This window comes from Trachemys scripta, chromosome 1 (genome assembly GCF_013100865.1).
Source record: "Trachemys scripta elegans isolate TJP31775 chromosome 1, CAS_Tse_1.0, whole genome shotgun sequence".
Lineage (NCBI taxonomy): Eukaryota > Metazoa > Chordata > Testudines > Emydidae > Trachemys > Trachemys scripta.
In genome coordinates, this window is record NC_048298.1 from 310,386,384 (window position 1) to 310,658,553 (window position 272,170).

General features: G+C 42.2%; 2 protein-coding genes across 7 annotated transcripts in view; both read left to right on the plus strand.

Moving 5' to 3' along the window:
- ALKBH8 (alkB homolog 8, tRNA methyltransferase) overlaps nt 1-20,449 on the plus strand; it is an 86,359-nt gene extending 65,910 nt beyond the window's left edge. For all 6 annotated transcript variants that reach the window (XM_034758850.1, XM_034758851.1, XM_034758848.1 and 3 more), the window contains 3 exons: nt 1,763-2,028; nt 16,550-16,699; nt 19,716-20,449. In XM_034758850.1, coding sequence (XP_034614741.1) covers nt 1,763-2,028; nt 16,550-16,699; nt 19,716-20,285 — 986 coding nt within the window. In that variant the 3' untranslated portion in view covers nt 20,286-20,449. The remainder of the gene's footprint in view (nt 1-1,762; nt 2,029-16,549; nt 16,700-19,715) is intronic.
- Nucleotides 20,450-68,767: 48,318 nt separating this feature from the next.
- Nucleotides 68,768-234,639, plus strand: CWF19L2 (CWF19 like cell cycle control factor 2). The gene is made up of 18 exons (XM_034758854.1): nt 68,768-68,896; nt 90,369-90,479; nt 99,909-100,028; nt 101,759-101,869; nt 110,032-110,151; nt 112,138-112,231; nt 114,752-114,867; nt 116,527-117,239; nt 124,956-125,052; nt 128,959-129,051; nt 165,398-165,523; nt 166,829-166,966; nt 202,479-202,691; nt 208,197-208,313; nt 217,371-217,526; nt 219,109-219,189; nt 230,134-230,235; nt 233,441-234,639. Exons 1-18 carry the CDS (start codon nt 68,810-68,812, stop codon nt 233,579-233,581), a joined length of 2,736 nt encoding a protein of 911 aa, XP_034614745.1. The 5' UTR covers nt 68,768-68,809; the 3' UTR covers nt 233,582-234,639.
- Nucleotides 234,640-272,170: the final 37,531 nt, after the last annotated feature.

A 272,170-nucleotide genomic window follows, 5' to 3' on the forward strand; every position in this document is an offset into this window, starting at 1 on the left:
TATATAGAGGCAATGTGATATTTTCTGTCTTATCATCTACCCCTTTCCTAATGATTCCCAACATTCTGTTAGCTTTTTTAACTGCCACTACGCATTGAGTGGATGTTTTCAGAGAACTGTCCACAATGACTCCAAGACCTCTTTCTTGAGTGGTAATAACTAATTTAGAACCCATCATTTTATATGTATAGTTGGGATTATGTTTTCTAATGTGCATTACTTTGTGTTTATCAACATTGAATTTCATCTGCCATTTTGTTGCCCAGTAACCCAGTTTTGTGAGATCCCTTTGTAACTCTTTGGAGTCTGCTTTGGACATACTGATCCATGAGAGGACCTTCCCTCTTATCCCATGACAGCTTACTTTGCTTAAGAGCCTTTGGTGAGGGACCTTGTCGAAGGCTTTCTGAAAATCTAATTACGCTATATCCACTGGATCCCCCTTGTCCATATGTTTGTTGACCGCTTCAAATAATTCTAGTAGATCGGTGAGGCATGATATCCCTTTACAAAAACCATGTTGACTCTACCCCAACAAATTGTGTTCATCTATGTGTCTGATAATTCTATTATTTAATGCATTTTCAACGAATTTGCCTGGTACTGAAGTTAGGCTTACTGGCCTCCGGAGCCTTTTTAAAAAATTGGCATTATATTAGCTATCCTCCAGTCATCTGGTACAGAAGCTGAATTAAATCATAGGTTACATACCACAGTTAGTAGTTCTGCAATTTCATATTTGAGTTCCTTCAAAACTTTGTCCTGGTGACTTATTACTGTTTAATTTATCAGTTTGTTCCAAAATCTTCTCTAATGACACCTCCATCTGGCATAGTTCCTAAAAAAGAACATGATTGCTTCTAATCAGCTTGACTCTAGTCAGGTTCTATTTTGGGGCTGATCTGGCCAGACATGAAAAGTAAGATATATGAATGTCGGAAGAGCCAGATGGGAGGCTGCCATCTAAAAATACCAAATTGATGTTTTCTAGAGGCTTGAAGACCATACTCCTTATTGGGTGAAATTAAGGCAAAGGCCAAGACATGGTCCAGCGGTGAGGGCACTCTCCTGGGACTTGCGAGACCTGGATTAAATTCTCTCCTTCACCACAGACTTGCCTATGACCTTGGGCTAGTCAAGTAATTTAGTCTCTCTCTACCTCAGTTGCCCATCTGTGTAAAAAAAAAAAAAAAAAAAAAAAAAAAAATAGGTGGGGGATAATTATACTTCCTTATCTCACAGGGGTGTTGTTAGGATAAATACATTAAAGACTGGAGGTGCTCAGATACTATGGTGATGGGGACCGTATAAGTACCTTAGATAGACAGACATCACAAGACACATGCACCACTTAAGCCCTCAAAATAGGGATTTACGTAGTGTTTAGCCCTTGTGAACAGTGGTGAATTTCACCTTTAAACACTTACACACTGTAGCAGAGTCTCTATTACAGCAAGCACATGATCTTTGATAGTAGTGGTAATGTATCATTTTTGGAATCAAAAGCTGGTGGGAACCTTGGATAACATGACAGTACGTTGACTAATATACAGGCTGTTTGTTTTAAAGTTTTTCAGACTTTTACAATTTGATCTGCAGTTCAGCTATATTGACAGATGTCTTTTACAAAGTCTTCATTATATTCTTTGGTTTTAATGGATTTTCTCTTTTTCTTTTTTTTTGTTTGTTTGTTTTCCTATTAAGTAAATGTAATCAACAAGTTAAAAGTTTCCAATCTGAATTTCTTATTCTTACATCCTAGCTTACCCTTCTGTATGTGACAGTCAGCAAGGCTGTCAAAGAGAGGAAGCACCCTCATTCCATGACAGTGAGACAGAGGCCTCAAAGCTGGAACAAGAGTATGTACACAAGGTGTATGAAGAGATCGCAGCACACTTCAGCAGCACCAGGCATAGTCCATGGCCCAAAATTGTTGAGTTTCTTAGGACTTTACCAAAAGGCTCTATAGTGGCTGACATAGGTTGTGGAAATGGGAAATATCTTGGAATCAACAAGGACTTGTACATGGTAAGTCACTGATGTTATTTGTCTTCTCTTATTGTTGTTGTTATTTGTGTTATTGTGATGCCTAGGACCTCCAGTCATGGACTGGGACCCCATTGTGCTAGGCACTGTACAAACACAGAATTAAAAGATGCTCCCAGCCCCAAAGAGCAATTACCGATTGTCCTAAGTTTGCACCAGGGGCGGCTCCAGGCACCAGTGCAGCAAGCGCGGGGGGCGTGCCGGTCGCCGTGAGGGCAGCAGTCAGGCTGCCTTCAGCAGCATGCCTGCGGGAGGTCTGCCGGTCCCGCGGCTTTGGCGGCAATTTGGCGGCAGGTACGCCGAAGGCGCAGGACCGGCAGATCACCCGCAGAAACGCTGCCAAATCCGTGTGAGCAGTGGACTGCCCGCAGGCATGCCGCCGAAGGCCGCCTGACTGCCGTGCTTGGGGTGGCAAAAAACATAGAGCTGCCCCTGGTTTGCACATTCCATTTGTCACCTTTTCTTTTTTTCTTTTTGGTTTACAAATCAAAGTATGTCATAGTGGAAAATTGTAGTGAATAATTACAATGGTCTGTATTCACCACTGCCATGAAAAACTTGCTAAAGGGGCAAATGGTCAGACAATTTCAGGTGTCCCGGTAGATTTTCCACTTGGAAGGTGGATGGAAGGGATGTGGGGATGTCTCTGAAACTGCAGTACCAATAAGATCTCCAAGGTGTATCTGCAAGGTGTGTCCTCTGTATACTGCACCATGGTCCTCTTTCTCTGGCAGCATGGCTTACTTGGGAACTGGGCTTCCATTGGCTGTCCTCATCACGACTGCAACAGCTCTCACCCCTACACAAACACATCTTCAGTGTGTACAGAAGTGAAGAGAAGAAAGTGGAATTTTCAAGGAGCATCAAGTTCAACACAGACTTTCAATTAGAACTCTACCAAATTTTGAGGGGAGCCTGTAAAGTAAAGTGACTGCTCCCCAGTCCTCCTCTTCCCCCCAAACCCTAGGCATGCAGCACACTCAAAGAGGGCTTCTGTGAGTTCTCAGGGATGAAGGGAACTGCCACTAAGCCACCATTCTCCCCCACTTTGTTTTTTATGACATTTCACCCCTTCTTTGTGCTCTTTTGTTTCCTTCTACATTACACAATGACAGGGTGCATTTGACCCTATGCAAGTGATACGTCTTTCTCTAAAAATATCAAAAAGCAGAATTGTTAAAAAAAATACCAGAGAGATGCGTCTGTATAAAAATCTCTAGTTCCCGTGTATGCTAGTAGTTAGCAGTAGAGTGCCTCTTGCTGATGGAACAGGGTATAACATCAGATCCCCGTAGTGTGTAACGTCCACTAAATCTCTCCACAGATGCACTTTGCTAGAGACAGAAGCTAACACACTGGCATAATTTATAGTCAGTAGGTGCCACACCTTCTGTGGATTTTACTATCTGTGGTATTTATTTCTAATGTGCCATAGTACTCATGGAAGAAGCAAAGACAAGACCCCTGTGAAGAGCTTGTAGTCTAAGGATATGTCTCCACTGGAAACTTCAAAGTGCTGCCGCGGGAACACTCCCACGGCAGCGCTTTGAAGTGCGAGTGTGGTCGCACGTGAGCGCCAGGAGAGAGCTCTTTCAGCGCTCCTGGTAATCCACCTCCACGAGCGCTGGGAGCCTGTCTACACTAGCACTTTAAAGTGCTCAGACTTGGTGCGCTCAGGGGGGTGATTTTTCACCCCCGTGAGCCAGCAAGTTAGAGTGCTATAAAATGTAAGTGTAGACAAGCCCTCAAACCCCATTTGCAGGTTTGGGGCCTACATTTCAGAATAAACAAACAAGGAAAAGAGTGCAAAATAAAAGGGCATCATTCAAACTTTTTCAGCCTGGCATGCATAAGAGGGGCAACTGTAGGCAATTTTCTGCCCAAGGTGAACTTCCTGCAGCATGGTTCTCCTGTCTCCTTGTTCATCTTTTCTAGCCATGTTTTATTCTTTATCAGTTTATTTAATGTAACCTTTGACATTTTGTATGCCGTTCAGTATTTGTTTAAAAAAAACAAATATACTGGGCCAGATCTTCACTGGTTAAAATTGGCATAGAGCCATTGAAGTCAGTAGAGCTACACTGATTTATGCCAGCTAACGATCTGGCCTACTTGGCCTCCTACGTAATATTGCTTCTGTTCCCCTTTAAGCTCCTTTCTGCTCAATAAATCTTGGTGTAACATTTCTTCCTTGTTCCTCTTTTCCTTTCATACCAGTTTTTGTGATGTATAATTTTTCCATCGCCCCTTTTCTCTTCCTCTGACCCTTCTCCTTTCATTGCTGTGATTGTGTTCTTGCAATTTCTTGTCTCCCTTCAGTCACTCGTTCTTTCTCTCATCTTCCTTATTGATCCCTTTCTCTTTTCCCATCCTCAAAGACACCCTCTATCACTAACATTCACTAATCTCCTGTATCCTGTCATTCAACTGTATCTTCTGCCCTCTGGCACATACTCCCCCCACACGCACTCTCCTCCCTTCCCAACACAACTACACACACTCACACAAATATTAAACAAATGATTATTTTTTTTCAGTGTAGAAGAAATGCAGATATTTCAAAGTTAAAAGAGATCATGACACTTTTTGTAGAGCTACAGGTTTCCCTTAATTCTTTGGCTAAAAAACCCTCCTCGGTGTTATACAGCGAGCTGTCTGCTCCTGCTCTTTAGCCCAGAAATGTCTGCATTTGAGCAATGAATTGATTCATTTATGTGTTTAGATTGTAAAATAGTTTGGAATCCTTCAGGCTGAAAACATCATTACAATGTAAAATATTGTCATTAGTAATAATAGAAGTCTGACTTGTTTATCTGTTTCAGGAGTTTGTCCTACTATTTATACTCAGCTATAAAACATAAGCTATTATTTAAAGCCCTGCAAGTATTTGTAATACAGCTGTTTGCATTACTGATGTCACAAGCCAGAAAGAACCAACTGATTTATAAGCAGGCATGCTTATGCCTGACTCCTCTGGCCTGAAAATAATTATTAGTCCACTGGTATGTCAAGTACATTGCAGTCTTTCATTCCTGACTGAGTGCTCTCCAGAAAGAAAAATCTGCACATCTAACCAGAGAGGAAAAAGTTCTTCAAGTGATGGTCCCTGTGCGAATTCCACCCATGGATATATATGGGGGGAGGGATAGCTCAGCGGTTTGAGCATTGGCCTGCTAAACCCAGGGTTGTGAGTTTAAGCCTTGAGGGGACCACTTAGGGATCTGGGGCAAAATCAGTACTTGGTCCTGCTAGTGAAGGCAGGGGGCTGGACTCGATGATCTTTCAAGGTCCCTTCCAGTTCTAGGAGATAAGATATCTCCATTAATTAATTTATTAATGCATGCCATGCATCTGAGTCCAGAGATCTTTAGTAAGCCGTGTCCATTGGTGCGCAGTTGCTCTCCTCAGGGTCCAGCCCAAGCATGTAAGGAGTGGTAGGGCCTGACCTCTCCCTCCAGTTCCTTCTTACTGCCTCACGGTCTGAGTCAGAATCTTCTGTGTCCACAGCTTCTTCCGTTGTTTTCTTTCTTTGATCTGCTGTTTTTTTTATATATATATATATTTTCACTATTTTAGAATTTATCATTTTAGTACTTAGTGTAGTGTAGTTTAGTTAATTCTTTCCCTATCTTGGGGAATTTCTTCTCTGAGAGGAAGAACTGTGGCCAGAGTCCTGGGATTTAAGAAGTGCGTTTTCTGCCCCCTCTCCATTTCAGAGAGCGCCGAACACCAACACTGCCTTTTCTGTCTTGGTGAAGCTCACGTCTTTGTTAAGTGCACTATCTGCCACTTTTTCCCTCCCCAGACTTGTGAGGCTTGAAAGCTCAAACTGAGGAAGCACCTCATGAAAAAAGCCATGAGACACCCCAGTAGGATCCAGGCTGGGGAGACTCCCCCCCATACACCGGTCCCTACCAACGGGCAGCAACCCTCCAGGCATGAACTCAGGAGATGAATCTACAACTTCCAAGCCTAAAAAATCCAAGGCTTCTCATGAGTTTAAGGGGACACTCACAATCATAGAACAGTTCCTCTTCAAAATCTGCCCTGAAAAGAAAGGATCCCTCCTTGACTCCATCCAAGTCAGATGAGTCTTCGTACATGGGTCCAGATAGACTTAGGTCTGAGTAAACCTCCTCTAAAGAATGTGATGCTCCATGACATGTGATACCGATCTCAGTGTTGACATATAAACCAAGAACTGGCATCCACTACCTTCACCATCCAGATCAGACTCTGTCCCAGTACCAACACAGCACCCTAAGAAGATCTGAGACCTGTGTCTCCCCGGAGGACATTTTTACCCTTCCTTATCCTCAGTTCCCTGTCCCCTTGGGACCTTATTTAGAGATATTGTCACACTGAAGAAGAAACCACATCAAGAACACAGAGCGAACCTGAGTACCCATCCATCGTTACCGACAGTTGTAATGGTCGATTGGGAACCAACCCTCTCATTGAATGAGTTGGAGGCCCCAGATGAACCTCTGTCCCTACATAGGCAGGCGAGTCCAGACAGAAGCTCCAGGAGATTAGGGTTCAGTCCTGTGCCAAGATAGGACTTTCCAAGGGTCTGATGGTTCTCAATGCTATGGAGTCGGCCCCAACCTATTGACCCATCACATTGGCCTTACTGGGGCCTCTGGGGTCCTTACATTAGGCACCCTGGATCCATGCATGAACGTTATCTATCCTAGCCAACACCAATGGCTCCATCAAAGTATGACGAGAAGAAAGTTGATCTGGATCTGATGGTTCCAGCGGTCATCTCTTTGTTCTCCCCAGATGAGGCTGTCACCCTGTCTTCACCATCTCTCCCTGATGATCACAGGCAATATCAGGTGCTTGTACAAAAAGTGGCATCTGAGCTCCAGACTGAGCTCGAGAAGGTCCTCCAAATACCTCAACATAGGCTATTGGACATCTTGCAACCCTCAGCTCCCAGTTGAGTGGTCCTCTCATCAGTAAGGCAATTATGGATCCAGCCAGGGTAGCATGATACACTCCTGCCTCATGCAATCCCATTCCAAAAAAAGGCAGAGAAGTGCCATTTCATCCCACCTACCTCTTGTTTGACTACTGCTTACTAATCTCCCATGTGTGGAATACACATAGGGACCAGCACTCAAAGGAAAAGAGTGACTTACCTGTAACTGGAGGTTCTTTGAGATGTGTGGTCCCTATCTGTATTCCAGTATCCACCCTCCGTCCCCTCTGCTGTGAATCATGACAGGATTCACAATAAGAGAAGGAACTGTAGAGGTGTTGGTCCACACTGCCTCTTATGCCCTCAATTCTGAGCAAGAGGACAAGCTTTGAGAAATAAGCTTTGCAGAATTTTAAAATAGTGTGTGCAGAATTTTTAATTTTTTGGCGCAGAATTCCCCCAGGAGTAAGATACAGAGAATCAAATCTTTCCTCCATTTCCCCCCCTTGACTGATGGAGGTATTTGACCCAGCATTTTTCTCAGTAACTGTGGTCTGCCCTTACATGACAATACTTATTAGTTCCTTTTAAGAGGTCTCTCTGTATTCATAACACCTATTCAGAACTCTCAGCCCAGATACTCTAGGACGGGAGGCAGTGACACATTGCTGAGAAATTGAGTTATTTTATTAAGGCATAAATATATCAATGCTGCTATGCAGCCTGAAGTATTTTGACCTGCAGATGTTGGCAAGTAAAGAGAAGGAACTGAGACAAGTAGTTTCTGTGTGTAGGCAGTGTGCTGTAGAGGTTACAGTCCATTTTTAGAAAGGGTACTTTAAATAGCAGCTCTAACAGCAATTCAAAGTTAAGGTACATCTCATGGTGTTTTAATCTTTAGGCACTGTCTGAAAATGTCCCCACAGCTGTCTGTGCTATTGTGTTTGCTTGACTTTCTTTAGATGATTACACAGAGCCTTGTCTAGTCAGGTATTATTGTGTGACAATGGAACTAGCATGAATTCAGGCACACTCAACAAAACCAGCTATGCTGTAATGGCTGTATTATTCTGTTACAATAGAGAACAGCAATTGCATGACAATCAGAAACTCAGGTGAAGAATTTTGAGTGAGAGATGGAATCAGAGCCTCATTTAGTTAGGACAGAAACTGACAGAAGATTATGCATCTGATAAAATATGAGATCCCAGTGGTTTTTTGACTCCCACAGGTATTTCATTGTTGTAATGTATGCAAAGGAGCCAGAGAAACTGATTTTCACCAAACAATTCCCTGGTTTTTTTTAGCTGGTTTTCGTTACAGTTATGTCATTGTTTTTAAGCACAACTTTGATATCTACGTCCAGGGCTTTTGTTTTCTTATAATGCCATATTTCAGCCTAGGCCACTACAATGACCTAAGTTCAAAGCCCACTGAAGTCAATGCAAAGACTCCTATTGAATTCAATGGGCTTTGGATCTGACTCCAGGTTTCCAGCATGCCGAAGCAGGGGTGGTCATGTGTGAATGCACATGGGAAGGTACAGCATCCCCAAGGAGCTACAGCATAAGCTTGAAGGGCATTGTAGCCTTGCATTTTCAGAATTTCCATTTTTAATTGGGATGGCACTTTGATAGAAAATGCAAACAAACAGTTACTGTGTGGAAGTGTATCAAGTAGACCTTGGCAAGAATATTGACATTAGTGAGAAATGTAATAAATAAGATGTAAAATGGTGGGTTTTATTGTAGCAAATTTGCACTTTTATAGCACCCCTTGTCCAAGGATCGCAAAGTATTTTACAAACTTTAATTAATGATTTACTTAAGTATTAAGTTATTCTGATATAGCATTTTACCTTTTCTGCAGTGAGACATTGGTCTATTTCTCCCCACTCCATTTCCCCTCCCAGTCTAGGATCAGCCAGGATTTAGAGTATCACATAAAATGTACCTTTTTTCAGGAAGGGGAGTAAAAGGTTTGGTGCATTATTAGTGCAAGTTGGTGGAAGTATCAGGGCTGCATTCGGTATGCTGTCCTCCCAGAGGAGATGGCATTTCAGTGAGCCTGGTGGCATGTGAAAGCAGATAGGAAGAACTGACTTACAAAGTATCCCTGGAGCCAGTTCTGTGTGTTGGGTAGTGGTCAGACTGCACTGACTAAAGACTGGGCAGGCAGTCTGTTTTGGGGAGCCTCCATTGTCCTACTCTCTCAATAAAGAGTAACTGAAGGGGTGAAAGCTCTTGTGGTGGGGTGGCTGGGGGATGAAGGGAGAACTCCAAAAGAACAGGTGAGCAAGGAGCACAAAACAAGTGAACATACTGATGTATACGGGTTGCTTCTGATATTATGCCAGTGAGAGATGAACCTCCCATTTTAGACACAGCATATTATTTCCAAAGGCATCTTGGTTCTGTGTGGTAGAAAACAAAACACTACGTGAAGGAAATGCTAAAGGTCTGACTCAGACCAGCTAAAGCAAGGGAATTTTTCTGTCTCGCTGTGGCTGTAGTCGTCTTTCTTGCTCTGTATGTGTGTGCGTGCGTGTGCGCACGCTTGCTAGAATGTAATTTGGTTCCTCGAGTCTCTCATGCTATTAGTTATAGCTGAAACGTTTCTCTGGGGAGCCATATAATTTCATTTGGTGGTTGGATTTCAGAATTAGATGTCGTTCTCTCTATCGGCATCAGATGAGTTGAATCAATCAGGTTCCAAGAGACTTAAATGAACTAATTCCACCAGGTGGAGTTAGTTATAATGAGGTAAAGTGCAAAGAATATACATAATGATGGAATACTGTGACATACTGGGGCACAATCCAGGCTAATGAGCAGCTGTGTCACCCCGGCTCTGTAACCTGGGGTGCACTTTACAATGCCTTGCTGCTACAGCCTCCTACCTGGACTGCTCACAAACAGCCTCTGGCATGTGTGTCACTGCCAGCTATGTCTGTGGGTGCTGCAGCCAGCCAGCCTCACTGTGGCTCTTACCAGCCGGGGCTATGTGGCAGGGTGACCCCAACATCCCCCCCAGACCCAGATCTTCCCCCAGAAATGTCTGTCCTGTACTGTCCAGCCCTCTCCTAGCCAGTACAAATATATTAAATCTGGTATTCCTTTAAAGGAAAAATATGCCATTTTATTATTTTAAATAGCTATCCAGACACTTCAATTTAAACACATTGGCTTAGCTTAGAGAAAGCAATAAAACAAGTTTGTTAACTACAAAGAGAGAGAGATTTTAAATGAGTACAAGTAATGAGGCATAAAAGTCAGAATGGTTACAAGAAAAATAAAGATAACACGTTTACTAGCATCTACTTAAGAAACTAACTTAGTTGCAAAGCAGACTTTCTCATCACATGCTCCAGCAGATTACTGCCCAAACTCTCAGGTCTAGACCCCTCCAGAGTCCAATGGCTGTTTCCTTTTGTCTCCTCAAGAATGAGGTGGCAGGGAGAAAGAGGGGTGTTTTGGGGTGTCTGTCCCTTCTTTTTATAGTCCTGTCCCCCCTCTGAGAAGCATTTCCAGCTGGGAGCAAGGCTACAGGCAGTCTGGTGAAGAAAGGAAACTCCATGCTGTTTCTTTGCTAAGATGTAGATTTTTGTCCCTGCTGGCCCCCTTCCTTGCCAAAGAATGGCCACTTAGCAGGGAATGGTCCATTAGCCTTGTTGACACCTGGCTGAGGCGTCAGCTTGCCCTTTGTCTCTGAGGAATTGGTTTAGCCACTTCCCAGACTTATCTGGGAAACATACTTCAGACATGATTTCAGTATATGTTCATAACGTTATATACAACACTGCTATGTGCATGTTGCCATATTATTGATCATCAAATTATGAGTTTTTAAATGATACCTCACAAGACATACCTTGTACAGACATTATTACAACAACATGTAGGGTATGAACACAGGGATGCATTCTGTCACAGCAACATAATAGTGTTTTTATCTATCTCTACCTAAACTTGGCTGAGGACTTAGCCTCTCCCAGGTTGTGATGCCATTAATAATATCTTTATTTAGCATCTTTTGTCCCCAGGTTCCATTCCATATGACTTTACTAACTATATGTTATTAGAATCCTTTTACTCACCACTGAAATGCAGCCACCTCTGGATGAAACTATGGCAGCTGGGCTGCTAGAAGCCCAGTAGTGACAGTAGGTCTGCTTCATGCTCCTCCCCATCCCACCCCCAAAGAATCTGCCTGTGGGGCTGCGGGAAGTGCTTACAAATCACCGCTCTGCCCATTTTTCTCAATCCCCACCTTCCTTCCCTATAACTTCCCTTTTATTCTTCCATTTCTCTCTTCAGTCTAATGGGTTACATGGTCTGCTCCTTAGCAGCGCTGCTCTTCCACAGCCCACATGTGGTAATTTAAGTGACTAAGAACTTGTTTACAATGGGGTTTCACCTGCCCAGCTGCAAACCCCAGTTCAGATATGTTTTTTGCCAGTGCAGCTTACTCTGGTGTAAAACAGAGTTGGATACGCTAGTGTAAACCATGTCTACATTAAGTAGCTTTCCCTGGTGGATCTACATCAGTGACTGAAATTGCAGTGTAGCTGAGGTCTTAGAAAATCAAGAAGACCCTGAAACTGCAACTAACAAGTGTCTAAAGGTTGCAACCCCGGAATGATTGTACAGTAATGCAATGCTTACATTAAGTGCTTTTTTTGCAAGCAACCAGAGAGAAGCAGCAGCATCCATTGTGGAACTCCCTGTGGGCCAATGTTCTATTCACAAAGAATAATGGAGAAAGATAAGAATGTGTGTGCCACAGAGACAGCCATTTAGGGGATTGCTGTCTAAAATAAAACCAGTTAAACCTGAGATGCAAGCCTCCTTCGAGGAAATAATAAAAGGTGTAAAACTCCTGGCTGCTAGAATGATTAGACTTGAGGCCATGCTCAACTGAACATTCAGCTACAGTACCTGATGCAGATAAGAGACTTCAGGTGGTTCAAAGCAAGGAGCTTGATTTGCTGAAATAAGAGAAGATTGAAAAGATTCCCAAAACGGATAAGAAAAGGGGGGACCCTTAAAAATATACAACTTACCTAGGAATGTGATGGATTCTCCATCACTTGAAACATCTAAATCAAGATTTAATGAATTTCCAAAAGAGATGCCTTTGCTCAACCAGAAGTGCTGGGTTTGATGCAGGAATCCATGGGTGAAATTCTATGATCTGTGTTTTGCAGATCATTCTAGGTGATCATACTACTCCCCCGCTCTCCCCCTCCCCACCCCGGCCTTAAGATGTGTAACTATATATGGAAATGCTGCAGAGAACTCCTGGGGAAAGAGGAAGACGCACCTATGCATTTAGACTGAGCATGCCATGTCCTGTTTACACAGTCGGCTGCACTGTCTTGCCATAGGGATATGGTTATCTTGCTGCATGAGAACCAGGGTCACGTAAGGTACGTCTATCAGCCAGCAGCAAAGAGCCTCTGAGCCCAGGCTCATGGGAAGCGACAGACTCAGGCTCACGGGGTTCATGCTATCGTGATAAAAATAGCTGTGTAGATAGCGCTCTTAAGTTATGGCTCAGGCTCTAAAGTCCATCCCCTGCCCCAAGTTTCAGAGCCTGAGCTCCAGCTCAAGCTGCAGCGTCTACACAGTTATTTTCAGTGCAGTAGCATGAGACCCAAGAGTCTGAGTCTCTCGACCTGGGCTTGGAGGCTCAGAGAGCAATGTAAGGGAGAGGGTCTGCTAGATGATAATACGGGGGCACTTCTCTGTCTCCAAAATGCTTTGTGAACATGAAACTTCACCATATCACTCTGATGGTGAAGTGATATTTTTCCCTAGCTCACCCCAGCAAGTCAGTGACGGAGCCCAGAGTTCTGACTCCCTGTCTCTGGCTGTAAATGCCGGACAACATCTCACAGGTCAAAATCGCCTCCCCACTGTGGAAAAAAAAATATCATAAAAAATAATGGGCCACTCCATTGAACTCACCCAGTTTACACTAGCTGAGGGTCTGGCTCATTGTTTTTAAAAGACTTGAGCCAATGTGTATTCATTTTGAAGTGATACAAGGTATAGTTCTCACACTGTAAACTATAAAATGATGGCATATGGGAATTATAATTCTTTGATAACTATATATAAAAAAGTCATATTGTGCTTATCCTAGTAAGGATCTTAAACTTGCTTAATTCCTGTAAGAGACAGATTTATGGTGATTCTCTGTGTTCAGTCCTTATGCATATACACACGGGTTCTATCATAATTACATTAAATGCAATGTTATATTAAGCCTAGTGAACCTTTTGTAGATCCGCTATGCATTGTAACCGACATGTTTCAAGGTCTCCTTGTTCATCACAAGATCAAATCTTTTTGTTTTGGGCAGTGGAGTCACTTTAATAAGTATGACATTATAAGTAAGCCTGACTTCACAATTATTTCATATAATTTAGATGCAAATTAGGACCTCACATTCTGGCTGTCCTGTGATTTGTTCTTCTCAGTTAGTTTCAGTTTACTGGTTTTCGTTAGTGTACAGTGTGGTCTCTTTCAAGGTCATTTCTGTGGTTTTTATTTCATTCACACTACCAAGCCCATTTCTACTGTACAAATGTAGGGCCAAATTGTCCCGGACAGACGAAAGTCGGCACCTGTGATCCAAGCCCAGTGCAGGGTGGCACTCAGAGGAAAGCTGGAACCACCCAGTGTAGGTAACTGGGCATGGTCAGGTTCTGCCAGCCCCTGTAGCAGGAACTGTAGGGGATTCTGTGACAGACTGGTAATGAGCTGTCGAGCCTATCACATGAAGGTCATCAGTTTGAATTCAGCTCAGGGCGAGAGTGATCAGAAGATACTACCATTGGTTTCCAATGTGAAACGAGTTGGGATCTCTGCCTAGTTCTTCATGGACAAGTATCCTCCTCCTATCAATCACCAGCCAAATTAGGCACCATTTGGCTCAGGTTTTGGTAAGCTCTGTGGAGAGGCCAAAAATAGAAATTGAACAACATTAAATTGATCCCTTCAGGGCTGCACTGAGGCACTTGGGCAGGGCAGTGTGTGCAAATTTGCAGTGCCGCTGTCCATGCTGTACCTGGCTTTTATTGTGTAAAAGGATTCCATTTTCCTGAGCTGTCAATTCAGCAGTTTTCGCAACAGTTACATTTACTCTGGGCCAAATCTTGCAGTTTCTTCACTTGGGCAAAACTCTGACTGAGGTCAATACGAATTTTGCCTGAGTCAGATCACAAAATTTGGCTGGAAATTTGCAAACAAGCCTTAATTGCATGCTCAAAAGCTAAGCTAGATTGAACCTAGAAAATGTGATAGTATTATGGATAACTCAGCTCTTTCTTACACTCTCTCGCCATATAGTAATTTTTACAAATTAATGCAGCAGAGATTTTTTTAATTTAAACTATGCTGTCACCTTTAGTAAACTGATTAGTCAGAACATGTTGTTTGCTATTCTTCTCCCATTCAGGCTGACTTGGAATTCTTTTTGTTTCAAATAAAACAAACACTGCCAGCAAATATTATTTAGGAATCTTGTTTTCCATTATCTGCCTATTGATGATTGTTTAAAACAAAATTAAATTTAATATTTCCAGCCAACATGCATTTGAAATATATTTTGGTAGCTTGATTATTAAATTCAATACAAGTGGCAGACCTGGAAATCAAAGAGATGTGTGCATCACTGCAGGGTTGTTTTACAGAAGTCCCTTGCTCATCGCTGATTTATTCTTTTGATGTAAGGCATGTAAAAGGATGTTTGTAGATGCTGTTTCTCTTCACTCTTGACTTGAATGCAGAGGAAAGTACAAACTAAGGAAATATCATATTATGAAATCTGCCCTAAGACTGACCCTGTGGCCCATCTCCCTTGGGGCTGGGAAGTCTATACCGACACATTACACATTCCCGTACTCAAACAGAAACTAGGAAGTGTTGATGTGTTTTGAATCTTTATAGCAATTACTACAGCGACACGAGTAGCAGCACCACCAGAATTAGAGCTCAATTGCTTTATTCCATTGGAAAATCCAACTCTGGGAGTTCAGTATTTTGCGGTTCAAAATTTTATCAGACAAAAATTTGGCATCTGGGAGCCAAATCCTGGCTCCAATGAAGTCAATGAATGAGAGTTTTACCATTGTTACAGGAGTTTAGTTGTTGGATGTTACCCAAGTTTTTAAAGGCAAGGGGTTACCAGTCAAACACATTGCACTGCTCACACGGTGCAGAGTGGTTGGATAATAAGTAGCCAATGAACAGTTTCTGACACCTAATACACCACTTTCATGGTATTTATCCATACAGGATAGCATGTGAGATCTCTACTGAAAGCTTGTAATTTATTAATACTCATAATCATTACAAGATGCATGTACAGGTAATATTTAAGGAATAATGTAACTATATTGAAATGATGCCTTATAGATTTAGAGTAAAAGTTAGTCACCAGGGAATCAGATGACTCGGTGATGATCCATTTAAGCAGGAGGGAGTTGTCATCTCTCCCTGGTTAGTCTGTAATTGTCTAGCTTTGCCCCATTTCCGAACAGTCAATGGAAAACCATGAAAGATAACTGCAAACAATTGAAACCACTTGGAGGTAAAAAGGGAACATTATACCAGACCAGAAATCACCCTGGCTGTGAGTAAAGACAAAAGACTGATTCAGTATATCACAGGGTAGAGAAAGACATTTTGCATCCATTCACTGAGGAGATATCTTGGGTGGGGGGGTCATGAAAGGTTGGATCCTGGTTCCTGGGAAGCCAGCCAGCTCTGCAACAGACTGAACTTTTCGGGTGGGGAAAACCTATTTATTAAATAGGAAGGGTCATTAATAAGCACAGGCCCTTATTCGTGTTGTATGATTTTGTTTTCTGTTGTCACCATTTGTTTCCATTTCTCTTGTCTAGTGGAATCCCTATTCTTAATTAAAGTTTCTTTTGTTTTATTATAAGTTTTGTTTTATTATAAGTGCTCACAAGTACTGTACATTATACAGGAGTGGTGATATAAGGGTGGTAAACTGGGGTGCACTGTTCCTTTTAAAGCAGGGGATGTGGGATTTCTGTGAGTAGCCAGTGTCGGGATGGATATCACAGGGGAATATTTCAAGGGGACTGCGACCCATCGATTGTTAATCTGCAAGGTAAAGACAGGATTGGCATAGCCCAGAGGAGAGTGTTTGAGTGCCTGGCAGGCTAGTGGTGTTAAGGAGCAAATCCCCAGCTAGCACAGGTAAGGCTCCCTCATGCTGGAGGCAGGAAGTAACAAGGTGGTTCATAGCCTGGGTACCTTGAGAACTATCCCAAGCAGTCCCAAGGCTATTCTGACTCACACTTTTCAGAACCAAGGATCCATAATCAACAGCCTGAGAGTCCAGTACCCCACAAGCTAATTTTAAATGAGCAGCAACAAAAAAATAATTTGGACTATTTTTTTTCCTCCCTTTAACTAAAACTTATTTTTTTACTAAAATGTATCCAGTGAGTGTCTGAACAGAAGAGACTGATGGAGCCATTCATGTAACTATTTTCCTGTGAAAACCAGCAGTTTAACAATACCCTTTCTGTTACAGATTGGCTGTGATCGTAGCCAAAACTTGGTGGACATCTGTGGAGAAAAGAAATTCCAGGCGTTTGTCTGTGACGCGTTGTCTGTGCCAGTTCGAAATAGTTCTTGTGATGCCTGCATCTCCATTGCTGTAATCCACCATTTTTCAACAGCAGTAAGTCCACTCTCACATCTGTAGATCTCACAAGAGGTCACCAGCTTGTCCCATTGGAAAGTGAACGGCAAAAGAGGATCTCGAAAGTGGGAGCGTAAGGAAATGGGAGGGAAAGAAAAGAGGAGAAGGTATGGACAGGGAGGATGAAGGCCTATGGGGATGGATATAGCCACTTCATCCCTTCTGATTCCTTTCTCTTCTTGTCTCCTGCAACACCTTCCTCCTCAAAAACTTTCAACACTTTCCCTGCTCCCTGGCATTAAAAGGATCATAAGGTGAAGAGATGTCACATGTGGGGTGGTTGATAAGATCGGCCTCTGCTGCATCTTTATGTTGTTATTATTACGTAGATTTAATATTTGTTTAGATTACTTAGACTGTAAGCTCTTTGGGGCAGGTATCATCTCTTTGCTATGTGTTTATACAGTGCCTAGCACAATGGGGTTGATGCCTCTAGACACTACTATAATACAAATATAAATAATAGTAATAATTTGTATTGCAGTAGCTCCTAGAATAATCTGTCAGAAATTAGGGCCCCGAAGTGCTAGGTTCTGGACGCACTGCACACATCAAACATATAATCATAGAATATCAGGGTTGGAAGGGACCTCAGAAGGTCATCTAGTCCAGGGGTAGGTGACCTAAGGCACACGTGCCGAAGGCGGCATGCGAGCTGATTTTCAGTGGCACTCACACTGCCCAGGTCCCTAGCCACCGGTCTGGGCAGGAGGGGCTCTGCATTTTAATTAAATTTTAAATGAAGCTTCTTAAACATTTTTAAAACCTTATTTACTTTACATACAACAATAGTTTAGTTATATATTATAGACTTATAGAAAGAGACCTTCTAAAAACGTTAAAATGTATTACTGGCACGCGAAACCTTAAATTAGAATGAATAAATGAAGACTCGGCACACTGCTTCTGAAAGGTTGCCGACCCCTGATCTAGTCCAACCCCCTGCTCAAAGCAGGACCAATCCCCAACTAAATCATCCCAGACAAGGCTTCGTCAAACCTGATCTTAAAAACCTCTAAGGAAGGAGATTCCACCACTTCCCTAGGTAACCCATTCCAGTGCTTCACCACCCTCCTAGTGAAAATGTTTTTCCTAATATCCAATCTAAACGTCCCCCACTGCAACTTGAGACCATTACTCCTTGTTCTGTCATCTGCTACCACTGAGAACAGTCTAAATCCATCCTCTTTGGAACCCCCTTTCAGGTAGTTGAATCAGCTATCAAATCCCCCCCCTCATTCTTCTCTTCTGCAGACTAAACAATCCCAGTTCCCTCAGCCTCTCCTCATAAGTCATGTGCTCCAGCCCCCTAATCATTTTTGTTGCCCTCCGCTGGACTCTTTCCAATTTTTCCATACCCTTCTTGTAGTGTGGGGCCCAAAACTGGACACAATACTCCAGATGAGGCCTCACCAATGTTGAATAGAGGGGAATGATCACGTCCCTCCATCTGTTGGCAATGCCCCTACTTAGACAGCCCAAAATACTGCTAGCCTTCTTGGCAAAAAGAGCACACTATTGACTCACATCCAGCTTCTCATCCACTGTAACCACTAGGTCCTTTTCTGCAGAACTGCTGTCTAGCCATTTGGTCCCTAGTCTGTAGCAGTGCATGGGATTCTTCCGTCCTAAGTGCAGGACTCTGCACCTGTCCTTGCTGAACCTCATCAGATTTCTTTTGGTCCAATCCTCTAATTTGTCTAGGTCCCTCTGTATCCTATCCATACCCTCCAGCATATCTATCACTCCTCACAGTTTAGTGTCATCTGCAAACTTGCTGAGGGTGCAGTCCACGCCATCCTCCAGATCATTAATGAAGATATTGAACAAAACCGGCCCCAGGACCGACTCTTGGGGCACCCCATTTCATACCGACTGCCAACTAGACATGGAGCCATTGATCACTACCCATTGAGCCCAACTATCTAGCCAGCTTTCTATCTACCTTATAGTCAAGTAGAGTCCCTGCCTCTAAGAGTTTACAATCTAAGCAGATGATGAGAAACACGTGAAGACGACAGACAAAATGGAAGAAGGACATGATAGACAGAGAAATGACTGAGTTTAGTATGATGATCAGCAGGCAGAGCACACCAGCTAACCTGGTTCACTTCTGCTCCTCCCCACAAATTGTCTTCATGTGCTTCCTCCTCCTTATCAGCTGCTTTTGCATCTCCAATCACTTCCCATTGCTTGCTGCATGCTGTCCTAGGTGATAAGATTGCAATATATCTGTATTACAACTCAAAGACTTCCTTAGACAACAGAATCTCCAGTGGTATCACTGTCCCTGTCATTTTCCCACTCTGTGCAGACCCCCATAGAATTGTTCCACATTCTCTTAAGAATTTGGTTTGATTGTATAGACATCTATGTTTCATTTGGTCTAGTTACAATTAATGACATTTGAGAGGAAGACCCTGCATTAGGATGCAGGAGACATTGATTAAATTCCTGGCTCAGTCTGAGACTTTGTGCCTCAATTCTCCGTCTATAAAGTGGGGATCACAACACTTTGTCTGTCTTGTCTATTTAGATGGTAAGATTTTTGTGGCAGGGACTGTGTGTTTGTACAGCACCTAGCACAATGGGGCCTGTATCTCAATTGGCACCTCTCAGTGCTACTTGTAATAAAAATAAATAAAATCAATACAGTTGATGTTACCACATACTGTAGACAAAAAGTAGTTCCCATGAAGCTTTGGCCTAGCCTGTGTGCATAGTGGTTGACTACATTATGAATGAATTATTCCCCTGCCCCCTTACTCATCATCACCCACTAGTAGGGAGTATGCTCACTTTTGTCAGGCTAAGATCACATAACCAAAAAGTAGGATGGAAAAAAAAAATCTCCAGTCTGTTTCATACCTGGGGGTAGAGCAGGGAGGAATCATTTCTGTTCATTGCAGCAGTGGTGTTGTTGTCAGTTCCATTTCATTGTGTTCCTGCTTATGCACTAACTTCATATGTACTCATTGAGTCTTTTCATTACTAGGAGAGAAGACTGGCTGCTGTCCGTGAATTAGCCCGGCTCCTAAGGCCTGGCGGAAAGGCACTCATTTACATCTGGGCAATGGAACAAGAATACAACAAACAGAAGTCAAAGTACCTTAAGGAAAAGAGAGCTAGTAAAGGGAAAGAGGAGGAAATCAATACAGATGTGGCCTGGGGATTGTTCTGTGATCAAATGCATGACAACGGTAGCCAAGACTCAGCATGTTCTGACCGAGTCCTTAATGACTCTAAGGACAAAGGCGGCAATGCAAAGCAGGTAATTCACTCCAAGCTGCCTGTTCATACTAACAGAACATCCTTTCATTCTCAAGATGTGCTGGTTCCCTGGCACCTGAAAGGGGGCACTAACAAGAAAGGGGAATGTGTCAAAGCCCTTCAGCTTCCAGCTGGTTCTAAGGAATTTCAAGAATTCAGTCCTGTTTTCCACCGCTATTATCATGTGTTCTGTGAAGGAGAACTGGAAGCAGCCTGCAAAACCTTGGATTGCATAAGAATTCAAAAGAGTTACTATGATCAGGGAAACTGGTGTGTGGTTCTTGAAAAACAGTAACCCGCTGCACTTCCTCCTGTGAATCTGAAAGAGATGCTATTTTCAGCCTAAATCTTTGCCTGTGATAGTACTGTGCAGAGGCATTTTAAAACCCATCCTGCAGTTGTTACTGCCTTTAAAATTGTACAATAAACACAGTTATTTTAAGACATTAGCCAAGGTTAGATGCTGGTTGTTGTCTCCTTGTGTTACTAAAATTATGGTAAAATTTGATATTAACAGAGAAATTTATTTTATTTTTCACAGTAGTAAAGAGAAAGAAAGAGAGAAGGAGTGAAATTCTGACCATGTGAAAGTCAGTGGCAAAACTCACATTGACTTTGGGGGGCCAGGATTTCATCCAGGGCATATACTCCACTCTGTTACGCTAGTTTTATGCCAGTGTAACTGAACTTGCCTTGGTAAGGGTAGAACACTGCACTGCACCGGGATAGTATTGGAGCAGAGAACCAAGGCCATTATCAGGAAATTAACTTTGGTGTAACGTTAATGGTTGGTGAAGTAGAAAAAATGTGCAGTTAGGCACTTTGGCAGAAGATGTTGATGGGACACCGCATTGCTAAGTTCTCATTTTCTTAGGCTTTGTTTTTAGTAATGTTTCTCTTTAAATTATCCACTATTGACTGTTCCTTGGTGCAGCTTTAGTGGTGGGAGCCGGAATATAGACTGACTGCGGACATTTTAACCACTGTCATCTTTAGACCTAACGATCTATTTTAGCACTGCTACTATTAGTGGATCTGCAATGGTGGAAACTGTAGGCAGACCCTTGGAAACTTTTCACTCAGCATCCAAATGCTAGAACTCAGTATTTCCCTAAGACTAAGAGAAACTAGCAGTGGTCTCTCAAAGACACTGTTAAAGGTAGAGGTGAGGAGACCTGATGGTGTCAGTCCCTAATGCTAGGATGCTGGTAGTAGTAATATTTATGTTATGGTAATAACTAGAGGACCCAAGTGGGCTTAGGCCCCCACTGTGTGCATTACTGCACCTCCTGAAAGAGTTTTCAATCTACATACACAAGACAGTCAGGGGGTGGAGCAGAAACAGAGTCATAGAGAAGTGAAGTGAGTCACCCAAGGAGACATAGTGGTAGCGGTGGGAGTAAAACTGAGGTCTTCTGAGTCCCACTGCAGTGCCCTAACACTGGAGCACACTGCCTTTGTAACAGTAATATTTGTGCTATAGCGTAGCATGTCCTGTCTCCAGAACACACCATTAACTCCTTTCTTTCCTGGTCCAGTTTGGGGTTTGTCTGCCCCATCACAATGAGTAATAGTTGTAATCTGTGAAATTCATGGCTGTTTCAGGATAGTCTAAAGGTGTCTATACATTCTAGGCTGCTTCCATTGGCCACTAGTATTATGATCCCTCACACTACAGCAATACTGGTTATTGGGGTTAATATTTAGCCACTAGGGCTACTAGCTGGGAGGGCGACATGATGACACTTGAACAGGTCTGACATCCACCCCACAGAGGCCAGTGCAAAACGTGACTAATGTGGGATCACAGACACCTCGTTACTCAACCTGGCAACACTCTGCCGGCCAGGGTGAGCTGGGTTTTTGTTTTGTTTTTTGACTGGTAAGTAAAACCATGTCATTTGTTTTCCTTCTCCCTCTCGTGGTAAAAGTTTAGGTGAGCAGATTTTTGTCTTGGCTGGTAAATTTTTCTTGACAACTTTTGCAAGCTGATGCCGGTGAGAAATTCACATCATAGTAGGATTATGACAACAGAGGTAGCTGCCTCTTCTCCTTCATTTTTCCTTTTCTTTCCCATTCTCCCCTTATTGCTGCCTTCATCTGTTCTTTTCCCTTGCTCTTTTCTCCCCTTCCTCCATTCTCTCTCTCTGTTCCTTCTTTCTCACCCTTTCATCTTTCTCCTATCCCATTTCCCAACCCTTTGTTTAGGCCAAGATGTAGGTCTCTAGAGGGCAGCCTGCTCATATAGGCATTTGAATAGAGCTGCTAATGACATTCCATGCAGCAGAGGGCAGTGTTTGGAAGACAGCCGAAGTATGCATAGCTGATTATTATTTAAATAGCTGTGCACAAGATAAGACTCATTGATATATTTGCAAACTAAGAACATTTAGGGTGATGATCGTGGTGCATTGACAAAGAAAATGTGATCATTTAACTTGACAGTTCATTATATGCACTATATTTGCTGCTGTGAAATAGCACTGTTCAGCTGTGCATAACAATTCATTAATAATCCAGCATGTTTTGTAGAAGTAAATATCCACTGGCACACTTTAATCCCTTTGGGTTGGATTTTCAAATGCTCAGCTCCTTCTGTGACACAGGGCAGGGATCAACTCTTTGTTTTATGTTCATACAGGTTTCTAGCAAAATGAGGGCCTACCCTGCAAGTGCTATCCTAATACAAATAATAAATAATTATTATAGAACCTGAGATCTTTTGAAAATCTAACCCCAATTATGAAGGCTGAGTCCTCTTGAAAAATCTGGCTTATATCACTCCAGTGCTCTATTCTGTGCTATGGCTCCATTGATACATATAATTAAAAAAAAAAAAGTCTCCACACTGACGTGGCCAAAATGAGGGAATTGGGACTTATTCTCTATTCCCAGGCATTCTGTGACTTCCTTATTAATTTTTTTGCTATTGATATTGCAAATAGGTTGTGGTCTTTATTTGTGGAGGTGTTTTTCTTTAGATGAGCAGTTCAGTCATCCCATGTGCCTAGTACTCCTAGTTACTCAGAATCCTCTGACTGTATGTGCTTGTTCTAATGTTCTCCAAGCTAGGGTACGCTGCATCTCTTTCATTTTCTAATGCCATACAGACTGCTTGGCCATTTGTATAGCAATGCCCAGGCTGCTGCTGACACATAACAGCTCCTGCATTTGCTTGCAGGTGCATTTTCATACCGACGTGTAATTTATTGACAGGAACGGCAAGCATTGTTCAGAAAGCTGCCTGACATGCTGCTGTAAACCTTGATTCTCACTTTGTGAAATAATGAGTCTGGCAAGGGAGTGCTTCATCCTGCAAAATGCTGGGGCCCAATTTAGCAAAGCACTTAAGCACGTGCTCCACTTTAAGCATGTGAGTAGTCCATTTGGCTTGAATTTAAGTGCTTTGCTAAATTGGTGCTAAAGTGCTCAGCCCATCACAGAATGGAACCCTTAGGAGTCTAACATGGACCTAGCTCTAAAAAGAAAATACATTTTCTCAGGGGCTTTTACAGCACCCCTGGAAAGTTGCTGCTCCCTCTGACCTCGTAGCAGAGAGTACGGCTTCTTGGGGAGACAGGAGTTGGCAGCTCCTCACTTCTGATTCTGTGTTAGCTATTCTGTTAGGCCTTGAGACACTGGACCCATCAATGAGGCCAGAGTCCCTCTCACACTGCTTTTACCCTGGTGAAACGCCATGGACGTTCTCTTGCATGAGAAGAGAATTGGGCCCAGATTTTATTAATGATGTGATTACCATGCTAAGAAACCTTGAATTTTACCCCCACAAAAAAAGGCCAAATATCTGTTCAGGGTATTCCTTTTATACGAATGTACTTACAAGATAACTGGCCATGATGGGATTCATCAAACAAACAGACCATCCCTGGGAAGATGCCAGCAGTTACCCTGTCTGGAATATAGAGTGTTGTTAATCACCAGAGTGTACAGGTCAAAGGTCTGACTCCACAAGGTGCTGAGTACTCTCCACTCTCATTTACCTTAATGGGAGTGGAGGGTACCCTGGAGCTGTGAGGATCTGAGGAATTTGTACAACTTATGGATTCTAGTTGACATTATGAGACTATTGAAAATTGCTGTATCGTGGAATTCACCAGGGCCAGTAGCATGTAACTTCACTGCACTGGGGACAATGGAGCACAGTTGACCGCAATATCTGTACTCTGACCTAACAATGGGTAGGCTGTGAAGGTTGGCTGAAGCCTGAAGAACCAGTTTTCTCCCTCACCTTAACAGGGGGCTGGTGTTTACAGTAGTGGAAAATCCCCAGAAGCAGAATAAATAAATCAGATGGTGGTGGTGGGATATATAAACACACATGGTCACAGCAAGCTTTGGGCTGGCACTGGAGGGGAAGAGCTAGGCATGCTGCCTTAGTGGGAGGGCTGGTTTAGCTGTGGAACCAACCAAGGTCAGAGAGAGCAAGCTGACCTGGTGGGGGAGGCTCCATGACTGAGAAAACAAGCCATGCACTGACGTAGACGAACCCTGGATGGCCCCACAGGACTCTGACCCCCACCCAAAGAATACTATGGAATGGTGAGGAAACCGAGGCAAGGAAAGGCATGTAGGGTTTATTGTTTGTCTAGATCTGTGTACAGCTTGTGCAATTAAGTACTGAGCAATAATGTCTTAGAATCCTGTGCAAAGTCTGTGGGTTGTGTTCCACCTACAACATATAGGGTGACCATACGTCCCATTTTGGCCAGTACTGTCCCGGGCATACCATTTTTTTCCCCAAAAAACAAGAGCAAACAGGACAAATACCCAGCTTTGACAAAAAAAAGTGGGGCGTGCCCCACTAGTGACGTGCAGAGGAATGTTGGGGGGGAGGGCGAACGGCAATGCCAGCCACAGATGGTGGGGCTTAGGTAAGCAGTGACGCCAGGCGGCTCGGGCCTGTGGGGGAGACCTAAGAGACCTAAGGCCAGCCATGTGCCTGAGAGGGAGCTCCTGGGCAAGCGGCTTGGGCCAGCACTGCATGTGGGTGGGAGAGGGGTGCTTCAGGCAAGCACTGTGTGGTGTCCTGTTTTCCCTTTAGAAAATATGATCACCCTAACAACACATCCCTGAAGACACAGGACACCCACCTGGCTGGAGTTCTGGGAAAGGGTGTGTTAAGCTATGGAGGAAGTCTGAGGCATCAGTCTAGTCCCAGGGTCGAGGCAGTTGGACTGTGAAGACTCAGCTCTCGGAGGTGGGTGCTAGACAGAGGATCTGCACCCTGAGAGTGTGTCTAGAAGCCTCAAGACAGGAGCAATACCCAGACTCCGTTTACAATCCAGAGGCTTAAAGTACAAATTATCCAGCAGTTTGTTCCCTCACAGCAGTCTGGTGAGTATCCAAAAAGAGGTATTCAACTCTCGCATTAGCCTTACTGGGAGCTGAGGGCATTCAGAACCTCTTGCAGTTGTCACTCAGCACCTCACAGGATTGGATCTTTCCGGAAAGATTTCTTCAGGAAAGGTGAGGCAATCTCCTGTAATGCTCCAGAGAATAAACGGGCACTGGAGGAGAAAATGACAAGGCAGAATGACGGTGAAGTGGTAACAGATTTATTACAGAGAGGTGGTGTGAAGGGCTCTCGTTTGGGAGGATTAACTTGAAACTCTTATTACAGAAGAGAGTGATTTGCCACCCACAAGCACTCTTTATAACACTTGCCTGTCTTTTCTCCTGGAAATGTAATGAGCCAGAACGCTTCAGGGTCAAGAGTCTGGTTTAATGTCTAAGGCTTGGTGGGGCATGGGTTTTCACACTAAGTTTCTATTTAGGGTTCATTAAATGACAAAATTGCTTGAATTATTGTCATTATTATTATGAATTTGAAATCTATTGGATGAAAAGACTAAATAAGGCCTATCCATACACACCCCCTGCAGTGGCTGTTAACTAGTCCTATTGGCTGATCCTCACTGAGTGCTCCAGAGGAAGGTGGAAATCACCCAAGGCAAAATCAACCCCATATTTGACAGTCGGTTTAACCCTGAGCACATGAAGACAAATGTCTGACGTCATGTCCATCAACAGAGGTAGATTGTTTTAGGGGTGGAAGCCCCGCTCCTTACTCCACACCTCTAATTCTCAGCCTCCTTGGAGGGGATAACCTGGCAGCCACACCCCTGATAGAGCAAAACCCTTCAGCATGTAAACTTTAAGCATTGAAGTCAATGGCATTATTTTACATGCTTAAAGTTAAGCACACACCTAAGTGCTTTGCTGGTTCAGGGCCTAAAAGGCTGATCTGGCAAAGTATTGAGTCCTGCACTTCCCACTCAAATTCATAAGGGCAAAACTCTCCTTAACTTCAATGGGACGAGGATTTTACTCTAAGTAAAGAGGGCACTCATCACTATATAGATTTGGGCCCTGATTCCTTTTCGGAGGTATGGTCATGGCCTGGTTTGTCATGGAAGACACGAATTCCGTGACTTTCCGTGACTTCTGCAACAGCCGGGGCACCTGGCTCTGGGGCAGCACAGGCAGCCCCTGCGCAAGTCACACTGGTCGCTGCTGGGGCAGTCTTGGGCCACCGCCCTCGCACCCCCAGCAGCAGCAGAGTTTGGATGTGAGAGGGGGCAGGGGGTTGGGGCACGGGATGGGGTGAGGTGGGCTGTAGACGGCACTTTCCAGGGGTGCTCTCTGGAAGTGGTGACATCCCCCTCGCTCAGCTGCTTGGTGAAGACGTGGCCAAGCAGTTCTGTGTGCAGCTTCCGTCCAGAGCTGTGGCTTCGCAGCTCCCATTGGCTGGGAATTGCAGCCAATGGAAGCTGCAGGGGCGGTGCCTGCAGGCAGAGGCGACTACACCTCCGCCTAGGAACTGAGTGAGGGGGATATCGCCGCTTCCGAGGACCCCCTCAGGTAAGTGCCGCCCAGAGCCCTCCTCACCCTCTCCGGTGCCCCAACTCCCTCCCACACTCAAACTTTGCTGCTACTGGGAGGGGAGGTGCGGAGCCAGGTAGAGAGCCTGTCAGCCCCACCAATACCCCCCCATCCAGCATGCTGCTGCCTGCTCCTCCCCCCGTCCCCAGCACCCAGGCCACCCTCCCACAGTTCCCCTTCACCTTTCCCCTGTGGAAAAAAGAGTGGTTTTTGTTTAAAAAAAACCTTTTGTGGTGAAAAAATTTAAACCAGCTCCACTTATGACCCTTCCCCCCCTCCCCACCCCTTTGTAATAGTTTTCTGTCCATGTATAACCTCATTTTAAGGGGCTTGCCTAACTTTAACTTTGTTTTATTTTCTTAAAATGAAAATTAAATAAGTTGATACAGAAAACTATATAAACTGTTTCAACCATCTTCAGGACAAATAGGGTCAGTTTGATAAATCCGCTCTGTTCTATCTAACATTGGCCCCATTATCATCATAGCTGAGCACCTCACAATCTTGAAAGCGTTTATTCTCACAATACCCCTGTGAAGTTGGTATTATCCCCATTTTATAGATGGGAAACTGAGACACAGAGACCTAGTGACTTGCTTGAGATCACACAGGAAGTCTGGGACAGAGCCAGGAATGGAACCTAGCTCTCCTAAATACCACACTAGTGATCTAACCACCGGTCAAGTCTCACCAGATTATCAATGGGTAAGAATGGAGCAGAAGAGTATCTACAGAAAGCAGACAAGATCCTCACACAATGAAACCCTTCCAGGGGTTCCTTAGGCTGCTGACTTTTCTGTGATCCAAAATTTCCAGTGGATGATATTTTCCTCCAAAAATACTTCTTTTGCTGAAATATTTTTCTTTACTTTTACTGAGCTATTGGCAAATTTACAATGAGATTTCTCAGAAACAGAGAAAAAAGGGCCAAGATAGCTGAATTGCAAACAGATAACATTTGAAATTCACCCAGTGCTGTGTTAGCAAACAGATTCTAACTTCTATTTCTAGCTACTGAAAAAGTTCTTGCATAATGGGTGGGAAATTATGAAACACAATGCTAAGTATCCTAGGAATTCTAACTTAATCTTTGCTCATAAGCCCTCCCTGCTACCTCCTTTCTTGATCACTGTGGACATCACCACCATCCTGCCTGTCACTCAGGCCTGTAACCTGGGTGTCATCTTTGACTCAGACCTTTTTCTAGATCCTCACATAGGCTATGTCTAAATCTTAGAGATGTTATGCAGAAAGGATCTTAGAGATATGGCTTTTCCGATCCATACCCTTAGCTAAAACTCTAGTCCAGGCTCTCATCATTGTATGTCTCATTGCAACAGCCTTTTCTCTGGTTTTGCCAAATGCAATTGTGCCCCACTCAAATCCATTCAGAATGCTGCTGCAAAAATCATTTTCCTGTCACTTTGTCATTCCTCTCTTTGCACCCCTCCACGGGCTTCCCCTTCTCTACTGCATCAATATAAGATGCTTGCCTCTACTTTCAAGACCCTTCCATATGTACCTCCACCCTACCCATCATCTCTCATTCACTATCCAAAACCTGGCTTCCACCTCTGATCAGCCCAGGATGTCAGCCTCCATCACCCTCTTGTTAAATTTTCAAACAAGCATTGTTGTGCTTTCTCCCTTGCTGCCCCCTCATGCTTAGGAGGAGCTTCACGTAAATATCAGCAAAGCTATGTCATTGTCCTCCTTCAATCCCTTCTCTTTTGCTGGGACACCTACAAAAAACTTGACAATGGTTAGGCTGCTGGTACACTAAGCTTCTACCCATCATGCTAACCAACAGCATCTCACTGTTTCTTTATACGACCCTGCTAGGCTGTCTGTATCCATCTGTTGTCTTTTGTCTGAAACTTAAATTGTAAACTCTTTAGGGCAAGGGCCATATTTTAGTTGTATTTGTGGAGTGCCTATGCAGTATGGGGTCCAGGTGTATGACCAAGGCTATGGTAATACTACTAATAAATAAAATTTTGAAGCATCTGCTAGCACGAGACATGGTTGCCGTCAATTCTTCCATTTCTCCCTTTAATCCTGTAGACTATCATTCCAGAGACAAAACAATTACGATTTATGCACTTAAGGAGGTTCAAGAGGCACAGGAACAAAATAAATTCTCTGGAACTGGGAGTGTTTCACCTTGTCTCAGACATGTTACCAGTTTTGTGTAGCGAGGCAACACTTTAGTACGGATTGAGCAATGGAAGAATGGTACTGCAATGCAAAAGTGATAAGAGACTCATCAACAGTAGTTCATGCTTGAAATAATGACAGCTAAACTCTCCTAGGCTGTCTGTTTGAATCCAGGGTAGGGGAGGCTGAGGCCCACCCTGTGTTCTAAGTGAGGAGTCACAGAAACAGGACACAAGTGATTTATTGGGACAACAAATGAAAAAACAGGGACGGGCACCGGATGGGAGCATTGAGCAGAGAACTCCAGACAGTTCCCAAAGCTCTGTGAAAGAATTCTGGGAGTCAGTGGTCACTGCATAAATGAACTCAGCTTGAACTTGTGAAATAATGAGAGAATGGAAGTATGTCACACATCGAGCTCCCTTTTCCTGGACTGCTGGATACCCGTTTTGGCCAGCATCAGAAGGATATTGATGAGGAAGTCTCATGACTTCATGGGGCCATCAACCGGGTGTGCAAAGATGAAGAGACGTGAGGATAAGTGCAGCCACAAGCTCAGCAAGAGGTTCTGGAGGAGCTGGAACAGGGGCTGCAACCTGGCCCACTCTAAGTAGATGTGCATCAGCATTTCCCTCTCACTGCAGAAGCAGCAAGTGTTGGGAGATTCCATGAACCATGCCAACAACACGCCCAGGCTCACAGCTCCATGGAGGAGCCACCAATTTATATTCCCTGAAGTCCATGGAACCAGAATGGAGGAAAGGCTTGCACACTGAGGATCCTTGTCCTTGAAGGTGATAAGAGATCCCACCACTTCATATCGGGGCTGGGTGCAGATGTTCTGAAGCACAGTTTGGAGATGGACTGGCTGCCTGAAATGCAGCCTACTCAGGTTGTGTGTTGGAGGAAGCTGTGCGGCATGTGGAGCAGGGGCAGGATGACAAGCTCTGGAAGACCAGGGCATGGGGGTCGGGGAGCATCCTCCCACAGGACCCCTCAAGGTTAGAGAGAAAGGCAGAGTACAAGGGTGTTTTTTTACCTTCTTGTGCACATAGCAAACTACACATGGGATGTGCAGCTCCATGTGCTGGGCAAGGGTGCACCCAGCTGTAGGCCAGGCAGTCTCAGTTTCTGGTGACCAGCCTGACCATCTGCAACAAGATGGGGAAAAAAATCCGCTCTATTCTATCCTATATGGTCCTTCTGGCTATAGTAGCTGAGCACCTCACAATCTTTAATGTGTTTATCCTTACAACACCCTTGTGGAGAAGGTATTATCCTTATTTTATAGATGGGGAACTGAGGCAGAGAGACAACATGACTTGCCTAAAATCCCACAGGGCCTAGGTAGAACACGGATCTGCCAAATTGCCAGCTAGTTACCAACATTAGACCAACTTTCCTCTCACAATGGGCAAGTAAGTAGCAGAAAATAAACTACAGAAGGAAGACAAGATTCTCACACATAGAGAACCTTTCATGGGTTCCTTAGTCTTGTAGCTTAAAGATACAGGTATTTATGACATGAGGCATAGGTATAAGTTAAGGCAATAATGCAATGAGCCTACAAGCCTCAAGGCCTGTAAGACAATAGCTTAGTTGGACTACTTCAGGCATAAGCCCCAGAAAGCCTTAAGCATAAGCAGCTAACCAACAGTAACACTAGATCATAAGGTATCACAAAATAGAATGCTGTAATGAGTAAACTGCTGACAAGTAACCACAAAATGATAGTTTACACCAGCTTGGATATTTTAAGTTAGGAACAACAGCAGATGTCTGACCACAAGAATGTCATGGTAACTAATTGACGTATATGCTAATAAGCTTGAGGAAAAAGGATTAATAACCCATGGGAGAAGGGCACCCCAACATTAGTAGGATGAGGAACTACAAATCAGGGGAAAGGGCTGAAACCCCTGCTGAATATGCATTAAGGATAGCGGTGTCAGTATAACACATATAAAAGCTGTATCTTGGCCAGCGTGCCTAGGGTGATGACAGGATGATAACTGGTGAGGGGAAAGATGAGAAAGATGTTAACTAGCACTTCAGGTTGTTTTGCAAGGGATGGTGTAAGTATGTGGATGCTTAGCTCATTCTGTATTATTTCTCCCTACCTTGCTGGGTTGGAGTGTTTGTGAATTTGCTAGCAGTATTAATAAAATTATCATAAATAGAGTAATTTCCTAAGTGTGAGTTTTGCAATCATGCACAATGGGGATCCCAACTAAACAGTAATGCTACTGCGGTGGGCTTCTTTGATGTCCCCTCCCACCAGGATTTTAAATGTAATTATATTATGGTCGCTATTACCAAGCCGTTCAGCTATATTCACCTCTTGGACCAGAACCTGTGCTCCACTTAGGACTAAAACAAGAATTGCCTCTCCTCTTGTGGGTTCCAGGAATAGCTGCTCCAAGAAGCAGTCACTTATGGTGTCAAGAAACTTTATCTCTGCATCCTGTCCTGAGGTTACATGTACTCAGTCAATATGGGGATAGTTGAAATCCCCCATTATTATTGAGTTTTCTATTTTTATAGCCTCTCTCATCTCTTGGAGTATTCACAGTCACTATCCTGGTCAGGTGATCAGTAGTATATATCTACTCCTATATTCTTATTCAAGCAGGGAATTCCTATCCATAGATATTCTATGGTACACTTTGGCAATGTCTGTACTACCACTTATGTTGATATAACTTATGTCGCTCATGGGGTATGAATAAGTCACCCCCAAGCGACATAAGTTACACCAACCTAAGCGCTGGTGTGGACAGTGCTATGTTGGTGGGAGAGCTTCTCACGCCAACATAGCTACTGCTGCTCGTTGGGAGTGAATTAATTAAGCCGATGGGAGAGCTCTCTCCTTTCAGCTTAGAGCAGCTACATTAGAGAGCTGCACCACTGTATGCTCACTAGTGTAGCCATAGCCTTTGATTTATTTAAGATTTTTACTACATTGGACTCTATGCTTTCCTCCACATATAGTGTCACTCCCCCGACCAGCATAATCTACTCTGTCATTCCTATATATTTTGTACTCTGGTATTATCGTGTCCCATAATCACCATTCCACCACATTTCTGTGATGCCTATTGTATCAGTATCCTCATTTAATACCAGACATTCAAATTCACCCATCTTAGTATTTCAATTTCTAGCATTTGTACATAAGTACTTATAAAATTTGTCACTTCACATTATGTGATATAATTGAATGGGATTCTCTTTCATTTGACTGTTTCTCATCAGTTCTTACCTGTACTTGATCATCTTCCATCCTCTCCTTCTTTCTAGGATATAGAGAATCCCCATTAATGTCTCTCTCCGGACCATGTGCTCCTCCTCACCTGTCGGTTTTCCCCAAGCCCTTAGTTTAAAAGCTCCTCTACAACCTTTTAAATTTTACATGCCAGCAATCTAGTTCCATTTTAGTTTAGATGGACCCCTTCCTTCCTGTATAGGCTCCTGCTTCCACAAAAGCTTCCCCTGTTCCTAATAAATCTAAACCCCTCCTCTCTACACCATTGTCTCATCCACACATTGAGACACGGCAGTGATGCCTGTCTAACTGGCCCTGCCCATGAAACTGGAAGCATTTCAGAGAATGCCACCATGGCGGTCCTGGATTTCAATCTCTTACCAGGCAGGCTAAATTTGGCTTTCTCCTACCTTTCTCTATGTCATTGGTATCTACATGTACTACAACCATCAGCTCCTCCGCAGCACCACATAAAAGCCTGCCTAGATGTCTCAAGAGATCTGCAACCTTTGTACCTGCCAGGCAATTCATCATACGGTTCACCCAGTCATCACAAACCCAGCTATCTATATTTCTAATGATGAAATCTCCCATTACTATTACCTGTCTCTTCCTAGTGACTAGGGTTCCCTCCCCTGGAGAGGTATCCTGAGTGCAAGAGGATACCATGACATCATCTGGAGGGAGGGTCCCAACTATGGGATCATTTCCCTCCATTCCACTCTGATGTTCTCCTTCCCCAAGATTTTCATCCTCCTCAACAGCACAGAGGTTATCAGACTTGAGGTGAGACCACACTACTGTGTCCCGGAAAGTGTCATCTATGTACTTCTCTGTCTCCCTTAGGTCCTCCAGTTCAGCCACTCTGGTCTCCAGGTCCTGTACTTAGTCTCTGAGGACCATGACGACCTTGCACAAATGCACACATATGCCACTTGCCCATAAGGCAGGTAATCATACATGCTGCATCCAGTGCAATAAACTGGACAGTCCCCACTCTGTTGCTGGACTTCTGCCTGCATTCTTCTTACTCTTGCAGCTTTTTTGTTGGGTTTTGTTTCTCTGTTTTGTTTTTTCAGGGGGAGTGGTGTTTATTTCCCTAAATTTAGAGACTGTTAATTAGATGTATCTAGCTCTCCCACTCCCTCGCAAAACTCCCTTAGCTGCTCCTGTTTGCTAGCTCCTCTGGTCGCTTAGCAGCTGGCTTTTCAAATCTCTGTTCTCCTTGAGTAGCCCCGCCTGCTGGTTAAGGGTTAATAGGTGTTAAAGGCCTTACACATCAAAGCCTTATTAAGAAGCTCTCAGCCTTACCTTACTGGGCATGGAGCTGGGAGGCAGGGGTTGGGAGTGGTGAGGATGTTGCACATATGATCATGGCAAGGTTGGGGCAAAGGTCAGGGGCTAAGAGCAGGAAGATATTAAAAGAGAACATGAGTGCAAGGAGTGGGGATGAAGGGTGTAGTGGAGGTGTGAACTAAAGGTAGAGCTTGTGTGTATATAGAGGGTAGAAAGTAAGGGTAGATGGAACAAAGGAAGGGGGGGTTCCAGTGAGGAAGATGGCTTTGAAGGTCCAGAAGAGAGCTGCATGTGAGGAAGACAATACACTAACAGGTGGAAGTGCAGAAAGATGACATGAAGAAGAGCTCAATTAAAAGCAGCCATGGTTTAATGGCAACAGATAAATGAGCATGGCAGTGGGAAGGTGAGACTAATGGCAATCAATTCAATGAACAATTCAAATAACAGTGAAATCCTTGCCGATCTTAAACACAAAAGAGAAGCTTACAAGAAGTGGAAGATTGGACAAATGACCAGGGAGGAGTATAAAAATATTGCTCAGGCATGCAGGAGTGAAATCAGGAAGGCCAAATCACACTTGGAGTTGCAGCTAGCAAGAGATGTTAAGAGTAACAAGAAGGGTTTCTACAGGTATGTTAGCAACAAAGGGAAGAAGGAGGATCTGCGGAACTACAAGCCAGTCAGCCTCACCTCAGTCCCTGGAAAAATCATGGAGCAGGTCCTCAAGGAATCAATTCTAAAGCACTTAGAGGAGAGGCAAGTGATCAGGAACAGTCAGCATGGATTCACCAAGGGCAAGTCATGCCTGACTAATCTAATTGCCTTTTATGATGAGATAACTGGCTCTGTGAATGAGGGGAAAGCAGTGGATGTGTTATTCCCTGACTTTAGCAAAGCTTTTGATAAGGTCTCCCACAGTATTCTTCCCAGTAAGTTAAAGAAGTATGGATGAATGGACTATAAGGTGGATAGAAAGCTGGCTAGATCGTCGGGCTCAACAGGTAGTGATCAATGGCTCCATGTCTAGTTGGCAGTCGGTGTCAAGCAGAGTGCCCCAAGGGTCGGTCCTGGGGCTGGTTTTGTTCAATATCTTCATTAATGATCTGGAGGATGGCGTGGACTGCACCCTCAGCAAGTTTGCAGATGACACTAAACGGGGAGGAGTGGTAGATACACTGGAGGGTAGGGATAGGATACAGAGGGACCTAGACAAATTAGAGGATTGGGCCAAAAGAAATCTGATGAGGTTCAACAAGGACAAGTGCAGAGTCCTGCACTTAGGACGGAAGAATCCCATGCACTGCTACAGACTAGGGACCAAATGGCTAGGCAGCAGTTCTGCAGAAAAGGACCTAGTGGTTACAGTGGACGAGAAGCTGGATATGAGTCGAGAGTGGGCCCTTGTTGCCAAGATGGCTAACGGCATTTTGGGCTGTATAAGTATGGGCATTGCCAACAGATCGAGGGACGTGATCATTCCCCTCTATTTGACATTGGTGAGGCCTCATCTGGAGTACTGTGTCCAGTTTGGGCCCCACACTACAAGAAGGATGTGGAAAAATTGGAAAGAGTCCAGTGGAGGGCAACAAAAATGATTAGGGGGCTGCAGCACATGACTTATGAGGAGAGGCTGAGGGAACTGGTTTTGTTTAGTTTGCAGAAGAGAAGAATGAGGGGGGATTTGATAGCTGCTTTCAACTACCTGAAAGGGGGTTCCAAAGAGGATGGATCTAGACTGTTCTCAGTGGTAGCAGATGACAGAACAAGGAGTAATGGTCTCAAGTTGCAGTTGGGGAGGTCCAGGTTGGATATTAGCAAAAACTTTTTCACTAGGAGGGTGGTGAAGCACTAGAATGCGTTACCTAGGGAGGTGGGGAATCTCCTTCCTTAGAGATTTTTAAAGTCAGGCTTGACAAAGCCCTGGCTGGGATGATTTAGTTGGGGATTGGTCCTGCTTTGAGCAGGGGGTTGGACTAGATGACCTCCTGAGGTTCATTCCAACCCTGATATTCTATGATTCTCATGAAATCAGCCCAACGCAATGGGTACAGAGATGGGAGCAATTAAAATAAACATCCACAATAGATACTGAATATAGCCTAGAAGCATAGTAACCAAATTGAGTGACGTGGACAGATTGTCTTGAGCAGGATGGCTAGAGAATTTTCAAAAAACAAAATAAAAATATACTTCCTAGCTCTGCCCTGCACCTTCATGCCTGAGGCTTGTAACTTGAGAAAAAAGCGCAGTCCACTTAAGGTGCATCACTATGAGCAAATGGGTAGAATATGCAGTTACCCAAAGTTAGATGTTTACTGTGGTAGTAATTAAAATATTTACAATTGTCATTGCAGATAATAAACATGACATGGTATTCACTGAGAAGGAGAAATTGATGGCCATTTAAGCACAATAAGGAGTTTTAAAAATATAATGAGAACAAAAAGAATCCTGACTATGGTATTGGTCCCTTACTAGATGGAAATGGGAGAATTATCAGTAATAATGCAGAAAAGGTAGAAGTGTTCAGTAAATATTTCTGTTCTGTATTTGGAGAAAAAATAGATGATATAGTCTATCATATGGTGATGATAGCATTCTTTCCATTCCACTAGTATCTCTGGGGGATGTTAAACAGAGACTCCTAAAGTTAGACATTTTTAAATCAGCAAATCCAGATAACTTGCATCAAAGAGTTTTTAAAAAGCTGCTCAGGAGGCCACTGGACTATTAATGTTGATTTCAATAAGTCTTGGAGCACTGGGGAAGTTCCAGAAGACTGGAAGAAACTAATGTACCAGTTTTTAAAAAGGGTAAACGGGATGACCCAGGTAAAGGCCTGTCAGCCTGGCATCAATCCCAGACAAGATAATGGAGTGACTGATATGGGACTCGATTAATAAAGAACTAAAGGAGGGTAATGAAATTAATGCAAATCAACATGGGTTTGTAGAAAAAAGATTCTGTCAAACTAACTTGATATCCTTTTTTGATGAGATTACAAGTTTGGTTGATTAAAGGTAATAGTGTTGAAGTAATAGGTACTGCATGACATTTTGATTAAAAAACTAGAATGATATAAAATGAACATAGCTCACATTATATAGATTAAAAACTGGCTAACTGATAGGTCTCAAGATGTAACTGTAAACATAGAATCGTCATCAAGCAGGTCTGTTTCCAGTGGGTTCCCTCAGGAATGGGTTCTTGGCCCTCGGCTAATTTTATTAGACATGGAAGAAAAGATAAAATCATCACTGATAAAGTTTGCAGATGACACAAAAATTGAGGGAATAGTAAATAATGAAGAGGACAGGTCACTGATTCAGAGTGATCTGGATTGCTTGTTAAACTGGTGCACGTAAACAATATTTGTTTTAATACGGCTAAATGTAAATGTATACATCTAGGAACAAACAATGTAGGCCATACTTACAGGATGGGGGACTCTATCATGGGAAGCAGTGATTCTGAAAAAGATTTAGGGGTTGTGGTGGATAATCAGCTGAACATGAGCTCTGAATGGGACGCTGTGGCCAAAAGAGCTAATGCTATCCTGGGTTGCATAAACAAGGGAATCTCAAGTAGGAGAGAGAGGTTATTTTACCTGTGCATTTGATGCTGGTTTGACCGCTGCTGGAATACTGTGTCCAGTTTTGGTGCCCACTATTCAAGAAGGACATTGATAAGTTGGAGAGGGTTCAGAGAGAAAACCCAAGGAGCTCAATCTATTTAACTTAACAATGAGAAGATTATGGGGTGACTTGATGAAGTCTAGAAGTATGCACATGGGAAACAAATGTTTAATAATGGGCTTTTCAATCTAAGAGAAAAGAATAACCCAATCCAATGGCTGGAAATTGAAGCTAGAAAATTCAAACTGGAAATGAGGCATAATTGTTTTTAACAGTGGGAGTAATTAACTATTGGAACAATTTACCAAGGGTTGTGGTGGATTCACTGTCACTAACAATTTTAAAATCAAGTTTGGATGTTTTTCTAAAAGATCTGCTCTAGAAATTATTTTGGGGAAGTTCTATGGCCTGTGTAGTACAGGAGGCCAGACTAGATGATCACAATGGTCCCTTCTGGCCTTATTATCTATGAATGTAATACTCCCTAGACTAAGTATAGAAAATACATGTAAATCCAAATTATCTTGGGAGACATTTGAAACACTTAAATAATCATAAGTTTACTCAATAGCATTTATTCCTGTATGACTTTCAGATTTGCAGGAACATAGATGATTTTTAGTCTCTGAATTTTAGGTCAGCTTTACTCTTAGGGTATGTCTACACTACGAGAGTAGTTTGATTTTACTTAAATCTAATTTTTGGAATCGATATTGCAAAGTCGAACGTGTGTGTCCACACTAAGGACAGTAATTCGACTTTGTGAGTCCACACTAACGGGGAAAGCGTCGACATTGGAAGCGGTGCACTGTGGGCAGCTATCCCACAGTTCCCGCAGTCCCCGCTGCCCATTGGAATTCTGGGTGGAGCCGCCAATGCCTTCTGGGTAAAAAAAATGTGTCGAGGGTGCTTTTGGGTAACTGTCGTCATCCGTCCATCACTCCCGCCCTCCCTCCCTGAAAGCGCTGGCGGGAAATCAGTTCGTGCACTTTTCTAGTCAGTGACAGCGCGGACGCCACAGCACTGCGAGCATGGAGCCCGCTGCGACCATCGCTGCAGTTGTGGCCGTTCTCAACGCCTCACAGCTTATCATCCACCTTTCCCAGAGGCAGATAAGTCAGGCGAGGAGGCTACGGCACCGCGGTGAGGGCCTGAAGTCTGAGAGTAGCACAGACCTCTCAGAAAGCATGGGACCCAGCGCCGAGGACATCACAGTGGCAATGGGTCATGTGGATGTTGTGGAACGGCGATTCTGGGCCCGGGAAACAAGCACTGAGTGGTGGGACCGCATAGTGCTGCAGGTCTGGGATGAATCCCAGTGGCTGCGAAACTTTCGCATGCGGAAGGGAACTTTCCTGGAACTTTGTGAGTTGCTGTCCCCTGCCCTGAAGCGCAATAATACCCGGATGCGAGCAGCCCTGACTGTCCAGAAGCGAGTGGCCATAGCCCTCTGGAAGCTTGCAACGCCAGACAGTTACCGGTCAGTCGCGAACCACTTTGGCATGGGCAAATCTACCGTGGGGGTTGTTGTGATGCAAGTAGCCAAGGCAATCGTTGATGTACTGCTGTCAAAGGTAGTGACCCTGGGAAACGTGAAGGCGATCATAGATGGCTTCGCAGCGATGGGATTCCCAAACTGCGGTGGGGCCATAGATGGAACTCACATCCCTATCCTGGCACTGGACCACCAGGCCAGCCAGTACATTAACCGAAAGGGCTACTTTTCCATGGTGCTGCAAGCACTAGTGGACCACAGGGGACGTTTTACGAACATCTACGTCTGATGGCCGGGCAAGGTTCATGACGCTCGTGTTTTCAGGAACTCTGGTCTGTTTAGACGGCTGCAGCAAGGTATTTACTTCCCAGACCACAAAATAACTGTTGGGGATGCGGAGATGCCTATAGTCATCCTCGGGGACCCAGCCTACCCGCTAATGCCCTGGCTCATGAAGCCCTATACTGGCGCCCTGGACAGTGAAAAAGAACTCTTCAACTACCGGCTGAGCAAGTGCAGAATGGTGGTGGAGTGTGCTTTTGGCCGTCTCAAGGGGAGAAGGAGAAGCTTACTGACTCGCTGTGATCTCAGCGAAACCAATATCCCCATTGTTATAGCAGCTTGCTGCGTGCTCCACAATCTCTGTGAGAGCAAGGGGGAGACCTTTATGGCGGGGTGGGAGGTTGAGGCAAATAGCCTGGCTTCTGATTACGCCCAGCCAGACAGCCGGGTGATTAGAAGAGACCAGCAGGATGCGCTGTGCATCCGGGAGGCTTTGAAAGCTAGGTTCCTGACTGAGCAGGGTAACCTGTGACTTTTAAGTTAGTGTACAGAGAAGCTGAACCTGCCCCCGTTTCTTTACCCAGTTAATGTTGACTATCCTCTCCAGTTACATACCCCCTTCCAACACACGTTTAGAAATAAAATCACTTCTACTTTGTTAATGAACACCGTTTTCTTTATTACTGTTTTCGCGGGAATGTTTTAAACCTGGGACGCAGACTGTGGTGGGGAGCGGGTGTAGTGTAGTGACGCAAATGACGCTTCTAAACTCCAGGATTGACAGGCTCCGCTGTGGTGGACTAGTTGTTTCAACGGAGCCTGTCACCCCTCCTGATCGGGACTGTGTGTATGGGGGGGCTATGTGACTTTGTGGCAGGGGGAGGACGGTTACAGATCCCCTGCTGCGTGGCTCTGTGATCCAGGATAAGGACCGCCGCATAAGATCTGTAACTGCCCTCCCCCACCACAAAGTCACAGAGCAACCCACCCCCCACCACAGAACATGAAAACCACCTCCCAGACTGACCAGGGTAACTAGTGACTGCACTGTGTATGTGCCCTGCTGCTGGACCTGCCCCCGCCTATGTACCCTGCCAAAGGTGACTGTCCTGTCCAATTACCAACCCCCTTCCCCCCCTTCCCCCCCTCCTCCAAAAGAACATGATGGAAACAGTAATTAACAGAAACGTATTTTTTATTAGCAACTACACATGGAACTGGGAGGTGAAACTTGGACGGGGGCTTGTGTGAGGCGGAAAGGAAAGAACTTGTCAAATTTTGGGGAATGAGAGCCTTCTATTACTAGAGCTGTCTGCAGGGGTGGAGTGAGAGTTTGCACGGACTCTGCTGCCCCTCCTTCTTTGCACTTTGGGTGAGGGGGGTATGGGACTTGGTGGCGGGGGAGGGCAGTTACAGATAGACTGCAGTGGGGCTCTGTCCTCCTGCCTCTGTTCCTGGAGAACATCCACAAGGTGCCGGAGCGTGTCCATTTGCTCCCTCATTAGTCCAAGCAGCGTTTGAGTCGCCTGCTGGTCTTCCTGCCGCCACCTCTCCTCCCATTCCATGTGTGCTTGGTGCATTTGGGACAAGTTCTCCCGCCACTGGGTCTGCTGTGCTGCCTGGGCTCGGGAGCAGCCCATAAGTTCCGAGAACATGTCCTCCCGTGTCCTCTTCTTCCTACGCCTAATCTGCGCTAGCCTCTGGGAATGTGATGCCAGGCTAGGTTGTGAGACAGTCGCAGATGTGGCTGTGGGAATGGGAAAAAGGGAGTGAATTCCTCAGAAAGATAAATGTAGTTGTGAACAAAGAACATAGTCTTTCTCTGTGAACAAGACCATGCACAGCACCTATCACATGCGCACTCAGGACAAGGTCGAATTCTCGGCCTTCACATTCAGTGCCTGGGGTCTTGCACTGCAGATCTGAGAAGCGGGGCAGGACACCGGAATTTGTGTAGCAGGCAGACATGGTAAGCCGTAGACTTGTGGCAGCTTAAAACTTTAATATTAGCACTGGCCTCCTTTCACATTGAAAGCAATGTCAGTCCCTGCTGCCAGCAATCCGGCAAGCAGGAACTCTGCCCCTGTCCCACCCCCTCGCGGCTGTCCCTGGGAACGATCCCTGTATGCTGCCCCTCTCCCGCCTCCACCGCGTGGCTGCAAACCAGCGGTTACAGTTCTGTAAAGGAACGGGCAAGCAGTCCCAACACTAACATTCCCCTACCTAATTCAAAGCAGGTCACCATGAGCGACATCACCCTGATGAGGATCTCAGACAGCGAGAAAGAAAGAATGCTTCGGGAAAGCCTCCAAAGACCAGGGCCATATGCCGCACTGCTGTGCAGGGCAATGATCCCTGAGTACTTGATTGTCTCGTGGCGCGGAAACGTGTCATACTACGGAGGACCCAATAAGGCCGCTCTCCCCAGGAACCTGATGCAACGGCTTTCCAATTACCTCCAGGAAAGCTTCCTCGAGATGTCCCAGGAGGATTTCTGCTCTATCCCCGGACATATAGACCGCATTTTACTGTAGCTGCACTGGCAGGGACTAAACAGTAGAGCGGCTTGGGCAGAACAATCATGCTAAACCGGACATTGTTAGATTTTCTTTCAATAGTTGCACTGCCCAGGACTGAAACGTTAAGCGCCTAGGGCAAACTAATCATGAGAAACCCATTTTTGTTATTCTTAATATTCCTGTTCTGTTAAAAATAAATGTTTAGATGTTTAAAACACTTACTGGCTGATCCTTCCCCAGATTCTGTGTCTGGGTTAATGGCTGGGGACGGTTGGTAGGGGATCTCTGTAAGGGTGATGAAGAGATCCTGGCTGTCGGGGAAATCAGCGTTGTAAGCGCTGTCGACTGCCTGGTCCTCCTCATCTCCTTCCTCATCTTCCCCGGCCGCTAACATGTCCGAGGAACCGGCCGTGGACAATATCCCATCCTCAGAGTCCACGGTCAGTGGTGGGGTAGTGGTGGCGGCCGCACCTAGGATGGAATGCAGTGCCTCGTAGAAACGGGATGTCTGGGGATGGGATCCGGAGCGTCCGTTTGCCTCTTTGGTCTTCTGGTAGCCTTGTCTCAGCTCCTTGATTTTCACGCGGCACTGCGTTGCATCCCGGCTGTATCCTCTCTCTGACATGTCTTTAGAGATCTTCTCGTAGATCTTTGCATTCCGTTTCTTGGAGCGCAGCTCGGAAAGCACGGACTCATCGCCCCACACAGCGATCAGATCCAAGACTTCCCGATCAGTCCATGCTGGGGCCCTCTTTCTATTCTGAGATTGCACAGCCATCACTGCTGGAGAGCTCTGCATCGTTGCCAGTGCTGCTGAGCTCGCCACGATGTCCAGACAGGAAATGAGATTCAAACTGCCCAGACAGGAAAAGGAATTCAAATTTTCCCGGGGCTTTTCCTGTGTGGCTGGTCAGAGCATCCGAGCTCGGACTGCTGTCCAGAGCGTCAACAGAGTGGTGCACTCTGGGATAGCTCCCGGAGCTATTAGCATCGATTTCCATCCACACCTAGCCTAATTCGACATGGCCATGTCGAATTTCGCGCTAGTCCCCTCGTCGGGGAGGAGTACAGAAGTCGAATTTAAGAGACCTCTATCTCGAACTAAATAGCTTCGCGGTGTGGACAGGTGCAGGGTTAATTCGATGTAACGGCGCTAACTTCGACATAAACGCCTAGTGTAGACCAGGCCTTACTGTAAATATCATGGGAACACTTTCTGCTTTAAAGATTTGAATAGCAACTCCTATACAGAATTCAATAGCTGCATTCTATCTTGGCTATGCTTTGTTTTTTGCATTCTTCTTGCCAGTATGATTAAGGATTTTTTTGTCATAAACACTGTTTATATTTTGCAGTATAATTTTTCCATAATTTACTGAGGGGGAAGGGAGAACGACCTTTCGTCGTTGGGAAAATCTTGTATATGATGACTAATTGACTTATCTGAAGTGATTACACCGAACAGCAGTATTTGACCTTAATTTAGTATGCAGATAACCAAATTCTGCAATTAACTAATGTGCAACCTCCTGGGACAGGATTAGGACAATATGGTTCTTATATGCATAACAATACTTGGCACTTATCCATTCTAGTACTGTAGTCAGTGGATTATGAAAATAAGAATCTAGACAAGTGCCTAGGTACTACACTGGTAAATGCTTTATAAGTGCCATTGATAATCAGTGTGGAGTGGACTGTATTCCATATTTCACACCACCAACTAAAATTATAGTCATAGTCACACTTCATGTTGGTTCTCTGATAAAATGGTGGCAGCATCACTCAACTCTAAACTGTGTCTGAAGGATCATTTCTTCAAAAACATCAGGATTGTGACTGGCCTGACTTAGAATAATGAGAGAAGAAACTAAATAGCGCCAGACCTGTAGAATATTAGTACAATCAGTAGTATTAGCCAAACAGAAGACATTCCATATGTAATAGGAAAATATTCCAGGAATTGAAAGCCGCAAATCTATGTTCTTAGAGAACTTGTTAGAGAATGTTAGAGTCCATGCTTATTGCTACGTAGGAGGTAATAGATGCTGTAAAGGAAATCATGATATTGTCAAGTTATTTAATGCTTTTGAACTAAAATACACTGTGACAGACACCCAGGCTATAACCTGGAACTGTGGAACTGCTGTGTGCCCTTAACTCTCCACCCGAGACTCTCTCTTACAACACTATGCTAGTTACAAGCTGCAAACCCCTTCAGGTGCTGTTATCACAGCCATCAACAGGCAGAGACACACTCAGCTAAGTTGCATGAATGTTCTCCAAGCCACTCATGAACTGTGCACAGGGAGATGCCAGCAAATTCCCCCCAGACCCAGCCTTGCACCCCAGAAATGAACCATCTTATACTGCTTAAGACCCTCTTGAATGATGCAAGCTCATTAATTAGTTTGCCACTTCATCAAAGGATAGTGGACATGCACCAGCCTCTGTAATCTAAGCAGATCCCTCAAGCACTTAGAACCAACTCACTGGTTAAGATTAAACATTAAAATAAGTTTATTAACTACAGAAAGATAGATTTTAAGTGATTATAAGTGGTAGGCACAAAGGTCAGAGATGGTTACATAAGAAATAAAAAGTAAACACACATTTTAAATCCTAAACTTTATCAGACTATACAAGAGTTGAATCAAACAGTTTTTCTCCCCCCACTAGGCACTGTAAGCAGTTCACAGTTCTTAATACACAGGCTAAATTCCCTGTTCAGCCTGGGACCAATCTCGCCAGTTCAAAGTCTTTTTCTTCCAATTGTTCTTGTTGCCTTCAGAGTAGGTGGGGGAAGAGAGAGAGGTGATCTCAAGATGCCACTGTCCCTTATTTTATACCCTCAGTTGATGTGCCTGGAAAAATATGGGTCAAACATGGAGTCAAGCATCACGTGTCCTGATGACTTGCTGAGTCACAGAGTTAAGGAATCCCCATTGTGTAGAGGTTGAGTAACTGTCTCTTACTGAATTGTAAATCAATTGTTTACAATTCCCCTGCTGGTCAATGGCTGGTGATGGTTGCTTAACACCCATCTTGGTGTGGGTCATCTCTTTTGTTGCCACTGGAGAGTTAACTGTGGGCTTCTCACAGACTCGCAACGTATTTCAATAACAAAACTATATAGCAAAATCTCGTAACTCCATATACAATGATGATGTACATATTTTCACAGAACAATGAGTTTCAGCAGATCACGACCTTTCATATGATACCTTACAAGTCATTCTTTGTACAAAATATCATAACCATATACAAGTGGTGAATATGGGGTTACAGGGTGCTGTCTTGAGGTACAATGTGTCACATACAAACATTCCTTCTCTTAGTTCATGTAAGTGTGTTTAAAAAGTATTAACTCACTTTTTGAACCATCAAGTTCATCTTATTATAGGTAACCTATTAATGAAAATAGAATTATAGAAATGCTTGGGCTGGAAGGGACCTCAAGAAGCCATCACATCCAGCCCCATTTGTTGAGGCAGGACCAATTAAACCTATATCATCCCTGACACTTGTTTTTCCAACCTGTTCTTAAAAACCTCCAGTGAGGCAGATTCTACAACCTCCCTTAAAAGCCTATTCCAGAGCTTAATTACCTTTATAGTTAGAAAATTTTTCCTAATATGTAACCTCAATCTTCCTTGCTGCAGATTAAGACCATTACTTTTTGGCCTACTTTCAGTGGACATGGAGAACAATTGTTCACTGTCTTCTTTATAACAGCCCTTAACATATTTGAAGACTGTTATCAGGACCCCCTCAGTCTTCTTTTCTCAAGACTAAACATACCCAGTTTTTAAACCTTTCCTCATAGGTCAGGTTTTCTAAACCTGTTATCATTTTTGTTGCTCTCTTCTGGACTCTCTCCAATTTGTCCACTTCTTTCCTAAAGTGTGGCAACCAGGACTGCATACAGTACTGTAGCTGAGGCCTCACCAGTGCCAAGTAATGCAGGACAGTTACCTGCCATGTCTTACATACGACAGTCCTGTTAATACACCTCAAAATGATATTAGCCTTTTTTGTAACTGCATCACATTGGTGACTCATATTTAATTTGTGGTCCACTGAAACCCCCAGATCCTTTTCAGCAGTTCTACCGTCTAGCCAGTTATTCCCCATTTTGTAGTTGTGCGTTTGATTGATTGCTTAATAGGCGCAATTTGAGCATGGAATGAAACACAGGGTTGTATCAGCAGGACTGCTAAATTGTCTGTTCTGTAAAGAGAAAGTGCCAGTTGGACTCGCTTCTTTTTTTTAATGGACACTTTAATTTCTATACAAAATGTGTGGAATAAGCATGTAATAAAAATAAGGAATGCATGATGGTGTGGTGTTATGGAAAGGTTTTTGCATCATGAGTTTGGTATAGATCTGCCCTCCAAATATAATATACTGATGCACACCACAACCTTTGGTAAGCTGTTTCATTGTAGGTACCCTCACTGTTAACAATGTACGCCTTATTTCCAGTCTGAACTTGTCTAGCTTCAACTTTCAGCCATTGGATCATGTTTTACCTTTGTCTGCTAGGTTGAAGACCCCATTATTTGTTTCCCATGTAGTGTGGTATATTGAAAACTGTGTTAAAATTGTAAGCTATCACTTTTAAATTCGGAGAGGTTTTCCTGGTCCTGCTTGTAGGCTATGGGGCTCTATAGAGAAGTGTGCCATCTGGGTTTAGCAGCAGTCAGTCTGCACAAAGAATCAGCCTAGAGCAAGGGGAGGTGAGTTGTGCCTCTTTGCCTTAGGGAGCAACCTGCTTTCGCTCTCTCTCTCCACTCTTGATTCTAATGTGTTTAAGGACTGGATTCTAAGCAATAAATTAGTGTTATGTTGCAACCTTCCAGAAAGAGTATTTATCTTTTTGTATGCTATGACCATAAAATGTAGGTATTTATAGACTGTGTCATCTCAGTCTATTCTATTTCCTCCTTGCAGGTACGTCTTTTGAAGAAAAAATGTTTGAAGTATATTCATATAGTTCCATTGACATTAGCTGAAGATTTGGCCTGTGAACTTACGTCTCTACACCTATCTCCCATTCTTATCTGACCATATGTCACCGTGCCTCAGTGGGTCACAGCTGAGAATGCCAGATTCAGGACAAACAGCTGAGAAATAGGGCAGACTCGCCCCAAACTGGTGGTTATTCTATCATTAGATTATACCGAGCCAGTAACAAAAGTAAACGTCTGTCTCACAACACTGGTTAACAAGAAGTCAGAGGTGTGGTCTCCTTAGGCATTCCAGCCCTTATCTCACCACCCAGACCTGAACTCTATGATGAGTGTTTATTGAAAACCAATTTAATCACATATAGAGTCCTTCTAATCTCAAGAGATCAGGCACTTAGCCAGGTCAATATATAATTCAGAATTTACCCAATAATTACGCCGCTGTCAATCCTTTAGTAACTAAAATGTAAAGGTTTATTAATAAAAGAAAAGAAGAGAGTTAAAATGGTTAATAGAACATATACATATATTAATTGCAATGTTCTTGCATCAAGTTTGTAGCAGTGATGTTACAGACTTCTGGCTTGTAAAGTTTCTCTAGCAACTTCCAAAAGATTGGAAGGTCCTCAGTCCATAGTTTGATATTCTCCTTTTAGGTGTAAATCCACACTCCAGAGAGTCAGAGCAGGAAAGAGGCAAAATGGAGTCATTCCACATGTCTTTTATAACCCTTTGCCATGTGCCTGGAAATTTTCTGTTTCAAACAAAGGTCACAGCCCAGTTTGTGGAAAGTTGTTGGCATAAGATGAAGTCCAGGGTCACATGAAAATATCACATGTCCTTACATGGCTTGATGACCCAAGAGGGTAGCCATTGGCCCCTTGGAGGCTGAGGCATCTGCAGGAAGAGCCATCTGGGTGGAATGAGTTTCTTCTATGGCCCATTGTGATAGCTAACAAAAACAACAAGGAGTCCGGTGGCACCTTAAAAACTAACAGATTTATTTGGGCATAAGCTTTCGTGGGTAAAAAACTCACTTCTTCAGAAAGCTTATGCCCAAATAAATCTGTTAGTCTTTAAGGTGCCACCGGACTCCTTGTTGTTTTTGTGGATACAGCCTAACACGGCTACCCCCTGATATGTGATAGCTAAGTGTCTTTGATAGGTCATCAACACTTAGCTGTCTGACTTCATTGTAGATTTTACTTGGGTGTTACCCAGGAATACAGCACACATGTATGATGCCAGTACATAGTCAATATTTATCCCTTCAGATACAAAACTGATACATGCATATAAACAGGATAATCATACTTAGGAAATCATAACTTTTCCATTGACACCTTACATGATGTGCTTAGTACAAGATTTGCTGAAATTGTTTAACAGTGGCAATATTAATGATATAAATGGTCATATTTCAATCATACAACATCACACCATACTAACAGAGTATATGGTAATGGGCCAAACCAATGTTTGAAACCTGCAGTCATAACTGAAGGGGGGAAAGGTAGGAAAATGAATTAATGCTGCTGTATGAAGCCAAAGTGAGATTTGAAGAATACAGGTCTGTCTCATCTTACGCGGGGGTTCCGTTCTGCGGTTAGCGCGTAAAGCGAAAACCGCGTATAGTCAAAATTACATTGAGTTCAATGGCGGGTGGAATCGCCCACACTACAGGTACAGTATTAAAATTGTTGTTTTTCTCTCTCTCTCTCTCTTTTTTTTTTTTTTTTTGCCGACCGCGTAAAGCTGAAATCGCTGTTAAATGCGCGTAAGATGCGACAGACCTGTAGTGACCTTTTGAATTAGAACTGGAAATTCCATGACAGAGTTAGAAAAATTGTCAGAATTTGGTGGGTGACTGCCACTAAAAGGGTTTAGAAATGTAATGTCTCTGGTCAAGGAAGACATCCATAGTTATCCTATTACATGGGACATGGCAATGGAATCTATCCCTGCCAGTGAATCCACCCCGTATAGATCCTGTTCTCCCTTCACTGAAGTAGGGAGTCCTCACAGGCCCTGAAGCATAACTTCAGCCTTATGACACAGCTCAACTGTTGTTCTACAGCCTGAATCCTTTTCCCTTCTGGCACCGCTGGGAAGATATCTGATGGACAGTTTGTTACTTACGCTGGTAGAAGAGTCCTTGCGATTGATCTTTTGCACAGAAATAGATTGTATAAAGTGCAGACATTCCAGTATGATTCTGAAGGCAGTATGACAATCAGGGTCCAGATACCCCAAGCAGAGATCAGGGGTGAGAACCCCAAAGGACAAGCAACTGAATCAACTGGTTAGATACGATGTTATTGTGTATAAATATATGTCAAATAAGGTCTTTTATGAAAGTGTGTAATGTTCTGAACTTGATGGTCATTGGGAGACATGTGTACAGGTTATGGTTCTGAATGTATACATGTACATTTGTGTGGAACATTGTAATTGTAACTAGAATGCAACTGCAGCATCACCTCACAAGAAGGGGTGAAGCAATCAGGCAAGGAGGGGTACCTCCCACGGTAGTTGTTTCAATGAAACTAACTCCAAGCACCTAGCAACCAACCCAGGGACAGACAATGGTGTACCTTTAAAGTTACTGGAAAGACACTAAAACTGAAAAGTAAACTCCAATCTTGGAAAACTAAGGCAAGAGAGTTTCCCCCACTCCGTGTAACCAGGAATTACAGTAGTCTGAGAGAAAAGAACAAGACACTGCAAAGCCTGTTAAAAGGGAAGGGGTTTGAAGTGAAGGCTGACTGTCCAGAAACTGAGGGCCACCATCTAAGTAGGGGGCTATTTGTAGAACATTGGATCCCTTCTGTGACAGGAGGCTCACTGGGAAACTGTTAAAAGGAAATAGGTAACTTTTATTAGAGAAGGAACTTTAGCTAATACGGAAATGTAAAGCCTGAGATTGCATCTTTGTTTATTTTCTCTGTAACTTCTGTGTATTTGCTTTTTCTTATTATTTCATCTTTGAATCTGATTTTTTTGTATTAAATAATTTGTTTATTTTTACCCCAAGTGGGTCTCTGTAGTGTGTGTCCAAAGTGCACTGATAATTGGGGGCAGGTTTCACTCCTTTGGGTGTGATGAATCGGAGGAGAAAAGTCCAATGTATGGTAATGAAGAACTCGGGGAGATGGATTTGGAGGGTGTTGGGATCAGAAGGGCTATTGGGGTAATCCTGCCAGGAGTATCTAGGCTGGTGGAAGCCAGGGTGACACCTTTATGCTTGTCGGCTGGCTACTGGTGTCAGAGCTCAGAGCAATAGCAGCATAGAATTAAGGCACCCAAAGTGACCAGGCAAATGGTGACAGAACCCCTTACAGGGTCTGGGTGATCCCCAAAACATCACAGGTGGCTATTAACTTAGTAATATGTAAAAGTTCCTGGCAAGAAAAGTAGAATACCTGCTTAGCTGTAAGCAGTGATGACTAAACAGAAATATTCCTCCCTGTGCAATGATCTAGCACTGGCAATAGGCAAGTCACATGAGATGAGTCAGTGAGTTCCCAAGAGCTCCTAAAGCCCTTGAGCTCTCTCAGAACAACATAGGTACTCTGAGCAGAGTCTGAATCTTATTAGCTACTCTCATTAGAGTGAGTTTTAGTGTTCATGAAAGAAACTGGCCTGAGAAGAAAGCCTTTCATTTAGCCACAGAGTGGGGACCACAGGGAGCAGCAAGCAAGTTAGCCTGTATTAGTCTTGATCTGTTGAGACCACTTTTGAGCAGTGAGATGGTAGTTTGATCTCTATGCCTATTCAATCCTTGCTTTCTCTGCTGTCAACAAGGGCGCCACCTACATTGTTTTTTGTGATGTGGACACATGGCAAAGTTCTTCTCCCCTCATTGCTGCTACCAGGGCCGGCTGTGGCTTTTTTGGAGTCGCAAAAAAGCCTCCCGGGAGGGGAGGGTGGCGAGCCCGGCCGGGGCCCCACTCTCCCCGACCGGCTGGAGCGCCGGGAGGAGGGCGGCGAGCCTGGCTGGGCCCGGTCAGAGTGCTGGGGGAGGGCGGCCCCGTTCTTCCCGGCCGGCCGGAGCGCTGGGGGGAGGGCGGCGAGCCTGGCCGCGGCTCCGCTCTCCCCGGCCAGCCGGAGCGCCGGGGGAGGGCGGTGAGCCTGGCCAGGGCCCCGCTCTCCCTGACTGGCTGGAGCGCCAGGGGAGGGCGGCCCCGCTCTTCCTGGCCGGCCGAAGCGCCGGGGGAGGGTGGCGAGCCCGGCTGTGGCCCCGCTCTCCCCGGGTGAGCGCCGCCCCCCTCCAGGTGCCGCCCCAAGCACATGCTTGGAGGGCTAGTGCCTGGAGCTGGCCCTGGTTGCTACAACTTCCCTCACTCTCTGGGTAGGTTAACCCTCTAATGAAACCAAAACCCCATCCCTTCCAGGGTGAAGAGAACCAAACCAACAATAGTTCTAACAGCCATTCTGACCCTGTGTCTATAATGTCCTGAGCCATTGGCTTTCTACCGAAGGCTTGCTCTGACCTTCCTCCAGAATACCTTTGTTCTGGGTCACTTAAGCTGTCAGTGAGAGTCCTTGAGAGTGAGACTCAACAGGGTAGGCACGGAGCTGCCTAAATTAGTCAACAGCAAGTGCTGAGGAGAGGGGTGTGTGTTATGCCCCACTCTTCTCAAGGAGTTAGGCCTCTAACTCTAGGCTGGAGGGAATTGACTATTTCTGCTTGTAATCCATAGCCACAAACCCTCTCCTACAGTCAGGCGGCTTCGGCTGTTTCTTACCAGATTGGCAGCACACCTAATGCCACACAAAATGGCTGGGGGGTGAGGAGGAAATGGCTTCCCTTTTAACTCAGTGGTTGGGGCACTCACCTGGGATGTGAGAGACCATGGTTCAATTCCTCGCTCTGCCTGATATGGAAGAGGGATTTGAACAAGGGTTTCCCATCTCTCAAGTGAGTGCCCTAGCCACTGGACTATAATGCCATTTTTTCTGTCCCAATGTGTTTTAATACATAATGGAACTGCTTCAAGAGGAGAGACGGAAAGAAATTTGCATCAGAATGGCTCATAGTCTAATGGTTAGAGTACTCACCTGAGAAGTGCAAAAACCCCTGTTCAAATCCCTTCTTCTCAGCAGGTAAATAGGAGAATAAAACCAGCGTCTTTCACATTCTGGATGAATACCCTTGCTACTAGGCTGAGGGTTATAAGGGAGGCTACTGGTGCATTCCCCTCCTTGCAACTGTTTGGCGTGCTCAGCACATGCCTAATGGATTAGGCTCCACAAGCAACATAGGTGTTGCCCAGCCTATCTTCACCTGATCTGATTGAGGCTGGGGCTAAGGCATGAGATAGGCATCTGGGCGCATGCCTGAAGCAGCAGTGTGCATGCCCAGTGGTAGAAATGTAGGCGTCAAGGGAACTTTTATAGCAAAAATTTGGGCATTGAGTTAACTACATACAGGATTAAGCTGAAGCTGAGTGTGGATTTTGGGGATTGCAATAGCAACAAAATTTGGGACTAAGGTGCATGATTCCCTTTGTGGATCTAGGCCTTATGGTCATGACTAGTCTGGACCAGATCTGACCTAGTACTGAGAGGCTCTGTACTTCGCTCTCAGTGGTCTAAGTCCCTCCAGTCCCCACCTCCAGTGCAATGCCTGAAATGTCTGAGTTGCACAACTAGTTAATGATAATTTGTGAAGCTGCTTTTGTGCCACTGGAATCATGGATTTGGCTCCTCCCTCCTCCACATGGGTAGGTAAATGTCTTAGAACCTTAAGATCTGAAAAGTAAAAACATAGACTGCATAGGAAGTTACGAGGAAAAATGAACTCTCGTAAATTAGGGTTAGTTGTCATGTCTTCAAAGGGACTAATGCAATTGGGTTGAGATTGGAGTCACCATTCACCATTGCTATGGACTGAATCTGCAGCCAGCAGTAGTAGGTTTTAAATACTTTAAAATGATGATCACAGTGTTGTTGCAGCTGTGTTGGTCTCAGGATATGAGAGCGACAAGGTGGGTGAGGTAATATCTTTTATTGGCTGGCCCAACTTCTGCTGACAAAAGAGACAAGCGTTTGTGCTTCACAGAGCTCTTCTTCAGTTCTCATCCTCAAAGGAAATCGGCATAACTCCTTCAAAATATGAGCTTGGGAGCTTATATTCATAATTCGGCTAGATACCAAAAATCACGGACTCAGCAGAGACACTGGTTTTATGTCTCATTACAACAATCTGTAACACACTCAGGGCATGGCTACACTTGCAGATGTAGAGTGCTGTGAGTTAAACCAGCCCTCAGAGACTGCAGCAGGGAAAGCGCTGCTGTGTGTTCACACTGTCAGCTGCAGGCCCAGTGGCGTGGCCACATTTGCCGCGGCATTGGGAATGGTGCATTATGGGCAGGTATCCCACAGAGTACCTCTTCCCATTCTGGTGCTATGGCTTGTGGGAAGGGGGCGGGGCATTCTGGGTCCTGTCCCAATGCCCCATGATGCATCACTTCGCATCCCAGAAATCCCTGTGCTTCTGTCCACATTTGGCATCATCTTTTAACCTTTTTTGTACTGCACGCTCTGTCTTCCCTTTCGGTCTGCGGGAATGGATCCTGAACTTGTGAGGAATATGCTGATGGGTCTTGCCAGCATGTCATGAATTGCAGTCGAGTTACTCCTTAAGCTACAAAGTGACAGTAAGGAGTCCAACGATGATGTTGACTCACATAATGCATATGACATGATATTGCTTGTGGCATTCATGGACATGCTCACTACAGTGGAATGCTGCTTTTGGGTTCGGGAAACAAGCACTGAGTGGTGGGATCACATCGTCATGCAAGTCTGGGATGACAAGCAGTGGCTGCAGAACTTTCGGATGAGGAAAGCCACTTTCATGGGACTGTGTGCTGAGCTCGCCCCCATCCTGCGGCGCAAGGACATGAGATAAAGAGCTGCCCTGCCAGTGGATGGCTATTGCAATCTGGAAGCTGGCAACTACAGACAGCTACCAATCGGTCGCTAACCAGTTAGGAGTGGGAAAGTCGATCGTTGGAATTGTGTTGATGCAAGTTTGCAGGGCCATTAATCGCATCCTGCTCAGAAAAACCCTGACTCTGGGCAACGTGTGTGACATTGTGGATGGCTTTGCACAAATGGGTTTCCCTAACTGCAGTGGGACGCTAGATGGGATGCATATTCCAATTCTGGCACCAGACCACCTAGCCTCCGAGTACATAAATTGGAATGGATATTTCTCTATGGTTCTCCAGGCGCTTGTGGATCACCGTGGACATTAACGGTGGACATTAACGCAGGCTGGTCCAGAAAGATGCATGACACATTTTGGAACACAGGCCTGTTCAGGAAGCTGCAAGCTGGGACTTTCTTCCTAGACCAGAAGATCACCGTAGGGGAAGGCAAAATGCCCATTGTGAGCCTTGGAGACCCCGCTTACCCTTTAATGCTGTGGCTCATGAAACCCTACACATGCCTTAACAGCAGCAAGGATCAGAGGGGTAGCCGTGTTAGTCTGAATCTGTAAAAAGCAACAGTGGGTCCTGTGGCACTGTAGCAGGGTGGCTACCCCGCTCCTGCCTGAGGGGTTTAAAACAGTCCTGGCAGAGGGCTGGGGCAAAGGGAAAAGCTACTGGGCTGATTGGGGAAGTAGCCACAGCTGGCCTATGCCCCAATCAGGCCCCAGCTGGCCTGTATAAGGAGGCTGGGAGCCAGGCAACTCAAGAGTCTCTCTCTGAGTGCAGAGAGAGAAGGGCCTGGCTGCAGGGAACTAGATAAGGCACCTGAGTGGAGCAGGGCTGGGGAAAGGCTGAAGAGCTGGATAGCCCCAGGCTGCAGCCTGGTAATAGGCCAAGGGGTACTGGGGGTTGCAGAGGGCAGCCCAGGGCTAGGCCAAGGCATCAGGTCCAAACCCTCCTTGCCGATGATGAGTGGCCTATACTGCAGTCTGCCCCAGAGAGTGGGGGCTAGATGGTGACTGGCAGTGGCCTTATCCTGAGGCGAGGTGGGGTTAGTGGGTGGGGGTTCCCCTGGGAGGGGAGACCTAGTGTGTGTGGGTACTGCCAGGGGGCAGCACCCAGGGCAAGGGGCACCGGGGTCCTGGGAGGGACACGGGGGCCAGTGCAGAGGACAAGGCGGATCACCGGCCTGCAGAGGGTGCTCCAGAGGCTGGTGAGCTAATTCCCTGGACGACCAGCAGGAGGCGCCGCAGGGGTGAGTCCGGCCCTCTTACAGGCACCTTTAAGACTAACAGAAGTATTGGGAGCATAAGCTTTTGTGGGTAAGAACCTCACTTCTTCAGATGACTTGCATCTGAAGAAGTGAGGTTCTTACCCACGAAAGCAGCAAGGAGCGGTTCAACAACAGACAAAGGTGGTGCAGAATGACTGTTGAGTGTGCTTTTGGCCGTTTAAAGGGTTGCTGGCACTGTCTGTATGGGAAGCTGGCCCTGGCCCATGACAACATCCCCATGGTTATAGCCACATGCTGTATCCTCCATAATATTTGTGAAGTGAAGGTTGAAAGCTTCACTCAGGCATGGACCACAGAGGTTCAACACCTGGAGGCTGAATTTGAACAGCCAGAGACCAGGGCTATTAGAGGGGCCCAGTGTGGGGCTGTAAGGATTAGGGATACCTTGAGGGAGCAATTCGATGCTGAAAGCCACCACTAATATTTGGTGCACTGCATGGGAGTGAAGTGCAGTGGTTCCAATGGTAGTAGGCATCTGTGTTTGCTACGTATGATGCACTGACTTGCAGTGCCTGTTGCTTTCCTGGACTACGGTATCTTTTACTTAATGCAATAAAGAATGTTTTCAAAGCCAAAAATTTTTTTTATTGAAAAGTAACACAACTGCTGGGGAAACAGAAAGGGCATGACACATCTGTGCTGTGGGGGAGGAGGGAACGGGGGTGGGAAACGGGACAATCACAGATTTGCATATGTCCTGTTATCATATTCAACCTTCCTGTCTGGAGTGCCAGGCAATGAGTGCTGCATTTGAGCTGGCTAAAATGCATGGTGATGGGGGTTGAGTGCAGTGGGTAAGGGTTATAGTTTGCAGGGCTGGGCGGTGAAGCTACAGATGTTGGAGGCAGCTGGTGGTGGTAAGAAACCTGATGTTGGGGGAAGTGGGTTGGCGGTGACATGGGGGCACAAGGGAGAGAGTTTTGGGACAAGGGCTGCAGGAGGGGGCAGGTGCGGATCTGCTCTGTCTGCAGTGCTATGAGCACCTGTATTAAGTATGCTTGGCGCTCCATGATGCTTATGAGCCACTCCGTGCTTTGGTGCTGGTGATCCGCATTCTACTGGCGGAGCCTTCTTTCAGTCTCGCACCACTCCTGTACTTTTTGATTTTCAGTAAGAGACTGCTGCGTGACTTCATGAAGCAGGTCCTCTTTGGTGCTTCATGGATGCTTCCTGATTCTTTGCAGCCTTTTGGCCGTTGATAGCAAGGATGGCTGGGATCTGTAAAGCCAAAATGCAACACTTAACAGAGGCAGCATTGTTTACACTAGACAGAGCAATGATTCGGCCATACTTAAAGACCAGTACAGTGTACACTACAGCAGAAACTGCCTGCCTCAAAACGAGCGCACATAATCCACAGGAGCCCCAAAATGGTGAGTAAGCACAGGAGCAAGTGGGACTGATTGTTTCAGGGCTGTTGTCCTCTGAGGTTGGTTTTGTGCCTTGGGGAGAGCAAACAGCTGCAGGGGGACCCTATACTGAACACTGTCCCCACATTTTCCACAGGATGAGTTCGTCCTGGAAGATATCTTGCTGCTGAGGGTGACCTGGGAAGCAAGGGAGGGTCTTCTACTACAATGCGGCTTCCGCCCTGGCCCTTATGCCGCTTGCCTGTGTGCAGCAATGGTCCCCCCGCCCGTCACGGCACAGTGGCGCGGACATGTTGGCCTGACCGGGACAAGGAGCAAGTAGCTTTGCCAAGGAATCTGCACAAGCGGATTGCCCAGCTTTTGCATGAGACCTCTGAAGAGATCACGGAGGCCGATTACCGCGATGTGAGAGAGCACATCAATGCCCTATTCCGCATCTAGGCATGCAGTCAGCCCTGATCCTTCTTTCTGCAACCCTCCTTGCCCCAAGCGCCCACACTGAACCACTACCATCCTAAAATAAAAGCCACCTACCTTGCATTATTTTCTCAAAAAACATGTTTATAAGAACATACAATTAAGAGTTTTCCCATTAAAATCTAAATTAAATGGAAAACTATTGATCAGAGGTACAGTGCAGTAGAACAAATAGGTGTGAGATGTTTTATAACTGATCTTGTGATTCTTAATATTCCATCTAGTCTAATACCTAAATCTAAACTGTAATAATCATTCCAAGTCTTACTCATAGTTTACAGATTGCAAACATTAAAATGTAGTTTATTGGCTGCTGCTGACTTGGCCATCTTGTTTACTCAACTAGTTCATTATTTTTTCTGCTGTGTATTTCAAAGCAAAATATATGAAAAACACATTTCTCATCAGTTTTAGTCACACTTCAGGATAAAGGTTCAGACTTTCATTCTTATTCTTGGGTGGCTTTAATATTTTAAACTTCAACCAAAGCCCATAAAAGGACTGCTAAGGCATTCTTGTCAGGGATGCAATCAGTCCTTCGCAGACTTCTGAAGCTCTCTTCAGCCATTACTCTAAATTTGGCATGACAATATTTAAAACTAGTTTAAAAGGATCACAGTGAATCCTGCAATACTAGCTCCAAAAGGCAAAACTCATTACAAGTTTAAAACAGTTTTCACAATACAATCTCGGTCCATTCTTTGACTCAAAGTTCTCTTTGTATATATCCAGCAACAAATCTGTCTCTTCTTTCTCAACATTTCCCAAATCTATCCTCTATTCATAATACCCCACACCAAAGCCCTTATTCGTGGGCTTCTCATCTCTTCATCTTGTTTATTGGCAATACCTCCTGTCTGTTCTCACTGCCTCTAACTTCTCCCACACGTCAGTCTATTTAATATGATGCTACTAAAATCATTCTCTCACCTGTTCAGACTACATTGATTCCCTGCCTGAATCCCTTCATTTGCTTCCTACCACTTGATACATCATGTTCAAGATTCTCCTCCTCACCTACAACATTCTACATGACCTTTCCCCCACCTGCATTTTTTCTTTTCCTAATCCTCTTGTTTTATTGCTCTCTTTGGGTTAGCGTGTGGCTTTTAAAAATGTGAGTATATGAGAGATGCAATGCTGCACTCAGCCAGAATTCCTCCTGGGACATTCTGTGTTTGTTTGCTTCAGCAGCAGCACCAGCAGTTCTGCAATGCTCTGAAAAGGTGCAGTGTACATTTGCCTCTGCATTGGGCCTCCTCTGCTGATGGGTGGGGAGGGAGAGGGGGGAAGATTTCTTGATCTCTCTCGCACCTCGTGCATCTGCACAGAACTGGCCACAACTGTAGCCCACTCTCTCTTTCCCCTCTCTCAGCTTCATGCCTTCTATGTTGCATCTTAATTAATTAGCCTCTTACAGTTAGTATGGCTACTTCCACTTTTTCATGTTCTCTGTATGTATATATATCTTCTTACTATATATTCCATTCTAAGCATCCTAAGAAGTGGGCTGTAGCCCACGAAAGCTTATGCTCAAATAAATTTGTTAGTCTCTAAGGTGCCAAAAGTACTCCAGTTCTTTTTATGTTGCTAGTGTACTCCTTATGCCTGGAACGCTAGCCTGTAATGAAATGCTAAATTGTATTATACTGCTCAGCCACTAGGTGGTAGTGTATTTAATAATACCTTATTAAAATGAACCTCAGCCATACCTGGCAGTGCATGAAAGGATCTTATGATGAACATATCTGATGTGTATAAGCAAGCTCTGTGACCAGGCCATATCTGGTACAAAAGAACATGACATGATGTCAGGAGTAAACCAAGAACAAAAACAGAAGGAACAAAGCAACAATAATTGCAGACAGAAGGAACAGCAATAAAGGTTGCAGGATTTCATCAGCATGCCACTCTTCAATGCCCCAGAGAACTTTAGCTTTGACAAACCTTTCCAATGGACAGACTGGAAGCAGTATTTGAAAGATTTTGAATTGCAAACAAACTTCACAAAGAAATTGGAGATATACAGGTATCTTCTTTAATTTATGTGATGGGGACGCAAGCAGAGCAGATCTTTAAATCCTTTGACTTTACTGAAGACAGCCACAAAGAAGACTATGAAAGGGTTCTGGCTATGTTTGATGCATATTTTGTACCTCAGAGAAATGTGCATGAGCATGTTTTCACCAGAGAGTACAAGAACCAGGGGAAAATATTGAATGTTTTATAAGAGCTGTGCATGCAGTGGCTGAAAACTAATTCTGGGAATGAAAAACATGAAAATATCAGAGACACTTATCAGACTGATAGGTACTGAACTTCAAAGATGTAAATATTTTAAATGGTAGCAAAGTAGAACTTAAGGGGGGGACGTAACGGAATGCTAACCTGTATTATACTCGTTTAGCCACTAGGTGGCACGGTGTGTAATATACCTTATTTAAATAAAGCTTAGGCGTACTTGGCAGTGGATTAAAGGATCTTATGAGGAACACATTTGGTGTGTGTACAAGCAAGCTCAGTAGGCAGTCCATAATTGGTACAGAAAACTATGACATCTACCATGCATCTTTTCTCTTCTGCTTTAGATTCCTTGTTGAAGGAGAAAATAATTGGGCTTTCCCCCTTTTATGCTTCCTTATGGGGGAGAGAGTGGCTTTTAAAGAAAACTCAAAAGTTTGGGTTGTGTGTGGGGGAGGGTTACATTAGACATTCAGATCTTGCTTAACTGGAAGACTCTACAGACAGCTGGATAACTAGCATATTATGACATCACAAGTAACAAGGAAGTAAAGTGCATTTGAAAAGAAAAATGAGTTTTAGTCTGACTCATTAACTCTTTCAAGACCTGTTGAATGGAACCAAAACACTTGGCATACTAAAGCCTGATCTTCACTGGAGATTTAAATCCACACCTCTGAAAGAAGTAGTGAAGCTGACCTAACCCCCAGGGTAGACAGTTCTCGAAGAAGTGATTAACTGTAGCGATGGAAGAACCCAACACTGTCATGAGTGTCTACACTGAAGCGCTATAGCAGCTGTGTTGCTGTAGCATTTTAAGTGTAGATATAGCCTAAGGATTGTTTACCCCGTTCCCTCAACTAAAGGCTGATTCTCCCTATACTCATTTCCAGGGATCCTAGTTTTCCATGACAAAAGAAACTAAAATTATCTGCTCAAAAAACATAAAAATCTGTGTTTTTCTGTGATTAAAATGAAACGTTGAACTTTAGATTCCCTAGCCACAATATATATAGGTATCAGTTGAACGTGTTTTATTGATATACTGTAGAACCTGTTTATCTGATCCTCCATTATCCACCTCTATATATTAACCGAACTGGCAGTCAGCCCTGGGTGGTTGGGGCTGTGGCGGTCAGTCCCAGGCAGGGCTGACCACCCAAGCCCTCCTGGCACGGGGCTGACTGCCCAAGTCCCTCCCTCCATCTTAAAATAAGGGATAACAAGCTCTTTTAATTATCGGATCTGGCCCCGCTCCCAATTAGATTGGATAAACTGCGTTTCACTGTAAAATTAAAGTGCATTCAAAAATCAACCACAAGAGGGGGAGGTTGCACGCATTCAATAAGCGACATTGGTACTTTCAGTAAAATTTAATTAATAGTTAACATGTTTTTATTTTTTCACAAAATGTAAAAACCAAAGATTACCTGTAAAAATACAAATTCTGCATTTTTCTCCATTTTTCCGTTGAAAACAGATTTCTAGGATCCCTGCTCATTTCTGTATTGTTTTAGAAGTCCCAACCCTAAAAGGGAAGTCAAGACTCGGAATCATATCTCTAAGGAACAATTAAGCAGAAAAAAGAATAAACATGGGGTGGGATGGTAGGGGGAAATCTGGCTTTCTTTATGTATCATGAAGAAACAGAGATAGGACTGAGACCCTGTTAATTTCTTATTTACTTTGCAACTTACCATCAATGCAATGCATCCTCCCTTTTCATGAACAATGTTCACCCCTTCCCTCTACTGAATTATCTTGAGGAGTTTGTGTGTGTTGTTTGAACTGTAAACTCTTTGGGACAGGGACATGTCCGAGCTATATGTTTAGACACTTCTAAAAATCTTGTCCACAGTACTTTGATTTTGAAATAACGTAAAGGAGCCTAATTCTCAGAGCGGGTGCTCAGCACTTACAAAAATCAGGCCCTTTTAAGATGTCTCAAGTTGGTCGCTCAACATCACTAGGTATTTTTGAATGTCTTGGCTGGTAAACATTTTTGCTGCTGTTTCAATTGTCCTTAATCTCAGATCTCTCTCTCTCTCTCTCAGACTTCTAATTTACATTTTGTTATTCTTAAAGACTTTTCCACTTCTCCCCACCACACTTCCTCCTTACCCTCTCATAGCCCTGCATCGCATTCTAGTGAAAGACTGATGGAATGTTGTTCAAAGCTCATCATTGCCTCTCAACAGAACAATCCAGAATAACAGGACATAGTTGGTCTGACCTTAATTTTATGGCTCCTTACCACCCCTGAAATTTGTCTCAAGTGAAATTACTACAAAGATGTTGAGAAACTGCCACCCACTCTCAAAGCATCTGAAATTGTTCCAAATCCTCCAACCAGTCTCTAGCTTTGTTGATCCAACCAGAGAAGCAAATTCTAGAGCACAGGGCACTGTACTAAGAACACCCTGCCAGCAGCCATTCAAATCTAGGGACATTAAGCAATAATGCCTCAACTCTCACAAGAGTAACAAGACTCTTTATGACAGATTTCAGAGTAGCAGCCATGTTAGTCTGTATCCGCAAAAAGAACAGGAGTACTTGTGGCACCTTAGAGACTAACACATTTATTAGAGCATAAGCTTTCATGGACTACAGCCCACTTCTTCGGCTGCATAATGGAACACAAATCATATAGGGTTGTATAGGTCAACACATCAGATTGCACCTGGAAGTACGTACTTACCCTGGAGAGCTGGTGTAATATGCTCCCTGGGTGAGCATTCTGAAAAGATTGCAGCTATGATGCACTCTGCTTTGGTTGAAGATACACACCTCCAAAAGGGTCAGTTCAGCCTGTGGCGAGGTGTGCTCTTGGATTTTTCACTGACACCGAGCTCTCCCATAGCAGTAGCTGTAAATAACACTTTCTACCATCTTCAGTTGGCTAAGAGATGCCATCCACAGTTATTCACACCTTCATCACCTTGTGGCTGGACTATTATACCTGGGCATTAAGCCTTCAGCACTTAGGCAATTCTAGCTAGTAAAGAACGTTGTACCAGCACAAGGGGATGCAGCGTGTCTCCTTAACAAAAGAGGCTACTGAAAACACATCAAATCTGTCCTCCACTCTCTACCCTGGCTTCCCATAGAATACTAAATCCAAGTTCAAGATCTCATCCTTATCTTCAAGACAGCCTGGGCCATTGAGCATCTAAAAGAATGACTAAAGCTTTGGGGGGCAAAGACTGGTCCATAAGTCTGCTCCACTAGCATAATGGAGCTCCCTACAATAAGGGCAAAGCTTGTCCGTGCGGGGGTTGAGCTACAACTATGGTAACCTAAATCAGTCCATTCTCTGCAGTGGTTTCACGTACACATTGAGAATGAGAGGTGATAGAACAGAGATTCACAGAACCATACACAAAAGCTGGAATTCCCCTCAAATATGGGTAGTTCTTAGGTCCATGTTCAAGAAAACATCTCTTTAAATTGACATTCTTTAACGATCACCATGTCTCTAACCTTCTCTTTTGGGCCAGTATTATTAGGAGGGCAGTAAAGCAATTTTGGTGTAATCTAAGGTTTTATGCTTTTCTTAAGCCTGTTCTCAGCCAGAGTATGGCATGGAGAGTATACTAGATTAATTGGCAAATGATGTCCTGGGAATGGACAGCTGTCAATTATCCATGCCTATTATCTTTTATGTGTCAGCAGCCTTTATTAATCTTGAGGATTTATTGGCTTGCTTGGGAGGTTAATGGAAACTTACTAAATAGTTCTGTCCTTTCTTTTTAGCACACTGCCCTTCAACAGAAAAGCATTAAATACAGTAGCCAACAGTGGACTTAATGCTGCTCCCTCTTCCACCTGTTTTATTTTACCAGGCCCAAAGGAAATGGAACCAACTTGCAAGTTATAGCTCTTAACATATCCAGAATCATAGTGAGAGACTCTGGCTGAAACTTGACAATGACCAGAAGAGACACTGCATTTGTCCCTGCCTGATCTAGATCTGCTTTCAGTGTAGGTCAATACACAAAGTTAATAGAAAACGCCTCACACAATACAATCCTCTTTCTAATTCAGTGGCTGTCCATATCACCTGGAACTCATGCTGGGGGACTGTATAATTACTATTGCCTGCCTGCCATAAGGTGGGCCTGAGGATGATTTGTGCTTGCAAAATGAGATGAGCTGATTTTCTATTTGTGATATAAGCTAAATAATAATGTTACAACCTCTACAGGGTTTGCTGTCAAGGATTGTGACAAGGGCAAAGCCTCAGGCCTTAAGAACATTGTTTCAGTAGTATTTTAACCCACTACTGGGCCAGGGATTGAGATCCCATGACTATAAATCAAATTATACCTTCCTTTTAACTCATTGTAAAATTAAAACATTAAAAACACTTTCCTAAATTAGGTATGTGAAGCTGGAGGGGGAGAAGACCTTATGATGTTCCACCAAGAAAAAAAAGCATGGAAATTCCACATGGCGGTTAAATTTAGATTTCTAACAGTTTCTTCAATGATGATTTTTCACTCAGAGAAAGGAAATGTGTACCCCAAACATTCTGGAAGTTTCCAGGCATGATTTTTCCTCTCATGATTTTCTGGCTCTTTTTTCCCCTCCCCCTTCCCACTGTGGTGGGAGAGCTTCGTATGATGCTTCTACACAGCTAAGTCTATATATGAATCCTGCAGTGCCTCTAGTTGGATCTCCTCTTCTGGCTATGCCTTAAACACATAAATGAGGAGAACACAGCACCAACTGGAAGTCCTGCAGGACCCACAAAGAGACCCGGCAGCATGAAGATAGTTCTCACATCCCAAGGATGTAGAAGCTAGCAGGTAGAAGACCAGGGATCTGAAGCATCAATGGTGGCGAAGCACTCTAAACTCACTGCATAGTAATGAAACTCTACACGATGATGCTCTAGACAATGTTGCATAACATACAAATGCTACTCCTGACAGAATTCTGCGTGGGTGCGGAAGACTTATGCATTTTTCTGGGCCCCCCACACAGAAAAATGCAGAAGTAGTCTGCGGGAGACACGTGCCTCTTCCCCAGCAGCCCAGGTGGTACGTCTGTTTTAGTGTGCCTGGAGCAGCAGTCACAGACACAAATCACTGTGGGGAGGTGGGTGGCTGGGCATGCGTGCCTGTATGAAGGATGTTAATGACTGTCAGGGGGCAGGGCTGGGTGTGCATGAGTGTGAACAAGCGAGAGAGAGAGACTGTCCTTCTCACTTGCCACTGCAGAGCACCTGGCATGGAGGGGTAGGGCTTTGGGTTGTTAAGCATGAGGCAGGCTCTGTCCGTCCCGAGGCAGAAATTTAGCTATGTTCCTTCATTGCAAGGAAGCAAGCAGCTGTATTGCCAGGGTTGGAAACGCAATCAGCCAGTGCTATCCCTTAAATTGCCTGGAGGCTCATTTTATAGCAGATAACAGATTGAAACAAAATTCAGTCAGTTTTTGCTTGAGAGGGGATATGGTGTGGAAGAATCCGAGTCTGCTCTGTGCATTCCTACAAAACTGTTTCAATGTTTGAAATAAAACACTGTTCTTGATGTGAAAAAAAATTATTAATGGCACTATTGATAGTTAATTGATTTCATTCTCTGAGGCAGAAATGTAGCAGCCTGCTTACATAGTAACATTGTTAATGTTTCTGTTGTTAGTTAACTGTTCCCATTCTCAGTCAATTCCCCCAAGAGCATAAAACCTGTAAAATTTTTAAGGCTCCTTTACATTGCCAAAGTGATGCAAAGGAGACTTATTATAAATGACAGTAACAGAATCCACAGCTAGGAAGATCTGTGTTTTCTCACTTTTTTCCTGTGCAAAAGTGGCACAATGGGGTTAGATTACAGCTCAGGATTTATTTTACTTACCCATTAAAAAAAAAAAAAAGACTTTGAGGACAAATAAAGCATTTTTCAAGCAGTCAAAATGTCAGGACAATCAGAACCAAGCACTTCCCAAAGTATCCAGCCAGGTCCAGATAAAGTTACCCATGTCACATGAAAATATTAGCAGCCACTGACACAAGTACCTGCTTCATATGCACCTCTGGATCTTATATAGTCTCTGTGCAGAAAATATTGAGAAGAAGCAATTTCCCTGGAAACAAAGTGATTTTTATTATGGCAAGTCACAGGGGCCGGCAGCTGAACTACGTGGCTAGTCTCAATTTCTTACACATAAGAGCAAAAGAGATGATAGGCTAAGAAGAGAGTGACTGGCCATGGTGGGGCACTGAAAATCACAACCATCTGCTAGGGATAGGAATAAAGAGACAATTATTATGATATGTTCCGCCACCCAATGTTGTTCATAGTTTTCAGGTCTTGAAAAGAAACAAAACATTCAAACCTCCTTAATAAATTAATTAAGCAAATTATCACTTACATGATTTAGTACCATCTACACTTATATGGGCTCCTTACAAAACCTTTATTTGTAACATATTAGTCCAAAACTGTAACTAGAGAACTGTCTAACTGAAAATCCTGAATTCAAATAACCTAGAACTTTTGGGGAAAAAATGGATCTGTTTTTTTAAATTGTGGCTCTGCTCCATCTAACTGTAACTGAAGATACCATTTGTCTGCTAACTAGCTGAGCACATTAACCAAACAACTATTGCCTAGAGGCAGAAAACACATGGTCTGATACTGAATATGGAGGAATGGATTAATCATCCTTTGATCTCCAGGAGTCTCTTCATTCATTTTCATTGTAAACTGAATTTACAATGTAGGCTGTCAATATTATTAATACTACATTAACCCTTTTATTGCTGAAGTTAGAGGCCATTGCCTGTCTTTTTGATTTTACAGAGGTAAAAATGTCTTGTTTCTTGATTCAAGCCTCCATAATGAACTGAGGCATGGCTATCTAATAAATAACATGGGTGCTGCTGCTCCATTGTCATGGTACAAGGTATTTTTTGTGGCACCGACTTAGTAAAACTTCCATAAAAGAAAAATACCCTCTAATTATATCATCCTTTGCTTTTTTCTATAATTTCTCATGGGACTGACTTTTTATTTCTTTCACTGAACCACAGGACATTCCCATACCAATCTGAACTATCATTTTCTCCCAGCAACACAAGTAGCAAACTGAGAAATGGATTGTTTTAGAAATGAACTGAAGACTAGGAACTGAATTAGATTCAGTCCATTTTGGCCTCTGCACACCTCACCCCACACACTCACACCTCATTGGCTGTGACCTTTCTTCTGTGTGAGTGCTTCAGAAGACATTGTTAAGATTCAGATGGAGAACTCACAAAGCAACAATCAGGATATGTCCAGCTTCCCTGTAACTGTGACCAACACATTTCATATTCTCAGAGCAAAGTGCACGTTTTTCTTGTGAAATTTTGCTTTCTGCTTAAGGTGAATTGTACAGAATCACACTCAGTGGAAAGAATTTTTTCCCCTGACTTTTTGACAATCTTCTTTTCTATGGAAAATTTCACACAGAGCACTAAAAGAAAGTGGGGAACACAAGCAGTACAGACATTTATAATATCACTCACCACTGACCATGCAGCTTCTCTTAGGGACAGTGTTAAATGGGAAATGGTAACTCACTCTGCAAAGGTTAGTGTCTCACTGTTGGAGTACAAGTTTGGGTAGACCATATTCTATTATTAGCACTGTTGATTTCCGAAGTCACAGTGAGAGTATAGAACAGGGGATGGCCTGCTAGCCATTAAAGGTGACTTGCAAAGGATTTTAGAATAATTTGGCTTGTGCCCTTTTCTGTTTCTTTATGAAAAAGCAGGCCTGGCAGGCAGTGTTCCCTCTAGTTTTTCCCAAACCATGTGCGGAATGAATTTTGTTATGTGCACCAACATGGAGGTGATGTGGGACTTATGGTCCTGGCACAATACTTGTTACAAAAGTGGTGTACTGGACCTGGCACATGCTGTTGGCTAACTGCCAGGTATAAGAGCCTCAGCAAACTTCCTAATCAGTTTCTTTCATCCTGCCCAGACCCATCCTAGGCAGTAGGCAACTGGCCAGCAGCAGAAGTAGTGTTCCAGCACAGAAACATTGCAACACATCAACTGGACGTGAAGGGAAAAGAAATTGATTAGAATCATGAACTCAGGCCCCAAACCTGAAAGTGGATCCATACCAGTTGAACTCTGTGCCTGTGTGGAGCTGCACTGACCTCAATGTGGCATTGTGCAGTGAAGGAGCCTCTCTGGGCAGATAGTGATAAACTACATAATTTTTTTTACGGGTTTCTCAAAATATCCATTTTAGTTGCCCGCCTTGAAAGAAGACTGCCATAAATAAACTGGTTTGTTCATCTATACCTCAAACTATAGTGTGGGGATACTTATAATCATGTATAGTTCTTTAGACTTCAAAGTGCTTTACAAAGCAAAGTGAGTTTCATTAATCTCTTATGCTAAATAAACTGAGAAACAGAAGTTAAGTAACTTGCCTGTGACCCTACTTATTAGGGCTTGTCTACATTACCCGCTGGATCGACGGGCAGTGATTGATCCAGAGGGGGTCAATTTTAAATCGACCGCCGAGTGCTCTCCCATTGACTCCGGTACTCCACCAGGGCGAGAGTCGTAGGCGGAGTCGATGGGAGAGCGTCAGCCGTCGACTTACCACAGCGAAGACACCACAGTAAGTAGATCTAAGTATGTCAACTTCAGTTACGTTATTCACATACCTGAAGTTGCGTAACTTAGATTGATCCCCCCCCAGTAAAGACCAGGTCTTAGTGGCAGAGCTGAGAAAAGAATCCAGGTCTCATCTTGACTCCCAGGCCAGCATTCTATCCACTGGATCATGCTGCCATGTGGGAGTGATGGGGTGAAGCTGAATGTAAAGGAAAAACATTTACCAATGAAGTCATGTTGCTATGTAGTCTTTCATTAGATTTACAGACAAACTTAACCCATTCTTAGATTTGAAGCAACAAATGTAAACATTTCCAGGAAACAATTTGCTATTCTTGACTCATTTTGTTAAATTGTTTCCTTCTAAATCACATTCATGAATTATAAAGGTAAGAACAGAGATATCTGGAAAACTAAATCACTAACAAATCTGGATTCTCAGCATATCAATTCTTCAGTACATTTTTTTACATTCTTCACAGCGTGATGCCTAACATTTAAGTGGCTGGCACCCACATTCAAAAGCTTTTACTTTATAGTAATAAAGTGCAAAAAAGGTAATTCATTAAGTGACATTACTCTGACATTTTCCTAATAGTTTGTGGAAAGATCCTTGTGGGAGTCTGGTAGCTGGCATGCGGTTGGGTGTGATCTGCTCTGGGGGAAGTTGTCATTCTAGATGTTTAACTGGCCTGTTTTTGGAGCTGGTAGCAAGGTTTGGGTTTCAGGAAACATAAACTGTGGTGTCTATTAAGCCACCACCATAGCAAAACTCGGAAATTACAGCAAATGAGGGAAGGCGATTAAAACTCCAACGCTCCGGAAAGCTCCGTCCTAAGGGAGAGGCCAGATGCCGAGGTCATCTCACGCGTGTGCACTGCGGCGGCACTGGCATCACAACGCATTTTCGAGGGAGCTGTGCGAAGTGTTTTGAACCGAACTGGTGGGTGGGGAGCCTGTGGCCTGGGAAGGGCGGGAGTGACCCCGAGGGAAGAGCTGGACTAGTTCAACAGCCAACCCACAGACCAGCAAGGGAAACACGGAGCCTCCGGTGAGCGGAAACAAAACGTTTCCCACGGCAAGAGGCGAGAGGCAGGGCGCAGCCCCGTGTGGTCCCCGGCCCCCCGGCAAGCCCTGCCCCGGGATGGAGCCGCCCGGCCCGGCCCGGCCCGCAGAGGGCGCAGTGCGGAGCGGCTCCCGGCAGCAGGCTCCGGGGCTATCGCTGGCAGTTCCCGGGCGCTCCCCGGCGAACGGACCACGGGGCTGTCGGCTACTCACTTTACGGCATTTTCCGCGAGCGCCGCACACTGGCGCCGGCCCCGGCGTCACTTTACGGCAGCTCCTGGCCATGGCGTCCGGGGGGTTTGAAAGTGAGCGGAGCCTGGAGGCGCGGAAGGAGCGGAGGCGGCGGGAGCGGGAGGCGCTGCTGGTGCAGGTGAGAGCCCGGCCGCCCCCTGCTGCAGCCCCGCGTGGGAGAAGCCCCCTGGTCCTCAGCCCGCCTCGCCGCCATCCCCACGGCCAGGGAGAAGTCCTCCAGCTCCTCTCCCTGCTCTTATCCCCTGGGGGCAGCGCTCCGTTCCCTGCTCTTATCCCCTGCCCTGCTCCCTGGCTCTGCCTCCCGCCCCCGCGAGTCCCTCTTTCTCCCCTCGCCCAGTTTGCCCGGCCAGAGTCTCCCCAAGCTGTGTACACAGGCCGGGCGCTGAGTGCCAGGAGAGCAGCGGGAATCTCCTTCCTTGGAGGTTTTTAAGGCCCGGCTTGACAAAGCCCTGGCTAGGATGATTTAGTTGGGGATTGGTCCTGCTTTGAGCAGGGGGTTGGACTAGATGACCTCCTGAGGTCGCTTCCAACCCTGATATTCTATGTCCTCGCTGCTGCTGTGGAGTCTCCGGGGCCATGAGGTGGCTGTCACACTCTTACATTAGTGTAGTCCCTCAGCAGCCCCTGACTATTTCATTGTTACTTACATTGCCAGAGCCCCATTGTGCTCCCCAGTGTACAAACACAGAGCAAAACACAGCTCAAACAGCAGGACCTACACGAAGAAGTCCCTTCACCCACAAGTGAAATGCAGCCGTCTCTGGAGTGAGGCCTGGCGGCTGTTTTTAACAGTGTATCGGAAGTTTGGGACAGGAAGGAAAGGTTAATTTAGCCTTTTGGAACTTGGTGAGAGAGAACGTAGTTAGCCCCGGTGTCATGGGCAAGTTGCACTTTGAGTAACGCCCTGCTTATGCAATGCAATAAAATCCTGGTTTGAAGAAGATATTGAAAACTTGCTAGCCAGAGGATTAAGCTTGTTAGCCCAAGGCCAAATCAAACAATGTGTGGTCACCTAGCCATGAGATTGAGAAGCAACACACCATTGTGAACATTAACCCTGGGAAAGGGAAGAGTGCAGGCATCCCTACCAGTGTGTTGTCCCTGGATCTAGTTGTGCATATTTTATACTGGTCTCATAACTGTATGACTCAGATGCCTCATACATTTGAAGTCCCCATTTATTTGGTGGACCTCTGTGTTGTCATTTCCTGTGCTTGCCCCTGCTGCTGACCCCTGAAGCAGTAGCATGAAATCGTCAGGGTGGTTGTCAGTTTCATAGATGTCTGGGGTTTTGAATAACAGCAATGAAACTGGCCAGTCTTGTCAAGTTCACTGGATTTGTGAAAGCTTTGAGCAACAGCAGAGGCACTGAATCTGTCTGCAGAGGATTACTTAGATCAGTGGCTCTCAACCTTTCCAGATTACTGCACCCCTTTCAGGAGTCTGATTTGTCTTGCATACCCCCAAGTTTCACCTAACTTAAAAACTACTTGCTTACAAAATCAGACATAAAAATACAAAAGTGTCACAGCATTTTTTTATTACAGAAACATAGCTTACTTTCTCATTTTTACCACATATTTATAAAACAAATCAATTGGAATATAAATATTGTACTTGTATTTCAGTGTATAGTACAGGGGTAGGCAACCTATGGCACGCGTGCCAAAGGCGGCACATGAGCTGATTTTCAGTGGCACTCGCACTGCCCGGGTCCTGGCCACCGGTCCGGGGGGGCTCTGTGTTTTAATTTAATTTTAAATGAAGCTTCTTAAACATTTTAAAAACCTTATTTACTTTATGTACAACAATAGTTTAGTTATATATTATAGACTTATAGAACGAGACCTTCTAAAAATGTTAAAATGTATTACTGGCACACGAAACCTTAAATTAGAGTGAATAAATGAAGACTCGGCACACCACTTCTGAAAGGTTGCCAACCCCTGGTATAGTATATAGAGTAGGATAAACAAGTAATTCTCTCTATGAAATTTTAGTTTGTATTGATTGCACTAGCACTTTTTATGTAGTCCGTTATAAAAATAGGCAAATATCTAGATGATTTGATGTACCCCTGGGAAGACCACTGCGTATCCCAGGGGTACATGTACCCCTGGTTGAGAACCACTGAGGCTTCACAGTCAAGATTATTTTTTGCATCAGTGAAGGCTAGAAATTATGTATTTATTTTTAACTGGAACTTGAAATTGACAGTTTCCCCTTGTAAATCATCAGGGAAACATCATACTCTCCACCTACAGTTAACGGGACTGGTTGAATTACCTCTTTTTGCACTTTATTACAATAAAGTAAGAACCTTTAAATGTGGGTTTCAGCCACTTAAATGTTAGGCATCACACTGTGAAGAATTAAAAAAAATATTGCAGAATTGGTATGTTGAGAATCCAGATTTGTTAGTGATTTAGTTTTCCAATTATTCCTGTTCTTACCTTTTTAATTCATGAATGTGATTTAGAAGAAAACAATTTAACAAAATGAGTGAAGAATAGCAAATTGTATCCTGGAAATGTTTACTTTTGATGCTTCAAATCTAAGCATGGGCGAAGTTTGTGTGTAAATCTAATGGAAGAGCATATTGTGAATTAATTCTATAAACTATACTTGAGTAGGTATGAATGTGGTTTAAATCTTGACATGAGGACTGGCATGGTAACAAATGGCACTGAATTAAGAGCCTGCCTTCCCACTGACTTTTAGTAGATGATCTAGATTCTAGAGCCTACAATTCTTTGAGGTATATATCCAAATAAGTTGTATATACAAATATCTTTACCATTTATTTATTTATAGCTTGCTGGCATTAGAGAATATATTGGCTCAGAATTCTTTCTTATATGAAATCAAATTCCATTTTTTTTTAAGTTTTACTAAAAGCAAGTGGTACATTACTTAGACATTGTTATAGGTGATTGTAAATATAACTGTCCCACTAACAATGCAAAACTATGTTCTCTAATATGCTACCCCATATTTCAGTGAAATAAAATCATTGGTCTTTATCTCTTCTGTGCAACTTTTTATAAGCTCTCTGTTCAAAGCGCTAGAAGCATCTGTAAATCACAGAAATAACTTGTAACCCATTGTTCGGTTTAGGAAAGCTTTTTAGATTTGCCGTAAATGAGTGATATAAGTAAAAGTGCCATTACTTTCACAGATTTTATATATATATAAATATATATATAAAAACACACACACACTCACTCAAAATCTCCATTGTAAGCCTGAAGCTTGTTCTCTTACATGAACACAGCTGATTGAAGGAAATTCTTTTAGCCCTTAGGACCAAGTCATATGTGTGGCCAAAGTAGGGTGACCAGATGTCCCGATTTTATAGGGACAGTCCCGATTTTTGGGTCTTTTTCTTATATAGGCTCCTATTACCCCCCACCCTTGTCCCGATTTTTCACATTTGCTGTCTGGTCACCCTAAGCCAAAGTAATTTTGTTTCATTAACATTTGTCTTGAATATGCCTACTATGTTTGAGAATCCTGCAAATTGAAAAGAACATAGATTTTTGAAATATTTTGTATATTCAGATTGAATAACTTTAGCTGGCACTAGAGCCAGGATTTTACTGTCTCGCCCTGCCCAACCACTGCAACACATAACAAAGGTGTTGATCTGGAAAAACAGGAAGCTCGCATGTAGGCCATCATTTCCCAATGCATCATCTCTTCTTAGTGTCTGCTTTCTAAATTGTAAGTTCTTTGGTGCAGAGATTTATTTTTATATCTTGTAGAGTGCCATGCACATTGGCAATGCTTAGCAAACAACCATTTTCCACTGTATATAGACTCCTACTTTTATTAGCAGCTTTACATAAGATAAGTGGTGGTTCTTACAATTCTCCTATGAAAACATAGTTTACATTTTTTTTAACTATAGCTCATATCTTCCCCAGAAATTGGGCATATGGGTCAAGATAAAGTATTTTTTTACTTTCCCTCCTAAATTATTATTTTTAAGGTGATATATAAAATACTATGTAAGTTAATGTCAAATTAAACACTTCCTTGTTGTTTTATAATACCTGGATTGCAGTCTTCAATGCACTGCAATCTATTTTTAAAAAATCATGTGAATTAAGATTTAACCAATCCAATGGCATTCCTGTGCATTAGCATTAGCAATGCTATTGGAGGAGGTATTACTGTGGTGGCATTGCAGAAACATCAGAACAGTAAGACACAGCTGCTGTAGCAGTGAAGAGGCCAACTTTGAAGAAGCATTTAGGTGGCAGACAGAGAAGAGATGTGTGAGGATTAGATGCTGGTAGCGTCTGCAGGATATTGAGTTTGTATTAGAATCTGTGTGCTACACCAAATAAATAGAACACTTTGAATTTTGTGACTGCAGTTCTACCTTTGGGTGTGGTGGTTCATCACAAGAAATCCTTGGTGGTCATGTAGGCTCTGGAAGTCTCTCATATCTATATTCCACCCTTATCCATAGATGTCTGCACTTCAGAAGGTGCTCATCAGCTTTGTTGAACAGTGTTTGCAAAATGTTTTTGAGGTCCCAGGACAAAACTAAATCTAACAGTTACTTTTGAATTTTCTTATTTATGGGTTGAGATGTATCAGTGTCTTCCTGTGGAAACCATCTATTCTAATATTTTGACTTCAGTACTGTGTGCTGTGTTGTATTATACAATGTTTGTGAAAAGTTAATATCAACTTCTAAAAAATATGTCATGAATAAATATAGCCATTAGGTAGAAATCTTAAAAGCACATATGCACATTTTCAATAATCCAGAAAAAATCAACCCAAAACTCTCGCTCTGTCTTTCTCTACCCCCCTGTAATAATAATAGGCTCTAAATTATTATAATTTACTTTGGTAGAGACAACATTTACTTCTTCCATCAACTGATGACTTAAAGCAGAAACTATGGCTTAGCTGATTCAGTGGTGACCTCCTCTGTATTGCTTTTAGGTTTTGACTGTTGACCTTTCATTCATTAGATACATGTTGGCAGAGGTTTTGCGTCTAGTAGGTATAGATAGAGCTGTGAGCAGTTTAATAAATGGAACTCTTATCTGTGTATTAGAATTTGAAACTGGTAGCGGTGTAGCTCCACAGTCATGCTTCACAAATGTAAATAGGTTGTTTTATTTGTTTTGTACCTTTGAATTTAGATGTATTTTAAAAATGCCTTATTTAAGAATTTAAGGTAATTTAGAAGTTCTTCCTCTTGTTTTCTCCAACTCAATTATTAAATTTGGTAAGGAAGATATTCAGTCATATTCAGCACAACACACCTGAGAATAGAGGGGATTCAGTGTAAATACAGATAATCCTGTTAAATATACTTTGCATGTCACTTAACACTAGAGCTTGAAAAATCCATTTGCATGTGGAGAGTAGTTAGCTTTCTTGGGAAATTGCCATCAACTTCCACAGAATATAAATGTGTGTGTGTGTGTGTGTGTGTGTATGTATGTATATATATATTTGTTTTTAAAATAAGAGTTTCTAGCCCACTTGGTTGTAAAGAAAAATCTTCCTAATATGATCTGAATTTCTTCCTAAATTTGCAAACATAGAACATTTTTTGTCCACCTATATGCTGCAGTCAAGTGAAAACTGACTACAATCTTGTGTTTTTTCGTTGCTGCTGTTGATACTCTGGGCAGCACTGAAACTTACAAGAATAACATCAATTTCGTTCTGTTGCAGGTTGGGAAAGCTATGAACATCAACAGTTATAGGCACTAGAGCTATTCTCTGGGGAGGAGGATTCAAAAGTAGAAGCAGGCGAGAGGTAGATTTGCTAGCACGTTGAAAGTATACACACCTACTCTACACTAGACTTTTAGCAAACACCTTAACAGCAAAGCTTTTATCCTAAGCAAGACATACCTTCAGAGGGCAAAGGGGGTCACATCCTGTCCTCCATCTTCATCCTAATGAATTGATACAGAAATTCAGAGTTGAGATTAATGGATTTTCTTGGTCCTATGTTTTTTTTCTTTCCTCCTACTTTGTAGGGATGAACTAGCCTTTAGCTATGCAAATCAGCATTATTTTGAGAAGTTGTCTGTTTGCTACATCACGAACTCTATTCAAAGTCCATTAAGCATTTTCTCACATGGAAGCATTGTAATGTATTTGCTGCCATGTCATTGCTTTTTCTAGCATTGTTTCTGAAATGGAATTGATCTCCTTTCTTTGTTTTGCTGACATAGAATAAAATCTCTTCCTCAAAACCACAAATGGAAACACTTGTAATTAACCCTCTGATGCCAGGAGATGAGATGTCTTAGTGGAGAATGCTAATGTGCAGACTTCAGACTTGTTCACACCAAAGGGCAAATTAGTTTTAAAATAGCATTTGATGAAACAGCTAAAAAAATTTTATGCTTATTTTAGGTCAGTGATCATCTCCCTTTCCATATCATACCATTTGCTTGAAGATAATAGTTTAGTTGAGAATGAGTTCCTTTTTCCATTCTAATTCCTCTCGTTATGATTTTTTCAAACAAATTCCTATTTGCATGAAACATTTTATGTTTGGTCTCAGCCCAAAGGTGAATTTTTAGGAATGTCTGAGCAAAACCGGTAGTCTATTTTGAGGTATGAGTAGTCATAAAAAGATTTCAGTGCTATTCTGACTGGAATCTTATGCACACGTAGCTCAAAACAGCTGAAGTTGGAAACTTTGAATTTGATTTGTTCAGTGAGGAAAGAAAAACAGTCCATATTTGAAAAAAAATTAACTCAGTATTTTTAAAGCTTCTGAAGATGGATTTTTCATCATCTATGCATTAAAATATTTATATTCTTGATGTCCTTAAGCTAGAGTAGTTTAAAATTCTAGGAGTGTGCTGACTTGCTTCAGCTTTGACAAATACTGCTTTAAAACCTAAAAGCAAAAGTTAAATGGTATTATTTTTAAAATAAATCTGTTTACAAAGTAACTTCCTACTGTTGTATTTAGAATCAGATCCAAAGCTAATTAAAGTCAATGGGTTTCCACTCAGTTGAGTGGGCAATCATTTGTGGTACTGAGAACATGCTTGTCCCTACCAAGTCCCTATATCTTCTGAGCTGTTTAGCTTGTTAATAGTAAGGTATTTAAAGCCACTTTGCTACGTTTATTATTTTTTTCTTCATTGACCTTGTTCAGCATATTGTTACAATACTTCTATCAAGCATCTGGAAACTGATAAAAGCAACAGAGGGTCCTGTGGCACCTTTAAGACTAACAGAAGTATTGGGAGCATAAGCTTTCGTGGGTAAGAACCTCACTTCTTCAGATGCAAGTAATGGAAATTTCCAGAGGCAGGTATAAATCAGTATGGAGATAACGAGATTAGTTCAATCAGGGAGGGTGAGGTGCTCTGCTAGCATTGAGGTGTGAACACCAAGGGCGGAGAAACTGCTTCTGTAGTTGGATAGCCATTCACAGTCTTTGTTTAATCCTGATCTGATGGTGTCAAATTTGCAAATGAACTGGAGCTCAGCAGTTTCTCTTTGGAGTCTGGTCCTGAAGTTTTTTTGCTGTAAGATGGCTACCTTTACATCTGCTATTGTGTGGCCAGGGAGGTTGAAGTGTTTTCCTACAGGTTTTTTTATATTGCCATTCCTGATATCTGACTTGTGTCCATTTATCCTTTTGCGTAGTGACTGTCCAGTTTGGCCAATGTACATAGCAGGGGGGCATTGCTGGCACATGATGGCCTATATAACATTGGTGGACGTGCAGGTAAATGAACCGGTGATGTTGTAGCTGATCTGGTTAGGTCCTGTGATGGTGTTGCTGGTATAGATATGTGGGCAGAGTTGGCATCGAAGTTTGTTGCATGGGTTGGTTCCTGAGTTAGAGTTGTTATGGTGTGGTGTGTGGTTGCTGGTGAGAATATGCTTAAGGTTGGTGGGTTGTCTGTGGGCGAGGACTGGCCTGCCTCCCAAGGTCTGTGAAAGTGAGGGATCATTGTCCAGGATGGGTTGTAGATCACTGATGATGCGTTGGAGAGGTTTAAGCTGAGGACTCTAGGTGATGGCCAGTGGAGTTCTGTTGGTTTCTTTTTTGGGCCTGTCTTGTAGCAGGAGGCTTCTGGGTACGCATCTGGCTCTGTTGATTTGTTTCTTTATTTCCTTGTGTGGGTATCGTAGTTTTGAGAATGCTTGGTGAAGATCTTGTAGGGTTCGCCAACCTTAAGCATATTCTCACCAGCAACCACGCACCGCACCATAACAACTGTCCAGGTGCCACAGGACCCTCTGTTGCTTTTTACAGATTCAGACTAACACGGCTACCCCTCTGATACTGGAAACTGATAGTGCGTTTTTAACTCCCACTATGATATTTGTATTTATTATTTGGAATGTCTATCTTTATTTCCACTACGTGGTCTTTAATGTAATAAAGTAATAATGTCTATAATAATGCTTTCTTTTGCACCATCCCTTTTTCCATAACCTAACTAGTTTTTACTATACAGTTGGTAACAATGAATATCCGTATCCCATTGAAATAAGTGTATCCATTCTCTTTTCTGTGCAAGCGATACCCTGTGCTTTTCAAATTCAGCAGTATATAAGAGATGCTTCAAGATGAAGGCCAGAATCTTTCAGCACCCATATTTGGTGCCAGATTTTCACCTCCTTTCTTATAATAGTTGGGGATGGTTGAAATAATGAGGGGGTAAGAGGGGAGAACTTAAACTGACAGTAAGATAAATGAATATTGTAAGTCAGTGGTAGAAGAAGCTAGCTAGAGTTGAACTCTGGGATGCTGCAAAATGTGTGATCTGCCATCTGGAGTTTGATTTTAAATAGGTGTAAACAAAAGTGTTAGTTTATATAAATCTTTCCTGCCACCTGCTACCCTCCCCAAATCCATGTTTCTCTTGCTTGATATTTATGATATCCTCATAATGCTAGTTCTCCAGTGGCCCATAGACTCTGCCAGGGTGATGAGGCATAGACAGTACCTGAATTTCTGATATAAAAGCCAATCAGTAAAACTTCTTCGGTCTTTGGGCTGGTGATATATGGATGAAAAACTTTCCAACATTTATTATAAAGAAATAAAAAGGTCCAAACTAAGTTTTCAAAATAAAAGTTTACTATATACATTTTTGTGTTTCTTTTTCTGCTGCAAGTTCATGTAGGAGGAGCCTGAGTTAGTAGGAATTGTAGTAGAAACTACGCTCTGTAGTCATATGCCAATAAAACATGAGGAATATCAATACAAAATACCTCTGTAGGTAAATAAACAAGGCCTCATCTGAAATTGCAGTTTTACATAAATATGAAGATATATGTCTGTGAAATAATGTGAATACCATTTTTACCATGAAATACTTTTATTCTACAGTATAGAATGGTGCATTGGCTTATCTATTTTATTTAGATTTGTATAAAAAATTGGCATAAAAGATGTGCTTTCTTTCGCTATTTTGAAACAGAAAGATGGTTTCATGGCTGATGCTTGTTGATTTGGAAAGCTGAAGTCCTTACCAGTAGTCTGACATTGATTCTTATATTTTATATTCATTGAAAAAATAAGCAAAACCTTAAAGAATTAATTTGTAAAACTATGAATGACTGTATTTAGTATACTGTATATGAACTTAAAACAAACTGAAATTTGCACGTTTTTCAAATGAACCCCTGTCAGTTATTTTTCTTATAAATCTGGCTGTTGGTTCAGTGGTTGATACTTTACTCGAAGATATAATGCCTGGCCATTTATTTTTCACTTGGTTTTATTATGGAGAATTCCAGAAATAAACCTTAAATCTGGGATTAAGTGCAAGAGAACCACATAGTGTTGTTGGCTCTGCTGCCCCAGAGGAGAGGCAGAACTATTTGTTATGCTCTCACCCACAGTGATTTGTACACTGGAACACTGAGCATTTTTCGTCATTGTTCTTTCACCAAGTCAAGTCCCCCTTGAATTGTTTCTGTATCCTTGACTCTCACCTTTGAAAGAGGTGAGGTCAGCATCCTTAACTCATTATTGGTACATCTCTACCCCGATATAACGTGACCCAATATAACACGAATTCGGATATAACGCGGTAAAGCAGTGCTTCGGGGGAGGGGGGCTGCGCACTCCGGTGGATCAAAGCAAGTTCGCTATAACGCGGTTTCACCTACAACGTGGTAAGATTTTTTGGCTCCCGAGGACAGCGTATATCGAGGTAGAGGTGTATATTAAAAAAATGCCGGGAGGATAATTTAGCACCCCAAGGGATTTTAACTGGCATCTCAGAGATAATCACCATCCTTTTGAAAAATGCTGTCCTCTTCCTAATAGACAATTATATCTCAATTCTAGAATGTTATAGGGTGGTTTTCTATTAAATGCTGTAAGTTTTAGAAAGACAGGGTGGACCAATGCCTGTTGGTGAAAGAGACAAGCTTTCAAGCTACATAGAGTTCCAGACGAGACTAACAGAAGTTAGTTCAGTAAAAGCTATTACCTCACCCACCTTGTCTCTCTAATATCCCAGGATCAACAGGGTTACACAACAGCATCGAAAACAACAATGGAAGATATCGTAATTTTAAAAGTAACTTCTGTAGAATCCTACAGGTTTCCTGCCTCTTAAATTCTGTAGCTCCTTCCCATTGAGCTTTCTGAGGGAACCTCATAGATCTTGCCTACGCTATATTTTCCTAAATTTCCCAACCATCACTCTACCCCTGGTAGCAACAGTGGGAGTACTGCTGTAGATACAGTGCTGGTGCAACTGCCATTTTAATCGCCATGTTGTTTAGATCTGCTCTGAGCAGGATTAGATGACACCGTGGTTGAAATTCTGGCAACTGGCCCACACTGATGCATCCACTGCTGCCACAGGCATTGAAGCCGTACTGGTGATAGCAACAGCAGGAAACATTGAAGGGGGAAAAAGACTGATGTAGACCCAGCTGTAGTGCTCATGACAATAGGGGAGGGAGGAAGCTTAGTTGGAGATAGAACAGAGGTAGGCAAACTATGGCCCATGAGCCATTTTAAGTTGGCCCGCAAGCCGCACCACGTGGCTTGGCCCCTCTCTGGCTGGGCAGAGTCGGATCCGCACCACGCAGATCCCAGAAGCTGCGGCATGGCCCCACTCTGGCTCCTATGCACTCCAATGGGAGCTGCAGGGGCGGTGCCTGCAGATGGGGCAGCGTGCAGAGTCGCCTGGCCACGCCTCCGTGTAGGAGCCGGAGAAGGGACATAGCACTGCTCTCAGGAGCCACTTGAGGTAAGCGCCGCTCGGAGCCTGCACCCCCTGAGCCTCTCCCCACACCCCTACCACAGCCCCGATCCCCCTCCTGCTTTCTAAACCCCTCAATCCCAGCCCAGAGCCCTCCTACACCCCAAACCTCTCATCCCCAGCCTGACCCCAGAGCTCGCACTCCCAGCTGGAACCTGCACCCTTCCTGCATCCCTGCCCCAGCTCTGATCCCCCTCCCGCCCTCCAAACCCCACAGTTCCAGCCCAGAGCACCCTCCTACACCCCAAACTCCTCATCCCAGCCCCACCCCAGAGCCCGCACCCCCTCCTGCACCTCAACCCCAATTTTGTGAGCATTCATGGCCTGCTGTACAATTTCTCTTCCCCAATGTGGCCCTCGGGCCAAAAAGTTTGTCCACCCCTGAGATAGAAGATGGTTAGCAGCTGCAGGGTGATAAGGGGAGCAATCCCAGGATCCCTTAAAGCTAAGACCCCCTTCTGTGTAGCCAAGCATATCTAGCCCCACATCTTGTAGTAATGAGGGTTGGGACAGCAACTTCTTCTCTTTGAGGTATTCATCAGGGCTGAGGAATTGAGTGGAGGGAGACATTGATATAGAGTTTCCTGAATTTTATTGTGTGGTGTTTTTTTCTGATAGGGCTATAAAAAACGAGGCACTGTAAGTTTGCATGGATTTAAAGAGCTCCCCTGTCCTTGGCGAAGTGCGTCCTTCTAAATTAATAGTGCTGTTATAATACCTAGCATTTTTATAGCATCTTCCAAATAAGGATTTTGGAGCTCTTTACAGACATTATAGAATTAAACTTCACCTCATCCCTGTGACTGAGGGAATATTATCATCCTATTACAGATAAGGAAACTGAGGCACAGAATGGGTAGGTGTCTTTTGCAGGGTAAGACTGTAAGTATGTTGGGCAGCATGGTGTCCAGTTTCCTACTACACAGTTGTGGCACTTAGTGGTGCTGTATGTATCTGTATATTTAAGAATTAATAAAGCACTTTGGGATAAAAGGAGTTAAATGTAGCATGCTATAGTTATGGTTAAGAAACTAAAAAGGCTGTCACAGTGACAAGACGTAAACTCCTACCATCTTGTGCATTTTATCTGTAAGGGTGAAAGGATAAATTGTTGGATATTTTTGTGGCATTACAAAGAATTAATGAACCTTAATTTGAAATAAAGTGCTTGAACGGCTCTGTGTTGAGAGATGTGAAACTATTAGATTTAGCCTCTATAGCATAACCTCCCACTTCCCCCCCTCCCCCAAAGCAGATGTGGGGGTTTAATTATAAAACACAGAAAGGGAAGAAAAGTAGATTGATGCCAATAAGCTCAATTGTGTAATTTTAATAGGCAAGTAGAACAGGAGGTCATGGTCTGAAGTTGAGGAAGAAAGTAGTGTAGACAGAGTTTTTTACCCATAGGAATGGCTGAAATAATAGGAGAAAAACTTACACTGACTGTATAAAAAAGTGAATATTGTAATTGAGTGCTAGAGGGAGTTAGGTACATTTTTGGAGATAGAAAGGATCAGATGTTACAGCTACTAGCTTGCTTGCTTGCTTGGTGTTAAATTGATGATATGGGACACAATGTAGTTCCTAAAACTCCCTAGGCTCCTGTGTCTTTTCATTTGATGTGAATATTGTTGGTTCTTTGGCCAAGATATGAAATTTAAAACAAACCTTGCCTCCTGTTTGATCATGTCTTTTCTTTTTAACAGTATACTGATTCTTCTTACCTATTCTATTTCATCTAATATTCAGGGGATCACAGTAATTTAATGGTCACTGGGCTATGCATTTCTAGTCCAGACACTTTTGCCGAAGTTAAGATCAATCTGTTGTGAAGGATGTGTGTAATCTTAACTTCATTTCACTTGATGAATGTTTAAATAGATTTTTATTGTCTGAACAAAATAGTATTTTTATTACGTAAAGTATGTTTTATATTCATATGTATTTGCCTATTCATAACGTTCCTGGACCATTGCTAACCCTTTTATCTAAATGAAGCTGTGTTAACCGGTGTTTGCTCCTCCCTGCATTGAGGTAGCTCTTGGCTGGGGGAACTGGCAGTTTATGGCAGATTTCCTGTCATAGTGGGGGGATGAGAAGCAGGGAAAAGGCTGGTTTGTATGAGGGAGGTGGAAAGGTTCCTGTTTTGGGGAAGTAATAAGGATGAGAGGTGATAAACACTGCTTTTTGGGGGTGGGAGGAGGTCAGAGACCCTGCCACTGTGAAAAGAGGTAAGAAATTGGGGCAGCACCAGGGAGAATTAGAAAGAGGGAATGGAATTCTTCACTTTCTTGGGTGAAGAGACCAAGGGAAGGGTGTGTGGAAAAACCTACTGAATATGAGTAAGCAGTGGGTGGTGGAGGGACCCAGATAAAGAGAGAAGAAAGGTGTAGGTGAAGTTGAGATGTAAATCAGAGGAATAGATGGAGCAATTGTAGAGGGTGATTAACAGCAGAATAGGAATCAGGAATACAGAACAAAGGAGAAGAGTGGAAGAAAGCAAACAATAAAGGAGAAAGGAAAAAGAATGCGGACCTGCTAGAAATGATAGGAAATAGGTTAAAGAGGAGGCAGAGGGTGGGATAGAGAGAAGTGAAATATAAGTAAAAAAGTGAAACATACTTTTTTTTTTAAAGTAGCTTGAAGAAGGGAGAAATGAAAGGAGCAAAAATGAGTGACCGGCCATGGCTTTGCTGCTTGATTTCCTTGGGAGCCTTTAATGAAAGCAACCAGTTCCTAATACATCATACACATGTCACCACGTGATGGATTTGTTTTCTAAATAGCCTCTAGTTGAGGGATTTTGTCTAAAGCTTTTTGAAAGCTCACCTATGTCTAAAGCTTTTTGAAAGCTCACCTAAATTATATAAACTAGATCTCTTTAAATATTCTATAGACATGTTTACTCCGTAATAATGTCTAAGGAGAAGACAGTAGGAATCTAGATTTTTTCAAGCCACATATATGTTTTCTGTTGAAATATTTCAATTACAGTGTTTCTTATTTTGTATTTTTTGATGGAAATTGGCCGTTTGGTGTAAAAGTGGACATCTCCACTGGTGCACTAATGTTTAGAAAGAAATAGCCAATGATAAATCAGTACTTGATTTTAAACAGTGGTGAAAGTCTTCTGGTTTATATACTCAGTATATTTCTTGATTATGAATGTGTGCAATCTATGTTGATCCTTTGTGCCCTTGAAATTTCATATATTCATAAATTGTCTCAATGGTAAAAATAAACTAAAATTTAGAAGTAGTTGTTCACAGGTGATAAATATAGCTGGTGAAAATGTCAGAATGTGGGAAATAGACCAAGGGAAGAATAAATAGTTGCTAAGTTTGAAGCTTGTTAGCATTATCTATGGTTGTGTTTAAATAATTCGTAAAAGGTGAAATGGAGAAGGTTGAGTTTCTGATGTAACAGCCTGTAAAACTTGCTGTTTTATTAAAAAGAAGTTCTGAAAGGCAATTTTCCCATGTCAGTTTAAATATGTGTCAGTTTTATAGTGACAATCCTAAAATATCTACTGTAGCATTGAACTTTAATCTTAATATGGCATTATAGAATCCACTGTCCATTAGGAAGTGTGAAATATTGCTTGATATCTAGAAAAACAACAAGGAGTCCTTGTTGTTTTTTTTAAACAATGAATGACACCGACGACTCCAATGGCTTACAGGAGATGCAAAAAACACACTGCATTTATCCGAAATGGAATGCACACAAAATTCAGCTAAGGCTGAAGAAGCCAGAGGTGCAGTCTTTAGAACACTAAGGCCAAAGAAGGCAGCCATTTTTCAAGAAAAACGGGGCTATTCCTATCAGTTGAAATCTTGCCAGTTGCACTGCTTTCTGAAACACAAAGAGAAGTGCTTCTAAAAAAAGAAATATTGAAGCTCTTCTACAGTCCAGAGTGACTCTTACAAGTGTCACTTCTGGGGGGAATTCTGTGCCAAGTGAGGTTTTTTACCCACGAAAGCTTATGCCCAAATAAATCTGTTAAGTCTTTAAGGTGCCACCGGACTCCTTGTTGTTTTTGTGGATACAGACTAACACGGCTACCCCCTGATACTTGATATCTAGGTGTGACGGGTTCCCCTCCCCCCCCCTTGGGATGCAGCCTAGAACTCTGCTACTATTGAGCCTGCCTGACCCACCAGCCCGGGTTCCGTTTTCACTGTCCTGCTGTGACAGGCCCGCAAGCCCCTTCCAGCACACACACAGTTTGGACACACCCAGCTACAGCTTCACACAGATGCTGACATCAGTTCTGCCTGGGAAAGCGCAGCAAAGGAACTGCCCAGTTACTCAAATGCACACCCTCCTTTGAAGGGTAAACCCAAAATTATACCATCTTGAACTGCACAGGGAACTGTACAGCATAAGCTCATGAAATTCGCCCCCTCCCTCAACGTGGAGGAAGATATGCAACAGCTTTCTGCCCGGAGTTATGATTCCCACGCACTGGTTTTAGACAAAACAAAAACGAGTTTATTAACTAGAAAAGGTAGATTTTAAGTGATTATAAGGGATAGCAAACGGATCAAAGCAGATTGCCTAGGAAATAAAACAGAAACGCAATCCAAGTCTAATATACTAAAGACATTGGATATGAGCAGCAAATTCTCACCCTAATTGTTGATTTAGGCAGTTTGCAGATATCCTTGAGGGCAAGCTGCACTTGCTTGCAGCTTAAAATGTCAGATATACCTTTCACAGGCTAGAAATCCCTCTAGCCTGGGTTCATCCCTTCTGCCCCAGTTCAGGCCTTGTTTCTGAGGTGTTTCCAAGAATATCCTTTGGTCGAGGAGTCAGTGAAGAAGAGCCATGATGATGTCACTCCCCTGCCTTAAATAGCTTTTGCATATGTCGGGAACCCTTTGTCTCCCTGTTTGATTCCCATGTCTGGACAGTGGAAAAATACTAGTATTCTATGATGGAATTGAGTACCAGGTGACTTGGTCACATGTCTTTGTAGGGCTGCCTCAACTATGACTCAGAGGCTGTTTGTACTGTCCTCAGAAAGGCTCCCTGGTGGGAGATTAGCATCCCCTAAAACAGGGGTTGGCAAACTTTTTGGCCTGAGGGTCACATCTGGGTATAGAAATTGTACGGTGGGCCATGAATCCTCATGAAATTGGGGTTGGGGTGCAGGAGGGGGTGCGGGCTCTGGGATGGGGTGAGAAATGAGGAGTCAGGGTGCGGGAGGGGGCTTCGGGCTGGGGCGGGGTGGTGGTGTGCGGGAGGAGGGGTGAGGGCTCTGGGTGGGGCTGAGGATGAGGGGTTTGGGGTGCAGGAGGGTGCTCCGGGCTGGGACCAAGGGGTTCGGAGGGCAGGAGGGGGAACGGGGTAGGGGCGCAAGGGGTGGTTGTGGCTCAGGGGTGCCAGCTCGGGGCGGCGCTTATCTCAAGAGGCTCCCGGAAGCAGTGGCATGTCCCCCCTCCAGCTTCTACGTGGCGTCGCAGCCAGGTGGCTCTGCTGTGTGCTGCTCTGTCCACAAGCGCTGCTCCTGCAGCTCCCGTTGGCCACGGTTCCCGGCTAATGGGAGCTGTGGGGGTGGTGCTTAGGGTGGGCACAGCGTGTGGAGCGGGGCCCCTTGGGCTGTCCCTATGCATAGGAGCCGGAGGGGGGACACGTTGCTGCTTTCAGAAGCCGTGTGGAGCGGCCCCCGACCCTGCTCCCTGGCTGGAGCAGGGCAAGCCCCAGCCCTCACTCCCCAGCGCGAGCTCGAGGGCCGGATTAAAGCAGCTGGCAGGCTGGAATCGGCCCGTGGGCCGTAGTTTTCCCACCCCTGTTCTAAGACCTATTGTTCTCCCTAATGGCCCTTCCCAGCCAGCCACCTAGACTGATTGCATTCTGTCTAGTGGGCATACCCCAGGAGTAAACACATCTGTAATAGATGCATAGACGATATTTCTAACTTCAGATATAAATATGATACATGCATACAAGCAGGATAATCATATTCAGTAAATCATAACCTTTTCAATGATATCTCACATGATCTATCTTGCATAAAATATATCATAGTTATGCCATAATCATATCATAACAATATCTCTGAAGAATATGGGGCATAGTGTCATACCAGAATCTCTCTCTTTCACCTCACACCCCTAAGAAGAGCTGTGATTAGCTATTTGTAGAGTAAGGGAGACAGTTTTATGTCTCCCAGTGTTGATTACTTGGTCAGTTAAGGAATATTATCGACCGCAAAGACCTTTATAACAAGTCCTCCTTAGTTGAAAGCAGATGGCCACTCCTCATGATGTGTGTGGAGGTTCAGTGGGAAGGGAATAGTCCTAATTCTCCAATGGTGGATGCAGATATTCTGCCAAAAGGGCGTGAAAGTGATCTGTTGCTGTAGCAGTGTGCCATTTTTGACCAAAAGGAAGATGGAGTAGACAGTGAGCACACTTTTTTTTTTTTTTTTTTTAACACAGTCTGAATCAGGCAAGACAGTATTTCCCCACTGTAGAGGCAAGCAATCAGCAAGTTGATCTCTAGCTTATTTGTCCCATTGGTGTATTGATCATCATAGCAGTGGAGATATGTCTTCAGGTTTTGCATCTGTTGTTCTGGCAGAGTCTGGTGCTACTTTGAGTTGGTGTGTCCTGGTCTATGGAGCTCTGTAAATCTCAAAAGCTCATCATCTCTTCCACCAACAGAAGTTGGTCCAATAGAACATATTATCTCACCCACGTTCTCTCTTTAAAAAATTACAGCCAAAAGGACAGGAAATGGTAGGAGCCTTATCTTAATAATTGTCCATCTTAATGCTAATTCAGAGATGTGACTAACTATTTTAGCCACATTTTTTTTTCTTGCCTTAGGGGACTGCACATGTCAAGACAACATAGTTATGATAATTTTTGTTAGTTTTTGAAAAAAAAAAAAAAAAAAGCCTCATCCACCTATTCTTTTTGGTTAGATGATCTGTAGCAGACCCCTACCATGACATCACCCTTGTTTTTTACCCCTTTACCCAGAGACTTTCAACAGTTCTGTCTCCTATTTCCTTCTCAACCTCAGTCCAACTGTATACATCTTTGATATACAAGGCAACACATCCTCCCTTTTTTCCCTGCCTGTCCTTCCTGAGCAACCTGTACCCTTCTATACCAATATTCCAGTCATGTGCGTTATCCGACCCAGTTTCTGTGATGCCAACTCATATTTGTGTTTATTCACTAGTATTTCTATTTCTTCCTGTTTATTGCTCATACTTCTTGCATTAGTATACAGACATCTAAGACAGTGGTTCTCAAAGTTGGTCCGCTGCTTGTTCAGGGAAAGCCCCTGACGGGCCGGGCTGGTTAGTTTACCTGCTGCGTCCACAGGTTTGGCCGGTCGCGGCTCACACTGGCTGTGGTTTGCCGCTCCAGGCCACTGGAGGCTGCGGGAAGGGCAGCCAGCACATCCCTCAGCCGGCACTGCTTCCCGCAGCCCCCATTGGCCTAGAGCGGCGAACCGCAGCTAATGGGAGACGTGATCTGCCGAACCTGCAGACGCAGCAGGTAAACAAACTGGCCCGGCCCGCTAGGGGCTTTCCCTGAACAAGTGGCGGACCAGCTTTGAGAACCACTGATCTAAGATACTGATTTGATATCCCCTCTGTGTTCCCTCTTGTTTCTGCTATAATGGCCCAAGCTCCAGATTCCAACCCTCTTTCCCAGGGCTCCATGATTTTGACTTAACTGTGAGCTTTTATCTTGTGACCCCCGTCAAACCTAATTTAAAGCCCTCCTTACTAGGTTAGCCAGTCTGTATCCATCCATCTCTTTTCAGCAGTCCTTCTTCCTGGAACAGCATCCCATGGTCAAGCAAGTTGAAGTTCCTCCTAGTGATACCATCTGCACAGCCATGCATTCACCTCCAGGATGCATCTGTCTCTGCCTGAGCTCCTACCTTTGACCAGAAGGATTGAAGAGAACACCAGCTGCACCCCCAACTCTTTCACCTTTACTCCCAGAGCCCTGTCGTCATTTCTGATCTGCTCTGGGTCATACCTCACAGTATCATTAATGCCAACATGGATGAGTAGCATGGGGTAGTAGTCAGAGGGCTTGGATGATCCTCGACAGTCCCTCTGTAATGTCTTGGACACAGAACCCTGGCAGGCAGCATACCTCCTGGGATGCCATGTCAGGCTGACAGATGGGTGCCTCTGTCCTCTTCAGAAGGGAGTCACTAACCACTACTACACTATGTTTCCTCTTGGGGTGGTGGTGGCTGTGATCCTCCCAGCATTGGGGGTACAGAGCTTCTCCTCTTCCATCTTTGGGGGCGATTCCTCATCCCTACTTGCCAGGATAGCATAATGGTTCTTCATCACTGTGGTTGGTGGGTTGGGAGCATGGGTGCAGTACTGCCTGCTGCCAGAAGTAACCAGCAGCCAGTGTTACTGGTTGACAGAAAGCAGAGACTTCCTTGGAATTTCTTTAGCTTGACGTTTCATTTTATTAGACCATAACTAAAAATGTAAGTATATGAGTTATATTCTTCAAACATCAGGTGTATGAAAGTAATTGTATCTTTTAAAATTTAGTAAAGGCACAGGCAAGTTTGTAATAATGTAACATAAGAATAAATTATAGTAATTTTACTAATAACATTTTTTGCATGAAATTTCTCACCCACAGAACCTTAATGATCAATTAATCTGACATATATATATATATATATATATAACGTAGGCCATAGAAACTCACGCATGTTTCTCTGAATCTTGTGAATGGCTCCTGTTTTGCCCTGATTTTGTTCTAAGCCTTCTGAGAAGAAGTTGTTAAAGCCCTAAAAATACTGTCTTGACAGTGCTCAAATTGTTTGCCACTTTGATTCTAGGAAAGTTTTAAAATTGTAATTTTTGAGGACTGTAATTCATAATTATCAAAGTTTGTGCCAGAGATTTCAAGATTGGAGGCATCCACATATCCAGAATGATTTAGTGTTTACTGCAGAATTATGATATTCACTTCCTGGGTTGTGGAAGAGAGTTGTTCAAGAAAATAAAGGGTGCAAAATTTCTCTCCTGTGGATTATCTGCTTTGGTGACTGAGTTGGGCACAGACATACACTTTGGTTCTATTTCCTTTAACTTTCTTAGTTAATTTCTAATTATTTTTGTCATTTCCAGTATTGCCAACCCCAAGTGTTCAAAAATCACGAAATTGGCTTTCTGGGTTTTTTTAAAAATATGAATTTTTGGTAATGTTTGCCTTCTGTTTTTTGAACCTTTTTGGTGCATTTGGGTCACGTTTTCAAGCTTTTATCTGCAGTCACAAGGGTTAGAAATTTTTTAAAATGGAAGGTTTCAGAGTAGCAGACGTGTTAGTCTGTATCTGCAAAAAGAACAGGAGTACTTGTGGCACCTTAGAGACTATCGAATTTATTTGAGCATAAGCTTTCGCGGGCTACATCCCACTTCTTCGGATGCATCTGTGATTCATCTTAATTATACCCTGAATATGTTTAAGGAACATTTGCACTTCTAAAATGAATTGGACCTTTTGCTTTTATTTAAAATGAGCCAAATGTAGGAGAGGGCTCAATGATTTAATTAGCTACTAATTTATTAATTTAAATTTATATAATTCAAAAAAATCTCTTCAGAGTTACAGGTACCTTTGCCATATGTTAAAATCTCCAGAATAAAAAACAAAAGTAAACCCAGCAACCTTTCAAAAACCAAGAAGGAGAAAAACCCACTCCAGCCATTAATAATAGCCCTCTGCTTCCCAAAAGCCTGGGCTAAAAAGGGGGAGTTTTGCAGTGTGTCCTACAGTTCAACAGATCTGTTTTGGACCTGGTGGAAGTAAATTCCAAAGCTGAGGGCCGACTATTGAGAATTCTTTCTCAGCAGCTCCATCTCTTTAAACTAATTCCCACATGAGCCATCCTTTGGAGTAGAAGAGCAATTGCCCAAAACTACTCGCTGGGGCCTTTGAAAGATGAGATAAGTAAGACTAGAAAGTCAGATCAATCATTATAACACATGGGAAAATTAATGGAGGTTGGTAATAGAAACATTTTCAGAGGGAAAACAAGTTAGTGTAGCTCTATTATTTGTGTAAATAGGTTGGCATTAGAGCTGGCAGAACTGCAAAGCTATAGCACATTGGAAATGGTACTAGGTATAGGGTAGTCTTTAGTTGCATTTACCATTAGTATATCATCGATCAATATTTTGTAATGCTATCCTCAAAATGAAGTGAAATTGTTCTCAGAAGTGGGACCACCTGGTTCAAATCCAGACAGATTGCAACCTGAGAGCTTCAGCATCATCATTTCCATCCACACCTCCAGAATCCATTTGTTTCTTTTCCCTCTTTTTCATATTAGGCCAAAGCTGATTACGAGAAGGACGAGAGACGCAAAGAACTCAAGCGGCTGCGAGGTGAGGATACATGGATGCTTCCTGATGTGAACCAACGTGTGGAAGAGCTCGAAAAGGTGATGGAGCAGTAAATCATTGAATTTCAGGCTAGCTTTCCATTATCTTGAAGTAAACTGAAAGATTCAGTTACTTAAAATGATGTAGAAAATAATCTTCCTCAAAAGCAACCTTGGTAAAAACTAAATGGAAATATATATCAGAATTCCTTTGTTTTGATTGTACAAAAGTAGAAGTATTGCTTTAGATGAGCTTTACATCTAATTTCTACCATGTAAAAATGGCAGCAGAGACATCAGTCACCTGGAGTTCTTAGTGGGCTATACAACAACGAGGTTTAATTTTTAGACATTTGAAAAGGAAAATAATTTGTTGGTAAATTGGAGAGGATTTAGAGAAGAGCCATGAGAATCATTAAAGGATTAAAAACAGGCCTTATAATGATAGTCTCAAGGAGCTCAATCTGTTTAGTTTATCCAAGAGAAGGTTAAGGGGTGACATGATCACAGTCTACATGGGGAACAAATATTTGATAACAGGTGTGACGGGTTGGATCACAGAAACCCCCTTGGGAACTGCCAACTGATGTGCCACAACTACTTCTGCCCCTGCTTTCCCTGCCAGCTTCTGACTCCAGCACCCCGTCTTGTTGAGCCAGACGTGCCATTTCCATAAAGTCTGCTCCAGCACAGACTTAGGGTCTGAAGTATGTGCCCCAAAGCTGCAGACTTAACTGAAAGCAACTTAAGAAGTGTTCCTGTCTTTAACACTCAGATGCCCAACTCCCAATGGGGTCCAAACCCCAAATAAATCCATTTTACCCTTATATAGGGTAAACTCATAAATTGTTCGCCCTCTATAACACTGATAGAGAGATGTGCACTGCTGTTTCGCCCCCCCCCCCCGTATTAATACATACTCTGGGTTAATTAATAAGTAAAAGTGATTTTTTTTAAATACAGAAAGTAGGATTTAAGTGGTTCAAGTAATAGCAGAGAGAACAAAGTGAGTTACCAAGTAAAATAAAATAAAACACACAAGTCTGAGTCTAATACGGTAAGAAAACTGAGTACAGATAAAAACCTCACCCTTAGAGGAATTCCAGTAAGCTTCCTTTTACAGACTAGTCTCGTTCTAGTCTGGGTCCAGCAATCACTCGCACCCCCTGTAATTACTGTCCTTTGTTCCAGTTTCTTTCACGTATCCTTGAGGGTGGAGAGGCTATTTCTTTAGCCAACTGAAGACAAAATGGAGGAGTCTCCCACCATCTTAAATAGCGTTTCTCTTGTGGGTGGAGACCCCCTCCTCTCTCCTGGGCAAAGTCCAGCTCCAAGATGGAGTTTTGGAGTCACAGGGCAAGTCACATGTCCATGCATGACTCAGTTTTTACAGGCAGCAGCCATTGCTTACCTGCTACCTTGAATGTCCTCATGTAGACTTCTTATGTGGATTGGAGCCTTCCAAGATCCATTGACACTTAAGTACTTCTTGATTGGGTACTTAATTTGCACATTCCTTTCTTAAGAAGCTGACCAAATGCTTTACAAAGGCTACTTAAAAATCAAGCCAGTACACAGCCAATATTCATAACTTCAAATACAAAAATGGTACATGCACATAAATAGGATTAATAGATTCAATAGATCATAACCTTTGCAGAGATATGTTACATGGCATATGTAGCATAAAACGTATTCTAGTTATGTCATATATACATTCATAAGCATATTTCCATAAAGCCTTGTGGGGGGCATTGTCACAATGGGGTCTTCAGTCTAGCAGACAAAGGTAAAACAAGATCCAATGGCTGGAAGCTGAAGCTACACAAATTCAGACAGGAAATAAGGCATACATTTTTAACAGTGATGGTAATTAACTGCTGGAACAATTTACCAAAGGTGGATTCTCCATCATTGGCAATTTTAAAATTAAAATTGGAAGTTTTTCTAGAAGATACGCCTTAGTTCAAACAGGAATTATTCTGGGGGAAGTTCTATGGCCTGTTTTATAGAGAAGGTAGATTAGATGATCACAGTGATCCTTTCTGGCCTTGGAATCCGTGAATCTAGTAATGGGATATGAAGCCTCTCACTTATGTTCTCTCTGAGTTAATCATTGTTAATATAGTATCTGGAGAGGCCCATTAGTATTTTGGGCCCCACTCTGCTGGGTGCTGTAAACAGTGAGGGTTTGTCTATACAGTTTGTTAGTCCACACCAGTTGGGGTATAAATTCTAATGTGTATTAGCATGTCACTCACTAACTGGCTGTGTAGACTCTACTGGCGTGCACTAAAAGTTCCCTAGAGTGTGTTAATATAGTTAATACTGTTTGAAATGGGACTATGTTAATGCATAGTAGGGAACTTTTAGCGTGATCCAGTCAGATCCACATGGGCCAGTTAGCATGCAGTGTGCTGGTGCTCATTAGAATTTACACTCTAACTGATTTGGACTGACACACTGTATAGACAGGTCCTTAGTAGAAGATTTATTTGTCTTGTGTTTGGCAAGACTGAACAGGTGTGTGTAAAAGGCCTTGTCTACATGGGAAAGGTTTATTTTAGAATATTAAGTTATTTCAAGATAAACTGCCTTGTGTCCATACACAAGTTTTTTTTAAATTATCTGGTATCTTTTCACACATTAATTAATCCCTATGGAAATGAAATAGCTTATTTCTGAAATGAGCTTTTTTTCAGGTTAAGGTTTGTGTGGACCAGTAGTGTGCAACCTGCGGCCTGTCAGGGTAATCCGCTGGTGGGCCGCGAGACAGTTTGTTTACATTGACCATCCGCAGGCACGGCCGCCTGCAGCTCCCAGTGGCTGCGGTTTGCCATTCCCGGCCAATGGGAGCTGCGGGAAGCGGTGCTGGTTTAGACAACTTAGTTCTGGGTGATGGCTGGGCAGAGCCTCTCACTGACTGCTCAGCTTCTCCCCCACCCCTCGTAGTGTGCTCAGGATTACGTCTGCAATGGAGACTTTAGGCTCTAAAGGGTTTATTTCCCTGAAGTATCAAATCCCACAACCATTGACCAAATGTTCTGCCTTCTTATCAGGCTTACTGTGCCACTTCACTATCCCATTTCCTCCTGGTGACTGCTGCCACTCCCACACTTGAGATGGCAGCAGTGCTGAGGTTAAAAATCAAACATATTGCATGGCAGGTATGTTTATTGTAATGGCAGAGAGAGAAAGAGAGGAAGCAATAGAAAAAGTACTTTGTCTTTCAGTTTGATCACTTTTAGCTACTTCGTTTTGTGAGGTAAATTGTCAAAATTGGGCTACAGAGATACAGGTCTGTCTCATCTTACGCTGGGGTTACGTTCCGCAGTCAACACCTAAAGCGAAAATTGCGTATAGTCAAAATTACATTGAGTGTAATGGTGGGCGGAATCGCTTGCACTACAGAAACTGTATTTAAATTGTTATTTTTCTCTTTGTTGGGTTTTTGTTTTTGTTTTTGCCGACCACGTAAGGTTGAAATCGCACATGTTAAATGTGCCTAACATGCGACAGACCTGTATTTCAAAATACATAAAGATTGTAGAAACATAGAAATGTAGGGCTGGAAGGGACCTGGAAGAGTAATCTAGTCCCTCCCTCTGTGCTGAGCAGGACCAAGTATACCTAGATCATCATTCACAGGTGTGTGTTTAACTTGTTATTAAAAGTCTCCTATGACGGGGATTTCACAAACTCTTTGTGTAACCTATTCTAGTATTTAACTACTATTATAGTTAGAAAGTTTTTCCTAATATCTAACCTAAATCTCTTTGCTTCAAATTAAGACCATTACTACTTGTCCTGCCTGCAGTGGACATGGAGAACAAGTGATCACTGTTCTCTTTATAACAGCCCTTAATACATTTGAAGATAAATCAGCTCCCGCCTTCAGCTGTCTTTTCTCAAGACTAAACATGTCCAGTTCTTTAAACTTTTTCTCAAGTCAGGTTTTCTAAACCTTTTATCCTTTTTTGTTCTCTCCACATCTTTCCTAAAGTGTGGCACCCAGAACTGGACACACTACTCCAGCTGAGGCCTCACCAGTTCTGAGTAGAGTGGGACAATTACCTCCCGTGTCTTATATACAGCACTCCTGTTAATAAGACCCAGAATAGTCATCTTTTTCACAATTATATCATATTGTTGACTCATATTTAATTTATAATTCACTATAACTCCAGAGCTTTTTCAGCAGTCTTACTGCTTACTCCAGTGGTTCTCAACCTTTCCAGACTACTGTACACCTTTCAGGAGTCTGATTTGTCTCGCGAATTCCAATTCTCACTTAAAAACTTGCTTACAAAATGAGACATAAAAACAGAAGTCACAGCACACTATTACTGAAAAATTGCTTACTTTCTCATTTTTCTCATATAATTATAAAATAAAACGATTGGACTATAAATATTGTACTTACATTTCAGCTTATAGTATATAGAGCAGTATAAAACAAGTCATTGTATGAAATTGTAGTTTGTACTGACTTAACTAGTGCTTTTTATGTAGCCTGTTGTAAAACTAGGCGAATACCTAGATGAGCTTATATGTCTTCTGGATGATCTCTGAGTACACCCAGGGATACGCATACCCCTGGTTGAGAACCACTGACCTAGACAGTTATTCTCCATTTTGTAGTTGTGCTTTTGATGTTTCCTTTCTAAGTGTAGTATTTTACACTTATCTTGATTGAATTTAATCTTGTTGATTTCAGACCAATTCTCCAATTTATCAAGGCCATTTTGAAGTCTAACCATGTCCTTCACAATGCTTGCAACCCCTTCCACCTAGGTGTCATCTGCAAATTTTATAAGCATACTCTCCACTCTTTCATCCAAGAAATATTGAATAGTACAGGATCCAGGACAGACCCACTGCAGGACCTCGCTAGATACGTTCTCCCAGTTAGACAGTGAACTATTGATAACTCTTTGAGTGTGGTCTTTCAACCAGTTGTGCACCCACTTTATAGTAATTTCATCTAGACAGCATTTCCCTAAGTTGCTTATGAGATTGTCATGTGGGACTGTGTCGAAAGCCTTAGTAACATCGAGATAAATGTCTTTATAGAACCTCTTCTTTCTGCCTTTTTATGTCCCTTGCTAGCTGTAACTCATTTTATGCTTTAGCCTCTCAGACTTTGTCCCTACATGCTTGTCCTATTGTTTTGTACTTAGCAGTTTGCCAATATTTCTACTTTTTGTAGGATTCCTTTTTGATTTTCAGGTAATTGAAAAGCTCTTGATGCAGCCATATTGGCCTCTTACTATTCTTCCTATCTTTCCTTTGCATCAAGATAGTCCCTTCCCACAACACTCCATACCTCAGAATAAGGGTAACAATTTTCACTCTTACACACTTGTGAGCCCATTGGTTCAGATCTGAAGACTCAGCACTTTGTGTGTTCTGTCATCATAGTTCCATTGGTTTTAAGTTAGCACTGTTACATTGACTCAATAAAGGTTTTTATTATGAAAAACTCGTCTGGGAAATTTCAATGAAATTCAGTTTCCCCCAATATAATCTATTCATAATAAAATGTTTATACAAAAAATTTCATTCATTTCCTGGGTTACAGTACATTAATTTTCTATCCACTATACTGAACAATGCATCCCTACCCGTTTCCTTGACCAGTTGTAGAGGCACTCAGGTAAATCCATGAAATACCTTCTATGTATTGCCAAGCTTTATGAACTAGCCCAACAACATCCTATCAATAGCTGTGCACACCTCCACGAGAACAGCCCGACAGCTGATCTACCAACACCAAACTGTTTAGCCACTGACCAGTAGTAACTGGGGGAGGTGGCTTTCAGATGGCGATGGCCTTGTGCTTGTCCACGCTGAGGGGAGCACTCATTTTGGTATTCCATCACTGCAGTTTCAGTGTGAGCTCAACAGATTTTTAGGGAAGTGGCCTTTGTTGTCCTGAAGTTCTGCCCTCACTGTTGGTCATCCCAGGTCGGCATCACTGTTCTTTCCCACCAGCCTGTGCTAGTTTGCTGAACCCAGAAGCAGCATTGCATTGAGTGAAGCCGCTCCAAGAAAGAGTCCTGCAGAAGTAACTGCTTGATTTCATACTCTTCCTGCATTGCCATGGCATCACCATGGCTATCTCCCAAACCAACCAAAGCCAGCTGGCCTCATGACTGCCAGAACATGTGGAGAAGCTTGTTTGTGTTAATCACAGTCAGCTCAGGCCAGGTCAGGATCATGACACTCGGCAGTGTTTTCTCCATGCTACCTGGCAGCAGTTTGAAAAATGGTGCTGGCCTGCAAAATGCAGATGAATGATGGGATGCCAGGAGAGGAATCATGGGATTTGATTTCTTTGACCCCAAATCCAAGAATTCCAGTATGTTCTGGAAGGCATCCTATAATGAGCTGCGAGAAAAATCTCCGTGTGTATGGAGCCTGGCAGTGGAAGATTGCACCATGGGATACCTGTCCAGAATACTGTGCAACTATTTAAAAAAAGTGCAGACCTGTAGAATCTCTATGGATAGTAATTTCAATGCTCTAATAAGGATATAACATTAGGGATCTATTATCGACCACCTGACCAGGACAGTGATCGTGACGATGAAATGCTAAGGGAGATTAGAGAGGCTATCAAAATTAAGAACTCAATAATAGTGGGGGATTTCAATTATCCTCATATTGACTTGGAACATGTCACCTCAGGATGAAATGCAGAGATAAAATTTCTTGATACTTTAAATGACTGCTTCTTGGAGCAACTGGTACAGGAACCCACAAGGGGAGAGACAATTCGCAATTTAGTCCTGAGTGGAGCGCAGGATCTGCTCCAAGAGGTAACTATAACAGGACCGCTTGGAAATAGTGACCATAATATAATAACTTTTAACATTCCTGTGGTGGGAAGAACACCTCAACAGCCCAACACTGTGCCATTTAACTTCAGAAAGGGGAACTATGCAAAAATGAGGGGGTAAGTTAAACAGAAATTAAAAGGTACAGTGATTAGAGTGAAATCCCTGCAAGTTGCATGGAAACTTTTCAAAGACACCATAATAGAGGCCCAACTTAAATGTATACCTCAAATTAAGAAACACAGTAAAAGAACTAAAAAAGAGTCACTGTGGCTTAACAACCATGTAAAAGAAGCAGTGGGAGATAAAAAGGCATCTTTTAAAAAGTGGAAGTCAAATCCTAGTGAGGTAAATAGAAAGGAACATGCCAAATTAAGTGTAAAAATGTAATAAGAAAAGCCAAAAAGGAGTTTGAAGAACAGCTAGCCAAAAACTCAAAAGGTAATGACAAAATGTTTTTTAAGTACATCAGAAGCAGGAAGTCTGCTAAACAACTGGTGGGGCCCCTAGACGATTGAGATACAAAAGGAGCACTTAAAGACGATAAAGTCATTGCGGAGAAACTAAATGAATTCTTTGCTTTAGTCTTCATGGCTGAGGATGTTAGGGAGATTCCCAAACCTGAGCCGGCTTTTGTAGGTGACAAATCTGAGGAATTGTCACAGATTGATGTGTCACTAGAGGAGGTTTTGGAATTAATTGATAAACTTAACACTAACAAGTCACGGGGACCAGCTGGCACTCACCCAAGAGTTCTGAAAGAACTCAAATGTGAAATTGCGGAACTACTAACTTTGGTTTGTAACCTGTCCTTTAAATCAGCTTCTGTACCCAGTGACTGGAAGATAGCTAATGTAATGCCAATATTTAAAAAGGGCTCTAGAGGTGATCCTGGCAATTACAGACCGGTAAGTCTGACGTCAATACCGGGCAAATTAGTTGAAACAATCGTAAAGAATAAAATTGTCAGACACATAGAAGAACATCAATTGTTGGGCAAAAGTCAACATGGTTTCTGTAAAGGGAAATCATGTCTTACTAATCTATTAGAGTTCTTTGAAAGGGTCAACAAACATGTGGACAAGGGGGATCCAGTGGACATAGGGTACTTACGTTTCCAGAAAGCCTTTGACAAGGTCCCTCACCAAAGGTTCTTATGTAAATTAAGTTGTCATGGGATAAGAGGGAAGATCCTTTCATGGATTGAGAACTGGTTAAAAGACAGGGAACAAAGGGTAGGAATAAATGGTAAATTCTCAGAATGAAGAGGGGTAACTAGTGGTGTTCCCCAAGGGTCAGTCCTAGGACCAATTCTATTCAACTTATTCAGAAATGATCTAGAGAAAGGGGTAAAAAGTGAGGTGGCAAAGTTTACAGATGATACTAAACTGCTCAAGATAGTTAAGACCAAAGCAGACTGTGAAGAACTTAAAAAAAATCTCACAAAACTAAGTGATTGTGCAACAAAATGGCAACTGAAATTTAATGTGGATAAATGTAAAGTAATGCACATTGGGAAATAACCCCAACTATACATACAATATGATGGGGTTAATTTAGCTACAACTAATCAGGAAAAAGATCTTGGAGTCATCGTGGATAGTTCTCTGAAGATGTCCATGCAGTGTGCAGCGGCAGTCAAAAAAGCAAACAGAATGTTAGGAATCATTAAAAAGGGGATAGAGAATAAGATGGAGAATATCTTATTGCCCTTATATAAATCCATGGTACGCCCACATCTTGAATACTGCGTACAGATGTGGTCTCCTCATCTCAAAAAAGATATACTGGCATTAGAAAAGGTTCAGAGAAGGGCAACTAAAATGATTAGGGGTTTGGAACGGGCCCCATATAAGGAGAGATTAAAGAGGCTAGGACTTTTCAGCTTGGAAAAGAGGAGACTAAGGGGGGATATGTTAGAGGTATATAAAATCATGAGTGATATGGAGAAAGTGAATAAGGAATAGTTATTTACTTGTTCCCATAATATAAGAACTAGGGGCCACCAAATGAAATTAATGGCAGCAGGTTTAAAACTAAATAAAAGGAAGTTCTACTTCACACAGTCAACTTGTGGAACTCCTTGCCTGAGGAGGTTGTGAAAGCTAGGACTATAACAGGGTTTAAAAGAGAAATAGATAAATTCATGGTGGTTAAGTCCATTAATGGCTATTAGCCAGGATGGGTAAGGAATGGTGTCCCTAGTCTCTGTTTGTCAGAGGGTGGAGATGGATGGCAGGAGAGAGATGACTTGATCATTACCCTGTTAGGTTCACTCCCTCTGGGGCATCTGGCTTTGGCCACTGTCGGTAGACAGGATACTGGGCTGGATGGACCTTTGGTCTGATCCAGTATGGCCATTCTTACGTTCTTAAGAGAAATAGCTTAAGCCATAATAAACAAAGTGTATAGATGTACTTTTTCAATGTAGCGGAAAAATATATTAAATAAATCCTGTGTAGACAAGTGCTAAGAAACAGTCAGAAGGAATGGTTGATGGAGGACAATAGAAATAGTAATAAGGATATGCAGTTACAGTTTTGATGGTTTAGAATTAGCTAGTTTTTTTTCTATGTAATTTGATTAATGGTCTATCTTTTTTTTCTATGTGATTTGTTTTCATGTCGTTTATAAATGTTTGCTTATATAGGAACATTCTGTGAAGAAAAAAAAGAAAAAAGATAAACACTCAAGAAAACTTAAGAAAGAAAAGAAGAAAAGTAAAAACCAAAAATTTGAAAAAAATGATGATTCAAGTGATAGCTCTTCAGTAAGTAATAAACTTAAAATATTATCTTGAAAGAATGTTTAAAAACAAACAAATCACTTTTAACCTGCCTTTTTGGAAAGAAGTTGCCACTAATATTGAGGCATATTTTCCTTTTCCTAAAGACAGTGCTACATGATATCTTGCTGGTATTTTATTAATTTTTTTTCAGTTTCTTTAATACTCCTGTAATGCTCTCTCTTCCAGTTAGAGGCCAGTGGGCTCCCATTTTATTTTTAGCAGTCACAGACTTGCTTGGAAATCATGGCACTGCTTCCTGGCCCTCTTGTTTTTCATTTTTTATCAAGTGGAGTAAACAGGCCAGCAGGAAATTCTGTTCTGATTGGTTTCAGAGTAGTAGCCGTGTTAGTCTGTATCCGCAAAAAGAACAGGAGTACTTGTGGCACCTTAGGGCACGTCTTTACTACCTGCCGGATCGGCGGGTAGCAATCGATCTATTGGGGATCGACTTATTGCGTCTAGTGAAGATGCGATAAAATTGATCCCTGATCGCTCTGTAGTCGACTCCGGAAATCCACCGCGGCAAGAGGCGGAAGCGGAATTGACGGCAGAGTGGCAGCGGTCGACTCGCCACCGTCCTCACAGCCAGGTAAGTCGACCTAAAATACGCAACTTCAGCTACGCTATTCACGTAGCTGAAGTTGCGTATCTTAGGTCGACCCCCACCCACCCCCGTAGTGTAGACCTAGCCTTAAAGACTAACAAATTTATTGTAGCATAAGCTTTAGCTGTAGCCCACGAAAGCTTATACTACAATAAATTTGTTAGTCTCTAAGGTGCCACAATTACTCCTGTTCTTTTTGTTCTGATTGGATTTTCTGAGTATTTGCTACGTGTTTTGAAGTCCCCAGTTTTAAATGTAGCATTTGTGTGCAAGCACAGTAGCTTTATTGTTGTCGTCTTGAAGATTACCCTTTCTTCCTGAGGCATAGGAAGGTTCAATAGGACAAGGTTTTTCTGCAGGAACATACAGCTAAGTGAACTGTGTTTTTGACTTGCTGACTTGTGGGAAATAACCAAAACCACAGATTGGTCCCATGTTTCCTGTGGGAAGCACCCAAAGCTGCAAATCACATCAGAGAGTCATCAAGATGCAGCACCCTTCTGACCCTGATACCTTTGATACAAAATCTTTTGTTCTCATGTCAGGTTCCTATAAATAACAGGGAATGTCTGATCAGCAGAGAGCGGTTTGTTACGAGTATAAAATTGTAGCACTCCAGAAAACTTCTCTTCCTCTTAGAGAGAGATGCATATGTATACATACATACATTGGATGGGGGGTTGGGTGGGAATGAGATACAATTAAAATGTGAAGAGATGATGTAAATTATTACATTTTTAATTTAAACGCGAATGTTGCACCAGTAAAGCTTAATAAAACATTTCTTATTTTATTTTGTCACTAATTTAGAAGTTTTACGTGTAAGTATTTTTTGTTTGTTTCAAAGTATCAGCAGGATAGTTTAAACTTTCTGGCAAATGGCCATTGTGTTTTCTTTTCATGACAATACAATATTAATAAACTGTTGATGTGGGATAGGGAGAGACTAACATGCTATTTTGATGAGATCACATCAAATGGCATTTTCTTTGTAAAATGTTCTTAGTAATAGTGTGTCCTCAGTTTATAACCGTGCTTAAGGTTTTGTCATTCTGTAAAATTCAGTGTTTTTGAATTTTTCTAAATTACTCAAACACTTATTCTTTAGGATTCTTCAGTTGAATGGGTTGAATCAACTATATCACAGTCAATTTGCACAGAAAAGGCTTGGAAAGTCAAGAAGGAGCAGTCGGATGCTACAGAAAATCCTGCAGTTCAGGTGAGTAGCCTGGTAATTATGGAAAGGTAAAATCATTTGTGCCTAGTGTAAAGTGTGGCTATATTTGCTCTATAGTTCATTGTAAATTCTTTGATCAATAGCTACTTAAAATGTAAATATTATATATATTTAGGTAGATGTTAGATTTTGTTAATTGGGCATTTTTTCCTGTTTTATCAAGCATCTAGCAAAGTATTACAATTATGTTGCCTAGCATCAGTTTTGTGCATCATATGCCCAAGCATGTAGTGATTTAGCCTGGTTTTCTTAATAAGGTCAGATTAAAATCTTGACTAACCTTGTTAATTTCTCTGCATAGATAAAGTCAATCTTCAATGACTTTTTGAGTACGTGGTGCTTGAAGAGGTATAGTGACTAAAGAAACAGCAGAGTGTTTGACCAGCAAGACTGGTTGCATCAGGGATCCTGCAACATTCTTAGCTATCCTCTACACCTCACAAATTATGTGTCATCTGGAGAATTGAACTGTCCTTAACTGAAGCAGTGTGATTGTACTGGTTTAAGCACATACTGTTAAGTGTGTCTTTTCTAGCTATGTTGATGTGTGTTTTAATCCTCTCAGTTCAGTTTTGGTTACCTATCCCATGATGCTAATGTAGATCCTAGATAGAGGAGATTCTGCGGGATTTTTGAAAGGCCACTGACGTACTGTAGGACAGTAAGAATAGGACTCTCTTAACTATGGTAGCTGAGACCATGATGACACTAAGCTAGTGCAGAGTGAAATGATTCAGGCTGAACTGTTGTTTAGCCCTATTGAAAGCAAGTCTAGTCCAATTATATTTGACACATATGTGAATTACTTCGTATGTGGCACATGAATTACTTGTGTGTGCTAGGCCCACATAATCTTAGGAGGGTACATTTTGGAACAGCCAAGGACCAGTAAGTCTGGTTTCCTTGCTTCCAGCACTTTCCCTACTCTAGTTTTCCCCTCTGTATAGTTAAGCCTTCTTTCAAGAGGTTTTTATTAGTAATACCATGATTGTAACACCAGCAGGGGGCTGGGTCCTTTAAGATAATCAAATTGAAGAATGCTGAGAGAAAACAAAGATGTGCTCCTCTTTTGGTGAGGGTGTGCAAACTAGGCTAGGTCTCTGTTTATCCTGTCAACCCATTGTACAGGGAAATTTTTGGGGTAGCATCCTCCATGTCCTTCATCTTTTTTTTTTTTTACACCTAAGTGCAGTTAGAAAGAGAGGTAGCTTCCCTTGTATATATGGTCTCATAAGTAAGCTTCTCTTAATCTCCCTCCAACGTATCTGGTGATCAAAGATGTAGAATTGAATGCTTTACTCCAAGTGCAGTCACCTTAGGGCCATACACCCCCTGCTTTGTGATGTGATGTCCCTGTGTCTGTTGTCCAAAATTACATTGATTTTTTTTCTGCCACATTGAATTGCAAACTCCTATATAATTACTGTTCATTGTTGCCCCCAAGTCTCTTTCAGCATTGCTGCTTTTCAGGTTTCTCCTTCTCTTTTCTGACAGGTCAGGCCTAAAGGCAATATAGGTAAACTTACAGGAACTTTCCTGAATAACACTACCTCTGGCTTTAAGGTGTAGATTGTTGAATGCAGTCTAAACTGAGGAGGCTGTAAAAAAAACTGTTTTTGGATTTCTACCAATAGCTTTTGCTTCAAGGTCATTTCTTTCTTATCCAAACACTACTTGGTCTGTGAATTGGTCAACTGGTACTTGGCTGTCCACAATTAGACTCTACACTTTATATGAGGAGTTAACATGTGATATTTGAGGATTTTTTTCTCCCCTTGGTGGACTCCTTCGGGATTGGCAAATGGACAGATACATATTTTTCCCCAGCACATTTTAATGACCTAAAAATGGTCAAAAGTTTCATGGCCTTTTCTACACTGTGAAGTTAATTCTGAATATGCTTCTGGCTTCCAGGGGACTGACTTTATGAAGTGCATCTGGTCAAGGGAAGCAAAAAGCCTCTCTGAATCAGAGAAATGCCCTTTACTGATTGCTGAAAATAGCAGGGTAAAAGTTCAGAAACAAACCCTTTGTAGCTCATGGGCATTTGTACTCCCTATGAGCATTGTGTTCTTCAAGCCTTTTCTTTTTTGGAGAGGATCACTTACACCATAAGAATGGCCTTAGTGGGTCAGACCAGACCATCTAACCCAGTATCCTGTCTTCCGACCATGGCCAGTACCAGATGCTTCGAAGAGAATGAACAGAACAGGGCAATTATCGAGTGACCTATCCCCTATCATCTAGTCCCAGCTTCCAGCCATCAGAGGTTTAAGGACAGCCGGAGTGCAGGGTTGCATTCTTGACCATCTTGACTAATAGCCATTGCTGGACCTATCCTCCATGAACTTGTCTAATTCTTTTTGAACCCAGTTATACTTATGGCCTTCGTAACATCCTCTGGCAATGAGATCCACAGGTCGACTGCGTTGTGTGAAGTAGTACTTCCTTATATTTACTGCTTATTAATTTCATTGGGTGATCTTTTAGTTCTTGTGTTATGAAAAGGGAAAATAATACTTCCTTATTCACTTTCTCCACAACATTTGTGATTGTATAGACATCTATCATTCATCCCCTCCCCAGTCATCCTTTCTTCTAAAATGAATAATCCCAATCTTTTTAATCTCTCCTCATATGGAAGCTGTTTCATAATCTTAATAATTTTTGTATTCCTTCTCTGCACCCTTTCCGATTCTAATATCTTTTATGATATGGGGTGACCAGAACTGCATTCAGTATTCAAGATGTGGGCATACCATGGATTTATATAGTGGCATTTTGATGTTTTCTGCCTTAGTATCTATCCCTTTCCTAATGGTTCCTAACATTACTAGATTTTTTGAGTGCTGCTGCACATTGAGTGGATGTTTTCAGGGAACTATCCACAGTGACTTCCAAGAGCTTTCTTGAATGATAAGAGCTCATTTAGATCCCATCATTTTATATTTATAGTTGGGATTATGTTTTCCAATGTGCATTACTTTGCATTTATCAACATTGAATTTCACCTGCCATTTTGTCACCCAGTCTTGTGAGATCCCTTTGTACTATTTGCAGTCAGCTTTGGATATAACTTTGTTGTCCAAACCAGTAATTGTGTATCATCTGCAAACTTTGCCATCTCACTGTTTACTCCTTTTTACAGAATATTTATGAATATGTTAGTGTTGGTGTCAAACCAACCTGATAGCTTTCTTTGACAGGGTAAACAAGCCTTGTGGATGGGGGGAAGTGGTAGATGTGGTATATCTTGACTTTAGTAAGGCTTTTGATACTGTCTCGCATGACCTTCTCATAAACAAACTAGGGAAATGCAACCTAGATGGAGCTACTATAAGGTAGGTGCATAACTGGTTGGAAAATTGTTCCCAGAGAGTAGTTATCAGTGGTTCACAGTCATGCTGGAAGGGCATAACGAGTGGGGTCCCACATTGATTCTGGGTCTGGTTCTGTTTAATATCTTCATCAGTGATTTAGATAATGTCATAGAGAGTACACTTATAAAGTTTGTGGATGGTACCACGCTGGGAGGGGTTGCAAGTGCTTTGTAGGATAGGATTAAAATTCAAAATGATCTGGGCAAACTGGAGAAATGGTTTGAAGTAAATAGGATGAAATTCAAAAGGACAAATGCAAAGTACTCCACTTAGGAAGGAACAATCAGTTGCACACACAGAAAATGGGAAATGACTGCCTAGGAAGGAGTACTGCAGAAAGGGATCTGGGGCTCAGAGTGGATCACAAGTTAAATATGAGTCAACAGTGTAACGCTGTTGCAAAAAAAGCAAACATCATTCTGGGATGTATTAGCAGGAGTATTGTAAGCAAGACACGAGAAGTAATTCTTCTGCTCTACTTGATTAGGCCTCAACTGGAATATTGTGTCCAGTTCTGGGGACCACATTTCAGGAACGATGTGGATAAATTGGAGAAAGTTCAAAGAAGAGCAACAAAAATGATTAAAGGTCTAGAAAACATGACCTATGAGGAAAGATTGAAAAAAATGGGTCTGTTTAGTCTGGAGAAGAGAAGACTGAGAGGGGACATAACAGTTTACAAGTACATAAAAGGTTGTAACAAGGAGGAGGGAGAAAAATTGTTCTTCTTAACCTCTGAGGATAGGACAAGAAGCAATGGGCTTAAATTGCAGCAAGGGAGATTTAGGTTGGACGTTAGGAAAAACTTCCTAACTGTCAGAGTGGTTAAACACTGGAATAAATTGCCTAGTGAGGTTGTGGAATCCATCATTGGGGATTTTTAAGAGCAGGTTAGATGATCACCTGTCAGGGATGGTCTAGATAATACTTAGTCCTCCCTTGAGTGCAGGGGACTGGACTAGATGACCTCTCGAGGTCCCTTCCAGTTCTGTGATTTTATAATTCTATGTTGAGGAGCACTGGTCCCACTACAGATCCTATGGTGACCCTGCTATTTACCTCTCTTTACTGTGAAAACGGACCATTTATTCCTACCCTTTATTTCCTATCTTTTAACCAGTTACTGATCCATGAGAAGACCTTCTCTCTTATCTTGTAACTGCTTAGTTTCCTTAAGCCTTTGGTGAGGGACCTTGTTAAAGGCTTTCTGAAAATCCATGTACACAGTATCAAGTGGATCACCATTAGCCACATGCTTGTTGATGCCCTCAAAGAATTCTAATAGATTGAGGCATAATTTCCATTTACAAAAGCCATGTTGATGCTTTGCCAAAAAATGGTGTTTGTATCTGATAATTTTGTTCTTTACTATAGTTTCTATCAATTTCCCTGGCACTGAAGTTAGGCTCGCTGACCTGTAATAGCCAGGATCATCTCTGAGGCCCTTTTTAAAAATAGGCATTATGTTAGCCACCTTCCAGTTATCTGGTATAGAGGCTTGTTTCAGCAATTGATTACATCCTACAGTTGATAGTTCTGTAGTTTATATTTGAGTTTTTTCAGAACTCTTGTGGAATACCATCTGGTTCTGGTCACTTCTTACTATTTAATTTATCAATTTGTTCCATAACCTCCTCTATGGACATATCAACCTGGGACAGGTCCTCAGATTTGTCACTTGAAAAGAATGGTTCTGATGTGGGAATGTGTCCAGGGCCAACCTTAGGCATACGCAGAATACGCAGCTGCGTAGGGCAGCACGTAATTTGGGGCACCAAGTTTCATGGTTCCCTAGGCAGCTGCATGCTGTGTATGCGGCGCTGGCTCCAGCGGCCAGCCCCATCCACAAGCCAACCCCCCATCTCCGCCCCCGCCCTGCCCCCATTCGACCCCTTTCCCCAAGCTCCTGTCCCTGCTCTGCCCCACCCCACCTCTTCCCGCCCCTGCTCTGCCCCCACCCTACCCCCATTCCACCCCTTCCCCGAAGCTCCCTCCCCTGAGTGATGCGGCCCGTGGGATTAGCAGGGGTACTGGAGCTGGCAGAAGGGGTTGCGCCCACCCCTGCACTCATCAGTGGTGGCGGCGGGAAGCAGAGCGACCAGGCCCTAGCCTGCTCCACCAGCTCCCAGCTGTGTTGCTCCGCTTCCTGCCGCTGGTGAGTGTGGGGGCAGGCCTGACCCTTTCCTCCAAGCCCCCTCCCCAAGCGACAGGGCTGGATGCTGGGGGAGTGGAATGGGCTGGGGCCTGGTCACTCAGTTTCCCGCTGCCACCGGTGAATGCGGGGCGGGCCCGACTCCTGCTGCCGGTGACAGGCCCCCTGCTAATCCCCACACTGCCCTGGGCCTCCCTGCCCTGCTGCTGCCACTCACAGCTCCTGCTCCCGCGGCCCTGCAGCCCTTAAGCGCAGACCCCCCCCCGCGGAGGGGCCGGGCCTGCCCCCCAGCGGAATGGCCGCTCCCCCCGTGGAGTGGTGCAGGTGCTTGGGCTGCGTAGGGCACCACCATAGGTAGGGACGGCCCTGCATGTGCCCCACATCCTCTGCCGTGAAGCCCGATGCAAAGAATTCATTTAGCTTCTCTGCAACATCCTTATCTTCCTTGAATACTCTTTTCGCTTCTCAATCATCCAGTGTGCAAGTGACTGCTTGGCAGTCTTCCTGCTTCTGATGTACTTAAAAAAAAATTGCTGTTAGTTTTTGTGTCTTTACTTAGTTGCTCTTCAGATTCTTTCTTGACCTGCCTTATTACTTTTGCACTATACTTGCCAGAGTTTTTTACGGTCCTCATCTTTTTCCTCACTAGGTTTTGACTTCCAATTTTTAAAGGATACCTTTTTACCTCTAACTGCCTCTTTTACTCTGCTGTTTAGCAGTGGTGGTATTTTTTGGTCCTCTTGCTGTTTTTTAATTTGGGACATAGGTTTAGCTTGAGCCTCTGTTGTGGTGTTTTTAAATAGTCTTCATGCAGTTTGCAGACATTTCACCCTTATGACTATTCCTTTTAATTTTCATTTAACTAGCTTCCTTGTTTGTGTGTAGTTCCCCTTTTAGAAGTTGCATGCAACTGTGATGGGTTTCTTTGACATTTCCCCCCTTATAAGGATGTGAAATTGAATTGAATTATGGTTTCTTTTACCGAGTGATTCAGCTATATTCACCTCTTGAACCAGAGGCTGTGCGCCACTTAGGACTAAATCAAGAATTGCTTCTCCCTTTGTGGGCCCCAGGACAAGCTGCTCCAAGAAGCAGTCATTAATGTGTCTAGAAATATTATCTCTGCATCCTATCCTGAGGTGAGATGTTAATGAGGGTAGTTAATGAGGATAGTTGAAATCCTTTGTAGTCTCTCCAGTCTCCCTGAGCATTTCACAGTCACTGTCATCATTATGGTCATGTGGTTGGTAGTGTAGTCCTATTGCTATACTCTTATTGTTAAAGCATGGAATTTCTAGCCATAGAGATTCTCTGGTACAGTTTGATTCATTGAAGCTTTTTACTTTAATTGATTCTATGCTTTCTTGCACATCCAGTCCAATCCCCCACCAGCACAACCTTCTCTGTCATTCCTATATATTTTGTACCTTAGTATTATCGTGTCCCCTTAATTATCCTCATACACTATGGTAAACTGATGAGGTTTTGTAGAACTTTTTTTTCCTCCTCCTTAGCCCAAATCTCCTTTAGGAAGTGGAGTATCTTCCATTTCGTATATGTGAAATTGTCTCAGATGCATCATCTAGCAGCATTGGTTGTAAATGAGATGCATGACATAACATAGTGGCAGCCATTCAGACTGGTGCTTCAAGACTTGAAGATTAAGGATCAGAATGAACACTATTTTTTCATTGTTCTAGAATGGCATCAGAATTCCATTCTTTTTGTTAGAATACACATGGATGTGTCTCACATTTTGATTTTGGTTAATTAGTCGTTTTCAATGTGTATTTTACTGCTTTCTTTTCATGCTTCACAAATATTGTAGTTGTTGTGTGAGCTGCGGGAAGGGAGGAAAATAGGCCTTTAGCTGTTTGAATGTGGTATATTGCCCTATATCATGGTTTATTTAATCTATTTTTTTTCTTGAGATAATAGCCCTTAGATTTAAAATGGCCTCAATCTGGCATTTGTGAATGTGGTTTTGTACCTGCATTTGTTGACACATTAATAGAAGTTAAGTGTTTAACTACCGGATTTACGGGCACATTTGGGTACCTAACTATCCGGGAGCTATCAACTGCACCCTATGATTAGTTACAGATTTTGTGCCTGCTAAATTAGGCCAAAGAGACCATGAAGCCAAATGCAGTAAGAATCATTAATTCTTCAATGGTTTTGGAGTAAGGTGGCAGGTAAAGTGATCTGGCAAAATGATGTCCAAACATACAATGTTCAGTGAAGAACGACATTCCTAATCTCATATTTACTCTAATGAATTTGTATGCACCCACATATTTACTAGTGTGCTTGCTCATAAATAAATCACATCTAGACTATACACCTGGAATTACAAAGAAAAGCTGTAAACGTCTGCATATGTAAGTGAATTTCATGATTGAAGTCTTTAGAATATTTGTTTTGCATGCAAAAATGTTTCGAAAGCTAGAAATTACTGTAAAATCTACACTATAGATTATAGATATCAGATGATACCAGTAATTTTGTGAGTTTGATTTATACCTGAGCTGTGTATTTTTGTTACAGAAAATGGGTGTTTACTGAGTGTGGGCATTATTTTGTTTTGGATGAAACTGTTTGTATTATTACAGAGGGATGAATGGATGACCTTAGATTTTATGTCTCTGAAAACCACATCTGCAGCATCACTCAAAGCTGAAAAAGAGACTGAAAAGTTATTGGAGCAACAGAAAGCCCAAGCAATTGAACAGGTAAAAGGAATTATTTATATATTGCACCAGTTTTCTCTGTATCTTCCTAAATGCAGTGTATAGTTTTGTCATACACTTCTGTTTTTATAAACTACATGTACTCTAAATTGCTTAAATGAATCCTCTTTTAGATTACAGTTTTATTTTTAAAATCTTCTTAAAACAGTATTTATTGGCCATATGGTGGTGGTGATTTTATACTGGTAGGTTACTTGTTTGGGATGAGGGAGAGAATTTACTTTAGGAAGCTTACCCTGTAATAGGAAACCCATAAAATTAAACGTCAGTTAAGAAGAAAGCCAATTCTAGTAAAAAAAATTATGATTAAACTAGAGTGAAAAGATTAAATAATAAAAGTTAATTGTATTTTTATGGCACCTATCTGCCATAATACTTGAATCACTTTACAGAATCTGTTGAATAGGTAGAAATTGGCAGACTAGGGGGGCTGACTTTCTGTTCAGTTCTGCAGGCAGATGGCAGACAAATATTACCTAGAATTTATATGCCCTTAGTCCTCCCTTTGACCACCCACTATTGTAGAGTTTTCCAGTTTGCTGTTATGCCTCTACGAAACATCAGTGTTGGCATGCAATTTCTATTTGGATTCAGTTTATAGCATCTTAGTTGTTGTCCTTACTAGCTTTTGAGAAGGCGTGAAGGGGGTGATGTTTTGTTGTTGCCTTTTCAGTTATTTTTTTTTAACTTTTCTATACTCCTAAAGGAGTCTTCAGTGTTCAGTCCAAAAATATATGATGAATTCTTAATTCTAAGGGATATTAGCATTAGAAATGTGGTATATGATTATTTACATGTAGTTTCTGATTCTCAGAAGGTATATTTGAACAGATCCTAGTTACCTACTTGTGACGGGTTCCCTGGGGTGCAACCTGGAACTGGGGTATTGCTAAGCCCTCTGTCTTACCAACCTCGGGTCCCTCTCACACTGTGATGCTGGGACAAGCTGCAAACCCCATCCAAATACAACACTTACACATACATCCACAGACCGGGACACACCCATCTGAGTTACATGAATGCTTTCACCAGCCAATTCATGAACCAACAATAGAGAGGCTGCAGATAATTCCCCCAGCTTCCCAGCCTAGGACCCCAGGGCTGTACCGTCCTGCCCTCGTCAGAAGCCTGCCCAGTGTAAGTTTATAACTGAGGTTACAATTTAGTCATGGGTATTTTTAGTAAAAGTCATGGACAGGTCATGGGCAATAAACAAAAATTCATGGCCTGTGACCTATCCATGACCTTTACTATAAATACCCCTATCTTAGCTGGGGCGGGGCCCTGGGGTGCCACTGCTTTGGGTGGGGTGCCCCGGGTGCCACTGCTCTGGGCGGGGGTTCCAGGGAGCCGCTGTTTTGGGGGTGGACCCTGAGGCCAGCCCCACTGGCCGCTGCTCGGGTGGTCCCAGGGGCCAGCAGCCGGGGGCTGCCGAGCAGAGGCTCGTGCGGCTGTCCCCGGAGCCGCTGCTCTGGCTGCCCATGGGACCACTGCTCAGGTGGGATTCTTTAGTGCTATGAAGTGATGTAGCGGAATGTTTAGTTTAGTTCTTGTTTAACAAACTGTAGTTTTGAAAGTACACTCATCTGAACTGCAAAAGGAAGTCTTACAGAGATTATTCTTTGGAAGAAAATATTGAAGAAAATGATGTCCAGTACTACTGTATATAGAAAAGACCCACATTTCCTCAAAACATTCATAAATATTTTCTACGTACAATTGTAGTTGCTTCTTCACCTGGCTATTTTTAATGAATTAGTATTTTTTTTAAAAAATTGAAAGTTACAGTGCCCTGTCAAACTTTTTGTTTTGAAGTTCCAGCACCAGGTTTGTTAATGAGATTGTCATTTGGGTACATTTAAACTGATTACATTTCTATATGGATCATACAAAATAATTAAAAAGTTGTAACAGCAGCTGTTAGACAAAGTGGATTTTTGTGCATCAGTTGAAAATTGTTTTCTGTAGTCTAGAATTTCTGAAAGAGAGCTGAACCCCTACTGGAAAGATGGTGGAACAGGTTTACCGCCAGAAGAGGGTGAAGCAACTTCAGTTAAAAAAGGTAAAAAAACAAGTTTTAGTAAGAAAAGCTATATGTATTCCCCTCAGAGACGTTTACGTTGTTGAATGGTCAGCATAGCAGGGCTCCCAGTTACATACAATGAAGACAAATGAAATAAAACTTGTTTCAGTAGCAAATATTGGGTTAAAATCATAATACATTGTTTTGCAGAATATTTCTTGACTGATTTATAATCTTGAGTGGTTTGACCTTCAGTTTCTACACAGATTTTCTCTCATTTGAACTAATTAAAGAAAAAAATGATTCCACCAGGACATGATATATTGTTGTCATCTCATTTGATTCCTTTCATTCCATTACACAAATTACAGTTTTAAAATATTCAACTACAGAAATCTGTGAGTCACATTTAAATGAAATACATTAAGAATGCAGTTTGTGAAAAACATTATTTCTGTAACCTTTTCACTTCAGTCCTTACCTTTGGCTTATCCTGTCTATTTCCAGCAAGTGCAGCTATGAAATATTTTTTCAGAATGTCACATAGCATTTATAAAACATTAAGAAGGACTCTTATATGTTGGGTTGTAGGGAGTAGTAAGGGGCCCATATTGGGAGTCCATACCCACTTATTCTGTGGGCAGTTTGTATGGGCTATGGGCTTCCAGGGGTCTCCCTCAGGCCAGCGATCACACGGACAGGAACACCCATGGCCTGGCTCTAAGAGCCATCTCTTCTCCCTAAGAGGCGAAGAGCAGCAGAGTCCTTCATGATCTTGGGAACCCTACTAAGATCCCCAGCAAAAGAATCTATTTACTAATTTAGTTTTGCAGGAAAGGGGTATTTGATTTGCATGTGAGAGAGGTGACAGAAAGTGGACTCAAGAAAGGGAATGTCCATGTGCTGCTCCTTCCTGCAAAACATCCATTATATGTTGAAATAATAAAATGGAGAAGATTACAGAAAATCAGTTGTACCATCAATATATGCACAATGTTAAACTAAATAACTATGGAAATCTTTTATTGTCTCTGTTTTCCTTTTTCTCCCACTACTGTATGTTGCTCTTGCTCATATCATATCATGTCTAAAATTAGATTGTAAGATCCCCAGAACAGGGACTGTGTATTTTATTTCCATGCCTTATCCCTTGTACGTGTTACGATGCTGTATAAATAATACATCTCTCTCCCAGGAACACCTGCTCCATGAGATGCACTCTCTGTTTGTCCCTCCCCCTCAAATGTGACACTTGCAGGCAATTCAGACTCATCACCTTTCCACACTCCATCAGTGAAACATCTTGCGAGTGGGGCCTGTGGCCATATGCACATTATGCATGGTGTGTACTATTGGCAATGGCTAGGAGCAGCGGTGTTGGATGCCGACTGCCCCCTCACATTTGGCTCCAGGCCTTCTATGTCAGGATGGGGGGCAGCAGGGCCACAATTGAGCGAGTGGCATTGCAACCTAGTGCACAGAGGTTGCAGTGCCACAGGTTCTTGCCTAAGTGGGCAGTGGGGTAGCCAGTGCTGCTGCTCCTTGCCATTGCTGTGGAGATGGCTGTTGCACCAGGGCTCTCCCCAAAAGAGCCTGCCTGGCCTTGACTTGCTTCCAGCAGCCTGTTTCCCCCCTCAGGGATGGGAAGTGATGCTGCACCTGGGTGAGCCAGGCTGGAAGGCAGCAGCTTAGTGTCACACAGACTTGGCAGGCGAGGCACAGGGGTCCGTGGATGCAGTGGGGATAGATCCACAGAGATTAATAGTGTGTACCAGGTCAAAAATTTCTGGGGGTGCCCCTGCACCTTGCCACCATGCACCCTCAATTACTACTTTTTGTAATGTCAACTCTGAGAGACTCATCTGGCTCAATGGGTATGTCTACATGGGGATAAAAAAACGCAGTTGGCCAAGTTAGCTGACCTGGACTCGCAGAGCTTGGGCTCTGCGGCTGAAAAATTGCTGTGTATGGGTTTGGGCTCAGGTTGGAGCACGAGTTCTGGGACCCTGCAAGAGTGGAGGGTCCCAGGGCTAGAGCTGGAGCCTGGGACCCTCTGAGGAATCCTATGTTTGGGCACCAGCCTGAGCCCAACATCTACACATCAATTCGTAGCCCTGCAGCCCAAGTCCCGTGAGTCCGAGTCAGCTGACCTGTGCCAGCTGCAGCCATGCCATACTCCCAGATACCCCTGTTTGGTTCTGCTTGTTCTAGTAGAGAAACCAACAAACTACAACTCTTCAAGAAACTGACCATCTTTGAATTCAACTAACGTAAATTTCTAAGAAGAAATATTTGGTGAGAAAGACTAGAAGATTTGCATCTGTTTTCAGTTTCATGTATTCAGGATAGGAAGAAAGACAATATTTTATTACAGTATTTTCAGTTGGGGCACGAACATGAAGGTAGAAAGCTAGATATACTCCATGTCAGCACACAAAATAGGTCAAACTGAGCTAATTTAAGTTTCTGTGCTGCATGTAGCATATACAATAAGTGTTAGGTAATAAAAGCTAACCCTGAAATAAAAAAATATCATATCTAATTCTTTTGTTCCTTTAGTTAAAATGGTGGAAGATGGTGGATTAAGTTGGTTAAAGAAATCCTATCAAAGGATGAAGGAGCAGGCTGAGAGAGAGAAACGAAATTTTGAGGAAATTGTAGCTGAAAGATATGGGGTAAGCATCTTAAGAGGAAAAGTATTCTCCTTGTTTACAGTTTTTAAGCTTTTGGAAAAGGTCAAATCCCTGTAAAGACAGAAGTATTTAATGTATAGCTTAAGACATGATCAAGCTCTGCTGAAAACAATCCATTCTTGAAACTTCCATCAGGTGATGAAGGCGTTAATGCTGTCAGACTTTGATTTGCATGATTTTGCATGCCACCTTTTTTCACTATGGGGTACTAAATTATTATAGTAGTAGTTAAAATATTTCTATCTTTCACTTCACCCAGGTTCGTATATGGTCCCCATTATCCTGGTATCTGAGCACCTTCCAAAATTATCTGTATTTGCAGAGATATTTCTTTCAGACCTGTGCCTAGGTGTGCACACAAGAAGTTTGGCTATGTCTGCGGTATGAGCAAGGGTTATGATTCCCAGTTTGAGGGGACACACTTGTGCTAGTGCTCATCGAGCTAGTGCACTAAAAAGCGTAGCATAGCTGGGGGAGGATGGGCAGCAGTGGGCAGCAGCACAGGGTAGCCATGCTGGGAGTGTACCCCATGCGGGTTTGAATGCCGGACGTCTAGCCCACGCAGCTGTTCACTGTTGTCCATGTTACCCTGGCTTTACTACTAATTTTAGGATGCTAGCTCCATGAGAGCTAGAGCAAGTGTGTCCACACGAGCAGAGAATCCCACCCTGATCTCCAAGTATAGACATACCCTTTGTGATGGTGTTATCCATGTAACAAGTTGGAGAGTTATATGATAAATTAATTTTATCATGCATCTGTTGGCCACTTTACCTGCAATCCATCTCTACCAAGAATGCTTCTCACTTGCTAAACCCTCTGAGTAGTTTTCAAAAGCTAACCTTTAAGAAAACAAACTACCACAAAAACATACCTCTCAACCCCACCCCGCAAAACATGGTATTGGCTTCAAAATTATTGGTGAAAGGTGCAGGATATATGGTATTCAATAGTATACCAAGAATAGGTTTAAGAATATTGTAAGGGGACAAATGCTGAGTTTTCTTCATTTGAGTTTGTTAGTGCTGCTCTCTGACATTCTGGAGATGCTGGGATGGCTTCTTACTACAACCAGAAAATTTGACTCCTGTCCTCCTTGGCTTGTGAATGCCAGAGAAAGTAGTACTGGGGGCAGCAAGTGGATGAAATTGTGTTTCCCTAAGTGAGGCAAGGTGCCAGTGATTCTTCAGGAAAGCTACCATGAGGTCCCTACTGAAAAAAGTTGATGCTGAATGTCATGCAGCCTGCCAACTGCTATACTGTTCTGTAATATCCTTTTTTAAAAAACCAAAAATAGGTAATTCAGAAGTTTGTGACAGGATAAGCATACAGTTTCTTAGATTTCCTTGACCCTGGTCAGTCAGACTTTAGGCCTAAATATTGGGTAGAAACTTCACTGGTTGTGTAAATCATTGATTTCTTTCCAGTCATGGTTAAAGGTTAAATATCCATGCTGATTAGTTTTAGAAATGTGCCCTGTGATATTATCACAGCTGCATGAGTTATGTGGCCATCGCAAATTTAGATCACTAAAACTGTTATACCATATAACACTATCATGTATTCTCTCTCTCATGCTTGTTATTAATATGGACATAATTTTAAAAATAATGCCATTATATTTTTCCTTCTGTTTTGTAGTCAGTGGAAATATTTCAGTCAAGATGGGAAGAAGCTGAAGAAGCTGCATCAAAACAGGAAAATGAATATAGAAAAAGAAGATGGAGGAAATTTAACTATTCAGAGAATGAGCAAAAAGAGAGAGAGCACCACATGGAAAAAGAAACACAAGCTGAAGGTGACAGAATCAAGGGTATGTGTAAAGGACATTCTAGAGATAGGCATAATAAGGTATATCCACTGGAAGAAAGAGATTATAGAAAAGACAGGCCAAGAGAAGAACGAGAATATAGACATCGTAGCACAGACTCTGAGTTCAGAGACAATTGTTCCAAAGCAGCAAAACATTCTGATGAAAAACGAAGTCAGGAGACAGTTTCCTCTCTAAGCAATTTGAAATATAAATTTTTGAAACCTTCTGAAGATGATTTGTCATCTGTTAGTAAAGACTGCAAGCTACAGCAATCCTCATTAAAACTACCATCTTGTAGCTTTTTGAGCAGCAATTTCCAAAAACCTGGTAAGGAAAGTGAAGAAAAAACACCGTGGAGCAGAACACATATAGAAGATGAAAATGAGAAACCAACATTAGATCAAAAGCCATTGAAAATGGAAAAAACTACTTATCATGAGGGAGCTCCAAAGACTGAAAGAGAGAAGACACAGGAAGAGAACTTTGGAAACACCCCCAAGCAGAAAGTGCTATTGCCAGACAGCAAAGCATCATATTCTGGGTATCTTATGATTTATTTTGCTAGATGTCATTTATATTTTCAGGGTAGTTTGTAGGAGGTATCTGTCTGCTGCCATATCTCACTGGGCTGTGATCTTATCAGATCTCCAAACATGTTTGAGCCTGATTAGTTCTTGGATGGAAAACTCAGATCTGTAGAAAATGATTTAGTAGATGTGACATTCTGAGTCCGTGATAAACTAATGCTCCAGCATGGTAGCAGGGGGCCCTGTAGGGCTCGGTGGTGTAGTCTTTTTGGAAAGACTTTAAGCATATCTTATCTCTGATAGTCATTAAAGACCAATTGCCCATGAGTAGGGGTGCAAGCATTAGTAACCTGGCAAAATTTACAATTCAGTAGCTTCATTCTGTCTACCTATATTTCCAGTGCGGTTTCCTTTGGATGCTGACAGTATACTACCCTGTGTGACCCCAACAATTGTATAGTATTGCTGTATACTGAACTACTTAAAGAACTACTTATTCAACCCTGGAGATGGCTGCACTTCAGTGTTGAGTGAAGTGAAATGTATATTTATGTAAATATGGTTTATTAAGTCTCTTTGGGATCTTTTGGGGTGAAAAGGCACCATGTAAATTTAAAGTTGGTGACATTACTGTTTTCCTTAGAATATGTTGGAGGGCTGAGAAAACTTATGCAGCTTTTAAAAATACATTTCACCATAGTGATGTAGCATTTTAGCTTTCAAGTGCGTTAAAGTGGCTCTTTTTCTGTAGAATATAGTGTTTTAATCTTGGAATTTAACTTCCTTCTTGACCCTTTGGTAGGGAGTCATCGCTTTCAAAGCTAAAGTAGATAATGTAGGAAATATCTATTTTGATTTGACATGTACTGTATTTTCAGTCATATTGCCCATGACCGTGGATTACTTTACCCTTCCTTTGAACATTGGTGTATAGTAAAGTCTGCTTCTTACTATTGAGATAGGCTGTGGAATAATATTTCATCTACAACTTAAAACAAGTAAGTAAGTGACCGGGCATGCTGAATGGCAAAATAACTGGGGAAAACTAAGGTAACAATATAGCATGGCTAGATTTGGTAGATTAAAGAGATGAGGTCATATGTTAAAGTTCTAGGTTTTATTCAGATATAAATGACAGAGAAAGCATCAGTCTGAATGTATATTTTCTGGGGAGTTAAAAAGCGACTACAAAGCAATATGTAGTAAGAATTACTGTTCTTCTGTTTGTGTTGGTATAATGAAGGAAAATAGAGACTAATCATGGAAAGAAGTTAGAAAATCACTGGACTTTTATGCAGGTCCTGGCCACCCATCCTTTATATTATCACCAAGACCCCAATCCTGCGAACACTTGTGCACGTGTTTAAGTTTACTACTGTGAGTAGTAAGTCCTATTCAAATACTGGGACTATTCTCAGTAGTAAAGTTGAGCATGTGCGTAAGTGTTTGTAGGATTAAGGCCCAAATGAAATCTAAGTTTGAAGAATGTAATAAATGTAGGAAAAGTGGGCAAGCAATGAAGTGCTCAGCAACAAGAACATGTGAGGAGGCTGATAAGAAGAGTCCAGATAGAAAGAGGAATTGATGAAAATAGTGATTTCTTCAGGAATGTCTACAGTTATGACAGTGTGTAGAGTACAGGCACTGCCTGCCCAGGTAGCACAGGTATAAATAGCGGTGTAGATGGTTAGGCACTGCTTAGGCAATTAGAGTGCTCTACACTCCTGAACTCCTTGGGTATATACCCTACATGATCCCACACGCCCAAGCAGTGCCTCCCATATTTACACTGCAATTTTTAGCAGTGTAGTGTCCCATTATCTCCCCTTTGCCAGAGCTTTCCCCCCATCACCCCACTGCTGGAGCCTTTCAGTGCAGTGTGTAGTTACGTGCCACAGTGACAAGCGTGGACACAATCTGTCTTTCACTGTGGCGTATAGCTATGTCTGTACTGCCTGCACTCTGCACACCACTGTAAGTGAAGACATAGCCTTTGTTTCCGCCATATTACGTTATTTAAGTTACTGATGAACAGGTCTTATGGGCAGATTATAAGTTAGTTTTTGGTGATGAACAGTTGGTTTCTAACATCAGGGAGGAGTTTCTTATAGCAGTATTCAGTCTTTTCAGTTATAAAAGCAGACAAGCAGAGTTCGACAGTTACCTGGCACTTTGCAGGTAGGTGGATGTCTCCCAAACAACAGAGGCACCGAGAGTGTCTGTTTCTAACTGGGATGGATGGAGGAAAGCAGTAGATGTGATATATCTTGATTTTATTAAGGATTTTAACACAGTCCCACAGGGCATTCTCATAAGTGTCCTAGAGAAATGTGGACAAGATGAAATTTGTATAAGGTGGGTGTACAATTGATTGACAGACTATACCCAAAGAGTAGTTATCAATGATTTGCTGTCAGACTGGATCCCTCCATATAGTGGGTCTCACACTATAAAATGGGGAATAACTGGCTAGTCACCAGTACTGCTGAAAAGGATTTGGGGGTTATAGTGGATCACATTGAATATGAGTCACAATGTAACGCAGTTGCAAAAAAGGGTAATATCACCCTTGGGTGTATTAACCGGAGTGTCATATGTAAGACACAGCAGGTAATTGTTCCATCTTCTTGGCACTGGTGAGGGCTCAGCTGGAGTACTGTGACCAATTTGAGAGCCATGCTTCAGGAAAGATATAGATGAATTGGAGAGAGTCCAGAGGAGTGGAACAAAAATGATAAAAGATTTAGAAAACCTGACCTCTGAGGAAAGGTTAAAAAAAACTATGTATAGTCTGAGACTGAGACTGAGAGAGGGGCCTGATACGTTTTCACATATATTAATGGCTGTTAGAGAATGGCGATCACTTGTTTTCCGTGTCCACTGAAGGTAGGACAAGAGGTAATGGGCTTAATCACAAGAGATTTAGGTTAGATATTAGGAATAACTTTATAAGGATTAATAGGATTTCAAATCCCCTCTTTGGAGGTTTTTAAGAACAGGTTGGACAAACACTTGTCAGGGATGGTCTAGGTTTACTTGGTCCTGCTTCAGTGCAGGGGGCTGGAATTGATGACTTATCACTCTACAGTTCTGTGATTTGACTACATCTATCTATGAAAACAGCCTTCCTGGTGGCCAACACTTCTGCATGAAGTATGGAGAAATGGGGGTTGTGATGACAAACCCTCCCTTTCAGTGTTCTTCAGTGACGAAGTTGCATTACATCCTCATCCTTGATTTCTACCTAAAATTTCTTCTGAATTCCATGTTAATCAGGTTATTTATTTGCCAGGTTTCTTTCTGAAGCCACACCAGTCCAGGGAGGGAGACACCTTACATTCTTTGGATATCAAAAGGATACTGGCCTTCTACTCAGACAGGCTTCAGGGACGTCTTCTAGACTTTGTGTCAATTGCTGACAGATCCAGAGGATCTGCAATTTCATCCAAAGACTTTCAAAGTAGATTTCTGTGCATATTATCTCTTGTTATTATCATAGAATATCAGGGTTGGAAGGGACCTCAGGAGGTCATCTATTCCAGCCCCCTGCTCAAAGCAGGACCAATCCCCAGATCCCTAAATGGCCCCATCAAGGGTTGAACTCACAACCCTGGGTTTAGCAGGGCAATGCTCAAACCACTGAGCTCAAACCACTGAATGCCAACATTCATCTCCTTCTAGAGTGATAGCCCATTCTACAAGGTCCCAATCTAATTTTATGACCCTGTTGAAAGATGTCCCAGATGCTGAAATTTGCAGAGCCACAACCTAGTCCTCAATACATATCTTTTCCAAATATTATGCTCTGATTCACGCTTCTAGAGCAGATGCTGCAGTTGGCAATGCAGTCTTGTCTTCAGTGTTATATCTGACTCTGAGGCTCCCACCTCCATCAAGGGATACTGCGTGGGAGTCACCCTGAAGTACAGCATCATTATTCATGTTGTGCAGTAACTGAACTTCTTGCAGATGTGTCGCCCCACTACACCCCCCTTTTTGCCCCCTTCTCACTGCTTCAGAGTCTTGCATCTTGGGACTTTGCAGTAGAGAAGGACTTCGGGGCAGTTCACTTGTGCAGCTACATATATTATTGGAATGGGCCAAGGGGAGGACTAGAGCTGAATGGACACTGCCACCAAAAATCTCCCATGAAAGGTGCATGTGTGGTGGTGTTTGCTCAATTATCCATGCCTCATACTGACAATGTACTTGTTAATTTTCTCTCTCCCAACAAATACAGAGTTTCTTTAGCTTTTAAATCAGAGTTTTGGACAATTATGACAAGAGTTAATTAAAAGTTGCAGGCCTAGTAATACCTGGCTGATTGGATGCCTAAGGGATCTCCTCAGAGGAAAGTCTATCCAGATAGGATGCTGTTTGCTGAAAATCACGCTTAATAATAGGCCTAAAATATTATGTGCATTGGAGTTTAATTTGAGACAAGCTGAGAGAAAAATACTTTTGAGCTGAAAAAGGGCAGATAATGATTCAAGCAGTAACTCCGCTGAGAGCATGTACAAAGTAATAAATGTCTCTTACTCTGACTAATGTAATACCCCTACTGTTTGTTTTAATTGCTTTACAATATGTAGGTTTAGGGGATATGAGAAACAAGAGCTCCAGAACCTTTAATTTTTCTGTATATTTCCTTTTTATAAGGAGTTAAACTGTTGTCATTGCCTCTCTTGGGGTCAGATTCTATTCCCATTGACTTAATGGATATTGGATTGGGCCCCTGAAATGCAGGCAGAAATGGTTTGAAAAATTTCCCCAGGTTAGCCCTGTGATAGCTCAGACTAAAATGTGAGACCTGTTTAAAAGATCTTCCATTTTGCGAGTCTCACAGGATTTAATCATGCCCATTATATTCATCACGTTAAGCAGCATATTCTTTCTCTGTTATGACAGCATGTCTTTAATTTTTTTAATAGTTTGGTTGCTCTCATTCTTGTAGCATTCAGTAATGCTTTTGAAATGACTTCTCTGTTATGTAATGTTGTATAGGAAGTACTGTGGCAAGTGAATTAGGATTATGCTCAGGTTTTTTACACATGTAGATAGAGCAATATAAACATTTTCTGTAGAATTATAATCCTGTCTTATGTTACATAAATAAGAAGAGTTAAATGCAACAATAAATACCACACACAGAAATTTATCACACAACAGGGCATTACCTACACTTAAATGATCAAGAAATGTTTATTCTTGTTCAGAGTTTATAAAATACGTAACTTTCTAACAAATACATCCCCAATATGAACAGACATGGCTAAAAGCACTGTGACTATGTCAGAGCAAGATTATATTTTGAGGCAGAATTTGAAAGATGGTTATATTTCCAAATCTTGATGCTATTTCCAGGATATCCTTCTCTCATTTAAGTGGACAGTACTGCTTGTGACTGGGTTCCCAGGGAGTAGTCTTGATTGTGGGACCACTGAGCCCTTCAAACCACCAGCCTGGGCTGCCTCTCACACAGTGATGCTGATGTCAAATTACAAACTCTGATATGCACTGCACTTACACAGAGGCACACTAGTCTTTGTAAACTGAGCTGAGATTTCCCAAGCACTTCATCCAAAACACACTGTTTTAGGTAAAATATAAAACAGGTTTATTAACTACAGAAAGAGATTTTAGGTGATTGTAAGTAGCAGGCATAGAGATCAGAGTTGGTTACTTAAAAACAAAAATAAACGTGCAGTCTAAGTTCTACAAACTAAGTAGGATTTGAATCAAGCAGTGTCTCACCCTGACAGATGGTACAAGCAGGTTACAGATCCTCAGTACACAGACTGGACTGGATCATCCTTCCCCAGTTCAAAGTCTTTGTCCTCCAGGTGTTTTGGGGGGGAGGGTTTAGGGGAAGGCCCATTTACCATGTCTCTTCCCCTCTTTTATGTTTTCTCCTAGCTTGCTGGAAAGATTTTTGCTGTGATGTGGGATCAGGCAGTCTCCATTGCATACATGCTCTCTATGAGAAGTCTCTGGGAGGGCCATTGGCAGAGTGGATTCCCTTTAATGAGCTGTCAGTATGTCTTGCTGATCCTTTGCAATTGAAAGGTTGGTTGTGGGCATCTCCCAACCTCACAGCATATTTCAGTAACACACATAGCAATACTTCATAACTTCACATACAATGATAGTACATAAATCCAACAGGATATTAATGTTCAACAGATCAAGATTTTCAAAATGATACCTCACAAGGTATACTTTATACAAAACATATCATACTCATATCACCAGGGTGAATATGGAGGTTTCCAGGGTGCTACTTTGGGGTACAGAGGATCATGCTGCTATAACAAGGTTGTCCTGGGTGAGCCTCAAAATGGAATATGTCTTCCAACAGCTAAAAACAGAGCTAAGAGCTATTCAGTCAGCTTGGGGTGGGAAGTGCATTCCTCTCTCAATAGGAATTGTTTTACTGGCTAGATACACATCTTATAGGTGTGAATTTCCAGCTATATTAGCTATAAATCGACTATTTTAAGGCTAGAGTAATTTTGACATAAAATGCCATGTGTCTGCATGGAAAAGAGATTTTCATATATTTTCAGCCAATCTGGTTCTCTATGGCCTTACTCATGTAACTGGGAAATGGTTCCAGTTGCCCAGCAATATTTGGTTTTCAGTAGCTGAGCAGTGAAAAGAGCAATGAATTATTTTGCTGAATGCAATCTAAGTTTGTTTTTAAGTCTTCCTAATGGTTATAAATTAATTTATGTTCTGGAGACATCTTTTTAGGATAATTCCTAGCTATCCTGCATTTTTTTAAATTATTATTAGTAGTATTAGCACTTTCAATCTTTAAACCACAATATGACCACTAATTATTCCTACCACTGCCCTCTGTAGTATTAACTCCATTTTACAGATGAGGAAATTCACTCTTGGAACAATTCTGGTGAAATACCTTGTGTAAAGCCACTTGGTAAGTCAGTGGCAGAGAGCGGGATTGGGACTCATGTGTTTGACTCCTAGTTCAGTAGGCCATTGTATCCCTCAGAATAGGAACAAAATTTCTAGGGGAGATTCACCAATTAACTTTCAATGTAGATTCTAACATATCAGCTATAATATTTTCATAATCAAAGGTTGTCCTCTGAGTAGATAAATCTAAGAACAACTTAAGCTTTTGGAAATGAAGAACTACATAACCTACCAGTTGTTTATCCACTTGGAGGTTTTCTTGTTGCTATGGAGATGATGTCATAAACAGAATTATTGCATCAGGGCTTATCAACAGACTTATTGTTATGAGATGGAGACCAAGGTTCAGTGCTAGAGAGGACGAAGGATCTTTGGCTATTGCCAGGCAGGATGATTTGGTACTGCTGGAAGGACTAACTTTTTGGACCCAACTGGTCTGTCCTGTCAGGAAGCTATACTGCATGCATAGCCCACTTTTACCTTCTACTGGTTGTTTATTGCTCCCTCGAGCCAAGAAAATGCACAATACATAGTGCTTTTCATCCCAAAAGATCCCAAAACCAAAGGAATATTTAGCTTTATGCGCATCGTGTTTACACATCTTTTTCAAAAGTTCTTGTCCTTTAGAGAGATTTAGTGACCATGAAAGGATTTGTAGAAGGATAGTTGTGGTTATGATGGCTTTAAATTACTTTCAGCACTTGAACATGTTTGCCAGTGCAATGATTGTTAATTAGGTAAATATTTTTTTGTTTCCTCTGGGCTGTGAATGTTTGTGGTATTTCAACCAGACATACTTCAACGGATGGGACTTCCCAGGCCCTTAGTGAAGAGGAGATGAACAGACTGGGAGCCAAGATTGTGAAAGCAGAACTGATGGGAAATTTGGTAAGGTTTTTGAAGATTGCCCTCATTTACTGCAGATGGCATGTACTATAGCTCACAGAGCTTGAATTGGCCTCTCTTTTCGACCAAAGCACTATGAAAAGCCATTTGATCAGGCTCAAGATTTAATGTGCAACCTTCTTCATAACTTCTCCTACAAACAGATATACCCTGTGGTCAAGGGGGGAGGGGCTTCAGCCCCATAGAGATTTGTAGAATAGGGAACATGTCAAAAACAATTTTCTCTTTATGGTGAGAGTTAGAGAACAGTGTATAGAGGTTTTCTGTTGAACAGGAGGAAGGGGAAACTTGCAATGTGCTCCTGCCAATTTCAAAATAAAGGTGGAAGGCATCCTGATTTCCTGTTATCACCACAGAGCTAGGGTTACCATATTTTAAGTGTCCAAAAAGAGGACACTCCATGGGCCCCGCCCCTGCCCCAATTCTGCCCCTTCCCCGCCCCCTGCCCTAGCCTGGCCTCGCCCCAACTCCACCCTCTCCCCTGGACGCTTTGCCCCCCCTTTCCCCTCCCCCTCCCCTGCTTCCCGCGAACATTTGATTCGCGGGAAGCCTGAAGCAGCAGGCAAGCTGGGGTGGGGGGGCGCGGCCCAGGCCAAGAGGCTCTGGCCCTGGTGTCTCCCGCCCGGCTTTGCTCGGGCCCTGGGGCGCCGGCCCCCAGCCGAAAACCCCCCGCCCCGCACCGCCGGGCCCCGGGCCCCGGCCCTGGGCCGGGCGCCCCCCGGCCCCGCACTGCCTGGCCCCCCCCCCGGCCCCGCACTGCCTGGCCCCCAGCCCCGCACCGCCGGCCCCCGGCTGAGCACCGCCCGGCCCTGCACCCCCGGCTGAGCACCGCTGGCCCTGGCCCGGCCCCAGCGGCTCCAGCCCCCGGCCGAGCACTGCAAGTCCCTCCCTCCCTATTTTCCTGGACATGTCCGGCTTATTGGGATTTCCCCCCGGACGGGGATTTGAGGCCCAAAAAGCCGGACATGTCCGGGAAAATCCGGACGTATGGTAACCCTACACAGAGCTCAGTCAGCAGACACGCGTAGTTCATGCTGCCCTGCAGTAGTACATGAGCGCTAAGCATCAAGATTATGATTGTAACCTGTCCCTAGCGGGGTGAGCTCCCCATGAGTCTCTGGAGCTCCTAGCAGCTGCAAGTTTGGCACCACAGTCTGAACTGGAACTGCTAAAGCAGACTGAAAAATCAAGAACATCGCTGTGTGATTTGAAAGACTCTTGTTTCCAAAAAAGATATTTTTATTACATAACACTATAGATACATTGTACTGGTTTATCTGATGCCTTTTAGCTAATGGTGATAAGTGAAAACTGTGTCCAACTAACTTCCACTCTCTGACACAGAGGTCCTTGTGGTTTGCTGATGCTGAGAGAGGTAACACAGTAATGCACAGTTCTGGGAACACCAGTAGATTGGCACATGCCCCCCAGTTTTTGTGTATTATTTATTTATGAATTTATTTATTATTTGTCATGCGTATTGTGGTAGCACCTTGAGGTGTCAACCATGTCAGTCTCATTGTGTTAGATTGAGGCTATGTTTTGCAAGTTATTGTGTCGTGCATAGATGCTCTTAAAGACGTACTGCAAAAATCTAATGGACAATGGTGAAAAATGTCCATTTTAGAAACAATTCAACCGGTGTGGTCCTTTATGTATTTTTTTGTTTTTGTTTCTAAGGATGATTTTTTTTCATGCGTCTATGCTTGCTGCATGAGTCTCCCCTGAAGCAATAATTCTGTTTGACATCATCTCTACAGCAACTGCTGTAATTGTGAAGTCACAAATAAGATTATAACTTTGTGCAGGGAACAAGAAGTGGCTTTCAGACTTTTTTTTTTTATTTAGGATGCCCTCGCAGATTATTTTTCACACAGATCTGTGTCTCCTATTGGTATTTCCAAAGTCAATATTACACGTTTTATATTTTTAGGGTGGCCAGATGTCCTGATTTTATAGGGACAGTCTCGATATTTGAGGCTTTTTCTTATATAGGCACCTAAAACCCCCCAACCCACATCCCGATTTTTCACACTTGCTATCTGGTCACCCTTTACATTATAAATAACTATGTGCAGATCTTATTTTACATCAGTATTTTGTTTTCCCCTTTGCATAATCATCAGAATAAATGTGTATGCAGCATATTTTTAAACAGAGATGGCTTTTAAAGAGACACTGCCAAGCTGAAATCTAGTCAGCTTTTAGTTCTTTTCAAAGCTAACTTTTAGTGAACTAAAAGTAATTTCAGATACTACATCTTTCCCCTTAAGTCTCACTGCCAATTTGGGGGATTTTAAACTCGTATTTTTTAATATTTTTCTCTTCCCTATTGATATTTGGAAAAACCCACGCAAATAAAGAGAAATTGGATATTTGGCCCTCCAGGGGAAACCAGTGAAACTGACTATACACTAAGTGCTATAAAATGCATAAAGTAATCAAAATCGTGGGGGACATGGGAAACCCATAATTTTTCTAATTCTCTAATTTTTAGTCATGGTAATCTTAGCTGATACATGTAACAATACAGGGAAACATTTGGACAGAAGTATGATTTTATGCTGTCAGTGTTCTTTTAAGTAACAGAAGAAAATATTCTCAATAAAAGCACTCTTGTAAATACAAATGATGTATATGTGAGGTATTTTGCAATTTTGTTTGATTTCAGTTAGTAATAGTCAAAATTGTTATGTATAATGCTGCTGTTAATTTCATATTAATTATTTTAATAATTTATATTGAAATTAATTTTTATCATTGTGTGGAATCAGCAATTTAGGCCTGTTTCCCTTGTTTAATAATAAATGTAAATCAAATTAATTAATTTGTTACATTTTGCTCTATTGCTCTGAATTTAGCCCATTGAGTCTAAATTGCTGTGATTTATGTAATAGGAACTATGCAGTGTTGTTGTAGCCATGTCGGTCCCAGGATATTAGCGAGACAAGGTGGGTGGAGCAGCTTCTGTTGGTGAGAGACAAGCTTTCGAGCTACACAGAGCTCTTCTTCAGGTCTGCAGAAAGGTATTGAGAGTGTCACAGCTAAATACGAAATTGAACAGATAGTTCAGCATAAGTAGTTAGCACATATTCTAAGGGAACTATCTGTTCAATCTTGCATTTAGCTGTGAAACTCTCAGTACCTTTCCCAGACATGAGGAAGAGCTCTGTGTAGCTCAAAAGCTTGTCTCTCTCCTCAACAGAAATTGGTCCAATAAAAGGTATTATCTCATCCACCTTGTCTGTATAATGAGGAGTGGAAGAGAGGAAATATCAGGAAAAACAATTAATGGGAGACTGCAAATAGGCCTTACTCTTCCATCTTTGGGTCATCCAGAACCCAGATTAGACTCAATCTCAGCCCAGATTCCGAGGTGGTGTTTAAGGGAGGGTAAATCTATGCAGTAGAAACAGCTGTAAGATTTGCTCCCTTAGACTCTTTGTGGAACTTATAAACTAAGGGTGTTGCTGGAAAAGGATGTCCATTATATTAGATTAGACTTACCTCTATTTGCTTTTCCATTTGTATAATGGCTGTTATGCTTACCTACAGATTTTATGAGCATAAATTGATTAATATTTGAACAGTGCGTTTGAAAAGTAATGTGTTATGGGAGTGCTATTTTTAAAATGATATGTACCATAATGCTTCAGATACATCTGTCTTAAATTTTTTGGAAAAATTTCTGATCTTGTACCTATAATAAGGAATTGTTCAAATGGCACTGGCATTACAGTTAATAGTACTTCTCTATACATGTGAGCTGGTGTTTTAAAAAATAAACAAAATATGGAGAAGCAAGAGAAATGGACAGTTGGGATATATATTTTTGTAAATAAGAGCTAAAACAACTGAATTAATTCATTTTTATCATTTTCTTTAAAGGATTTAGCTTCAAAGCTTCAAGCCCAGCTTGAAAATGCATGTAAACTAAAAGAAAGTAGAACAGAGACTCCTGCAAGACAACCTGAAAAGGAGGTAAGGGAAAAATATTCCTCCATTGTTATGTGCTAGCACAAAAATCACAATGCAGGTGAAAAGTACCTGTAGCAATGATATTTTTAAATTCAGATGTTGAAATTTACAAAGGCTATCTGTAAAAGAGCCAAGACAGCTAGTGAGTGCTAAAATGTCAGAGTGTATAGCTGTAGGGAAAATGTCATAAACTCCTTCTGGGTGCAGTTCATCCCAGTGCATCCTTCATGAGAGTCCAATTCCTGTTGTAATTGAATAGTACACCTCCCAGTGATTCCATTGGGAACAGGATTTGGCTCTTACTACAGCTCTTAAGTAGTGTGTTAAGCCATTGCATGGCACCTCGATACTGGGTATTTTTTGCCCCCAGTATTCAGGTTTCACTTTACTTTGCTTACATTGGTAAAATAATGGCAAAGTGTCCGTTGTGTCTTATTTCTTCAGGTGATGCTGAGCATATTCCCATTGCAGTAATTTACTTTAAAAAAAATATATATATATAGAGAGAGAGAACAAACTGCCTCCATCTGGACAGCATGAGATACTATTTCTAACAGTAATTTCTGGTGGTAATATAGACCACAAAAATGAAGCTGGAAGGAAAATTACAGTTTTAGATTGTATGGAGCAATCTTCAGATTTACGGACCCCAAAATAGATGTAAAGTCAATATAGAGTAAATCAGATTGGACATTGTCCAGTGAACATGTTTAGACAGCTTTTGTATTTGATCTTTATAAAGCTGCTAGAAATTAAAAACTTTGTAAAATAAGTATGCAGATAGAAAGTGAAACTAGTTAATTTTTCAAAGCGTGCTAATTACAGTTTCAAAGTACAGTATAGTTCTTCTAGATCACAAGAGACATATTATCTTTTTTAGAAGCAAATATGTTGTGTATATACTTACCTCATTATATTTAAATATGTCTGTTTTTCATGAAGGACTGGAGCAAGCATATTGTAAGTAAATATAAGATAAGTAGCATAATTATGCCTTTTAGGGTAAACTCAGAAAAAGGCATTAAAAACCAACACCAAAAACAGAAGAAAACAGAGATACTAATTATTCACTTCCATTTAAAGATAAATTATTACCAGTACATATGTGACGGGTTGGATCACAGAAGCCCCCTTGGGAGCTGCCAACAGATGTGCAAAGACTACCCCTACTTCTGTTTTCCCTGCCAGCTCAGGACTCCAGCACCCGGTCTTGCCGAGCCAGCCACTCCTGTCTGGCTCTAACACAGATCCAGGGTCTGAATCACTTGTCCCAAAGCTGCAGGTTTACCTGAAGACAGCTCACAGTAGTGTGCTTGTCTTTAGCACTCAGATGCCCAACTCCCAATGGGGTCTAAACCCAAATAAATCCGTTTTACCCTGCATAAAGCTTATGCAGGGCAAACTCATAAATTGTTCGCCCTCTATAACACTGATAAAGAGATATGCACAGTTGTTTGCTCCCTCAGGTATTAATACATACTCTGAGTAAATTACTAAATAAAAAGTGATTTTATTAAATACAGACAGTAGGATTTAAGAGGTTCAAAGTAGTAACAGACAGAACAAAGTAAGTCACCAAGCAAAAATGCGCAAATCTATGCCTAATCAAACTGAATACAGATAATTTCCTCACCAGTTCCAGAGTGCTCCCTTTTACAGGCTAATCTCCTTTTAGCCTGGGTCCAGCAATCACTCACACCCCCTGTAGTTACTGTCCTTTGTTTCAGTGTCCTTCAAGTATCCTGGGGCGGGGTGGAGAGGCTTTAGCCAGCTGAAGACAAAATGGAGGGGGTCTCCCACAGGTTTAAATAGACTCTCTCTTGTGGGTGGAGACCCCCCTCCTCCCTCCTATGCAAAGTCCAGCTCCCAGATGGAGTTTTGGAGTCACCTGGGCAAGTCACATGCCCCTGCATGACTCAGTCTTTGCAGGCCGACACTATTGTCCACATGGCATCTTGCATGTCTCCAGGAAGACTTCTCATGTGGATTGGAGCATTCCAAGATGCATTGTTCCCCAAGTGTCTCCTGATCAGGTACTTAACCTGGCGAATTCCTTCCTAAAGAAGCTGACCAAATGCCTCACAAAGCTTACTTAGAAATCAAGCAAGTATACAGCCCATATTCTTAACCTCGAGTAGAAAATGATATAGATGTACAAATAGGATGAATAGATATAGTAGACCATAACCTTTACGGAGATATGTTACATGGCACAGGCAGCACAAAACATATTCCAGTTATGTCATACATACATTTATAAGCACCCCCTCCCCATAAAGCCTTATGGGGTACACTGTCACAACATATTGCCATAAGAAATGCATATTTAAGTTACTAGCATACCATTTCTCACCAAAAAGGTACTGCTACATTAGGCTGAGCAATAAATCATCTAAAGATATACCTTACAAATATTAAGCATTTTAAAAATTTGCTTCCTGTCCTGTTTAATTTAATTATTTTTTAGTGCCCTAGATATTTTTTCAGCTGAAGTGCATTTGTTGGTTTATGGCTTCTGAAAAGCTTGGTAGCGTTCAATCTGATATTGCCAATTTAAAAGTACAGTTTTAAACTTTAAAAAAATATCTGGAAGTTTGCAGTGTTGAAATATCTTATATATGGAAATCTGATGCTATGATTGGATGAAAAAATAGGCTATTTTTGTATGTCAGCAATTATATTCCAAGGTCTTGTAAAAAGAAATGCATTAAGATTTAATAATTAGGAGGTATTAATGGCATAATAAATGATTGGATGTGTGAAAAAAACCTGTTAATTTTATATTCACATGTAACTACAAATGAAAAATGTTTTTTCTGTGTAACTACTCAATTCCTTTTGGGTTTATATAATAGCATCCTTCATACACCAAAGCATTTTACTGTAAAAGATTAGGCTGCAACGAGTCATGGAGTCTGCCTGCATAGGGCTTATTGTAGTAATTGGGGCTTTTTATTCTGAGAGTTCAGAGAGTGGGACTATGTATACTAATGCGACTGCCTGCCACTATGTTCTCAGCATAGCTCTCACACAGTCTTGCATATCAGTCTGTCTTTTATTGATGGGGAAATGTTGGCCAGCATACCAGGGTTAACCCAGCTATTATTGAAAAATGCCAGTGAATTCTCAAATTCTGATTACAAGCCCCAGCCGAGTTTTGACTGTGATGTTGGGAGTTAGGTCAAAGAGAACTTGACAAGGATGTGTTAGGTAAAAAGCAAGTCCTTACTCACCTCTCCAGCACCCGAGTTCGTGCGGAGTTGGTATGGGGCTCACAATCTGTCAGAGACCAGACACCAATTCGTTGATCAACGGGCTCACACTATCCTTAGCTTGAAAGGTTTCAGAGTAAGTGTGGCAAGTTTATTAGGGGTGAGCATCAATATTTATACACAGAAGTAAACAAAGTGATTAACAGATCATGATGGTCATGCATAATCAATCAAGATTCTACAGGATAAAACAGGTAAAATGTAAATTCAAAAAGGAGAAAAGGGGAGATGGCTACTTAAGGGGAGGGGGGTGTCATGAGTAGTTCGCAGGTCAGAGCTTTGATTAAAAGTTCAGACAGAGACATCAAGTCTGGGTTAAGTTTAAGCTCAGCAAAAGTTCAGACTCAACAGATGTTATGGCTGTACCGTCTCATGATACTCAGTGGTAGGAGAAGAGTATGCACAGGGAGCTAGTGGTCAGGTTTAATCGCCTCTTGTAGCTATATTAAACCTTCCATAGAAGCATAGAATAAGCAGTGCTACCTGTCTTCTGAGTGCCAGGTTGGATCCAAATTCCTGGTCCTCAGACAGCATGCTGTGAAGAGTCAGGAGTGTGGCCATGGGAGGCTCACCTGCTGTTCTGCACAGTGTTCAGTAATCGCTCATGCTTCACTACACTGCTGCTGGGGTTCCCTCAGCACTATTTTGGTGATGAACAGGTTTTTTTTAATTGTGTATGGTGAACTGATGAGGCAGAGAGCGATAAGGATTCTGTACAAGAGGGCAGGAGTTACAGGAAAAGGCTCTTGCACCAACATAAGATTATGTGAAGGAACAGAGATAATGACAGTTCTAAAACAACTGTAGGGAGCAGGAAAGGAACTGGAGAAATACCAACCTTCATTTTACATGTTTGGCATTTATTTCATTTGATGTCAGCTGCTAGTTTTACATGTGTCCAAAATACAGGAAAATTATAATTTTATTAGCTGAGATCTTAAATTGGTTTTGGCTTTTAGCGTATTGGAATAGTTTTAATTCTGTTGTTTGTTTTCAGGTATCAGTGTTGAAATCTGAATTCTGTAATCTGGATAGGGAAGTTTGTTTATACTATTATGTTTATTGTGGGCAAGAGTAGGTGTCACAGGCAGTCCTCGACTTTACGCCGTTTGAGTTACGATGAACGGCACTTATGACACTTCTACATTGACATCCTGATTTGACTTAAGATTATAGGTTTCGAGTTTACGGTGCTCGGTCCCACAATTGAGTAGATTGCGGTTCCGACATACGACGCAATTGTAGGGAACCAACTGTGTCGTAAGTCCGAGGACTGCCTGTATTTTGCTTTTTCTTTTTTATAGGTCCATTGAAGTTGTACAGTTTTCTCAAATAATTTGTACATTCTTAAATATCATGCTAGCTTTCCTAATCACACATTTGTTATTGCTTTCCTGTAGGCAATGTTTTGGTAACACATCATGTAAAAGACTGTTCTTAAAAATAAATCTAAACTGGAAATCTGAGGGAATAAATTATTTCTGATACTGTGATTTGGAATGCGCTATTCGCAATTTTTCATACTTCATTTTTTTGGGGTAGCTAAGAAAGGCCCTATTATTATATTTAAGTTGTCTCAAATTTGTGTCCACATTACAGAGTGAAAAGTTTTATCTTTTTAACTAAGTAAATATAAAAACTGAAGAACACAAATGAATATCTGACCATAATAAGTTAGGGAAACTCTTCAGTAACAAGATGTTGTGAAATGTAACACCAGTGTAGGGATGGAAAATAATTGGTAGTATAAGGCAGTTTTATTAGATTTTCTTCTATTCACACCTCTAATTATGTCAATATCTGATATCCCTGAATGCATTGCAGATTATTTTCTATATACTGAAAGTCAGGATTCTGATCCCAATTTAGCTAGTTCTGAAGCATGAGTTTAGAGCATAACAACATATCACATTTAACCCTATAACCTCCAAAATAGACTGACTTTTGGCACTATTAGTTTAAGTAGCTCTGGTGGGAAAAGGCACTTTGTATGTAGAACACTAGAATATTGCTCTGATTCTTAGGCCCTGATTCAGCAAAATGCTTAGGTAGGCAGGTGCATAATTTTAAAGCACATGGGTAGTCTTATTCACTTCAATGGGACGTCTTATGTGCTTAAACTTAGAAGACTTTATTGATTAACATATTATATGAACTACATGGAATAAATACCCCACAATTTGAGTACATCCATGTGCAATGATAATGTGGAAAAAAATAGGGCAGTGGTATAAAAAAAATAGTATATGATTTGGGGAACAAAGATTAAAACTAAAGGCCAAATTCTGCCCTTTCAGTTCTGTTCAAAGTCATTGGGAGTCTCAAACTTCACTGAACATCTAAGGGCAGAATTTGTACTTACATGCCGTGGTGTGGTGATTAATACGTGGCTAGGTGTTTTAATTTCACATAAAAATTTAGCTTCTTCTGTTCAAATTGTAATGAACATTTTGAGGAAAAATGTTATTGTTTGACAATGTGCTCTGTATTGTCTAAGATAAGGTTCCTGTTCCAAAGAGCTTATAATTTAGTACACACACAGAAAACATAATTCAGATCACATAATACATCAGGTGCCAGCAAAAGTTTGAGGAGGCTTAGGGATTTCAAAAATAAATATTAAATTAGGATTATGTAGAAAAGAAAGCTGCTTTGTCTTTCTGATACGTGAAAGGGTTGTTACTCTTTTAATCACATTCTGTTTGTTTGGTTATGGGGATTGGATCGATCCATACTGATGAAAATTATCTATTTAAAGTTTCTTTATTTTATATTTTGACCTTTATGAAGCATCACTGGAACTTGAGTGCTGTTTTGCTATAGAATTCTTTGGCAAATGTTGGTAATAATAATGTCTAACTACGTGAAGTGTTTATTTCCTTGATAGTTTTCAAGCAATTAGTGGTATGGATTAGTGCATTACTTGCATGTCTTGGTCTTCTGATTCTTGGAATATATTTTCCACCCTACATCATCTTTGCTCTGGAACCTTGATTTTTTATTTTTTTTAGATGGTTAGTAGAGACGGCTGTCTTGGTACTTTGGCCACTAGATTTATATAAGTCTCAGATATCAGTCATAACTTTGTTTTACAGGGCATCTCTGACTTTGAGATCAGTTTGAATTACTGTAGGTTGTAAATATAGTTGAAGGTCTAAGAGAGCTTTCTAAGAAATGGTCCAGTGGGATGAGTACATCTCTGGTGGATAAATCAGAAATGGAGAGCATTTGTTCCACAGCCAACTATGCTTGGATGGCTAATGTAACACTGGCATCCTTAGCTGGCATCCTTAGCTAGCTAGCTGGCTATTTCTTAAGCATTTTTCACCTTGGAGTACCTATATAAGATTAAGGGTAGATGTAAAAACTCAGATGCTTTTTTATAGTCTAAGTGAAAGAATAATGTCTCTTAACCTGATCATTTCTCTTACCAGTGCTTTTTGACCAAATTTAACAAAATCAGTAGGGGACAAATAAATCAAACTGCACAGTGTGTGCGCATACGTCTGCACATACACACATGCTCTAATTGACTATGTTTATGATAATATTAAGATACTGGATATTGGATACTGTCAACATATAAAACTCTGGTTGATTCCAGTGCTACAGTATGTGCACTTCAATAGAGCTTAAGAAATAAGTCATTTTCCATTTCATAGCTCTTCATCATAATACTGGCAACAAAGTTAGACTCTGACAGCAGAGTGATTGTTGCAGACAGTTCTTAATAATGATGAATTAAGCTTAAAGTATGAAATTAATTGAGTAAAAGCCACAAGTAAGTACTTTAGGCAAAGTAACATGGGAATGCTGAAGAGAATATTAAGTTATACAGTTCTTCTTTGAGTAGGGTCCATATGGGTGCTCCACTGTAGGAGTGCGTTCACCCCTGCGCTGCTGATTGGAGAATTTCAGTTGCAGTCCGTCCCACTCATGCACGGTGCCTCACCTGCCATGAGGCTAGCTAGCATGCTCGGGCATTTCCCTGTCAGTTCCTTCTCAACCGCCCCTGGGTAGAGACCGAGCTGAGAGCTGTCCATTTGCGGATCATTAACTTTCTATAATCTTGTTTATTTAGCTTCACTTTAAGCTTTTTTTCTTAAGTACCTTAGTTTTTTTTTTTTAGTTGGCCATGCCGCCCTCCCCAAAAAAGTAAGAAAAGAAAAGAAGAAAGGGATTGCCTTCCTTTGGCTCCCCAGGCTTCAAGAAGTGCCTGAGCTGCAAAGAGTCCATCCCAGTAACAGACGGACATTAGCAGTGCGTTCGCTGCTTGGGGGAACAGCACAACCCATAGAAGTGCATCTGGTGCCCAGCTAAAGCCCAGGTCCAGGAAAGACAGAGAGTTGAGGCTTTAACTCCTGCTTATGGAGTCAGCCCTTCAACCCCCAGAGTCCCGGAGTTGAGTCATCACCGCAACCTTCTACGTCGAAGGCAGGTGATTTAAAGGAGACAAGACATTCTCAAAACCTCTAAGCCAGTGGTTCCCAAACTGGGGTTCATGAAATGTTACAGGGGGTTCTCGGGGAAAAAATTCCCTAATGGCGGACAGAGCTGTCCCTAAGAACCCCGGGCAGCATGGGGCCAGCAGCCCGGAGCCCCTGGACTTCCAAGACCTAAGCAGATTAAAGCAAGCATATCTATGACACGGAGGAGATTTAAACTTCAAGACTCCTTATTAGAAATGGAAAGGGAGGTGGATATTTTTTGCTGTTTTTAAAATTAAATAGGCAGCTAGTATTGTTTTTAAAATTATTATTAAGAACAAGTTTAAGCTTTGTTATAACATGTATTGTTTGCCTGGACTCCTGAAGAGCGAGAGAGACATAAATCCACCCAGGGGAAGGCTACATCATTACAACCAGGACCAACCCAGGTGGACAGTATGGTCAGGCCCGCGCCACCATCTCCGCTGACACTCACCAATGGAATTCTGGTGCGCATTTGATCTCTCGGTGTCTGATGCACCAGACTCGCCCATCTTCAGTACCGAAGCCCCGGTACTAGGCTCCCCCAGGGCATTATAATTAATGGTGTCTCCGGGCTGTGCACTGTGCTTCTCCTCAGCAGAGTCGGAGAGTGAGGAAGAGGACCTGGTCTCCCAGCGCTGCTCCTACCCACCACAAGGGGACCAATTCCAATATGGGTAACCGGGGTATCGCCCACTGAACCCACAACCCCCCCATGGTATGGACAGCTCTCGTTTCAACCACCAGCACCCTATCCCCAGTGGCCTTACTGGGATCCCTGGCAATCCCAGAGATAGAAAACCTCTTGGGCTCCTAGTGTTATACGCCAACAAGCTAGGAGGTACCCTCCTTCAGCAGCGGCATCTAGTGCTCCAGAACTTCCTGTACAGCTGGTGGAGGAAATGGAGCCTGAGGCAAAAAAAGAGGACACTCCTCAAGCCTGCTTTTTGTCCTCATCGCCTAATGAGGCAGTGATGCTCCCCACCATCCATGGTGGATGATTTTGAGTTGTTTCAGGACTTGACACACAGGGTTGCAGATGGCCTACAAATTCAACTACAGGTGATGTCTGAATCCCAATTCAAATTGGTAGATATTCTACGTGCTTCTACCTCTACCAGAGCGGCGCTCCCTGTAAACAAGGCGCTTCTGGACGCAGCCAGACTTGTGTGGCAGACCCTGGCATCCACCCCACCTCTCCAACATGTAAACAAGCAGGTAAAAAATACTGGGTGCCAGCAAAACTATGTGACATTAATTGCCTTTATTGACAAACTGCCAGATTCTCATAAAGAACAGTTTACAGCCATAGTTAGAGGGCCAACTGGTAGCAAAAACGTCCCTCCAGATAGTCCTGGATGCAGTAGACATGGCCGCTCGCTCAATTTCGACTGCGGTGATCATGAGAAGGGCTTTGTGATTGTAGTCACCTGGTTTCCTCAAAGAGGTCGAGGCAATGGTAGAAGACCCCTTTGATGGAACGAAGCTGTTCGCTGAGAAGACGGATACCTACCTTCATACACTGAAGGATTCTCGGGCGACCCTTTGCTCATTGGGAATTTATACGCCAGTCTATAAGAGGAAACACTGCCCTCAGATGCAGTTTAAGCCTCGTTCGTCATAATATATGCCTCAGTATCAATCACAAAGGCCCTACGAACTCCACTGAAAGAAACCAAGGTTCCCTCTGAACCAGCCCTGCAGTGTAGGAGCTATAGAGCCAGTATTCATGTGCCTCAGGGGCAAAGGCTTCTATTCTTGCTTCTTCCTGATACTCAAGAAAAAGGGAGGTTGGAGTCCTATACTGGACCTCAGAGCACTCAACAGTTTTATCAAAGCGCAGAAGTTCAAGATGGTACTCTATCCACGATCATCCCAGCACTAGAAGAAGGAGATTGGTTCTCGGCCGTCGACGCATGCTTCCATATCATTCTGAGCCACAGACAGTACCTCCGATTTACTGTGGATCAGGACCACTACCAGTACAGGGTCCTCCCATTTGGCCTCTCTTTTCCCACAGGGTATTCTCCAAGGTCCTCTCGGTGGTGGTAGGGTAGCCCATTTACGGTCTCGGGGTATTATGATTTTTCCTTAACTGGACGATTGCCTGCTCAGGGCTTGGTCTTACACAGTGGCCCAACAAGTCACCAAAGTCACATGTGATCTGTTCTCAGACCTGGGCCTGCAGATCAACAAACAAAAATTGACCTTGATTCTGGTACAAAGTTCATAGGAGCCGACATTGACTCTGTTCAAGCGAAGATGCTCCTCCCACTTCACAGATTCCTCAGTTTCTCTTCATTGATAGAGACAGTTTAATCCAGCCCACAAATCTTGGCCAGACACTGCCTCCAGCTTCTGGGCACATGGCCGCGGGCATATCAGTTGTTGCCCATGCCAGATTACATATGAGATACCACCAAGCGTGGTTTGCCTCAGTTTACAAACCAAACAAAGACTATATAAATAAACTCATGTCTGTGCCTTCCAGGATCAAGCAATCCCTAGACTGGTGGAAAAACCTGACAAACATTTGTATGGAAGTTCCATTTATGCAACCTTCCCCATCTCTTCTGACCACCGATGCATCCCTCATAGGATGGGGGTGTATCTCAATGGTCACACAATACAGGGCAAATGGTCCCCAGCAGAGACATGCCTTCACATCAGTTCGCTCGAGCTCAGAGCAGTCAGAAATGCATGCACTCGTTTCCTTCCACTGATCAAGGACTCTCAAACAAAGGTAATGATGAACGGCATGGCCTGTATGTACTACGTTAACTGACAAGGAGGAGCTAGAGCCCATTCCTTGTGCATGGAAGCACTGAAGTTATGGAACTGGTGCATTTTCCACCACATTCTAATATCAGCGGCGTATCTGCCAGGAATACACAATATGACAGCCAACAGTCTCAGCTGAAAATTCCCACGCGACCATGAATAGGAGATAGAGATGAAACCCCTATGTGACGTATTTTGGTGGTAGACTTTTTTGCGATTCACCGGAACAGGAAATGTTACCAGTACTGTTCCAGAGCAGGGATCGGTCACCACTCCTTTCTTGGGACAAAGGCCTCTTGTATGCCTTTCCTCCCATTCCTCTTTCTGATGAAGGTCCTGCTGAAAGTGAAAACAGGGAAGGTGAGCATCATTTTGATTGCTCCTACCTGGTCCAGACAGACGTGGTACCCTTACCTGTCACAGCTGTCTGTCTGTCCTGACTCTTCCGGTCATTCCTCATCTTCTGTTGCAGAATGGGGGTCGCACTCTCCATCCAAATCTGAGGACCTTATGGCTCAAAGTGTGGCTCCTTCCTGGTTCCAGCTCATATAGGCATCTTGCTCTGAGGAGGTGAAAGAGGTGCTGTTACACAGTAGAAAGAGCGCTACCCGCCAAACCTTCCTTCAAAAATGGAAGAGGTTTCAGACATGGTGCCAACCCAGGGGAATTGCCCTGGCTGCGACCACTCTACCATTGGTGTTGGACTATTTATTATCCCCTCTTTCGCACTCACAATATATAACTAAAAGCAGTAAAAGAAATATTTGAAAAATGTGAACAGATGCTGCACATACTAGCATTCAGATGTCAAGCATCCTAGGCTGTTGAGAAGTTAGCAAATACACTCACTGTACTACTGCCACTATTTAAAAAAAAATATGGGAAGATAACTAAAAGATTAAAGAAACAAATGTAGGATCTTCAGTGTGGGATCTCTGGGTCCCAGCTACACAGTGGGCACATAAAATTACAAGGAGAAGGCTTACAAACCGATAACTTCAGCACAGCAAGTCTTTATATTTAACTACTGGATTTTGAATTTAAAAGCAATTGCTTTCAGTTGAGTAGGAATTATTTAATCAAATTAAGGGTAAAGCAATAGACATATCTTTTGCCACAAGATACAGCAATTTCAAAAGCATGTCTAATCAGACTTTTCCAATTAAAGATATGCAGATTTATCTCTGAGAGTTGTTTTGGATACAGAGAGTGGATGAAAGATCCCTGGAGAATGATAGTATTCAATATAGCCAGATACAATACATCAAGTTACAGTCTGAAAATGATTGAGGGGATACTGATAAGAAGAGGGAAACATTCCCTAGGCTACCTACTGCCTTCTTTGCAGATGTATCATCCTCTAGTTTACCAGGAGAATGCTTGTGCCTGGGGTTCTACTGGGCTCAGCACACTTGCTAGTGTAGAGAAATGTCTCTTCTGTTTTCATCCATCCTTGGGGCACCACTCAGGACTGATCTTTTCACAAAAGCCTTCTTTCCGTGAAGATGGCAGGAGCTTGGAAGAACAGTTACGTGATGATTTCATATGGGAGTAATAATTTTAAGGAGAGAGAAAAGGAATAAATAAAGTTAACAAGTCCCGAATCATTCCCCATTATGGAGAGTAACAAGTTACCAGTGATCCCGATCTTCAATGTGTCAGAAGCCTGATGTCTGTTAGGTATAGCTTGCTTTCATTTAGTCTTGTACTACTTGGGTGCATTAGAAATGGGGGGTGCGGGGGAAGAGAGAGAGAAAGAACTCCCAGAAAAAAGAAGTTAACTCTCTAAATGGAGGAGTCAGTTCTTAAGATTAGCATTCTCCACTTTATCAACAAGAAATTGATTACAAAACACATTTACTCTATAACTCAAATTGTGTTTATGCTAAAACTTCATCCCTTATACACAATCCCGAAGAATCAAGCTCAGGATAGAACATGAGATTTTTATCCATAGAAATCACATATAGCATAGTTGCTATCTAGAGGACCATTAGTCACGTGATATTAAAAGAAGGTGAGGAGAATCAACCATAGAGCACAAGTGAAATAATTCTTCTGTTGGCTCTAGTAACAGTTATTTGTTAGTTCTTAATGTTTTTGATGTCTCAAATATTTCATGGAAATAACTCAAAATCTGATTGGAAAATAGTGGTTCTTTGGAGATACAGCCAGTCATATAGAGAACAGGTTGATCGTTAGAACTTTAGGCAACTTTTGATACCTTGGAACAAGAAATGAAAGAAGAAACATACACAATACTTTCAATACGTGGTTTTAGGAAAATCAAAAATTAGGGTTCATGGTTGTAAGTATGCCAGACAGTTGCATTCGGGAAAGAATTTCAATTAAGGGGCATTCTCAAAAGTAGTTCACAAACTGATGATTTTTCTGCAATGGACTATTGTCTTTGCCTAGATATGCATGTTAAGAGGTACCTCAGCATCTGCATCTCCTACTGACTTCAGTGCGAGTTCACAGGGCTCTGAACATTTCAGGAGACACATTGCACCTTGTAGGATTAGTCTCTAAATCCTCATATTGGACTAACTCTTGCCTTCTTCCTCCTCCTGTTACCAACAAGTGCAGGAAGATTCCCGCCAGCTATGTTCCCCTGGCTGTTCCTGCTGTGTAGAGGTGCAAAAGGAGCTGTATCATTTAACCAAATCCTGCCTCATCACCTCCACATAGCAGAATAGATTCTTTGTCTCTGAGGGCACTCTGAACATCAAGGAAAGGATATATTTCCCCCGTAATACTTCTGTTCTACATTATTGCTAAGGAGAGAGTTCAGACCTTAAATTCACATTAACCTTACATACAGTACTTTGAAGCATATAAGTAGTTCTTTGAAATACAGTATTCAGTTTCTGGGATGGACTATGGAAATGCAATTACAAGATCCAGACAATGAGGAGAATAGTCGTGATTTATCTCAGGATGTTCCATAATGCAAAGAATAAATTAAAAGGATGCCTTATTACATTGGCAGTTCTAGTTTTTAGATAGGAGAGTGACTTTTCATTATGGGGTACTTTAGGCAGGACTGTATATATAGTTATATGAATGCATTTACAATTTATACTCAATTCAAGACACAGAATGAAATATTGTTAAAAAAGTTACAAAAACTACTTCCCATGAAGAGTTGCCAAAACTGTCTGAGAGAGACTTAAAATATTGAAGTTTAGTTGACCTGCTAAATGCACAATGAAAATATGCAATCTAATAAAGAATCTTGAATGGTGTGGAACTTTAATAACAGATGGGTTTTGCCTGTTTACCCAGTTGCAAAATGTTGCCCAGCTCATCATAATTTGTAAAACCCACTTTTCCATCATTCTTGAATCTTAAGTCTGCAAAATGCCTGAATTGTTCTTCCTTCAGCAAAAGTCTGCATTTTCCCCACAAAAGGTTCATTAACTATTTGTACCTTTGAGGTCAGCAGTTAGTAAGGTAGGCATCTCTCCACTGAACGGTTTTTGTTACCTATGCATAATTTATTGAAAGTATAAGTACATAGAGTTTATATCAGAACAATTTTCTGCAAACTGGTAAGAACTTTGTGGCCTTTGAAACATGAAGATGTTTAATGTTCCTGTTTTGATTTTAAAAATACCTTATCATAAGGAAAGAGTACAGGTATTTGTCAAGCACTGCTCAGAACGGCCTGGCAGCCAGTAGTGTCTTACAACTGACTTTATTTGTGACTTTAACAAGTGCTTCAGCTATGCTTGTGTCAACTTTTACCTTACAATGTCATGCATTTGTTTTGAGAGTGGGGTAGAAAGTAGTGATTTCCCATTGTGATGTTTCCCTCTGGTGTTATCCGGACTGGTGCTCTGCTAGGTCACTCCAATTCTTGACTCTGGGAGCCAGCCTTACCCTGCTCAGCTGTGAGAACCCCCACTCCTGGGCTGTTCATGCCCAGCCTCTGGCATGTAAGCTGCCCCCAGCTACTTGCAACCGAATGACATGAGCCAATATCTCCGGTCCGAGACAGCCCTAGGAACCTCCGTCTTGCAGTGTCCAGTTATGCCTGCTGGACGCTGCAAGCTTATATGAGTTCGTCAATTTAACAAAGAAATTGATATGTCCCAGGCTTGTTATCCCAAGGGGATCTCTGACACGCTTCAAACCAAACGCACTGCTTCAGGTAGAACAAACAAATGAATTTATTAACTATGAAAGATAGATTTTAAGTGGTTATAAGTCAAAGCATAACAAGTCGGATTTGGTCAAATGAAATAAAAGCAAAACACATTCTAAGCTGGTCTTAACACTTTCAATGCCCTTACAAATTTAGATGCTTCTCACCACAGGCTGGCTGGTTGCTTTTCAGCCAGGCTCTCCCCTTTGATCAGCACTTCGGTCGGTTGGTGTGGTGTCTGTAGATTTAGGTGGAAGAGAAAGAAAGAGCATGGCAAACTTCTCTCCCTTTTATCATGTTTTCTTCTCTTTTGGCTTTGCCGCCTCCCCGCACCCCTTAGAGTCAGGTGAGCATTACTTCATCGCAGTCCCAAACTGACTAAAGGAAGGGGGTTGACTCACTTGAGAGTCCAACCGATCCTTTGTTGTTGCCTAAGCTAGTGTCCTTTGTTCCTGTGAGGCTGGGCTGGGTTTGCCCCTCTGCTCTTGGGGAGTTTTTGCCTGGTCTTATTTTGAGCCTCATAACTATATACATGACATTACAACCTATAACATTATTATAACAATGATTACTATAACATTACCATAACAATGCTCAGTACATCATGAGTCTTCCGAAGACACCTGACATGACAAACTTTGCATTAGATACCACACAATCATATTATAAGCATGAAAATAGGGGTGTAGGGTGTTTCCACAAGGTACAGAATATCACAACCATGGATCACAGTAACTGAAGTCAAAGGCCACTTTTGGACATTTTTTTTCTTTTATCCATACAGTTTTGGTTTCCTACAAAAAGCTCCTATTCCAATATTTACATATGTCTGGTTTTTAAGCTTGAGTTTAAGCTAAGTGCCAAAGTTACAGATTTGCAAAGTATGAATAACTAGACTCTGAAATCATGCTGGGAATAGGACATGCTTTCAAAGGGAGCTTATGTGCTAATGTTAAAAGACAGTGTTTGAATAACTATTTATAACAACGAGAAAAACACATTAAGGCAAAGGTGTCTTTTCTTGAGCACAATTTATGGGAAATTCTTGGAGTATGCAATTTTAATTTTGTCATTAAAATGCAGGAGGAATTGCACAGACCAATTAAATGTATTTGGGCAAAGTAGTAGTAGAGAGTACGTGTCTGGTTTTCAAACTAACAAGGAGAGAAATACTGTCTTCTATATAGGATCTTTTTGGTTTCAATACATGTAATGTGAATAATGGGACAGACAGTGGGTAAACTTCTGTAAATGATCAAGCTAATATTAAAAGAGATTTGAAGTACTGTCTGACACTAGAGATAAAAGACCTTTCAAATGCCATGCAGTATTTGTAATTGATAGTGCCTGCTCTTTTTATTGTTTTTCATAATGATCAAATAAGTAGAATTCAATATATTATCTCTGTTGTGCTCCCCATCCCACATTTTTTTTTTTTCAGGCTTAGGCAGATCAACCTAAATATAGACAAGACAAATAATGTGTGTTGGTCTGTGACTTGCCAAATTTTTCAAAGCTACTAATATAAGAGTCTGTTGTAGCGCCGATATGAGACTGTACTTTAGAAGTGCAACACTCCCCAGGGATGCCTAAGGTTGTGAAGAAGTCTTATCTGAGCCTGTTGTGGATCAGCTCCCTGAAACCACCAGCCTCTGACAGCATAAACACTAGCTAACAGACCTCCTCTGGCCTCGTTCTTCCTCTATAGGTAGGGATAGACACACATCAACATTCAAGTCCACAGAGTGTTCCCTGCAGTGTCCAGCCCCGTATCCATTGAACACTCACAGAATTACCAGGACTATCACTTTGCTTAACATCACAGCACTTAGATATATTTATAGTGAAAACAATAAGTTTATTATCAAAGAACAGGGATTCCAGTGGTGGTGAGGAACAATACTGGAAACGAATAGTTACATATAAAACAAAATCATAAGTTTAGTTTTGAGAACAAATGTTAACTAACGGGTTAATTTTCTGTGTGGAGAAGTTTTATCTCACCCAAAATTCTCTTCAGCATTTTCACCTAAGTCTGGTTGAGACCCCTTTTTCGTGAAGCAAACTTGCTACACATTTACTTCCTTAGTGAAGAGGACCCAGATGTCTTCTCCACCCCTCAAATATAGTAAAGCAAACATTTGAAGTGCACCTCAAGATAATGTTCTCTCTCCCCCCAACTTCACTGTTTTTTTCTTTTTGTTAATTTCTTTCTGAAGTTCTTACAATTCTTCATTTGCATTCAGTTCAGACTGGTGATAGGAAGCCCATTGTGAACGAGACAATACTCAATGTACAGGTAAACAGAGAGATGTGTTACCCGGGATTCTTTCAACCCAAAGCTCTTGGTAACTTTACTCTGTGCGAGGTGGTGTGAGGAAATAGATCAATGGAGACATGGCCATCTGACTGATAGATGGCTGGCACAAACAGTACAATACAAGAGTGCTGTCACTTAAAGCTATACTTTATTTAGTGTCAAGCACTTACACACATCTGCCACAGGTTAGTAAAATACCTCAAACCCTCAACAATTACTGAAGTTTGGTGTGGCTTTTGAGTGGTACCGCCGCAGCCTTCTGATTGGCCCATCTTTCAGCTGCTGTTGGGGACCTAAACTGTGTCCTTGAAGAGATCCTGAAGAGTCTAAACCTCTCCCCCCTTATTTAGCCTTGTTCATATACAGTGACACGTCAATCAAAAAAGCTTGTTAGGTAAGCAGTTTCAGCTAAATAAGAGGTTTCCTCAGATTACTAATTAGCCAGATGTGTTTCTGCAGAGTCTGCATGCCCTGACAGACACATTCCAGAAGGCAAATGTAGATAAGTTTCTTGCTTTCCTCCCAAAACACAGACCCCAGCATACCCAACAGAGATTTCATCAGGGAGGGGCGTAGGGTCAGGCGAAACTTGAGAAAGAGTGTCCCTTTGGTCCAATCCCTGTCCCCTCCTGGCTTAGTCATGCTAAACTGCACAGGCCTGCAAAAAGGCCCACAAGTTTTGACTGCTGTTAGCAACAACTAAGATACGGTAGTGGTCCCTGGCCTTTTACTGGTCCGTCAAAATCTCCCCATAGAGATAGATAAACATCTGTTGTCTGACAGAAAACCTGTTTTTCATCTTTGTTGGTGACCATCCCTTTCCCACCGCCCAGACACAGGCTTTTAGAACATACTTCCTGTATGTGTATGTAACTCCGTACGCAACGTCTGTACATGCATTGCAATGATATTGATGACCAGTGTGACTCCAGCTTTTATCTGAGACCTCACATTACTTTCTTCGGTGAACTAGAATGTACACACCAGACTCATGAGACTCCAGTAGCCCCTCTGCACCTCCTTGCCAGTTGGCATTAAGACGTTCTTGGGGACACAAGGATTACTTTATTTGTAGCAAGGGATGTGGGATACTATTTTTCTAAAGTGATGAACTCAGTTGCATAACCTGCTGCTCAATAAATACCATATTATACAGTGCTTTCAAAATGAAACAGGCTCCTGACACAGGTGCAATGCTATGACTCTTCCAAATAGTTTAGAATAGTCCAGATTTTAATTTAATTTAATTTACTTCTGCATGGAAATATAAATGCAGACTTCTGGTTTTCTTAACTCACCCTTTTGTCAAAGCTTAACCAATGTGAAGCTTGTCTCAGTGCCTTATCTTTAAATAGGGCAATGACAGACTGGTTTAGCAGACATTCTGTGCTTTGAACACAAAGAATGTAAAACCTCAGTAATGCATCTGCACTTGAATTAGCCCCAAAACAGGAATCCCGAGATTACCTCTTTGTTCCAGGTTTTTCACAAAGCATTGTACTGTTGTAAACTGTCAACCCAGCCTCTGTAAGTTTAAATTCCAAGCCTAGGAAGGTACAAAGAACAAAGTGTTTTGTGTTCAAAACCTGTTTTGAAAATGTAAACCATAAATTAGTAAAATGTGAGCAGTAACATGCTTTTTATATGTCAGCAATAAGACACCAGAATATTTCAATTTTTAAGAAATAGACATGAAGAGCATCTGATCAGCTGAAGAAAATGATGACCATATGGGTATCTGATGTAATCACTGGCCTAACAGCTCATTAGCCAATTGTTACAAAAATGTTACAAAAACATTTTATGTAAGTAATTATGTAGTTTAAGAAGAACAATTAAACTGTGTACCCATACTTCTAGGATGGATGAAGACATTTGGCTTTCAGCCAACACATCTGGAGTATGTGATAATCTCAGTTAACTGCACAGCTTTCAATGTGTGTAAAGTTTTTTTAAAGTGTATTTTGTTTACATTGAATTGGCTGCTTTGGAGAGTGAAGATTTCTATTTATATGTAGAATGGGTACAGCATGGGCAATGGCAGAGCAAGCTTTTCCCCTGCCATTCCTGCCAATATGCCTTAACGCTGACCTGGATGTAGTGCCTCTAGTGGCAAAAAGGCATTTTAGTTTCCATGTCTATTTAGTTCTCTGGCTTTCTACTGCTACTGGGCACAAAGGTGCCAGTTGTGATAGTGGCTTTTTGTTGTTGATTCTTCTTAGCTAGAAACTAGCTTAAAGTGTACCATTCATTTCATATACGGCACCAAATTGGACTATTGGCAATTAATCTTCAAATCCCTCCTAGTTTTCATCTATCTTACTTGGCATATCTTTTCCTTTCTGTTGTTCTGGTCTGGATTTTCATTTTTTGAAGGATGTCTGTTTGTCCTGAAAAACATCTTTAAATCTGCCATCTAATCATACTGTGGCTTTTTTTCTTGCTTTCCAGATCCTTTTGTATGGAGGCGTATGTGTGCCTTTTTTAACTCAGTTATGATATGCTTAAATAACCTCCATGCTCAATCTAATGGTTTGTCTACACTGGGCAGTTTAGTGTGCAGTAAACTGGGATGTGAATTTAAAGACCATTAGCTACTCCGCACTAAGTTCCCAGGTGGACACTCTTACTGCACATGGAGAGTGCCCTCAGGCAGTTGAGCTTAATGCACACAAAGGCACTTTTAGTGCTCAGTAACACATGGTGCATCAGTGCAGAGTAGCTAATGTGCACTAGCTAGTGCACACTTGCTACTGAAAGCTTTTCCTCTGTGTAGACAAGTCTTTAAAATTTCAAATTCCTCTTTTGAATTTAGGGTTGTTTCACTTAATTTTTTTTCACTGATGTCCTCATTTTTTGAAAGCTGTTTTTCTAAAATGTAATGTCATCATTCTAGTTTTTTGTTTAATTCCCACCTATGGATGTTAAACTTAATTTTATTGTCGTCACTATTACTTAATGGCTCAGTTATATTTCTTGAAACAACTCCTGTGTGTTACATAGGACTGAATCAAGAATATCCTCTTTTCTTTTTTATTTTAGAACTAGCTGTTCCAAGCTGTAGCCAGCCATTTAAGATGTCAAGAAATTGTTTCTGTAAACCTTTTCATTTTGTGACATTGTCAAATTTATATGTGGGTGGTTGATGACACCTGTTATTACTATTTAATTAGATCTAATTGTCTCTTTGATCTTTCTCACCACTATACACTCAATATCTTTTGACTAATCAGGTGTCCAGTAGTTTAACTGTACTAATATATTTTGTATTCTTATGATTTGGGATTTGATCCTTACAGAACGTAATGTATGGTCTCTATAGTTTGTAAATTGGGTTCTGATTACCCATCTCAAAAATGGTTCAGTGGAATAGAAGGACTGAAAATGATTAGACGTGTGTATATTAGAGAGAGAGGGAGAGAATATTGGCAGTTTTTACAGAGGACATGAGTAAGAGAGTCATGATAGTTGTACAGAATAATGAATGGTATGGAGAAAATAGTTTGGGTATTACTACTTACCTTTTTTCATAATACAAGAACAAAGGGACAGCCATTGAAATTAAAAGGCAATAATTTTTGAATTGATAAAGGAAATTACAGTGTTACACAACATATAATTAACCTGTGGCACTCCCTGATTGAAACATGATTGAGACCAAGCAATTAGCAGTAATTATGAAAGGATTAGATCTTTTATATGGATAATGAGAATATTCATAGTTACATTGGCCACCATTATTTTTTTAAAGGATACAAGCCCTCATGCTTTATGGATAAACCTGCCACTGACTGATGTAGCTAGGACTTCTCTTTGAGCAGGTTAATCTCTAATTGTCCATCACAGGGTGTCTTGCACCATCCTCTGAAGAGTTTGATACTGAGTATTTTCAGATACAAAGTACTGTATGAGATGAAACAATGGTCCAATCTTGTATGGCTATTTTTCGATCATCCTTCATTTTATCAAATATCTATCTCCTTGCCTAGGATCTTAGGTTCTTATGGTGTTGCTCATTATCATAGTTTGTAAGCGCCTCCTGAGAGATACTAAATCACAATGGGTTTGATGTGTCTAATTTTCTTTCCTAATTCCAATGAGTCAATGAAGTTTTTTTATTTCTTTGTCTCATCCTCCATCCATCCTGTTTTCCTCTTTTCTCTCTCCTTTCTTGCCTTACCTCTCGTGCTATTTCTTTCTTCTTTGTGGTTTTGACTTGTATCTGATGCAAAACTAACATGGTGGTGTGAAAGCATAGATTTATGATCATACTGATTTGCACTAGTAATGCGTTCCAAAACCTTGTCCTTGTTGTAATTTCAGGGGACATGACATTCTCAACAGGTTTCATCCCTAAAGTTGCTAGTTAGATAGAGGGATAGAGGACCTTGAAGATTTACATAGAGACTTTGAAGCTGATCTGGTATTATATGGGGACCCAGTGTAATGAATACAGCAGCATTGGCAGGATATATTCTCTGCAGCTGCTGGACTATATCTGATCCTTTCTTACTGTCATAGTGGTCATATCTAGATATAATGAATGGAAAAAGTCAAATCTTGAGGTCCCAAAGGCATGGGTCAAACTGGACAAGTCCTTTTGTTTAGTAAAATGGATAGTCATAGAAAGTAGAAAGCAATAGCCACCAAAAATACCAACAACCAATAAAACAACTGTGTCCAGCAGCAGCAAGGAGTTCAGGGGGCCCTTTGGGCTGTTAACTGATTTGATAATCTGGGGCAGAATTCTCCACTGGAAGAGTGAGGTGAGAGTGGACTTCAAAGTGTTTCCTTTCTCCCTCAACATCAAGGAAAGGAAAGTGTGTGTGTTTGTTCTTTTCCTTTTTGGTCTAGGTGCTGGAGTGTCAAAGGTAGTGTCCAGAGTGCCACTGTAATGGCAATATCTATGTTTTGATGCTGAATATTCTGTTGAATTTTATTCCTTCATGAAACTGTGGTTAGATGCTTTTATTTAGTTTTTGGTGAAGATCTGCAGTCATCCTTGAATCTCTTTGAGCTCATGCAATATTCAGCTGTTCATTTGATCAGTAATTTGAAGAACGATGATCTCATTTCCCAGTTCTTTGTGAGCTCCAGTAGCTTCCTATCCTGCAGTATATTGGCTTTTAAAAATTTTATTATTCACTTTAACTGTTAGTATTGAAAAGCAGTTCCAGTTTAATAGATCTGCTCTCAAGTTATCAGTCTGCTCACTCCCGTTGCTCAGCCATTCAGTCAACTGGCTGTTCCTCAAATTAAACTGCACACTTGGTGGCAGGGCTTTTTCATTTTCTGCTGTTAAATTATGGAACAGTCTCCTTCTCTGGAGACTTTACAAATCTCTTTCCAGAGCTGTTTTACTTAAAGTACCATTGTGACACTGCACCCCATATTCTTCATAGAGATATTCTGATATGATTATGGCATAACTATGATGTATTTTATGCAAGATAGGTCATGTAAGGTATCATTGAAAAGATTATGATTTACTGAATATAATTATCTTATTTGTATGCATGTATCATTTTTGTATCTGAGGTTAGGAATATTGACTATGTATCTGTATTACTAATGTGTTTACACCTGGGGAATGCCCACTAAGCAAAAGGCTCTCAGACTAGATGGCTGGCTGGGAGGGGCCCACTCAGGTTAAAGAGCCATTAGGAGAAAACAGTGGGCCTTAGAAGAAGACCGGGGGGGGGGGGCGGGAAGAGGGGGGCTCGGGCAAGGGGCCCTTCCTGAGGATGCTACAAACAGCCTCTGACTCATGGCTGCTATGACACTACAGGGACATGTGACTAGGTCACCTGGTGCTGGACTCCATCATCTTGGGATACCAGTGTTTTCCCACTGACTGGCATAGGAACCAAGCTTTGAAACAAAGGGTTCCTGCCATATGCAAAAGCTATATAAGGCAGGGAAGTGATATCGTGGTTCTTAATTGATTTCCCCGCCCAAGAAGACTCCTGGAAACACCTGAGGAACAAAGACTGAACTGGGGGGAAGTGTTGGACCCAGGCCAAAGGGATTTTTAGCTTGTGAATGAAATACCTGCGGATTCCAAGCTGTAAATTAGTGCAGCTTGCTCCTTAAGAATCTGAAGCCTGCTGGTATTATCATTTTAGGGTGAGAATTTGCTATTCATATCTGATTTGTGTAGTATATTAAGCTTAGTTTGCTTGTTTTGTTCATTTGTTAGGTAATCTGCTTTGATCTAGGGCTGTTCATTAATCGCAGTTAACTCACGTGATTAAAAATTAATAGCAATTAAAAAGATTAATCGCGATTAATCGCAGTTTTAATCGCACTGTTAAACAATAGAATACCAATTGAAATTTATTTAATATTTTGGATGTTTTCCTACATTTTCATTTATATTGTATTCTGTGTTGATTGAAATGAAAGTGTATATTATTTTAAAAATGATAAACAAAAGAAATGGTATTTTTCAGTTCACCTCATACATGTACTGTAGTGCACTCTCTTTGTCATGTAAGTGCAGCTTACAAATGTAGATTTTTTTTGTTTTGTTACAGAACTGTACTTAAAACAAAACAATGTAAAACTTCAGAGCCTACAAGTCCACTCAGTCCTACTTCTTGTTCAGCCAATTACTAAAACAAACAAATTTGTTTACATTTACAGGAGATAATGCTGCCCTCTTCTTATTTACAATGTCACCAGAAAGTGAGAACAAGCATTCGCATGGCACTTTGTAGCTGGCATTGCAAGGTATTAATGTGCCAGATATGCTAAACATGCGCCTTCATACTTTGGCCACCATCCCAGAGGACGTGATTCCATACTGATGACGCTCGTTAAAAAAATATTGTGTTAACTAAATTTGTGATGGAAGTCCTGGGGGGAGAATTGTATGTCCCCTGCTCTGTTTTACCCACATTCTGCCATATATTTCATGTTATAGCAGTCTCGGATGATGACCGAGGACATGTTGATGTTAAGAACACTTTCACTGCAGATTTGACAAAATGCAAAGAAAGTACCAATGTGAGATTTCTAAAGATAGCTACAGCACTCAACCCAAGGTTTAAGAATCTGAAATGCCTTTCAAAATCTGAGTGGGACGAGGTGTGGTGCATGCTTTCCGAAGTTTTAAAAGAACAACACTCTGATGCGGACACTAGAGAACCTGAATTACCAAAAAAGAAAATCAACCTTCTGCTGGTGGCATCTGATTCAGATAATGAAAATGAACATGCACCAGGCCGTACTGGTTTGCATTGTTATCGAGCAGAACCCATCATCAACATGGACTCATGGAATGGTGGTTGAAGCATGAAGGGACATAAGAATCTTTAGCGCATCTGGCATGTAAATATCTTGCAATGCTGGCTGCAACAGTGCCATGAGAACGCCTGTTCTTACTTTCAGGTGACATTTTAAACAAGAAGCGGGCACCATAATCTCCTGCAAATGTAACCAAACTTGTTTGTCTGAAAAAAGAACAGGAGTACTTGTGGCACCTTAGAGACTAACAAATTTATTAGAGCGTAAGCTTTCGTGAACTACAGCCCACTTCTTCTAATAAATTTGTTAGTCTCTAAGGTGCCACAAGGACTTCTGTTCTTTTTGCGGATACAGACTAACACGGCTGCTACTCTGAAATTGTTTGTCTGAGCGATTGACTGAAGTAGGACTGAGTGTACTTGTAGGCTCTAAAGTTTTACATTGTTTTATTTTTGAATGTAGTTATTTTTTTGTACATAATTCTACATTTGTAAGTTCAACTTTCATAATAAAAAGATTGCACTACAGAACTTGTATTGGGTGAATTGAAATATATGGTTTCTTTTGTTTTTTACAGTGCAAATATTTGTATTAAAAATAAATAGAAAGTGAGCACTGTACATGTTGTTGACTCTTTGTTGCTTTTTACAGATCCAGACTAACATGGCTACACCCCTGACACTGTACACATTGTATTCTGTGTTGTAATTGAAATCAATATATTTGAAAATGTAGAAAACATCAAAAAATATTTAAATAAATGGTATTATATTATTGTTTAACAGTGCGATTAATCGTCATTAAATTTTTTAATTGCTTGTCAGCCCTACTTTGATCTGTTTGCTATCCCATATAATCACTTAAAATCTATCTTTTGTAGTTGTTAAATTTGTTTTTGCTTTGTCTAAAATCATTGGGTATGGGAGTAATAACTCAGGGCAGAAAGCTGTGGTATAATTCCTCTCCATATTGAGGGAGAGGGCGAATTCTCTGTGCAGTGCAAGATGGTGTAATTTGGGGTTTATATCCCAAAGGGGTGTGTGTACCTGAGTAGCTGGGAAGTTCCTTAGCTGAAGGCTGCCCATGGAGAACTGATCCCAGAGTCTGTATGTAACTGCAGCTGGGTGTGTCCCTACCTGTATGTTGCTGGTAAAAGTGCAGGCTGGAGCCTGGGAGAGGGCTTGGCAGGCTGGTCACAGCAGTACAGAGTAAAGGGAACCCAAGCTGGTGGGTCAGGGATGCTCACTGGTATTCCAGTTCCAGGTGGCACCATGGGGAGGAACCCATCACAACCATCTTTTAAAACTGTCTACTTTGTTTTCCTGATTTAGGTTGTAAATCAGTGGCTGTATAGCATTTTGTAACTTTTTGGTGAAGAAAAAAAAATGTTTTGTATAGAATATTAGACTGAACTAGAACTCATAATTTCTTCATGGGTGGTAACGGATAACCCTACTCTAGGTTAGTAATTTAATTAAACATATTTCTTTTTAAACTATAGGATCTTTGGGAGAAGGACTGTAATTACTATGTTTGTACAGCACCTAGCACAATGGGACTCCAGTCTGGTTGGCTTGTAGGTGCTACTGCAATATAAATATTATAAAAAATAATATGAGAGGCCATTCATGGTTTAAAGCCAGTTATGTAAGTTCACTGACAGCTGGGTCCCTAGAAGAAGCAATAAAGGACAAGACGCTAAGTATGCTATGTACCACCACAGTAAAATCTTTATATTAAACACAGTAAGTTTATTACTGTATCTTCTGTTTAGAATTAGTAAGAGTTCATGGGAATCTTTGCGGTATCTCTGAGTGGTGTCATTTATTTTGAATAGGTCAGGTGCTAAAATTTTCCTTTTATCATGTGACCTTATAGAAACATAGGAATTGTTATTACAAATTAAAAAAGCTGTGATTCAGGGTTCCTCTGCTTTTGATTGGCAGACGAGGTTGGAGGAGAGGAATTGTTTTCACTTGAAGAGACTTTATGACTTAGTGTTAGGAAATAATTCACCACTTCCTCAATCAGCATGTATGCTTTTCAGTTCTTCTGCAATAAAAGAACTGTTATGCCTTGACCTACTTTTATCTAACAAAGATGTCTGTTGTAGTCCACAGTTACCAGGATATTACTGGCTAATATTACTTGATTAAAATTAGTAAAACCGCAATAGCTCACCTTTTTTTAATGGAGATATATATGGGGCAAAATAAACCAAAACATAGATTAATTTGGAGGGAATAACCTGTAAAGCATTAATTTTGAAGACACCTAGGGGTGTTGGTAGATGTTATTTAGCAAATTAGACATGAGTTTGCAATGTGATAATGCTTCAAAATAGGTTAAAGCTCCATGAACAGAAGCCATTATGTAATGGAACAAGGAGTCCCTTTTTATATAGCTCTTGTATGGACACATCTACAATATTGTGTTTAATTCTGGTCTCCTTATTACCAGAAAAATATAGGAATTTGGAAGGAATTCAAAGAAGGTGGATGACAAAAATGATCAGGAAGTAGGAAGGGTTAATTCTGAGGTAAGATTAAAAGAGCTAAATAAATGTAACTTGACCCAACAGTAACGAGTTGGAGAAGAGGCATAAGTCCATAAATTAAATGTGTGAGCACCAGGGATGGAAGTAAATTATGTAATATAGAACCAAGGCTGATGTAACTAGGAGTAGTAGGGTTTTCAAAATTCCTCTGGCATACTCTGAAACCAATCAAAACTGAGTAAGCAAATGACTGTTTAAAGACACATTTTTGTTCTGCTTCCTTCCTTTAGCTTGGAAAAGGTCTTGTGGCCAAAACATCACTTTTAATCCTGTTTGCTGTTTCTTGCATTGTATTCTTTTTAGATCTCTAGTGAAATGTTGTTATAAAGTTGTGCTAACAGTCCACCAAATGTGAGATATTTGAAGTCAGATAATTGACCCTCCCAAGGGCAGAAACTAGCTTGCTTGCCAGCAATTGTGATTGTCATGTGCAATAACAGAGAAGACTAATACATATGATTGGGCAGGGAACCCTTTTAAAAATAGATTTTGTTTTTTTAAATAGAAGGAATTCATTCCAAGACACAAGGTTTTTCTTCCATATTGTGTTGTTGCATCAGATATAGGAATGAGAAAAAACAGGTGAATTGAAACCATCATGAGGGTCTGCCATTTTGGAGCCCACTGGTCCCCTTGTATTTCAGGCTCCCTGGATTTTTTTTTTTTTTTTAAAGCTTCAGCCATACTGCAAGGCCTATTCCTCTGGGGGAGAGAATGGAGTGATAAGTGATGACGTTTGTGGGAGAGAAATGTGTTTTAGTTAGAACTGATTTAGTTGTGGTTGGTTAGTTTTTTGGCTTGGGGTTGAGGAGCAGCTGTTGGCTTCACTTTTGATTTGATTGTGTTTTTAATTTTTTGGCAAAGGCACCAGTTTGGGTACTTTTGAAAATATTACAAGTTGAAGTAAGTAAATCACAAAAACCGTGTACTGTAAAAGTGGACAAAGCAGTATTAGAGTTCTGATGTCTTCGGATAAGTATGGTATATTGCAACAAGGCAAGTCACAGGTGGTATCAATTTTATTTTATTTAGCACTATCGTTTGAGAAGAGACTCACCACCTACTATATAAACTAAAAATGTATTTAACATACAGACTTATTTAGAGTTGAGATTTGAAGTCTATTGCTGTTGATAGCCATCTTGCTGAGTAGTAATACGTTGTGGTCATTTGTATATGGAATCCTATTGTAAGATACAACCTAGAGATCAGGGAGAGGAAAGGATGCAACTGCCCCCCCTAGAAAATTTCTGTCTTTCTTCCAGACCATCAGTGTAGAGATGAGAGGGGTTTTAATCCACATTGGAGACTGGTCCTCATTCCCATCATCTCCTGCTGTGGGAACAACACTGGAATAGTGACCCAGTGCAGCAGTAACCTCCACAGTCCCTACAGTGGGCAAAGGGAGAGAGAATGGAGAAAGGGGCAGGCTTTTTAAAGGCACTATTATGAAATCTCCTATTAACTGCATGCATCCCAATTCCAAGTGTATGCAGCACTCCCCCATCACATTCACACACATTCTCTCCCTTCTTGTCCCTGCCCCCACCACATTTACACTTCTTCCACCCCACCACCATCTCACATGCCCCTTACTCCCTGTATGAGATTGTTCAAAAATAATTGGCCAAATCCTGACAACATCCACATTTTTGTTAATAAATTAACCTTTCAATCTCTTAGAGGCTCTGCTGCCACCTTTGATGACCTCTTATTTCTTCTTTGGCCCTGATTTTGGAAAGACTTATTCATGTGTTAAGTTAAACGTACTTAAGTCTCTGTAGGATTAGGGCCTTAATGATGAATTTTTTATGTTGTGTAATGCATATGTAGTTTTTCTTCATCTTTGCTTTTCTTACCATTCTTCACATTTTTCTTATTTCCAGTTCTTCCTTGCATGCATCTCTTTCTTAGCTTAGATTGATTTGTTCTTATATGGTCATCTTCATGCATGCTACATGTAAAATACAGTTAGAAGAAAGTAGGGAATGATGGAGTATATATGTACCCTGTTTGCCTGTCTTCTACCAAGTAAAGTTTGTCTCAAGTTGTTTCAGCAAGATATCTGAGAGATGCTTCTCTTGGGCAAGAGTAGCGTTTTCTAAGACACTGTTTTTTCTGCTTTCTCCCCCCCCACCCCCCGATTCAGACCTTCCATATGCCTCCATTCATCCATAACCATGATTTCATCCATAACTCTGAACTTCTCCTCTTCCCCCAGCTACTGAAATCATCATCATTCCTTCATCTCCTCTCTCTCTCTTGGCAGCTCTGTAGCCTCCCTAAATCCCAGCTCCTTAAACTTCAGAACATGTAGAATTTTGCTGCCCGCTTTTACACAAACATAACCACCTTCTCCATCCTCTGCAGCAACCTCACTAGTGATTTGTTCTTTTCAGGATGCAGAACAGAACTGCCTTCCTTGTTTTAAAATCCAGCCAGGGACATATTCCTCCTTTTTTCACTGAACTTACTTTTTTCTACTTTATTCCTCATTCCCTATACTCATGTAGCAGCAAACTCTTGTTTGCCCCTCCATATGCTCTTGCTCAGTGGTTCTCAAACTTTTGTATTGGTGACCCCTTTCACACAGCAAGCCTATGAGTGCGACCCCCCCTGCCTTATAAATTAAAAAGTATTTTTTTATATTTAATACTATTATAAATGTTGGTGGCAAAGCGGGGTTTAGGGGTGGAGGCTGACAGCTTGTGAGCCCCCACGTAATAACCTTGTGACCCCCTGAGGGATCACAACCCCCAGTTTGAGACCCTGCTCTTGCTACTCTTGGTGCAAGATTGGTGTCTGCAGCTGCTACATCGGGAACGCCATTGCTGTACCAGTCTGTCTCACTGACTATCTTATTTCAAGTTTCATTTCAAAGCATACAATATTTTTTCTACTTTGTATCTCTTAATTTCTCTCCCCCTCATTAATTTAGTTGGTTGCTAATTAATTTAACTCTGAAATGCTATTATTTAAATCAGTAAAGAGTTTTTTGGTTGTATTTCGTTGCAATGGCAGTGACAGAAAGCTGGAGGTGTAGTGCAGCTGCAGCTACAAATAAGAAAGCAAAGGGCTGCATGAAATGGGAATAAGTAAGGCTACATTTTAGTCATGGGTATTTTAGTAAAAGTCACGGACAGTAAACAAAAATTCACAGCCCGTGACCAGTCCATGACTTTACTATATAAACCGGACTAAAACTTGGGCGGGGGGCTACCTGGGGGCGTCGCGGGTGCTGGGAGAGGGCAACCCAGGTGTTGGGGGTGAGGAGGCGGGTGACGATGTGTAGCCCAAGGCCCCCGCTAGTGATGGGGAGGGGGGGTCTTGGTGGGGTCGGCAGGCTCCCTATCTGGCTCTGCACCTCCCACACCAGCAGCAGCAGAGTTTGGGTGTTGGAGGGGGTAGGGGGTTGAGGCATAGAATGGGGTGAGGCAGGCTCTGGGCGGCACTTACCTGGGGGGCTCCCCAGAAGCGGTGACATCTCCCTCGCTCAGTTCCTAGGCAGAGGCATGGCCAGGCAGCTCTGTGGGCTGCCTCTACCCAGAGCACCAGCTTCGCAGCTCCCATTGGCCAGGAACCGTGGCCAATGGGAGCTGCAGAGGCAGTGCCTGCAGGCAGAGGCAGTGGGCGGAACTGCCTGGCCACGCCTCCGCCTAGGAACTGAACGAGGGCAATGTCTCCACTGCCAGGGAGCCCCCCAGATAAGTGCTGCCCAGAGTCCGCCTCACCCTATCCCGTGCCCGAACCTCCTGCCCCCTCCCACACCCAAACTCTACTGGGCGGGCGCGGGAGTGGTGTCCCAGACTGCCCCAGAGCCAGGTGCACCAGCTGTTGCAAAAGTCACAGAGGTCACAGAAAGTCACGGAGTCCATGACTTCTGTGACAAACTCTCAGGAATGAGTTACAAACATGAATGAGTTCATGTTTCTACTCTACCGCACCTTTTGCAAATTCCTACTTAGTTGCTGATCCTGTGGGGTGTTGAGTGCTCTGACGATAGTAATGGTGCTCTCTTCCTCATAATAGGGGCTCAGCCCTTTATAGAATCAGGCCTGTAAAGTGCTGAGTTGATCACCAACTTTAGGAGGATATCCAAGAGTTGGAAATTGCCCAGAAGATGGCTGCAGGGCTGATTTAGATAGTGAGAGCTATGCAGTAAAAGAATATGCTTCTCAAACTAAAGATATACAGATTTTTTAAAAAAGAGATTAATTCCTATTGGAGCCAAGCCAGCATCTCAGATATACTTGTTTACTCTGCAGAATGGGAGGATAATGGGACTTTATAGTATAATAGAGGAAGGGAGGTGGACCTACGTTTTTTTTTAATCCATAACTTCTATGTTCCTGTGTCAGTTTCCTTGAAAAAAATATAATTAAGCCATTGGAGTCAGCATGCTTTTATAACTAGAGAATTTTCAGACTTTATTGGAGCTTATAGCGACAGTCTCTCATTACGAGGCAGGGACAGCAGATGTAATGCAGACACATCAATTATTTGACTGAAAATAGCCTCAGATTGAGATTAATAAAGCTGTTTATATAATTTGACAATGTCTGTCTTAATACCCAATTTAGTGATGTCTGCCTTAGTAGGTCTAATTTAATCAATTAACTTATGTTGAGTTTCTTTTTTCCCAGTTAGTAAGCAAGAAGCTAATACTGTATCTGCCCTTATACCTTTCAGAAAGTTAAGTAAAATACATTCTCTGAGAATAATTCCAGCTCTCTACCAAATAGTTGAAAACATGTACAGCCTGAATGTACTTAGAGGAAAGGATGGGAAAAAAGAAGCAAAGATGCATGCTGGCAATGGATCTATTTTAGCCTCTCTTCTGGGGTTGAAAAAGGTTTGGCAGCTTGTGTAGATCGGGGGAGCAAGGAGTCCATCACTCTCCAGTGGTACTGTCTATATAAGCAGCCAAATCAGTTTAAACTTCAGTTGAGGGTTTCTGGAAAAGACCCTTTTGACAGCCATTTTCAACATCCAAGACACTCCTGTAAGATGGACACACACTACCAAAGCCCATTTTGGGACGGGAGGCCTCTTTCCTTTAAGGGGAGATGCAAACAGCATGGCCACACTACTTCACCAGTGCTCCCTTGGCTTATTCTGAGCAGAGTACCTGCCTGGAGACATCTAGTATAATAAGGGACCTACTGTACTATCCGATGTGGTTCCTGATGTATAAGAAAATTGAGGGACCTCATCTGTAATATCATAGATAATAGTGATCTTACTAGTTACTGACCTTTCACCAAACATGAATTGAAGACTAGTGTCGTTGGCAGTCATCACCCCATACTTCCAATAAAGGACAACCAGCACTGCCAGTGGTGTTGAAGTTACAGATCTCTCTCACTATGGCCTAAGCCATGTCAATGATTGTATATGTGCTTCAAAATGGCAAGGACCAGTGGGAGTATAGCTCTCTGTTTGCCCATCCCTACAGTCTGGCAATTTTTGACTCAAGAGCGATCTCTGCAGATGTAAATCTCTCCTCTGCAGGGACCAGCATTCAGCCAGTTCTCAGCAGCATTGCCCATCCCTCTTTTGCCACCCTAAGGTAACTACAGAAGGGGTGTAGCTGCCACAGCTAGCATCCTTTATAGGGACTTCCTCTACTCATTACTCCAAAATATACTAAGGCATTCTCTGCCTCAGCCCGGTGTTGGGTGGGAGCCTAGTTTCTTTCCTTCTCCCACCACCCCATCCACCCCACAAAACTTTAATCCAACCCTCAGCATTGCTCTCGCCTCCAATTCCTTTTTCACTGAGGCTGGAGTTGGACGACTTAGCAGTAGAGACATAGGTAGGGACCACTCTGAGGTTTCCCTAGCAGCTTATAAAGAACCATTTCTTTGAATCCTGGGTATTTGATGCTGCCACCAGCAGTGGTGGGTCAAGACCATTTCCAGCTCATGTTGTTCTGATAGGGGGGGAGGCTGCCTTCACGACCCCTTGAAGACCTATAGCTAATTCTGGAGGGGGAGATCATCTTGTGTGGCCACACAAAGCAGTCTCCGGAAGTTGGTTACTGGGTGTGTGGTTGGAGCAGCCTGGCACCCCCTGAAGTACTGGAGAGAGGGGGAGCTCCTGCCAGACAGAGGGGGAGCTCCTGCCAGACAAAGGAGCATCACTACCTTTTCTTTGCTCCAAAGACGTCAAATGCAAGGAGAAACTTCCTGAGTTTTTAATTTGAGCAATAGGGGAGTGAGACGTGTAGGAAGATGGGGTCCAGGGTATTGGGATTCGAAAGTCCAACTGTTACCTTAATATTGGGATATTTCATTTAAAATATTACCTGAATACAAATTTATACTCTTCGCACATTTTTTTTGTGGTGTGTTGGCAAGAGTGTGTGAGAGAAGTTCTTAGATAAAGAGAAAGTCCTTAGGTAAACATCTCCCTACACCCTAAAGCCAAAAGGAAAAGTTTTTTTGGGTTAGTGGGATCGTCATGGGAGGGCTTTGGTATAAATAGTTAAACATTTGAATTCAGATGTTTGATTAATCCAATGTCAGGACCTCCCATCCTCTGAATCCGAATATCATTTGAATCTAGGGTATCAAGATGGTCATATCTATTCAGGTGAATGTGGAAGGTTTTTACAGCCTATATCTGTTTGGAATCCAGCCACTGCTCTTAATCTCTGTTTTTTAAATACTAGATTAACTCACAAATGTAAATGAAAAATGTTCAGTTTTTTAGTGAAATAGATTTTAGCAATGCTGCTGTGATATAATATTGCAAAATGAGATCTTTCTACCATTAAAATATAGACTTTCCATGTCACTGCAGCAGAGATTAGAGGCAGCACACACAATAGATATTCAGTATTCCTTACTTCACATTTTTTAGCCTCATTTCAAAGTTGTAACACAGATTGCCATACCATTTCAGACCAATAGTCAATCTAGCCTGGTTTCCTCTTTTCCCCCATGCGTCAAAAGAAAGTGGAAAAAATTGGGAAAGCCCAAACTAGTTTCGAGTTCTGTAATATATTGGCATGTGTCTTGGGACACAAGGATTTAACAGTATTAATTATTATAAAATAGTTTTATCACGGATACTATTGGAGAAAACTAAAGTAAAAGAGGGGTTCCTTTAGTCTTCATTTTCGTTTAAATAACAGATGTATAGCAAATTAAAGAAGCAGATATTTTGTTGCATAGCCATGCACAGCAGTTAGTGACTGTCCTAATCCATAAACATTTGTATTACTTATAAGGATATTTGATGTATGTCAGGAGAAAAATAAATACATCATGCCATTGCTTTCCCAGTATTGTGTAATGTTGTTTTCTCCATGTTTTGTCAGGTGGTGATGATAATGAAATAGCTGGTAAGATTGTGCATCCATATAAGTGTATCTCACTTAAAAAATATAATCAGTCTCGAACTTTGTTGAACTACAAAATATCAGGACATAGACTGTTCATTTTGCTCAAAACTCAGGATTTCTTACTGATGTTTGATGATTAAAAACAAAGCAAAACCCCAAGCCTCAGATTTCAAAGCAGTGCAGGGGATTTTACCACAATACTGTCAATTTTAACATTATTTTAGGATCTATGCAGCTAATACAAGATCTTGTTCTGCTTGAAGGCTACTTTGTGTCTAAAATTATCTAAACCAATATAAAATTACTTTAAAAACAGTAAATTAATCTGCAATATAAAGCATTGTTGTAAGGCTAAGTTGTCCAGTATTTCCCAGAAAATTCTTATTTTTTGGTGATACACAAACCAGAAAGTACATAACTTGAGGGTCAAACTCCACAATAATTTTGCAAGGCTGACGGTTTGAATTTTTGGGGGGTAAATTAAGCAAATTTGATATGAATTGAAAATCCATCGTGACAACATAAATGTGCCTTTTTTTTTTTTTTTTAGTTTGCAATGTTGTAGCTTTGTTGGTTCCAGGATATTAGAGAGACAGGGTGGGTGAAGTAACATCTTTTATTGGACCAACTTAAGATATTACCTCACCTACCTTGCCCCCTATTTTTATAGTGACATTTTTACAAAGTTGCTTTTTCAGAATAGAACCACAGTTTGAGGGGTGGGGGAGGTGAAAGGCAAAAATAACAGAAGCACCCACAGGAATATGACTAATGATCTGAGAGAGACTTGGATCTTCTCATTTTCAGCATTGTGTACCACTCACTAAATTCTGTTCATGACTTCTCAGTTGCTCTCTATTGTCTCCCAGAGAAAAGTGTGTTTCAGTGACTCCTTTGGAAACTGCCTCCCACTCACTCACTCATGCATATTGTGACCTGCATAGTTGAATGGTAGATGACTGGAAGTAGTTGATGTAGCTGAAGTCTTGGGATAAAGTCCTGCTCAATGTATTTGTTAGGAGATTTGGCCTTGACTTTCATGGGAACTTTGGTATGGTAAACTGGTATAGTTGCCTAAAAAAGCTGCAAATTCCTGCACTTTGTTCTAGAAGTCCACTTCATGGATGATGACAATCTGAGCTTTAATGTTGGTATGGCATGAAATGAAATCCCTCTGCCATCAGCAACCTAAGAAGGAGGCTGTACTTCCAAGCATGGCTGGGTGGGGTTTGGAAGCCATGCTGCTTGTGATTCCGAAAGCTATGCAGAAGAATAAACCAACCATAGAATCACATCTTTTTTCATGAGGGTGGGGGAATGGAATCCTTCTGCTATCCCAACTGCAATTTAAATCTTGATACCTATCTTAGGGTTTCATACCAGTTCCTATCACCATAATATTCAGCCCATAAACTACCTGATGATTCAGTCATGATTTTTCCTGCCCCTGTAGCTTCCTTACAACATTGATTGGCCTAGATAAACAAAAAAATGTCTGTGTTGGGCTGGGTTGCATTTCTTATGAATGCTGTAGATCACATAGCCAAGATTTAAATAATTCCAGGCCTCATATTGTGGAGAAAGCCACAGATCTTTACTGACAAACATAACTGTAAAGAAAAATTGGCTGTGTAACCAAGCATCTGTCAGATGGTAATGATCTTTAGTGCATTTTTATTTTGGCTTGTAACATTAACACAATGGAATTGAAATCCTTTTGATCTAATGAAGTGTGTAAAACTGTATAAGCTGTGAGTAAGGCACAGCAGCATCAGGAACAGCCCATGTGCTACTGAATCTTACAATTTTTAAGATGGCTTTTAGCGAACACGTATTTTGTTACTGTTTTTGTATTTAGTTTGATAGACTGTTAAAGTACTAAGATCATCGTTTTTCTGGATAACTGGTATCACGGTTACATCTCTAGTCTTTTTAATAGGGTTTTTTTTTTACATTGGATTCTGTGAGAAAAACACTTCTTTTCACTGATCTAGTATTTTGTCATTCTTTGTTCCTGTTTGAGTATAGGATAGAGGAACTATGTACTATGTATTATTCCAAAATTATTTTTAAGCAAGTAGTAATAGCTGTTACATGCTTAAGGCTTCGGAATTTTAGTAGTTTATTTGCTCTTGCCATGTTTTTGCTTTGTTTTACCATTCCTATACCATATTTTTAAAAACCTATTTTAAAACCTGACATAGGCTACAAGCTTGCAAGAAGACCATGAAGTGATCCTTGTCAGAACAGATCAATCTGGAAGAGCATGGCCTGTGAACACAATGGCAGAACCACTGGAGCCGAAAGGAGGAAGACGAAAGAGACAGATGGTACACTTTATATAACATCTTTATTAGAATGTAATTCTTAGACTGCTTTGTAAATGTACTATTATGAGGGCATAACTGGTGTATGTATTTATCGAAAGAGTAGGTAGGTAGCTGGGAAAACAAGTTAATTTTCAGTATAGTGACATGAACTAGATGGTGAAAAATAGCTTTGTTTTAAAGTGGTGGTGTTGCCCCTTAGAGTTTTCATGGGGAATTTATTTAAATATAAACCTAACCAAATGTTTTAAATCTTTTCAAGGTATTAATATATCTTAGCCAAATAAAATACACTATTTATAAATCATGTAAATATATATATTAAATCAAAAAGATTAGTAGAGCATCTTTTCACACCAAGCCAAATACCTTGATGATAACTTGTCTAGGTCCTAAAAGCTATTTGTTCTATTTTATAGTTATGTGAAGCAAAACACTAAATAATGAAAAAGACATATGAATAGGGGGATCTTCATCCTCTTCAGTAGAGCAAAATATTGGCCTATGTACATTTTGGGGAAGCGGCCATGTCTACTTATAGCACTGTACAATGTCTAGCTCACTCTGGGTGCTATTATATTGTAAATGTTAAATGATTATACTGGCTCAGTGTCTATTTATTAGTCTATGTCATATTCATTGCAATGAGGGGTCCTGTTTCCTACTCAGTTCCATTTTACTTTTTAAAAAAATGTCTATAACTTTTAAAATTAATTCTTGCAGGCTGGGACATTTTAGTAAAAGCCCATTCAATATCCACAGAAGGATTCTAAGTTTGGGTTTTGAGCTTCTGAGAGCAGCAGGGGATTCACGTCTCTATTAAGTAATTCCTTGGCTAGTAAGACAGATCAACTTGACAAACGAGTGTGGTGAAAGAATTGTTATCCATTTTGGAAAAACACCATCACCACTTATGTCAGTATCCACCTACAGTGTGCAGTCCTGAGCCTTTCCTGAAGAGATACCACCAATTGTATAAATCAGGATGCTGTGGACAAACATCTAATATGAACTAGGATGGAGCTTCACCAGCTATGGCGACATCACACAACAGAGACATCAGCTTTGCATGAATTCTCCATGAGACCACTGTTGTTTCTGGCACAGGTCATAAAGTTCCCTGGGAGTTCAAAAACTGATCTGAGTTATGAATATCTTTGGAACATCCCGTTCTCATGTACTGTTTGCTTTTTCAGTTAACTTCCATGGTTCATTTCTTAAACACTTGAACTCTTTAAATCCTTTTAGTGAAATCCTGGTCCCAGTGAAGTCCAGATTAATAGTCATTTTCAATCTTTCCATTTTCAGGGTGCTACTCACATAGATAAAGAAAGGGTCAGATACTTTCAGGATGATGATGATCTGAGCCTGAAGGATTTGGTCAAAAATGAAAAGATGAGAACAGCAGAGGATCAAAACTCGCTATTCATGCGAATGGCATCAAAGGTAAGGCATAGTGTGAATGAATTTGTACTTAGGACTGAAATAGCATTTCCATTGTAAACCCTTATTTTCAAATTTCTTTAAAAAAATCACTGTTTGGGATTAGTCTTCCTATTCTTGTTATTAGCCTGGATGTGGATTGTTTTGTTTTGTTTTTTGAAAGCTGGGTAAAAATTAGTTCAGCCGTTTGAAAGAATTAGTTTTTTTCACTTATTAAGAATTTTGTAAAGATGATTTCTTTGCACCCTGATAACTCAAATGAAATTTTATTTTGGCATGTACACATCTCCTGAATGGTGGTTGTTTTAGCTTGTAAAAGATTTCTTTTAGAAATACATTTGCACATATAAAGGATGTTATGCATTAACATCTCAAATATTGTATGCCCACCTTCCTTAGTGCTTTAAATATATTTTAGTACCGTGTTCCAGATGTCTACTGGGGTAGGTATATATTAGTATAATCTTTCTTATAGATGCAAATGCATTTAGGTGTGTTTTACTTCTTCGTCAAGTACAGTGAGTAGAGGAGGAGACCTATCTTTTCATGAGGAACAAAATCAGGATAACGCTCAAACTGATGAGATAGGATTCTGTGACTTCCATGAATTGGAGTCCTGTGGTGCAGTAGGCAAAGCTTGGTTAAGCTAAATCATTGATTAGGATGTTAAATTCCTAGTGTGTAGAGTTTACAAATATCACTTTCAGAAGGGATAGGTAAAGGAAGTGGGGTGGAAATATGAGTTTCAGACTATTGCCAGCAAAATGATGGTGTTATGCCGACACAGCAACAGCGACCTTTTTAACTGAAGCTAAGGGTTTTTTTAAAAACAAAAAGAAATGGGGGGCATTGACTGATGATAAAGACCATTAGAACAGGATGATAAGATTAAACAAAGAGAGATTTTTGCAGATAAAGTAGGATTATATAATGGCCAGTATGTGTGTGGTTCCCCCCCCCGCCCCATGTAGACTTTTAGCTACAAGATATTGGTGAGAAAACAGTAGTGGAAAAAAGTAATGGTGCATGGAGCTAATAGTGGGAAATGAGCCTGGTGTAGTAAATAAGGCAGAAATTAAAGAGCATCTAGTTTTTAGTGACCATAATATCAAGTCTAAGATACTGATGAAATTCTGACCAGTGCAATTCAGTGAAGACACCTGTAAAATAATTAGTATGGGATCAAGGAGCCAACTTGGATATATGTGCTAAACTGATTGTCTAGCATACTGATCAGAAAGTTTAGTTCCATTTGAGAGCCATTGTGGAAATACCTTTAAAACCATGAGTTCAGTGCACAGCAATTATAAAACACACACACTTGGTTTACTAACAAATGAAGAGAACATAAAACTAAAGAAGTGGTGCTGTTCATGTAGGAGGTACTACTTAACCTTCAGATGGGATAATACCATACCTCAAGAATCTAAGTCCCTATTAGGCTAGGTTAAGAAAGTTAAATTTATCCTCTGTCGTGAATAGGGTTGGGTTAACCTAAGAGAAGTCTTCATAACTTTGACAAGTGTTAATAGAAAAAAGTTCTTTTGATGGGTCAGTGATGCAGAACTCTAACAATTTATTTTTTAAAAAATAATAAACGACAAGTCCATCAGTTTGGTAATATTTCATGTAAAACATAATGAATATGCTGCATGAAATAAATTGCCATGAAAGGCCATTGAAGCAGAGAAAGATAAATAAGATTTAAAAGTCTCAGTATCAGCAGAGGACTGAGGGACCTTGGCAACAGAGCTAAATGCAACAAAAGCTTCATGTTTTTGAAAGGCTCAATAGCACATATCCAGCCTGCCTATCGAAGTCCAAAGATCTGCCTGTAAGAGGAAGAATATGGGACTTCTGTTACTGATGATTCCTTAGGCACCTATCTTCATAATTTTCAAGTATGGTTGCAAAATTTGTAAGAATTTGAGAATGACCTTGAGTACAACAGTATCAGGAAGAGGACCTGCAAGAAATCCAGACCCTTTTGACAAAAATGGGATTTAATCCTTACCATTTGGCAAGTGACAGAAGAGGTTTTATTTCATGTACTTCCTGATACAGAAAATATTGGGGAGGACTGGAACTCAGACGCTTCAATCACTTGGTTGTCAGAGAAAAGTTCTGATTATGTGTCAGGCAGCAATTCTACCTGTACTTGAGGACGGACTGGTTATGTGCTCTGGACCTAGTGGGCACTTATATGCACACTGGAAATACAGAACATCCACTGGATATATCTCAGATTTCTGATAGAGGAATAGCACAACCAAATCAATGTTTGGTCTGGTGTCTGTGAGGTGTGAGCTTGTTAAATGCTGAGCATTAGTTGACAGGGCTACTTAAGAACCATTTGTTCCTCTAATTGGATGATGGCTACCACTTCCTCAAGGATAAGAATCTCTCTCTATTCTATTCATCAGGGTGCTAGAATCACTAAGATTCATGGTAAACTACCCCAGATGCCAGTTTTTCCTCTGCAAGACAAATGGAGAACCCTGCTGGACATGAAACTTACCTGAAAGCCTGCTTTTCTTGCACAAGAGTCCAAGAAGGAAAAAGAAAAATTGCTTTGCTTTCATGTTCCAACAGGGACCATGTCATAGATGTCGAGCACACCTCCAACCTTAGATAATCTTAGTGGATCCTGAGGGCTCAGTAATCAGAGAGCAACCAGAGACTTATGCACTGCAATTGGATGTTGGACTCCATTCAAAGAGTTTGCACCTCATAGGCTGTTTGTGTTGCAGAATAAAACCTATCCGATTCCAAACTAAGGACGATTTCTGCCTGGCATGGAGAGCTCACACAGGGATATCACATTCAGGATGCTTACTCTTCACAGAGGTTCTATCATTAAGCATGGGCCTGGGTGTTCTGTAGGCTTTCAGAGACCTGGTTCTCAAAGGGTGGTTTTGATTCTGGATGGTTAGACCACTGATTTGTACATGGGTTAGGAGGGTGGGATTAGGGAGTCTTTGTGTTGGAAAGCCTTGCAGGTATGGAACTGGGCAGCAACATACACAAGACGTTTGTCATTTATCTGGCAGGGAAGTGCAACACTCTCTAATGTAACTCTAAAGTCCTTTCTTTGAGGAGTCCTTCAGGCAAGACTTGGAAAAGATTTGTGAGCAGTTGGAAAAATCTAAAAAGCAATAACATCTGCTTGAAGGAAAGAATAAGGAAAGACCAGCTGTCAGGAAGTCTTTTTCTAGAGATTATCAAAACATTAGAAAACGAGTCTTCTCATCCAGATGTGTTTTATCATGACTTCTGACAAACATTTTGCTTCTGGTCTCCGACCAGCACACTCAAAAGATAAAGACCAGATTCTGCTTGCAGTTAAGTCAATGGGAAAAAAACAAAAAACTTGGTTTCAAACGCTATTTAAGTTTGCTAATTAAGTGTAGTTACATATTGCATCATTTACAAAATACCAGCATACAAAAGTAAGCAAATGAAGAGTTAAGGACATCATAAACTCTCCATTTCCCACCGGCTGTACTAAACACAGTCTAAATAACTGCATATTTCATCATAACACAACAATCTTATCTCTGACCCATAGATTTTTTTAGTGTATGTTTTTATCCTGATTTCAGTCAATGTATTTGTCAGCTGGTAGTGGAATTTCTTTTATAGAGTACTTATAACTGCTGGCCAAAATTTAAAAACCTCGATGCCTAAAATTAATTCCTAAATCCATATTTATTCCCAACCTCACAGATACTAAAGTTCTTAACTTTGTGTGAGTAGCTCATTTTAATGTTCATGGGACTACTTATATATGTAAGAGTCATCCACATGCTGGAGTTCAATGAATGATTTAGTAATAGTCTTTATCTTGGATCAGAGGCGATTGAGGTTGAAGAGCTTGCCAACCATTCTGTATTGGATGTCAACTCTGGAGAGGAGCTTGTCAGCAATGAGGAGGATGACGACAGCAAGGAGGATGGAGAAAAGGTTGGAGTGATGACACAACCTTGATTGATTCCTGTCTTGACTAGGAAGGGATCCGTTTCAGATCCATTGCTGACGACCGTCACAGACATGTTGTCGTGGAGGAGTTGGAGGATGGCAACAAATTTTGGTGAATTTAAGGAGCATTCTCCACAGAGCCTCATGATTGATGGAGTTGAATGTTTTTGTGAGGTTGATGAAGGCCATATACAGAGGTTGATGTTACTCACACTATTCTTGAAGTTGGTGGGCAGTGAAGATCATGTTAATGGTACCCCAAGATGGTCTGAATCCACATTGCAATTCTGGGAGGGTTTCTTCAGCCAAGGGGAGCAGCCGATTGATCAGAATTCTGGCAAGAATCTTTCTGGAGGTGAACAGGGCAATTCCTCGATAGTTTTCACAGTCCGATTTGTCTCCTTTCTTGAAGATGGTCATGATTATGGCATCCCTAAGATCAGCTGGGATTTCTTCTGAATTCCAAATCTTGAGGATTAAAGCGTGAAGCTGGTGAGCCAGTTCTTCTCTGTCTACTTTTGGGGGGGAAAGAAAGGAACACCCACAATCTAAGCACTGACATCTGTTTGTCCATGCTCATGATCGTGAAGATGTTTACATCACCAAAGTAGTAACTGGTGCAGATGATTGTTGGACTGACCATTGCCTTATCCGTTTCATCATTTCCATCAAACTCGCACCAAAATGAAAAATGTGGAAGAAATCAGCCAGACAGAAGATCAACCTCGAGAGTCTTAAGGCCCCAACTAAACATGACCTTTTCCAGCAGTGCCTTACAAAGAAACTGATGAATACCAAAACCGAGATGGAGAACCCTGAAGATCATTGGAAAGCACTCAGATTGGTCATCCATGCTGTATGTGAAGGAACACTGGGCTTCTCAACTAGGAACCACCAAGACTGGTTTGATGAGAATGATCAGGAAATCCAAGAACGGATCCGTAAGCATAAGGCCTTCTGTGCTTGGCTGAATGGCATCAATTCAAAGCAGAAAAGCGAAAGGAAGAACAAATGGTGGGAGGATAAAGCAAAGGAGAGCCAACAACTCGGCGACACCCATGACATGCACAGGTTCTTCAATGCCACCAGAGCCCTCTACGGGCCCAGTACCAAAGGGCTAACCACCCCTTAGGTCCAGAGATGGAGCCAATCTCCTCAGGGACAACAAATCAATCAATGCACGATGAAAGAAATACTTCGAAGACCACTTGAATCGTGACCAGTGTTGACGAAAGCATCTTTGACTTAATTCCTCAATATCCTTTCAAGGATGACTTCAGACCCTTCCAACATTCCTCGAGGTACAGAAAGCCATCAAATAAATGAAGAACAATAAGGTATCTGGACCTGATGGAATCCCTGCTGAAGTCTTCATCATTGTGATGTGAGTTACAGGAACACTCCATTCCATGCAAGTTGGCATTTAGATTTATCAGGAAAGAGACTTGATTGGTTTTCAATCTAAAGAAACCATAATTTCCAATTATTTTTCTGTTAAAATTTGAAATAGTATATGTAATTTCCTGCATTTTGGAAGACTGACATTTAAAAAACAAAGTATATGTAAAAAAGAAAAACAAAAGAAAATATTTATTTCCACTTCCGGTGACAGGATTATGTTACGTTAAAAAACCCACTGATTATACTCCAAATCTGTGAAAATAGGTTATTCCATTTTGTATGCTTAAGAATATGAGACTTCTGTGTTCTTCCATTTACCACCAGGCCTCTCAGAATTTTCCACCTTGTATAAAGATGTATCTTGGGATCTGAAAGGAAACATTGGAATCAGGGGTGGAAATTGGAGGGAGTATGGGGGGCATTGCCTCCCCAAACCAGAGACAGTGCATGGGGGGAAAGGGGATGTGGTGTTCCATGCCTCACCAGATTTCTGCCTTCCATTTAGCACATAGGTTTTCAAACTGCATGGCCTGCTCCCATAGGGGGATGCTCCCCACGGTTTGAAAACTGTTGCCTCCTGCCAGAAGCTGGCAGACTGGAAGCTGGTGGGAGTCACCCGGCCCGCTCGGGTCTCTAGCTCTTTACGCTGTGGAACCTGAGCTGGATCGCTTCTTCATGCCCAGGCACTCTCCAGACGGGGTGGGCAGCACAGCTCCGAGCTGCGCCCCTAATGTGCTCTTGCCTTTCCCCCAAGGAGCCCGGCGCTTGCCAGAGATGCCCCCTAGAGCTGGCCTCCGCCCGCGGAGGCCGGCTGCCATGAGATGCTCCCCAAGGCGCTCCCTCACTGCTGCCCTGGCTCCTCAGGAGCAGCCGCAGAGCCGGGAGTGCCAGGGCAGTGGCAAACAAGTGCCTCGGGGAGCATCTCATGGCCCTGTCAGCCCCCCACTGTCACTTCTGGGTGAGCATGTTATCCCACATGCCCCCTACACACGTTGCCTCTGGGGAGAATGTGACCCTGTGAGCTCTCCCTCCATGCCTTGCCTCTGTCCCTCCAAATATAGAAGTCAAACTACGCCAATGGTTGGAGTGTGTTTTACTTTAACATTTTTGGCATTAAACTTTCTAGTAAGGTATACACATAAGCTATATGCCTAGGGAGGTTGTGGTTGAAGATTTTTAAGGGTAGGTTAGACGAACATCTGTCAGGGATGGTCTAGATAATAATTTAGTCCTGCTATGAGTGCAGGGGACTGGACTAGATGACCTCTCGAGGTTCCTTCCAGTCCTACACTTCTATGGTTATATGATACTGTAAAAATCTGGACTTACTGCGTCTCCTCTCTTTTAATCATCTTCCTACATTTCTTCCGTGAGGGTATGATCCAAACTCTATTGAAATAAATAGACTCCCATTGACTTCAATAGACTTTGTCTCAAACCTGGCTGCTCTCTCTTTTATACTACTAAGCAAACATGCCTTACATCATGAGCCTGTTAGCAGGGTGACTCTCTTGAAACCTACAGATTGCTCTTTGCGAGGTCTTGTAGAAAAAGAGAAGTGTTTCAATGTGATAGAACAGTGTACGCTAGGGACTTATACTTTCCATTGGCTATACCTCGTTTAAAGATGAAGTTGTATTCTGCGCTTCATATTATGCAAATTGAGTCTGGCTCTCAGTTGCCCAAAATGTAGGTGACACCTAATTTATATTGTCGCTTAAGGAACAGGGAGGAGTGTACCTGAGTTTGGATATTAAGGAACTGACATTAAAGTGCCTTTAAATTTGCATGCCATTTTGTAGAATGCCTTCCAGTTCACAGCTATTTCAATAACAGTGCTAGTGTATGAGCTTTGGGAACAGTCTGAAAGTTTGGATGTGCTTGTGGATGTACAGAGTGCTGCAGTCTTTGTGTACTTTGCATAGCTTGAAACATGAATAAAAAGTTAAAAATAAAGATGATATAGTCCTTTTAGAACATCTTGTGTTGCAGTGTGGGAGCTCTGTAGGTGAATCTTTAGAAAGCAAAGATAGCAATTGTAAATGGATGCAGCAGAGTGCATTTCTTTTCGTCCTGTAGAATTTTAAATTTAGCAGCTAAACCCCCTGTTGTCAGTTTTAGTTAATAATATACTGCACAAAATTGACACTTAAGAATTACTTTCTCTTTTGTGCTTTCATTTGAGAGAGAAATGGAAAATATATCCACTAAAAGGAATCCGTCATTCTCAAGAAGAGGAGTAGAAGGAAATTGCTGAAAGTCTAAAAATGATATCCTGCCTAGAAGGGAGGAAAAACATCCCTTAAACTCTTCTGAGTAGTTTCATTCATCTTATAAGGCTGAAGTGCTGCTGTCGAGTGTCTGTCATTATTCCTTAGGCATGGCTATTGGTATAAAATAAATTGTCCCTTGCAGCCAAGATAATGTTAAAATATGCGTAATGTATAATACACAGGCATTATATAATATACCCACACACATACCGGGGGTACAGTAGCAGTTCCTATATTAAGCTTGCCTACCACTTCCTATTTATTGAGCAAACCCTTATATCCCAGGGAGAGAGATTACATATTCTGTGAATAGAGCCCAAGTCTCATTGTGCTTAGCTACACTACCTGTCAGAAAGAATCTGCCAAATCAATGTGTTTGATTATGCTGTCTCCTTTCTAGATAGCCCACTGTGTTAAGCATACTCATAAGAACGGCTATACTGGGTCGGAGCATTGGTCCATCTAGCTTAATATCCTGTCTTCTGACAATGGCTAATGCCAGGTGCTTCAGAGGAAATGAACAGAACAAGTACTCATCAAGTGATCCACCCCCTGTTGCCATTCCCAGTTTCTGGCAATGGAGGCTAGGGACACTTCAAAGCATGGTTTTGCACCCCTGCCCGTCCTGGCTATTAGCCATTGATAGACCTATCCTTCATGAACTTATCTACTTCTTTTTTGAACCCTATTATAGTCTTGGCCTTCACAACATCCTCTGGCAAAGAGTTCCATAGATTGACTATGTGTTGTGTGAAGAAATACTTACTTTTGTTTGTTTTAAACCTGCTGCTTATTAATTTTATTTGGTGACCCCTAGTTCTCGTGTTATGAGGAGTAAATAACACCTCCTTATTTACCTTCTTCACACCAATCATGATTTTATAGACCTCTATCATATCCCCCCCCCTTAGTTGTCTCTTTTCCGAGCTGAAAAGTCTCAGTCTTATTAATCTCTCCTCTTACGGAAGCTGTTCCATACTCCTAATCATTTTTGCTGCCCTTTTCTGTACCTTTTCCAATTCCAATATATATTTTTTGAGATGGGGTGACCACATCTGCACACAGCATTCAAGATGTGGGCATACCATGGATTTATATAGAGGCAATATGATATTTTCTGTCTTTTATCTATCCCTTTCCTAATGATTCCCAACATTCTGTTAGCTTTTTTGACTGCCACTGCACATTGAGTGGATGTTTTCAAAGAACTATCCAGGACAACGCCAAGATCTGTTTCTTAATTATTAACATCTAATTTACACCCCATCTCATTTTGTATGTATAGTTGGGATTATGTTTTCCAATATGCTTTATTTTGCATTGATGAACTTTGAATTTCATCTGCCATTTTGTTGCCCAGTCACCCAGTTTTGTGAGATCCCTTTGTAACCCTTCGCAGTCTGCTTTGGACTTAACTATCTTGAGTAGTTTTGTATCATCTGCAAATGTTGCCATCTCACTGTGTACCCCTTTTTCCAAATCATTTATGAGTATGTTGAACAGTACTGGTCCCAGTACAGACCTATGGGGGACACCACTATTTACCTTTCTCCATTCTGAATATTGACCATTTGTTCCTACCCTTTGTTTCGTATCTTTTAACCAGTTAGTGATCCATGAGTGGACCTTCCTTCTTATCCCATTACAGCTTACTTAGCTCAAGAGCCTTTTGTGAGGGACCTTGTCAAAGACTTTCTGAAAATCTGTGTCCACTATATCTTCTGGATCACCCTTGTCCACATACTTCTTGACCCCCTCAAAGAATTCTAGTAGATCAGTCAGGCATGATTTCCCTCTACAAAAATCATGTTGACTCTTTCCCAACAAATTATGTTCATCTATGTGTCTGATAATTATATTCTTTACTATAGTTTCAACCAGTTTGCCTGATACTGAAGTTAGGTTTATTGGCCTGTAATAGCCAGGATTGCCTCTGGAGTCTTTTTAAAAAATCGGTGTTACCTTGGGTATCCTCCAGTCATCTGGTACAGAAGCTGGTTTAAATGATAGGTTACATACCAGTTAGTAGTTCTGCAATTTCACATTTGAGTTCCTTCAGCAGTGATCATCCAGTGGCAATAAACAAAAATTCACAGCCCGTGACCTGTCCATGACTTATATTTAAAATACCTTATATTTAATCTTGGGGGTGGGGGAAGAGGTGCCGGGGAGGCCGCTATTGGGGTGGTGCCCAGGGCCAGCGGCACCAGCTGCCAGGGGCCATGGACCACGGCTGCTACGGCCGGCTGCCCGAAGACTGCTGCCTGGGTGAGCGGACCATGGCTGCTCCAGTTGGTTGCCAGGGGACTGCTGCCTAGGCCAGTGGACTGTGGCTGTTCTGGCAGGCCAGCCGGGGACCGCTGCCTGGGACCGCAGATAGCAACTGCTCTGATCGGCCTGCCGGGGACCGCAGCCCATGATTGCGGCTGCTTTAGCCATCCGGGAACCACTGCCCAGGGCCAAGGATCACAGCTGCTCTGGCCAGCCAACCGGGAACCGCTGCCCGGGACCAAGGACCGCGGCTGCTCTGGCCGGCCAACCAGGAACCGCTGCCCGGGGCCAAGGACCGCGACTGCTGGTGTGGCTGTCCTGGAGGTCACCTGAGCAGCTGGCCCTGGGGTCAGCCACACTGGCCCTTGAAGAAGTCACAGAGGTCGTGGAAAGTCACGGAATTCATGACTTCCGCGACCTCCATGACAGACACGGAGCCCCAACAATAAGACAGTAAATATCATAATGCCACTATTCATGATACTCCCACACCTTGAATATTGCGTTCAGTTCTGGTCATCCCATTTCAAAAAAGATGCATTAGAAATGGGAAAGGCAACAAAATGATTTAAGGGTATGGAACAGCTTCCATATGCTGAGAGATTAGTAAGACTGGGACTGTTCAGTTTGGAAAGGAGACAACTAAGTAGGTATATGATAGAGGTCTATAAAATCATGTGGAGTAAGTGAATAAGGAAGAGTTATCCACCACTTCACATAACACAAGAATCAGGGTGTCACCGAAATAAATTAATAGGCAGCAGGTTTGAAACAATCACAAAGAAGTATTTCTTCACACAACACACTGTTGTTACACGGTCAGACTGTGGAACTCATTGCTAGGGGATGTTGTGAAGGCCATAAATGTAACTAGAGTAAAAAAAGAACTAGATAATTTCATGGAGGATAGGTCCATCAATGTCTATTAACCGTTCTTATATTCCCTGAACATCTTGATATAAAGCCTTTTTAAAGTAACCCCCCAACTCATCATTTCTAAAGGTGGGGGAAAAAAAATTTCTACCTTTGCTATTTTAAGACAGCAAACTTTAAAATCATGACACTGTGATGTATGGAAAATCTATTTTAGGTATGTCACGCTGTATAGAGTGGCTCATGACCGTGAGTGCCTACCTCCGAGCAGAAAACAGAGCAGACACTCCAAACCGGTGGTGTGTTCAATAATTAGATTTCACCAATCCAGTAACAAATGGCTTGGCTTAACAGTGAAATCCTTGCTGATCTTAAACACAAAAAAGAAGCTTACAAGAAGTGGAAGATGGTACAAATGACCAGGGAGGAGTATAAAAATATTGCTCAGGCATGCAGGAGTGAAATCAGGAAGGCCAAATCACACTTGGAGTTGCAGCTAGCAAGAGCTGTTAAGAGTAACAAGAAGGGTTTCTACAGGTATGTTAGCAACAAGAAGAAAGTCAAGGAAAGTGTGGACCCCTTACTGAATGAGGGAGGCAACCTAGTGACAGAGGATGTGGAAAAAGCTAATGGACTCAATGCTTTTTTTGCCTCTGTCTTCACGAACAAGGTCAGCTCCCAGACTGCTGCACTGGGCAGCACAGTATGGGGAGAAGGTGACCAGCCCTCTGTGGAGAAAGAAGTGGTTCGGGACTATTTAGAAAAGCTGGATGAGCACAAATCCATGGGGCCGGATGCGCTGCATCCGAGGGTACTAGAGGAGTTGGCGGATGTGATTGCAGAGCCATTGGCCATTATCTTTGAAAACTCATAGCAATCGGGCAAGGTCCCGGATGACTGGAAAAAGGCTAATGTAGTGCCCATCTTTAAAAAAGGGAAGGAGGAGGATCCGGGGAACTGCAGGCCAGTCAGCCTCACCTCAGTCCCTGGAAAAATCATGGAGCAGGTCCTCAAGGAATCAATTCTGAAGCACTTGGAGGAGAGGAAAGTGATCAGGAACAGTCATCATGGATTCATCAAGGGCAAGTCATGCCTGACTAACCTAATTACCTTCTATGATGATATAACTGGATGAGGGGAAAGCAGTGGATGTGTTATTCTTTGACTTTAGCAAAGCTTTTGATACGGTATCCCACAGTATTCTTGCCAGCAAGTTAAAGAAGTATGGGCTGGCTGAATGGACTATAAGGTGGATAGAAAGCTGGCTAGATCGTCGGGCTCAACGGGAGTGATCAATGGCTCCATGTCTAGTTGGCAGCCAGTTTCAAGCAGAATGCCCAAGGGTCGGTCCTGGGGCCGGTTTTGTTCAACATCTTCATTAATGATCTAGAGGATGGTGTGGACTGCACCCTCAGCAAGTTTGCAGATCACACTAAACTGGGAGGAGTGGAAGATACGCTGGAGAGTAGGGATAGGATGCAGAGGGACCTAGACAAATTAGAGGATTGGGCCAAAAGAAACCTGATGAGGTTCAACAAGGACAAGTGCAGAGACTTGCACTTAGGACAGAAGAATCCCATGCACTGTTACAGACTAGGGACCGAATGGCTAGGCAGCAGTTCTGCAGAAAAGGACCCAGTGGTTACAGTGGACGAGAAGCTGGATATGAGTTGACAGTGGTCCCTTGTTGCCAAGAAAGCTAACGGCATTTTGGGCTGTCTAAGTAGGGGCATTGCCAGCAGATCGAGGGACGTGATCATTCCCCTCTATTCGACATTGGTGAGGCCTCATCTGGAGTACTGTGTCCAGTTTTGGGCCCCACACTACAAGAAGGATTTGGAAAAATTGGAAAGAGTCCAGCGGAGGACAACAAAAATGATTAGGGGGCTGGAACACATGACTTACGAGGAGAGGCTGAGGGAACTGGGATTGTTTAGTCTGCAGAAGAGAAGAATGAGGGGGGATTTGATAGCTGCTTTCAACTACCTGAAAGGGGATTCCAAAGAGGATGGATCTAGGCTGTTCTCAGTTGTAGCAGATGACAGAACAAGGAGTAATGGTCTCAAGTTGCCATTGGGGAGGTTTAGGTTGGATATTAGGAAAAACATTTTCACTAGGAGGGTGGTGAAGCACTAGAATGCGTTACCTAGGGAGGTGGTGGAATCTCCTTCCTTAGAGGTTTTTAAGGTCAGGCTTGACAAAGCCCTGGCTGGGATGATTTAGTTGGGGATTGTTCCTGCTTTGAGCAGGGGGTTGGACTAGATGACCTCCTGAGGTCCCTTCCAACCCTGACATTCTATGATTCTATGAGAGTTATTGAGAGGTTAGCACAGATAAAATATATGTACAGGTGAGTCAGAGTCTATAATTCCAAATGGTAGCAGGTGTAGTAGCAATCTGCGAGTTTCCCAAAAGTCTCTCAGGGCTACCCAATATAACTCTGGGGATTTCAGTCTTCTTGTTTACCCTGTTATGATCCAGAGATGCAGAATCTTTCTCTGAATCCATACTTATAGCTTCCTCTCACAAAAAACAAGCTGGCAGGCGGGCTCTTCCTTTGATGACAGAGGGTAAGAAATGCATTTAGACTCTTTGACCTCTGATCATCACACAGAATGACCACTTGCTTTGAAATTATAATTTTTCTGATAAAGTTCTTCATTTGCATTCCACAAGGCTTCTTTCTGGTTTGAAGAGTTATTTAGTTACAGAGGTATGCACAATGTAAACATTTGCTACTATATTAGAACAGGGTACGGGTAAACGAAAACAGTGAATGTAACATCCCATTAGTTTTCATTAAGTTTAAACACCCAAATACACTCTTACACATTTAACAATCACTTTGATGTATAGTAACACACAAATCAATTGGCCTGGGGCTTTGGCATGAGGTGGGACCTGGTCTGCCAGCGTCACAAGATAACCTTTTGATGACTCTAGTTATAGGTTTCTTCTCCCCCTTCAGAAAAGGAGTTGGACACGTGGTGCTAGTGGAGCCTAACTTTATAGATAGAGGAGTATAGAAATATTACCAATCAAATATATAAAAGCTCCCTGAAAAGCTTTTCTGCAAAATATGTAGCATATAAGAATATATGTGAAGTATAAAGGTTTTATTACTGCTAATTTCAAATAACTGGCTTAAGTCACTTGTGGCTTTGACTCTTGTGAGTAATTCAGCTATCCCAAATGCATGCTGATAAAACCTTTATCCCATCTATCTATCTATCTATCTATCTATCTAATTTGATATCCATAGCTTTTGGGCACAACCACAATAAAAATGATTTTTTAGGGTATGATGTGAAAATTATATTTAAGGTATTTCTGTTATTTTTAGTCAAAACCTTTCACTTTTTGATAAATTTACACAAAAAACTGAAGAATGTGACAGATTTATTATAATGACATGTTATGGCATCTTGACTTCTTATGATACTCATTAGAAATAGCTTAACTTTTAAAAATAATAATCTGCTTTTCATTTATTTATAACAATGCACTAAATCCTTTAACTATTTGGAAAAAAAAGGGGTAAATAATCGTGTTATTAATATTTGATTTTTAGTTATGGATTTGCCCAGGAACTTAAAAATCACTTGTGTATTAGTATTTTAGGGCAAAATGAAAGACATTTGCATGGTAACACTCTCTGGTTCCAAAGGCAATATGGTGGAAACCCAGGTTCTGTTCCAGACTCTGCCTTTGACTTGCTGTGTAACCTTGAACGGGATTACCTCACCTTTGTGCCTCACAAGTTTCTCTATCTGTAAAATCTGTACTTAATATCTGTGACTGAAAAGTATCATTTAAGAGCTTAATGCTGCTGCTGTGAACTCTGTTACATAATAAACCTAATTTGCTGTCAGTTAAACTGGTGAAACCTGTTTGGCACAACACACTTCACAAATATATCAAAGACAGGATCAAAGGAGCTCTTATGCTCTGTTGGCTTTTATAAATGTCTTTTTGGAGGGTATTTTTATAAAGGGTTAAATATGTGAATGGTGTTCTATAAATAACTGACTCAATACTATTTTGAACACCTATCTTTGGTTTTACATAATTTAATGTATCTGGCAGATCTTGTTTCTTTAGTTTTGTTACTTTTTAATCAAAATGTAGAGCAGAGCAAAAACAGATCAGTTCTTAGACATAAAAACAAATCAACATTAATAAAACATAGACAGTATGAAAAAGAAAACCTGGAAGCATCCAGAATCACATAGATGTAGTCCAGGTTAAATTGCCAGGTCAACATCAGAAGTATTCTGAATTACATCAAAGTATAACTGAAGTCCTATACAACATTGTTGTGGTGGTTCTGTGTACTATAATTATGCGTAGAGGCAACTAGAATAGGGTTACCATACGTCCGGATTTTCCGGCCATGTCCGGCTTTTTGCGCCTCAAATCCCTGTCCGGGGGGAAATCCCAAAAAGCCGAACATGTCCGGGAAAATACGGAGGGAGGGCCCGGCGTTGCTCAGCCGGGGCTGCTGGGGCTGGGGCCGGCGGTGCGGGGCCGAGCCGGGGCCGGCGGTGCTCGGCAGGGGCCTGGGGCCGGCGCGGTGCTCGGCAGGGGCCTGGGGCCGGCGCGGTGCTCGGCCAGGGGCCGGGGGCGCGGGCACTTGGCCGGGGGCCGGGGGCGCGGGCACTTGGCCGGGGGCCAGCGCCCCAGGGCCCGAGCCGAGCCAGGCGGGAGACGCCGGGGCCAGAGCCTCTTGGCCTGGGCCGGCCGGCCGGCCGCCAGAGAGAGCCACTCGGCCAGGGGGGCCGGACGGGGCTGCGCCGCACCCAGCCCCAGTCCCAGTTTACCTGCTGCCTCCCTGTTTCAGGCTTCCCGCGAACATTTGATTCATGGAAAGCAGGGGAGGGGGAGGAGCAGGAGCAGGGGGCAGAGCGTTCAGGGGAGTGGGCAGAGTTGGGGCGGGACTGGGGCGGGGAAGGGGCGGAGTTGGGGTGGGGGCGGGGCCCCATGGAGTGTTCTCCTTTTTAAAAAATAAAATGAAGTAACCCTAAACTAGAATGTGCAGAGAATTCAAAGTTCCACATTTAAAAGCAGAGTTCTGAGGTTAAAAGATGTGTGTTTGTTTGGTTTATTAAAAAAGATTTTATATGATTGCTGACTTCCCTGCCTACTGCCATGCCACTGAATTTTTAACTCTTAATGGCTAATTCTAACAAAATATATAATTTTCCATTTTAAAAAATACGATGAGACATCTAAGCAAACTTGAAAGTTTGATAGGGATGCCCATCTACCTAAGAATATTCTGATATCAAAGCATTAAAACTCAAGCAGTAGAACACTAAAATAGTCCTACGTTTGTTTCTAGCCGTTAATAATAATGTTTGCATGTCAGTGACACTGACAGGCCCTAACCAGGATTGGGGCATTGTTGTGTTGGATGCTGTTCAATTATATCACAATTTTAAATACTATCGATCTGATGTAATTATTATTTTACACTATTAGCTGTATTTATTTCAATGAGCAGAGTCTGGTGGCATACATTGCATATACCTCTGTATTAGAGCCTGCAAACTTAGGTGTCAGTGGTCATAGTGCGACTTGGACTAGTAATAAGGAGATTAACATAATTAAACCTTCTAAGTGCAGTATTAATGATTTGATTTAGGCAAATGTTGTTTGAATGAGAACTGAAAGAAGACTTTTCTGAAGTGATTTGACGTAAACAATAGGTGCTAAATGCTAACTAAATTTTAATATGTTGGAGATGTATTCTTGTCACTCAGACTCATATTCTAAAATAAAAATGTGGTGTTTTTTGTTGCAGTTTCCCAAAATATATTACGAGTACAATATTCCATAAATATAAACTGACATTTAACATTGAAGACGTAAGTGTTGCTATGGCAATTTAAAATCAAACTGATACATTTTATACAATCTATAGACCTTTCTCTCAGATCTTCATAGCAGCATTGCACTTTTATTAAATTATATGGAATAAACTTGAAATTCGATTGCGTTAGTGATCGAACAGGAAAAACTAAGGCTCAGTCGGTGTCTGCAAAATATTAATTGAGAAAAAAGATAAAAATAACATTTACCAAAATCTGGAAGTGAGCTTGATAGAAAAATGCAGGTTTATTTCATTACATTTGTATTATATTTAATTAGATTTTCTCTCTTTGCACCAAAATATACAGAGGTAATTTTCAAATCAAAAAGAGAATTCTTCTATGTATATGTCAGATGTATGACATTAATAGTCTACTCTTGGAGCAGAATCCTGTCCAGTGGGACTTATTTTCAGTATAATATTGACACACTACTTTAATACTACTCCTTTTGCAAAGGCTGCGCTCAAAGAGCATGCTAGTGTCAGAGGGATAAGGGACGTAATAAATACAGCAGCTCAGTGTGAATATACAGACTGTCAGCAGTTTGTAATACTCTAGGTGGTCTCTATAGCAGTGGAAAAACTGAATCAATATAGTATTAGACTGATTTATGTATTTCTGGCCATCTAAATGTATGTGTTGACAAGAGCATGAAACAAAGTTGCGCCGCAAAGTGTTTGTAGCACAGATCTCAGATTGCCTCTCTGAGAGAGACCATCCATACCCTTGGTCCTCATTTTCTCATCATAAAGAAACGACATATCAATAACCCAAGCAGAAGTAATACTTACATTGTCTTAGACCTGCTTAGGGCAGAAAGGATATGATAATACTGAAATGTCCTTTTCATCAATCTTCACAAAGTTATATTGCAGGGGTAAATAGGCTTTATCGGTTTATATTATGCTGGATTCTTTCCTTCTCACATATCATCCTCAGTAATAAAATTGGGGGACTTCAATCACCCTTACATCTGCTGGGAGAGCAATACAGCAGTGCACAGAAAATTCAGGAAGTTTTTGGAGACTGATGGGGACAACTTCCTGGTGCAAGTGCTGGAGGAACCAACTAGGGGCCATGCTCCTCTTGACCTGCTGCTCACAAACAGGGAAGAATTGGTAGGGGAAGTAGAAGTGGGTGATAACCTGGGCAGTGACCATGAGATGGTAGAGTTCAGGATCCTGACAAAAGGAAGAAAGGAGAGCAGCAGAATACGGACCCTGGACTTCAGGAAAGCAAACTTTGACTCCCTCAGGGAACTGATGGGCAGGATCCCCTGGGAGGCTAACATGAGGGGGAAAGGAGTCCAGGAAAGTTGGCTGTATTTTAAAAAAGCCTTATTGATGGCACAGGAACAAACAATCCTGATGTGCAGAAAGAAGAGCAAATATGGCCAGCATGGCTTAACAGAGAAATCTTCGGTGAGCTTAAACACAAAAAGGAAGCTTACAAAAAAGTGGAAACTTGGACAGATGACTAGGGAGGAGTATAAAGATATTGCTCGAGCATGCAGGGGTATAATCGGGAAGGCCAAAGCACAATCGAAGTTGCAGCTAGCAAGAGATGTGAAGGGTAACAAGAGGCATTTCTACAGGTATGTTAGCAACAAGAAGAAGGTCAGGGAAAGTGTGGGCCCCTTACTGAATGGGGGAGGCAACCTAGTGACAGATGTCGAAAAAGCTGAAGTACTCAATGCTTTTTTTGCCTCAGTCTTCAGAGACAAGGTCAGCTCCCAGACTGCTGCACAGGGCAGCACAGTATGGGGAGTAGGTGAGCAGCCCTCAGTGGTGAAAGAACAGGTTAAGGACTATTTAGAAAAGCTGGACATGCACAACTCCATGGGTCCGGATCTAATGCATCCGAGGATGCTGAGGGAGTTGGCGGATGTGATTGCAGAGCCATTGGCCATTATCTTTGAAAAAGGCAAATATAGTGCCCATCTTTAAAAAAGGGAAGAAGGAGAATCCGGGGAACTACAGACTGGTCAACCTCACCTCAGTCCCTGGAAAAATCATGGCGCAGGTTCTCAAGGAATCCATTTTGAAGCACTTGGAGGAGAGGAAGGTGATCAGGAACAGTCAACATGGATTCACCAAGGGCAAGTCATGCCTGTCCAACCTGATTTCCTTCTATGATGAGATAACTGGCTCTTTGGATATGGGGAAAATGCTGGACATGATATATCTCGATTTTTAGCAAAGCTTTTGATATGGTCTCCCACAGTATTCTTGCTAGCAATTTAAAGAAGTATGGATTGGATGAATGGACTATAAGGTGGCTAGAAAGCTGGCTAGCTCATTGGGCTCAATGGGTAGTGATCAACGGCTCGATATCTAGTTGGTAGCCAGTATCAAGCGGAGTGCCCCAGGGGTCGGTCCTGGTGCCAGTTTTGTTGAACATCTTCACTAATGATCTGGATGATGGAATTGCACCCTCAGCAAGTTCGCGGAGGACACTAAGCTGGGGGAAAGGTAGATACACTGGAGGGTGGGGATAGGATCCAGAGTGACCTAGACAAATTGGAGGATTGGGCCAAAAGAAATCTGATGAGGTTCAACAAGGACAAGTGCAGAAAGGACAACAAGGACGGAAGAATCCCATGCACCCCTATAGGCTGGGGACCGACTGACTAAGCGACAGTTCTGCAGAAAAGGACCTGGGGATTACAGTGAACGAAATGCTGGATATGAGTCAACAACGTGCCCTTGTTGCCACAAAGGCTAACGGCATATTGGGCTGCATTAGTAGGAGCATTGCCAGCAGATCGAGGGAAGTGATTATTCCCCTCTATTTGGCACTGGTGAGGCCACATCTGGAGTACTGCATCCAGTTCTGGGCCCCCTACTACAGAAAGGATGTGGACTAATTGGAGAGAGTCCAGAGGAGGGCAATGAAAATTATTAGGGGGCTGGGGCACATGACTTACGAGGAGAGGCTGAGGGAACTGGGCTTATTTAGTCCGCAGAAGACAAGAGTGAGGGGGGATTTGATAGCAGCCTTCAACTACCTAAAGGGGGTTTCCAAAGAGGATGGAGCTCGGCTGTTCAGTGGTGGCAGATGACAGAACAAGGAGCAATGATCTCAAGTTGCAGTGGGGGAAGTCTAGGTTGGATATTAGGAAAATCTATTTCACTAGGAGGGTGGCAAAGCACTGGAATGGGTTACCTAGGGAGGTGGTGGAATCTCCATCCTTAGAGGTTTTAAAGGTCTGGCTTGACAAAGCCCTGGCTGGGATGATTTAGTTGGGGTTGGTCCTGTTCTGAGCAGAGGGTTGGACTAGATGACCTTCTGAGGTCTCTTCCAACCCTAATATTCTATTATTCTGATATTGATCTTATTGTAAACCTCTGTGGTAGATGTTTAGAAACCTCTGGACACCTTTTGTTGGATTTAACCCATGTTTGCTCTATACCACTATGACAGAGCTATCCACTTTTGAGGATAATAGAGCCGAAGAGAGAAAGCTATTCAAAAGCTGATGCAAGTGTGTCTACCTTGGAAACGTCATGGCCCCATTATCATAGTATCTGAGTGTTCCATAATCTTTAGTGTATTTATTAGAGGGTGCTGGAAAACAGAAATACCCTCCTGTGAAAAATGTAGCGTTTTTGAAAAATGTTTTGAGATAAGGTGTTTCCAGAAAAATTGACAAATGGAATTTTTCAGTTTCCTCACTGCCCGCCAGGAAGGCTCTTGAGAGTTTCACACTCAGGCAGCCAAAGAGCTGGGATACTTGGCCTCTCTGGCCCCAGAGCAATGGGGAGGCTGAGTGTCTCAGCTCTGTGCCTCTCTGGTTGTGGAGCTGCAGAGGAAGGTTGAAAGCCAGGTAGGCAAAGAGTCAGGGTGCTGAGCCTTGCAGAAAGTTGAAATTGCGAAGGCCCTTCCAACTGGATAGCTGGGAAGCAATCATCTCAATTTTACTGATGGTTTTTTTTTTTTTTTTTTTGCAAAATTGATATTTCCCCATGAGAAGATTTTGACTTTGCAAAAAGGGCATTTTCCAGTGGAAAAATTGTCCTGATGAAAAATTCCCCACCAGCTATAGTATTTATCCTCTCACCACCCCTTTGTGAGAGAACTGAAGCACCAAGAGATTAAGGCAATGAAAACTGTACCTGTGTTGTATAGCTGTGTTGGCACAGCCTCCGAATATAGACGCAGCATGTGTTGATGGAGGAGCAGTTCTGCTGGTGTAGGAACACCACTTCCCTGAATGACATTAGCTATGCAGAAACAAACCTTCTTCTGTTGGCACAGCTGTGTATACGCTGGGCATGCTGGAATGGCTATGTGGCTAGGAGGTGTAGTTTTTTCACACCTTTGACTGAACATATCTATGCCAATATAAGTTTTAGGTGTAGCCCAGGACTAAATGACTTAACATAGGTCACACAGAAAGTCTGTCGCAAAGCAGGCAATTTAACCTAAGTTTCTTGAGTTCCATGCTAATATCCTCCTCCTCGTCATAACAAATATCAAGCCCCAAGCTAAAACTGGAAAAATCAATTGCAGAATGTACATTACAAGTCTGGTTTCTTCCTGCATCTTTTCCTTTTAGTACAAGGAGCTAGTGGGCATTTTTTTCCTTGAAGGAGTATTTAAAACAACATTCTGTGTTTCTTCTAGCTCTTAGAGAAGCCAGCAGTACTTACAGATTACATCATTTTTGGTTACACTGGTTATTACTGCTAATTACAATCTCTAGTGCTAGGAATACAGCTTGTGGCTTCACAGTGAGAGGAAAGGGATCATATACATAGTCACATTATTTTTGAAGCTGTTGTGGTCATTCATGTTATGTCCCAGTAACAGATTATTTTATAAATCTTTGATCAGTTTCTTTAACATACTCCACATTCCTCCTCCTTTTCTATTCAAAACAATAAATTGTAATATGAAAGTTTATAATGTGTCTCTAATAAAAATGTTGACAAAGTGGGTACGGTAATATATTTAGTTGGACCAGTTTCTGTTGGTGAAAGAGACAGGCTTCCTCAGATCTGGAAAAGGTCCTCAGAGTGTCATCTAAATACAAGCTAGAATAGATTGTTAAGCATAAGGAGTTAACATGTTGCAAGTGACAATTCAAGTTGAAAATGGGAGCTAACACCTCTGTGATCGTAGGACAAAGGCAGGTTAGTGGGTTACAGATTGTTTTAATGAGCCATAAATCCAGTGTTTTTATTGAGGCCATGATTTTTAGGGTCTGGCAAAGTTATGAATTTAAGCTCCCAGGCTTGTCTTTTGAAGGTGTTGTGCAGATTTCCTTTGAGGACAAGGATAAATGAGATATGGAGTGATTGTTTCGTGAAAAGTGTTTGCCCTCGGTGATAGGGTGTTTTTGTTTTTTATCAATTTTCTGTGTGGGTTCATTCAAGAGTGTAGTGATTGTCTCATTTCACCCATATCGTTTTTATTGGGGGCATTTAGTGTGTTGGGTGAGGTACACCACATGTAATGTTAGGCATGTGTAAGACCAATGGATCTGGAAAGGTGTGTCATGGTGGGGTATTGATCATCATAGCAGTGAAGATATGCAGGTTTTTCATCTGTCATGGCAGGGTCTGGTGCCGCTTTGAATTGGTGTGTGCTGGCCTGTGGGGAGCTTGCTTCTGATGATGAGCTTGGCAAGATTGGGAGGTTGTTTGAAGGCCAGATGAGGGATTGGGGGAAGTTTTCTTTCAGGATGTGATCTTCATCAAGTATGGGTTGTAATTGTTTAATGATCCCCCATATAAGTGGGGTGGTAGGTGACAAATAAGGGTGTGTGTTCAGTGAGGTTTTTTTCTGTATTGAAATAGTTTCTCTCAGGATTTGTGGGTGGCCCGTTCCATGCTTCAATCTACTTCTCTGGTAGAATGTCCTTGTTTGCTGAAGGGGGTTTTAAGTGTAGTAAGGTATGTATCCCAGACTTTTTCTCCTCAGAGCATATTCTGTGGTACCTGAGTGTCTGGCTATAGATAGCAGATTTTTTGGTGTGTTTGGTTACTGGATCTGTGTGGTGAAGATAAGTGTGGTGATCTGTGGGTTTCTTATATAGAGTTGTCTGTAGGGTTCCATTGTTGAAGCTGATCGTGATATCCAGCAAGTTGATGCTGGTGTGGGAGTGTTCTTGAGAGAGTATGTTGGATGGGTGTTGGTTGCTGAAGTTGTGATGGAAATCTATGAGGGAATTTAGGTCATTTGTCTAGAAGATGAAAATATCATTGACTCATTTTGAGTATATCAGTGGTTTCTTTGTGCATTTGTCCAGAAATTCTTCCTAGAGGTGGCCCATGAAGAGCGTGGCATACTGGAGAGCCATCCTAATACTCATGGCTGCACCCATTGTTTGGACAAAGTGTTTGATTTTCAGTGTAAACTTGTTAGGAGTGAGGATGAAATGGGTGAGTTTGGCAATGTGTTTTGCCATTATTGGTGAGGAAATAATACACATACACACACACTCTCTCTCTATTTTGGGAGCTATCCCTGGAGACAATATCTTGTAGGCTGACAACCTTGCTGATTAGGCTCTGGTCCTACCAAGTGTAGCGGCCTGGCTGAACTAGTCTGGGTGTGTGCTTCATATTGCAGGGTTAGGTCCTTGGGAAAGAGAGATCTGCAGCGTTTGTATAGTGCTTGGAAAATAAAAAATTTTTTTACTATTACTATTAGCTTATTTTGAAGAGCACATATATTAAAATTAGGAATTCCCCTTGCTACTTAAAACAACAAACACAAGGAAAACTTGTTGCCAAACGATTACCTAATTTATAACATTTTTCATTTCTAACTTTTCTCTTCTATGGAGACTAGTAGCAGAGACATTCCATATCCACTTCCACCACCAGAATATTTGAAAAATAATGGTAAGGTTTTAAACTTGGTAATATTGTGACAATATTCACATAATAGTTCTTGTCAATATTTGTGTTATTGGATCTATCTGTAACTTCACGGTGGATCATGAAATCTTTTGGAGAAGAAGGAAACACTGACTGGGTTGATTTAGCATTTGATTTCTGTTTTACTGCTTTCTATTTTTATTATTAGGACCCCATCAGTTAGTTTCAGCAGGAAATTGTTGTTCTGTGGTTTTTGTGTTTTTATGGTCTATTCTAGACTGCAGCTGCCTGATTTTTGTGTCCCAGGGGTTTGACTTCATGTTCTGTAATCAGAGACTGAGCACTCTTCGCCTGTGGTTCCACTGTATTACTTGGCCTCCTTGAAGAATGGATTGTCTTGGTCTCTCCCTTTGAGTTGTATTTGATATATTTAAAGAGCTCAGATTCTTGAATTGTACTAAAACGACAGTAAAGTCTTTTAAGTGTTGTAGAATATGCAGTTCATTAGATTCTTATTAGAATGTCCTCACCAGAATTTCCCCCGGGGTAATCAATGATGTAACTGATTTTCTTAGCATCTAATCTCTATATTTTTTTATTGAGAACAGGTGCGGTAGGGAATCTCTCAAGTTTATTTTAATTGACACAAAGCTAATAGTACAGAGTTGCAAAAACAATGAGGAGTCCTTGTGGCACCTTAGAGACTAACAAATTTATTTGGGCATAAGCTTTCATGGGCTAAAACCCACTTCATCAGATGCATGGAGTGGAAAATACAGTAGGCAGGTATAAATACACAGCAAATTGGAAATACACAGAGTTGGAACTTCATATTGGTACAGCTAGCACTGAAGATAAGTGAAAATATTGCAGTGATCTACTCTGGCTGCATTAATACATCAATAGCTGAGGAAAGTACATAGTTTGATCACCAGACTTTCAGTCCTGTACTTTGACTTCTTTTGCTCACTCTGTCACATTAATTGTCTGACTTAGGGTAAGTCACTTAAAGTATTGAGATACGGAGATGATCTAGAAGTGAAAAGTCTTATTTAAATATTAATAATGGTGTCATATCCAGTTGCTTGCATCCCACTAAATGACCACAAAAAGGGAATTGGTAGAAACTTTGAGAGGGTAACATGGAATTTTTGGTTCCACCATAAAAAGTTATGTTTCTATAAGATATTCAGGGACAATGGTTGTCTTCCTGATCCCTTTACTATATGTGTTTAGATGTAATAGTTCGAGTCCCTACTCCCATCTCAATACAACATACTATTTTAGTTTTTAAACTTCAACCCCTTTCCTGTGGGGTATTCCTTTATTCTTTACATAAAATGGTAAACCTAAGAATTAGCCTAAAGTTTTCTTCTGAGCTCACTGTTCCTATGTTTTTTTTCCTGCAAGATCTCCTGTATCTGTTGCTAGCACATCTTATCCTAGAGAATCTCTAACTTCTGTCATTCTGAGTTGGGGTTAATGAGACTTGTCTGGTCTGGGAGCCAAGATGAAATGGCAGAGTAGCCCTGCATCTGTATGGAGGGTTCTAGAATCTGGCAGCCTGTCACAGTATTCACTTCAGTCTCATCTATCCCTGAAATTATTGTTCCTGCTACAATCACTAGTCACTAGAGAGAAAAATTAAGATAAGTTAAGTCTTTCTTCAAATACTTTTTACTAAAATCCATATGCTCAGTATATACAAATAGATTAAATAAGATCCAGCCATCTCAAACTCCCCTTTGCCTACCCAGTAATAGAACACAAGACCCAAACTCAAGGGAATAGCCTTTTATTATCTTGATTTCACTCTCTAAAGTGAACCTGGAGTACTTGCTTGTGTTCTAAAAGATGCACAAATTTCAGTTTTCCTGGACATGTCAGGAAGTAAACTTACCTTGTACATGGCACATAACTGGAACTCTTTACCTCGCAAACAATTTTACAATCTGGATAATGGAATGGAGAGTATGTTACAAAATTTGTGAATTACACCAACATCAGAGGGCTTGCAAGCACTTTGGAGGTCAGGATTGCAATTCAAAACGCTCTTGACAAATTGGAGAATTGGTTTGAAATCAATAAGATGAAATTCATGAAGACAAGTGCAAAGTACTACACTTAGGAAGGAAAAATCAAATACACAACTTTAAAATGGGGAATAACTAGCTAGGCAGTAATACTGCAGAAAAGAATCTGGGGGTATAATGGATCACAAACTGAATGAGTCAACAATGTGATGCGGTTGCAAAAAAGGATAATATCATTTTGGGGTGTACTCAGAGGAGAGTCATATGTAAACTAGGGGAGGTAACTGTCCTGCTGTACTGAACACTGGTGAGGCATCAGCAGGAGTATTGCATCCCGTTTTGGTTACCACCCCTTTAAGAAAGATGTGGAGAGGATCCAGAGGAGAATAACAAAATGATAAAAGGCTTAGAAAACCTGACCTATGAGAAACAGTTTAAAAAAAACTAGACATGTTTAGTCTTTAACAAACAAGATCAAGGGGTGGGGAGAGACCTAATAAGTCTTCAAGTATGTTAAAGGCTGTTAAAGAGGACGGTGATAAATTGGTCTCCATGTCCATTGAAGGTAGGACAAGAAGTAATGGTCTTAATCTGCAGCAAGGGAGATTTAAGTTAGATATTAGGAAAAACTTTCTAGCTATATAAAGTTAGTTAAGCTCTGGAATAGGCTTCCAAGGAGGGTTATTGAAACCTTGTCATTCATTGGAGGTTGTTAAGAACAAATTAGACAAAAGCTTGTCAGGGATGGTCTAGATATACTTGGTCCTACCTCAAGATGGAGGGACTGGACATGATGACTTCTTGAGGTCCCTTCTAGCCCTATATTTCTGTGATTCTATGATTATGTCAAAGCTGTTCATTCCAGAGTGCAACACAGACTACAACTCTGTACAAACTATATTCAAGGATTACTCCATCTATCCCTGAAATTCTGTCACTTTTAGGGTGAAATGCTGCAACTGTTTAATAGCAGACAGCAAAATTATACAATGGTTAAGAACGGGGGGGCGGGGGAAGGGAGGGAAATATCCTATCCACTGAGAGTATGGGGAAATGTAGGCAGGCAGAACGTAATTACTCAAGTTAGAATTTGGCTAATCATATCAACAGATGTATTTGGAGAATAGTTAGAAAAGAGGGAGTGGGACATGGAATAAAAGATATACGTGAGGGTCTAGGTGTCCAGAAATAGTAGAGTTTCAGGTTGATGGAGCATTATAGTTATAGTAATAATAATAAACAATTCTGCACATATATACGAGGATGTTAACTGGTTTATGGGAAATTTCATTAAATTTGCTCATGTTGAATACATTTTTAATGAATTTAGTGCATGTGAAAAACAGTGTATTTTCAGCCAGGAAACTGAAAAGTTGTATCTATAGCACAAGTACAGGTGTATAATTTTCTCATACTTCCCCGCAACCCGTGTGTCTCCCATATTCTAGAAGATCGCCTCTAACTTAGAGTGGGTGGTTTAGTCTTTATGCTTGATCTTTCTGCTTGCAGCTGTGGATGTGTTTTTTGTCTGCGGTTGCTAGGCCATGGGAACTGGACTGAAACCATAAACCAACTTAACAGATATCAGATGACAAGATTTTTTAGTCTGGTCTAGATTTGAACAACTGACAATATTAAATGGCTCCAGATTTATTTGAGCTGTATCTATAGATACCTGGCACCGGTTTCCCGAGTCATCTAGCCCTCAACTCAAATTTGATAATTTGGTTTTGTTCCTGCTTTGGCCATTAAATGCCCGTTTGCAGAAATTCAGGTAGTGTATTTAATAATCTATAGTTGAACCTAAGTATTTTAATCTTAGCCCCCAAGTAAGTTGTTGTTGCATCTTTCCATTTAAACAGAGAATAGTTTAAGATTTCTTTTAATATGGAGAATGCCTTGTGTTTAGGTGAGTGTTCATGGACTGAATCAAGAAGCCAGTCTACCTTGAGTTTATGGAAAAATGCCCATTAGCTGGATGACTCTGGTCTTCCAGTGCTTGTTAAAGGTATTCTGCAGTCCATACAGAAACAGCCATTTTAGGTTGTCTTGCTGATTGGCTCAGTGTTCACTATTCGCTAACACTAAAGACTGTGTTTGGTTTTTTTTTTCTATTTGGCAGAGTTTTTCACGAACTCCTGGGTTCTTTTTAGTACTTTAAAATGGCTGTCATTAACTAATAGTCAGATGAAGTTTGACAATTGTGTAATACAATACAAATTAGGAAACCTAAGCAAACTTAAAGAAGTCTCATGTGGAAGCAACAAAAAAGTATGGAGAAAGGATAAGTTCAGTGTACAATGCTTGAAGGAAATGTGTATATGAAGAAAGAAGTAGGATATATTTTTTTCACTATAGAGCTTTGTAACCTACGAAATTGAAAGGGGGGGATTATTTTCCAAACTTTTCTGCTATAAGAGAGATGGGTAGTATTTCACCTGAATAGAATACTTACTTCTCATCTGTTGGTCTCTCATCTGTTAACTTGCTGTTCCATTCTATGCATAATAGGCCAGATTCTCAGCCCTGCTAAGTCCCCTTTGCACTGCTGTACCAGCATCAAGGGAGCCTTACAGCTGCCCTAAGCGAGTAGATGAGTATTTTCCAGATGTGAGGAAATCATGTGTAGTGCACAGCTGGGTATGCTGGTGCTTCACCATCCCTGCCAGCAATCCATATTGTGCTGAGAAACCACAATGTTCATCAGTTCCCACCAACATAATGGCACCTGGAGGTTCATAATAAACCCATGTAACTTGTAGCAGTTCTAGGTGTCAACTTTTTTAACTTAGCCTTTTGCATGGTCCTTTCTTAAATTCTATTGGAGGTGATACTCCTTTTATCCTGTTCTCCTTTTGTTGTAACTTGGCTTAATCACACACAGAGAACCTATCTTCCAAGTGCCAACCACTTTTTTCCCCTCACCTTTTATGTTCTTTTGTGCTGGCCCCTTGATCACTTTTTACTACTCCCTATTTTCTGTCAATTTTAAGGAGTAATTAAAGAGAACAGTGGAGCTCCCACATTGAGCATGCTTGGGACTCTTATTTGCATGTTGTTGGATTGATTGCCAGATAGTTTAAAAACTAGTGGCTTATTTGCTCATTTTTTTTAGGCAGGCAGGTTCGATTTCTAATTTTTAACAAACTAGAATTCAACATTTTGTAGGAAAAAATAGGCCTTTTAATTGTCTGAAAAATGCCATGGAAGCCTAAGGTGTATGTGACAATAGGCAACAAAATAAACATTTATTCCCTTAGACCTAGATCCCCGCGCCCGCCCCCCCCCGCCTACCCGCAGGATTGCTCCCTGTGGCGTTGCGAGCCCCACGCCTCTTTCTGAAGCAGCTGGCAGCATGCCTCTTCGGGCCGGGGGAGGAGAGGGGAGGAGGCAGAGGGCTTCTGCATTGCCTCCTTCTAGGCACCGCCCCCCGCAGGTCCCATTGGCTAGGAATAGGGAATCGCGACCAATGGGAGCTTTGTGGGAGGTACCTAGAGGAGCGGCAAGAGCAGCGGACGCACAGAACCCTGAGTCCCCCTTCATCGCCCCAGGGGTTGCAGGGACACGGTTCCAGCTGATTCCTGGAATGGAGCAGCTGGGGGCCAGTGCAGGCAGGCAGGGAGCCTGCCCTGGCCCCAGTGTGCGCTGCTGCCACCCCGGAGCCGCTCTAGGTAAGCGGCGCCAGGCTGGAGCTCGCACCCTGAATCCCTCCTGCACCCCAACTCCCTGTCCTGAGCCTCTTGCCACATCCCACACCCCTCCTGCACCCCAATCCCCTGCCCTGAGCCCCCTGCCACATCCCGTACCCCTCCTGCACTCCCTGCCCTGGGCCACCTGCCGCACCCCTCACCCTTTTGCACCCCACCCACCAACTCCCTGCCCTGAGCCTCCTGTCGCACCCTGCACACCACCTGCACCTCAACTTCCTGCCCTGAGCCCCCGCCGCACCCTGCACCCTTTCTGTACCCCCTGAGGGCAGCATTGGGGTGGGGACTTCGGGGAAGGGGTTGGAATGGGGCGGGGAAGGGGTGGGAAGAGGTGGGGCATGAGCGGGACCTAATGGAAGGGGTGGAGTGGGGGCGGGGCCAGAGGCAGCGAGGGGGTGTCAGTGATGTGGCCCTCGGTTCAATGCACTAGTCCTCATGTGGCCCTCATGGTCATTTGAGTTTGAGAGCCCTGCCTCAGACTGAGTTCTGTTTTCCCCCAGACCCTTTAATGACGTGAACACAGAAACTTGGTTTTGACACCAAAAACATTTTTCTTAAATAATTGTTTTCAGGCCCCAGGAATCTTCTCTTGTTTAATAAATGTAGGTCTAGAATAACATAGTGAAATGGAGAAAGAGCATTTTTAAACAGTTAATTTTGCTGTGCAGGAAAGTATGTGGAAAAAGTCATATGTGTTTCTGGAAAATAAAGTGGTATTAGGGAGACCAAACATCCTAAAAATCTGTCTCCAATCATTTGGAAATACAAGTGCTTATCTCCTGAACATATTGCTCAGAACCTGTAGGACTCTATGGAGTAGAAGTATAAGAATTATTCAAGGAACCTGAAGGGGAATAAGTAGTATTAATGGTCCCATTTTGCAGGGAAAAGCTACTTATCTGCTCTGGAAAATAAGGTCTAAGTGTTTTTCATCAGATTACCTGAAGAGAGACCCAGAAAGCTCAGGAGATACTTCGCAAATTTTGCTGTATTCAGAAGACTGCGTTTCAATTACTGTGGCTGCCAGTTGAGTCAAGAATTACAATTACTGTAATTAACAAGTTGCCAAATCTGAACATGTCAGGTAGGGAGATCATCCCCAAGAACATTTAGTCTTCAAAGGAAAGAGAAAATGAATTAAGCAGTCATGCACTGTAGAGTCAACTCATGTAAATAGATCAGTGGTTCATGCTGACAGGACTCCATTGCAGAAGAGCCAGTACAAGGGGGACTATCACTCAGAGGTTTCAGTTTGCTGAATCTTTATTATTTAGCCTTAGTTGCTAGTCACACAGATATTTAAGAATCCATGTTCAGAATGTTTGATATGATTGGCTTAATGTTTTTCGTTCTGAGAAGAAATGTCCTTTAGCCTGAAGAGCTTTTCTCTTTTAAATAAAAGATCCTCTGTTTTTAAAAAGAGGCTTCTCAAATGTGGCCTGAACAAGGAAGTTGATCTGTCTGAACTAGCATCATTTGTACAACACATTTAAGGTGGTTTGCCAAGAAATTTTACAAAATGTAACTTTACATCTACGTGCCACAGTGCTCCAAGCAAAAGGGACATTTAGTAAATTAACATCCAAATGAGCCTGTATTGTTTTGTTTTGTTTTTTCCCCATAAGATGCTTAGATTGGAAAGCTGTTTATATTTTATTTCCTATAAGATATAGCATAACTTCAAGCAAACTGCAAAATTCTGTGGAGAAATATAGACTAGCCAGCCGTATGGGCAGTATGTGGGCTTCAGTAGAGCTCTCTGGTGGATGTGACAGCACTGATGGAGAACTGACCTTATAGAAAAGGGCAGAACTTCAGGACCTGCAAAAGAAGGGGAAGTGGCAGATATGTTTTCAGTCATTCATGGGATGAATCTCTTACCTGGTTATTTGGTTATATCTCTAAACTTGTTTATTTTTCTAAATTCTTGCAAGGTCACTTTTCAGTATGACAACAAAAAGAGGGATGTAATTCATACAGACCTGAAACCTGATTTATTATGCCCATTGAACAAAATACCTCCCATTAACATCTATCCTGCCATACTAGGAGTCTAATATATATCACTATTTATTACAGATGGACATTTGCTGTATTAACTCTCTTTAGCTGTTCTTGAATTCTATGGCATTTATATGCAAAACTGATGATGCACAAGTCTGCTACGCTTCGGAAAATACAGCAGTCTCAGAACCAAAATGTGCTGTAGAGTGCACTTTCTATATTCTTTGTCTTGCCATTTCGATGCAGAAAATCATTACAATTATTCAAAGTGAAAGTTGCAGTGAATTGTATCTAGAAGCAACCTAAGTTTAGCATAAAAGTATTGCCGATTGACATACTGTAGCAGTACAGCATCACTTATTAAATACAGAGACTGTGACACTCTTCAGGGTGCCCAGGACTGTAAGCCACTGTGTTACCCCTTTGCTTCAGTAAAGCTGGAACTTAAACTGTGTCAGCTCCCTAACGCTCCAGCCTCCTTGCCTTGGCAGCAAATTCCTCAAGACTATGCCAGTCTAACACGTGCCTTGTGGGTAACATTCAGTGAACCCAAGATTGCCAGAGTGGTGTCTCTGAAGAATCCAATCCCTATCATTGCACACTCACAGAAATTACCAAGTCTGCCTCTAAAGAGACATACCAGCCTGTTAGTTTAGCTGAAGATGCACGCTATACCTCAATATACAGCACTTAGTTGAATTTATAATAAAACAAGAATGTTTATTAATAAAGAACATAGATTTAAGTGATATTAAGCAACACAAGAAAGTTATGATCACAAACAAAACAAAAATAACAATTTCTAGTCACTAAAGTTTAACTTCAGTAAGATACAATCTTTGCATAAGCAACGTTGTGACTTACATCAAGCTACCAGCCCCTTAGGAAGGAGGATCCACTGTTCTCAGAATCTGTGGGTGCTGATTCCTTTGTCTCCTAAGTGATGCATAACAAAGGAGTCCCCTTTTTTCCCTTTTATATCCCAAAAAGCTTTGAAATGTATTCTTTGAAAACTAAAACCAGACAAAGTTCCTTTTCCCTGTTACTTGTTCTTGAGGGTGCAGGCACCAAGCCCATTCTTTATCCTCTGCTCAGTTTGCTTTATTGATCAGCTTGATCACTTTGTTTACCATATATGCAAATGTACTTTCACTGTCCTTGCTTGTAATCAAGCCATGCTGTTTTGTTACCTGTCTGCTAACTTGATTCTTGCAGGTAAATCCACATTCCTTTGTCTAGGGCAGACTTAGGGTTGCCAACTTTTTAATTGCAGAAAACTGAATACCCTTGCCCCACCCTCTTCCCCGCCCCTTTCCCAAGGCCCCCGCCCCATCTCTGAGGTCCTGCCTCCGCTCACTCCCCCCCCCCCACCTCGCTCATTTTCACCGGGTGCAGGAGTGGGTGAAGGCTCCAGCTGGCAGTGCGGGCTCTGGGGTGGGGATGAAAGGTTTGGGGTGCAGGAGGGGTCTCCGGGCTGGGGCAGGGAGTTGGGGTGCAGGAGGGGATTCAGGGTGCAGGCTCTGGGTGGCGTTAACCTCATGAGGCTCCCAGGAAACGGTGACATGTCCCGCCAGCTCCTAGGCAGAGGGATGGCCAGGGGGCACCGCTCACTGCCTCTGCCCACAGGCGCCGCCACCACAGCTCCCATGGCCACAGTTCCTGGCCAGTGGGAGCTGCGGAGCCGGCACTTGGCTGGAGCCAGAGCCCATGGGCAGTGCACAGAGCCCCCTGGCTGTCCCCCGCCTAGGAGCTGGAGGGACATATCACCACTTCCTGGGAGCCGGGCACGGAGCCTGCCTGCCCACCCCACTGGCACTGCGGTCAACCGGATTTTTAGCAGCCCAGTCAGCTGTGCTGACCGGAGCCGCCAGGGTCCCTTTTCAACTGGGCGTTCCGGTCGAAAACTGGATGCCTGGCAACCCTAGGCAGGCTTGTTTATTAGCTGCCTTCACAACATGTTTTAAGTAGATATTTCCGGTATACATACATAACTTTTTATGTGCAACCCAAACATATCATGAAATGATATTCATGATCAGTTTAGATACGATACCTTACATCACTGACTAAATATTCTGACCAAACTGCATTGAATGTGCCCTTTGCTGGTAGGCATAAAGAGGTTCTTAGGATCACAGAGACCTAACAAGAAAGCTCCTCTTTCTATTAAATTTCTGTAACCAGATCAATAAGTCACCTGTTTTTATTGATGGTGGCCAAAAATACTTATTTTTTGTTTTATTGTGATTTTTTTAACCTGGCCCCACTCTTCTATTTTTCATCTTTTCTTTTAGAAATTAATTGACTTAGTTTACCATGGCAGATTCTGAAATAACTGGTAAATCTTCAGTATTGTAAAGTCCCTTCTTTTGAACACTTTTTTTTTGGAAAAACATGTATTACTGAAAATAAAATCCTTGGAATCTAAGAGAGCAGCACTTTTAATATTAATAATAGTACATCACATTTTTAAAAATGCATAATGAAAAGTTTTGTGGAAAAGTATTTTTAATGCATTCATAACAAATCTTTGCTAATTATACATTTTAAATCAGGATCGCTGTTTGGTACAGAGGGCAGTACATGGGAAGTCAGAAAGGAATGTATACCACCACTCTGCAGGCATGACAGAATCAATAACAAAAGACTAACACAGCATTATAGCATTTTTTAAAAATATAGAAGTAATACCTTAATAGAGAAGTTCTTGATTTTAAGAATTTAAAAGAAATCCCACAAGAAGTTTCTCCATTGCGCAAAAAAAAAAAAAAAAAAAAAAAAAAGAAAGAAAGAGAGAAAAAAGAAGGGGAGATTATTTCCAGAAAAAATATAATTCTAAAAATGATGCAAATTATATTTTTTTATTATATTGTAAAGATAAATAGAATTAATTGTATAGATGGTGCAGTGCACACTCTGATCAGTACTAAATGTGGTGCACACAAATTATAGGGATTTTTGCTGTCATTTATTTGAAAAATTTAGAGGCGCAGCTGTGTGGTTTCTATGGAAACCACACTGAAACCTAGATACCACAAACTTTCAGACATCACTCTGCAGGGAATCCACCACTTTGACAGCTTTCGTTTTATGTACTGGGGAGTCAACTACAATTTTACAGTTTATGGCCTAATGACTTAAAAGCTTTCAGTTTTTTCCACCTAGAATCAGATAATGTGTATAGAAAATGTCTGCGTATAGAGAGAGTATATTTTTATTTAGGTTAAATTAGGCTAGCGAATCCATGTTTGCAATAGTTGCTTGCAAGGAAGAATAAAAATTGAGACTGAAGATAAAATTTTTACATAAGTGAACTAAATACTGTTTAATTGGTAAGGAGAATTAGCATAGGTGCGTATGTGCAAAATATGAATGCTAGCAATAGAGTCGTGTATTTCAGGACATGATTTTATGAGCACTGTTGGTAGTAGAAGGAAGAAGGAAAAGAGAGTACTAATAAAATCTGTTTGAATGTATTCTCTTGTTCAGCATAAAGAAAGTGCATGTAAATAACAAAACCATGTTTTCTATTTGTAGTTATTACTCCAGTGGTAAGAATTATTTTTAAAAGGTGCCAAAACATTTTTTTTTTACAGAAACAGTATCCATATCACATTTATGTCGCATGATGTAAAATTAGATAGAACATACAGGTGGTTAATGCCAAGTAAAACTCAGTGGTATTTGTTCTGTGAAAATGAGATATTTTAAAAAAAAATTACCATGAAAAAAAATTATAGAGAAAACTATATTTACAGTTTTGGACACTTGTCCCATTTTAGGTACGTTTGGGAATCACAACGGATACTAAATAAAAGCTTCCAAAGGTCAAAATTATCAAAAAGTACTGGATGAAGTTTGTATATCAATTTAAATTTAAGCTATGTAAATTCAAGATATCAGACTAGATATTTTCAGCTCCAGAAGGAAGTTTATCTTGAAATGGAATGTGATATTATATTCTGCTTGTTTATATCAGTCAACTGTATGTTTGCTACTTTATCTTTCATGGGTATCACATGATTGCTGTCAGTTGACCCAAGCATCTCATAATTATGTGTCTGGAAGAAGCCATGCAAAAGGAGAAACTGCTGTTGCTGGTTTCAGAGTGGTAGCCGTGTTAGTCTGTATCAGCAAAAAGAACGAGGAGTCCTTGTTGCATCTTAGAGACTAGATACCATACCTCTCTGGTTAAGTAATACTAGAATGTCCTACGTAATTCTAGTTCTTTTCTATTCATTTGTACACATATATATTTTCTTTGTCTCTTTTTAGTTTGCAGAAAAAACTGATAGAGAGTACTACACACTGGATGACATGTTTGTTTCCAAAGCAGCTAAGGGAGAGCGGAGTGGAGAAGAAGACGAAAGACACAGAAGAAAAGCAATCTATGAACATCATCAGCTTGTTGCACGTATGGAGAAGTGCCCATATTGTTTTGATAGTCCTGAACTTCCAAAACATCTTATTATTGCAATTGGCATCAAGGTAAGAAAGTAGCAATTTGACATGAGCATGGAAAAAAATAAAGGAAGGCAGTTTAATGCTAGAATTTCCTGAGATTAAAAATAAAATTGCTTCTTTGGCATGATTTATTGATTCACATGTTATTTTCCTGGCCCTTCCAATTAAACAGAAAGGAAAATTCCTCAAGGGTGAGATTAAAAAAAACTATGAATCTGTCTTGCATGATGAAGTTAATTCTCAGAACTTGATCCTCTTCAGATTTGCAGCTGACCTTGGTATCTATGGAAAATCCTCAAGGGCACTGAAACAATGATAAAATAGCTGAACACATAGATTACATAAGGTAGATGAATATGCAAAAGACCAAATGGGGGTCAGCGTGAATAGATTAGGCTGACCAGATAGCAAGTGTGAAAACTTGGGATGGGGGAAGGAGAGAGAATAGGTTGTATATACAAAACAAAGCCCCTAATATTGGGACAATCCCAATAACATCAGGACTTTTGGTCACCCTAGAATATATAAGAAGAAAAAAGTTCACTTTGGGTAGGAAGGAATTAGAAGCAGTTAAGGAGTAAAGTATAATTCAGAAAGTAGTATAATTGCATCCTTTATCCTCCCTCCCACCACCGCGCACACACAACTACCTGTGGTGTGTGAGTATAGATCCAAAGACAGCTATAACTGCTGTTCAGAAGGTTACAGTTGGATTACTTTACAGCTACACAGTGTAGATTGAAACAGGTTAGCATGAAATTGCAGTTTGATTAAGTGCATCTATGTTTAGCATTACCAATATCAGGGACGGCTCCAGGGTTTTTGCCGCCCCAAGCAGCGGGGGAAGGGGGGAAAAAAAGCTGCAATCGCGATCGGCTTCACTGCACCGCTTTCTTCTTCAGTGGCAATTCAGCGGCAGGATCTTCCCTCTGAGAGGGACCGAAGGACCCGCCGCCGAATTGCTGCCGAAGAGCCCGACGTGCTGCCCCTTCCCGTTGGCCGCCCCAAGCACCTGCTTGCTGAGCTGGTGCCTGGAGCTGGCCCTGACCAGTATTTGGTATAACGTATTGGCTGGCATCTTTTTTGATGAGAACTGACGCTGTATTTAGGAAAAGAAGTGCCTTGGACTGTGCAATGAAAGATGTTGCAATAGCATGTTTTGTAAGGTGTAATCATCACATAAAATCACTTGTATCACATATTGATTATAGAGAAATGCTAGCCTCTCCATAGATGAGGCTGAAGAGCTTTTATGGTAAACTTTATTATCATCTTTACTCAGGGCTGAAAGTAACTTAAGGGACTTACTGGTATGCAGGGTGGATGGAGTCCTGAGCAAGGTGGAGAGGGGGGTGGCTAAACCGGAAGAGGCAGGGCCTCAGGCGGAAGAGGCGGGGCTGGGTTCAGACTACCCCAGCCAGCCCTTCAGCACGGCCTGGAGGCGATTTAAAGGGCCCGGGGCTCCTGGCTGATACCGCCAGTGCTACCCCGGGACTGCTGACCTTTAAATCGCTGCCGGAGCCCCGGGGCTCCTAGACTCTACTGCTGCCGCGGGGCTCTGCCAGTGATTTAAAGGGCCGGAGCCCTGGGCCCTTTAAATTGCCGCCAGAGCCCCGGGGAAGCTGCCCCCCGCCAGTACGGTCAGCTGTGTACCGACTCTTACCGGTACGCCAGACCAGACCATACCGGCTTACTTTCACCTCTGTCTTTACTCCCATTTTAACATCATCAGAATGAAACCAACCACACTGAAATTTCATAGGTGCAACTTGTGCTGAAATAGAGCAATTAGATAAAGTTTGAGCTAAATTAAATACATATTTTAGATGTATCCATTCAGAGCCCTTGGTAAATGTACATGTGATGGATTGGACATCCCCTGTCCCGGGATGCCACCTGATGTACTGGGGTTTCACTGAGCCCGCCTGCTCCACTAGCCTGGGCTCCCTCTCCCTGTTTTGCTGAATCAGGCTCTCCGGTCTCTGGAAGTGCACACAAAGAGGTAGGGACGCACCAGCTGTAGAATCACACACAGTCTGCAAACAGCTCTCTGTGGGAAGATTCATCTAGGAAATTGTCGAGCACTCAAGTGCACACCTCCTGTGGGGAGTGAACTCAAGTCTGCACAGCGCAAGTTCATGAAAATTTGCCCTCTTCCTCAATGTGGAGAGAGATATGCACAGCTTCTTGCCTCCCTCCCCACCCCCCACCCTAGATATGAATTACACAAACTGGATTATGTTATAAACAAGAAATAAGTTTATTAGCAATAAAAGGTAATTTTAAGTGATTATAAGGGATAGCAAACAAAACAAAGCAGATTACCAAACAAATAAAACAAAACATGCATACTAAGATTAAGATCTTAAAGACTGGTTTCAAGAAGTAATTTTTCACTCTAAATGTTGCTTTTGGGGCAGGTTGCAGAAATTCTTGAAGGTTAGCTACCCTGCTTGCAGCTTAAATCTTCAGGTATCTTATTTACAGAGTAGATTCCTTTTCCAGCCTGGGTTCAGTACTCCTCCCTGTTTCCCTTTGTCCTTGTTCCTTAGCTGTTTCCAGCAGTCATCCTGGGTGGGGATTCAGTGAAGAATCAACTTACTCCCCAGCCTTAAATAAGATTTACATAAGGCAGGAATCTTTTGTTTCCCAGTCTTGACCTCTCCCTCCTTTTAGTGGAAAATTATTAGAGGTCCAAGATGATGTTTAGTACCAGGTGACATGACCACATGACCTAGTAGTGTCACAGATACGTCTCAGGACACCTCTCATGAAGGCGAGAGATTAGTATCTTCAAAGTCTTATTGTTTCTTCCTAGTGGCCCATCAAGGCTGATGGCCTGTTGTCATGTCAGTGTTTGCCAAGTACACACCCAGTTGTAATTGTTACATAGTCAATATTCCTAACTTTAGATTCAGAAATGATACATGCATACAAATTGGATTAATCACATTCAGTAAATTATGACCTTTCCAATTATACCTTACAAGACCCATCTTGCATAAAATGTCTGTTATGCCATATCCATATCATAAACGTATTTCCATAAAGAATATGGGGTGTAACATCACATTACACAATGTATTAATAGAAATAAAAAAATCCATACCTTGATGACTGAACTGTTGTCTAAATTACAATCCCCTCATCAAAATAAAAAATTCTCCCCCTGTACCTTCAAACCTAGGGTGGGAAACCTAAGAGGGTAGCTAAGCTTTGCTGATCTGCAGCTTAGACAAACTATACAAATAGATTGGATTTAAGATGGCAGCAACCAGAAGCCATGAATTTTAGTCTGTACCTGAATTTCCTTCATCAAAAATTCAAATCATTATCTTCATATTTCAAGCCACAAGGGAAATGGAACAAATGCAAAGAGTAGAAGGCAAGTAGGGAATGTGGACAGTTCTTTGGGCAAACGTAACTGTGAATTCCCTTGCTTGTGTGTGTAGTTTTTAAAGTGTAACTTCACATTTATTATCCAAGCTTTCCATTTTTAGTATTTTCTGAGAATTATATAAATAAATGCTCTTTCCCCCCCTCTTAAGTAACTGATAAATGTTTACAACCTTAAGGCCAGAGTAACACAGCTTTTTTTAAAAAACCATAAAAACCAGTAGCCCACGAAAGCTTATGCTCTAATAAATTTGTTAGTCTCTACGGTGCCACAAGTACTCCTGTTCTTTTTGCGGATACAGACTAACACGGCTGCTGCTCTGAAACCATAAAAACCTTGCAATAAGTATCTAGATGTTTGGAAATCTCTGTTTCTGAGAGATTTTACATGGGATTTTAAATTCAGAAATACTTCATGCAATAGAGTTAGGAGATACCCACATATTTTCAGAGTAGGACTATTTGATATGCTGAAATCAATATGCTGAAATCAAATTCTGCCTTCCCATTCATGTATGTGAGGGCAGGATAGGCTAGCCCAGTGTTTAAGTCTATGACGTAATAAAATTACATTTACAATTGTAATGAAATCAAGAATAAAATTGAATCTGATCATTCAATCATTGCTTATAAAGTAAATAGAGACTATTTATTTATTTATTTGGGTTTAAACACACACCCCCTCCCAAATTTGTATACAACCTCCATCCACTCATTGTAAATTTTTTAATTTAGGTGAAACCCATTTTCCAACCCATTTAATTGACAGAGCCATTTCAAACATGCTATGAAATCTGCATTCACATGTTCAGTGGATTGGTAGTGAGAGCTTCCTGATCCTGACTAACAGATGGAACCTGACTCCATCTTTCCTTGCAAATTCTGTGTGTCATATGTTAAGGATGTCCTGCCTTCCAGACCTGGCATTAGGCCTGATTTCTCCTTGGGCAAAACATGTTAGACTGTTGATTCCTACCTCCTTCTGCCCAAACTCCATCAATTATCCGTGGGGCTGTCCTATCCAGGCTCCCTTTATTTCATAGAATTGTGGGATTAAATCCCCAAGCCCCATACTCTCCTTTGAAACCTGGGACAAATAATAATCAAATGCTAATGATATTACATTATTTAAGGAGCTATACTTCAGCTCAAGTTGTATTCTGAGTGTCTGTTTGTTTCTGTTGATATTTATAAATCTTACAAAATTACAAAATATTTTGACTCATTAAATCTGAAACACTTTTAATATAGACTTTGCTTTTTACCATTCCCCCCCAAATTCCTCATGCTTTATTTTTAATTATTTTTACTTGATTTAAAATTAATAATAATAAATGAAAAAAGTAAAAATAATCTCTTCTTTTTTTATGAGAGTTTGCAACCACAGTAGACTGAACAGCATGACTTTTATTATATTTGGGATAATACTTAGGCCTGGTCTACACTGGGGCGGAGAGGGGATCGACCTAAGATACACAACTTCAGCTACAAGAATAGCATAGCTGAAGTCGACATATCTTAGGTCGACTTACCTCGCGTCCTCACGGCGCGGGGTCAACTGCTGCCGCTCCCCCATCGACTCCGCCTCTCACCGTGGTGGAGTACAGGAGTCGCAGCAGAGTGATCGGGGATCGATTTATCGCGTCTACACTAGACACGATAAATCGATCCCCGATAGATCGATCATTACCCTCTGATCCGGTGGGTAGTGTAGACATACCCTTAGTAGAAATGCTGATACCACATTGTCTCGATACTACTAGTATTGTTCTAGCAAAGTAAATATGATATGCAAAGGGCCCAGTCTAAGTTACTTAGCACCATCCTCTCCTGTTGATGATTTTGGGCTTGTGGTGGCTCAGGGCTTTTCAGGATCTGGCCCAAAAGAAGCTAAGAAGCTCAGTCACAATGTTCATCAGCTTAACTGACTTGCCAGAACCCTACTGTTTGTTTAATTTAAATCGGCTTAAATATGATTTTCTTGCTTTAAACATTGTTGGAAGAGGACAACTGCCTTTATTAGATTAAATTTTAGTAAAATCCCGTGTTCATCTTTAGCTGGATTAAAATGTTTTTTGACATTGGAAAGAAATGAGTATTTTTGTGATTGGGAGTGAAAATGTTTTTGTCTAGGTATACTTATCCTTGCCGAACTATCAGTCCCTCACTGAAGGCCACTGCGTGATAGCCCCTTTGCAGCACCACACTGCTGCAACACTTCTGGATGAAGACATCTGGGAAGAAATCCAGGTCAGCAAAGCACTGCTACTTATTACAGCTGTGAAGATAGCTCATTTTCTAGCCACTTTGTAATAATTTGATTAATATATTAATATACGTATTGTAAGTGACTTGCTGCCGATCCATAGCCCTTGGGGGCTTTTGAGGTTGCCTGGGTTTTCTCTGCTTTCCATTCCGAGGTTTGAGCTGGTTCTGGCTGTGGACAGAACTATCTCACTTCAGGGACACCCCTCCCCCGCCCCCATAGCATTCCATCCTAGCTAAATACACCAGAGTTTGCTAGTTGTCCTCAAGAGATAGCGTAAGGGATAACATTTTCAAAAGCATCAAAGTGATTTAAGCAGTTAAGTCTCAATGAAAGTCAGTGAGACCTAAGTGCTTCTGAAAATTTTACTCATGGTCTTTCTGTTTGAGTTAATTAATCTGTTTGATCTTTTTGTCCTCCCTCTTTCACATGATCTCTTGAGTTATTTTTACTTTGCCCTTCTTTCGGCTTCTACTTTATTGTTCATTGGGCTCAGTTTTACATTAGTTGCCCTTTTAAACCTTTGAATAACACTCACATACTGGTACAATGATGAGCTGTACACAAATTTTTTAAAAAATGTGCACCATCAGATTTCATGTTACCAGTTTTTGTGACCAAAATATCTTATCTCAATATTACTTGAATAGGTGCCTAGTTATGATATATATTGTAAAATATGGTTGTGCCAGTTTTTCAGATTCTTATATTCACTGCTGGCTTTTATGGATAAATTGGGCATTAATTGTGTCAAGAGCTGGAAAGCCAAGTGGTTCACCAGTTTGCCAATCCTGGTTAACAGGATTTCACATTCAGTGTGTTTCTCATCATCTTATTCCTTTGATCTAGCTTGTTGTAGGCCTAGTTTCTGATATCTCTTCAAAACATTATACATATTTACAGTCCTGATGAATCTTGTCCAGGAAGTTTTTCAGTCAAAGGCACCTGCCCAGCAAATATGGGAAAGATCAAGACTTCAGAAGAGAGTGACTGAACTAGTCATTTCTTCACTCTGACTTCAATGGTCAAAAGTGCCAAAAAAGGAAAATATAATATTTTTCAATGTTCCCTCTAATTTTTTACATCCGTGTGCGAAATGAATTTTGTTATGTGCATCAATATGGAGGTGATGTGTGGCGGGGGTGGAGCTGAGGGGTTCAGAGTGTGGGAGGGGGCTTAGGGCTGGGGCAGAGGGTTAGGGTGCAGGTGGTGACGGCTCTGACTGGGGGTGTGGACTCTGGGGTGGTGCCAGGGATGAGGGGTTTGGGGTGCGGGAGGGGGCTCAGGTCTGGGGCAGAGGGTTGGGGTGTGGGAGTAGGCTCCGGCGGGGGGGGTGGGTGGGCACTGGGGTGAGTCTGGGGATGAGGGGTTTGGGGTACAGGCTGCCCCGGGTCTGTGGCAGGGAGAGAGGACTCACCCCAACCCTCTCTCGCTGCCACCGCCTGGGGCCGGGGGAGAGGCGCCTCTCCCCACCGCGGTAGCCCCAGGGCTGGGGGAGAGCGCCTCACCGCGGCAGCTCCGGGACCAGGGCCGGGGGAGAGGCACGTCTCCCTGGCTGTGGCAGCTCCGGAGTTGGGACTGGGGGAGAGGCAACTCTCCCTGCCAGGGCAGCTCCAGGGCAGGGGACAGGCTCCTCTCCCCACCGCAGCCCTACATGCCCCCTACCTCTCTCCTCTCCAGTTCAGACCCTTGTGGCTGCGCAGATGCGTGGCCCTTGATAGCCTGCTGCCCAGCCGCGCTCTTGCTTTTTCTATGTTAAAGATCTTTGAAGCCAAGGGTCAAAGCAGACGTGACCAAATGTAGAAAGAGATTTTATGAAATGTAATGACGTAGCACAAAGGCCATCCACTAAGAAATCCATAGCAAACAGCCTTGGAACCTTAACATGCAACTTGTCTTGTAGGAGATTTGCTTCAATTCAGGGCAACTTCCATTCAATGGCATGGGTATCCTGTAAAACTGACATCCCATACCTGAATGACAGGTGGAATTTTAAGGCCCAAGAACTAAAGGACAAAAGACTCTGAGGAAAAAAGTGACTCAAAGCTGTAGGAGTGTGACAGGTGTATTTTTCATCTGTTTTTCAACATACTAGTAAATCATCTAATGAAAGCCCACTGGAAGTAGGCACAGCAGAGGTGGTTGCCATTTATTGTATTGTATTGTATTTATTGTATTATCATAGCACCCAAATGTCCTAATCAGGATGGGATTCTATTATACGGTAACTCCTCACTTCATGTCCTAGTTATGTTCTTGAAAAAATACTACTTTAAGCAAAACGATGTTAAGTGAATGCAATTTCCCCATAAGAATTAATGTAAATAGGGTTCCTGGGGAAAAAATTTCGACAGACAAAAGACATTATAGACATATACAGTATATGTTTTAAATAATTTCAAACAAACAATTTAATACTGTATTCACCAATGATGATTGTGAAGCTTGGTTGAGGCAGGGGCGTCACCGGGTTGGGGCTCAGGGGCTTGCCTCACTCCGCCCGCCCACCGTTCCAGGGGGAGCGGAGTTAGGGCACGGGGGCTTGCCTCACTCCGCCCGCCCAGCGTTCCAGCCAGGGAGCAGGCAAGCCCCCGCGTCCCCACCCCACTCCTCGGCAGGAGTGCCGAGTGGGGTGAGTCAAACAACATTATAAGGGAACATTGCAGGACTTTAAAGGAGTATGTTCTCTAATAGACCAGCGACCTAATAATGAAACAATGTTAACCGGGACGACATTAATTGAGGAGTTACTGTACTACGTGCTGTAGAAATCACACAGGCTTCTTGCTCCAAAGACCTTAAAATGTCATTTGAAAAAAAAGTGCTGTAAGTAGCAAATAAGAGACAGAAAAGACAACGTGGGACCAAGACTAACAGTTTGAAAAAGAAATCGGTTACATTCCTAGATTCCAAAGCCAGAAGGGACCACTGTGATCACCTAGTCTGACCACCTGCATAACACAGGCCATAGAACTTCAGAATAATTCCTAGAGCACATCGCTTTAAAAAAAAAAAAATCATTCAATCTTGATTTAAAAATTGTCAGTGATGGAGAATGCACCACCACCCGTGGTAAATTCCAGTGGTTGACTACTCTCCCTGTTAAAAATATGTGCCTTATTTACTTCCAGTCTGAATTTGTCTAGCTTCAACTTTCAGTTATTCTCTCATGTTCTATGTTTCTATTTTCGTAAGGTTCTGGAGGCAGTCACTGTGTCCACTTCTGGGTCTTCCCTCCTGCTGAACACACTGGTCTTGTTTAACAAATAATAATGGCATTCAAAACCGCCAGTGCCCTATCCCTGCATGCTGTAACTTAGATGAATTACTAGATTATGCAAACTATTCTGGATGTGAATGAATTGACTGTGCAAACAACCCTGTAAGAGACATAGAAAGGTATTCTGGGGATATGTGATTGTGCAGAAAATTAGTCCTTGACATATAGAATTCCCTAATTTGTGTATGTAGTCACAGTAATTGCACATTCAGATTAGGAATGCAGTTACATGTGATACAATTAGAGGGCGGTAAATGTCAGATCTTCAATATCTTGGTGATTATGAACAAAAAGCAATAGTTTTTTTTTTTTTTTTAAATTGGCAAAGAAAAAATAGCTTAAGAATGGAATTGGACAGATTTGACATAATTCAGCCATAGTGTCATCTATTAAATTGGACTCTTGCTAAACAGGGAAGGAAAGGAAAGAAATCCTGCTGCATATAGTGTAAATTCCTTGAAAGATTAAATCTCAAATAGGAAGTAAAATCAACATGGCAAAGGGGGGAAAAAAGAAAAATAGAGCAAAAGTTTAAATACTGTAAAACACAGTAACTCAGCTAACAGTAATTATTACTCTGTGTGTGTGTGTGTGTGTGCTGCAGTGTAATAGCTAAATAAAAGCTTGTGTATTTTCAGGAAATAGTGACAAGTCAGGAACCAAAGATAGAAAAATAAGAGGGATTTTCTTTCTTTAGTCCAGCGGTTCTCAACCAGAGGGTCCACCAAAATAAACCAGAGAGCAGGGCTGCCGTTAGACTCGCAGGGGCCCAGGGCACAAAGTTGAATCCCAAGCCCTGCTGCCCGGGGCTGAAGCCAAAGCCTGAGCAACTTAGCTTCACAGGGCACCCTGTGGCATGGGGCCCTAGGCAATTGCCCTACTTGCTACCCCCTAACTTCAGCCTTGGCTTTTAATCTATTTCATATGCAAAAAAAAACAACAACAGTTTTTGTGGCACAGGTGGGCTATGGAATTTTTATAGCATGTTGGGGGAGCCTCAGAAAGAAAACGGTTGAGAACCCCTGCTTTAGTCTACAAATCGACATCTGGGAATGCATTGGAGCAGTGTGAAAATAACACTTGTAATGGGTATAAAAAGGTTAGAGGCTCTTAGGGCTGGTCTACACTGGGGGGGTGGGATCGATCTAAGATACGCAACTTCATCTATGCTATTTGCGTAGCTGAAGTCGAAGTATCTTAGTTCGACTTACCTGGCCGTCCTCACGGCGGCAAGTCGACCGCCGCGGCTCCCCCGTCTACTCTGCTTACTCCTCCTGCTGAGGTGGAGTACGGGCGTCAATTCGGGGATCGATTTATCGCATCTAGACGAGATGCGATAAATCGATCCCCGATAGATCAATTACTACCCACCCATCCGGTGGGTAGTGTAGACATGGTCTTAAACTTGGCAGTTCATCAGATCTAGATAACTTACATATTTAAAAAAATGCCTAAATGACTAGGGGATGGGAAATGGAGAAGCTTTGTTAAACACTTTCACATGTTCAGAAGAAAGTTTGAGAGAGCAAAAAATGGCTTAAAAAAACTTTTTTGGAAGAAAAAAATAGAGACATTTAGTTTATAAGCTATGGAAGGAGTGTGATTCCCTTCATGCCAATAGTTATGGAATAATCCTGCTATTGGAAATAGGGTACATGCTGAAAAATTGAATAGTTTAGGAATGATCTCTGGAACAGCTGGTGAATATATCTTGATTAAAGATAGATGAGAAGAGGATGTTTATGAGACTGATGAGAGAGAATAAATGGACATTATGTATTTTAGACTTTTAGGGCTTCTCTACATGGGGAAGTTAGTGTGCGCTAAGGGTGTGAATTTACAGCACATTAATTACTCTGTACTAGCTCTTTATGAGGACACTTAACTGTGTGTTAAAAGTGTTTTTCTGCACCTTAGCTTAATACATTTTAAAGTGACTAAGGTAAACGGCCCGAGGGCACTTTTACTGCGAACTAAGAGTGTCCACTGGGGAGTTAAATACTGTAAAACAAAATACATTAAAATCAGAGGCGGATTTACAGTGAAACATAGGGTGCCCTGGCATGGGGCCCCCCAATGACAGAGGACCCCAGGGCCGGGCAGCTGTGGGGGCAGAAGCTTGGTCCTGCCGGCTCCTGCTGCAGGCTCCGCACCCACCAGCAGCCAAGCTCCCTCCTCCCCCAAGCGTGCTGTGTTCCTGCACCTCCCCACCCCTTCCAGCGCTGCCCCTCCACTGAACAGCTGTTTGCTGATGTTCCGCATGCTCCAGGAGGGAGGGAGAAGAGCGGGGCCACACCGCACTCGGGGGAGGAGACGGAGAAGAGGCAGGGGTGGGGCCTTGGGGAAGGGGGTGGAATCAGGGCAGGGCGGAGCAAAGACACCCCCACAACCCCAGCCCCCTGCCCTGACTCCTGCACCACCACCCCCCACATCCCCACCTGCACCCCTCGCACCAAACAGGAGCTACCCCAGGTAAGAGCTCCACACCCCAACCCCCTGCTCCAGCCCTGAGCCCCCTCCCATGCCCTAACTCCTGGCCAGACCCTGCACCCCAGCCTGCTCCTGCACCCTAACTTCCTCCCAGACCCTGCACTCCCAGCCCTGAGCCCCCTCCCGCACCCTAAGTCCTGGCCAGACCCCACATCCCAATGTTTTTTTACATTTTTTTTTATAAAGCGCTCTTATCCCAAGCGCTTTACAATAGTTAGCTAACGGTACAAATAGTATTTGGAAAGATCATTAAGTGGTCCACCGAGACCCTCAAGTAGTCTGTGGAAAAACAAGTTAGACTACAAAAACAATCAAGGTACTTCACTTTATTTTCATTTACTTCCTATTACTTATAGGAGGAGGATGAAGAAAAAAAGAATGAAAAACGGGGGGTGGGGGGGGGAGATAAGAGAGAATGTTCTTTTTCTTGGCTGGGTCCCAAGGAGGGCCCCCCAAAATGAAGCTGAGCACAGGGCCCCACTAACTCTAAATCTGCCACTGATTAAAATACATTCTTCCAGAGTGACGCTGCAGTTATGCCTTTCACCCACCAGCCTGAAATGCTGACAAACCTCAGACTCACAGAGGGAGAGAGAGAGGTTCTAACACTGGGGGTCGTGACCTCTAAGGGAGTTGTAAGGTTATTATGTGGGGGGTCACGAGCTATCAGCCTCCACCCCCAAACCCTGCTTCGCTTCCAGCATTTATAATAGTGTTAAATATAAAAAAAGTGTTTTTAATTTATAAGGGGGGTCGCACTCATAGGTTTGCTGTGTGAAAGGGGTCACCAATACAAAAGTTTGAGAGCCACTATGCTATGGGGAAGGTGCATCTCAGGATTTTTTTGTTTTCAAAGATGTGTAACTCATGAGTGTTTTTTAAGAATAAAGTGACTGTAGTTAAGAAATTCCTTTGCTAAGCCTGTGTTCCTTGCTTACCTGCCATGTTGTCCCTGAAGGGGTTAAACCAGAGTTCAGGGTGCCCTTAGCCTAGTGGAGCTCTGAGAGATCATGTGAAAGCAACTAGGGGGCTTGGGAGGTCTCAGACACTGGTTTCAGGGTCTAGGGCAGCAGTTGGGTCGCGACTCCATTTGAATGGGGTCGCCAGGGCTGGCTTAGATTTGCTGGAGCCCGAGCCCAACTGCCGAAGCCAAAGCTCGAGGACTTCAGCCCTGGGCAGCGGTGCTCAGGATTCGGGGTTTGGCCCTTCCCTACCCAGGCGGCAGGGCCCAGGCAGGCTCAGGCTTCAGGCCCCCTCCTGGGGTGGTGTAGTAATTTTTGTTATTAAAAAGCGGTCACGATGCAATGAAGTTTGAGAACCTCTGGTCTAGGGCAACTGGGTGGTTCCAAGAGATAAGAGGTCTGAGCCCAGTAGTGTGAGCTAAGGACCAAGAGCTAAAAACAGTGACGAGACTCTACCCAGAGCCATTTGGCTTGGAAGCATGTGGGCCCCAGTGAGTGGGTCCACTCAGAATAGATTGGTGATTGTAGGGAGGGGTATTGAGCCAGGTTAAAACAGTTATTTTTTCCACTTTCAACAAATCAGAGCTCCAATCCGAGGGTACAGGCCTTGCAACAATAGGTCCACAGATTGTATTTGTGTTACAGCAGAGGAAACAAAGGCTACCTATGCTACACAGTGATTAGCCATGGAGTTCTGTAGTAGTTAGAACTATTGTTGCTATTTTATTTTTTGTCTTAACACTAGGATGATTACAGTGAAAGCAAGTGTGTCAAGTTTGCAGATGCTACTGAATTGGGTCTGTTATAAAGGCATCTTCAGTTCAGTGAGTGGATAATACAGAATAGCAAAAGAGAGAGCATTTGTTATACATCAAAGTGGTGTACAACACTAGGAATGAGCAATTATTGCAAAAACATTCCAAAATTTTTATTCAAGTGACCCACTGGAGTGACACTTCTAGCATTCACAGCTATTTGTTTTTCATGACCATCCATACAAGTGACTTTTTTGCATATCAATTTGTAGCCCAATGGAGGAACTCTCCAGATGCTCACTGGCCTGGGGCTGAATGGGAGCAGAGTCATCTTAATTACTACATACACACACTCTATACAGACTCAGTAATTCTGGGACTGCATAGCAGTATTTTCCCATCTGGGGCCCAGAGAAAGAGTAGAGAGAGTTTAAAAGTGGGCATTCCCTGCTACCAAATTTAAACCTCTGAGCCAAACCTGGCTGTCCTTACTCTGGCAAAACTCCTGTGGAAATAAAATGGTAAGCAGGTTTTAAATCTGCTTCTGAATTCTACATCTGATAGGATCAGTGTCCTAACATTAAAAAGTGCAGTGCTGATAGAATATGTATTGTACCTCTATGTTTGTTATATATTATACTGCCTGGTTTTGAGAGCAGAAAATACTGCATCTGTGACTATAATTTAATGATGGGTAAACCTCAAAAGGATTGTTCTAGGTAAGAATCCTAAAGGTTTGGATTCTTAAACCAGATCTCAGCTAAACTAGCCAGTCCCATTTGAAAATGTTGTCAGGAAATACTGAGAGAGAAGGCTTCTTGTACTTCCTTTTTATTGATGGGACAAAAATACTACGAGAATGACCGTTCTTGCTGTTTAGACACCTCTGATCTCATTGAGAGCTACAGGGTGTAGAATTGTGCATAAATGTGGGGAAAAGGGTCAACTTTTAAAATATTTTAAAAAGGGGGGGGCGGTGTCCAGTTTGAAAGATGGAACAAAAAAATCTTTCTTTATCCCAACCAGTGTGGTCACCTCTCATTGTAAATTGTGGAATGTACAATGATAGAGAGGGTTAAAATGTTCGGGATAATACAAGAATCAAACCCAGAGGGGCTTTGGAGCTCGATCCAACTCCAATTAAATTCAGTGCAAAGATTCCCATTGACTACAATAAGAGTAAGATCAGACCTTTACTTCACAACTGAGCAAACTTTTCTGACCCAAAAGCAATATTTTACTCTGCTATTGTTTGGGGGGAAACATAAAAATAAAATAAACTGGCCAGACACTTTGATTATATTTTAAATATTTATAAAGAATTTATTGATGTTCATACTGCTCTGCAAGTTGCGTCTCCTGAGTCCCAGTCTAGTGCTCTGTATATTTGATCATGTGGTAGTCTCAGTCCTTTGAGTCATTCTGGCTGTTCATTCCTGGGGTTAGATTTTCCATACCATGCATCGGTGGGGTTCTTAGTGAAAGTCTCGAGCTTTTAGTTCCAGAGTTTGGGGGGCTTTAAACATTTCCATTTATAATCTTTTTCTCTTACAGATGTTCAGAAAGGCCTTGGTAAAGATGTTTGAAGCTAAAGAATTGGATTGTGTCTTCCTAGAGACAAACATGAGTATAAAGAAACGATATCATATGGTATATGAATGCATTCCCCTCCCAAAAGAACTGGGGGATATGGCTCCCATCTACTTTAAGGTATTTAAAAAGTGGTTAACCTTCAGTCAGTTCAATGGCTTTCCCATATTACTTTTATTTCTGATTTCTTGAGTACAGCTGTTGAAAAACACATCTTTTTTGCCTATCAAGGTATAACCCTTGGTGTTAGACTAGCTGGGTCCTATTAACCCACTTCAGGAACTATAGCAGGGTTTGAACCTCTCTTCAGACAGGTGAGCCAGTGGAAGAGCCGTTCTTCTCTGTGCAGGGTTCTAATATCTGACACTCTTAGATTCCACAAGAAGCTGAATTCCTTGCAGGGCTATAAGGGTTTGCAATATCATTAATTCCTGCAGGAGAAACTCAAAACCCAGAATTTGGGTCTTAGCAGGTAAGTAAAAGAGGAAAGGATTTTCAAACATTTTAACATATGGGAATTTATACCATTTGGATGTATCTATGTATTCTATTAGGGCCAAACCCTATGCTTAGCACCCAGACTGAGGAAGTGGACTCAGCACTAGAGAGGTCATCTGGGCAGGTGTGGAAGGAACACTACTTCTCCATTTCACACTGCAGAGTGCCAGCAGAGCTGCTCCATGTCTGCTGCTGCAGCTCAGAGGCTGCCTTAGCCTCCGCACTGCCTGCGTCCCAGCTGTGTGGGGAGCAATAGGCAGTGAATATGCATAGTAGCAGCTCCAGTGCCTGGCTGTGCTCTCTTCTTCCCCCCTACCAGAGGGGGTGGTCCCCATGGGCTCGTCAAGAGTCTACTTCCCATAGCAATAAACAGCATATGGGGCCCTCTGTGCCTGCAGACATGGATAGTGACTTGCTTCTTGAGGTTTTTATAGTTCCCCTGGAATGAAATCACATTTTTTGTTTTGTTTCCAACAATGTGTAACAGTCAATCTGACTAATGCAGACACAGTAACTTGCTTTCACCACATGTGAAATTTTCCACCTGTTTGGTTTCATTTGGTATCAAACTAGATGCTACTAAACCTTTCTTTCCCTTTAAACACTAAAAGGAAAGTAATGCACAAGATCTAATACAGAGCTATTTGAACATAACTTTCATTATCTTTCAAGTGTTTCCACTATTAAAATACATGGCAACTGACATTTAAACTGTAGGTGCAATAGATTCCATTTCCATACTATGAGGGCAGACACGTAGCATTATAAGTCTTTGAATGCCAGTAGCCTTCTAAGTTGGATTCTACTGCAGAAAAGAACAGTAAAATTTAATGAACTCATCAGTGGCTTTTAGTGAGCATGGTGATAGGGATGTGTGACCTGTGACTTTTTTATTCTCTATGAAATTGAAAGTTCTTGTTAAAGATCATTTGTTAGGCAAAAGTTAGGTTGTGGTTATAAAACTAAAGAAAAAAAAAACAATTAAATGAAAATGTGAGCATTACCCACTATTTCTATAAAATATTTACATTCTGAAAATTGCAGAAATGTTGCCAAAAATAAAGCTACTTCCTTAGCAGAGGAATTATTGGTATTCACATTGCATAGTATACCTCAAAATTTACTTTATTACATTAAAAAAGTTACACTTCGTGCTTTTCTGTGTGAGGGGCTGTTTTCACATTTAGATACAATGCTTTTACAGAAAGCTATACTGGAATGTGATGAAGAGTGGTCCATGAACAAGAAGTTGATTGATCTTTCTTCAAAAGATGTCAGGAAGTCTGTAAGTACTGAAGCTCATTTAACATGAAATGTTTGTATGATCAGTCAACCTCTAAATCATTGTGTATCTCAGAGAGAGAGAGAGACCAGTTAGGTGAGAGGACCAAGTCCCATGGAATAAACACAGATGATGCAGACATGGTGGGTATTAGGAGCTTGATCCAACCTCCATTTAAGTCAATGAAAAGATTACTATTGATTCCAGTAGGCATTGGATTGGACTCAAAGTACTGGCTGAGATCAAATTGCTGGCTGCAGGCAATTTCCAGCACCATATCCTTGTAAACAGTTTAAAAAATTGAGGGGAGATCGTAAGGGAGGTTGGTTACTGGGCTAGAAAAAGTGTGGGATAATTTTTGTGTTTGCCCCAGTATGGACTACTATCCTATTAAAGTACATATCATGGAGATTTCAGGTATAAATATCAACCCTATTTTTAAAAGGAGAGAAAAATATTGTATCTATCTGTACAGCATTATACTGAAACACATCTTCATATTGGGTAGTTATTAAAGGAACAATGCCAGGTTTTTTAAGTTTAAAAACTGGCCTACCTTGACAGTGGTCTCCTGATGAAGTTACCTTTTAGAAATCCAGGAACTGAGCCTGGGCAGCACCAGGCAATTTTGGCACACATGCACACACATATATGATGTTAAAAACACATAGGATCTATTGTGTGTTACTATGTAATGGTACGTTGCATGTCTTTTTAAGATATATATATAGTTTCCGCAGCAGCAGTCAGTTTGTGCGGGGTGGAAAAAGATGGAATCAGAAGATGAGACCTTCAACATTAGACCACTTTTGAGGCAGGTCAGTTTTTAGACTAACAACCTTGAAGATGTCCCTTTAAATGAGGAAAGTGTATCTAAGCATGAAATGTTACACAGCTGAGTAATTTTAACATTTTCATTTCTGTCAGTTCACTGCAGGGCGTGAGCCTCCTTAGATCTTATATCTTTCCAGAGCTTTCTGTACCCATTCTTAGTTTCATAAAGTATTCTGTCTGCTTGTGTATTCCTGACAAAACACCTCTCTCTCCACTACTGTTTTCTTTAACACAGTTGTCTCTTCTCTTGTTAAAAGCCATTCATATTCTTTATTGTCCTGTTGTTGTTTTTTCTGTGTTGTGCTGATACCATGGATTTTGTATGGTCTCATTAAGCCATGGTATTTTAGTTCATCATATCCATTGATTTGGCTTTTTATTTCGTAATCCATCTCTTAGCATTACCAGCTCCATATTTTTTAGAATGAGTCACAACACAGGGTCTGCTCAGTGATCTTATTGAGGATCTTTATTTCTTGAAGCATCATATTGCAGGAAGGTTGCCACAGATTGTAGATTTTTTTTTTTTTTTTGCAGTGGTTGATTGTTTCCATCTTTCTGACTGCCATTCAGGCTCCTTATCTTGATTCTCTTCCCTTTTATTATATCTGAGCGACCCACCATGTATTATACATTAGTTAGATAGAGCCAAAGGTGTGCATGGTGTTTTACACAACTCAACTGACAATCTAAAACAGATCTTGCAACGGTAGATTAATTCTTTACTTTATCCCATCTGTGTTTATTCAGCAGATATGTCTAACAGCATATTTATTTTGCTCAGCCTGATTTAAAAACACTATCAACTATAGATCATGCATAACACGTCTCTAAAGGGCAGTACACTGTTTACCTAGGGTGAAATCCTGGCCCTGTTGAAGTCAATGGCAAAACACCCCTAAAGTTTATCAAGTCCTTTAGAGCCTAGTTTCTAGAAAATTGTTTTTAATAAACTGGGATTTTAGCTGTGATGATTTGCTTCTTCTGTCTCCCCATTACATTTTCCTTCTTCTTAATGTCTTGTATAAGAGAATATACATGTTCAATTTGTCAGGAATAAATTTTAAGATTTTTTTTTGTCATCCTAATCATGCTCTTTTCCCATTAGATTAAAGTCCTCATGATTGATTGTGTCTATATAGTGCTAGATTATAGTTATTTCTCTTTTCCAGTAGTTAATGGTATATTATGAAGAATGGTAATGACAAAAATCAACTTGCTTTATTGAAAGACACTATTGTAATGAATTAATGCAGTCTTACTTTTGAGCAGGAGATTGATAATGGGTAGACAGAACCAAATGCAGTTGTCTAAGCACTGCACTGTCTCCCAGTTCTGTGACCTCTCTACCTGTGCAGCCCAGAATTGGTGGTTGGTGGTGGGTCTTATGCTACCAGATTGCACTGGATGTTCATATGTAACTTCTTATTGACTGTCACCATAATATATTTCTAAGGGTTTCAGATGTTGTTTAACAATCCTATCTTCTTTCTTCCTAGCTACTCTTCATAATTGAGTATAATAATAGAGCTGTATAATTTCCACTATATTGTAAAATGATTCTCTATGCTTTGAAACAGTTTTTGTCGGTGTCTTATATAGTTTTACTCCTTTGTTTGGAAAGCTTATGCTCAAATAAATTTGTTAGTCTCTAAGGTGCCACAAGTACTCCTGTTCTTTTTGCGGATACAGACTAACGCGGCTGCTACTCTGAAACCTGTCCTTTGTTTGGGTGGTTTATCAGTGCTGCATAACCATGAATGAATCTCTACCTATAGATTGGACTCCTGTTCTTTTTAAAATCTTCCACATTTCCATATCCCACTTCCTTTCTTAAACTAAACATGCCCCAAGATAAACTAATCCTCTTTCCTTTTTATACCCTCTTCTCTACCTATCCCTCTTCAACCCCTTCCTCAAAACCCACTTATTCTGATTACAGTGGTGTAGCCGTGTTGGTCCCAGGATATTAGAGACACAAGGTGGGTGAGATAATATCTTTTATTGGACCAACTTCTGTTGGTGAGAGAGGTAAGCTTTTGAGCTTACACAGAGCTCTTCATCAGGTCTGGGAAAGATACTGAGAGTGTCACAGCTAAATACAAGGTAGAACAGATTGTTTAGCATAAGTAGTACACGTCTACCTCGATATAATGCTGTCCTCGGGAGCCAAAAAATCTTACCGTGTTATAGGTGAAACCGCGTTATATTGAACTTGCTTTGATCCACCGGAGTGCACAGCCCCACCCCCCTAGAGCACTGCTTTACCGCGTTATATCCGAATTTGTGTTATATTGGTTCGCGTTATATTGAGGTAGCGGTGTAGTTATTCTAAGAGACCATTCAAGGTGAAGGGCCCACTAACACCTATGCAAACATAGGGCAAAAGCCCCCCCCCCACCCTTTTACAGATTGTTGTAGTGACCCAGAAATCTAGTATCTTTATTAAGGCCATGATTTTTACTGTCTAGCAAAGTTATGAATTTAAGCTTCCAGGCTTGTCTTTTGAAGATGTTATACAGGCTTCCTTTGAGGAAGGACTGAGAGGTCTGATACGGAGTGATCATTTTGTAAAAATTGTTCATCCTTATCATGAAACATTTACAATCCATATTTGATGGGGACCACATCCTGAAAGAAATCTTTCCCAAGCCCCCTCTTCTGGCATTCAAACCCCTCAACCTCGCCAGGCTCATCAGAAGCAAGCTCCCCACAGACCAGGACCCACCAACTCAAAGCTGCACCAGACCCTACCAGAACAACAGATGCAAAATCTGCAGGAATATCTCCACTGCTACTATGATCAATACCCCCACCCCCAACACACCTTTCAAGATCCATGTATCCTACACATGCCTGTCACAGCGTGTGATATATCTCATCCAGTGCACTAAATTCCCCACTAACAACTTTGTGGGTGCAACCAGACAATCACTATGCTCTCAAATGAACTCATATAGAAAAATGATAAGACAAAAATACCATATCACCTGTGAGTAAATGTTTTTCACAAAGTGATCAGTCCATATCTGACCCCTCAGTCATCGCTCTCAAAGGAAGTTTCCCAGACTTGATGAAGATCTCTGTACAAGCTCAAAAGTTTGTCTCTCTCACCAACAGAGGTTGAGTCAGTAAAAGCTATTACCTCACCCACCTTTTCTCTCTAATATCCTGGGACCAACACGGCTACAACAGTCTTAGAGTATGTGCTAACTACTTACTCTAAACCAGGGGTAGGCAATCTTCGGCACGCAAGCTGATTTTCAGGGGCACTTACACTGCCTGGGTCCTGGCCACCGGTCAGAGGGGCTCTGCATTTTAATTTAATTTTAACTGAAGCTTCTTAAACATTTTAAAAACCTTATTTACTTTACATACAACAATAGTTTAGTTATATATTATAGACTTATAGAAAGAGACCTTCTAAAAATGTTAAAATGTAATGCTAGCACGCAAAACCTTAAGTGTGAATAAATGAAGACTCAGCACGCCTCTTCTAAAAGGTTGCCGACCCCTGCTCTAAACAATCCATTCCATCTTGTATTTAGCTGTGACACTCTCAGTACCTTTTCCAGACCTGAAGAGCACTATGTAGCTCAAAAGCTTTCTCTTTCATCAGCAGAAGTTGGTCCAATAAAAGCTATTCCTTCCCTCACTTTGTCTCTCCTTTATTTTGATTAGTATTTTTTACCACTAGTCTCTATGGCTCTTTGCTCCCACCCTGGTGCTATACTATATAAACAAGCAAACAAGAAATATAAAAAAAATTTATGGAGTCTGCTTTTTTGGTACAACAGTGTTCACCCATCAGTTGTATACCTTTCCCATTGCTCACTGTCCTTTTTCTGGCTTCATGCCTATTCTCCCGCCTTTACTTGTGTTATCTCTCTAAGCTAGGGTCAGATGCTAACTAATTTTAATGCAAATGTAGAGGGAAATTAGGTCTTCTCCCGGTCTCCTTGGCATGACCACATCAGGTGTGGGTCCTGTGTGGAGAACAGAAGCTGCTCTGTGGATGTTCCCATTAGGGAGCAAATGTATGGGTGTTGTGAATAGTAAATGTATGGAGCCTTGGCTATCCCCACCTACATGCTGGCCAGAGGATATGGCTGGGTATGTGAGAACAGCCCCCTTCCCAAGGGCTGCATTATTTTACTTCCTCCTCCCTGAGCCAGAAGGGAGCACAGGAGGAATTGTGATTGAGAGAGACTACTTCTGGGTAGTACAGCTTACACACCAGCTCTCTTCATAGATTTTAAGGCTATTATGGTCAGCTAATCTGACCTCGTATATAGAATCAGAGAAGGGTAGGGCTGGAAGGGACCTTGAGAGGTCATCAAGTCCAGTCCCCTGTACTGAGGAAGGACCAAGTAAACCTAGACCATCCCTGACAGATGTTTGTCCATCCTATTCTTAAAAACCTCCAGTGGTGGGTGTGACGGGTTCCGGTTACAAGGGGACTGTCACCTGACATGCTGGAATTATCTCTGAGCCCGTTTTTCCTGCCAGCTTGGGACTCCAGAATCCTGCCTTATTGAGCCAGACACGCTAGCCTGCTCTCCACTCCACGATCCAAGTAACCAAAGTACTGCATAGTACCAGACCCAGGACAGACTGCTGTGGGACCTCACTAGATAAGCCCTCTCAGTTTGACAGTGAACCATTGATAACTACTCTTTGAGTGTGGTCTTTCAACCAGTTGTGCACCCACTTTATACTAATTTCATCTAGACCAAATTTCCCTAGTTTGCTTATGAGAATGTGATGTGGGACTGTGTCAAAAGCCTTACCAAAATCAAAATATATCACATCTGCTGCTGCCTCCATATCCACTAGGCCAGTAACCCTGTCAAAGAAGGCAATTAGGTTGGTTTGGCATGATTTGTTCTTGATAAATCCCTGCTGCCTATTCCTTATAACTGTATCATCCTCTAAGTGCTTACAAATTTATTGTTTAATCAGTTGTTTATATAACAGAAGCCATATACTTTCACCTAGTAATTACTGTGCCAAACCAGTGGCATTGGGAACAATTTTTATAGTGGGGGTGCTGAAAGCCATTGAACAAAACTGTAAACCGTGTATATGATGGACACCAAGCCAGAGGGGGCTGCCTCACCCCCAGCACCCCTAGTTCCAGCACCCCTGTGCCAAACCCATAATTTCCCTGACTCAGGGCTGAGCCTGGGGACACAATCTAGCCCTTCGCTTGAAAGCTCTTTGAGTCAGGAACCTTGTACTTTTTTTTGGTAAAGCATCATGCATGCCAATGACACACTATGAATCATAACTTAATGTAATTTCACTTTTAATGTTCTGGTTTTATTATCCTAGATACCAGAAAGTACAACCAGTATAGACTCATGGAAGCCAACCACTTTTTGCATTTAATTTTCCCAATTCAAGTAAATCCAAATAAATGTTTCCATTTCTAATTTCTCATAGCCAGTTAGAGGTTGCTTAGATCATTTCTTTAGGCAGCTATCGAAACCCAGGATTTTTCGAATTCTCTACTCCAACATCCCAAAATCAATGCCATAGCCGGTAGGTTCTAAAGCTCTAGGTACAAGGACCTACTTTTCATTTTTGATATTTTAGGGCAGAGCATACTGCTTTGTTCTGGTCAACCACTTTTGTTCTATTGTGTATCACAGTAAGCCTTATGGTATCACGTGGGAGTTACTGTGCCTACATCTGCATGTCAAAAGAACTATATTATTCCTAAAAACACTGATCTCCCTGACAGGGCAGGTCTCAAGAGGTCATTATAGTAGTTTATGCTGTCTCCACCCACTGTTTTAGGTTTTTAGCCGTGGAAGCACCCTGATCTTTTATGTATTGATTACTTGTAATGAGGCATTGAGGGCTCATTAAAAAAGGTATATATTTTCTTTTAAGTAAAGATGGCAAGTTCCAAGAATATGATGAAACAAAAGATGAACTGATGAATTTATGTATGCACTCTACAAAATAAGTATAAGGACCCAAGATTTTCCTTGTCTTATAATTTTTATATGTGTGTGTATATATATATATGTGTGTGGGAGTGTATATACATATATAATATAATAAATACATTAAAATTAACACTTATTATTATAGTGTGAATAACAAGCAAATATAAAAAAGTTTCCTACCTACTCAAAGGGTTTTACAATCTAAAGTCAGAGAGAAAACACAGACCGTTGTGTTTGGAGTGGTTTGGAGTGTGGCAGGACAAAGGCTTATAAAAGGATAAGGATATCAATTCTGGGGGTGAAGTTTTACTTGAAGAGCAAGAGGTAAAAGTCCGATCTTCTATAAATGTGAAGAAAGTACTTTTCAACACAGAACCTTCAGCTCCAGTATAGTTTTCATGGAGGTAGCTCTGTGGTGAGCAGATGCTACTCAGTAGTTCTGTTACTGTTCCTGGTACAAACTTCATTCCACCCATCATCCTGTTTCCACAGGATTTCTTCATTGTCGTTTGTGTGTTCTGTGCAGCGAGGGAATACTGGGGACTTGGTGCATCTTCTTCCGTTATTTAGCATTGTTTCCATTTACTTAAGCCATGAAGATGAGGAAATGTTACTAGGAAGCATTGTTGTTACCTGTTTCAAGACAGTCAGAACCAATATATCAAAGCTTTGTTTCATTTTCTAGATACAAACCTAAATTTCAAGGATAAGTGCTTCTAACATAACATAATTTGTTTTCCCTTTCCCCCTCCTGGCATTTCTCCTCTTATATTATTCCTCTTTGATAACTACAGCACTAAATTGGTTATGGGAGTGCAGTGCCAGAACAATTTGTAAAGCAAATTTAAATTTAAGTTAAAAATAATTCAGGAAGCGTTTGTCAGTATACCCTCACTGCAGGTTTAGTTGTGTATATTCCTAATCCATTTAAGTACTGAAACATAAATACATGCTGTTGATTTGCATAGCAGTAATGAGAGACAGCATAATGAGTTTACCGTTTTCAATTTAGGGCTCATCCTTGACATAGTGGACTATATTGAGCTCTGCTGTTGGTGGGTGCAGTTTCCACTGCAGTCAATGGGAGTTATGCCTGCTTACCCCATAGCTCAATTTGACCCAGTATGTGGAAGAGAATTAAGGAGACTCTGTCTGCGCTTGTCTCTTGCTCCTTTTGGAAGGCTCTTGGTCAAGATTAGGACAAGATGTAGAAGTTCTCCCCCTCACTGCCTTCATAGACTTAAACAGGATCTACAGAAGGTTCCTGGACATAGACTAAAAGACCAACCTCTTACCCACATTAATTATTGGTACTTTTTAGAATCAACTGTCAACTTGATTATTTTTTAAAGTTGACGTCAGTGCTGGACTGTGTTCAGTATTCAAATATTCAAGTTTCTAATACACCTCTACCCTGATATAACGCTGTCCTCGGGAGCCAAAAAATCTTACTGCATTATAGGTGAAACCGCGTTATAGCGAACTTGCTTTGATCCACCGGAGTGCGCAGCCCCGCCCCCCCGGAGCACTGCTTTACCACATTAGATCCGAATTCATGTTATATCGGGTCGCGTTATATCGGGGTAGAGGTGTAGCTCCCTTTAAATGATTTGTCTTAAACATTTTTTTAAAATGTCTTTAAAACAATCAGGGTTTTTCTGCTCTCTTGATCTTGTTTAGAAAGTTTTTTAGGCAGACCTGAAAACAAGAACGCCAAACATCCTGAGGAGTCTCCCTCTTCCACACTCTCCTTTGTCTCTGTGTGCACACATCTGTCTGGGTGCTGCCTAATCAGTTTCACTTTCAACTTTATTTGCTGCTGGTAAACACCCTCCTGCAAGGCTAGAGAAAGTGTGTGCCAGGGAGCTCCCCCCAGATCAGGGCATGAGAGTGAGGTCATTATGCTAGTGCATGAGACAAGATGTGCTGATGACCTAAGCAAAACAGTGCAATTCACACAGAGTGCTGTTAAATGAGACAAGCTATGAAAAAGGGAGAAACATATTTTTTCCTTTAATCTCTTTCAGTATGTAGTAATCTTAGAGGTTATTTGTAACAACAGCAGGTCAGAATTTAATTTACAGGAGCAAATGTGATTTGTCAAGTCAACACTGGTTTTTAAAGCATTCCAGATTCTGTTGATAAGCAGACATAATAATCCCATGTGTCAGCTATTGAATAATTCATCTTTTTAATTTGCTACTGTATTTTAACAAATGTCTTAATCAAAATTTTTCTTTTAATTTTAGTTTCTTATAAAAGGATCTCTAGCAGTAATGGAAAATAACACAAATATTGAAATAGCCACATAGTTCAGGCTGCTAAAGAAAATTTAACAAAGATTGTAAGCAATAACAGTTGCTGTATGCTGTAGTATAGACTTGTATATAGTAGGACACACTGTATATTGAAGCCATGTTAAACAACTCACACAGTGTTATCACTCATAAATTACCTGATTCGCTAATTATCAAAATCATGTCCTTACACAAAACTATACAAAGCCTACCAGGAGAAAGGAAGAACTTCGTTTAACCTTTTGGAACTGTTTTCAAGTAAGACAATGCAACCCCCTTTTTTCCTCTTCCAAGCTCATTCTTTACTTAATAGTTTTAAACCTGACTTTAAATGCTTCCCTATAGATGATGTATGTTACAAAATAAATTAACTTGCACCCTCCATGGGAATTCTTACCTTAAAAAAAAACAAAAAAAACCCCTGTGTTCTATATCATTTTATTTGAAAGCCATTTGTAAAACACCACCTGTGATAGTTACAAGGCATTTGGCCTGGAACAGAGGAAGTAGCTGTGTGTTTGAGACACAATAACTCCTACCATCTGTCTATGCAGGAACATGCTCAGCAATGAGTAGAGATAAAATAGTGTGCTGCCATGAAGCAGCAATACTCCCCTTGTAACATCATAGCAACTAATGAATCTTTCAAGGGCACCGCTCCCTCTTCTCCCAATGAAAATTCTCTTAGCGGTATCTCTTGGCTGGCTGGCCAATTCATTGCGGGCTCAGTGAACTATGAAAATCTCCCCTTCAACAGGTTAGTCCATAATTTCCATAACTTGTGTAGTGGGGCTGTTCCAGCATTGTATGCCTGCCTTTGTTTTTTCTACAAAGTTCTTTTTTCAGGGCATCAAAATGGCCACCAATAAAGGTGTCTGACTAAAATCTGGGGCATTTGTCTCTACTGCAGCATACTTTTCATTCCTGGCAATAATTTAACTTGCAGTCCTGCTTCTTAAATTTCCCCATGCTTGACACAACTATAGTCCAGAAGATAAGGAAATCTCTAATGATGATGGTTCTCTCTTAATACATATATCTCTCTAAGCCAGTCTCCTCTCCATCCCTTCAATCTCGCCACATTTGATGTTATAATCTTCTTCTCTGCACTTCCTGCCATCTGGATTCAGCTTTCCTGAATCACTCCATGTCATAATCTCTCCATCTATTTTCAAACGTCTCTTCTTCCAGTTTCTGTATCCTGTTCTTTTCCCCTTCATTTTTTTTAACTCTGCAGCTAGATTATTTAACTGTATAAAAACATATTTTTGTGATGCAGCTTGTATGAAAGATGCAGTACAATATGGATATGTCTACACAGTATTTTGGAGCGAGTCTCCTAGCCCGGCTTGTCAGAGTTGGACCAGTGGGGCTCATGCTAGCACTCTGAAAATAGTGATATAGACAGTGCTTTGAAACTGTGGCTTGTACCAGAGCTTGGGCTGTGAAGCTCACCCACCTCCCAAGGTGTCAGAGCCTGAGCTACAGCCCAATCTGCAACTTCAAAGCGCTGTCTATAGTAGCTATTTTTAGAGTGCTAGCAGGAACCCACTCCCCCGAGTCAGGCAACCCGGGCTGGAGGCTCACCCCAGAATGCTGCGTAGATATACCCTATACGGCCCCAATCCTGCAAATACATACGGGCATATTTAACTTCACTTACACTGTTAGTCCCATTGACCTGCCTAAGTCTTTGCAGGATCAGGGCCTAAATTTCTTCTGTGTTAATATTGACTGCCAACTTTAAAAACAACTTTCACTTTTAATAAATTGTGGGGCATCTTAATTAAAAACAGCAGTTCTTTTGTAAATACAGTCTATTAAAATATCTAAAATGCATGTTTTTTATATGTATTTAGATTCCTAGAGGCTTGCCCTACTTCTCTGTGGACTTCGGCCTTCAAGGAGGCTTTGCTCATGTAATTGAAGATCAGCACAAGTTCCCTCATTATTTTGGAAAGGTATTGACATGTACAAGTCCAAAGCACCTGTCATGTATTGAATTTTTTGTATCAGTAACTAAATCAGACATCACCAACACTGAGTTATTTTAACATACTTTATCACAGTTTACTAGATGGTAGTAGATTTTCTATGCAGTGCATTGGGATTTAAGTCACATACGTGAGAACCAAAGGCTAATTGAGGGGGATCTTGTCAGGCTTTTGGGCTGGCTGATATCCACCTTCGTCCTCAAAGGTTCTGAATCCACATTGCTAACTGAAAGAAGTGTGATTCAGTATCAGTTTAATAAATTTTATTAAAACTATTAAACAAAAATAAAAGCAAGAGTGCATATCACCAAAGCTAACCTACTGTTCATAATGAAGGCTATGGTTATGTCATGGAGGTCCAAGCTGTGGCAGGGGGACTCCCCGGAGCTCCGAGCTGTGGCAGGGGGCCCCTCCGGAGCTCCCAGCCCCTGCGGGCAGTTGGGGGCCCTGCAGTTCCTAGGTGCCTGCCCGGAGCTCTGAGCCATAGCAGGGTCCCCCGCAGGTCCAAGCTGTCACAGGCAGCCCCCAGAGCAGCCAGCTGTTTTGCACGGCAGGCACCCCCAGAGTGCCCAGCCACCGTGGGCGGAAGGTGGCCCCTGGAGGTCCAAGTAATGGCGGGGGGCCCCCCGGAGTTCTGAGCTGGGGCAAGGGGGCCCCAGCAACTCCCAGCCACCTGTCCTGGAGCTCCCAGCTGCTGTGAATGGCAGCAGCAGTGGGTGCTGGACCCCCCCCCCCCTCCTCATTTTGTCAGGGTTATTTTTAGTAAAAGTCATGGACAGGTCATGGTCTTCTGTGAATTTTTGTTTATTGCCCGTGACCTGTCTGTGAAATTACTATGGCAAAAATTACCATGACAAAATCTTATCCTTATTCATAATACTAAACTAAACTAAGAATTAAACAATGCAGCTATCAAATCAAGGTCAAATCAACAAGTTAATCTCAATATTGAAGTGGATTCAAATAATCAGATTACTTCATTTATTAGATTAATACAACAAATAATCCTTATAAATCCTAAGAAGGTGGCTGTCCATTTGATTATAACTCAACTAAAGAATTTCACCCAAGTCAATTGAATCTATAATTGGGACCTGGTTGATATTTTGATACTGAACCTAAATTAGCTAATGCTAAAACAACCATCTACAAACCAATTACAAAACTTCCTGATTAGATTTCAATTCTAACGTGGTGGCTACTGCTTTACTCCCCAAACTCCCAACAAAAATATTTTGTTAGTCTGTATAATAATATTTAGATAAGCAACAATTAGACAATTTAGCACCCAAATTTACATGTGACAGTCAAAGTTTTTTTAGAACTAAAATACTTAAGATAATGGGGGTTCACAAAGTCTTCAGCTCTCTGAGTCTTCTAGATTCTCATGGAGTAGGAGATGAAACTGCAGACAAGGGCCAGATGCTGATCTTGCTGGCACAGCACTTCTCTCTAGCATGCCTTCAGGCCTGAAGATTGGCCAAAAGCTGGTGTAGCCCGTCGGTTGATTATCGCCTTCCTCTCCCTGAGGTGATAGTCTCAGAATTTCTGGAATGTGAATCTTCCCTCAGGTGGCTCAGTGACCCGAAAGGCGAGCTTCACTCACTCTGCTTTGCAGAGAGCCTTCCTCCAAGCCCTTTGAGCAAATTAAGTGTGAGGCTACCCTGGAGATATGCAACTTGGTCCCATCAGATTTGAGTTAGGCCTTCCTCAGCTAGCCTCACTTTTGGGAAAAGTCCCACTTAAGCCATCAATTAAAAAATATTCAGTGTTTGCTCAGAGACCACAGAGACTGTCAAAATATCAAAAATACAGAACACAAAACCATTTTTGAGGAGGCTGACATGGCTTTGTCCAGGTGAAAGGTCTTGAGATGACATTGTGTTACAGAAGAGTCTATCCAAAATCCTATCAAAATAACTAATTGAGAAGACCTAGCAACAACAAGCCACTCAGCATTCATCCATCAGCAAAATTAATCCATGACCAGATGTCGTCGTTCTTCTCACAAACAAGACAATTTAGTAATCTTTATATTTGGGAGCTAGGCCATAAGTCAAACAGCTTGTCTTTGAAAGTTTCATCTTGATAGAAAAAAATTTCTTTAAGAACCTTTCTAGATGAAATCCATTTAAAAAATAAAAATAATTCAAGTTTGTATAACATCTGTACTCCCATATACGCTGTTTCTCTCACACACAACTGATAATATTACTAGGAGTTATGTGGTTAAATCCCTGCACGCATATGCTGAGAATTTATCGCATAAACTACGAATTGCAATAAGAGCTTATGTTTTTTTATTAAGCCACAGTAATAATTTCTTGGAAGAATCAGTAATGAAAAACCAGACAATAAGTGGACTTGGGGAATAATTTAATCTTTTTTCAAATATTGCTACGAACAGAGTAGGGGAGCCTGTGAATTTCTGGGCTTTTGTCTACTTAAATCACAAACTTACTAATACACCCACATAGCCCTATAGTGGTACGATCCTTGTAGAGTGCATTTCAATGCTGTACCTTAGAAGTTGTTGGCTGAGTCACTCACCTGATGAGCTGAATTTTTTCCATTTTTCAGTCTAGTTTTGGAGAGTTTAAGGCTTTCAGAATTTAATTTCTTAAAATATTACGTTTAGCTACATTTAGGTTTTCTATTCTTTCAGCCTTGACTATGTAGTGTTGTTGTAGCCGTGTCGGTCCCAGCAGGGCCGGCCTTAGGGAAAATGGTGCCCTGGGCGAACTTGTATTTTGGTGCACTGGCCCCCGCTGCCACCCTGGGCTTCCCCCCCTGCCCCCATTGCCTCTGTCTCTCCTTCCTCCATGGACTCCCCATCCAGGCTCCCCCTCCCATTGCCCCAGGCCTCACTGCTTCCCCAGGCCCCGCTGCCACTCTGGGCTCCCCACCCATTGCCCCCTGGCTCTGCTGCCCATCCCCCAGTGCCCTGAGCTCCCTTCTATGGCCTCGCACCCCAGGCCCATGTCATTCCTTGCTTCTTGACCATGGCACGCAACCATAAGACTGGCTCTTGGTCCAGGATATTAGAGAGACAAGGTGGGTGAGTGACATTTGAGGAAACATATACATTCTTTGTTTGATTGCAAAATAGCCATAAGTGAAGTCATACAACCATTCAGCCTTTTTCTTTATTTTCTCTTTTATACTTGCAAAGGAAATAATTGGTGGCATGCTGGACTTGGAACCAAGGCTTTGGAAAAAAGGAATTAGAGAGAACTTCGATGATCAGAGGAAGAAAGTGTTGCAATTTGCACAGTGGTGGAAACCATATGATGTCACCAAAACTAAAGAATGAATCCTTTACCCAACTGGATGAATCCAAAAGAGATGTTGAGAGTGACAGTAATCAAGGACAGTATATACTATAAATTATTTTTTAAAGGATATTTCATATTTTAAGTAAAACACAGGTGTTTTATGTTTCTAGTAAACATTCTAAAAATTAGAAATACTGTTAAACTCCAGACTGTCCATATGCTCATCTTTTTTTCACACCACATATTTGACAGATGAATCAAACTAAACTGTAAGCCAATGGATCAGAAATGTACAGAATTGTTTTTGTAAACTAAGCCAATAAAAAGGTCAACATTTGCATGCTAGTTAAATTCAGCAAAATGCAATTCCGCTTTTGTATTTTTCTGACCTCTGAATTGGAGTTACTTATCTTCTATTTAGCACAAAGTCAATATTTAATTATTTGAATGACTATATTTTCTGATAGTGATTTACTCGTAAGGACATTTTGAATAATACACTGTTAAATTAGGAATATTTATTGGAATTTTTTGTTTCTATTTTTAGTCCCTCTGCTCTTTCAGATGAAGATCATTACATATATTGGACACCAGTGCACTCTGCGGGTGAAATTCACCCCGGCCAGAGGGCCTGTAATAAGGCTTTAAGTCTCACTTAAGCTTTCAAAGCAGGATTTATGTGATTGACAGGCCCTGTGCTGGCCTATGCTCAGAATGGAACAGTATTTGTGAACTGTGTTGAAATATGGTTCAAGCAGGCTTCCCACTGAACCGTTTTCTTATACAGTTCAGCTTGCTATCGTGACCCAGTCAGGCTATGAAATGGATCACTGAGATTCAAAGGACTATAGAAAGTATTGGTATTTCATTAGATAAACTTTTGATGGGTTAAACAGCCACAATAATTAGTGTATTCCTTTAACATTCATTTTCTTTTTGTACAACATGAGTCACACAGAATAAAGTAAGCATGACCCAGTTACACAAATGTGGTATGTCGATTATTTTGTACAGTAATCTTGCAAATCTGTCTCATTGTATTGCTGCTGAGAAGATCATTTTATAAATAAACTGCCATCTTTGTTTTAATAACTAATATATCATTTTATGATGTTTCTTTGACAATATTACAATTTATCTCTTGGACATCCTTGGCTAATGGAAATTGGTGTAGCCCCACTGAAGTCAGTGGATCTAAGCCGATTTACACAGCTCAGAATCTGGCCCCAAGTGTTGTGAATAGAACTGGGGGGAAAAATTGGTGAATACTAAATATGCCAAAAAGGCATTGTGGGGGCTGCGAAAGTATTTGCAAATTTGAGTTGACTTTGGCAAATTGTTTTGGCCGAAAAACCCCAGAAAATAATTTTTTTGGCAATGTCTACATGGTTTGTCTAGAAAATGTCAAAATAAACCATTTGGACATGTTTCAAATTGACTTGTTCAAAATGAAATGTTAATTCAAAGCAACATTTTTTCATCTTGTCGAGAAAAAAACAAAACTTAATTGTTTTACAGATATTTTGGTTCGGCCACTGAACCAAAAAATCAATGTATTCACCCAGCTCTAACTATGAAACCCTCATACCTTGTCAGCCATTTTACACATTCTTCCACTGGGCGCACTCAAGGTTTTAAGCTGTAGCTTTTAAAAGCATAAGCCAGTCTTTGTTCTAGCACATCACCCCTTCTCAAGTTAACTTTTGCCACTTTTATCTGACTCAAGCAAGAGGACGTGGTTAGTTTTTCTCTTTGAATTTCTCGGACAATATTCTCCAAAAGTGTATTGACTCAGCTCTCATTTTTGATTATATAAATCTAATGGGTTTTTGATCTAAAGTAAACTACATTGGAGAGAATATAGTGAAGATAAATGATGAAATAATAGCCTCATTACACAGGTCCTAGAAAGGACTGGTAAAGCCAAGAAAACAAGTTTGGCTACTATGCAGTCCATATTATCTATCTAAAGCACAACTGAAATCTGCCTTCTCCCTGACAGCATGTGTTGTATCTGACCACGCATGTCCCTTAAGGAATAACCATGAAAGTGGCAAAGTCTCAGGTCTTTGGGTCCCAGGGAAAAGTCATTTTCATATCCTGGAGTGGGAGCAGATGGGGAGCTCCAGAATACATAATGATCTTGAATGCATTTTCCTAAAGAAATGTCACTTCTCCCAAAAATTCTCCCTTCCCCCCTGTCTTCCTGGCTGTGTATTTCCTAAAGTTCTCATGTGTAGATAGATTAGTCTTTCTTCTACCTAAGGGTCTCTCAGTATTTATTCAATGAGCCCTTATCCCTCCCTACTGCTTGGCTTGTGTACTGAAGTTCAGTTCAACAACAAAATACTTTAGTTCCAGATCAGAGTAACTGCCATTTCCAACTCCTGTGCAGTAGGTTTTCTTAAAACTTTCATTTTGAATGTTTCTATCAGTTCTGGCAGTATTGCTCAATACAGGCTTACATTTTACTACCCTCACAATGGGCAGTACCTTTCTCCACAAGTAGTTCCATTGAAATCAGTAGAGCAAGTTACTACACAACCTGGAAAAGGATAGCAGAATCTGATGCTATATGTATAGGGACATACATACATGCTATATGTTTTCTCTTAAACTAGTAGAAACTTTCAGAACTGAAGAAAAGTTGAAAATTATTGTTTTAAGAACAGCAGAAAAAATCTGTTGGGGCAGTTTTTGGCTACACTGATGTTGAAGCCAGCATGAATTTAATCTGCGTTGTTACTATCTTTTATTAAAATCTGTGGGAGTTCTACCAGAATGTTTAACCTTTTCCATAAAATTCCATACCAGATTTCAAAGCTAATCATTAACTCTTTGGTTGCCTCAAAGAAGTCTTTACAATACAGTAGAACCGCAGAGTTACGAACACCTTGGGAATGGAGGTTGTTCGTAACTCTGAAATGTTCATAACTCTGAACAAAACATTATGGTTGTTCTTTCAGAAGTTTACAACTGAACATTGACTTAATACAGCTTTGAATTGTTATTAAGCAGAAGAAAAATGATGCTTTCCCTTTATTTTTTTAGTAGTTTTCATTTAACACAGTACTGTACTGAATTTGCTCTTTTGTTTTGTTTTGTTTTTTTTGGTCTGTGCTGCTGCCTGATTACGTACTTCCAGTTCCAAATGAGGTAAGTGGTTGACTGGTCAGTTCGTGACTCTGGTGTTCATAACTCTGAGGGTCTGTTGTATCTGCTTGGTTAGTTGCCTGTGTTGTGAGGCGAGGGGGTCAGAATTAGTAGTAATAAACATTTGTACTCTATGTTGATTTAAAAACAAAGTTGATTTTCATGGTTACATGTTCATCTAATGCTAGACACAACCACACCAGCGGTCTTCTTTTCTTTATCTTTAGGCTGAGGGGAATTTCTGTATTAATGAGTTGGAATTTAAGGACATGTACAGCCCTGAATTTGATTTTAAGTTGTCCTTTCCTGCAGTCCCAGAAAAACAATGAATGATTTAATTTAATTTTAGCTCCTGTAATGCAACCCCAGAGAACACTAAAAAACAAAGTGGGTGTTCACAAAAAGTTATACAAATCCAAACCTAAAGCTCTGCAATAGCACAAGCAAATAGATTACCCTTTAATGTAGACTTAAAGACAATCCCCATGGACTTGAAGCCCTTGGACAGAAAATATTGCATCTAAATTAAACAAGAGAAAAGATCATACGACAGAGGTAGTTTCAAAGTATAGATGTTGAAAGTACTGCTTATGGAAACATTGAAGATAAATTTCACCTTTTGGGGGATCTATTGTAAATGTCACACACACATTCATGCAGTGTTGTTGCCATGTTGGTCCTAGGATATTAGGCAAGGTGGATGAGATAATATATTTTATTAGATCAACTTCTGTTGGTGAGAGAGGCAAGCTTCTGAGCGTATTTAGTACAAATATTCAGTCATTTTATCATCTGAATAATCAATTACTGCTATGTACACTAGGCAAGATTCTGATACTACTGAGAGTGCAAATTCAGAGTCATTCCATTTGTCTTCAGTGGACTTACTCCAGTTTTACACTATTGTAACTGAAATTGAAATATGGCCCTTTGTATGGGGGGCGTTTTCAAGTTGTAACTGCTTGTATATCTCTCACTTGTGCATGTGCTAATTCTGATAACATTTGGTATATGAAATGTGACAAATAAATGTTCACAAAGTGCTTGAATTAAGCTGAACATCAATGCTTCTTTCCTTGGCCTGTAAAGAATACTCCCTACCACGCTTGATGTCAGTAACACTATTTGTTGGAGCCTTAGATGATTGTGGGTTGAATTTCTGCATTAGGACTTGGACTTTTATGGCAGTGCTGCTGCTGCAGTGGAGATCTAGCTGAGGCACTGCTCAATACCATCTACTGGAGATGCCAAACTGAGGTACCTCTTTTCCATATGTGGTACCTTGACAAGTCAAAGATCTCTTTATATAAACAATAGATAATAACCCTTATTACTCCTGGGGGAATTCTGTACCAAAAAATTAAAAATTCTGTGCACAATATTTTAAAATTCTGCATATTTTATTTGTTAAAATAATGCAGTATAATCACACTGGTTTCAGTTATTATGGTAATTTATTTAAACTACAATACAATGGATGGAGAATGGGAGTGGGGAGCATTGGAGGAAATCCTCAAACCCTCTCTGTCTAATAGCAATGTAGTTAGTATTGACCCTTTACTTCTAGTTATTAGTCAACAAATATATGCAGCCATATGCTCAGTGTTACATCATAGGCAACTGAAGAGCAAGCGATGGCTGGGGACTCAAACTCACAATTTATATTGGTTACTGACCATTTCCAGGAAGGTCAGTAGCTCACAGTTCGTGGAGCACATTTTGATAGGAAATTTTTTCAGTCCAAAAATTTAGATCAGCTCTAATCACTAAAGCACCATAAGCATTTATAAGGCTATACTGTCCTTTACAATAAGGCTCATTTACACCAATCTGGCAATGTAAAGGAGCCTTAAAATTTTTACACCTGTTTTATACTCCTGGGGGAATTCACTAAGAACAATGGGAAGAATTCACTAAGCAGGCAGGCTGCTACATTCTGCTCTGCCTGAGGGGACGGAGCCAGCTCCACACCTACGTCCTCAGAAACACCTCAAAGCACTGCCCCTCCATGCCGAATGTGCCGCAATAGTGAGCAAGAGGGACAAAGTGTCTTTTTCTCTCTCACATGCATGACTGCCCAGCCCCCCCACTCTGGCAGTGATTTATGTCTCTACCGGCTGCTCTGGTCACGCAAACCAACCTGCCTGCACTGCTGGGGAGGGGCACATGACCACTCTTGTGGCTTCCCTTTACTTCCCTGTCAGAAGTCATTTTTCTGTCCTGACCAGTAGTGCAAGCTCAAGCCTGGTCTGTGGTGGGATTTTAGCCACTAGTGTAGCTACACTGTAGCATGAAACCAAGTTTAGCTGGTTATACTGATGCACCACATCTATGCTGGGATGAAATCCATCCCTGTCGAAGTCAATAGGAGTTTTGCCATTGACTTCAATAGGGCCAGGATTTCAACCTACATTGGTGTTAAAACTTCAATATAGACAATGTCTCTCCCTCTCTGTATAATAGCTTATTCTATAGAGCTGGCAGGAGGATGGCAATTTTAGGGGTTTCAGAAATTTTTTGTTCTGTACCAGAATGAAAACCTTTTGACGTTTTCACACAATGGAATTGTGTCAAGGTGGCTGTTTTCAGATAGAAATCCTGAGCTTTTCAATTCGGGCTCTGTCTGTGTCTAGTCAGGAATGACCAGACAGCCCTGAACCTTAAAACTGATAAAAATTTCATTGAAACTGATGCAGCTCTGCAAAATGTTACCACTCTGACAAAACAGATTTTTGACAAACATTCCAACCAGCTCTATTTGTATTGCTTTGTTTATACTGTACCTTGTAGTGGTGGAGAGGCAGAGAGCGATGCTGCTTGGAGTCATGTACTCCCTTAGGGTCACCCATGGCAGAACAGTCAAGGGCGAAGTTCCAGACAAAATGTGATCCAAGAAGTCCCTAACAGCAGAGCAGACGGAAGATAACTGCACAATGGAGGTGAAACCGTTGTGTAATGTTACAACGGCTGTGAAGGTGGATGAAGGCTGCAGCAGATAGAGGATCTCCAATCGTCATAGTGTCCATGCCATTGGTTTCAAGTCCTCTATCTATCAAGGATAGTGTGGTGACTGTTGTGCAGAGTTCCCCATTTTAAAAGAAGTCCCGCACAGGAATCTTCCAGTTTTTGGGAAAATAACATTTGCACAAGTCAAAAGTCAGGTGGCGATCAGCGAGTGGCGACAGGAACAGAACAGTGAAATCTGCAAGTTCCTAGTCACAGACTGACACACAGGCAGTGTGTGTGTGTGTGTGTGTGTGATACAGTCGTCTCGCTCGAGAATTGAGACGTGTCGAGCATCTCGGCAGCTTCACGCATGACTAAGCAGTTCTTTTTTAGGATCCACTCTGCTCACCCCACACGGGGAGGGGATTAGTCTTGCCTGTTTTTACTGGCTGGATAGCCGCATCCAGCAGGATCACCACCTCAGCGATCGAAAATGTAAGAAACTTTTCAACTTCAGAACTTGGAACGTATGTACCCTGATGGACAACTCAAACAGTGACCGACCAGAGCGACGTAGAGACATCATTGCTTGTGAATTGAGTCAGTTCAACATTGATATTGCTGTTTTGTCCGAAACTAGAAGAGCTGATGAAAGACAGGTGAGGGAGGTGAAAGGAGGAAACACCTACTTCTGGAAGGGAAAATCTATAGATGAACCCCGATTGCATGGAGTGGGCTTTGCTATAAAGAACAAACTCATAAGGTGCCTCTCTGAGGTACCAGTTGGCATCAATGAGCAGTTTATGACACTCCAATTGAGGGTCACCAAAAATCAACAGGCAACTATTGTGAGCGCCTGTGCACCAACACTGGATGCCCATGAGAATGTAAAGGAAGATTTTTATTCTCAGTTGGAAACCATTTTATTTGAGACCCTTTCTGGGGGATTTCAATGCACGTGTTGGACGAAACTCAGACCTGTGGAAAGGAACAATCGGGAAAGAAGGAGTTGGCAAAAGCAATTCAAATGGAATTCTGCTCCTGACCAAGTGTGCTGAACATGAACTTCTTATTACGAACACTCTTTTCTGACAAAAGGAAAAGTTCAAAACATCTTGGAGACACCCACAGTCAAAGCACTGGCATCTCCTCGACTACGTCATAGTTCGTGCCCGAGATTGTAGTGACGTACTTCTCACAAGAGCAATGATAAGTGCTGATGACTGTTGGACTGATCATCGCCTTATTTGATCCACAATGAAAATTAAGATGGAGGCTGCAAAAGAAGCAGGTCGGGCGCAAGTTGAAGGTTCAAGATTTGAAGGACCTTATTAAGCATGACCACTTCCAAGCAGTCTTAGAGAAAAGTTTCCGGAAGAAATTGAGGAACGTTGGAGCCAGTTGAAAGCAGTAAGCATCATGCCTGCGAGGAAACCATAGGCTACCAAACCAGAAAACATTAGGACTGGTTTGATGAGAATGATGCTGAAATTGAGCAACTTATCAATGAGAAGAGAATGGCATTTCATGCTTGGCAGAATGACATAAATTGTAATATAAAGAGAGAAGTCCATGCCAAGGCGAGGGCGGAAGTCCAACATAAAACCAGAGAACTCAAGAATAAATAGTGGACTGAGAAAGCGCAAGAACTCCAACATCTCACAGACATCCACAATACATGTGGTTTCTTTAGTGCCACCAAGGCTGTTTATGGGCCAATTTGTCATGGTATGAATCCTCTTCGCTCTAAGGATGGAATCACACTTCTGAAGGACACCACCACCATCAATTCTCACTGGAAATAACATTTTGAAGATCTCCTTAACCATAATTCTATGGTTGCAGATGAAGTCCTTGAGCAAATCCCTCAACGATCATTTAGGGATGAGCTCGGAGATGCTCCCAATTTGTATGAGGTACACAATGCCACCAAGCAGATGAAGAACAACAAAGCAGCAGGTCTAGATGGGATCCCCGCTGAAATCTTTCAAAACGGTGGGCCAGAGCTAAATTGGCAGCTTTACCTGCTTATCCTTAAAATCTGGATAAAGGAGGAGATACCCAGTGAAATGAGGGATGCCCTGATTGTCACCCTCTTCAAGAAAGGGGATAAAGTGGATTGTGGAAATGATTGTGGTATTTCCCTCTTAGCCATTGTAGGCAAAGTTCTGGCGCGGATCCTTGCAACCCGGCCTCTGCCCCTGTCAGAAGAAATTTTACCGGAGTCACAGAGTGGTTTCTGACTATGTCGTGGAACTGTGGATATGATCTTCACAACACGGCAGCTGCAAGAAAAGTGTCGGGAGCAAAACCGACCACTGTACATGGCTTTTATTGATCCAACTAAAGCCTTTGATTCAGTGAATCGCCGTGCCCTGTGGACTGTACTTTCTAAGATTGGATGTCCTGATAAATACATCAATGTCCTAAAATTGTTTCATGATAACATGAAAGAGACTGTTCTGAGCAGCACTGGCTCCCGGAATGAACCTTTCAAAATACAAACAGAAGTCAAACACGGCTGTATCATCACTCCAACCATGTTTGCATTTCTTATTGCCGTCATTCTTTACATAATTGCTGGGAAGTTTACAGCTTGCGTTGAAATCACTTACAGAATGGACGGAAAGCTGTTCAGGCTTAGCAGGCTGAAAGCCAAGAGTAAGATTTCCACAACATCTATTGTGGAACTTCAGTATGCTGATGACAACGCAATCTTTGCCCACTCAGAGAAAGATCTTCAAACTATCTTGAATGAGTTTGCCGATGCTTACGCATGTCTTGGTTTCACTCTTAATATCAAGAAGACGAAAGTGCTCTATCAGCCCTCTCCAAATGAGGTATTACATGCCCCATCTATCAAAATCAATGGAGTGGCACTGTAGAATGTCGATCATTTCCTCTACCTTGGAAGTCATCTTTCATCCAAGGCAGATATTGATGCAGTAATTCAACATCGCCTGAGCTGTGTCAGTGTAGCTTTTTCTTGTTTTTGGCACAGGGTTTTTGAAGATCACGACATTCGAACAGACACCAAGCCTCTTGTTTATCAAGCCATTATTCTCCCAACACTGTTGTATGGGTCCAAAACTTGGACAACCTATAGACACCACTTGAAAGTCCTTGAGAGGCACCATCAACGCTGCCTTCGTAAGATTCTGAAGATCAAATGGGAAGACAGGTGCACCAATATTAGTGTTCTGGAGGAGGCAACGACCACCAGTATCGAGGCAATGATCGTCCATCAGCAATTCCGCTGGACTGGTCATGTTGTCCAGATGCCAGACCATCGCCTCCCAAAACAGATTCTGTTCTCTCAGCTGAAAGAAGAGTACCATAACGTGGGTGGACAACGGAAACGTTATAAGGACTTGCTGAAGCACAACCTAAAAAAGTGTAATATTGACATTGACACTTGGGAGACACTTGCTCAGGATTGCTTAAAATGGAGTGAAGTCCTACGTGATGGTCCCCTGCATTTTGAACTTGCTCACCAACAAGCTGAAGAGGACAAGAGGTGCAGGAGGAAGGAGAGACTGGCTTCCAGTCATGGTCAACAGCCTCCTGCTGAGCCTGAAAATATCTGCCCTCATTGCAATAGAACTTGTGGTTCAAGGATTGGCCTTATTAGCCACCTGAGACCCATAACTCCCATGGAAAATGATCATACTCGGTAACGAGTGATCGCCCATCATCATCACTCAGTGTGGTGTACCAGTATTCAGCAGTTGTAGACTCATACAAAGAGAGTGGGGAAGGACAGTGTTGTGGCTAGTATGGAATCAGTTGTCTGGGTTCCATTCCATTCAGCTCAGATTTCCTGTGTGACCTTTAGAAGGTCATTTAGCTTCTCTGCATCTCATTCCCATCTGTAGAGCTGTGATGTTACCTCTTTCCTACCTTGCAGGGACATCGGGAGGCTTGATGAATTCGAAACAGATAGTGCTATAAAAGAACAAAGTAATAGCTGTATTTAGCAGAGGTGGAGTACTATATGCAACCTAATCTGTTCGTTCCTGAGTACTTTGTCCAATTTGTCCAAAACAGACCCAGGATTTTCAAGCCCTCTAAACATTTTAATAAGTATTTTCCTGGGATAGACATTGAATCAGAGAGTAAGTATTATTCATCTTTTTCAAATAGCTTTTATTTTCTCTAAATTTCTCAAGAGATTTCTACATATCTGCTCTCCAATTTTCTCTGATCTCTAGCCTTTCCTTTTAATATTTTTTCTCAAGGGAACCATATTTTGCTCAGCACCAGAACAGAAATAGATTGTGGGGCAGTCACCCTACACCTGTATGAATAACCCCGTCTCCTTACACAGCTGTCTGCTGAATTATGTGAAAAAGAAAATTTCTCTTTCCCATTAAAAGTGAGATGTTAAAAATAACTCTTGAAAATATTTTGTTTAAAAAAAAAAAAAACCCACCCTTGGGGATCTTAATCCTGGGCACTTTCATCTTCAAAGCACTTGACAAACATTAAAGGCCTGTGCCTAAGGGATTCTGAGCACCCATAGACTTCACTAAAGTTGCGGCCCCCCCGTCCCATAGCCAGGTCTGAATTTGGTCTTATACCATCTTCCTACTGTGTGCACATCTCCCGTCCCTACCACAGCCCTTGGAGTTCAGGATCATCAGTAAAGTTCAGAAAACCTACTTCAGGTCTTGATTATGCATTCCTTGTGTACCCCAAAAAATCCCATTGAAATCCATTCCATTTGATAGCGTGTCTCCTGGCGATGCTCTTTGCCTGTTGCAAACACATGCTTTTAAACGCTTCGTGTATACATAATTTCGGTTTTATTCTGTACTTTTGCCAGAACATTTCAAATCAGGGCCGGGTGGGACGTAGGCCATGAATGCTGCGTCAATGGCTGTCTGTAATAATTGCATTGTCTTCCTAGCCATGAAGGAAAAACAAATCCAGCCTCGCAATTAAATTGAACATTCGCCTTTTCCTTAGTGCATTTTCCTACAAGTTAAGCAAAGCAGCAGAGCAGATGAGCCCCTTGATATCAGTCTCGCATACTAAATACAAACCACTAATGGTGTTCCATGAAAACCCAAAGCAAGTAGGTTCTGTGTGTCCCCACATCCAGTAATGCAAGTGCTAGGAAAATGGGACTTTAAACTGGCACCAGATTAAGCATATTACTGAAGGTTTACTAAGTATATACAGGACCTACATGCGCACACATCACTGACCCATGTTTCTCAGTTTTCAGACACCAGCTTTGCATGTGACAGCCCCCGTCTAGTTTTTTGGTGGGAGTTGCATTTGTGAAATACACCAGATTGAAACATCTGAAGTCTGCCAGAACAGGTGCATTGTGAGTGGCAGCAGTGCAAGCGTTCCTCCAAACAGTGTCAAGCAATGTCTTAGCCTTGTGATGGTGCAACCCTGGAGAGCACCCTGGATTAGAGGTGCGTGAATAACTGAGGTTTCAGTTTGGTGGCAGTTATGGGGGGAAAATTGGTTTGAGTTGAACTGAACCTGCAACTTGTTGGAATTTTTGATGAATTGAAAAAGTCTATTATAGACTTGTTCCAGAGCAGAGACTTGAACCGGTGTCTCCCAGATCTCAGCTGAGTGCCCGAACCACTGGGCTAAAGATGGCAGTAGCAGTATTGCCATCTTCTCCTCCTCCTCTGGCCGTTTTATTAATGGCCAAAACTATTCGTGTCAAATTCACGAATAGCTTCAGGTTAAATGAACTATTCATTCAGGGTCCAGAGTCTGAAAAGAGCTCAGGCACTGTGTCCGTCTTTGCATCCATAGGTACACGCCCAAGGTGCAGAGCCTCTGTCTACCTCCTCATACTGCAAGGTGCGATCATGCAGACCCCTGGCCACCCCAGGACCAGAGCTGACTCCTCAAGCTCCCTCATAGTTTGAACACCCTCTTCCAGAATCCCACCAAATCTATGACCCCTCTGGTTTACCTTTTCAAGGAGCCATGTGATAGGTGTAGCGCATATTGCACAGATACTTTATACAGAGGTCTAATACATCATTGCTCTTTACTTAATCGCATGAGAAATACACAGATCCATATATGCCTCAGTTTCCTTGCCTCTCCAGGTCGTTCTTTGGGATGAGGTCACAGCAGGGCCAGCTCTAGGCACCAGCAAAGCAAGCAGTTGCTTGGGGCGGCAGATTTGCAAAGGGCGCAAGAATCCAGCATGGGAGCTGAGAACCAACAGGGGGCCCTGGGAGCTGTAGTTCCTTGGTTAGCTCCCTGCCTATAGAGCCAGCCCTGGACCAGGGAAAGAACTACATTTCCCAGCATTCCCTTGGCCACTAGCAACAGGAAAGGATGGGGGAAGGAGTATGGAACTGAAATCTGCAGCTTGCTGTGAATGGTAGGAACAGAACCAGCTCTAGGTTTTTTGCCGCCCCCCTCCCCACCCTGGACTCCTCCCACACCCCTGTATTGCCCCAGCACTGGACTCTCCCCCGCCCACACCCCCTGCCGCCCCAGCTCTGGTTCCCACCTGCACTCCCCTGCTGCCCCAGCCCTGGGCTCTCCCCCCACCTGCACCTCCTGCTGCCCCAGTCCTGGGCTCTTCCCCGCACCCCCTGCCGCCCCAGCTCTGGCCCCCACCTGCACCCTCCTGCTGCCCCAGCCCTGGGCTCTCCCCCGCCCACACCCCCTGCTGCCCCAACACTGGCCCCCACCTGCACTCCCCTGCTCCCCCAGCCCTGGGCTCCACCCCACCCGCACCTCCTGCCGCCCCAGCCCTGGGCTCTCCCCCAAAGAAGGAATTGGGGGGACTAAATGGACGGTGCACCTCTCTATCTGAAGCCTAGCAAGGGAGGTACGTGGATCCCACTAGAATTTAAATTGAAACGTAAGGGAGGGGAGGCTCTGGACCTGGGCAGCTTTAGATACAGAACCAGGCACTTAGGAGGATTTCCACTTCTGAGCCATGGAAGCAGAAATTGACTTTTCCTTTCCAGATATAGCTAATATTCAGAAAGGGAATCCAGCACCTGCCTTCCAGATTTGAACACCCTCAAAATTCAGGAGTGCTCAAGCTCAATTTGGGCAGCTGTTACTTCATTTCCCCCAAATCAAATATACTGATCCACTGTAACTTGCTGTAGAAAAAGTAGAATAAATTGAGCAAGAAATGCTTCCCAGTGGTTATTGGGACTGGAATTGCTATTTTCAACAGCCATTGCTATTTTTTTTTTTTAAGTTTTAGTTTTATTTATTTAAAAGGAAGACCGTGATAGTGCGTTCCCCATAGAAACAAAGAGTGGAACAAAAGACTAATAAAGGCACCACAGCTTTTACTCATTTATGTAGGACAGTCTTATAATATGCATCCAGATATCGTCCAGTCACACAAACTGAATATTGTTCCACTTTACTGCAGTTCTGTAACCATATGGGAACCAATCCTGTCTGTGTTCTGTGCACATCCAAAATTCCTGCCGAATGACCCGCCCTGGGAGCGAGTTACCAGTGACCCAGGGCTGGGGCGGCAGGAGGGTGCAGTTGGGGGGGGGGGAGAGCCTAGGGGTGGGGGGCAGCCAAAAATTTTTTTGCTTGGGACAGCAAAAAACCTAGAGCCGGCCCTGGGTCACAGTCCTTCGCAGAGTCCTCCTGCTCCAGGGCATGGTTTGTGTTCTGAAANGGGGGGGGGGGGGGGGGGGCAGCCAAAAATTTTTTTGCTTGGGACAGCAAAAAACCTAGAGCCGGCCCTGGGTCACAGTCCTTCGCAGAGTCCTCCTGCTCCAGGGCATGGTTTGTGTTCTGAAACATGGAACCTTCTCTCCCTATGCCAGCTTGCTTCATCTGAGCTCGCCCAATTTGACCTCTTTTTTCCTCCTGGCAAAACTTCTTGTGTGTCTTGCGTCTTCTTGTGTTATGCTTCTCTGGTGGTTCTGAGAGTCTGATTATATATCCCCCTACCAACTCCTTGGCTTTGTAGTTCCGTGTTTGGTAACTTCCCATTCTCCAGCTTCCAGTCCCCTATGGACAGGTAAGAGACATCTGTTTTCTCTGAGCAAAAATCACCTTTTGTTCCAAGCTGTTTCCACTTTAATAGGTGGTCATTGATTTCTAACAACCCACCATTGTCCCTGATCTGGCGGAGATGTGGCACAACCCTGCAGCTCATGACGGATACACATCCTAAGAGGCATGCATAATACAGCAATTTGCATAGTAACAGCGACATAATAATTTCTCAATGCAACCAGCATTCATAAATCGTACAGTCAGATTTCCCATATTGTCACACCTTGATACCTTTGCCTGCAGTGGAGCCAGTTGTGGTATGGATCCCTATCCATTAGGATGTGCACCAAGAACTGCATGTCATTGCACATTGATGTCTGAACAGCCATCTGATGGTAATGGTATTTGATCTCCAAATCTCTGACCTAGATTTAAGGTGATGACCAACAGACAAAAGTCTCTTTGTTCTGTAGCTAATCTTTTGAACCATCCATTTTCCCCAGCTCATGTACTACTTATTGAAAGGTGATCAATGAAATGCAAGACGTATCATCTTGTAAATACCAGGCTATATCATCCTCAGAGCTGGTAGCACAACCTAGAATGAAGATTGATGGATGCTTCCATTATAAGACCCTGTTATCAGTTGCTTGCAACTTTGCAAAATTTTAATATTTTGGACTGAGCGTTGTTGCTTTTATCCCAGAATCAGCCTTGGTTAGCAAAAGGGGGCATCTGCCTTCTGCTGGTTGACTTATACAAGGGCAGAGAAATGCTGCTGCCGCTGCTGAGCAGTCCTGTAAAGAAGCATTAAGGACACCCCCTTTTCTTGTAACTTTTTATTTTTTGAGCAAAGGGTTTGGTGCCGAGTAGTAGTATTGGAAAAGACAGAGATGAGTGGATTACACCATATGTACACACGATCTGTTTAATACATGCAAGGAATAGCAATTTCATTAGAATCCATTATACCTGTTTTAGCCAAACTAATTCACTTTTCTTTCTATTTCATATAGGAAGAAGAGTCTAGTGCAGGGTCTCAGACTAGCAGTTCATGGTCTCAGGTCCCACTGTAACACAAATAATAAATAATGTCTCTCTAGTGTCCCTGTGCCATTAAAATACATTCCTCTGGTCTTTGCTAGAACTAGGTCTTCGTATATAGTGTAGAAGGAGCTCTGTTCCCAAGACTTTCACTTTTCCTCATTTCTACATTGCTGGGAGTCGTATTTAGGGTAGGCATGTAGCATTCTGACTAATGCTGTGAATATTGACAATACCAGGCACTGTAATTTATTTTAAACTTCTTGGAAATTCATAATCTCATTTCTCTTGAAGAGGTCACTTATGATTCAGATACTAGTTTTGTTCCCTAAGTTGAAAAGCTCTCAGTGTCTTTTGGGTGTGAAGAACATGGGAAATCTCTATTTTTTAATTAATATTATGGGGACCTATGTTTAATTGACCACTAGTGTGCCATCTGCTACATGAGTTAAAACAAGTTAATTCAGGTTTCAGAGTGGTAGCCGTGTTAGTCTGTATCAGCAAAAACAACAAGGAGTCCTTGTGGCACCTTAGAAACTAAAAATTTATTTGGGCATAAGCTTTTGTGGGCTAGAACCCACTACATTAGATGCATGAAGTGAAAAATACAGGAGCAGGTAAAAATACATGAAAGGATGGGGGTTGCTTTACCAAGTGTGAGGTCAGTCTACCGAGATAAATCAATTAACCGCAGGATACCAAGGGAGGAAAAATAACTTTTGAAGTGGTAAGAGAGTGGCCCATTACAGACAGTTGACAAGAAGGTGTGAATAACAGTAGGGAGAAATTAGTATTGGGAAAATTAAGTTTAGGTTTTGTAATGACCCAACCACTCCCAGTCTTTATTCAGGCCTAATCTGATGGTATTCAGTTTGCAAATTAATTCCAGTTCTGCAGCTTCACGTTGGAGTCTGTTTTTGAAGTTTTTTTTGTTGAAGAATTCCCACTTTTAGGTCTGTTATTGAGTGAACAGAGAGATTGAAATGTTCTCCTACTGGTTTTTGAATGTTCTGATTCCTGATGTCAGATACGTACATTGGCCAAACTGGACAGTCTCTACGCAAAAGAATAAATGGACACAAATCTGACATCAGGAATCATAACATTAAAAAACCAGTAGGAGAACACTTCAATCTCTCTGGTCACTCACCACAGTTTATTCTCACCATACTACGATCAACAGGCTGGTAAGCCCAAGGAGGGGAGGGCAGTTATGCACAATCTGGAAAATTGTGGGAAATATAAAACAAAGGATTTGAAAGGGTATAAAAACCTGAGCCCTGAATCTGAGAGGGAGAGAGGAAGCAGAGACTGCTGGGAAACAGTGTCCCTCCACTCCCAGATGTTGGGATATAGGGTAAATTAGACAGCTTTTAGATAAGAGAATATACATATAGGCTTTGTTGTTTGAACCCTTTCCCTCACTGTTTTTGTTTCTGTGGATAAATAAATTATATTTTGTTTTGTAGTGGCTGTCCTGTGTCACTGTCTTTCCATACTGATCTCAGGTGCCTGAAGGGATGAGTCTGGCAGGCGCCAGACCCAACTGGGCTGCTCAGGTTGGTAAGCAGGGGTGTTGTATCCAGGTGACCCAGTCTAAACGTGGGGTAAATCTCAGGATTCCACCCTTAGAGAAGAATGGGCGGTTGGCCTGTTGCTTGACAGGTGACCCACAAAGAGACTGAGTGAGGGGTCAAAGATACAGCTTACCTTGGAACTGTGACAGGGTTATTAACACTTCTTTATCTCACACGCTCACCAACATTAGGACTTTCATAGAGAAAAACTAATTGGGAATACCTGTGCGTTACTTATTTTTTTGCGATTGTGGCATAGTAAAGACTATTTAAGGGCCCACGTTTATATGGTATGTACAGTTCAATACTGTTCTTTGAAAAAAAATCAATAGTGGTGCACCCCATTTCTCTACAAATTTAGTAGAGTCCTGTAATCTGAAATCAGTTCCTTCACTAGTTACCTACCCAAGTTCTGTATTGAACGAGGCTATTCCATAGGAACAATTTTCTTTTCAGTGTAATTAACAATAATAAAGCAGCTTTAAACAATTTGGTAATGACAGTATAACGATTCTGAACAAACATAAGTTAATATTAAAAATAACTTTAAATTTCTTAATTGTTCGTATAGTCTATTATTACAAAAGTTCTCTATAATCACAGGGTTCTACAGTACTGCTAGAGCAATATTTGATGGTTCACATCTGAAGCTGTGTGGCTCATTTTGCACACAGCACAATAAAATAATGCAAGATTTTATTTTCTTTGATTCATTTATAAATATTAAAATCTTCTTCACACAATTCCTGCCTAGTGCCTTTCTGACCTTTAGGGAATGTTTCTAGTTGTTTCGTTTTCATTGTGGTTTTGTTCCTCCCAGAATATGTGTTGTCCACATTAAGCTGTTCAGTTTACCATTATGTCCTTTACCAGAAGGTGCATTTCTATTCATTGTATCTTAGGGCTTTGTATTACTACTCATCATCATAGCATCTCCCACATTGAGTAGACTGGCATAATGAGGTGCCTAGTGGACTTTATGGAGATTCTTCTCCCTTTCCTGGTTGTAGGTAGGGTGACCAGACAGCAAGGGTGAAAAATCGGGACGGTGGGTAGGGGGTAACAGGAGCCTATATAAAAAAAAAAAAGACCCAAAAATCGGGACTGTCCCTATAAAATTGGGACATTTGGTCACCCTAGTTGTGGGAAGTGTCAGTTGGGGTATGTTCTGTTTCTTTGGCTGTGTGTGTGCGAGAGAGAGATTTTTTGGAGGAGGGGAGAGTTGTTAATGTCATTCTGGTTCTCACAGAAAAGCTGTAGCATAGAGGGTCTTGCAGAGTTATCTAAATGTGGTCACACGCAGATCAGTCTAATTTCCTTGGGAAGTTTGTTCCACAGCTGGATCCTCTTATTAATGATATTTATTTATGAAATTCTAGCTTGGTGCTACAGCAGTTAATTATTCTCTGGCACTGAACCCTCATTTGTATCACAACAGACAGCAGGGCCTTTTATAATCACAGGTCTGACAACCTTGTGCTAATTCTTCTATTTCAATTTAGTCATTACCAGCAAGGCTTTAAAAAAATAAAATACAGACCCCAACTGCATCTTCAAGTGCAGTCACATAACAGGCCAATTACTTAGCTTGCTGAGTCACTCCATCATTTGGACAACGTGCCTGTGTAGAAAATTTCCATTGCTATTTATTTCCTTGATTAAAGAAATTAATTAATTCAGTGTTTTCTTTTATTTAGAGACTCTGGGCTCTAATTTTCCCATTGAGTCACTGGAGAATTATATGCACAATTCCCATTGATAGTCACTGCACTTTGAAGCTGGAATCGATCTCTTTCAGGGCATAGACAGTGGGTTGTCTTGGTGTAGCACAGCCGGCTCCCATGTTAGGACTCAGAGATCTGAGCTCCTCTTGGTTTGGAACTGTGGAGTTTTTAACCCCATGTTGGGTGGGAATTCCTTATTTCTCTCCAGTGAGCCCTCACTGGCCAATCCAATGTGAGTGCTAAATCTGGAGAGAGGGTCACTATCTCATCCTCTGAAGGCTGGTGGGGAAACCTGGGGAAGCCAAAGCTACTTCAAAGAAAATAATAAAACTATCCAACAACTGAATCACAGAAATTAGAGACAGGAAAGACCCTATTAGATCATCGCATCCATCTCAGTGTCTGTAAATATTTAAACATATAATTTGAACCTTCTAGTACTCTGTCAATTATGGTAATTGTGTGTCTGCAGCTCTTAGTGAACACAGTGGGAGTTCTTTGAAAAGAAAAGTAAATATTCACAGGCTGTCCGCATCTTTTATACACTTTTCCTATTAGTTTTAACGTGAGAAAATGTGGTCAGTGCTGGTATTTTGTCTCCTTTCCTCAGCGCAATGAAAACACACTTTAGTTCTATTATTATTCATTTATTAATAATTTATTTGCACTATTATATAGTTCTATACTAGTCCATTCAGATGGAGCATATGTGAGAGATCAAAAACATCAAATCATTTGAATTCAAGCTGAATAAAGAGATCCATCTTTTAACTAAACAGGTCCCTCTCTCTCAAACGGTCACCCAGTGCTCTCTGAGGTGGTATGGTCACTTGCTCCGAATGCCTACAAATGTCTCTGCAAGAATCATCTTTGACTTCAATCCAATGCAAGCAAGATGGGGAAAAAACCCTCTGGAAGACCTAAAATGTGATGGTTGGATGGCGTCAATAGTCCCCTGTTCCTCAGAGGCATCCTACTCCGTAACACACTAGATTCAGTTCAGGACAGAACATCATAGTGTGTTCGGTGGCTTCCACGCTGTCCAGACAACATGAAATTAACTAAATTATAGTAGCACGATTAGGGCCCCATTGTGTTAGGGATTGTACATTCACTTAGAAATAGAGAGTCCTTGCCCCAAAGATCTAATTGGATCAAACCAAGTGTGGGGGAAAGTACTGTTATCTCCATTTTTTTCAGCTCTGGGACCAAAGCACAGAAAAATGAAGCAACTTGCCGAAGGTCAGACAGGATGTTTGTAGCAGAGCTGGGAGCTGACCTTAGATCTCCCAGCCCCATGTCTTAACGTCAAGGCTAAGCTTCTCTTAAGTCAGTGCTTAAACACATGCTAAAGTGCTTTGATGAGTCAGGGCCTAAATGAAATCTGAAAATACACATTTTCTCCATTGTCCTTGACTAAAGGTTTCCATTGCTGCTCCTGTTGTGCAGCATGTGTGGCATCCATTGGATGTCTGGTTACATTTCTGTGGTACTGTCTATGGTGTGGTCTATGCTAGAGAAATCACTGGTGTATTTGGGACTGCTCCACTCACAACAATGTGCAGAGTCCACACTGGCCAGCCTGTCTGGGTGTGCACAATGCATTTTGTCCACACATAGCTGCAAGAGGTGTAGGGCCTATGGATTGTTGTTCCGATCTCACAATTACCAGCATAGCCCTCTGGGGCAGATGCATAATGTCTGTGGTACAGTGCGTATCTGTGCACTGTTGTAGTTTGCTCCAATGAATGCTACAGAAGGTTCTGTCCTGTACAGGGATCCCCCTGTGTTCCAGTACAGTCACAAACTGTGCCCTACAATGGACTCCCTTTCATGTTGCAGGTGCAATGGTAGAGAATAACCAGCTCCAGCTGCACTTGCTGCCTGATTGTCTGGGCTTCCTAGCCTAGAGTTTACTATGACAAACATTGCTACCACTTGGGGGATCGCATTGGAGTTTCTATTACTGTTCTTTGCATTATCATCATTTAGTGCTTTTCCATATTAATGGTGCCTCTCACCCCTTAGGATGCTGAGATGGGAGTGGCCCAGGCCTAGCTCCAGAGCAAAGAGGTCCAGACAGTCCCTGCTATCAGACCAGGGTGGCTCCCACCCCCATCATCTCTCACCGTGCAGTGGCCTGTGCTGGGCACATTGTGACATGAAGGAGTTTTTGGCCCACCGTAACAATAAAAGAAATAAAAGGAAGTTGTTCTTCACACAGCGCACAGTCAACCTGTGGAACTCTTGCCTGAGGAGGTTGTGAAAGCTAGGACTATAACAGGGTTTAAAAGAAAACTAGATAAATTCATGGAGGTTAAGTCCATTAATGGCTATTAGCCAGGATGGGTAAGGAATGGTGTCCCTAGCCTCTGTTTGTCAGAGGGTGGAGATGGATGGCAGGAGAGAGATGACTTGATCATTACCTGTTAGGTTCACTCCCTCTGGGACACCTGGCATTGGCCACTGTTGGTTGACAGGATATTGGGCTGGATGGACCTTTGACCCAGTATGGCCATTCTTATGAGGTGTCATCTCTATGGAACTTTGCCCCACAACTGATTTCTGTACTCTTGCAGAATGAATTACAATTCCTTAATATAACTGCTGATTTTTCAGGACCACTTTTTGGTTCCCTGTGCAAAACTCGGGGGAACAGGCCTGGATGTTGGGAGGGCAGAATCCGCAATGCAACAATGCTATCCCAGGTATGCAGCACCTCGCACAACTGCAACTACCCCATGGATTCTATGCTAGCAGAGGTGTAGTAGCAGCACTGCGCCTCTCCTTTTGGTCAATGGATCTGCATAACCGGAGAGCTGCTGGCCCTGCTCCAATCCACCCATGCTGCTGCAGAGAAGCACTGCAGAGTCTGAACAGCTGTAACAGAGAGGAATCTGGTCCAATATTTTAGCCTATAAGTTTTCCACTAACATGATCAAATATTGACAATAATTTGACATGCAAATTGGTTTAAGAATCTCCTTTCAATTGTTGAGACCAACTGAATTCTAATAGCATTACCAGTAGAGAACTCCGGGGTCCCCAGCTGACCATGGAAACATGGTCCTAGGGGCTCAACTGTCTGTGCGTACCACAAAAATCAAAATGAAAATAAACCCACCCAGAATAAATGGGTATTTCCTGTGGTGTTTTTATGGGCATGTCAAACTGTTGCTATTTGTCTATTAGAATATATCTTGTACAATATTGTGGAGACCAGGATTTTGATCACATGGCCATGAATGCCTCAGAAGTAATAAGAAAGGCTCTCTTCTCTGTAACCATCATTCAGAGGGTAAAACAAAACAAAACAAACAAAAAGCATGAAAAAACAGGTTGACTGAACTACACGCAACCCAGACATTGGCCTCACATGCCCGGTTATTTTGAAATGATAAATAGCTCAGATATTTTTCTTTGTTTGAGAAGTTGAAAAGATTCCAATACACCGTGCCTTGGTTGCAATATGGGAACTAGTGTTACCCTTTTGGGACCCAAGCTGATAGCCAAAGTTCTGGATCCTGCAGGTTGTTTCCACTAGGAGGAGAAATTGGTGACAGAGCAGGTATTTTCTTTGATGCAATCTTGTTTGCTGACAAAGATTATACATGAAGTCCTGTTTCCCTGAACACAGTAACAATCAAACAGCAGGAGACAAACTTCTTTTGCTCACTATGCCAAACCTGCCTTGCAGCCAGCAGTCTGTGTCCAAAAATCTCTCTCTCTCTTTCTCTCAGGGCCATCACGAGCACCAGCACTTCTGTTACTGTCTGCTTGGCTTTTGGCTGCTTCTCTTCCTCTCTGCCCCTTCTCTCACACACGCACAAACCAAAACAGTTCCACCAATCAAAGCCCTAACCCCTGAGGCCACATGACTCAGTTTCTACTCAAGCTTTTCAATGCGCCCGAGTTTTGAGTGCTACGGCTATTGTTTCAACCACATCTATACATTTATCTCGAATGAAAGGCCGTGGTTTCACCCACCCACAAGCAGCCTTAGCTCAACCCACAACTGTGTTTTGAAATTAAGCTAAAGTTGCAAATATTTGAAAAGGGCGTGGAGCTTTTCTTAACAACTTTATTTTGTTGCGGATGCTCAGATTTTGGAACAGAGGTGCATGTGGGATTCAGGCTTTGTTTTCTCTCCCAATTAGTTTTCAGACAAATAATTAACAGTTTCCTATTTGCATGGCTGATTTTGGTTGCTAGTGAAGTCAATGATTATTTCTTAGTTCAAAGAAAAATGTTTCCAAAGGAAAAAATCTAATTATTGCTATTTTTTATTGGTATTACAGTAGCCTCTAGATCAGGACCCCACTCTGCTAGATGCTGCAAATATTCCTAATAAGAGACAGTCTCTGTCCCAAATACCTTACAATGTAAACAGACAAGATTGACAAAGGGTGGGAGAAAGGACATATTATTAATCATATTTACAGATGGGAAACTGAGGCACAGAGATTTAAGTGACTCACCCAAGATCACCCAGCTGTGATTACTGTCGCTACCACTGCAATTTGGCTTCCTGTGCACACAACTTGGTTATGCTAAAACATCGTGTCTTTTAATATTTTAAAATAACAGTCCTTTCACAAAATTGAAATAAATACTTCCAACAGACAATGGAACTAGCTCTATGCCATGTGTTTGCTAAATGCTTTCAGCCTCTATGTGAATAAGAACCAAAAAAAAATGTACATTTTCACCGCACCTTTCATGTGGATGGGTCCCAAAGCACTTTAGAAGCTTTATAGGTAAGAATTAGATCGTCCATCATTGGGGTGGAATGTAGCAGCTGTTTAACAATGCATGGCAAAAACTCAACAGCAGTGAAGAATACCATTTAGACAGGCAGAATGCAATTACCCATGACAACAGTGTAAATTGATTTAATATCTGATGCATTCCCTAGATGGTGATGTGTTCTGCCTTGGTAGCGGGGAGGTGGACTTGATGATCTAATGCTGTTAAATCTTTTCTTCCTTTAACTTGTATGACCTTATACTGGGGTTTGGCCTGAAAACTAGGGTTAACACCTCTGTTCTTGTGGATTTTTAATGACTAACTGATCAGTGCATATGTTTGGTATTTAATATGAAAGACAGCGCTGTGACCTTAACACCTTGCTTGGGACATGGAGTGTAGATTCAGAAGGAAGAGCATCACTTACTGAAACACCAATACTGCTCCCTGCAGCACCCTGGATTTTCTTTGGAGATCTCCCATCCAAGTACTGATCGAGCACCATCCTCGTTAGCAGATCTGGTCAGCTCACAGGTCAGAGTAAAATGGCTACACAATATGTTTAAGTCAGTGAGGCCGAGCTAGCTTGGGAAGGCTGCTTCACACATGGTAGATATGGCATGGCCTACTTTGTATACCACAGGTCTCCTTGTAACAAGGGCCCACCTCTGCCCCTGTCATCTTCCCTGCAGAAACTGCTTTATTTCAGTTCCCCCTTCACAGTATCACCGCAGTCCCCCGTGCTCCCACCTATTTACAATCTTTGCCAAGCTTTAGGCCCCCTCAGCCAGGACTGGCTCTAGGCACCAGCCTAGCAAGCAGGTGCCTGGGGCGGCAAACGGGAAAGGGCGGCTTCCTGGGTGGTCTTAGGGTGGCACTGCGGCGGCTTTCAGCAGCACGCCGGTGGCAGCAGCTCCTCCAGTTCCGTCTTCGGCGGTAGTTCAGCAGCGAGTCCCTCAGTCCCTCTCTTCCTCTTTGAGCTGCCGCTGAAGTGCCGCTGAAGAGGAAGTCAGGGAGTGAAGGACTCGCCGCTGAATTGCCGCCGAAGAATGAAGTGGCGCGGTTAAGCTGCTGCCGCCGAAGTGCTGCCAATCGGCTTTTTTAATCTTTTTTTTTTTGCCGCTTGGGGCGTCAAAAACGCTGCAGCCAGCCCTGCCCTCAGCAGGACCTGAGGGGAACAGAGATCTCCCTACTTTGAGGTCTTGGTATGGCTAGGCTCAGCTAGCCCTGTTCCTCCCTTTCTCCCCTTACACATCCTTCCTGTGCTTCTTTTATCAGCTGTGGGCTGATGGGGCCAGCTGAGTTCATTACCCCCATCAGCTTCTCCTGGGACACTAATTAGCCTCTAAGCAATTGAGTGCAGGCCTCACCTACTCTTTCCCAGCACTCTGTCATAGCTCTATACACATCATGGAAGTAGAGGCAAAGATTTAAGTTCATAATCCTTTCCACTGGTAGCCATGTTGTAACCTGCTGCCTTTGAATGGAAACTGACCTCTGTTAATTTAAGCAAAGTCAGGATGAGCTCTACCCTGACATCTGGTGATGAATTACAGCAAGTGTGGAAAAGAACTCCAGGGGCTGATCTTGTTTGCATAGGCACACCCACCTGCCTGGCATGAAACAACAGCAACTGAAAGTGGTTACTTTGGCTGGTGAGGGATCCCCAGTTTCTCTGTTATTGGGGCAGGAAGAATAAAGTTTTGTTACTCTGATTCTGTGAATCAAGGCCACTGGAACTGTTGTATGACAGAAGGACTGAGTGAGTCCCTCACCATTACCTAAGTAGCACTTGTTTGACAAGGGGCATGGGTTACAAAACCCAGTGAATTAAGAGAGGATGGGGACAGGTATTTGTACCTAATAGTATGGGCCCACTCTGAGGGCTTGAAACACCAATTGCACCATCTCCTCTCTCCACTGTTGAATGTCAGAGCTAACTTTGATTCTATTAGGAGTCTAGTTACAGGCTGCTGAGCTGAATTCACTTTGGGTCAATAGTTCCCCAGCTCTGGGGCTCCCCTACTCTGAGCTGAAATCACGAAAGAGTTAAAGTTATTAAGTGCTGTGTTAACTAGTGGGGGAGCCTGAAGCTATATTGCTAAGCAGCTGGCGGAGCAATCTGTGGGGACGACTGGAGGAGCAGTGAGTTGCGTGGAGCCTTGCGGGGATGGTTGGAGCGGCCCAAGGAATGGCGAGCGGAGCTGTTTGCGGGGACGGCTGGAGCGGCTCACAGGTCGGTGAGTGGAGTGGTTTGTGGGACAGCAGGAAGTGGACTATCTCGTGGTGCAGGCTGTGGCGGAACCCCATGGAGAGACGGCCGGCCGGCCTCGGATCACGTAAGGTGTCCCTTAACACCCTGCGTGCCCCCCTTTTACTCTGGGGCTGCACTGACCAGGGACCGAGACTTTGGGGGTTGTTGGACTTTTGGGACTTTGGGTGGTTGCTGGACCCAAGAGACTTTGGGGGTGTTGGACTTTGGGGACTCTGGGTGATTTTTGGGTTGCTGGATTCAAGAACCAAAGGGAAAGGACACAGCCCAATTTGCTGGGGTGGGTTTTTTTGCTCATGGTTTGTGTTATGAATGCTGTTTGTGGTGTTTTCCCAGTTTAATGCTGATGTCGTTTACCTAATGTTATTAAACATTTTCTGCTACACTCAGACTCCGTGCTTGCGAGAGGGGAAGTATTACCTCTTAGAGGCACCCAGGGGGTGGTATGTAATTGTCCCAGGTCACTGGGTGGGGGCTTGAGCCGGTTTTGCATTGCGGTATTGAAACGGAACCCCCTAGATACAGAACCCGGCCCTTGTTGCTGCCAACTTAGATGGGCAGAAGGGTTACATTAACAATAAAAAAATACCCAGTTCTAGTCATTTCAAGGGCCACAGTTATTCCCAACAGTTAGAGGAAATATTTTCTAATGAAACTCCCATAACGCTGAGTTGAATGACTCGTAGTTATTCCCTGTCCCTTATTTTTAAAGCTTCTTTGTAGCTGTCTAATTTAAGCTTTTTGTGCCTGTCGCTTTTTCAACAAATCTCACTGCCATCACTTTTATAATGGCTTTCTCTTTATAGTGCTGTATAGTGGTTACTTCTCAGGATGGAATTATGTCAGAGATGAAATGTATATGGAGCCTTCCAATCATGGAAGTCTTGGAAATTCTCAGAAGCTTTTAAAACATAGATAGGGTGATATTTCAGCCAACCATTTTTTTTTAAATTGGAAACCAGATCATTGTAAACACAGTTGTTGTTGTTGTTTTGTCCCCTTTACCAGAGTTCTCATAAGGATGAGAAATGAGAGAACATGCTTTAGCTCTCCAGAGAAGCCTGATTTTCAGAACATGTTTAAAACATTGAGTAGGATCAAACATGGAGAAGGGAGTCAGAAGTTCATGAGAGCCTGTTTAATGACTAAACCACTGGTTCTCAACTGTTTTTTTGTGTGGACCACTTGAAAATTGCTGAGAGTCTCAGCGGACCACTTAATGATCTTTCCAAATGTTGTTTGTACCGTTAGCTAACTATTGCAAAGTGCTTAGGATAAAAGCGCTATATAAAAAAACCCCTTCATAATAATGGTTTTTTTTCTACAAATAAAAGCACACAACTCATATTTTAATATCAGTAGTCTTACCGTTCTAATGTGATGGATGTGCCCTCTCTCCCCAGCTGCGGCAGCCCCCCTGCTGGGGCTGGGAAGGAGAGGGGTCTCTTCTTCTCTCCCCCACCGCAGCAATCCCTGAGCTGGGGCTGGGAAGGAGGAGCTGGGGAAAGTCACCTCTTTCTCTTGCCACCGCAGCCCTGCATATCCCAAATTCCCCCCACCCCCTCTTCTCCCCCCACTGCCCCCTCCCACCTGTCCCCATTCCCTCTGAGGCTACCACCTCACCTTACATGTGTGTCTTCTCCAGGGTCCAGGCACCTAATTAGTGGAGCCACGTCTGCGCAGCTCCACTAATTAGGTGGGCAGGCCTTCATTGTCTTGTGTGCAGCCACCCAGGCGCGCACCTTAGAGGGAACTATCTGCGCACCACCTGAATGGAGCTCGCGGACCACAGTGTGAGAACCTCCGGACTAAGGCAATTGACAGGGGAATGATAAACTATGGGTTGCAGTTGTGCTGGTTGTACATTTGCTGTTAACTTTTTTTTTATATACATTGGGATTGAAAATGTCTCTTTTCCTTGAGAATTTTGGCTTTTTCATTAGAAAACTGAAAAAAAAGCAGATAAAAAACAAAAACAAAACTTTGTAGCTTTTGGCAAAATTTCAGTTTTTGATTTTTTTTTTTTCATCAAAAAGTTGACATTTTCCATGGAGAAAAATCCCATTTTCTGACCAGCTCTCATTGCAACGTGACCTGTGGAAAAAAGAGGATTTTAGTCTTTCACTGGAGTGCCATCACATCTGTGAATTAAGAATCAACCGAACAGTGCCATAATGGGGAATCTCTAGCCCAGCAGCATGCCAAGGGAAAGGAAAGATCATCAAATGGGGAGACAGAGAGTTGCTCTGGCAACCTTGCAAGGACAATGTTCAGACAGCAGGAAGGCAGGCCCAGATTAACCAATGTGCACTTGGTGCACTGGCCCAAGGGCCCCATTGCAGGGGAGCGCCTGACCACCAGAGAAAATACAAAAAACCAAGTGGCACTGCAACCTACTCCCCAGATTGCAATGCCACTTATTCCAATTTGGCCCGGACACCCTTCTATTGTGACAGGGTGTAACTGGGCCAAACATTAGTGGCGTGGGGCCATGTGAGTGTGGGGCAGGGGATGGGAGTGAGCAGAGCTGGGTGGCCGGGATTGTCAGGAATCACCCTAGGCCAGGATGGGAATGGAGTGTTAAGATGGGAGGGCACAAGTTAGTGGCCAGGAAGGTCCCAGGGTGGGTGAGGGGCTGGGGGTGAGTTGTTCGTAGGCTATGGGGGTGAGTGGGGAGTTTTGTTGGGCTGTAGGGCGAGGGGTTCTGGGCTGGGATGTTGGGGTGTGGTGGAGAGAGTGGGGGCTGTGGGGTGAGTGGAGAATGTTTGGGCTTGAGGGCAAGTGAGAAATGTTTGGGGTGGGAGGAATGGGCGATGTGGGATTGGGTTGGGGGATATTGGAAGGGTTGGGATGTTGGGGGCTGCGCCAGGGGGCTGCAGTGAGCAGGATGTAAATTAGGGTGACTGACATGTGGGGACGGGGCTGTCAGGATAAGTGGGTGCTGGTGGAGTGTTGGTGTGTGTGTGTCTGGGGTGAGGGACATTTGAGGGTCTGTGTGCAGTGGGGCATGTATGGGTGGAGGTGCTTTAAGGAAGGTGAGGGGCTCAATTTCCATAGTGCACAGGTCCCCAACATTTTTTAATCTGGTCCAGAAGGAAGGGAAAGCACTGAAGTGGAGTCTGAGTAGGCAAAGGAAAGGGGGAAGCTGGAAGAGGGTTCAGGAAAGGCAGCAAGACAAGGAAGAAGAACAGACATAGATCAAGGGCGAGGATCCATGGAATAAATAAAATTAAAAGCAAGACACATTTTGTACCGGGGAGCTATAATTCTTCCTTGTGGTTCTGCTGGCTACAGAGCTCAGCTGAACTGTGCACTCTTGGATCATGGCCGCTCACTGGAATAGTTCACTGTTACTCAGTATTGTATCACTCCTGTGTTTGATGGTCTCAGTATATTGACTAACTGATATACATTGAATTCCATGCTGCTGATGGAACCATGGAGGATTTAAAGAGCCATGTCTAAGGCAATCCCACCTGAGCTTCAGCTTCATGGGGAAATTCTCCCCTGTACAAAACACAGAGACCACACAATGGTTAGGTCCCACTTGAGCCCTCAAAATGGGTGGCTAGGTCTTGCATGGGGTAAAGGTCCAGAGCCAGATTCCCCTCTTCATTTAAAGCTCTTGTGGAAAGTTGTGTTTCTGGGATGCTGGCTGACTAGGGTCTGCCTAATTCTAAGATGGTCTTTGGCTTTCTGAGAAGAAGAAACTGCATTAGATTACTCACTGCCTTCCGGCTGTCAATAGGAATTGTCCTGGGTATGTTACGGGGACTGATCACATGAACACATATATACATTTGAAGAGCACATTTCCAAAGGTGACAGATCCTGTTACTGGTTAATGAAAGTGTTTTCCTCATCTCTCTGGACCTGCAGGTCATAGCGACTGTGAAATATGTTTGCTCAGGTAATTAATGATGTTTACAGCATGGTTAACTAGATGCTCCAGTTTATTTTTAATGGGATTTTCTGAAACAATCTCATTTTTGCTTTTGAACATTCATTTGGATGGTTGGTCTGTGTGAGACCGAGCTAAGAGGGTTTTTTTAGACTGTTAAGCAAGGATTGTACAGGGAGTCAATTGACTTCCTCTGTGGTCAACTGCCAAGTTGAGCTCTTAAAAGATTGCATCCCAGCAATACGTTTTCCCTGCAGCCTAGGAAGCTGAATGAGTGAGTCAGTGTCTCGGCCTGTTTTGCCCATACCTTATAGCACTTCATTGCAATGTCACCTAACAAGGATTCATGTTAACATATCAGTTATTTTTTTTTTTTATTTTAGAAGGCTCAGTACTTCTTGGATTCATGGTATAATTTATTCTTTATATATCAAGGAATGATGCACATTCCATTAGCTTATGGGAACAGATGACTTACAATTTATTTCTTGAGTATAAAAGAAAAAGATGCGATGGACATTTGATCCTACAGTGACTGCTCTGTTTCTGGCAGCTTTGTGGACCCCTCATGGTTCAGGGACATTTCCATTACAAATCTTCCCCACTCTCTCCCTCTCCCTCTCCCCAGGGGATTCTAACATCCATTTAAAGCAGCGGTTTTCAAACTTTTTTTCTGGTGACCTAGCTGAAGAAAATTGTTGATGCCCATGACCCAACGGAGCTTGGGATGAGGGGTTTGGGTGTAGGAGGGGGCTCTGGGCTGGGGCAAGGGGTTGGGGTGTGGGAGGGGGTCAGGACTATGGGTTGGGGGTGCAGGCTCTGGGGTGGAGCTGGGGATGAGGGGTTTGGGGTACAGGAAGGGGCTCCAGGTTTTCAGGGGGGCTCAGGGCTGGGGCAGGGGATTGGGGTGCGGGGTTGGGGCACAGGCTTACCTCGGGTGGCTCCTGGTCAGCGGCACAGCAGGGGTGCTAAGGCAGGCTTCTTGCCTGTCCTGGCACCGCGGACCATGCTGCACCCTGGAAGTGGCCAGCAGCAGGTCTGGCTTCCAGGCGGAGGCACACAAGTGGCTCCACATGGTTCTTGCCTGCAGACACCCCCCCCAGCTCCCATTGGCCATTTCCTAGCCAATGGGAGTGCCTAGCTGGTGCTTGGGGCGGGGACAGTGCATGGAGCTCTGTGGCCTTCCCACCTAGGAGCCGGACCTGCTGCTGGCCGCTTCCGGGGTGCAGCGCAGTGTCAGAACAGATAGGGACTAGCCTGGCTTAGCCCGGCAGCACCGCCAACAGGACTTTTAACAGCCCGGTTGGCAGTGTGGACCAGAGCCTCTGTGACCCAGTGCCTTCCATTCCGTGACCCAGTACTGGGTTGCGACCCGCAGTTTGAAAACCACTGATTTAAAGTGCATCAGGCTGAAGTTTAGCATTCTTGGCACTGGCTAAAAATCTAACCCAACAGCTCACATAGCCCTGCTTTGCCACGGTGTCAGTGGGAAAAGAAAAGCTCTTTTGACTCTTGACATGTCTCTCCTAGTCAAAAACTATTTGACTTTACATGGAGCTGTCTTCGTTGAGGGCCAGATTGCGTCCTCTTAGAAATCCTGAAGAGGGTGAAAAAGAGCAGAAAAGCCACATGACTGTATTATTTATATTACAGTACATACACAAGAACATAAGAGCTGCAGACTGGGTCAGACCATTGTCATCTTGCTGAGTATCCTGTTTCTGACAGTGGCCTCTACCACTACATCAGGGGAGTGTACAGAACAGGACAATTATGGAGTGATCCACCTGTTTTCCACTCCTGGCTTCTGGTAGTCAGAGGTTTATGGTTGCCCCAAGCATGGGGTTGTGTCCCTGACTAACTTGGCTAATAGCCATTGATAGACCTAACCTCCATGTACTTATCCCGTTCTTTTTTGAACCCAGTTATACTTTTGGCCATCACAACATACCATGCCAATGAGTTCAGCAGCTTAACTGTGCCTTGTGTGAACAAGTACTTCCTCTTGTTTGAGTTAAACCTGCCCCCTATTCATTTCATTGGGTGACCCCTTAATTTTTGTATTGTGGGAAAGGGTAAATAACACTTCCCCCCACACCTTTCATGATTTGATAGACCTCTATCATATCCCCCCTTAGTCATCGCTTTTCTAAGCCAAACAGCCTTAATCCTTTTAGTCTCTCCTCATATAGAAGCTGTTCCATATCTTAGTTGCCCTTCTCTGAACCTTTTCCAGTTCCACTATATCCTTTTTGAGATGGGGTGACCAGAACTGCACACATTATGATAGTTTCTGTTTTATTTTCTATCTCCTTCCTATAGTTCCTAACATACTGTTAGCCTTTTTCACCGCTGCTGCACGTTAAACTGAAGTTTTTAGAGAACTATCCATGGTGATGCCAAGCTCTTTCTTTGGCCGTGCATTGAGACCCTAATCAACACACTTCTATACTATTCTAAGTGCTCTACAGGCACAGTAAGAGACAGTGTCTGTCCCCAAGGGCTTATGCTTCAAACAGACCATGGGTGGAAGGAGGGGAAACAGATGCACAGAGGGATGGAGTGACTTGCTCAAGTTCGCACAACAGTGTGGAGGGGGAGAGCCAGGAAAAGGACCCAAATCTCCTGAGTCTCAGTGTAGGGCTGCCTGAACCACATTCCAATTTCTGTCAGAGGGGAATCAAACCTATGTATCATATAATCCCCTCTGACTGCACCTTGGCCAGGTGTTTGGGGCAGTGCCAGAGATGGCTGCTCTCTCTGCTGTAACCCTGTCACTAAAACCCAAAGGGATTTTCCAGCACTACAGACTACTGACGCCATCAAAATTATCTTATGCTTTTTCTCCCTCCTTGCTCTGAAAGCTTGCAAATTCTGGAAGCTGATGTCTAAAAGGTACTAGCACTAAGGAAAGAGAGAGGTGCAATTATGGCATCAATTTAGGATAAAGAAAATCAGCCATACCTATGTAGGAGAAGCGAGATGATGAAGTAATTTTGAGGGCTATTACCGCATTATAGGTGACAGAGGTACATTTAGACAAATCTGTGAAGGTAGGCAAACAACATTGAGAAAGGCGGGGGAATCAGATGTCTAGATATTCATTGTTTCATCACAAAGGCCTGTCACTAATCAGAAAAATAGCGGAACAATGAGCCTTTGGAATATGTACAGGGTCTACAAACCAGGACACAGATGTAACCAAAGCTTTACAATTGTAGCAGCCTTTTCAAAGTTGGGTGGGTTTCTTGTAAAACAAGAGCTTATTTCTGCAAATGTGAGACTTAGAAGCATCATGATGAACCCACTGTCTTAGGTCTGTGATATTTTTGCTTTTCTTGGTATAATTCAGTGCTATTCCAGAGAGAGAGTGGTGAGATGTTTGTTTCCTAATCCTTGCAAGATTCTAATCCAACCGTATGGCCATTGCAGCCTTGTTCTGGGAGGCTTTCAAAGGACACCATTATCCTCTGTAACAGGGGTGGGCAAACTACGGCCCATGAGTCGTTTTAAGCTGGCCTGCAAGCTCCCTCTGGGGAGCGGGGTCTGGGGCTTGCCCTGCTCCAGCGCTCCAGCCAGGGCACAGGGTCAGGGGCCGCACCACGCAGCTCCTACAAGCCACAGCATGGCCCCACTCAGGCTCCTATGTGCTCCAATGGCCCCTTCCAGCACTCCAATGGGAGCTGCAGGGGCAGTGCCTGCAGATGGGGCAGTGTGCAGAGCAGCCTGGCTGTGCCTCTGCGTAGGAGCCGGAGAAGGGACATGCTGCTGCTTCCGGGAGCCGCTTAAGGTAAGCGCCGCTCAGAGCCTGCACCCCTGAGCCTCTCCCTGTGCCCCAACCCCGTGCCCCAGCTCTGATCCTCCTCCCACCCTCCAAACCCCTTTATCACAGCCCGGATCATCCTCCTGCACCCCAAACCTCTCATCCCCAGCCGCACTCCTTCCCGCACCCCAACCCCCTGCCCCAGCCCTGATCCTCCTCCCGCCATCCGAACCCCCCCAGTCGCAGCCCAAAGCACCATCCTACACCCCAAACTCCTCATTCCTCACCCCGCACCCTACTCCACCACCCTAGCCCAGAGCCCCCTTCTGCACCCTGAACTCCTCATTTCTGTCCCCACCCCGGAGCCCGCACCCCCGACCCAAGCCCGCTCCCCCTCCCGCACCCCAGCCCCAATTTTGTGAGCACTCATGGCCTGCCATATAATTTCTTTTCCCAGATGTGGCCCTCGGGCCAAAAAGTTTGCCCAGCCCTGCTCTATAACAAGGAACAAAATTACACAGGGAGTTTTGCAGCACAGAAATCAACCCAGTGTATTGACATAGTACCTTTAGAGAAAATCTCTGATCAAAATTGCTACTAGTGTGTGTAAAAGTTTCACAATATTATCCACTGTGACCTCACGAAAAAAAAATTTCTATTGGGCCCTCTTTGAAATTTTAGTAAAAGGAAAGAGATGGGTTGAGGTGAGAAGGATCATAAGAGTGTAGGAATTGTCGTATTGGATCAGATCAGGGGGTTCAGCTAATCTAGAATCTAGCTGTCAGCAGCAGCCAGCACCTACTGCTTTTGAGAAGGAACAATAAGTCTGCAGCAGGCAGTTATGGGATAACCTGCCCCAAAGGAGAGTTTCTTCCAAGCCCCCAGTACTTAGAAGTTGATCTGTGTGCTAAACATTAGGGTTTATATTGCTTCCAAAATACTTTTTCCCCATTTTTAGTAATTGCTATTTCAACTCCAGTTATAGCTATCTATACGTATGTGAACCCCTCTTCTGAATTGTGTTTAACAGCTGGCCTCCATCATATCTTGTGGCAGTGAGTTCCAAAGGCTATTAATGCAACGTGTGAAAAAGTCTATGCTTTGAATTGAAAGGGGAGAAGATCAGAGGGTTCAGCATCTTTTTCTGTTACTCCTAGAAGAAAATATTGTCAGAATTTCTACATCACCTTTTGATCCCCACTTTTATTACTATTATTTACTTGACAGCACACAAGAGTATACAAGGTGTTGTAATGACTCAGGCATAACACTGATATAAGGGGGAGGTGAATTTGTCCTTAGTGTGTAAGTAACTAGGAGTTTCCTAAAGGAGTAAGTTGCTTGTGTAGAACAAGACAATGTTCTCTCTCTCTAGCTCCAAAAAAGAAAGCAAAGGGAGGAAACATGTTTACAGAACAGCTGGTGTTTAAAACAGTACATGAATAATTGACATTGCTACAGTAGAACTGCCCCACAGGACAGTGTACTGTTACACATTTTATGCAATAGGGTAAAATGCCAGGTATAACATGGGAAAGTATGAATGATTCACACACACTGCTAGAAATGCTCTCATGAGCAGGAGACACCAGACTCAGGTCTCCAGCATCTGTATATTAATGCGATGTTATCTAATGTGCTGTAAATTGTGGCGAGGTGCCTTGAAACAGCTGCTATAAAAGAGAACATGTAAGTGATTAGCAACTTGCGTGCTTTCTGTTCTGGTACTGGGGGGGGCCCAATGGACATTTACTTGAGTGCATTCTGAGTGCATCAGAATGGTAGCACTTGGCACCTCTTTTGCCCCCACTCCGCACTGATATAGATGATAGCACAAGGTGCGGGGTGATGCGGAATTGGTCCTTGGGTTTCCATTCGGTTTGTCACTTGGTGCTTTCACCTCCAAATCAGAGGAGAAGGCAGGTGCTGTTGTGACTACAGCTGTCCTTTGAAGGATGTGTTTGACCGGACAGAATGAATTGTTGACATCAACCATAAATCCTGTCTCTCACCAAACTCTCTCTGCAGCCAGTCATGCTGATCCACAGGACTGGCTGTTAAAAAAAAAACTGTGGAACGCTTTGGAGCCCTGCCTATATTGTATAATAAATACCATGCAACCACAAACAAGGATCCCAGCACTTGGCAGCATTTCCCTGTTAGAGCTTCTCTTTCTAGAAGTTGCCTCATATAGTTTCTCATGAAAGATTTTCTGTAGCATTTGGATTCAATCCAGCCACGAGGTTTCAGCATCGCATTCAGAATTAAATGAATTGACAAACTCCAAACAGGCTCTTAAGTAGCTGAGTATTCTGCCAGGTGTCAGACATGGCATCTGCTTCCTTTTCAATGCCACGTAGAGTACCCCTGCTCTGTGGTAGGCCCTCACTGTACCTTTAAGAAGATCTGGAACTGGACACAGAATAAAGCAAATATTTTGCAAGCTCCTTAAGCAATGAACTAGGGGACCAGGACAAAGGTGCCCTAAAGCCTCCTGAGACCTTCTCTCCCATGTGATCGGTGCCCTCAGCTACTTCAGTGAGCCAATGCTTCATATTGCTCAACAGTGACCTCCTCTGGACAGTTGAATTGCTGCCAAGATGGGATCCAGATCAGGTCAATTTTTCTCAAAAGTAGGGAGGGTAAAGCAGTGAAAAGAAAAAAATTGTCTGGACTTTGAGGGGGCATAAAGAACCCTTTTTCCCTGTGTCACTTTCAGAATAATGTAGTCCGGTGCTGTGCTGTATAACTGGCTTCTCTTGATGCTAATGCTCATGCTTTGTGTTAGAGCTATAGTGAAGCACTTTGTTGCATTCTGGAATCTTTCCACTGCTGAAGGAGTGGAGGGGATGAGGGTGACCAGAAAATAAAAGAGAGACAAGGTGGGTGAGGCAATATTTTTTATTGGCCCAACTTCTGTTGGTGAGTTTGTCTCTAATATCCTGGGACTTGCATGGCTACAACAACATTGCATAGAAGAGCAGATACGTTGGGAGGGGCTGGGTTGTGATGAGCCTTGAAAAAGCAAACAAAGGGCTTGTGATATAGGTGGGGTGGGTAGAGCCACTTATTACTGATTGCCCAACACTTCCCAGTATAAGATCCTCTTTTCAGGTTCTTTAACTTTGCTAAACTGTAACTGTCTGGGCTGGAATTTTCTGTGCTAAGTTTTTGCCTCAGCCTGAATTCTGTTGGAAAATCTTAGCCAAAATGGTTCAGCCATTTCCAAGAACAAGGCTAGGAAAAATATTGTTTGGCACATGTTAAAAAAAAAAAAATCCTGGTAACCTTTTCTTTGAGAAGCTCTTGACCCCCCCCCCCCCATGCTTGGGAGCAGGGACTTTGTGGCAGGGATATGCCTTTTGCAATCCCCAGGGAAATCCACCCCAAGTTGGCCAAGTTATAGGCAATTTGTATATGTTCAATAGAGACTGGCTAGAGCTTCATAGATAAAATCTCCAGATAGTCCACCCTCACTACCCATACTCCATCCCAGAGCTGCAGGGGCCTGAGCAGGTCTTTCCCTGAAATTGTTGCTGCAGGACAGGGACGGGGCTGGGCACTGAAACTGAGAGCAGGGAGCAGATTGAGGTGTCATTAGAGGAGGTTTTGGGACAAATTGATAAATGAAACAGTAATAAGTCACCAGGACCAGATGGGATTCACCCAAGAGTTCTGAAGGAACTCAAATGTGAAATTGCAGAACTACTAACCGTGGATTGTAACATCATTTAAATCAGCTTCTTTACCAAATAACCGGAGGATAGCTAATGTGATACCAATTTTTAAAAAGGGCTCCCATCATTGCCGTGTGCTCTCTGACCAGAACATGCCCCTTGCTTCCCCTAGGCAGGGGCCAGGCCAACAGGAAAGATGTTTCCACAAGCAAGGACCATGGAACAATGGATGGAGAAGCAGGTGTTTGTGTGACATACCGGAGCACAATACAGACTAATGAGTAACTGTGTCTCCCTGGCCCTGTAACCTGAGGTGCCCTTTACAATGCCTTGCTGCTGTAGTCTCCAATCTGGACTGCTCACAAAGCCTCCAGCATGTGAGTCACTCCCAGGCATGTCTGTGGGTGCTGCAGCCAGCCAGCCACATCTTGGCTCTTACCAACCTTTGTAATGCTGCAGGGTGACCCCAATACACCTGCAGTCCCCGACCTTCCCCCAGAAATGTCTGTTCTGTACTGCCCAGCCCTCTCCTCAACAGTACAAATATATTAAGTGTGCTATTTCTTAAAGGAATAATATGCCAGTTTATTATTTTAAATAGTTATCCAGACACTTCAACTTAAAAACACTGGATTAGATCAAATAAAAAAACAAATTTATTAGCTACAAAGAGAGAGATTTTAAGTGAGTACAAGTACTGAGGCATAAAAGTCAGAATGGTTACAAGAAAAATAAAGATAAAATGCTTATTGGTGGCTAATTTAACAAACTATTGTAACCCTTTTGGGGTTTAGAGAGCCTGGTCCCTTTAAATCTTTTTCCTGACCGCGGAGGGGGAGAAGTGCTGATTGTTCCAGAAGGAGGAAGAACTGTTAGGGGCAGGGAGAGCAGTGAGAGGGGAGAGCAAGAGGATGTGTGTCTGGACCTCCAGACAGAAGGGCTGTAGTCCGCAGGCCCTCACAGAGTGAAGCAGCCAAGAACCTGTCTGAAGCCTGGGAGGGCCAGAACGGCTGATCGGGGACACCCCAGGACAGGAGCCAGGAGGGGCACTGTGCCAGGGAGGAATCGCCGAGAAGGACAGGCCGGAGCTGGAGTCAGTATCACTGCTGCCCAGAGCTGCGTGGGGCTGTGAGTACTGGGGCTTGTGACTCTGCCTTGGGAACAAGGAGGGAGGCTGTGGCTAGTTAAGTGAGGAGGTTGTCGCTCTGTGTGGCTTTGCAGAGAGCGACAGAAGAGGGGGTTTGTTGGGGGAAGTTTACTGGCATCGTAGACGACCAGGAACACCCAAGACTCACCACTGGACTGGAACTTTGCCCAGGACTCTTAAACTCTGCTCAGTGTCTGCTCTTTCAGACTGTGGTACCACTGGGCCTGTGGGACCTTGTGTTGAATGTAACCCTGTTTTACCGCTCCCTCTATGTTTCCCCCTGTTGTTTTTCTCCTTTCATCCCAATGTAAATAAATATTCCCCTTTCCTATAGTCATTCTACTCTTCCTGTGTGTGTGTGTTCACTCTGGGGGGGTGGAACAGATGCCCCAGGGGTGGAAGGGACTTTCCCTGCTGCGTTCCTGCGCACGCTTTTTCTTGGCCAGAGCTGCCTGCAGAGCAGACTCCATCTTGGCCCCAAGGGCACTAAAGTTACACTATGTTAGTTTCAGTGATGAGCTGCCAAAATATTAACAAGTATCAGGGGGTAGCCGTGTTAGTCTGTATCTACAAAAACAACAAAGAGTCTGGTGGCACCTTAAAGACTAACAGATTTATTTGGGCATAAGCTTTCGTGAGTAAAAACCTCACTTCTTCGGATGCATCCGAAGAAGTGAGGTTTTTACTCACGAAAGCTTATGCC

What these genes read in the sequence shown, in the direction of transcription:
- CWF19L2 (XM_034758854.1), top strand. Translation starts at nt 68,810, where the DNA reads ATGGCGTCCGGGGGGTTTGAAAGTGAGCGGAGCCTGGAGGCGCGGAAG. An exon ending in TTGTAGCTGAAAGATATGGG is followed by an intron (nt 114,868 to 116,526) that starts GTAAGCATCTTA and finishes TCTGTTTTGTAG; the next exon opens with TCAGTGGAAATATTTCAGTC. An exon ending in AGCAAAGCATCATATTCTGG is followed by an intron (nt 117,240 to 124,955) that starts GTATCTTATGAT and finishes TATTTCAACCAG; the next exon opens with ACATACTTCAACGGATGGGA.